Below are 274,603 nucleotides of genomic sequence, written 5' to 3'. Positions count from 1 at the left end.
CCCACTCAGCGCGTTCCGTTTGAATTCCGTTTAGAATTCCGCTTGAGCGAAAAAAGTTCGATTCGAATTCTAAACAGTGTTCGTTTTAGATTCTAAACCGCATTCCGTTTCAAACGCAACAACCGGTTCCGTTTGAGTTTTCGCCGCAAATCGGTTCAAGTGGAGTTGAAACGGAATCAAAACGGAATTGACGGGTTGGTTTTGACAGCTTCTTCTTCTTGTTTTTGCTTACTGGTTTTCTTTTTTGTTTTCAACTAGAGAATTCAACTAGAGTGGTTGTTCAATGGTTTTGTTTCATATTTTGCCCGAATTTGATTTATTTTTCTTTAAATTTCTCGTTAAATTAAACGCCCACCCGAAACCAACCCCCTAGTCCTCACATTTTTATTATTTTCCATTAAAAATAAACATAAAGCACAGATAGCTTTCATTCCTCGGGGCAATCCGTAACGGCGTCATTCTTGGTGGCTCCGGTCAACACTTGGGATTCTTGCCACTGCCATCGACGCGCAGCTTCATTAGGTTAACCAAATCGAAGCGGACCAAGTGTAGTGCTTGTTGGCAACTGGGCCGGGCTCAGCGGAACAAATTGGCTGTTCTGCGTCGGGAACTGGATGGATTCCGGATCCGACTGCTTCTCTACCAGCTACTTGACCCGCGCCGTTCGTCCTTTGACCCAACATCCGGCTTCCGAACCCATCCGATTTTGGCGGGCTCAGCCGCAGGTTTGCGTGCCTGCGGCCTGAACTCCGATCGCGGCCGGCGTAGCAGCTCTCCGTCCTGGACAGCCCCTCGGCATCGTTCTATCGAAGACAAAAACGGCGTCATTTCAAAACAGAAAAAAGTGGAACACTTTGTTTTCCTACCTGGTTTAATTTAAAAAAAAATCACAAATAACTTTCCCGGGAAAACGTAAGTTTCTTTTAACAAAGCCTACCGCGATTGCTGCAGAAGAAACACGCGGGCGCAAGAACGAAAAAGTGTTGGCCTCTTGACGTTTGGTGAAAAACGACAACAAAACCGCTTCGGCGAAACACGGCGAAATGTCATCGTGGTTCCGCCGTACACCAGCAGATGTCGCCCTGGTGTAAAAATGGCTCAAACGGAATCGAAGCGGAGTCCATCCGGAGATTCCGTTTAGAAAATTTCGAAACAATTTTCGAAGCGGAATTCGAAGCGGAATGAACCCGTCATGCGGAAAAAGGTTTGATTGGGTGATCGAGCTGTAGCTGTCACAGCCCTGCGAAGTATGTTGGCTGACATATCGGGCAGTCAGTCAAAAAAAACCAGCTAGAAGTCGCCTGACAATTTTTTTGCTAGAAAGAGATAGGAAACCTGATGCAAACAAACGTCCAGCTGTCGTGTAAACAAACTTTGAATGTATTGGTAAATTTCTGACTAGAAAGCCTAATGGTGCGCTAGTGTGTGTGAGATCGGGCTTAGATAGCTCTATAAAGGTGAGTGAGTATGAATTGTGATCAGAATATTTACTTTTAAAACAATTTATGCAATCACACAAATTCAAAACCAAGCAAATAGAGTTATCTCTCACGCAAGATAGCAGCCCCCTTCTCCCTTGGAGGACAATAGAGCTTTATGACGTTTCGCGTACACACACTAGAGCACCATCTTATTTTGCTGGCCGGACAAAATTGGGTACTAAAGTCCTATGTCAATTTTTATGTACAACGGTAAAAAACACGATTAAAAACCATTTCTGATCACTTTTTTTCATTTTAATGCAAAATTTTTTTTTGACAAGACAACATTTTTTCGATGGATCAACTATGGTCCCCTTGGAACGAGCTGTCAAGTAGGAGCTTTTCTGTCAAGAAGGACCGCGAGGTTAATTTTTTAAAATTGATTTAAAAATCCATTTAAAATTCTTTGTGCTCGTACAAAGTGTCATTGTACTCAGAAAAATAAGCTTTATCGCTGTAAACAATAATATCAGTAATCTAAGCTTCATTTTAGGACCCAATTTAACCTTTTTTCGTGTACGTACACGCAATACCTGTGCCTGTAGAAACCTCCATTGTCAAAAAAAAATAATTATGTAGCGTGGACAATTGTTAACCCCCCTCCTTTAAGTGTCTATGTGGTTTATAGATGATCCCTCTACAATTTTTTTAAAGGTCCAATCGAGGGTCTGATTGTTAAGGTTTTCGTGTGGGGTCGGTTGTGTAGTGGTAAGCGTTGTAACCTTATGGTACGTTCGTTTGAGGGCTAGTTCCACACTGAGTGCCGCACTCAGAGCTGTCAAAGTGTTTGTTTGAAGAAACTCGCGCTAGTTCCGAACGAGTTTCGCCACCATCTTGGAACTGAAACTCTAGTGCCTCACTCGATATTTTTTCAGTTTCATGCGAGTTCCATGCACACTGAAAAAGAATGTTCGTTTGAACCAAAACTGGCACCGACGAGTGTGGCACTCAGTGCCGCACTGGCTGTTCAAACGAACGTACCATTAGAGACCCTAAATAGGGAGACTGGTCTAAGTTTGCTAAATCAAACTCGTGTCTGTTTGGATACGTCAAATTCACTTCGACCAGTCTCCCTATTTAGGATCTCTAGGTTACCTCTCACGCCAGTTGTGGATGGTACATAAAAAGAGTGAAAGTGAACTCAGCAACCCAGTCAAATCAATCCGAATTCTGAAACGGAATCTAATTAGAATCGTATACAAATTCCGTTTCAAACGCAGCAACCGGTTCGAACACGGAACCTGTTGTTGCGTTTGAAACGGAATTTGTATACGATTCTAATTAGATTCCGTTTCAGAATTCGGATTGAGTTAACTGGGAAATTGCGTGTTTAGTTACACGCTCGACGAAAACCACTCAGTTTTCGTCAAAACCGAACCTACCCTGAAATTGGGTACTAAAGCCCTATGCCAATTATTATGTACAACGGTAAAAAACACGATTAAAAACCATTTCTGATCACTTTTTTTTTCATTTTAATGCAATTTTTTTTTTTTGACAAGACAACATTTTTTCGATGGATCAACTATGGTCCCCTTGGAACGACCTGTCAAGAAGGAGCTTTTCTGTCAAGAAGGACCGCGAGGTTTATTTTTCAAAATTGATTTAAAAATCCATTTTAAGCTCTTTATGGTCGTACAAAGGGTCATTGTACTCAGAAAAATAAGCTTTATCGCTGTGAACAATAATATCAGCAATCTAACCCACTCAGCACGTTCCGTTTGAATTCCGTTTAGAATTCCGCTTGAGCGAAAAAAGTTCGATTCGAATTCTAAACAGTGTTCGTTTTAGATTCTAAAACGCATCCCAATCAAATCGTTTTCCGCATGACGGGTTCATTCCGCTTCGAATTCCGCTTCGAAAATTGCTTCGAAATTTTCTAAGCGGAATCTCCGGTTGGACTCCGTTTCGATTCCGTTTAACCGTTTTTGCACTAGGGCGACACCTGGCGGTGTACAGCGGAGCCTCGATGACATTTCGCCGCGTTTCGTCGAATCGGTTTTGTTGTTGTCAGTTTAACCAAACGTCACGATTTTGCTTAATGAAAATGGATTGTGACATGTTAGATCCTGTTTAATTTTTTTCGTTCTTGCGTCCACGTGCAATCGCGGTAGGCCTTTTTGATTGAAATTTGCGTGGCAGTCGTAAATTTTGTGAATAGCTAGACAGGTAGGAGAAAAAAAAGTTCCACTTTTTTCGTTATTGAATAACATTTTTTTTTGTCTTCCGACAGAGACGGAAGCTGAGAGGCTGTTCAGGCCGGGAGCTGCTACGACGGTTGGAGGATAGAGCTCAGGCCGCCGAAAATCCGGTAGTTTTGAAAAACTGCGGCACCATCGGCCAAGAGCAAAACGACGAAGAATTTGAACCCCGTGGATGCTCTGGTCCCACTTGCAAGGGACCGAAGGTAAAGGAGCGCAAACCTTCCGCAGTCGGATCCGGAAGTGGGGACACGGGTCAAATGTCAACGTGCACGTGCGGCAGCAGCCGTGGAATGTCCTTGAGGAACCAGTACCGACGGAAGGAGGATCAAGCTATTCCACCGCCATCAAGCCCTCTCCGTTGTCGTCCAGATTGAGACAGATGGCGTTCACGTCGACGTCGATGGCCTGTATGACGGAGGGTGAAAGCGACGGGGATAACGATACGCCGAAGCATCATGCTGTAAAGTACGATCCTCAGGATCGTCCTCGCACCGCTGCAGTGGCCATAAGCAGTAATCGTCCGGCATCATTCGCGTCCGCAGCAGACATGAGCATGATGGAAAGTAGCGGCAGCAAGTCGGAAGCAACCGAAGTAGACGCCCAGCCTCACGCTCACGCCAAGAACACGCCAACCTGCGTTGCGGGAGGAAATTCGTCATCTTCGTCGTTGAAAGCAGCGGTCTACCTCTACCCAGCTACACGTTTTGGGAAATTCACCGGGAGTTTTGCTGCCCCCGCAGGACGCCACCCAGGGCGGTCGGCCGTGTTTGTGACGCAGGAGCCGTACCAGACGTACAACCGGGTGGTGCCACCGCCGGTCCACAATGTCTCCAGCAGGCAGATTCCAACATCCAGTTTGTTTCGCTAAATCCGGCCCAGGTTGCCAACAAGCCGCTTCGATCTGGTCAAGCTGATGGAGCTGCAGGGCGATGGCAGTGGTAAGAGATCCGAAGGATTGACCGGGGCCATCAAGAATCACGACGTTTTGGATTGCCACGGGGAATACAAACTGTCAGTGCTTTGTTTATTTTAAATGGCTAATAAAAAATTTGAGGACTGGGGGTCTGGGTTTGGGTGGGTCGTTTATTTAACAAGGAATTTAAATAAAATTTATGAAAAAATCATTGAATCGTGCAAAAAAAATTAATCAACCTCTCTGGTTGAATTCCAATTAACTTTGGATTCAACCGAAACAAAAAAAGAAAACCAACAAGTAAAAACAAGAAGAAGAAGAAGAAGCTGTCAAAACCAACCCGTCAATTCCGCTTCGATTCCGTTTCAACTCCACTTGAACCGATTTGCGGCGAAAACTCAAACGGAACCGGTTGTTGCGTTTGAAACGGAATGCGGTTTAGAATCTAAAACGAACACTGTTTAGAATTCGAATCGAACTTTTTTCGCTCAAGTGGAATTCTAAACGGAATTCAAACGGAACGCGCTGAGTGGGATTCCGTTTCAAACGCAACAACCGGTTCCGTTTGAGTTTTCGCCGCAAATCGGTTTAAGTGGAATTCAAACGGAATCGAAACGGAATGGACGGGTTAGTTTTGACAGCTACTTCTTCTTATTCTTGTTTTTACTTTTTGATTTTCTTTTTTGTTTTGGTTGAATCCAAAATTAATTTGAATTCAACCAGAGAGGTTGATTAAACTATTTTTTCTTATTTTGATCGAATTTTATTCATTATTATTAAAATTTCTCGCTAATTGAAACGCCTAACACGAACCCAACCCCCCAGTCCTCTTATTTTTTTATTATTCTTTTAAAATAAACATAAACCACTGACAGGACAGTCTGTATTCCTCGGTGCAATCCGTAACGACGTCATTGTTGGTGGCCCCGGTCAACTATCGGATCCCTTGCCACTGACGTCGTGCTACTCCATTAGGTTGACGATCTGGGTCGGGCTCGGTGGACCAAACTGGCTGTACTGCATCAGGAACTTGATGAAGGGAGCTGCCTGCTGGAAGCATTGTGGACCGGCGGTTGCACCACCCGGTTGTACGTCTGGTACCTCCCACGACGCAGGTTAGCGTGTTCTTGTCGTGAGCGTGAGGAAGGGCGGCCACTTCGGTTGCTTCCGACGTGTTGTCGCCACTTTCTATCAAGCTCATGTCGGCAGCAGACGCGGTGGTGCGAGGACGATCCTGGTGATGCTCGAACTTTACACCCGTCACACAGGCCGTCGACGCCACCGCCGTGCTATTAATCTGCCCCAGCGATGAAATTCCGCGATGCCTTATTTGCCATGGAGGATGGTGTGGGCTTTGTTGAGTGTGGTCACGCACGCTGTGCTGGCTGAGGTGGGCCTGTGTCAGGCTGGAATTTTCACGAAGTAGCTGCTTGAGCAGACGCAGCAGGGACAGACGGGTAACCGGAACCGCAGTCTTGCGAGCGTTGATGGTGGTTTAGAAGCCGCCTTCCGCCCGTCCCCCAGCACAACCTGCCGGAAACACTTGATCGCCACCTCGATCCACAGCGAGGACTTCTGGGACGTGTCGAAAAGGGAAGCTCCCGCCATGTTTGCAACGCTTCCAACGCCTCGGAGATGAAACGATCCTTGCTGTTGCGACAAACCCCGATTGAGGTCCTTTGTGGCCGAACTTCTGTTCGTGTGCGGGAAAAACTTGAAAAAATCGAAATAAACTGTTACTGTTATTTCATATATTATTATAACGAGCTTAACTCACCAGTCCGATTGATTCCACGACAAATATGTTTTTCCGTTAAAACACGAGGCGCGAAAGAAAACAGGAACGAACAAGTTTTCCAACTTGTTTTTTCCTAACATTTTGACGTTTGATTTCCAAAAATCAACAATAAAACCGCTTCGGCGAAACTCGGCGAAACGTCATCGAGGTTCCACCATACACCAGAAGGTGTCGCCCTTGTGCAAAAATTGCTCAAACGGAATCGAAGCGGAACCCAATCAGACAATCTGTTTAGAAAATTTCGAAGCGGAATTCGAAGCGGAATGAACCCGTCTAGCGGAAAGCGGTTTGATTGGGAAGCTTCATTTTAGGACCCAATTAGTCTCGAGGGGGCATCTATCAAATTTGAGTGAATTTAACTCAGAACCGACTAAATATCACTTATTTTTTGTTAAATGATGAGTGAAATGTACTCGAATCTGAAAAACGCCCTTCGCTCATTTATCAGCAAGTGATTATGAACGTGCATGTACTGCTAAAAGTTTAATTTTAAAAATGTGTGCCTTTACGTAACGTCTTGAGGAGCGTTCTTTTATTACGTAACGCAAAAAAAAATGGACCCGCCACCCCCTTCGTAACAAAGTTTCCATAAAATTTTAAAAATTTTGTATGGAGCGAACCTAGGATCTAGTACTACAGAATAATTCTAAGCATCTTTAAATGAGTTCTTGGCATTGTTATAGAATTGGGTCCTAAAATGAAGCTTAGATTGCTGATATTTACTTTACGGCGATAAAGCTTATTTTTCTGAGTACAATGACCCTTTGTACGAGCACAAAGAGTTTAAAATGAATTTTTAAATCAATTTTGAAAAATTAACCTCGCGGTCCTTCTTGACAGAAAAGCTCCTACTTGACAGCTCGTTCCAAGGGGACCATAGTTGATCCATCGAAAAAATGTTCTCTTGTCAAAAAAAAATTTGCATTAAAATGAAAAAAAGTGATCAGAAATGGTTTTTAGTCGTGTTTTTTACCGTTGTACACAGCCCCCTCCCGCATAATCAAATACCAAAGGTGAAACTGTCGAAATCATAAGAAAATTATTTCTGGTATGGTTACCATTTGTGATATTGTTGATATAATGTCACGACCATATAACAAAATTAAAATGGTACTATTTCCCGAATTGTTACACTTATCTTGACATATTCGAATGGTTGATTTTTTTTCCTACAATTTAATGAACGGTATCTATTCGTCATACGATTAGGATGGTTCGAAACAGCTATTGTTAGAAAATAATAGTACTGTAGCCGGTATGATAAAAGTTATGATACTCGGTATGATTTAGCCAAAGAAACCTAAGCGGAAAATTTCCTAAATTTCCTAAGTCCTAATAATTGAAACAATTGCACAACAATTAATGGTACGATATAATTATTCCTCATATGTTTGGTATTATTTCAAACAGTTTTTGTATGATTGAGCCAAAAATGAATTTTAGCGAAAATTTTTTTAAGTCCCGATGATTCAAACAATTGTTCAACAATTCATGGAGAAATATAACTTTTCGCCATATGGTAAGGATTTTTCGGAACAGCTATTGTTAAAACATAAGGGTACCATAGCCGACGTAGTATTTCCAACTTGAAGCTCAGCGAAAAACTCTTAGGTCCCAATAATCCAAACAATTGTACAAAAATTCATGGAACGATATAACTGTTCGCCAAACGCTTAGGATTATTTGAAACAGGTATTGTATGATTGAGCCAATTGAACTACAGCAAAAAAAAATCCTAAGTCCGAATAATTCAAATAATACTTTAACAATTCATGGAACGATATACCTGAATTCAGCGAAAATTTTCCTAAGTCCCAACAATTCAAACCATTGTTCAACAATTCATGGAACGATATACCTGAATTCAGCGAAAATTTTCCTAAGTCCCAACAATTCAAACCATTGTTCAACAATTCATGGAACGATATACCTGTTTGCCATATAGTTTGTATGTAAAGCTAATTTATTTTCGTGATAATTTTTATAAGTCCAAATAATTTAATCAATTGATTGACCATTATCAGAACGATAACTGTTCGCCATGTGATTGGTCTATAATTTATTTGTATGGTTCTACCATACATGTTACGATATATTTATGAAAAATTTTGAGGCCACATTTCATAATAAAATGTATTTTAAACCGCCAAACGTAATGTAACTGAGATAGCTCAATTAGATAAGGCGGCAGCACCACGGAAGAATCAACAGGAGACATCATCATCAAGCGGTAACAAATCCCGGACATTACAAAAAAACGCTCACCATTAATAATCTTACAGCAGTTCCATATGAAAGTTAAAGAAAAAAAATAAAAGTGCTTCGATTTGGCTCAAAATTTTTCTGGGTGTTCCTTGGCCAAAATAATTAGACCCGTATTTTTTTGTTTGGCCATTAGGGTGGCCTACGTCGTGTTAGGGTGGTCCGAAAAATGGCCATTTTCGTCGATTTCCACAAAAACCACTTTTTTCAAAAAATCATAACTTCGCTCCATTCCAACCGATTTTAGCTGTCTAGGGTGCAAATGAAAGATGATAAGTTGGACTTCCAAGAAAAAATAATGTGGAGTTTCAAAAATCTAGCCTAACATTTGAAAAAGTCTAATGAAAACATCAAATGCCGTTTTGACGGTGTCTGGACCAAAGAGCCTATATCTGAAAATATTTTTAACGGATTCCCCGGACAATTTTACATAACATATCAAAAATTGGGCGAGGTTCATTAACAGGATTCAGAGATATGATTTTTTGAAAATAAAATCCGGGTTTTTCGACGCGCCGCGCGCGAAAACGGGAGATTGACGAAATCGGCAAAAAATCAACTTTTTTCACTAAAACTGCGATAACTCGAAAATTTCAGCGATGACCTATAAATGTTAGGGTACCAAAAGTTGCGTATTTCAATTGCGAAAATTTTGGTACCCTAACATCTATAGGTCATCGCTGAAATTTTCTAGTTATCGCAGTTTTAGTGAAAAAAGTTGATTTTTGCCGATTTCGCCAATTTCTTCGCGCGCGGCGCGTCGAAAACCCGGATTTTATTTTCAAAAATCATATCTCTGAATCCTGTTAATGAACCTCGCCCAATTTTGATATGTTATGTAAAATTGTCCGAGGAATCCGTTAAAAATATTTTCAGATATAGGCTCTTTGGTCCAGACACCGTCAAAACGGCATTTGATGTTTTCATAAGACTTTTTCAAATGTTAGGCTAGATTTTTGAAACTCCACATTATTTTTCTTGAAAGTCCAACTTATCATCTTTCATTTGCGCCCTAGACAGCTAAAATCGGTTGAAATGGAGCGAAGTTATGATTTTTTGAAAAAAGTGGTTTTTGTGAAAATCGACGAAAATGGCCATTTTTCGGACCACCCTAACACGACGTAGGCCACCCTAATGACCAAACAAAAAAATACGGGTCTAATTATTTTGGCCAAGGAACCCCCAGAAAAAATTTGAGCCAAATCGAAGCACTTTTATTTTTTTTCTTTAACTTTCATATGGAACTGCTGCATATACTTACCATTCCCGTTGAATCCATAGTTCCCAGAACATTTGTAAAGTTTATTTTTTGGCTCCTCCCTTTTCAAATGGTGTCGGTAAGTGTCGGTAAAGCAGTTCACCATTTAAAATCATATTTTATTAATTTGTGGTACGGTTCACATAAAATAAGAATTGAACAGTTTGGGGTAGGGTATGACTATGATCCACGAAAAAATCCCTTGTAAAAATGTATTGTAACATTACCTAACGACCTATTTAATAAATTGTAGGATTGTTTGGGGAATGGAAAATGTACGGTTGCACCCTATTTGGTGTATTATTAAGATCATTTAGGAAAAATCATTCGACAAATGGTGACTGTATGGTTGTTGACTATGCGGGCTGGCACCACTGTAAATGTCTAGAACGTTTGACAGTCACCAAAACCTCGAAGAGCCCACGCATTAGTATGTGTGAAGAGCCCACCATAAACAAAGCATCGGATAGAGAATGTGCATAAGTATGTGTGAAGAGCCCACCATCAACAAAGCTTTGGTTGAATTAGTATTGGTGTTTTCAGATTGTTTACATCAAAATAGGGAAATGGCGAACGCGAAAGAGGTTAACCAAAAATAATATTTGGTGTAAATTTATTATAAAATTCACGCGAGTGGCCTTTTTATCTTGGGCAAATTTCCGGGCATATAATGTGTGTGTATGAGGCCGGAGTCGAAGGAGCTCTTGAATCGGATGGCGGGATGAGCAACCGGAGAAGCAGGAGTAGTTTTAACCAATTTAGAGGAAAATCTGAATCAACCGGGAAAATCTGGGACTTGGGATCGAAAATTTCTTGGAATCGACTCGGTTGGAACATTCTTTAAAGAGTCCTGGACATGCAGCAAGTGTTACATGAGAAAAAGTACATTTTTTAAGAAACGTCTGTGCACTTTGTTTATTTTTCAAAATCTGACAGTAGACACCTTCGTTTTCTTCTTTGTTTTCTTGATGTTCGTCATCGAATATTTTGGTTTCATAAACATGGCGGCAGTGACAGAGGGCTGGTTGTACACAAAAATTGACATAGGACTTTAGTACCCAATTACCAGCTTACACAGATCTTTACTATCTGATACAGAGTTTTCCCTGTAGCTTACAGATTTCTATCCTCTGCTGGCCACCCTGCCCACCTTCAAGCTTCAACTTCAACATCAACCCGTGTGCCATCGGGCAACACTGACTGGCGGTTTCATTCTTGTTGCCTCTCTTTTTTTCCTTCTTCTAATTTCGTTTTCGAAGCCCACCGTCGTCGGCCCGCAGGACAAATTTTGTGACGAGTTTTTCGCGATTTTCGGCACGCAATTCCAACGCGAATCGGTTCCCGCGTGCGGTGGCCACTGCCGGCAGCAGGGTGCAAGTGGTTCCGGAATCGGGTTTTGCGGCGACGGCCGGAACAAAATTTTCGCCTAGAAGGAAAGTTTTTTTTTCTTCCTTTTTTTTTGGCTGCTCACTTTTGTGTGGTTGGTGGTGGTGTGCGGACTGACAGAACGCGCTTGCTTGTGTTTGTGTGAGTGTGTATGTGCGTCGTTCTTGGACTGGAAGCAGAATATTTTCGACTCCGGAACGGGAACGCAAAAGAAGCAGCAGCAGCTGTGGAGGAGAGGGAGGACACCGAATTGTGTGGTGCAAGAAAACATTGTGCAAGCATCTTGTCACAACAACCGGGAGTACCTTCCCCCAAAGCTATGTGCAGCTAGTTGAAGTATGAACGGTAAGTGGCAACATATCCAACGGGGAGCTTTTGACAGGTTCTTTTTCCCCCCTCGAATCCCTTCTTTGTCCTTTCCCGTGAACGGCAAAATTTGCGTGAATCTTCTGGAAGTTGAAGGCCAAACAGTGATTTGTTGTGCAAAAATCGGAAGAACATCATTTGCGGATCCAAATCCGATTGTGGAAGATCCACTTCCGGAAGGGGACAAACATTCTGGCTTCCGAAGGAACGCAAATCATTAGCATTTAATTGCATCTGCCTCAGACACAGGCACGCATTGTGTGTGTTCCTGTCCTGGCTGCAGCACGGACAGGGATGCCAGATTTCACTCAGACCTAGACGGTCGAAACAACATTTATAAATTTATATGATGCAATTTAGCAGTAAGTAAAAATTTAAGAAATTATTGTTCGTAGTGCTTGAGCCTAAAAAAACATTGGGCAAATTTTATTTTTTTTTCGATAAAATTTCATGAAAAAGGATGTTGTAATTGTAATTGTAATTTATTTGGTAACGATATCCTGTTAGTTTACACTTTGTATCAGGGCAAGGAAGGGATGTTCTGATAAATAACTCAAGTAGTTTTGAATTAGATTATTCGTAATTTAACATAATAACTATGCTCGCCTAAAAACTATATGTATAATTATTTAATGTATCATATTCAAAAACAGCAAACTTAGTGCATCTCCAGCGCGGGTAGCAAACATCGAAGCAAATCAAATTTGCACCCGACGTCAACCCCACCGCGGTACTTGTCGCGGTAGCAAATTTGCTCTAAGTTCTTTGGGATTTCTCTTTACTACCCGCTATGCTGCTGGTTTGCTACTGTGGCAAATGGAATGATGCACGGAAAAAACATTTTTTTATTTGATTTTTTTTAATGTTAAAAAAATAAAAAAAATAGATAATTAAAAAAAATCAAAAAAATTAAAACAATTAAAAAAATTAAAACAATTAAAAAAAAATAAAAATTAAAAAAAATAAAAAAAAATCAAAAAATTTAAAAAAAAATTTAAAAAATCTAAAAAAATTAAAAAAAAAATTTCAAAAAATTTAAAAAAAAATTATAAAGAATTTATAAAAAATTTAAAAAATTAAATAAATTTTAAAAAATTTAAACAAATTTAAAAATAAAAAAAAATTAATTTTAAAATTTTAAAATTTTAAAATTTTTAAGTTTTTAAATTTTTAAATTTTTAAGTTTTTAAATTTTTAAATTTTCTCAAATTTTGAATTTTTTGATTTTTTTAAATTTTTGAATGTTTGAATTTTGAATTTTTAAATTTTCTAAAATTTTAAATTTTTGAATTTTTAAATTTTTGTATTTCTGAATTCCTGAATTTTTGAATTTTTGAATTTTTTGAATTTTTGTAGTTCTGTTAGATCATCCGAATTATCTTGATCAGAACAGTACAGCTCTGATTCCTTGCGAGTGTCCTATTTTCTTACCTCCACGTTGGCTTGGTTTTCATGATGACCTAGCTGGTGGCCTGTGGAAACGGATCGTAAACCTTTGACCACCGCGGGTCAGAGTCGAGACGGCTAAAAAAAAGGGGCGGGACAATGTGGGAAAGGGAAATAATTTGTGATTGTAGACGGTATTGTTTTGATTCGCAATATGTTGTTGAGTCAACTGCTGTGGATGTACCTGAAACATCGCACAACGGGGTTTCTCTTCTCTTCATTCTCAGCTACCTATCTTCTGTTTATTTTGTTTCACTGATTTTCTAACGCGGCTTCTGTTTACAATCCTCCATTTGATTTCGATTTTACTCATTTGATTCTCTTATTTCTCAACGCTTTCCACTCTATTTTACCAATTGATGCTGCTGTAACAAACTATCTGCTTTCCATTAATTTGGTAGCAATGTAAATTTAGTTTATCATGTGCCTTTTCATTATTTATCTATTTGAATAATTTCTCATTTTCCCTGTAAATTGTCCTCAATACAATCTCACACATTTATTTTATATTTATATACTTGTGTTGATAGAAATCACAACTATTGTACTATGTAAAATTGCAAGATATTGATTTTTTTTATTTGCATCTCAATATTCTTGTTTGTAAAATCTGCTTTGAACAGGTTTTAATCTTTTTGATACGTCGTTAGCTTAGGTAGAAATTCATAAAGCACAGCAACGCTTACACAAAACAGTAAGAGAGGCCTCTTCTAGGCATTGTGATTTTTTCGTTTTTTTCAAAGTGGGTGTTAGGTTAGGATTTGGTATTTTGATAAATTAGTTTTGTTGCAAGGCACTCAGAATAGTTAGTATTTTTTTGTAACTTTAGGTTGTTTAATAGTTCCAGACTCCATCTGTGTGTAAGTGAGTTAAGTAATGCTTCCAGAATCTCTGATTTCAATTTATGTGGTATGCTAACCATTCGGAATAGTCAAAAAAATCCATAGAGTCTCGATCAATCAGTAATGAAATGATATCGGACAAAATTCGTTAATCTGTTGAACTAACGGTTTTCGGATTATGGTTGTATCGACCATTGTTGCGAATCGAGGATCTACTGGAGTTTTGACGATCAAATGGAGCCTAACATTTCAAAGGGACACATGGTTTTTGTGAACAGGGATGCATCTCTCTCACTCAAATGACAGTTTACATAATGTATGATAGGGATACACTCTTGTTTGCAGAGCTTCTGTGCCCTAATGAAATGGAAGGCACGAAATCCGTAATAACAGTTCAATGGAGCGCGTCTGCATTTGTGGACAGACAGTCTATCCCTTTCGCTCAAGTGACAGTTCACGTCAAGTAAGAGGGGATAGACTGCTTGTTTACAAATGCAGATTCGCCCTATTGAACTGTTACTACGGAAATAGTCGTCTTAACAACGAGTGTTCAACTTGTAAAGTATGAACTGTTCAGTTATGTTTATTGGGTTAAAAACATGGTAAAGGAATGTTTGACATTTGGGAGTTTGAGATTCAAGTTTCTTTCAGAAAGTTTAGTTTAGGTTGTTGATAAATGTTTGTTTTCCGTAAATAATAGATTGGACTTTAATCAATGGTCAAACTGGTCGAAGTGTACTATTTCATTTGCACATCTGCTTCTAGTTGTAATGTACGATAAGACTACTGACAGACGCGACAGGACGGGGCCCAGAAAAAATGCATCAAGATTTATATTCCATAGACAAGTTAGTTTTCATCTTTCGGTTTCCAGTTTTTTTAAATTTCCTTTAAATTTGAAATACATCATAGGTGTCCTTTGTATAAATCTCCGATTATTTACATTTTCTTATTTAATTAACTAATAATTCAATTTCTTCCGGGCCTTTTTACTTTTTACTTTGAATCATAATTTCAGATTTCCTTTATTCAGTGTTAAACTTAGATTAACGTAACTGCTTAAGTCATCCAAGTTCTTAATACTCACACCTACACTAATTTTCTTTCACCTTCCCCCTCCTGATCCTCTATATCTTCCGGTGGTGTTCATTTGGTATGCAATACTAGTTCGGCCACTACCCTATTTTCCACAAGAAACCGGACTTGGACTGACTTGAGGCCGCGTCCCCCACCTTGCTCCGTAAAACGAAAACGAAACGAAATTGTCCTCAATACAATCTAAGCTTGTTTGTTACCTCTATTTATTAACTATTGTTAATTTCTTTATCTACTTCATAAATTACTATCTTTCTTTTACTATTGATTCTTTACATAGTATATTTCCTTCACTGTCCATTGTTTTGAAACTTCACCTTTTTCTTAAGCAAGTGAGGTTCGAGCCCTTACTCAATTTATGGAATGATTAAAGGATTAACACAAATATTACTACTGTACTTTTGAAAAACTTTTCTAAAATGCTTAGGACCAAAATATTGTAACACAACACCGCGACAAAAGAAATAGCAACAGATAAACACAACTCAACAATAGGGGAGATTTCAGGAGAAAACAATACACACTAAATAACAATTAGTTTTTGAATTCAAACTAAAAATAAAACAGTTTTTGCTTTAATGAAAATTGATAGGCACACTATAAATGGTTAGGCGCTAATACTTGCATCAAACCCTACTTAATGTACCACCCCCGGCCGAGTTAAAATGCGTAACCGGAAAAGAAGGTGTGCATGCCTGGCACGAACACTCAAAGCGTGTTCTAGCGTGCTGCTCGTACTGACTCAGAGCAAGGGTGAGATGTAGGTGTAAGGGCAGTGCGTGTTCGTCGGGAACCTGGTGCATAAGATCGGTCAAGGCCCGTTCTTACACTGAAAATTGTGAATTGCGAATCGACGAAGTTTTTTTTCTGTACAAATCCTTGGTGAAACGTAAATCAAACTTTGTTTTGAAGTGAATTAGTGTTAAGATTGTATGAAAAGTTCACTTTATAACATAGAAAGTTCCTCAAGTACGAGAACCTAACGAAAAATAAAAGGGCACATTTGAACTTTTTTTTGGTTTGCAGTGAACATGGTTATGTGCCCTTTTGTGTTTTTGATTTTTTCAATAGGAAATTGTTTGTTATCAATCTGATTCTTGGAGGGCATGTAGGGAGTGTACTAATGAATGGAATAGTGGAATAATCCCGAATGTTTACGTTTTGGTTTTGTGCCCTAATGAAATGTTTGGCTCGAAATACTCATTTTTGAGTCAGGTCATCAGGCCTGGAAAGGTTAAACGGGGACAAACAATGCCAAGTGATCGCGGAATTCGGCAGCCCGGTTCTCTGCCATTCTGAAGTGAGCAATAATTATTGAAAGTCTTTGGAGATGAGCTGTGTCAGTCTAATAACAAACTATACTTTCCCATAGTTTCGCTGCCAGCCGGCGTATGGTTTGGAAAACACACACACATGTGAACGGTAGTACGCAATTGTTATTTCTACCTCAAATCGTTGTCTTGCCCCACATCTCCTTACCCATTTTTTATTGTAAATTACTTCAAAATAAGCAGGTGCCGCTTGAAGTGTCGCGTACCTCGAATATCCCTGACCCTTCTACACCTCTCTCGTGTTATTCCTTCTACGCATACACGCTTTTTGTTGTTGTTATAAAAGCATCACCGATATCAAACAGTCTTCTGTTGCCGCCGAACATTATTCGTTCCTCTTTTCCTTTTCCCTATAGCATTGAAAGAAAATGTTTGATATCTTGTTGTGATGCGACGACGACCCCCCTATTCACTATACCCTCTTTTCTTTTCCTCTCCCGAATTCGGATGTGTCTGCCTTTGGTTGGGTGCATCATTTTCGGTGCCTTCCACCAGGTCGACGATGTTTTGATGCAAGATGGTTATTTGCAGCGAAAATTACGATAAACGTTAGCGACCCCGTAATTGAGATAGGTTCTGTTGATACGTCATTCAAAGGAGGGGAAAATTTTAGGGTTTTGCAAGAATGAAGAAATTACTGGGAAGGTAATTTCGCAACTGTTACGTGACAACCAATTATGAATAGATTAGTTAAACGCACAGGTTTATACACGAAGAAACTTGTTAGTTCAAGAAACCTAAATATCTTTTTTCTTTCATTTTTTTTTTCAGTTTTCAACCAAGTGATACCTAGTATGAATCCGCAAGAACTTAGTACTATGGTTTGGATGGGACAGTTCGCCTCACCACTGGATGAAAACCTGACCAATATGTACGGACAGCCGGTGTCAGCCGTGATGGACGACATTGCCCAGCCGACCCCGTCAATGGTAAGAATACTCCTACCATCCGTTCAGGAATTCAAGTGTGTGCGTGTGTGTGCGTTGTAATCTTCGTGTAATGCATTTTAGTTTGCGCTTTTTCGTAACTTATTTCGTTGAGTAGCACTTTTGTTCGGGGTTTTGTCTAATTTTCCTTTTGTTTTATTCTCTTTTTTCTTTTTTGATTTATGTTTCGTCAAATTTTGGGTCGGACACGACACACTGAAAAAAAAAACCCAACAAAAAACACTCGTCAACACATACAAAAAAAAAAACACAGGACATGAACCCGGCGATCGGATCACTGATCGGTGACTACAGTGGCCACGTGACGGCCATTCCCACGCCCGGCGGAGGCCTCGCGGCCCTCCCGAATCCCGAGCTGGCCATCACCAATCCGGAGCTGTTCAATCTCCAGCAGCAGCAACTTCAGCTGCAGCAACAGCTCAGCATGGGCAACTACAGCTTTCTGGAGCAAAGTGGGCTGGCGGGTCAGCTGGCCGCTGCGGCCGCCGCAGGAGCTGCTGCAGCTGGAGCCGCTGCCGCCGCCGCCGGAAGAACCGCCAACGAAACGGCCCCCCCAACCATGGTCGACGACGACGACGATGAGCCGGGGCTGACCGACGAGGAGCGCGCCATGCAAACGTACGAGCAGTACCAACGGATGGTCGACGCCAACGAGTTCCTGTCCGTAACGGGCCAGGAGAACCTGCTCAGCTACAAGCTGATGAACGAAGCCCAGCTGCTCCAACCGCAGGGCAACTTTCTCGACTTTGACGTGCACGACGACGACGGTTCCTCTAGTCCGACCCACGAGATGAAGCTGGCCGGCATGGCGGAACACATGGCGGCGTCTGCCAGTGGCATGATGTCCTCCGGAGGTTCCCAGCACGGACACGGAGAATCGGGCGGCGGTGGCGGCAGCGGGTCGGCGGCCATCCGATTCCCAAACAAGAAAATTAAACCCGTCAAGCGGCCCGGGCTGGTCCTGAAGACACCGATCGCGTACAAGGGCGACATCGATCCGTCGGTGATTCCGATCCAGCGCGATGGAATGGGTAGGTTGGATTTTGGGAATTTACGATTTTATTTTGTTGCGGTTTGAGTTTATTTTGCTCCTTTGTTCTGTTTTGGTTTGATATACGTTTGAAAAGCATTATTAAATGTTGTTCACTTATCACGTTTTGCTCAAACAATCCTTTGACCGTAAATGACTACAATGCTGGATGGGCCTCACAGTGGTTTGGTATTTTTATGTATCCTGAAACATCCGATTACAGTGTTGCCAGATCTTCGCACAGCTTTATAAAATGCGTTTTTGGAAAGCAAAGCAAAGCAATCCACTTTAACGACCCCCGGGTCTTTTGTGGTCTCTGTTGCAAGTTTCTGCTCATTTCTAGGCGTCCGAAGGTTATGTGTGGTGAGTCACCCAAAACCTCTTTTACGCAAATGGACCGACGTTTTACTTCCCCATACGATAGAAGGCCAGGAGGATAAGGCGGGAATCGAACCCGCGCCCCATAGCAACTTAGGGATCGGCAGCCGAAGCCGCTAACCACCGCGCCACGAGAATGTATTACAAAATTAATTTAAATTGTGGTCAGTGTTGCCAAAAATTGCACTTTTGACTTAAAGGTATGGTGTTCAAAAAAAAGGGGCGTGTAATTTGAACATTATGATATTTTGATGCTTTTTAGAAAGCTTTACTATGAACCAAAGAAAGCATCTTCTATCATCGGTTCGTACAGGTAAACAAGTTTCCATACGATTTTGGCGTCTTTGCATACAAAAACGCTATGTACCTAAATGTTCGAAAATCTGTGCCTCGAGGTGGGATTTTCAGAGCGATTTGGTGTCTTTAGCAAAGTTGTAATTTTTCAAAAATATGGATTCCAAACAGTGTGAATGTGAAAACAATGAGTGATAGAAAAATTTTCAATTGATTATCTCTGCACCAACAACTTCCGAGAGTATAGCGGCCGTCACTCTAGCTTGTGAGATCTCTTTTTGTGTCTCGTGATTCCCAGCGATGTCATTCGCTCTCACCGCTGACGCTGAGTCTTTCAATCTCCCCGAAAACTGCAATGAGAGAACGCGAGATGGCGACAAGGAGCCGACCAAGCATGACGTCCCATTAAACTGCGTATGCGAAATTGGTTTTGTGGCAGCTTTTGTGGTTAAACGCTGTTGCGGTAGGATGATCGTGGAAGCGGGAATGAGAGAGAGAGAAAGGAAAATGTCAATCGCGAGTGTGTAAACACAAAAATGTGTTCGACTATGTTCGGCGCTGAGAGTTTCAATATGAAGAGAAAAGCAGTTGTGCTTGAGGTATGAATACTCAGGCAGGATAATTGTAGTTGCTGAGAGCTGATATTTTGATATTTTAACAACCCTGATTCCAAACATTTAATATTACGTCCATTTGAAATGGTAGTCTAGGTTTGAAAAAAAAAATGAAATTATTGTTTTCAAAAAGATCGGATTTAACGAATGTTTCATATTTTAACATTGAAAACGGACCATTAGTTGCTGAGGTATCGACGCTAGATAATGGTGGTTTGTTTGGGTCTTTGCATGGCAATATCTCGGTAACTAAGGGTCGTATCAACAAAGTTCAAAAAAGCAAAATACAGAAATTTTCTCAGCTTTTCAAAATATATATTTTTTTTCAAAAGTGGTCTAACATGAGCACTAATTTAAAAATGAATAACTGTGACTATTTTCAACTAGAAAATTTTGCACTTTATGAAAATTTCTCTAAAGTACTTTTTGATTGCAAATTCAATGTTACATCGAAAAATGAAGTTGAAATTTTTTTTTCGATCAATATTTCGATTTGTTGAGAAAAAAATTCAGTATTAATTCAAAAATTCATAACTCGGTCAAAGATGTTTTGCACATTCTGGAAATTTCGGAAAAGTTGGTATCAAGTTTTAGTAACATAAAGTAAAATTAAAAATCCATATTCATACCTACAACTTTGCCTACAACCTACAACCATCGATCAAAAAATTCCTTCAAAAGATGGAGATTTTTTAATTTTCACATCTCATTTTTGTATGGACTCCTGACAAATTTGTATGGAAAATAATATGAACGAACTAATGATGCATAATGGCTTCAGCCGGATTAAAAAATACCGGATGATCCGCTTGAGCTCGGTCCAGTCCGTTTGAGTCGGTGCAGCTGTCTTCCTGCTCAGTATCGAAATCGCTGCGGAAATGTCCGGTCTCGTGTTCACCGACAGGTACAGCAGCTGTCCGACCACCTTCTGGTACTCGACGTTGTCCGGCAATGGCTCTCCTTCCGCTTCTTGCTTCAGATACCCAGGGTCATAACCACTTGGTTATTGAAGAGAGTGAAAGAAACACGTCTGTAGGGTTTGGAGTTTATTCAGGTAATGAACTAATTTAACTATTGACTTGCAGTCCTTCTTCTTCGTTAGCACCGGCCTACTCGGTTATCTCCAACAAAACCTTCCGGTCTTTTCAATGACATTTATTTCAAAATTTTAAAATTAAGCCTTTTTTTAAACTTTTGAAAAGGTCTAACACGTGGGTGACCAAAGTATGGCCCGCAGGCCAAACGTGGCCCAAATATTTTACTGTAGCGACCCTAAGTCGCTCACCATAACACTAAACATAGACTACAATTGATGTTTTGGGCACAAGCAAAGCTTTTGTCGACCAACCCTATTCTTTGAATGATCGGGGCAGAAACCAGTTTTTCAAAATATTTTAAAATATCAATGATTTTTAAGTGGAATCAGCTGAATTCAATTGAAATGCATTCCTCTGCGTTTAGAATCATTTTGAGCATTTTCGTATTCATTCAAAAATAAATTGAATTTTAGTAAATTTTCGATGAACAGTACTCGAGTTTTTTTTGAAAAGGTCCAATAAACCAAATTCCCAGTTTTTGCTTTTTGGGTGTTTTTCAAACCGCTTTGAGTCAGGGGTATCAAAAAACACCCAAAAAGCAAAAACTGAAAATTTGATTTATTGGACCTTTTCAACAAAAACTCCAGAGTAAGTCAATAAGTTTTTTTTCTCGATAAAATGTTTTTTTTTTCGTCGAATCTTTCAATTTTTGAAAATAACGATTCCAAATCAACTTGAAGGATGTTTAAAACATATTCTGACATTTTTTCTCAATGAAATGTTGAAATTCTGAGTCTCAACGATTTTTCTTCAGTTACACCTAATTCAAAGATAAAATTACGTCGTTACATAAATTGTTCGGATTACATGTCACCATTTTCAAAACATTAAAATTTTAATGAATACACAAGTACATTCATAATTACAGGGTGGCCACTCAAGTCGGGAAATCGGGAAAGTCGGGAAAAAGTCGGGAATTCGCCAAAATCCGCAAAAAATCGGGAAAAAGTCGGGAATTTATGATTTTTATCAAATAGTCGGGAATTCTAGGCAAACTTGTTTGAAAATTATTTTTCAACTCTTGAATATTTTTTTTACAATTTTTCAATTGAATACACTCAATTCTGCTTTAGTAACTTACTTTAAATTTAAGGTTCGTTCCACTATTTCAATATATTTGAGTATGGAAAAACTGTTTAAGACATTCAAAAACTTAATGAATTTTCATAATATTTTTTATGAATCCAATGATCTCTATTAATAAATGTTTTATCAAACAAGAGGTAAAGTTAATGAAAAAATAATATAAAAATAGAGCCTAATGGCCAGCTTACAGTTATGACAACTTGAATTTGGCAATGTTTTTTTTTTTGCAAATATGTTATGTAAATATGTAAATATTGTTGAACTAAATTCATTAAGTAATTTATAATAGTTTTTTTTTTCAAATATTGCCCTTGAACGAGAGTGTCGAAAAATTACCTACTATAAATAAAGCTTGATTTTCAGTTCATTGCAAAATTGTTTTAAAAAATTGTCTCTTCAAACTTTTTGCTTAACATAATTGAAAAAACACAAATCATATCAAACAGAATATTCATTGAAAAAAAAAAAGAGTTAAATACTAGCCACTAGATAAATTAACATTGATAAAAAATCAATATCAAAAAATTACAAAATAAAAAAGGGAACTTGGAAAATTTTTGTTTTATGAATTCCTTGGCATTTTTCTTAATCCTTTGTAAGCATAATAATGGCAATTATGTTTAAATCGTTCTTTGATTTAAAATGATGATGAAGTTTAAAAAAAATAAGAATGAAATTTTAAGTTCAGTTATCTTTAACTTTTTGTCATTTGCTGTTGAAACAAAGTATCAAAAAGTATACGTTTGCCAATTTAAAAAATAACATGGAAGTTATAAGTATTGTTAAATTTTCGATTATTTTTCAAAGACTAATTGTTTGTGTTTCAATAAATTTCCATTTTTGAAGTATTTTTTATTTGTTGTTCAGTTTCTGTGTTTACAAAAATTGCCTATAGTTGGATTTTTTTTAAATTCATTTAGATTTTTTTTGTCGGTGACTAGTATTGACTTTTCTTATAGAAAGTGTTATGTTTGAAATCATTCTTCATATAAGAAATGCCTATTATTTGAGAATTCTGGAAAAGTCGGGAATTTGAAAATGGGCTTTGAGTGGTCACCCTTTAATTTGACAAGTACATTCAACCACATTTTTATTTTCAATTTCTAAAACAATGAAATCAACAAAAGTGACCGAAAACTGCCATTTTGTGTTTTCAAATAATTCAATCAACAAAAATGTGATAAAATAAAAGATGTTTAAAAAACTGCAGCTGATTATTTTTTTTTAGTTTTTTAAATTAAAATAAGGCCGTTGCACATATTTTTCAAAGTTTATGTCGATCATTTGAGGTTATGTAAATTCAGGCCATTTTTAAACTGTTTGTAATTTTAGATAGGTAAGTCAGATCTTGAAAATTCTCAATCCACAAGAAAGGTCTTCTCATATGCTTTCTATGAATATATAACATGTGAGGGTTTCATGAAAAAGCCACCCTTTTTACCATAATTTTAAATTAATATATAACAGTTTTTTTAACATTACTTTTTAAATACATGATAAAACTGCATGAATTTAAATACCAACTTAGGGGACGTTAAGACGGATCGATTAAAACCATTCCGGCCAAAATCGGTTGAGCCTGTGACAAGATATTCCAGTGACATTGATTTGGTACACATGTCTACATACAGCCAAACACACAGACATTTGCTCAGCTGGTGATTCTGAATCGATATGTACAAATGAAGGTAGGTCTAGGAGGTCTAATCAAAAAGTTCATTTTCCGAGTGATTTTATAGCCTTTCCTCAGTAAGGTGAGGAAGGCAAAAACCTATTTGATCAATTTTGCCCGTAAACTCATTTGAGCTTCAAATTTGTCCCGGCTTCCAAAAACAAAATTTTGTGCTTCAAAAGACCTTCGAATACAACGAAAACCATTTTAAGATTTTTCATGTTGTTAGGACCTCAAACTTCTTACTCGTTTTACCCCACTTCTTTTTCTCGTAGAGGGCTCATGTTAGCATGAGTTCATCTCATGTCTCGCTGAAAGTTTCATCCGTACACCCCGATACGGCCTCTAGAATAAACCGAGCAAAATCTACAAATACTGCCCCTTAAGATCTCCAATATTTATATTCATTGAAAAGTTTTTTCAAATATCGATTTAAAAATGTGCTATAATATTATCATAGAGTCAAACAGCAGCGCAACTTTCGGTTATCCATGGAACTTGCATTTAGGCAGCAGTCACGAGAATGAATCCGTTTTATGAAAAAACTAAAATGCTAAGCGATCACTTTCTTTTCCTTTCGCCGCTCTCCAGCAATTTGCGAAAAGTGCGGCGCAATAGGCGTAAAGCACTCGTTCTACACCAAACAGCGCCGGTTCTGTAGCATGACCTGTGCCCGCTCGTTCGACGCGTTACGTCTGTACGGTGGCAACAACAGCAGCAGTAACAGCAGCGGTCCTTCGGCACCCTCCTCCGTCGGTAAACTCCTAGCGGGTTCCACGACCACAACCCTGGACGACGGCATTCCCTCGCTGGCCAATCCGTCGGCCCTTCCGCCCGAACAGCTGATAGACGACTCGGCCGCCGAGGACGACGAGCTTTCGAACGGGGGTTCCACGTCGGCAGCGGCCGCGGCCATCCCCGAGGAACTCATCGACAGCAAACATCTACTTCAGCAACAGCAACTCCAACTGCAGCAACAGCTGGCCCTGCAGCAACAACTACAACAACAACAACAGCATCATCAACATCAACAGCAGCAAGTACAAAATATCAACTATCGGTTCAAAATGTCTCAGATTGGGTAAGTTTCGCGGGTAGAGGTGTCCTGCGATGGCAAGTTGATTAACCTTCATTTTCTCTCTCTCCTCCTCCAGAAGCGACAATAGCAATCACGGTGTAAATAGCGACAAAACTATCACTCACGAGATCGTTCCCCAGGACGAGATTCCGCAGCTTCCGCGGGGAACGCGTCTCCCATCGCCTTGTCCGCAGGACGAACGGATCATCAGCATCCGGCGGAAGCCGTCGGAGTTTATCAACTCGTTCGACTGGACGCCGGCCCTGTCGGATCCGACGTTCTTTGCGGCACCGGTAACGTGCTTCCGGCACGCACCCGGCTACGACATGTGGCCCAATGTGGTCATCGGCATGAAGGTCGAGGTGGAGAACACCGACTGCGACCCGCAGCAGTCGGCCCTGATCGGCGGAGCGCCGCACTCGTTCTGGGTGGCGACGGTGCTGCGGATCTGCGGCTTCAAGGCACTGCTCCGCTACGAAGGGTTCGACACGGACTCCTCGAAGGACTTCTGGGTGAACCTGTGCTCGTCCGAGGTCCACCCGGTCGGATGGTGCGCCACCCGGGGCAAACCGCTGATCCCGCCACGAAGCATAGCGAAGCCCTACAAAGATTGGAAGGAGTTCCTCGTGAAGCGCCTGTCCAACGCTCGCACCCTGCCCTCGACGTTCTACAACAAGATTAGCGAAAGCTTCAAGTCACGCTTCCGGGTTGGGCTGAACCTGGAGGTGGTCGACAAGAACCGCATCAGCCAGGTGAAGGTCGCCTCGATCAACAAGATCGTCGGCAAGCGGCTGTACGTGCGGTACTACGACAGTCCACCGGACGACAACGGGTTCTGGTGCCACGAGGACTCGCCGCTGATCCACCCGGTCGGATGGGCGACCACCGTTGGCCACAACCTGGCCGCGCCCGAGGAGTACATGGAGCGGATGAATGGTGAGTGATTTTTTTAGTTGATTCTTTGTTCTTTTTTACTAGCTTCTTGAGTTGAAGTACAAAAAGTGTCCAAAACATGACGTCAACACAATCATCAACGATCTCAACGCTCATGTCAGCAGACGAACGAGAATGCTGGAAGCGAAACTGCCAACGGAGAAGGAACTTGGCGCAGCCTCGCTCGAGGGTGGTTGCCACCGCGGGTAGTGCGATCCGAGTCAGTCGAAATTATTGGTACGACGACCAGTGCCAACGGATTACCCCCTGGGCTTTGTTATAATGAGTGTCATAGGTTTGATGCTTGTTTGGCAAAGAGTATGATTTGATTCGATGTGGAATTAAAATCGAAGTGTTCAGTATATTGCTGAAGCTTCCATTTTTACACATGGACACCACTTCATGCTGCGAGAACCCACTTTGGCGCAGTCTCAGGGCTTAATCGATGGCCGGTAAGCTGTCATCGAGACAAGGAGGTTCTCCGATAGTGGAAATATCACATTTGTACAATGAACCGCTACATATGTGATTTTTCCCTATCTTAATGTGGGTGTCAGGTTAAGATGCGGGTTTTTTATTTTATTATTTTTTTTTATTTAGTTTTTAAATTTAGTTTTTGTAGAATTTAGGATTTTTACTATAAATATCAACTTGTTATACTTTGCCTTTAGTTATTTAGGGACAAAATTAGTAACAGTGAATTTAGTAATTCTATCAGAATCGGTGATTTTCATTGAAGTAGCATAAAAACCATTATGATTTGTCAAAATTTTCGTAGAGTCTCGATCAATCAATAGTGAAATGATATCGGACTAAGTTCGTTGATCTGTTGAACTAACGGTTGTCGGATTATGATTGTATCGACCATTGTTGCGAATCGAGGATCTACTGGAATTATGACGATCAAATGGTCGTCTCTTTTCAATTCACGACTTGTAAATGTGAACTGTTATTAATTTTTATTTGTTTTTAAAAGAAGCCAGACAGGTTTTACAAAAAAACGTTTTTTTGCTATTAATTAAAATGTCGGGAATTTGAGATAAGCGTAGCTTTCGGATATGTTACTTTAAATCTTGTATTCAATTCAAGTTAGGTAGTTATCCGCAAATGAAAATTTGGACTTATATGAATAATTGAACATTTTGGACTTATGAATAACACACAACTGTGCATTTATTCTAGAGTCAGATCCATACAGCGTCATTGTTTATTTGGTCGAAGTGTACTAATTCATTGGCAGATCTGATTCTAGTTGTAATGTACGACAAGACTACTGACGGACGTGACAGGACGAGGGCCCAGTTTAGAGGTTTCGACATCAACGATGTGCGGCTGGATCACTCTCCCAAAAAAAAAAAAAAAAAGACGACCAGTGCCAACGGATTACCGCCGAGAAGAAGGCAGCTTACGACAAGAAGCTGCAACAGGCTCGGAATCGGCTGGTCGTGGTCTTTAAGCTCAAAAAGCGCCAGCAAAAAGACCGAGACTGCGTGGAAATGGAGCAGCTGTCCGAGCAAATGTAACGCGGAAATTTTATGGGAAGGTGATCCGATCTCGAAAAGGCTTAATGGCGCGGGCCGAAGTGTGCAGGGATAACGCGGGAAACCTGATCGTAAATAGTAGCAAGGTGTTGGTTAGGCAGAAGCAGTACTTCAACGAGCACCTCAACGGCGATGAAGCGGACGAGGACGGCGTTGGAGTCGACTTTTGAACGCCCGCAGCCGATGAACACCTGATCTGGAAACGAAGAGGGAGATCAGGAAGCTAAAGAACAACAGAACTGCCGGCATGGATCGGTTACCCGGTGAGCTCTTCAAATATGGAGGAGAGAAACTGGCGAGGTCGCTTCACTGTGTGATTTCAAAGATCTGGGAGGAGGAGAAGCTACCGGAGGAATGGATGGATGGTCCCATCTACAAAAAGGGCGATAAGCTGGACTGAGGCAACTACCGTGGCATCAGCTGTCACCCCATGCAAGGAGGTTCGATAGATTCTCGAGAAATGTCGTGAGTACAACGTGCCCACACATCACATCTTTATCGATTTCAAGGGGCCTATGATACAGTCGACCTCGAGCAGCTATGGTAGATTATGCACGAGGACATAATTTGAAGGGCGGGCATCGAAACGAGTGGCACGATTTTGAACAAGTCCTACCAGTTGCTTGCTTTTGCCGATGACATCAACATTGTGGCAAGAAACCAGGAGACGGTGAAGGAAATCTACACCCGACTGGAGGTAGAAGCGAGACGTGTACGACTTGGCATGAATACGACGATGACAAAGTACATGAGAGGAAGGGGTTCGAAGGACGTCGGTCGTCAACGTTCCAACAAAGAGGTCCGGACTCGTATATTTCGTATGGAAATCGTGCGTACTACGTGAAGACCAAGTATCTGCTGCTGTTAGGACTCGCGTAAAATCAATCGTGTCGAGTTTGAGGACGTCCTGAAATTGGTGTACAATAGGTATATTCCCCCACATGCAGAATTCTGCAACAAGTTGTAGAAAACTTGTTTTCGTTCTTTTCTACCGGTAGTCTCGTACGGGAATATACCAACAATATCAACGTATTAAGCAATCTACTGAATTCTGTGGAGCAAGCTGCTAAGAATGTCTTCAAAAATTACGCTGTACAGGACCTTGTTAGTCTCTGTGGTTCTTTACGGTCACGAATCGTGGACGCTTAAGGAGGCTGACCAGAGAGCACTTGATATTTTCAAGCGGAGAATCCTGCGTGCTATCTTTGACGGCAAGCTAGTAGGAGACCGGTGGCACAAGCGCATAAACTTCAAGTTGTACCAAGACTCTAAACACGTCAATATCGTTAAAGTCACCAAACACGACAGGCTGACGAGCAAGAACGATATTCAGCAGCGAACCCGGATGGGGAAGCCGACTTCGTAGAAGGTCGCGTACGCGTTGGTTATGTGCAGTCGACGAAGACGCAGGAGTGGACAAGACTGGAGACGAGCAGCTCAAGATCGAGTATCCTGGAAATCTTCAATAAGTTCAGCTTTGAGTCGTTAGAGTAAATTTACTAAGCAACCCATGCTTTTTTATCAACCACCGGACAATCAAATCCCTGTCACTTGGTTGACAGAAGAACGGAGGTGTTCCGTACTCGCAACATCGCGGAAATCCTTGAACCGCACAAACATGGAAACATTTACCGAGACTGCCCGTGCCCTGTTCCTGGTCAAGCCCGAACCCCCACGTTGCACGTGTCCTACCACCGTCAATCCAAGTCCTGCTTCAATTCCAACGCCACGAGCAAGATCAACCGGAAGGATAACGCGCAACCCGTTCTTCAACTATTTGGGTCACTTCCGAGCCAACCACCGCGAGCTATCGCCGGTGGGTGTAACCGTGGAGGGTGCCCGCGTTTGGCGCAGGATGACTTACCAGGAAAAGGAGCCGTTCGTGCGGGTAGCTCGGTTGGCGCGGCGACGCCGTAGGGGACGACGGTCCAGTCGTTAATTATTGTGTTGACGTGGAAATAAATTATTTGTGGAAAAATACCAAAAGTTGTTTTTGTTTCTATTGTCTTACAGCGGCCCGCGACCAGATCCTGGAGCCGAACGAGGACGACGCCACGATGGACCTGTTCAAGACGAACTTCCACTTTGAGGAGTACTACCTGGAGGGCAAGCAGACCGGCTTCGAGGAGGGCATGAAGCTCGAGGCGGTCGACCCGCTGAACCTGTCGTCGATCTGCGTGGCGACGGTGATGTCGGTACTCAAGTTCGGCTACATCATGATCCGCATCGACTCGTACGACCCGGACGTGAGTGGGGCCGACTGGTTCTGCTACCACGAGAAGTCGCCGTGCATCTTCCCGGTGGGCTTCTGCACCGTGAACCAGATCACGCTGACGCCGCCCAAGGGGTACGACCTGACCACGTTCACCTGGGACCAGTATCTGGTGGACACAGACAGCAAGCCGGCCACGGAGGACCTGTTTCACCGGGATCCGATTCGACAGAAGTTTAAGGTAGGGTTTGGACAATTTGGTTGGGAGTTGGCTTTGTAACGAAGTTTCGTTTTGTTTCCCAAGGTTGGCATGAAGCTGGAGTCGGCCGATCTGATGGACCCAAGACTGATTTGCGTGGCGACCATCTCGCGCGTCGTCGGCCGTCTGCTCAAGGTCCACTTTGACGGCTGGGACGACGAGTACGACCAGTGGCTGGACAGCGAGAGTCCGGACATTTATCCGATCGGCTGGTGCGTGCTCGTTGGCCACAAGCTCGAGGGACCCCGCGTGCTGCCGAAGGTTCCACCGGCACAGAAAATCTCCCCCAAAATTCTCAAAAAGGGCAAACGGAAGAAAAAGACCATGAAGTTCGAGCTGAACGTGTCGGAGCGTAAGTTGAAACGACGGATCTGCGCGACCTAAATTTCAAGCTAAAATTCTTTTTAACTTCCTTCCAGTACATCCAGTAGCGACGACCCGCACGGCCTCGATCAAGAAAGAACAGGAACAGTTTGAACAGCAGAAACTGCTCAGCCAGAGCAGCAACGCGCCCTACTCGCTGGCGGAAATGGACGACGACGAGGAAGACGACAGCGGCGCATCCCTAACCCTTCACCACCACCAAATACAGTACACGCAGCAGCACCAGAGTACGCCCGTAGCGGCGCCCACGCTGGACACGCACCACGTAACCGGCGCCACGTCCGCGTCCCTGCTCTCGATCAAACACGAACCGCCGCACGAACCGCTGCTCGGACCCATCTTCGACCAGTCCAACGAGAGCCTCGGCGTCGACGACGACGACATGGCGGACCTCAAGACGGAGGACGAGGACGGCGAATCGAACAGCGCCACCGGCAACCCCTCGTCGGCCCCGTCCGAAATCACCGACATCGAGATGGAGAAAATCATTCCAAGGCTAATCAATGACAACGGAGGCAGCAGCTCGCCCGAACCGATGTCGGCGGCGGCGTCCGCAGCCGGCGGCCAAATCAACCCGGACGCCTGGGACGTCAAGGACGTGGCCATGTTCCTGACGGCGAACGACTGCTCCGTGCACTGCGAGCCCTTCCTCGCGAACGGCGTCGACGGCAAGCGGCTGCTGCAGCTCAGCAAGGACGACATCATCACGCTGCTCAACATGAAGGTGGGCCCGTCGTTGAAAATCTACGATCTCATCCAGCAACTCAAGTGCAAAATCGACCCGAGCAAGTCGCGCCTGCTGCTCAAGTCCAGCCTGGGCAAGAAGTTTCTGTAGCGGGCCGGCGTGCAGTCGTCGGGGCGCCGCCGCCGCCACAATCCAAGAGTATTAATTTATGTCTCCGCGTGCTTGATTCGAGCGGCGCCGCAGCCAGAAATCTGGCGTTTATTTAGGGATGCTTTTCTTTTTTTTTTGTTTTTATTGGTAGATTTTTTTCCGTGTAGCAAAGTTTATAGGTCTCTTTTTTTAAACCAAGTACTCTTTCTGTTGTGATGAAAGCGAAGTCTCTTTTTTTTAATCATTATCAAATAGTGTCGGTAAATTCCAAAGCTTTGTGTCGTAGTGCAGTTGGGAGAGTTAGATTTTCTTTTTCGCGAAATGAACATTTCCAGTGTGAGTGCAGACAGGCAGGTAAGTGTGGGAAAAGAAAGAAAGCAATTACCAAAAACCTAACACATGGAAGGAAACACCACTTAGATGAAGGGGGAAGGGAAACATAATCAGGAGGGGAGGGAGCGCGAAACGGTCACGGGTGGAAAGTCGCCTCAAGTTTGGTGTGTAGAGAGAGAAGTTGCTCGAATTGCTATCAAGATAGGTTTACTTACACAGTGTCTAAACATCAAGCAAACAAGCGACGTATAAAAAGTATACACGAAATTGTATAAAGGTAAAAAAGTCTAAAACGCTAAGGTAGTATAATGTTTCAGAATTTATTGGAGTATCTTTTTACGAGGAGAAAGAGAAAAGTAAAAGTATATTTAGAGTGTAGAAGCCAACATGGAAGAAATACAAAGCAAAAGGAAGTAATATTTCTTGAAAATTGTGCGCTTGTGTGTTGTGATGTTATCCGAAAGTCCTTGTCTTCGTACTTTTGTATTGCAGATTACGAGTTTATCCGAATCTGAACAATACTCCAATTTGCCCTGGGATCCAACGGTAAAAAATTATCAGATCGAGAAAAAAAACGTGCTTAAATATGGCCGTACAAAGAACCTGCAAAACAAGTATACCTGGAGATCGCCGCAAGGAATGACGTATTCGACGGTAGAAACCTCTCCGTCCTCACGCCAGGACTACTATCTGGTTATGTCCTGAGTAATTTTCCACGAAAACCGGAAATGTATTTCATGTGTATTTGTTAAATAGGCGTAAGAGCGAATGTTTGGCCTTTTTGAAATGTTAGTCTTGATTCCAAAATTTCCAAAATATTTTTTTAAGAGATCATTAAATTTCACAATTTTTTTTTTATCATTGGAAATTGGACCAAAACTTGCTAAAATATTGGCATTATTAAATGTTTCTTGTTTTCTTGTTTACCTATAGTATAGCAAGAGGATTACACATAAGAGTGATAAACTGCTAACTGGGGTAATTAGAGCCTTATGGGATGAATAGGGACTCACGGGACAATTATGCGTAGAAACACAAAAAACGGTCGAAAAATTTCAATCGCGTTTTTTTCAGTTGCACTTTTTTGAACATGGGACATTTATGCGTAAAACGACAGTAAACTACTGAGCAGTTCTCTACGGAATCGGTCTTTTTTCTTTAATTTTTGTATTTTTTTATCCAGCTGAAACTTTTTTGGTGCCATCGGTATGCCCAAAGAAGCCATTTTGCATCATTTGTTTGTCCATATAATTTTCCATACAAATTTGGTAGCTGTCCATACAAAAATGATATGTGAAAATTCAAAAATCTGTATCTTTTGAAGGAATTTTTTGATCGATTTGGTGTCTTCAGCTAAGTTGTAGGTATGGATATGGACTACACTGAAAAAAAAATGATACACGGTAAAAAAAATTTGGTGATTTTTTTATTTAACTTTTTGTCACTAAAACTTGATTTGCAAAAAAACACTATGTTTATTTTTTTTATTTTTTGATATGTTTTAGCGGACATAAAATGCCAACTTATCAGAAATTTCCAGAATGGGCAAAAAATCTTTGACCGAGTTATGATTTTTTGAATCAATACAGATTTTTAAAAAAAATCGAAATATTGGTCGCAAAAATTTTTCAACTTCATTTTTCGATGTAAAATCGAATTTGCATTCAAAAAGTACTTTAGTGAATTTTTGATAAAGTGCACCGTTTTTAAGTTATAACCATTTTCAGGTTACTTTTTTGAAAATAGTCGCAGTTTTTCATTTTTTTAAAATAGTGCCCATGTTTGCCCACCTTTGAAAACAATATTTTTGAAAAGCTGAGAAAATTCTTCATATTTTGCATTTTCGGACTTTGTTGATACGACTCTTAGTTGCTGAGATAAATATTGCCATGCAAAGGTTAAAAAACAGGAAAATTGATGTTTTCTAAGTCTCACGCAAACAACTCACCATTTTCTAATGTCGATATTTCAGCAACTAATGGTCCGATTTACAATGTTAATACATGAAACATTCGTGAAATTTTTCGATCTTTTCAAAAAAAATATTTTCAAAAATTTAAAATCAAGACTAACATTTCAAACGGGCCAAACATTCAATATTACGCCCATTCTAAATGTTAGTCTTGATTTAAAATTTTTGAAAATATTTTTTTCGAAGGGATCGGAAAATTTCACGAATGTTTCATCTTTTAACATTGGTTTTATCCCTTATCCCCGAATCCCACTTTCCCGAATCCCATATCCCCGAAAATCATTTCCCCGAAAATTCCACATCCCCGAAAATCATTTCCCCGAAAGTGCCACTTCCCCGAAAATCATTTTCCCGAAAATTCCACATCCCCGAAAATCATTTTCCCGAAAATTCCATATCCCCGAATGTCATTTACCTGAATGGTTACTTCACCAAAAAATCATTTTTTCCGAATGATGACCTAGATTTAAACTAAATTGTTATTTAGGGATTTTTTTTTATAAAAGTATGACGTTAATATTAAATTCTCCTACGTGTTTTGTAAGATTAAAAAAAAAACAAATAACCGTAGAAGGCCGTTAATAAACCACGCGGACACTTCAAGAGTGCTGGGTATTGAGATCATCCACGTTCCATAATAAAAGATTTTTTTTTGCAGCGGCCATTTTCAGCAAAGGACAATTTTCCAAAACGGTATCTACGTGGTAAGGATAGAACAGCAACGATAGCTTCATGCGACGACTCGATGCGCAGGATTCAGTTTGTTCTAGATTTTGTTTAACTGAACTAATTTGTCTTTATCAATTTTGGCTGGATGAAGGCTTTGAACAATTATTTTTTATTATTTTACGTCCAATTCGAGTTCTGCGACCAACACTTTTAATCAAATCTAAAAAGTCAAAGTAGTTATGTCACAGACATAACCGGAATGGCGTAGACTACGTAAAGTTTTGAGATGTGGACATAGAGTTTTCCATATCTTAATTTTGGAGAATTAGCTAGATACTTGAAATACATTAACGGAATAAGATCGTAAATGGGAGATGGACCCCCCGACAAAACAGAACATAACACTCCAGTCAACTCAACTGTCATGTAACCATACTTTGAATGTGTTGGTAAAATGGAAACATCGAATGGAGGAGAGAAAAACGAAAAACGATTTTTTCGCGAACCGAATGAAAGTTTGGTAGCATAATGTGGTGGAGAGAGGGGTTCAGAAAGCTGTGCAATCCGTCACCCCCGAAGACCAACACTAGTTCCTGAAAGGTATTTCACCGACTCATCACGGGTGGGACGAGAGACGGGGAGCTAGGCAACTCTTTCAACAGTTTGGAATTGGACACGACGCAATTCTTTCAGAAGCGCTCGCCGCGAATGCGACGAGCTAGTTGTTGTTTCACAACCACGGCTTGACCCACGAGAGGCTCTTCAGCGGAAGGCAGCAGGCGCGCGCCTCATCCCGGGTGGGACGAGGGACGGGGAGTGAGGCAACTCCGAACCACGGCAACCACGAAAGATCCAAACGGTCCGGCCATCGAGAGGCAACTGGCTGACGGTGACGACGAGAAGGCGATGCGCGCTTCTGTTCTGGTCCCTCTCTCCTGCTGCTGCTGCTCTGGGCTGAGCTTTCCTGCTGCTGCTGCTGCTGCTGCTGCTGCTGCTGCTGCTGTCGGTCCAACGTCTGAGACGTGAATGATAGAATGGGCTCTGGCGCGCGTTCTTATATAGCCTTTCGGCCCGCTACTTCCCCTCCTTTTTCGCGACCGACACTCGGTCGCGTTGCTCGGATAATTTTCCCCTCAAAATAGGTACTTGACATTCCCGTCCGTGAGTGGGAAGCGCTCATTTTGCTTGCAAAATCTGTGCATTTTGAAAACATTTTAAAACATTCAATTGTTTCAATAGTTAAACTATTTTGCCAACAATGAAAGTTTTATAGCAAATTGCTGAATAATTTTCGAATCGAATGGAACATAAATCGTGTCGATTCAATTAGAGGGAAGGAAGATACAAGCGTTTGACGGATGACGCAGGTTTTTTTGGGATGGCACCCCAGTACCTTCGACAAAGACGTAAGTCTACGTCAATAGTTGATTATTGAATTATAAAAAGCATTTTTTGAATATTTCATCACCGCCATTTTAGATTTAAAATTACTTAATCACTTTAAAGTAGTTTAGAGGCTATTCTTAAGCTCGACAGCTGATTTTGGTTGCCAAGGTCCCGAGTAACAATTATAAATTTTTGCGGTAGTCGGGCCTGAACGTGTGTCAAACACGTTCTGACCTGAAATCCCTTTGGCCAGTTGTCGCACTTACTTTGCCGAGCTCCCGTGGTCTAGTGGTACGGGTTTCGCTTTGTAAGCGGAAGGTCGATGGCTTGAAACCCATCTGGCGAGGCAAAAAGGGTAGGTGGCGGTCGAGAGGGGATTTCGGCTGCTGCGGGAATTGATTTGTCAAGTCCCAAGCCTCCCCAAAACCCATCACATCCAATCTCTCGGACGATCTGTTGGCGACTGAGTCTGAGCGTTGAAGAACTCTGCAGCAATACACAGAGAAGAGCTTCAAATGCTACTTTCGACTCGGTCACATGCTCTCAGGCAAAATTCGAGCTGAAGATTGGGCTATATGATCGGTAACGATCTCTAGATGGGTCAAAAATAAACGAGATTTCCCCTCAATCTCGCTCATCTCCACGTCTTCGGATCGGTCTCTCGTGCTCGTGTGGCATGGCATTGAGTGATTGGTTTGGGGAATGAGAGGGGGGCAACTGCTCGAATAATTCGTCAAAAACAGTCTCGCTCAAACAATAGTGCTACGGAAGACGATCGTTCGGCAGGCTGTGTATAGCAGCAAAACAGAAAACCTGAGAACAGATCATACTACAATAGATACGCAAGTGTCGCAGTGGTCCGTGTCTGTTCACAGTAAAAAAAAAAAAAAAAATACATCAGTTTGAATATTCAAAATTCAAGTGAAGCTCGGAATTTTTTGAACGTTCAATAGAGTAATCTACGTTCTTTCGTATTGCGTGTACGTACACAAAAATTAAGTGAGGTTAAATTTTGTCAGCCAGCAAAATCAAATGGTGCGCTAGTGTGTGTACGCGAAACGTCATAAAGCTCTATTGTGGACATGATACTTTATTGATCGCTACTTCCCCGAACCCGGTCAGGCGGGTATGGCCGTTGTCCAGAACCGCGCGCGGTTCTGGGCAACGGCCATACCCGCCTGACCGGGTTCGGGGAAGTGGCGTTCGGGGAAATGGCCGTTCGGGATTATGGTCATTCGGGAAAATGATTTTCAGGGATGTGGAAAATTAGGGGAAGTGGCCATTCGGGAAAATGGTTTTTAGGGGAAGTCGCCATTTGGGGATGTAGCCGTTCGGGGAAATGGATCGTTCGGGGAAATGATTTTCGGGTAAATGACATTTCGGGTATGTGTCTTTTCGGAGATGTGGCATTCGGGGAAATGTCTCTTCGGGAATGTGGGTTTCGGGGAAATGTCATAGATTCTTTAACATTGTAAATCGGACCTATAGTTGCTGAAATATCGACATTAGAAAATGGTGAGTTGTTTGGGTGAGACTTAGAAAACATCAATTTTCCTGTTTTTTAACCTTTGCATGGCAATATCTCAGCAACTAAGAGTCGTATCAACAAAGTCCGAAGAAGCAAAATATAGAGAATTTTCTCAGCTTTTCAAAAATATTTTTTTCAAAGGTTGGCAAACATGGGCACTATTTTTAAAAAAATGAAAAACTGCGACTGTTTTCAAAAAAGTTACCTAAAAATGATTATAACATGAAAACGGTGCACTTTATCAAAAATTCACTAAAGTACTTTTTGATTGCATATTCGATTTTACATCGAAAAATGAAGTTGAAAAATTTTTGCGACGAATATTTCGATTTTTTTTAAAAATCTGTATTGATTCAAAAAATCATAACTCGGTCAAAGATTTTTTGCCCATTCTGGAAATTTCTGAAAAGTTGGCATTTTATGTCCTCTAAAACATATCAAAAAATAAAAAAAAATAAAAATAGTGTTTTTTTGCAAATCAAGTTTTCGTGACAAAAAGTTAAATAAAAAAATCACCAAATTTTTTTTACAGTGTATCATTTTTTTTCAGTGTAGTCCATATCCATACCTACAACTTTGCTGAAGACACCAAATCGATCAAAAAATTCCTTCAAAAGATACAGATTTTTGAATTTTCACATATCATTTTTGTATGGACAGCTACCAAATTTGTATGGAAAATTATATGGACAAACAAATGATGCAAAATGGCTTCTTTGGGCATACCGAAGGCACAAAAAAAGTTTCAGCTGGATTAAAAAATACAAAAAAAATTCGAATGACCGAAATCTCAGAGAATTGCTCTACTCTAAAGTGAGTTAGCATTTGAAAATCCAAGATGGCCGTCAAAATGGCAGTGATGAACTATTGAAAAAAAAAATGCAGTTTGTAATTTAATACGTAATCAACCATTCAAATTTGACTGAAACAGAGTCGCATAATTCTAATTGAATATTCAAAGTAAGAAAATAAAAAAAAAACACAAAAATAAATTTCTAATAAAATTATTTTTATTAGGTTTGAACGACCGCAAAGGATTGATTCAAAATGGATTTTTAATTCAATTGGGTCCTAAAATGAAGCTTAGATTTCTAATATTATTGTTTACAGTGATAAAGCTTATTTTTCTGAGTACAATGACCGTTTGTACGACCACAAAGAGTTAAATGGATTTTTAAATCAATTTTGAAAAATTAACCTCGTGGTCCTTCTTGACAGAAAAGCTCCTACTTGACAGCTCGTTTCAAGGGGACCATAGTTGATCCATCGAAAAAATGTTGTCTTGTCATTATTATTTTTTTGCATTAAAATGAAAAAAAGTGATCAGAAATGGTTTTTGATCGTGTTTTTTACCGTTGTACATAAAAATTTACATAGGGCTTTAGTACCCAATTTTAAAAAATTTACTTCACGGTCGTTCTTGACAGAAAAGTTCCTACTTGACAGCTCGTTCCAAGGAGACCATAGTTGATCCATCGAAAAAATGTTGTCTTGTCATTATTTTTTGGCATTAAAATGAAAAAAAAAGTTATCAGAAATGGGTTTTAATCGTGTTTTTTACCGTTGTACATAAAAATTGACTAAGGGCTTAACTGCCGCTCGAAGCTAATCCGTTCCATATGTAATTTCGTCTAGTTTTAGGTAACGATGCAGTTCGGCTCAAAATCATGTAAACTATCAGAAAAACCAATAAAATTTGATACATTGTTCTAGAAAACCGGTGAAAATCCACATTTTCTCGGCTTGCTGATTTTACATAAATATGGGACGGACCCGATTAGAGCGACAGTTTAGTTACATTGATCTTAAAGCTAAGAGTAATTACAGAGGATCTTGTGTGTAAATGTTAGTGGGAAGGGAGCTTATTACTCGCGACCTACTCGGGGTTAGTAGGAAAGGGATTGATGTTAAAGACAAGGCTTGGGAAGGGAAGGTGGATTGTGTAGGGGTCTTGGTTGGCACTGCTGGCCTTTGTTTTTGTCCTCAGCCGCAACTCGGTGTCCAGCTGCTGGGGCGATCTTGCTCTGCTTCCGGTGCAAACCAGAAACGACGGCTTTGTGTGAAGGCGAGTTATACTAACTGAAGGAAAACTAACTGAAGAAAAACTAAATGGATATTTTGGAATCTATGGGAATTGGAATTTTTCTTATTGCTTTTTTTGTGATTCGATTATTAGATTGCATCAATAGATTTCTGGATTTTTTTTTGAAAAGGTCCAATAAACCAAATTTCCAGTTTTTGCTTTTTGGGTGTTTTTGAAACCGCCTTGAGTCAGGGGTAATGAAAAACACCCAAAAAGCAAAAACTGAAAATTTGGTTTATTGGACATTAAAAAAAAAAAAATCCAGCTTTACACAAACCTTCGGATAATCGATTCTTCGGATAATCAAGTCTGAACTGTATAGAAATATTTTATTATGGGACCATCCATAAACCACGTGGAAACTTAGGGGGTATGGCGATTGTCCACGATCCATACAAAAAGTATTTTTTTGTATGGACAATTGTCCACGAGGGGGGGGGGGGGGGTTACAGATTCCCAAAAAAGTGTCCACGTGGTTTATGGATGATCCCTCTCAAACTTTTTAAATCAAGTCTAATTTTTGAAATTGTGTCAAAATGTTTTTTTCTTTGCTATAATTCTAAAATATTTTCAAATACGACATACTGTATCTTTTCAAGGTTCAAAAAAAATCCAATCTGGATTTTGTCAAAAAAGCTCCTCCAATACCCAAAGCTGTCGAAAACTCCCCGCGAAAACCACGTGGTTTGCTTCTCGCTAGCCAGACTTGCATCCCGCTTGTACCACTAAACGCACCCTGCGCCGCGTCGCAAACACGAACACTCGCGTTTCGCGCTCTCTCTCTTTCTTTCCCTCTGCTTCGGGCCGCGACTTATGTACTCCGCCGATGATGCCAGGGGAAGCCCCCCTCACCACCACCACTACCAGCACTGAGCAGTCAGTGATGATCCGATGATCGCTCGCAACACAACATTGACGGTGGTTCACACACACACACACTCGCCCGCGCGTTTAAAAGAAAAGACGTAATTTATTTGCTGCTCGCTCTCTCTCTCTCTCTCTCTCGGTGCGCCTACTGCGCACACCAACACAGACGCAACGCCGTTCTTCGCCCCTCTCGTCGTTTCCCGTTGTTTCGCCCACGAGCGGACGCGTCTCTGCGGCCGTAGCGCATTTTTTACTACGCGAGACGAAACTAGATCCGGCGGATTTTGGGCCTAGCTGGGCCGTTTCCGGGCGGGGTTTGTGTGAAAAAGTGCGCCGGAAGTGGGTTTTCCGGGGTTTGCGGGCGTTTCCGGTCGGTTTTGGGGTGTTTTGCGTGGTGTACGGGGGCTTTTTCTCGTTACCGCCCATGGGCGTAGCAATACAGCAACATAGCGTCACCTACGGACTCAGCTGTTTCCCGCCACCAGAAATCGGCCGAAAGTCGACGCAGAGTGTTGTGCGGATTTTTCGCTCGCCAAAGTGCTCGTGTCTTGGCGGTGTACAACGCGCGGATTTGTTCCTGCTGAGTGTGTTTTTGAAGGGGGGAAGCAAGCAAGTGTGGCTCGCGAAAAAAAAAACGAAGAAGAAAAAACAGCAGCGCGAGAGGTTAAGAATTTGGCGCGCGCGACCAAGTTCTGGATGTCGTCGTAGCAGGCGATGGTCACCGTGCAGTGAGTGTGGAACCTGTGAGGATACGCAGCTAGCGTTCAGCGGCGTAATATCAAGAAGAAACCAAAGGAAGTTGGTCAAGTGCGGTGGTCACGAGGTCCCGGGGTGGCCCAATCGGCACAGGAAACGCAAGATTCGCTCCCGGAGCGTCGTATATCCACGGAGGCAACCTGTGGAGAAAAAGTTAGATCCGAAGTGTGGAGTGTGAGTGTCTTATCTACACACAACGCCGTGGAGTGGGTACCTCTTATCGCAAGGTACAGTACAGGCCCGTTGTGCAAATAGCAAGTGAGTGCGCTGAGGGGAGAGTGAGCTGGGAGCAGCGAGTGAGAGTGGTGCAAGGCGGCGCCATTGCTCTCGTTTAGTAGCACCAACAACACCAACAGTTACTGATAATAACGAGTTACACAGCTGGATGTGTGTGTGTGTGTGTGTGTGTGTGTGTGTGCACGCAAGGGAATGATACACACCGGCTAAGGAAGAAAACAATAACAAACAGCACACAACGCAACGCGGCAGTCTAACATAGAAGGCAACAACAAAACAAAAGCAAAGCGAGAATCAAAAGTAATGCAAGTGGAAGAGTGTAAAGTGGAAAAGTGAGAATAACAGCAAAGTGTCGTCAAGTGAAAAGATCAGCTGAGAAATCAACGACGAAAGTTTCATCTAGCAAAATAAGCAAGAAGAAGAAAAGAAGCCAAATTGAAGGCAATCAAAAAGTGATTCTGAAGAATTTAGAAAAGAGGGAAGTTAATCACAAGTGAATTGGGTGAAATTGAGTGTTTTTTTTTTCGTAGCCATCATTCTAAGGTGTGGTGATTTGAAGTCTTCAAAGAAGTTGGTAGTTTACGCGCAAAAAAAAGAATATCGCAGGTGGTGATATTAGGCGCAGCTCGTGCAAAAACGGAGTGAGAATTTACAACTTTACAACAACGCAACAACAACTATGTCGGTCGACGTGTGGTGTAAGGGCGACGAACAGATGCAGGACGTCATCGTCGAGGAGGATGCAGTCAGGTGGGTGAAATTCGATTGTTAATTTTGTTTTGTTCGGTTGGACCACAAACCGGGTCTTGAACAATTTTATTCCTCGATTCTTGTTTTTGAGATTTTTTTTATGAAAAAAATTTATTATTATATTTTTCTTAATTTCCACAAAATATATTTGGTCAATCCTACTTTTAACTTACTTCATTTGATTGAAATTGTTTAAAACGTATTTTTTGTAGGGTACCGTTGGCCTTGATTTTACCATAATCGTCAATCGTCCATATTTTTTTTAGTTAAAATGTCTGCAGTAGTTTTAGCTATATTTTCCGTAAAACTACGTTTTAAAACTTAGCTCAAATTCAACCCAGAACAGTTTCAGTGATTGATATCCTCCTTTCAAAATTAATTGCAAAGGAGATCTTTTGTTAAATGAATACAACCATAATTTTTAAAGAAGTGCTAAACAAGGAATTTTGGAAAAAAAATTAGATTTGATTCCAACGAAATTGTAAATTATTGAAGTATGACCTTTAATCCGGAAAGCGAACTTCTTATATAAAGCTTGTTGACCCACCTTCATGTAAAAGGCTTTCTAATCCCAAAAAATGACTAACACATTCACACCGTTGAGTGCCTTAGTAGTTGCTTTGTTTGCACCAGATCTGCTTTCTCTTTTTAGCAAAAGTTTTGTTTTGTCATGCGACTTAAGGAGATATTAGACTACGGCAAACAAACAAACAAGCTCGCACATTTTGACGGTTGGCCAGTTTGTTTGTTCGCCAATATTTGTTTGAAGAAACGTCAACTTGCATACATTTTGTCTTGTTTGCGAGTTTTCCGCAAACAAGTTTGCGATTTTTCCAAACTATCAAGCGCAAAAAAGTGCGACTTTGTTTGCCATGGTCTAGTACCTCCTTTATATCTGGTTTTTGAAGGTCCAGATTTTTTTTTTCACTAGGCCTTGAAAGCCTCATATCTATCGACTCAGAATCCACAACTAAACAGATTTCTTTGTGCTTATGTATGTGTGTGTGCGTATGTATGTGACCAAAAGTTGAAGATTTGTTTAAGCCAATCCTGTTGCATTCAGTCCGGCTAAGGGTCCCATAAAAGCTATAACTTTTTTGAACACTCGGCAACACTATCAAAAAGCTGGAGCAACATTTTGAATTATTTTACTAATTTTCAAACTTCTGGAAACTGTTTTAAAAACTCCAAGTGTAAAGCAAAAACTGGCCTCTCCAGCCACCTCTCAACACTGCGGAGTTTCTTAAATAGTAACTTGTTGTCTCGGAATTGGCAAAATAGATGCAGCTGTCAAAATGCTTATGCGCCCTTTTCAAATGTTGCTCCAGAAAGTATAGTTACTTTTGTTACATATACTCAATATACTGTTTCAAATTCTAATAACTGAAGATTAAAATCAAAACATTGTCCGGTCTCTTAAATCAAATAAACTAGTTAATTTATGTAAACATGTTATTCATAGCAAATCTTAAGGTGGATATTTAAAGTTTATTCAAAGAGTTTGACTTTCGAGATTTTCTTAGCATTTATTTTTAATAAATCAACTTGGTAGCCTTTTTCGCAACGTTCTATGAATCTTGAATGGGTCAGTAGAGCGTCCAATTTCCCGTCCCGGGAAAAAAATTCCCGGGAATCCAAAAAAAAAAAATCCCGTTTCCCGGGAAATTTGTAAATTTCCCGGGAATTCCCGAAATTCAAGCGGAAGTAAACATTTTCTTAAATTTTTGGAACTATTTTTTGAAATTGCTCTGAAAAAATAATAAATGAACAAACTCAACATAATTTTGTTTAATTAAATGTATTGTTTGGTTTATATATAATTAATCAGATTATTAGAAATTATGATATCAGAATTATTTCAGATAATATTAATTTTTGAAGCAACTGAGGATAGATCTTGCTTAATGAGTATTAAATTATTACAATTAGGTAAGCTTTTAACAGATTGTTGTTATCTCATCAAAACAATATTAACTCTTTACCTCCAAATTAAAATTGAGATTTTTTACGTTTTTGTTTACCATGACCAAATGAGATGAAAATCGAATTTTTGCTAAAAGAATTAATTCGAGTGGTTGAATACCTAGTACTAAAGAAATTACAATTTGAAGTAAAAGAATTATGGAGCACTGGTGCAACTACAGGTGTTAGAGGGTTAAATGTGAAAAAATCGAAGACTTTTTGTGGAATGGTGATAATTTATCGTATAATTTAAATCATGTTGCATAATAACAAAAAAAATCATTAAAAAATTACTTTCTATTGTTTGTTCTCAAAAAAATGCAAAAATATATTCAAAGCTTGCTTCAAATATTTGAAAACATTGGGTTGTTTAGAGTAAAACCAACACTAAACAGCTTTACCATTTGTTCAAGAGCTGAAACCAGTATTTTTCATAAAAAACATAATTTCTGCATGTTTTTTTTCTCATTTCAATAAACTGGTCACAGGGGCAAGTTGAAAATTTCTCATCAAAAAATACCAAAATACATTTTCTTGTAGTTGAATGATTTGATCTTCACACTTATTTAAACCATTGATGTTGATGTCTTATACAATTTTGTTGCATAATATTAATTAAAACCAAGAACATAACAACTTTCAAAAAAAATTATAATTTCCCGGGAAATTGGCTGAAAATTTCCCGTTTCCCCGGAAATTTGTAACCCCGGGAAATTGGACGGATTAGTTATCAGGCCATTACAATGTAAATGAAAACTTATCAACAGTTCAAACTAATTCTTCGGAGACTCCACAGTGTAAACACCACGCAGAGCAGCGTATTGATGTTCGTTCGTAGCCCATGAATGTTTGCAAACTTTCATCCAAACAACAAAGGGTTCAAAAAGGGACGGATTATTCCTAAATAATAATAATTATTATAGTTGTTGCGCACAACTTCCAGCTTCTTTTAGTGGTCTCCAGATGAAGCTTCCAGAAGTTATCTTGGTCCTGCGGCCGCACACACGTAACCGTCCCCTCCCCCCCCCCTTTCAAAATAGTCTAATTAGATTTCGCAGCCCGAGCATGTGCCGTTTTCATGTATAAACACACCTCTATGCTCTGACGACGACGAGCGCTCTGCGGTAGAACGACGAAGCTCACAGCACATAGCAGGCCGAAACGTGACCAAAATTATTCAACTCCTAATGCTTGCGTTGCGCTCACATGGCCAACTACGACGACCGACCAGGACTCGTCGCCCGAAAGAACCGCGTGTTCTTTTCGCACATTTTCCTCTTGCTATCGCGTCTGGTCTGGTCGTCGTCGTTCGTTCAGCTGAATGAAGGAAAATCGATATTTGCTGTTGTTCCCCGAGAGCTGCGATTCCAGGATGCTGGTTCTACCAAGCGCGCGTATAGTCTCCTCATCAGCTAGAACCTCAACCTGCGGTCAAAGCTTGCTGTTTCCACTGCTGCTGTTGCGCCGCTGCACAGGTCCTACAACTCTACATCCTCAGCTAGTCGTCGTCGTCGTCGTCGTCGTGTCACATTTTACGCAAAGTTCAGCACTTGAAATTTTCCAGCTGTACCTCTTTCTGCTCTCTCGTCTCGCTGTGTGTGTGTGTGTGTGTGTGTGTGTGTATCCACTCCACACTCTCTCGTCCCTTCTGTTCTTCCTTTCGCTTTATCCTTTTGGGCTGTGTGAACCCGCCGCAGTCTCCCTTCGTGTGTTGATGGCGTCCTTCGGCTGCTCGTGGCTGATTGTAGGTTATGTATCACCACTACACATGAATGAACCGTCACCAGGGTTCGTCCTGCTATGATGGTGTGGTCGAGAGCCTTTTAAACCCCCCCACCGATGATGTGTTGGTGCCGATGATGATGATGACTCGGTGTAGTCTCCCCTGCTTCCTTGATTGTGTGGTGAGGGGATGTGTGCGGGAACAAGTTTTGCCTTCTCGGTCTTTCTGGATGCTCGTTTTCATCGAGGGATTGCATGTTGCAACATGGAAGGAGAGTGGGTCTCGGGTGTGTGTGTTGTGAAATACCTTGCACCGAGGGGATGATACGCGGTATAAACAGTGGATGGAAGATTTGCATCAGGGTTTTGGGAACCACATGGTTTTTGTTTTGACGTGGAACAGCTGGGTTTTGCGTGAATGTTCAGGTTGCTACCTGGCTAAAGGTTAATTTTGAACGAATTTGTCGATCTTTGAAAAAAATTAACCAGAAATGCCCTTGTTTTAAGGGTTCGATAATAACTGTAACAAAAACAAATTTAATCCACCCATGTGGTTGGGGCTTTCCTCACTTCTTTCAAATAAGTAAAAAATGTAAAGTATTGGTTCAGTCCAGACTCGATTATCCGAAGGCCTCGGAAAATTTCACTTCGGATAATCGAATCACGAATTTTTTTTTAGATTTTATATTTTCGAGCAAAAAAAAAAAAAACAAAATCAAAAAAATTCTAAAATCAAATATTCCAAAAAATAATTTTTAATTTAATTGGCAATCAACCATTCAAATTTGACTTAAATGCGGTCGCAAAACTAAAATTCGATGGTAAAAATAAAATAAAAACGAAAAAAATTGTGCTTCCATGATTCGATTACACAGCGTAACAAAAAATTTTTTTTTGTGATTAGCAGGACGATTCAAAAAACTCCCCGAGGGATCGGCTTCCTGAACACAATGCAACCTGGCCCATGTCTTAATTGTTACCCTAGCTCGAGATATTCAATGCAGAAGTTTTGCATATGAATCACCCCCCGTCGAAAAAATATTTTTTATTTTGTTTTCACTGTAACTTAAGTTCTATCAGGTCTTTTTAGATGCTTCTGGTGTCATTAGACGGTAAATTGTTAGAAAAACCCAAAATATGGTCCCATTGGTCGGTTCCCGTAACCGGTTCCGGTGGAAATCCGGATTATTGGCCAAAATTGTGCGAAATCTTCAAAATTTTGAAATTTGTTGCTCTTTATGCGAAAAAACATACTATTTCTTCAAACAATCAATACAAACTCAAAAAATGGTTTGTCCAAGCATATCCGAAGGTGTTTTATCGAAAATGTGGCCATTGAGAACCGGTTCTGGCCAATCCGGATCCGGAAACTAGAAAACATTTAAGCAGTTTTTTTTTTTTTCAAAATTCCTATGTGCCAGACAATTTAGAAAAACAAATGTGGTGTTGAAGCATTTTTTGCTACTCTATACTTTCAGAATCCCAAAATTTGGCCAAGGGGCCAATGGGAACCTGTTCTGACTGTCCCGGATCCGGGAAACAGTGGTCACATGACATTTTTATTGAATTTATTAAAAAGTTGTTTTAGTTACCAGAATTTCAAAATTCCTTGAAAAAAAATCTGAATTTATTTATAGCCAGAATCAGAAATGTGGCCATCGGGAATCTGTTCTAAATGTTCCGGATCATGAAACCAGTGGACACTTGACAATTTTATTTAAAATTAAAAAAAAATAAGTTTATTTTTTTATAAATTAATCTAAATTTTATCAAAATTAGATTCAGACATGTAGCCAAATAGCCAACCGGACCCTGTTTATATCTTCCGGATCAGGGAACCAGTGGACAAAATTCAAGATTCCTGGAAAACAAATCAGATCAGAAATTTGGCCGAGTGGCCTACCAGAACCTGTTTTAAATAAAATAATGTCAAATATTTTAATTAGGAAATTTTCAGAATTCCTTAAAATGAATCTGAATTTATTTAAAATCAGATTAATAAATGTGGCCAATGGGAACCTGTTCTAAATAATCCGGATTAGGAAACCAGTTGACACTTGACATTTTAATTAAGTTTATTCAAAAAAAGAGATATCGAATTTATAAGATTCCTGTTTAAAAAATCAGAGTTTATTTAAATTTATTTTTACATTTTCATTTAATTTATTTTAAAGACATAGTTACTGGATTTATAAGATTCCTGTAAAAATCTAAATTTTTTTGAAATCATTTTAAAATTTTAATTAAATTTATTATAAAAATAATTACACGACTTAAAAAAGATTCCTGTAAAAAATATGAATTTATTTAATATCAGATTACGAAATGTTGCCATATGGCTAATGGGAACCTGTTCTTAATAATCCGGATCAGGAAACCAGTGGACACTTGACATTTTAATTAAATTTATTTAAAAAAAACATAGTCACCGGATTTACAAAATTCCTGGCAAAATTCTGAATTAATTAAAAATTATTTTGACAATTTAATTTCATTTATTTTAAAAACATAGTAACTGGATTTATCAGATTCTTCGAAAAATCAGAATTTATTTAAAATCATTTTGAAATTTTAATTAAATTTATTTCTAAACATAGATACTGGACTAAAAACTCAGAATTTATTTAAAATCAGAATCTGACGTGTGGCCAAATGGCCAAATGAACCTGTTCTAAATAATCTGGATCAGGAAACCACTGGACACTTGACATTTTAATTAAATTTATTTAAAAAAGTTACTGGAATAATAAGATTCCTGTAAAAAAAAAAGATTTTGTTTTAAATTATTTTGAAATTTTAATTAAATTTATTTAAAAAAAATAGTAGCTGGACTTTACAGATTCCTGGAAAAAAAACTGAATTTATTTAAAATCAGAACCAGAAATGTGGCCAAATGGCCAATTGGAACCTGTTCTAAATAATCCGGATCATAAAACCAGTTGACACTTGGCATTTTAAATAAATTTATTTTAAAAACATTACTGGATTTATAAGATTCCTGTTAAAAAATAAGAATTTATTTAAAATTATTTTGACATTTTAGTTAAATTTAATTAAAAACAAAGTCACTTGATTTATAAGAGTCCCTGAAAATTCTGACTTTACTTAAAATTATTTTGACAAATTAATCAAATTTATTTAAAAAACATAGTTATTGGATTTATAAGATTCTTCGAAAAATCTGAAATTATTTAAAATCATTTTGAAATTTTAATAAAATTCATTTTTAAAAATAGTTACGGGACCATCCATAAACCACGTGGACACTTTAGGGGGTAAGCGATTGTTCACGCTCCATACAAAAAGATTTTTGTATGGGCAATTGTCCACGAAGGGGGTTGAGATTCGCAAAAAAGTGTCCACGTGGTTTATGGATGGTCCCGTAACTATTTTTAAAAATGAATTTTATTAAAATTTCAAAATGATTTTAAATAAATTCAGATTTTTCGATTTTTCAGATTCCTGAAAAAAATCTAAATTTATTCAAAATCAGAATCAGAATTTAATTAAATTTATTTAAAATCAGAATCAGAAATGGGTCAAATGGCCAAAGGAACCTGTTCTAAATAATCTGGATCATGAAATCAGTTGACACTTGACATTTTTATGAAATTTATTGAAAAAAAATACTGGATTTATAAGATTCCTGTTAAAAATACAGAATTTATTTAAAATTATTTTGACATTTTTGTTAAATTTATCTAAAAACATAGTAACTGGATTTATAAGAGTCCCTGAAAAATTCTGACTTTACTTAAAATTATTTTAACAAATTAATCAAATTTATTACAAAAACATGGTTACTGGATTTATAAGATTTTTTCCAAAATTTTTTTTTTATTTTAAATTATTTTGAAATTAAATGTATTTCTAACTAATAGTTACTGGACTTAACAGATTCCTAGAAAAAATCAGAATTTATTTCATTTCAGAATCTGATGTGTGGCCAGATGGCCAATTGGAACCTGTTCTAAATAATCCGGATCATGAAACCAGTTGACACTTGACACTTTAATTAAATTTATTTACAAAAAATACTGGATTTATAAGATTCCTGTTCAAAAACAGAATTTATTTAGTATTATTTTGACATTTTAGTTAAATTTATTTAAAAACATAGTTACTTGATTTATAAGAGTCTCTGAAAAATTCTGACTTTACTTAACATTATTTTGACAAATTAATCAAATTCATTTAAAAAACATAGGTACTGGATTTATAAGATTCTTAGAAAAATCTGAATTTATTTTAAATCATTTTGAAATTTTATTTAAATTTATTTTTAAAGGTAGTTGCTGGACTTAACAGATTCCTAAAAAAAATCTGTTTATATTTAAAATCAAAATCAGAAATGGGTCAAATGGCTAATGGGAACCTGTTCTAAATAATCCGGATCATGAAACCAGTTGACACATGACATTTTAATTAAATTTATTAAAAAAATACTGGATTTATAACATTCCTGTTGAAAAATAAGAATTTATTTAAAATTATTTAGACATTTTAGTTAAATTTATTTAAAAACATAGTTAATTGCATGATAAGAGTCCCTGAAAAATTCTGACTTGACTTAAAATTATTTTGACAAATTAATCGAATTTATTTAAAAATAACTTACTTACTGTATTTATAAGATTCTTCGAAAAATCTGAATTTATTTAAAATATTTTTGAAATTTTGATTAAATTTATTTAAATAAAAAATAACTGGACTTAACAGATTCCTGAAAAAAACTGAATTTATTTAAAATCAGAATCTGATGTGTGGCCAGATGGCCAATTGGAACCTGTTCTAAATAATCCGGATCATGAAACCAGTTGTCACTTGACATTTTAAATAGATTTATTTACAAAAAAATACTGGATTTATAAGATTCTTGTTAAAAAAAAAAAACAGAATTTATTTATAATTGTTTTGACATTTTAGTTAAATTTATTTAAAAACATAGCTACTTGATTTATTAGAGTCCCTGAAAAATTCTGACTTTACCTAAAATTATTTTGACAAATCAATCAAATTTATTTAAAAAAAAAACATAGTTACTGGATTTATAAGATTCTTCGAAAAATCTGAATTTATTTAAAATCATTTTGAAATTTTAATTACATTTATTTTTAAAAATAGTTACTGGACTTAACAGATTACTGAAAAACTCGCAATTTATTCAAAATCAGAATCTTAAGTGTGGCCAAATGGCCAATGGTAACTTTGTCTTAATTATCCGGATCAGGAAACTAGTTGACACTTGTCATTTTAATTAAATTTATTAAAAAAAAGTTACTGGATTTATGAGATTCCTGTTAAAAAATCAGAATTTATTTAAAATTATTTTGACTTTATAATTAAATTTATTCAAAAAAAAATATTTGACTTCATAAATTTCTGCAAAAAATCAGAATTTACTTTAAATCAGAATCAGAAATGTGGCCAAGTGGCCAACCGGAACGTGTTTTAAATGTTGTCGAATATATTAATTAGGATAATTTCAAAACTCAATAAAATGAATCTGAATTTATTTAAAATCAGATACTTTCTGATTCTTATTTTATATAAATCAAAATTTTCTGCAGAATTTTTTTAAGTCGTGTAGTTATTTTTAACATAAATTTAATTAAAATTTCAAAATGATTTCAAATAAATTTAGATTTTTACAGGAATCTTATAAATTCGATATTTCTTTTTTTTTAATAAACTTAATTAAAATGTCAAGTGTCAACTGGTTTCCTAATCCGGATTATTTAGAACAGGTTCCCATCGGCCACATTTACAAATCTGATTTTAAACAAATTCAGATTCATTTTAAGGAATCCTGGAAATTTCTTAATTAAAATATTTGACAATATTTTAACAACATTTAAAACAGGTTCCGGTAGGCCACACGGCCAAATTTCTGATCTGATTTGTTTTCCAAGAATCTTGAATTTTGTCCACTGGTTCCCTGATCCGGAATATATAAACAGGGTCCGGTTGGCCATTTGGCTACATGTCTGAATCTTATTTTGATGAAATTTAGATTAATTGAAAAAAATAAACTTATTTTTTTTTATTTTAAATAAAATTGTCAAGTGTCCACTGGTTCCATGATCCGGAACATTAAGAATAGATTCCCGATGGCCACATTTCTAATTCTGGCTTTAAATAAATTCAGATTTTTTTTCAAGGAATTTTGAAATTCTGGTAACTAAAACAACTTCATAATACATTCAAAAAAAAAAAATGTCGTGTGACCACTGTTTCCCGGATCCAAGAAACTTAGAACAGGTTCCCATTGGCCCCTTGACTACACATCAGATTCTGTTTTTAAATAAATTCTGATTTTTTCCAGGATTCTGTTAAGTCCAGTAACTATTTTTAGAAATAAATTTAATTAAAATTTCAAGATGATTTTAATTAAATTCTGATTTTTCGAAGAATCTTATAAATCGAGTAACTATGTTTTTTTTAAATAAATTTGATTAATTTGTCAAAATAATTTTAAGTAAAGTCAGAATTTTTCAGGGACTCTTATAAATCCAGTTACTATGTTTTTAGATAAATTTATCAAAAATGTCAAAATAATTTTAAATAAATTCTGTATTTTTAACAGGAATCTTATAAATCCAGTATTTTTTTTAAATAAATTTCATAAAAATGTCAAGTGTCAACTGGTTTCATGATCCAGATTATTTAGAACAGGTTCCAATTGGCCATTTGACCCATTTCTGATTCTGATTTTAAATAAATTTAATTAAATTCTGATTCTGATTTTAATAAATTCAGATTTTTTTCAGGAATTGGTTAAGTCCTGTAACTATTTTTAAAAATGAATTTTATTAAAATTTTAAAATGATTTTAAATAAATTCAGATTTTTCGAAGAATCTTATAAATCCAATAACTATGTTTTTAAAATAAATTTGAAAAATTTGTCAAAATAATTTTAAGTAAAGTCAGAATTTTCAGGGACTCTTATAAATCAAGTAACTATGTTTTTAAATAAATTTAACTAAAATGTCTAAATAATTTTAAATAAATTCTTATTTTTTAACAGGAATCTTATAAATCCAGTAATTTTTTTAAAATAAATTTATTTAAAATGTGTCAACTGGTTTTATGATCCGGATTATTTAGAACAGGTTCCAATTGACCATTTGGCCACATTTCTGGTTCTGATTTTAAATAAATTCCAGGAATCTGTAAAGTCCAGCTACTATTTTTTTTAAATAAATTTAATTAAAATTTTAAAATAATTTTAAACAAAATCTGTTTTTTTAACAGGAATCTTATTATTCCAGTAACTTTTTTAAATAAATTTAATTAAAATGTCAAGTGTCCAATGGTTTCCTGATCCGGATTATTTAGAACAGGTTTATTTGGCCATTTGGCCACACGTCAGATTCTGATTTTAAATAAATTCTGATTTTTTCCAGGAATCTGTTAAGTCCAGTAACTATTTTAAAAAATAAATTTAATTAAAATTTCAAAATGATTTCAAATAAATCCTGATTTTTCGAAGAATCTGATAAATCCAGTTACTATGTTTTTAAAATAAATGAAATAATTTTTAATTAATTCAGAATTTTGCCAGGAATTCTATAAATCCGGTGACTATGTTTTTTTTTAAATAAATTTAATTAAAATGTCAAGTGTCCACTGATTTCCTGATCCGGATTATTAAGAACAGGTTCCCATTAGCCATTTGGCAACATTTCGTAATCTGATATTAAATAAATTCATATTTTTTACAGGAATTTTTTTTTAAGTCGTGTAATTATTTTTATAATAAATTTAATTAAAATTTCAAAATGATTTCAAATAAATTTAGATTTTTACAGGAATCTTATAAATCCAGTAACTATGTCTTTAAAATAAATTAAATGAAAATGTAAAAATAAATTTAAATAAACTCTGATTTTTTAAACAGGAATCTTAAAAATCTCTTTTTTTGAATAAACTTAATTAAAATGTCAAGTGTCAACTGGTTTCCTAATCCGGATTATTTAGAACAGGTTCCCATTGGCCACATTCATAAATCTGATTTTAAATAAATTCAGATTCATTTTAAAGAATCCTGAAAATTTCTTAATTAAAATATTTGACATTATTTTATTTAAAACAGGTTCCGGTAGGCCATTCGTCCAAATTTCTGATCTGATTTGTTTTCCAGGAATCTTGAATTTTGTTCACAGGTTCCCTGATTTTTCGAAGAATCTGATAAATCCAGTTACTATGTTTTTAAAATAAATGAAATTAAATTGTCAAAACAATGTTTAATTAATTCAGAATTTTGCCAGAAATTTTATAAATCCGGTGACTATGTTTTTTTTAAAAATAAATTTAATTAAAATGTCAAGTGTCCACTGGTTTCCTGATCCGGATTATTAAGAACAGGTTCCCATTAGCCATTTGGCAACATTTCGGAATATGATATTAAATAAATTCTTATTTTTTCAGGAATCTTATAAATCCATTAACTATGTTTTAAAACAAATTTAATTATAATGTCAAAGAAATTTTAAATAAATTTAAAATAGAACAGGAATCTTATACATCCAGTATTTTTAATTATGTTTTTTTTTTTGTATTTTTGACTATGTTTTTTTTTAAATAAATTTAATTAAAATGTCATGTGTCATCTGGTTTCCTTATCCGGATAATTTAGAACAGGTTCTAATTTGCCACATATATAAATCTGATTTTAAATAAATTCAGATTCATTTTAAGGAATCCTGAAAATCTCTAAACTAAATATTTGACAATATTTTAACAACATTTAAAACAGGTTCCGGTTGGCCACTCGGCCAAATTTTCTGATCTGATTTGTTTTCCAGGAATCTTGAATTTTGTCCACTGGTTCCCTGATCCGGAAGATATAAACAGGGTCCGGTTGGCTATTTGGCTACATGTCTGAATCTAATTTTGATAAAATTTAGATTAATTTATAAAAAAATAAACTTATTTTTTTTTAATTTTAAATAAAATTGTCAAGTGTCCACTGGTTTCATGATCCGGAACATTTAGAACAGATTCCCGATGGCCACATTTCTGATTCTGGCTATAAATAAATTCAGATTTTTTTTCAAGGAATTTTGAAATTCTGGTAACTAAAACAACTTTTTAATAAATTCAATAAAAATGTCATGTGACCACTGTTTCCCGGATCCGGGACAGTCAGAACAGGTTCCCATTGGCCCCTTGGCCAAATTTTGGGATTCTGAAAGTATAGAGTAGCAAAAAATGCTTCAACACCACATTTGTTTTTCTAAATTGTCTGGCACATAGGAATTTTGAAAAAAAAAACTGCTTAAATGTTTGCTAGTTTCCGGATCCGGATTGGCCAGAACCGGTTCTCAATGGCCACATTTTCGATAAAACACCTTCGGATATGCTTGGACAAACCATTTTTTGAGTTTGTATTGATTGTTTGAAGAAATAGTATGTTTTTTTCGCATAAAGAGCAACAAATTTCAAAATTTTGAAGATTTCGCACAATTTTGGCCAATAATCCGGATTTCCACCGGAACCGGTTACGGGAACCGACCAATGGGACCATATTTTGGGTTTTTCTAACAATTTACCGTCTAATGACACCAGAAGCATCTAAAAAGACCTGATAGAACTTAAGTTACAGTGAAAACAAAATAAAAAATATTTTTTCGACGGGGGGGTGATTCATATGCAAAACTTCTGCATTGAATATCTCGAGCTAGGGTAACAATTAAGACATGGGCCAGGTTGCATTGTGTTCAGGAAGCCGATCCCTCGGGGAGTTTTTTGAATCGTCCTGCTAATCACAAAAAAAAATTTTTTGTTACGCTGTGTTATCCGAAGACTTATAAAAACCTTCGGATAATCGAAACTTCGGATAATCGAGGCATCGGATCAACATCGGATAATCGAGTCTGGACTGTATGATTAGCTACATGAGTCAAAAATTAATTTTTTTTCATAAATTTGAGTGCTGTCCAGACTTAATTATCCGAAGTTCGATTATCCGAAGGTTATCTAATCATGGCAACAAAAAAGTTTTTTTTTTGTATTTTTTTATTTTCAAATACAATTTCTGCGACCTCATTTTAGTCAAATTTTAACGGTTGATTGCCAATCAAACAAAAATGCATTTTTCAATATTTCATCTTCGCCATCTTGGATTTCAAAAAAAAAAAAACAAATTGTTCGCTTTACAGAATTGCCTTGGCGTTCTCGATTGCGAGATTCCTACTCAAAACTATGTGTCCGAAGGCTTGATTGTTAAGGCAATTGCAAAACTCTTTTTACACCTAAGCTTCCATCCACCCCGGGATTCGAACTGACGACCTTTGGATTGTGAGTCCAACTGCCCACCAGCGACTCCACCGAGACAGGACCCAGGGAGACGACTCCTACACCCAAAGGAAAAATATATCTCAAAATCTGCAACATTGGATTTGCTGCAGAAAATGTCATATTTTATAACATTTTTTGCAGCAAGCCCGTAGATCATTTTTGCCCTCGTGTAAAAATTTCAGTGATCTGCAGTTCTCACCAACACATATAAAGCTGGCCCGTCCCCGAGCAACACTCCAAAGAGAAGCATATGTTGGTGCTCTTTCACTCACTTTTCATCAAGCATCCATGGCGCGGTGGTAGCGTGTCGGATCTATAACCAAGAAGTTGGTGGTTCAATCCTCGTTCTGCTAAGTGTTTTTTTTTTGTGAAATACAACCAAAAAGCCGTCGGTAATGTTGATAATTGTCGGTAACGGGCAAAAATGTCATACTTCTACATCGCAAAAAATGCATGAGGACAGATTTCATGCAGATTCTGATATACTTTCATGCCGCCATGCATCACAATCATGCGACTGCCAGTTGGGTGTACACCTGGACTGAGCTAACGACCTAACCTTTTTTTAGGTTAGTCCGGGGCCAACATTTACTTCCCGTCCGACGGAAGGCGTGATCAGACAAATCTCGTCTCGAAAAATGCCACCGGGACCGTCTGGGATCGAACCCAGGCCGACTGGGTGAGGGGCAATCACGCTTACCCCTACACCACGGTCCCATCTTGGATTTAAACATTCTAAATTACTTTAGACTAGATTAGGGGTAGTGTAAATTATCACAAATCAAACAACGAAAAAAAAAAACGTTGTGATTTGATTATCCGAAGTGAAAATCGGCCAAGGCATTCGGACTGTAGGAGGGTTTCCGGGTCAAAACTGAAAGCAAAATATGGCCAAGTACCGAAAAAAATCTGGGAAAATCTGGCTGGCGATAATTCAACAATTATGAATGGGGAAGGGGAGGAAACTTATGAAACAATTCAAAACTTGTTAAACTCTGATGGTTAGGATAATTTTCGGATAAATTTACATTTTTATATTTTTTATACTATTTTTTGAATTTCAATAATTCTTATTGATTTGACTCGAAATGATGTTCAAATTAGCAGAAAATGTAATCTGGCAAAGATAATGATAAATCTATATTCTGGCAAACACTTAAAAAATCTGACTAGCTGATTATATGTAGGCAAGAATTGATCCTTGATTTAAATCTAATACATTCCAGGCTCGATTTTCTGAAAAGCTGAACTTTTTTTGTTGGTCCAATTTGGTGTACAAAAATGTCAAAAATGTTGATTTTGCTGTGAACGTATTCAAATCCGATTTTTTTGAATTTCATATGTTTTTTTTCGATGTTTTATTTTTGTAATTAAATTGAGTCTTTGAAGAAAAAGAAATTCTAGATAATTACGTTGAAAATTTGTCACAAAGATCTAGCGAAAGGTGTCTTGTAAATATACGAAAAAAAAAAATCAAAAAATGTATTCTGAGTTACTATAAACAGATATATATTTTTTTTCAATAAAACTATTTGATTTTCCAAAAGATCGAACTGGAATTGGACGTTACTTACGGTATTTTTTTATTTTATCAAGAGATATTATTTTGAAGCAAATCATCTTGATTCATAACCACAGACAAACAGACGTAAATCTTTTTTTAAAAATTTCTATCATTCAGTAAATTTATTTCCAATTTGAATGATTGGAAACTCACCTCGGCAATTTTGAAGTCACCACCGCTGATTTACACGCGTTTGATAAATCCTTAAAACTAAGGCAATAAAAAAATATCTTTAAACAATTTGCTAATGATAGATAATTTTCATCAATTTTGAGCGCCGCAAAAAGTTACCTTGAATTTATTTTCATATACACTCAAAAAAAAATTCCAAATGTTACATCATTTATAATGTAACACTTTTGCAATTTGATGTAACTTTACACCAAATTATACGTAAAAACATGATTTTACGTGTGATTCAATCGTTTAAGTCGAATCTCAAGATTACATCAACTGAGTTTACATGTCTGGAGTTTTTTTTTTGAAAAAGTCCAATAAATCAAATTTCCAGTTTTTGCTTTTTGGGTGTTTTTTAATACCGCTGACTCAAGGCGGTTTCAAAAAGCCAAAAATAAAAATTTGGTTTATTGGACCTTTTCAAAAAAAAAAAAAAAAAACTCCAGATGTGTTTCATTTTTTCCGTGTCGAGTACATTCAGATATTTTTTTCTGTGTAACTGCGTTCTTCCCACAACTATAAAACCCAAAATTTAGCTTATAGTTTTACAACAAAGTTGGAAATATCATTGAAAAAAAAACAAAAAACAAAAAAAAAAGATGTAGGGTGTAATGTTACAGACATGACCTGTATGACAAAGCCGGTTTTCTGATTTTTTGGGCAATTTTGTTTGGAGGGGGTGGAATTTGGGTCTGGAGAAAAACATCAAATAAAATTTGCATTGCCCTAAATAATGGTTGAAATTTGCAGAAGGTTCAAAGATTTTTCCAAACTTGTGAACACTGTAACCAGAATTCAAAGATATCATTTTTGAAAACCTCTTTGAGATCCCAACATTCCTTACAAAAACCTCTCCAGCAGCAACAAGGCAACACCTCGCCCCAAAAACAGTGTGTCCTTCGGTCTCCCGAACGATTCCCGAACCAGTTGGGTTCGTCTTCGTATGATTTTTTTTCATGTTTTTTTTTTCTGGCCCTCTTCCCAACTCTTGATTCCCATCTGACTTGGTTCTTGTTTGGCTTTTGGCTGTGTGCTGGATGCTGTCCCCCTAGCCTCTACTCATTCAGCAGCTGTGTCGGTACCTGTCGGTGCAGAGTGGTAGTAGTAGCCTGTACATAGCGACAACACGAGAAAGTTTGTTCCTTGTCTCGTTCCAGCTGCTTTATCTGCTCCTTTCGGTGGTGGTGTTTGTGAATGTTTGCCTGTAGAGGTGTGACGACGAGGATTGCGTGTGTAAATTTGGAGGGTAGAACGAGAAGCGGAGTCGTCGTCGTGTCCATCGCCCAAAAGTGTACACAGTATTGTAATCAGATGTTTACAACCATATGTTTATGTAATTGTTGTTTTTTCTCCTTCTCTCGCTTACTTGTTTTCATTGTCGATCTATTATGTACACACGGGCGGCGCGTGTGTACGAACGCGGTATCCTACCCTGTAAAACACATACACACACACCCATACACATTTACACCAAACCTACGATGTAACCTGCGCGCTAGTAAAATGTGCTCCTCTCAAATGTATTCATCATCGTGCTTTTTTTTTATTACTTTGTTGTTTTCTATCTACCTCCCTTTTTCTTACTCGAGAGATTCTTCCCTGGTTTTCCCATTCCAGCTGTGTTTTGTTTTCTCCCTTTTCTCTTTCTCTTTCTACCTATTTCCTACTCACTCTTTCTTTTTCTCAAACAACAAATTCAAACATGTAAATGTAATTTCCTATTCGTGTGGAAAGTTTTCCGTTTGGAGACAGAAAAACAAACCTTCGCTTTATTAGAATCCCACTAATCAGCTGAGACCGCGTGAGACGAATTCGGTGAGACGTGAGAGGTGTCAAACACTGTGAGAAGTGACGATCTGTTGTTGTTTGTGTTTTTTTGGGGGAAGATGGCGCGCAAATTAGATTTTGGAGGACACCTTTGTTTTTGCTGGATCAAACTGCGCAGTTGGCGGTGAACGGTTTTTTTTCGAGGGTTTGGGTTCTACTAAAAGTAAACAAAGGTGCACGGTAAAATGTGGTTGAATGACTACCATAAAATTAGAAAATTATGCTTGATCAAACATATTTTGTTTCAGCGATTAACATGCTTGAATTTGACAAATTTAGACTCAAAAATTAAATTTAAACTTTTTTTTTTAAACAAATTCCATGTGCGTTTTAGACTCTTACTAAACTCATCCGGTAATGATGACGATTCTGTATGTCTCAAAAATGCTCAAGCTGTTGGTGGTTTGCTAGTTGGTCGTACTACTTTTGACAGCCTCGAGCGAGCGTTTTAAGCTACACGAGACACCGTCGTTGTTTTGTTGTTGTGCGCGATGTTACCTTCGAGGTTAGACGCGGTTTTATGTGCGATTTTTATTGTTTTGTTTATCGTGAAACAAAAGGTGGGGGGCGAACTTCTTTGGACACTCGTTGATTTATTGAGAAAGAATATTAAAACGGGGTTTGAGCAGTTTGTACTGCTTCCAGTTATAATGTTAATAGTTTTGACTTGGTACTTGGTTCGGAATGGTGCACTTAAAATATACATTTCAATATAAAAAAAGCAAACAAAACAGCTCATTCAACATATTAAAATTGAAAATTATACATTTACTGTCAACTAAAAATAGTAGACATTCTTTATGATACCTTTAAATCTCTTATATCTTCAAATCCCAAAATGCCTTATACTCTTGAACAGTTGTATTCGAACTTATTTTTCAAAAAATCAGAAAGCTTTGACCAAAAAAAAATTTTTTGAAAAAAAACCTTGTGGAATTCTACTTTTAAATTCACAATAAATCAAAAAAAAAAAATGTTTAAACATGCATTTTTGATAGATTTTAGTCACGTCTATTTTCATTTAAATTTTAAAGTTTTTTGAATAATGTTATTTTTGGCCGCTGATTTTTGAGAAAATGAACAATGTTTGCAAACACTGTAAAAAAATCATGGCACTAACAGAGAATATCATAAAATTTCGTTCATTCCTTGATGTTCTTTTGAGCGATTGGTAGAGATTTTCGTACTAAAAGCTGTCAGTTGGTGTCATATCTTAACATTTGTGTAGGGAGTCTTTTATTTGGAGCGCAATGTTTTAAAACTTCCCGAGCAGACGGAAATAACTGGGGAAAGTCAGTTTTTGATATTGTGAGAAGATCGAAATATGTTATTGGGATGATCGGATTAGTTGTTAAAATAACAAAAATCCATAACAAAGATTTGTTCGAAGAATAACTTAAACTGTTATTATGTTGTTATTGCAATAATAAACCAATAACACAGAAGGAATCATGAAGGAATAACAAGATTTGTTATGTTGTGCGGAGAGGTGGAGCAGTATAATAACAACAATTGTTATTGAACTTGTATGTTTCCATAACAAAAAAAGTTATTGTTTTGGTTTATTTGTAATTTGCAAATAAACCTGCAGTTGCCATAACTCCTCTGTACTAGTCAGGGTTGCAGAGTCGGATACCTCCAAGCGACTTTGAATCCATACTTTGAAGACAACTCCGACTTTGGATGCAGGATATGACGTCAACGACGATTTCAGCTCTCCAAAAATACCCGACTTCACAGATTCCGACTCCAAGTAAAAGTTGCTGAAAATTAGCTGAATCCGATGCAGTCTCTGAGGTCTCACTCCAGCTCGAACTTCAACGTCAGCTCCGACTTCCTGGCTCTGTGAAAATAATAACAGTTTTTGTTATTCACACTTCAAAAATTCTCAATAAATAAATCAATTCCCTTAGGGAATATAACAAAAAAAAAAAAAAAAATGAACTCTCAAAAGTTAATTTTATCGGATTAATTTTAGCTTGAAATTCCATTTCATGGTGAAATAAGTGACCCCGATGAAATTGATCAAAATTATTTCATACACAGAAAAAAAAAATCATGGTAATATTACATCTGGGAAGGGGTACATCTTTTATGTCAGAAAAAATGTGTAATTTTACCTCTGGAAATGTGTAATTTTACCACATTTCTGGTGTAATGTCACTTTTTCAGTCTAAATTGAGGTAAAATTACATCATAAAAGAGGTAATATTCAACCTTCAAAAATTACAGTTTCCAAATTTACATTATTTTTTTCTGTGTAGTTCTAGCCAATTTTAGCAAAGTCCCTTAGGGGGTATATCGAATAATTTAAAAAATCAACTTCCAAAATTTCAACTTTTAAAAATAATTTTAGCTTAAGGACCCCATTTCATTCCCAAAATAATGACCCCGACGAAATTAGACAAAATTATCCCAAAGATCTAAACATATTTAACAAAAGAAAAAATAATAACAGATTGTGTTATGGACACTTAGAAACTTTTCCTTTTGTGCGATTTATGGTATTTTTTTTTCTAAGTCAGTATACCGAACGAATGACAAATTTTGTTATTAGGAGAGTTTTTGAAATGTATAACATTTCCTCTTATTAGCGTGTTATTAAACATTTTCAATATAATATCACTTCAATACCAAATTTTGTTATTTTGTCAGAAATTGTTATTATTTTTTCTTCTTGATGTTGAACTTCAGGATAAAATAATAACACTTTTTGTTATTTTAACAGGATTTGTTATTGAAATATTATTAATTTTGTTATTACCGTCTGCCCGGGTTAGTATAAAAATCAAATACGTATAACATTGTCAAGCCGTGAAATTTCCATGGGTAATTCTCCGCCAACTCACACAGCAGTTGCCCCGACCCCTCTTCGATTTGCGTGAAACTTTGTCCTAAGGGGTAACTTTTGTCCCTGATCACGAATCCGAGGTCCGTTTTTTGATATCTCGTGACGGAGGGCGGTACGACCCTTCCATTTTTGCACATGCGAAAAGAGGTGTTTTTCAATAATTTGCAGCCTGAAACGGTGATGAGATAGAAATTTGGTGTCAAAGGGACTTTTATGTAAAATTAGACGCCCGATTTGATGGCGTAATCAGAATTCGAAAAACGTATTTTCATCGAAAAACACTAAAAAGTTTTAAAATTCTCCCATTTTCCGTTACTCGACTGTAAAAATTTTGGAACATGTCATTTTATGGGAAATTTAATGTACTTTTCGAATCTACATTGTCCCAGAAGGGTCATTTTTCATTTAGAACAAAATTTTTCATTTTAAAATTTCGTGTTTTTCTAACTTTGCAGGGTTATTTTTTAGAGTGTAACAATGTTCTACAAAGTTGTAGAGCAGACAATTACAAAAATTTTGATATACATACATAAGGGGTTTGCTTATAAACATCACAAGTTATCACGATTTTACGAAAAAAAGTTTTGAAAAAGTTGGTCGTCATCGATCATGGCCGTTCATGGTCACCCGCGACAGACACGAACGACGAAACAAAGAGAAACGCAAAAAGTAACTTTTTCAAAACTTTTTTTCGTAAAATCGCGATAACTTGTGATGTTTATAAGCAAACCCCTTATGTCTATATATCAAAATTTTTGTAATTGTCTGCTCTACAACTTTGCAGAACATTGTTACACTCTAAAAATAACCCTGCAAAGTTAGAAAAACACGAAATTTTAAAATGAAAAATTTTGTTCTAAATGAAAAATGACCCTTCTGGGACAATGTAGATTCGAAAAGTACATTAAATTTCCCATAAAATGACAGGTTCCAAAATTTTTACAGTCGAGTAACGGAAAATGGGAGAATTTTAAAACTTTTTATTGTTTTTTCGATGAAAATACGTTTTTTCGGAATTCTGAGTACGTCATCAAATCGGGCGTCTAATTTTACATAAAAGTCCCTTTGATGCCAAATTTCTATCTCATCACCGTTTCAGGCTGCAAATTATTGAAAAACACCTCTTTTTCGCATGTTCAAAATGGAAGGGTCGTACCGCCCTCCGTCACGAGATATCAAAAAACGGACCTCGGATTCGTGATCAGGGACAAAAGTTACCCCTTAGGACAAAGTTTCACGCAAATCGAAGAGGGGTCGGGGCAACTTTTTCCGATTTCGTGTGAGTTGGTAGAGAATTACCCCCATGTAATTTAATACTTTTATTATATCCTTACAGCACAAATGGATAAATCATTCTCGTCACATACCTAACAAATGCTTTAGTGAAACCTAATAATTGCAAACCACCACCCTTCTTCTCCTCCTTCTGGAAGCGATAAATTTCACGAACATTAAATTTCCCATTTCGCCGAGCAAATTTCACTTTCCCTCCTCAAACATACGTTCAAACAGCAGGGGGGTGACCCTTTAAAAGACGCATTTCCTTATGTACAGCACAAAAAAGAGAAGCTATTTGTCATAACTTCTGGGTGCATCACACACAAAAAACAACGAAGAAGAAGAGGAACCCAATAATATGGTACACCTAATGCAATTATGCTACCCAAAGAGTGCAACCCCTCCCAATTCGTTGGCCTCTTTTTTAAAAAAGCGAGGGGGTTCCGCTCTTCCTTTCCCGATGTATCAGGCCAACATATGCTGGATGTGTCGGAGTGTCGATTCAGTGGCGGCGTGAAATGATATGGAGGTAATAAAAAGAGAAGACGGGTCGAAAAATGGGTAAAAATTGAGACAGAGGAAAAAAAAAGAGCTGAAAATCGTAAGGCACTTACTTTCCTTCGGCCCTGGTAGCGAGCGATGTTACTTTGAAAAGGGGAAAAATACAACACATCAGACCCGACGGCACGGCGGAGAGGTTTAGACAGAGATTTGGTTATTTTTGCTGCGGTTGGGATCAACCTGTCTTGCTGTTCGATTCTTTCGAAAAGGAAAATTTTCTAGAACAATCAATGAGTGAAAGATTAGTAAAACCCTCAACATCGTTTTTTAAATGTTTTTTGGGGTTTTGTACTTAACAATTCGAGCCAAACATTTCATTAGGGCACAAAACCAAAAACCGCGATTCGAGAAAATCGCTTGCAAAAAGTGGACAGCTTGTTTCAATTCCTATTTAAAAAAGAAGCTTGACTGATGGTATTTTTACTGATGATACGATAAAACACATCATTATCCTCAACTCTGCTTAAATGCTTCTTAATTTTTGTTGATTTTCGCAATTAAACTCATAATTAAAAAAATTATTGGGCCCTTTTAACTTTCCAACTGTTGTTCATAATGGGCCCTTTCTAAATGCAATTTCGAAGAGAGCTGAAAGGGCACTAAAGCGCTGTCACCTGATTGTTGTTTTGAATGATATTTACGGGCCCTTTTGCTTAGTTAAAAAAAAAATGAATAAGTCAGTAGAAATTTTGAATAGTGTAGATATGATATGTGAAACATAAAAATTCTTCAAAAGTGTACTGAACAGCAGCCGTGGGACCGTTTTAAATATTGTTTTTTGACGAAGTTTTTCTCTGCAGAAATCCTTAGGGAAAAGTAAACCAAACTTTTTTTGAAGTGAATTAGTGTTAAGAATGTATAAAAAGTTCACTTTATAACACAAAAAGTTCCTCAAGTACGAGAACCTAACGAAAAATAAAAGGGCACACTTGAACTTTTTTTTTTGGTTTGCAGTGAACATGGTTATGTGCCCTTTTGTGTTTTTGATTTTTTCAATGGGAAATTGTTTGTTATCAATCTGATTCTTGGAGGGCATGTAGGGAGTGTACTAATGAATGGAATAGTGGAATAATCCCGAATGTTTACGTTTTGGTTTTGTGCCCTAATGAAATGTTTGGCTCTAATTTTCAATACTCAGTTTTTTTAAATATTTTATTTGTATTTTTTTGCGAATTTTCCCAATGAATATTTCTCGAGAAATTATCGGATTTTGAAGCTTGATCTTAAGTTCTTTCTTTAGTAAGAAAGGAAAAAAGAAGTGCAGGCAGAAACGGATTTCATTGAATTTAATTTCTATAAGCTTATCAAATCTTCAAACCCTTAAGCGGTTAGGTACTTTAAGCAATTTAAAAACATTTTCAAAGCTCAATTTACTTGGTTGTTACAAATGTTATGAAATATTATTACCTACTTGAAAATTTTCTAATAAAATCGAAGGGCAACCCGAAACCCGAAGTCCTCACTAAAATTTCACTTGAGATAATCGAATCACGACATTTTTATATAATCAAGTGAGTGTAATCCAAGATGGTGGCATAGGGATACTGCATCATAATATTTTCGAAAATATCAGATAAATAACAGGCCGATTTTTTTTTATTTCATGGTTCGTTTTTCCGAAGGCTTTTTAGGAACTTTCGGACAATTTCTTTGCGGATAATCAAATCTTCGAATAAATGGGGATTAGAATAGTCAAGTACGAGCTTGATTTCCAAACATGATTTTCGAAAATCGTTAAAACCGACGTTTTTTGCCCTGTCGACGTTTTTTTTTGCAAATGTCAAGTCCAATTTGCTATCAAAAATTACGGTAAATCGGGGTGACATTGATAGAATTTCGATTTATTTTTGGAATATCTTCCAACTGGTAAGGTTTTTCTTAGGATTATTAGTTTTAAAACATGTACTGGGGTAGGCCACACAAGGTGCATGCACTTTTTTTGATAAAATGTTTTGCCTTCCTTACGTTACTGAGGAAAGGCTATAAAATCACTCGAAAAATGAACTTCTCAATTAGACCTCCTAGACCCACCTTCATGTATACCTATCGACTCAGAATCAAATTCTGAGCAAATGTCTGTGTGTGTGGTGGGATGTTGATCAAAAAAATTTCACTCGATTATCTCGACATTGGTTGAACCGATTTTGTCCGTTTTGGCGTCATTCGATCTGTCTTGAGGTCCCATATGTCGCTGTTAAAAATTATGCAGTTTAGTTAAGTACTTCAAAAGTTATGCTAAAAAAAACGTTTTTGGCAAAAGTCCGGAAGACTGTAAAAAGGGTGGTTTTTGTAAGAAAACCCGTCATGCTATACATTTTTAGAAAGGTATTTAAAAGACCTTTCCAACGCGTCCAAGACATTGAAGATCTAACCATCCTTTCAAAAGTTATAAGCACTTAGATGTTATTTATAAGCTTTTTGGAGGCCGGATCTCAGATATGTTGATGAAAACGTTGTCCGGATCTCTCATGCGACCTATCGTTGGATAGGTATTCAAAAGACCTTTCCAGCGCGTCCAAAACATTGAAGATCTGACAACCCTATCAAAAGTTATAAGCACTTAAGTGTTATTTACGCACTTTTTGCATTTTGGATAGCACCCTTTAAATGTGAGGAAGGCGCCAACCACCTAATGGCCTATCTACAATCACTTAGCTTAGAAAATTTCACTTAGCTTAGGAATTTGAATCAATGGAAATGAAGCCGAGCTTCTACAATGGAAAAGTAATCAAATTAGAAACTGACGTATGGTTTGAAAAATTTCAAAATCTACGGTAAGTTGACGTTTCAATATCAAAGGTAAACAAACAACTGCATAGCAACGTATATCAGCCCAGCAAAATTTCTAAGTTGATTGTGGATGGCGGCCGTAAGTTGCGTACTTTCCTAAGTAACTACTTTACTTAGATGTTCTAAGCCAAGTGATTGTAGATAGGCCATAAGGGTGGAATAAGTAACATTTTTTCATTAGTTTTAAAAAATAGTTGCATTGAAAATTCTTATTTTGTGTTCCGAGGTGACTTTGATAGTCATAGTTATTCTTTTAAAATCAGATTTAATGTGTTCAATTTTTTATTTTTAAGTCAAATGTACCATCACAAAGGTTGCTGATACAGTTTTTAAAGAAAAATTAGTAAACTGAGTTTCTAAGCTTTTTATCAAAATACATATAAATTTCAGGTAAAATTGTTAAGAAGTCAAAATTTTGCCTACAATTCATAAAAAAAATGTTTTGTTTATAAAATTATCGAAATTTCGTAATTTTTGTTCTCGTGGATAAAACTTACTTTTTGTCCAGGTATTTAAAAACGTAGTTTTTAAAGAAAACCTAGATGTATGGGTATCAAAAGATCGGAAATTTTATGCCCTTTCCGATTCCACAAAGGTTGATTTGTGAATCGTGGACCGGTTTGGATGCCGGTGGATTTTCCTACGACGTAATTCCGGGTTGGTACGAAATTCCAACGAAAAAATCTATTCTATCGATACAAAAACCCCCAAAACGGTGTTATACCCACTCCAAAATGTTTATTTAGCAATTCTATGGTAATATATTGACATTTAGTTGAATTAAAAGTTTGCAAAATTAAGTTTAGATAATGTTTTATATAGAATTTCCAGAGTTATATAAACTTTTATACTAAGTAGTTAGTGAACTTTAAATTCAATCCAAATTATTTTTTTAATCAGTCAAGGATGCCTATTTGGAGTTGGGAGACTGAATTTATGGTGATTTGTCAACAAATAACATTATTTATGTTAATTTTTCGAAAGGTGTACAAACTTTTTTGCACCTTTTTTATTTTCGTAATAGTATTTGTTATATAACTTTTTATAGAAATCATCTTTTCAGGAGCTTTTTGTAGCAAAATGTTTGGCATGAGTTTCTGAACAAAACGCAGTACTAGGTTCCTGTCAAACTTAAATTTTTTTACATGTTTCATCACAAAATGTGCATAGTGCCCAAGGGGTGTAAATACTTTTTTTACATACTGTATTTTCCACCAAATGTGTGCATTGAATTACCATAAGAATTTTACTTTTTACGATGTTTTGGCTTGGAACAAGCTTCTACTAAAAAATAATAAAAAATATTTTCAATACATTTTTTTCTTAAAAATTTCATAACTTTATCCTTGATTATTTAAATTTAATGTTTTGTATATGAGAAGTTCTCTACGAAATCGATCTTTTTTTTTAATTTTAATTTTTGTATTTTTTTATCCGGCTAAAACATTTATGGTTATAGCAATTTTTAGGTAACTTTTTTAAAAATAGTTTGTAATGTTTGTTTTGAAAAAATATGTTTGAAAAGCTGAGAAAATTCTATATATTTTGCTTTTTTAAACTTTGTTGATACGAACTTTAGTTGCTGAGATATTGCTATGCAATGGTTTAAAAACAGGAAAATTGATGTTTTCTAAGTCCAAACAACCCACCATTTTCTAACGTCGATATCTCAGCAACGAATTGTCCGATTTACAAAGTTAAAATATGAAACATTTGTGAAATTTTAAAAATATTGAATGTGTAGCCCTTTTGAAATGTTAGTTTCCATACTCACAACTTTGCGGAAGACAGCAAATCGATCAAAAAATTCTTTGAAAAGATACACATTTTTGAATTTATATACATCATTTTTGTATGGACAGCTGCCAAATTTGTATGGAAAATTATATGGACAAACTAATGATGCAAAATGGCTCTTTTGGGTATACCGAAGGCACCAAAAAAGTTTCAGCCTGATTAAAAAATACAAAAAAAAATCGAAAGGCCGAAATCTGAGATAATTGCTCATATGTTCTAACGTTAAGCTGTAAAAATTGTATGGAGTTTTATATGGAAACACCAATAAGTGCGACCAGGAAATGTTGAATAAATAAAAAAGGTTGCTGGCTGAAATTCCGAAAATGTCACAAAGGCATTTTCAATCGAGTATTTGACATAACCTTTGGTTCCTCAACCTTCCAAGCCGTTACTTTACCTCCATATTAATCACACATCCGTTTAGTTCAATATTTGCCTCCAGCTCTCCTCAATTTGCTCCAAGTAGCTGTCTCGTTGGCAACTCGCCCGCGAACCTTCTCTCAGAACGTAGAAGGTTCTTCCCGTTCTACTCCGCCGTACGTTTCCTCAATTACGACTCCATCGATTTCCCCTGCTCCATGTGTCACGACGACGACGATTGTGACACACACACACACACACAGTCCGCTTGACTCTTCCGCTGTTTCCCGTCTATCCAGCTCGCAATTATCCGCGCGCTGCCAACAGCTGTGATGAGTTGTTACTGGCTGTTGTTGCTGTGTTCCAGAATCAGCCGCTTCGAAATCAGATTGTTGTGTCGGTCGGCAGGTTTATTTTTAGAACACGAACGATAATTATTATTTACACCGCGTAGAGCGGGGAGTACGTAGTACGGCGGCGGCGACGGCAACCGTAACTCAGCGGCCTTCCCGCGACCTGGCGGAGAACGTAGCGGCGAGATATATCATGCAGTGCTCCAGCATCAGCCGGCGATGCGATGACTGTGCTGACGATGATGGTGACGTTGATAAATTGATGATAATGAAACTCGTGCCCCTCCGGCAGCTCCCAGCTCAGCTGACTCGGGAAAATGTGACGAATGCAGCAGCCACATGACGAACGCCCGTCCGGAACTGGCGCATGAGTAACTACTACCTACGCGGCGCGTAGATCCGGGACGGGTACATCCCTAAATCGGGCGCTCCAATCTACCAGGAGAAGAGAAACGCGCCTTGCGTGTACAAGTCAGCTTCACCGGGAGGTTCTGCGTTGTACGACGCAACTGTACCTGCCTGCTTCCCCTCTCAAGAGTTCTTTTCAACGCCGGATTACAACAACCTCATCCCCACAGCAGAGACGGTGGTAATCGCTCTTCCGTATCGCTGCACCTTGCACATGAGCTCCCGGCACTTGTTCGGAACTTCTTCGCTTCTTCACAGCTGTGGAGAGGGGTTCTTCGCGGCGAGTTCTCGTGCTGACGGACGTCAGTCAGTCAGTCGGCGGAGACCTTGGAAGGGAAGACCTGGTGCGATAATAAGGCGCAGATTGCGATGATGATGAGGAAGGAAAGGGCCTGTTACTACAGCGAAGGCGTGGGGGAAGGGGAAGGGGGAAGGAAAGGCAGGAACCGGGAAAATGGAGAGGGAAGTCAAAGGCAAAGCAGCGATCATTGGAATGGAAAATTCTGCGGAAGACGGTTCAAGTGGTGATGGTACCAGCAAAGTGCTTTCTTGTAGAAAATCTTGAAAAAGTACCGTAAAACGGGGTGAGATTTTTCCGTAAACTGAAGAGTACAAATTAAATCCGTACGGATTGGTATGAAATCATTCTGACAGAAGTGTTCTAGAAGAAGTTTTCATAAAATTTTGAAAAGTTTAAAAGGTTAGTTAACTAAGTTTTAGAAAATGTAGATAAATAGCATTATTTTAATATCCTTAAAGTGTCATGATTTTCTCAATGAACCTGATTTCGAATCAAAAAAATGGAATGCATTTTTGGATTCTTTGAACAATTTTTCCACTAGGGGAAGGTAAAATAAGTAAGTCTATATCATGTGTTTTTGAAATATAATTCAAAAAATATCCCAATTTATAGGCATTTTCAACAGAACTAATTTCATATAAAATGTGAAAACTTTTTTATTCGTGTTTCGAATTCAGTTTAAAATACAATATAAATCGATAATTTTACAAACAAAACTAGTTTTAACGAGTTTCTGGCAAAATTTTGATTTTGAATAATTTTACCTATAATTTATATGTATTTTGTTAAAGAGCTTATAAACATAGTTTATTATTTTAAACATTGATTTTTTTCTAAAAAAAACTGTACCAGCAACATTAGTGATTATACATTTGACTTAAAAATAAAATTTGAACACATTAAATCTGATTTTACAAGAATAACTATGACTATCAAAGTCACCCTGGAATTCCAAATAAGAATTTTCAATGCAAATTTTTTTTAACAATATTGAAAAAACTTTTTATCAAAGATAGTGCATGCCTACCTACATGTTTAAAAAATAACAATCTCATGACAAACCTTACCAGTTGGATGATATTCCAAAAATAAATCGTAATTTTATCAATTTCACCCCGGTTTACAGCAACAATTTTTAAGAGAAAAACACGAAAAAAAATGATCAGTCGTTTTTTTAAATTTTATATCTTGCATTTCAGTTGCAGAGAAACTACACAGCAAAAAATCCAATGGTAAAATCGCATGCAAAAGCATGCACATCACTGCATGTACAATTTTTGTAAACACAAAAAAAAGTTGCAACCGATGAGATTCAAACCCAGTACCAACAGAACGGACTGGCGCCTTAGCCCGCTCGGCCATCAGACCACTGAGCAGTTCTCTAGGATTTCGGTCATTCGATTTTTTTTGTATTTTTTAATCCGACTGAAACTTTTTTGGTGCCTTCGGTATGCCCAAAGAAGCCATTTTGCATCATTAGTTTGTCCATATAATTTTCCATACAAATTCGGCAGCTGTCCATACAAAAATGATGTATGAAAATTCAAAAATCTGTATCTTTTGAAGGAATTTTTGATCGATTTGGTGTCTTCGGCAAAGTTGTAGGTATGGATACGGACTACACTGGAAAAAATAATACACGGTAAAAAAATTTGGTGATTTTTTATTTAACTTTATCATCTAAAACTTGATTTACAAAAAACACTATTTTTAATTTTTTTATTTTTGATATGTTTTAGAAGGCATAAAATGCCAACTTTTCAGAAATTTCAGGTTGTGCAAAAATCACTGACCGAGTTATGAATTTTTAATCAATACTGATTTTTCAAAAATCGAAATTTTGGTCGTAAAATTTTTCAACTTCATTTTTGATGTAAAATCAAATTTGCAATCAAAAGTACTTTACTGAAATTTTGATAAAGTGCACCGTTTTCAAGTTATAGCCATATTTAAGTGACTTTTTGAAAATAGTCGCAGTTTTTCATTTTTAAATTAGTGCACATGTTTGCCCAGTTTTGAAAAAATATTTTGAAAAGCTGAGAAAATTCTCTATATTTTGCTTATTCGGACTATGTTGATACGACCTTTAGTTGCTGAGATATTGCAATGCAAAGGTTTAAAAACAGGAAAATTGATGTTTTCTAAGTTTCACCCAAACAACCCACCATTTTCTATCGTCAATATCTCAGCAACTAATGGTCCGATTTTCAATGTTAATATATGAAACATTTGTGAAATTTTCCGATCTCTTCGAAAAAATATTTTTGAATTTTCAAATCAAGACTAACATTTCACAAAGGCCAAACATTCAATATTACGCCCTTTTAAAATGTTTGTCTTGATTTGAAAATTCCAAAAATATTTTTTCGAAAAGATCGGAAAATTTCACAATTGTTTCATATATTAACATTGAAAATCGGACCATTAGTTGCTGAGATATTGACGATAGAAAATGGTGGGTTGTTTGGGTGAAACTTAGAAAACATCAATTTTCCTGTTTTTAAACCTTTGCATTGCAATATCTCAGCAACTAAAGGTCGTATCAACATAGTCCGAATAAGCAAAATATAGAGAATTTTCTCAGCTTTTCAAAAATATTTTTTCAAAACTGGGCAAACATGTGCACTAATTTAAAAATGAAAACTGCGACTATTTTCAAAAAGTCACTTAAATATGGCTATAACTTGAAAACGGTGCACTTTATCAAAATTTTAGTAAAGTACTTTTTGATTGCAAATTTGATTTTACATCGAAAAATGAAGTTGAAAATTTTACGACCAAAATTTCGATTTTTGAAAAATCAGTATTGATTAAAAATTCATAACTCGGTCAGTGATTTTTGCACAACCTGAAATTTCTGAAAAGTTGGCATTTTATGTCTTCTAAAACATATCAAAAATAAAAAAATTAAAAATAGTGTTTTTTTGTAAATCAAGTTTTAGTGATAAAAGTTAAATAAAAAATCACCAAATTTTTTTACCGTGTATTATTTTTCCAATGTAGTCCGTATCCATACCTACAACTTTGCCGAAGACACCAAATCGATCAAAAATTCCTTCAAAAGATACAGATTTTGAATTTTCATACATCATTTTTGTATGGACAGCTGCCGAATTTGTATGGAAAATTATATGGACAAACTAATGATGCAAAATGGCTTCTTTGGGCATACCGAAGGCACCAAAAAAGTTTCAGCCGGATTAAAAAATACAAAAATTAAAATTGAAGAAAAAAGACCGATTTCGTAGAGAATTGCTCCACTGAAGAATGTAAAGAATAAACGCATAGATGAGCTTGTCATTTCGGTTAAGTAGGTTTCCCATCTTGATAGGCTACATGTTTCGGGGTGTACATTTACATAGAATTTCATAAAATAATGCAAAACTTATTTTACATACAGGCCTTTTACACGTAGCTGGATTACTACTTTTTTTTGCTGTGTACGTGTTTGAACTCTCATAAATTAAAAAAAAACAAAGAAAGATTTTAAATAAAATAACACAAAAATACAAAATACACAGCGTTTGTTTCCTTAAAATAACGTTTCTCTTCGGTTCTAACATATGAATATTCATCAATTCCTGATGTAATATTACACATTTTTTCGGCACAAAATCTGTCACAAATTCCTGATGAATATAACCTTCATTTCTTTCTGTGCAGTTACACCTGAACAGCCACGCGGTGGCGACCTTTATGGTTACACGGATCATCGCATGCCTCCTCACACTCTTCTGAATGACTCAATTTTACCCCAAACGTACGCGTGCTTTCGGAACTCTTGGTATTCCCCGCCAATGATCCACATCCACACAACCGTTGAGACGAGACTTGTGCGCAGTTTGAGGAACCTCGAGTCGCTTAAGGAGATGCATTAGAATTTGTAGAATTACAACTCTGCGGTTTGAGAGAACTGAACTGTCAAAACTACTGAAGAAGCAAGATCTTGGAAGAAAAGTTGATCCTCGGGATTCGAACTAATAACCTTTGGATTGCTTGGTTCGCATTACGTCTCTCAGAAGTCGCAAAGGTTCCCCACAGCGCTCGAGTCTTTTACATTTCCCTCGGAATGACGCTGCGCATTCAGGTTGAATAAATTATATCACATGGAGTCACGTCGGTCGGCCGAGAATTGGCCACCGTCGCCGCCGGTGGGGTGAGTCTATCGACCACCTGACCCTGACCCCGCCCAGCCTGCACTCTTCGGCAGCCGACTTGGCGGAGACCACGGCGTGTGGTTGACCTTTTTTTCGCGCTAGTCTTGGGCACACGTTACACACAGAGCGCTTTATAGTGTGTACGCCGAAGGAAAGTCTATCGACGAAACGCGCGTTTTATGAATTATTCAGGCAGTGCCGGAGTTCAGCCAGAGTTACAAACTTGGCAGCCGAATAAAAGTGAGGTTAGAAATGAAGCACTAAAAGATCCATTACAGCGCGCGTACCTTCGGGCAGTATCGATTTCGAGTTCAAAAAAATAGGGGAAACCCCGTATTATTAGAACAGAGTCGTACGCCAGGTTTGAACCCCTTTTGACGATCAGCCTGCCTGCGGCAACGGCACATGTTCGGAACACGTGTTTCCGACTTTTCTTCTTCGTTGCGTCTACAGAAGTGTGCTTTCGGCGCGCGATGCTGTCCGTACGCGCACGAGGTTCACTCTGGAGGTTGCTCTCTGGAACGCCGTGGTTGAGGTTCAGATAGAGAAGTTCCACCTTTTTTTTTATTGATGATAATCACATTTTTACGAGATATTTCATATAATTCAACCATCTTGGAGAGTTAAAAGGTAGTTATCAGACTGAGAGAACTCTCAATCTCAATAAGCAAAAAAAAAAAAAAAAAACGAACAGCGGGATTCGATCGCGAATCCTTTGTTATCTCAAATCCGTGCCTTTACAGTATTGGCTACCAAGATTCACTAACGTGAATTAGGTTAACACAAATAAAATGAATTAAAATAATTACGTGCGTAGATCGGTAATTCGAAGTCGTTATCCTTTTGCTCCAACCATCAAGCTCTCAATCCAAATCGAGAATATTTTACTCTCGACGTCTGTATCGTGCTGTAGGTGTGTGCTAACTACACCCACCCACCCTTGCACCAACCTTATCTTGATCCATTTTTTCTAATGACGTGAGAGTTGGGGATTAGAGCCAACATAAAAATAGTGCAATGTTATGACCGACTCCCCCCCCCCCCCCCCCTCCCCCCCCCTCTCAGCAGGTGCTACAAACTGCCTCGCCAATGTGTGGGTGTGGATACTCAATTCATTAGCATAGCGTGATACATTTTTCCAAACCACCCAGCCCTCCGCACCTGACTCAAACAACAATTCCACCCTTCGAGTGACTCCTGGTGGTGGTAGTGTATCGATCTCCGGTGTGTTTGTGTATTTGGGGCTAGCTGCGCGGCCGCCACCATCACACAAACCAATCGATGATGTTTTGTTTACATTTTGTTCACCTTGCTCCACTATCACGGCGTGGGTCGTGTTTTGCACCCCCACCGGACCGCCCCTCTTCCACGTGGCTTATCACGACAGAGGGAAATGTGTTTTGTTGTTGTTGTTGTTGTTATCGGCGGTAGGCTTCAATGGGATAGCGATTCTCGTGATTGTGAATGATGTTCGGTGAGATTTGTTGTTTTTGGTTTGAGCTATGACCTGGAAACTTGAATTTGGGGCGGATTTTGTGATTTGTTCAAGATAAATTGTTAATACTGAATAAAGAAATCACCTTAATAGCAAAACAACAATTTGAAACAAATCAATTATGTATACTCTTTTAAAATTGCAATTTTTCCTTAAAAAACTTGCATCTTCGCATGGGATACGCCCTAAGCAACTATTGTGATCAATTATAATATTCACAGAGCATCTTACAGGATACGCCCTAAGCAAGGGGTGCGACCATTTGAAATAAATAATCTAAATGAGCCGGGAACCGTGGTGTAGGGGTAAGCGTGATTGCCTCTCACCCAGTCGGCCTGGGTTCGATCCCAGACGGTCCCGGTGGCATTTTTCGAGACGAGATTTGTCTGATCACGCCTTCCGTCGGACGGGAAGTAAATGTTGGCCCCGGACTAACCTAAAGGTTAGGTCGTTAGCTCAGTCCAGGTGTAGGAGTCGTCTCCCTGGGTCCTGCCTCGGTGGAGTCGCTGGTAGGCAGTTGGACTAACAATCCAAAGGTCGTCAGTTCGAATCCCGGGGTGGATGGAAGCTAAGGTGTAAAAAGAGGTTTGCAATTGCCTCAACAATCAAGCCTGCGAACACCTAGTTTCGAGTAGGAATCTCGCAATCGAGAACGCCAAGGCAATGCTGTAGAGCGAATAATTTGATTTTTGAATCTAAATGAAATTTGAAATCGACATATTCAAAATCCATAAACTGTACGTCCAATGGCTCCTCAACATCCCAACCCCGAACTAATTACAGCTTTTCTCTGCCCTTGACGTTGTGGTCCATTTGAGGCGCGCTGCTTCTTATGCTCACCCAACGGAACATCGTATGACATAAATGTCAGTCAGCGCGCCGTCGCGCACCCAAGTCACAGTCATCATCATAATCATACCACAGCACAGACCATATTTTGCACACTGCAAAAGAAGAAATAACAACCGCCTTCCCCACTCCGCTTGCTTGCCACGTCTAATTGTGGTCTTTCACTGCAGCGGAGCGTGTAAACGCAACTTGAGGCGCAAGTAGCTGCACGGTGAAAATGAGTTGGTAAAGTTTCCAGAAAATGAGACATTATTAACTCGAGTTTAGTAAGTTGTCCACAAAACTTGTCTAAATTATTCTGGGTTATCTAAAATAAAAAACTTTAAAATTAAAATTGAGAAAATATTTTTAAAATTGAGAAGCATCTTCATATTTTGACAGGGTTGCCAGATTGCTTTTTTTAAAGAATAAAATCCCACCATTCAACCCAATTATGCCAATGGTCGTAAAGCTCGCTTAGGGCGCATCCTAAACTTTTTACAATAATTAAAAATAAGCAAGTCTAATCAAATAATTAAAAAAAACAAAGAAAGTTTCCCTTATCCCCTTAAAGAAGGGTAGCGTAAGTACTTCTAGATCTAGTTCACAATCATCATGTTTTGTACCCTTGGTTTGTTTTCAATTCCTAGGCAACTTGGACTAGAAAATCATCACAATTACATGACGAAATCCAGTCTGAAGTCTGCTAAAATTACCGTCTCCAAGTGAAGCAACGCATTTGGCAGAGTTCCCAGAACATCAATTTATTGAATGGTATTTTTTACAATATTTTTAAATTGTAAAAAACGTAGATTTGACATTTCGAACCACTTTCCAAAAACTTAAAAAAAAAGCTTAAAAGTTTGTTGATTTTTCTTATTTTTTATGCTGAAAAAAATCTCAGTTTGGAGCCGTTCATTTTCAGTCATTTGATTAGTTTATCTTGTTTTTTCGCAAATCTTGTAAAAATGATACAAAAACATAAAAAATCTAAAATACTAAAATACTAAAATACTAAAATGCTAAAATACTAAAATACTAAAATACTAAAATACTAAAATGCTAAAATACTAAAATACTAAAATACTTAAATACTAAAATACTAAAATATTAAAATACTAAAATACTAAAATACTAAAATACTAAAATACTAAAATACTAAAATACTAAAATACTAAAATACTAAAATACTAAAATACTAAAATAAATAAAAAACTAAAATACTAAAATACTAAAATACTAAAATACTAAAATACTAAAATACTAAAATACTAAAATACTAAAATACTAAAATACTAAAATACTAAAATACTAAAATACTAAAATACTAAAATACTAAAATACTAAAATACTAAAATACTAAAATACTAAAATACTAAAATACTAAAATACTAAAATACTAAAATACTAAAATACTAAAATACTAAAATACTAAAATACTAAAATACTAAAATACTAAAATACTAAAATACTAAAATACTAAAATACTAAAATACTAAAATACTAAAATACTAAAATACTAAAATACTAAAATACTAAAATACTAAAATACTAAAATACTAAAATACTAAAATACTAAAATACTAAAATACTAAAATACTAAAATACTAAAATACTAAAATACTAAAATACTAAAATACTAAAATACTAAAATATTAAAATACTAAAATACTAAAATACTAAAATACTAAAATACTAAAATACTAAAATACTAAAATACTAAAATACTAAAATACTAAAATACTAAAATACTAAAATACTTATATAAAAAAAATAAAAAAAAAATTCTTGGCTGTCAGTTTTGGTTAGCAAATTAGCAGTCCCAAATCGGTAAATTCAACTAAATTTTATCTGATTTAACTGAAAAAATAGCAGTTTCATAAATTTGGAGTCAATCAATTTGAATTGCTAAATTTAAGATGTTTTTTTCCGTGTACAATAATGCCTCAAGTACTGATAACTTTAGACAGTGTTGCCAGATCTTTCGAACTCTAAAAAACTAATTTAATTGTCACATTCGTTTCAACTGTGCGCGTGTGCGTCTCGCAGTGCAGTACTCTGCGACATAATAAATTGCATCGAAAGACGCCGTCGCAGGAGGCACAAAAAAAAGAAACAATAATGAAAACTTGTGTGCGACACATCGAGGAGGAGTTGAAAAAGATGAATCGAAAATAATAACAACTCTGCCTATTAAAAGGAGGCACCCTGAAGTGAGGGGGAAACTGAAATGAATAAAAATAAAAAAGTACGATAAATTTATTTTTAAATTTTTCGAGTCGAAGAAGGAAGTTGACGGAAGGGAACGAGTGGGCGAAACACAACAATAACAATAATAAAATAAACAGCGTGTGTGAGGAGGACGCGAGCGAGAGAGCAACACAACAATAACAAGGGAAACAAGGTCTAAAAAAGTGCAGCTTTCAGCTGTGGGATGAGTGCAACCGTCGGTCGGTCGTTGATGACGTTGATTGTTGACGACGATGACGCGTTAAAACCGCGGTGCAGTTGCATAGTCGTTGCAGGGTGTAGTATATTGACCTAGAGCAATATGGCCGCAGAAGAAGCGATCGACGGATGGAGGGAACGACGACGTCTCGTGATTAAAGGCCTCGAGCCGCGCTTCTGTAAGCGACGTGGGTTGACTCCTGGTAATGGTTTGGATTTTGGAACCCGGGGAGGAAGTGATTATTTTTAGCTTCTGGCACCAGGATTGTGGCAGCGATATCTACCGCGTTCGACGTAGATTTCGGGCTTACACTCGGTGGTTCTGGGCTATTTTGATCTGGTGGTGAGAGGTGGTTAGGTGGCCTGATTCAATTTTAGTGCACTTACTGGCGGTGACAATGGTTGATAGCAGGTTATTTTCAACTTTGTTGGAAGCCAATTACAGCCATTATATAGGTGTACACGGTCTGGGATATTGATCCTTAATGCAGTACAAATTGAGTTGCACTGTCTAAAATAGGTTAAAGTTACAACACCCAACCGAGAGGAAAGAGCTCTCAAATTGGTAATGAAACGGTTAAATCCTAGAGGAAATAGTAAAAAGGAGTAAAAAGCACAGTTGATGAACTGAGTATAAATCACGATATGATCGAGAGAATTTTACTCTCTAGTTCATTCTGATAAATAAGTTTACTCGCAAAAAAATAATACTAATAAAAGACATCGAGAGTTGATCCCAATATCTTTGCCTCATCAATTCAGTGCCTTTACATTATCGTCCACCACGACTCGATGAGTTTGAGGTAATCATAAGCAGATATTCGTCACTTAGTAAAGACGAACTGTTTCAACGATCAAATGAACTCGCGAGAGCATAATCCTCTCATCATGCTCTCAAACAAATTCGGTGTGCAGACCCAGAGGATATCGGCGTCACCACGACTGAGAGTAAAATGCTCTCGACCACTTCTTCGTGCTTTTTACTCCCAGTTTGAGAGCGATTTCCTCTCGGTTGGCGCAACTTTGGTTGCAATGAATTTACCTTTCTTTCAAGCCGTTTCCAACACCAGACTGTAAGCCAACCCAAGGTGGGTGGCTGCAATGTTTGGGTGCAACGTTCAACGTTAGAACAGGGGCAGGAAAGTTGGAGGGGGTTTGTTTTCGTTCTCATGCAATTTAATACGAATTATTGCCCCTGATGTTGTTGTTGCTGCTGCTTCTCACAATGACTCCACTGACGACGACGATGATGATGATGGGAAAAGGGGGAATCGTTGCATTTGGCGTGTTGGCCACTGAATCAAGTGGGGGTGGGGTGGTTGGGGGTCTCCCAGTCAAAGCAATGTAAGGCTTTGATAATTCCATCTGTTTGTAATTTGAGGCGGCAGGGTTGGCAAAAGCAGACTGAAACGTATAGTACAGGGGCGACGCTAAACGATACATGCTCTCGGTACACATCCAAGGGGTGGGGGGCATTGCTCAGTGAGTGTGTTGTTGATGTTTTTGTTGCGCGAAAGTTGATACCGGAGCGTTGTTATGCGAGCCTTGAAGCAGAGCAGCTGGTGCGGGAAGGTTCTTGGCGGGTTCACGTTTCTGGACCAAGTTTGAGAAATGTTGTCAATGTTTTATAAAAAAAGCTGCTTTTAAAATTTCGGACGTTTTGAATTTCTACGATTTTACAATACTTCTGAAAATTCACAAATCTTTCACTCGGAAATCGAAGTTCTTTTTAGACCTCCTGGACCCACCGGGTTGGTGTCGTTCGATCCAGATTGGGGTCCCAGAGGTTCCTATTTAAAATTATTATGTTCAGTTAAGTACTTCAAAAGTTATGCTAAAAAACGATTTTTCCTGACGTCCGGAAGATTATATTCCGGAAGACATCCATTATATTATCTCGGCAATGGCTCAACCGACTGACTGGGTTGGTGTCATTCGATATGTTCCTGTTGAAAAGTATTATGTTTTGTTAAGTAATTCAACAGTTATGCTTAAAATTGATTTTGCCTAAAGTTCGGAAGATTATAATCATGTATTTTTTACACAGGTTTTTGAAAGTCCTGTTTGATGAGCCAACAAGATTGAAGATCTGATAACCCTTACAAAAGTTATGAGTACTTAAGTTCTTTATGATATACTTTTAAAGCGGGATCACAGCTATTCTGTCAAAAATATTGTCCTGAACTATCAAGCGACTCAAAGTTGGATGGGCAATCGAATGGAATCTTCAATAAATCGTACATTTTGAAGACCTGGCAACCCTATCAAGAATTATGAGTACTTAGACCTAATTTATAGAACTTAAGATAGCCTGATGTTTGCTTTTTTGAGGAAGGCACCGACCACCTAAACGTTGGTTAAGTAACTTTTATTAAATTTATTCTGCTAAATTTGAAATGACGAAAAACATTTATTAAGGCAGTCCAGCCCGCCAAACCCACCAAAACAAACTCTCGTGGTGGTAATCCGAGATTCTGAGTATCCATTCCTGGCTCGTCGTTACCTGGCTCGTCAAATCTTCCACATATGTGTGTGTATGTGCTCACCAACGCGAAACTGGCGCCATAAATTTTCGCCTTTCGTTGCACTTTTTACACTCAAAACTGAGGCTTTTTCCGAGAGATCTTTTTTCTCTCTAAAAAGTTCACCAAGCAAAAAAAAATGTGTCGATGTCGAGAATCGATCCCGAGATCTTTGACATGTTAATTCTGTGCCTTAACAGTATCAGCTACCACAGGTAATTTGTCACCAGGATTGCCACATTTGATTCTGTATTTTCGAGGGTATAAAATCTGTATATCTGTATCCAGCTTTTTATATTTTAACTTATTTAACAAATTTTATGCAAATGTAAAAAAATAATTAAATTTTCGGAAAATTTGTATTTCTGCATGTTCTTCTTAAAAACCTAACCTAACCTTACCTAAAAAATCTGCAAGATACAGATAAATCTGTAAATGTGGCAACCCTGCTTGTCACCATAAGTCACTCAAAGGAATGACCTGTTTAAATGAACGAATGAACACTTGGGAGCAGCGATGGAATAATCATCATCAAAAGAAAATCTTTGGACGTTCATCAAGAGAAAAAATTCGAAGGGAGCGTGGCTCTCCTCTCTCGCGCACGAATGATCGGTTATAGAGGAGAAAATCGTGACGTCAGGAATGAACTCAAATCACTCAAAGTTCATTTTACTGAGTGACTTTAACATTTTGGCCTAGTTTGACAGCTACCTCGTTCCCAGGTTTTCTGTGGGAGAGAAAAGGAGGCGAATACTTTATGAAAATCATACCTGGGTAATTCTCTACCAACTCACACGAAATCGGGAAAAGTTGCCCCGACCCCTCTTCGATTTGCGTGAAACTTTGTCCTAAGGGGTAACTTTTGTCCCTGATCACGAAACCGAGGTCCGTTTTTTGATATCTCGTGACGGAGGGGCGGTACGACCCCTTCCATTTTTGAACATGCGAAAAAAGAGGTGTTTTTCAACTATTTGCAGCCTGAAACGGTGATGAGATAGAAATTTGGTGTCAAAGGGACTTTTATGTAAAATTAGACGCCCGATTTGATGGCGTACTCAGAATTCCGAAAAAACGTATTTTTCATCGAAAAAAACACTAAAAAAGTTTTAAAAATTCTCCCATTTTCCGTTACTCGACTGTAAAAAATTTTGGAACATGGCATTTTATGGGAAATTTAATGTACTTTTCGAATCTACATTGTCCCAGAAGGGTCATTTTTTCATTTAGAACAAAAATTTTCATTTTAAAATTTCGTGTTTTTTCTAACTTTGCAGGGTTATTTTTTAGAGTCTAACAATATTCTACAAAGTTGTAGAGCAGACAATTACAAAAATTTTAATATATAGACATAAGGGGTTTGCTTATAAACATCACGAGTTATCGCGATTTTACGAAAAAAAGTTTTGAAAAAGTTGGTCGTCATCGATCATGGCCATTCATGGTCACCCGCGACAGACACGGACGACGAAACAAAGAAGAAACGCGAAAAGTAACTTTTTCAAAACTTTTTTTCGTAAAATCGCGATAACTCGTGATGTTTATAAGCAAACCCCTTATGTCTATATATTAAAATTTTTGTAATTGTCTGCTCTGTGGAACATTGTTACACTCTAAAAAATAACCCGGCAAAGTTAGAAAAAACACGAAATTTTAAAATGAAAAACTTTGTTCTAAACAAAATAATGACCCTTCTGGGACAATGAAGATTCGAAAAGTACATTAAATTTCCCATAAAATGACATGTTCCAAAAATTTTTACAGTCGAGTAACGGAAAATGGGAGAATTTTTAAAACTTTTTTAGTGTTTTTTTCGATGAAAAAAACTTTTTTTCGGAATTTTGCGTACGCTATCGAATTGGGCGTCTAATTTTACACAAAAGTCCCTTTGACACCAAATTTCTATCTCATCACCGTTTCAGGCTGCAAATTATTGAAAAACACCTCTTTTTTCACATGTTCAAAAATGGAAGGGGTCGTACCGCCCCTCCGTCACGAGATATCAAAAAACGGACCTCGGATTCGTGATCAGGGACAAAAGTTACCCCTTAGGACAAAGTTTCACGCAAATCGAAGAGGGGTCGGGGCAACTGCTGTGTGAGTTGGCGGAGAATTACCCACCTGTCAAAATTCCTAGCCTCAAAATTTTGTCGCGAGTTGCTTTTCTCCTCTATTGTCCTCAGTTTTTCGGTGGGAGAGAAAAGGAGGCGAATACTTTATGAAAATCATATCTGTCAAAATTCCTAGCCTCAAAATTTTGTTGCGAGTTGCTTTTCTCCTCTATTGGGTGGGACATCTTTTTCACTACTGAACTTGCATGTGTAACGTCACAAGTCGAAAAATGAACTATCACTTTTTGTAGATGCACAAAAAAAAATAATGTAAATTTGGAAGCTTTAATTTTGGAAGGTTGAATATTACCTCTTTTATGATGTAATTTTACCTCAATTTAGACTGAAAAAGTGACATTACACCAGAAAAGTGGTAAAATTACACATTTCCAGGGGTAAAATTACACCTTTTTTCTGACATAAAAGATGTACCCCTTCCCAGATGTAATATTACTATGATTTTTTTTCTGTGTGGGCAATAAGGGTAAAAAAGCGAAATAAATAATTTTAAGTGGTGCTAACATGGAAATTGACAAAAAATCATCAACAGATTGATTTTTTGGAGACGTTCGGGAGCGATTTTCTTTTGCGTGATTTGCCTCCTCTCTCTTTTGCGGGTGAAGAAAGTTCACGTGATTTTTTGCGATTATTCTATCCCTGCTTGGGAGGATTATTCTCTCGGGATGAGCGTTTTTCTCCCAGTAAAATTCGATACCATTGTTCTCTCGACCGTCTCTCCTTTGGGTGCTGGCCACCAGTCTGGCGCGGCTGAGAACACCCCGCCTGTAGGCTTGTTCGTCGCGGTTGCATGTGTTTTGAGTTGCATTTTTTGCCCGGGTAGGTCAGGGGGTAGGAGGTGGCGGGCTCCTTTCTAAGGTTTCCGCGGGCTAGTTGCCCGAATGCACACTACCTGCAATGCAAAGCTGGTCGGCACGTGTTTTTGCTGCGCACAAGAACCTGGTGGGGTCTCCTGACCCTGCAGCAGCGATATTAATGACGCCCCGGGGGAGGTAGAACTTGGGTACGAGGGCGCCACCTAAGCGCCATACGTTGCTAGGTCGTCGCCGTCAGCTGGGTGAGTGTGTTTACTATTGTGAATAATTCACCACACGAGCACCGCACCGGTTGTACTACGGCACTCTATGCGGCCTAGTACTATCTAGGCGCTTACGTAGTACACGTAGAACTTGCGCGCGCTTTTTGCGTTGTTGTTTTGTACCTTTGAACTCCGCGAACCGGAACGTTCCGCGCGGAGACCTGGAGGTAGTGCAGCAGTAGTGGTAGTTGTGAGAGAGTACCTGGTGCACCTCGGCGTCGTCGCGCGATTGTTTTGTTATTGTTGATTGCGTCGAATCATATCGCAGCAGTGTTATAGTAGGGGCTCTCTAATGACGATGATGATTGCAACTCTCTTGGAGACGCGCACTCTGTTTTCGTTTACCGACGCCGCCGGGGTCTATTATAGTTATTAGAGGGGGGAGAGGGGCGGGCATTGTTGAACTCCGCCGTGCGTTCGAGGAATCACGGTCAGGCTAATTAAGGGTAGGCTCGTTGGCGCCAGCGACGTGTTCTCACGAACAAATTGGATTAGAAACAAAACGGTATACACGTCAGACGGTGGCGGCGGCGACGACGGCTTATCAGCTGCTGCTGGGTGATGTTCGTAGTAGATGCCAACGGTGTGTAACCTTGAAGCGCCGAAAAGCTGGCTTATCGGACGGATTTGCGAGAATGTAAACTACGCACCCCAGTGCGAGATTTGGTGTTCTGTAATATAGCTACGCGAAAATGATAACTAAGGTCAATGTGGTTCATTTCGTTTCATTTTGCGTGTAGCTTGACCGGAATCTTTTACAATTTGTCTTAAAAGTTCCTGATTCAACTCTCGTTCTTTTCAGACTGAATGTCCTGACTTGGAGGAAGTTCATCTGAACTAGAATCGAGGAAACCAGAGATGATTTGAGTTTTTTTGGGTAATTTTTCCGACAGAAAAAAGGAAAATTAAAGTAAAAACCCAAACTTCGTTGAGTTTTGTAGGCTAAAGGGCCCTAGTATTGAACATTATGATACAGAGTTATCCAAGTATTGAGCTTAACGGTAAACCAACCTTGTGTTGGGCATAAGAGTAGACTGTCTTGCTGTTGGAAAAAAAGTTCCGCGGAAAACTTTTTCCCCTTGTTTGATATTTTCCTTGTTTAATTATTTTTAGTATTCGTATCTGCATTCATCATTTTTAAGTTTATGTTTGTTCCTAATAATATTTGGCTTATTCTACCATTCTACCATCACCTATCATTATATTTCGGCTTTTAATTAATTAATTTATTTTTTTCATTTTTTACAGTCACCTTTTAAATTTTTTGTGTGTTTTCACATTTTTTGCTATAGTTACCATTTGCATTTATATTGTCATAGTCTGGGACAATACAAAAATTACTGCATACTTTTTTTAAAGGAAATATTGGTAAAAAAACACAGTCAAAGTTGACCCCAGATTTTTTTTAATCGTTACCAATAAGGCGTCCAAATTTCCCGGGAAACGGGAAATATATTTTTGAAATCCCGGGAATTCCAGGGAAATTTTCGAAACAGTCATAAAATCCAAGGTTTCTTTAGATTTGTTATGTTTTTCAAGCTTAAAATCATCGAATTAGCTCAATCATATTAATTGGTGATAATGTACACTTCAATCTGCCGGGAACCGTGGGTAAGCGTGGTTGCCTCTCACCCAGTCGGCCTGGGTGTGATCCCAGAAGGTCCCGGTGGCATTTTTCGAGACGAGATTTGTCTGATCACGTCTTCCATCGGACGGGAAATAAATGTTGGCCCCGGACTAACCTAAAAAGGTTAGTTAGGTCGTTAGCTCAGTCCAGGTGCAGGAGTCGTCTCCTTGGGTCCTGTCTCGGTGGAGTCGCTGGTAGGCAGTTGGACTAACAATCCAAAGGTCGTCAGTTCGAATCCCGGGTTGGATGGAAGCTTAGGTGTAAAAAGAGGTTTGCAATTGCCTCAACAATCAAGCCTTCGGACACTTAGTTTCGAGTAAGAATCTCGCAATCGAGAACGCCAAGGCAATGCTGTAGAGCGAATAATTTGATTTGTACACTCCAATCTAAACATGGATGGCAGTTTTAAAATAGCTTAAATGGAATTAAAATCAGTTTTTTTTTGTTGTGCTTTGGATATTAAATGAACTACAATGTGCGTCAAGTTAAAAGATCTTATATAAATATATTTCTTTTTATATGACATGATCAGAAAAGCTTGAAAAATTTCTTTGAAAATATCTAAAAAAACAAAAGGCAACAACAAATAAAATGACAGCAGTCAATGCAAAATTTTAGATAAGTTTTTAATTTAATGTTTTATATTATAAAAGTTTATGCAACAAGTTTCTAAAAGAATACTTTTAGTACGAGTTGTACATTTATCGGATGATTCTCGATTACTTTTTTATTGGTTGTTTTGAAAAAATAATCTAGAAATACAAAAAGTGCTGGAAAATCAAGTTTTACAACGAGTTGCTTAATTTTTTTTTGCAATCCCGAATAGACGCATTTTGAATTAAATTTTTGCAAACATCCATGTGTTAAATATAAAATTAAAAAATATACTTTTCTATACTACCCTAGTAACATTTTAGGTTTTAAATCGGCCATAAATGCCTGTTTAGGTTTTTTGAGAGTTTTGAGAATCATGAGAAAACCTGTAAGTATGAAAATGTTATTAGAGTAGTGCTGAAAAGTTCAACACTCACAAAAAAAAACTTTTGGAAGAGAACATATTTTAAAATAATCTTTATGTTACTACCGCCAACTAGGAAGAAACAGGAATACAGTCTTAATATGTAAGGAGATTTTAGAACAATAAATTTAAAAATCGGTGTTCTGTGAAATTGTTTTGATCTGTTCCTGTTTAACCAAACTTTATGCAAAAAATGATCAAATATCTGTCTTAACTCGTTTCATTTGTCCTGATTTGCCCCACATGTATGTGTTCGATGAAAACATTTTGAAGATATGTAACCTAATTTTTTAACAGTTTTCCCTGATACACTAAATACGCTTTTGATATATGCCGAATACAAATAATAATGCTTTAAAATTTTTATCGATCATGAGATATTCAACTTTTTTTTTTCAATTTGGGGAATTCCCGGGACAAATTATAAAAAAATCCCAGGATTCGAGAATTCTCGGGTTTGGAAAAATCCCGGGAATTCCCGAGATGGACGCACTAGTTACCATTTGTTTTTAAATTTACTAGAATTTTGATTCTTCTTCTCTCCAATACTTTTTAAAGATCACAAATGGGTTGAAAGCGGAATTTTGCTGATTTTTTAGATCGAAGCACGCTTGGGTTGTGGAGGGTCAAGGTTAAACATCCAAATTTCGTTGAGGTTTGTACGGTAAAGGATCCTAGTGTTGGACAATAGGGTGCACAGTACAATTATTGAACATTAAGGTAATGGAACCTAGTGTTGGACATTCTTAGAGTAAAGTGCCCTAATGTTGGACATTAGGGTTAAGAGTCTATTAATGAGTTTAATTGTTTGAAGTTAGGGTAAAAAGCCCTACCATAAGGGTGGTACTATTTTTCGAAATCAAAAATGGGTAATTTAAGGGCTAAGGCTTAAGGAACAAAACTGTTATATTTGAATAATTTTCTTTGTTGCTAAATTTACTAATAAATTATTTTTGTTTCTCTTACAGGTAAGACGCTCTACCTTTAATTATCGCTGAGTTACACTCACAGCAGACAGCGCCATCTTAGAGGAAAAAGATCAGGATTTGGTAGTTGAAAGGTACTGTGAACGGATTGGAAAGATTACTCCTGAGTTGGCCTAGAAAGCTATTCTCTATGGTCTTAGGTCTTAGATCACCATGGATAAAAATTATAATTTCAAGAATCGAACCTAAAACCTTTGACATGTCGAACCTGTGCCTTAACTGTTTCGACCGGTTTCCATGAGCGAATGAACACGAGATTCTCTCACAATTTGTTTTGGTAAAGTCAAATTTCAATTTGGTAAAGTCATCCTCGTAGCCATCTTTTGTGGGTGTAGATTTTGATAAAACAGGTTTCCAATAAATTGGCTCTAAAATAAGAATTCCTTAATCATTTTTTTGTTTTTGGATTTTTACGTTTTTCGTTTAGTTCTTATCAAATTATTTCACTTTTAAAATTTCCGCAACTTCCATCTGCCTTGTCTATCAAAACACGTGTTTCTCAACCAAACAGTTCACGAAACAATTTCCTGGAATCCGTGCAGGGAGCAGATGTTTACGCAACTCTTCTGTCTCATCATCCTTCGAGCTGATGCCACTCCGGTAGAGATCTTGCAAAATCACAATCTTACGCGGGGAAATCTCTTCATCATCTGTGTACTGCACAACCCCCGGTAGGCGAACAAGACATGCTTGTTTCGGTTGTGATTTCTGGAGTTTGTACAAACTCTCACACAAAAAAAAGCAAAAGAAATGCGAATCAAAAATAACATTTGTGCAATCTCTCGCACGCACGATTGCTTGTACGACATGACTGCAGGCAGCCAAATTTGGCGGTTCTTCGAACCCGGGCCACATGTTTCGAGAAATGGACGCCGTCATCTTCAAGCAAAACATCAAATATTTATCTCGATTCGCGCTGCTCTGCTTTTTGATGTTTTTGTTACTTCTGGGAAGTCCGGCCTCGTGCGACGAAGATTCGCGCGGAAGAAAAAGCCTGCACGTGCTCGCGCGAAACCGTCAAAAACAAGCCGACTGAGGAAGAAGTCAGATTTGGCAACAGAAACAAAAAAATCTTGAAAGACGGGGATTGATACCTGGATGCGAAGCTTTCTGAGGGGTACCCAAAAAGGCCAGCTTTTTCGAGAAGGGTCGGGGTTCTTCTTCCGATGGACACAGATAAATTCTTCGGAAAAAATTTCTTCGCGATAATTTGAACCTTTAAAGTAGGTCACGGCTTGGATCAAAGTCGACGATGATGGTTCTGTGATTTTCGCAGAACAGAACAAGAGCGTGAAAATGCGAAACGATTGAGTAATTTGCACACTCAAACCAGGAAAATTTAAAATAATCTCAACATATCAGCAATTAAAAGTGCTGTATGTCATTAGCATGACCAGAATTACAAAGAATACTGTCAGAAGTTCAATTAGCTCTAGGACAATCCAATCAATCAATATAAGGATTTGATAGTCAAAACTTTTTACCAGATGTATTTCGTTTAGGTGTTCGTTTTCAAACTTCAAACCGTGTCATTTACTGAAAATTTAACAAAAATTGCAACAGCCCGAAAGCAGTAGATTTCTATCAACACTCCTCTAGGCTAGACAGCCCCCCAAAACGATACATTTGACGTGCCCCAGATCGACGAGATTTCGTCAAACTGACTTGTCCTCTAAATATACCTCTATCTCGTCAGTAATCGATCCACTTGTGCGGTGTCGCACGCACGCAGCTTGAATCAAGAAATGCTTTCACATATTTGCCGTCGCGAGCAGCATCTCAACAGCCAGATAACGTGTGCAGCGCGCAGATCTAAAATTAGTCCCACCCAACTCAGAACATCAAAACAAGCGAAACTTTATCTCATCACACTTTCGGTTTTCATCTTTGCGCGACGCGTTGACGTCGCGGACGTCGCAATTTCTGGGTGTGCAATTTAGGCCAAACGAGACAGACACAACTGGTGTTCAAGGTTCTTCGCGTTCGTTCTACGCACCCAAACAGCAGCTCGGCAACGGAAGGACCTCTTGACACTGTCGAGGTCGTGCCAACCGCCATCACCATCATCAGCTTCCCCGGCGAGCGATTGCCGCGATGGGCGTTGAGATGAACGTCGCGTTGCTCGGCGGCTCTCGGATATCGCTTGGAATCTTGGACGAGGGAGGCGGACCAGCTGATGGTTCGGTACGGAGGACGTGAGTAGCGCGAAGAAATGATGGTGACTAGTAGTGGCTGGCTGGTACTAAATCGTAGTCGAGTAACAGTTGCTGCGAGCCAAGTACTGCTGTGATGAACACCGTTTTGATGGGACACCCCCACGTTGTAAAAGGTGTTATTCGCCGGATCCGTAATGGGTACGTGTGCGCATCCTGTGATTTTCTCCCTTCTTGGTGAAAGTTGTCATCTTGAAGCTTCCCTTTATTGTTGCATTCAGCTGAGATTTAAGGCGAACTTCACCCAACTCCAAAAGTTTTGAGACAAAAACTCTGCCAAGATTGGCCTCTAATAACGCCCAAATTAGTAAGTGAGAGTAAAAAGGTCTCACTTGAAACTGAGAGCATAATGCTCTCGAATTACCGATGTACGCATTTTGCCATTTAATGGCATTTGTTGGCATTGAACCCCTCCAAACTCATCCCAAGCAACATTTTAGGTTTTAAGTAGGCCATAAAAGCCTATTTAGGCCGTATCAGGGTTTTGAGAACCATGATAAAACCTGTAAGTTTAAAAATGTTACTAGGGATGGTGGCCGATACTGTAAAGGCACGAACTTGTCACGTCAAAAGTTTCGGGATCGAATCCCGTTATCGAATCTATTTTTTTTATAATGAACATGAGAGTAAACTGCCCACGACTGTTTCGAGACATTCATTTTACAATCAGACTGAGAGCATTTATCTCTCAGTTTGATTTTAATAGGTTTTCAGCATGATTGATCATAAATCTGAGGAAAAAAAGTCAAGTAACAATCCGAGGTTAATGCCATTTTACAGTGCTGCCATCTACCCTAGTTATTTCGTCTCGAAATGCAACTGGTTCAAGATTGAAAACCATTGCCAGACACCGAGGCACTTAATATTGACAGTTCTGATAAAGTAGTGTAATTTGTATCCACTTCTCTCGCCAATGGCGCGTTCAAACCCGTTACCAAACGTGACTCAAATCGCTTCTTGGAAACTAAACGATCACCCAAATGAGTGTAGTGATTTAATTTAATTAAGACCACACTCCGACCAGCCGCGGGCGAGACAAATGATCCCGCCGACTGTTGAGTCCGCCACTCCGAAATGGCCAAGGACAATACCCGGAGAGTGCTCTAAATTTAGACAATCACGAGCGCGTTCTGACTTTTTTGGACCTGTGGCCGACAATTAAATAATCGCCGGCCGGAGAACGAAACCACCCCCGCCGATTGCGGGGTTGTCACATAAATAGTCTGGAAGGGGAAGTAATTTAGGCATGGAAAGGCTGATGCAATCGTCAAATTAGGAAAAACTTAGTTTAAATTGGTAAAAATAAAAAAAATCTGCAAATTAAACTAAAATTTAGCTTTTTTAGTTAGCAAAATTGTTGGATGTGAGCAGAAAACTGTTCACTCTTTTTCGATATTTCCTCTCAGTGAACAATGCAAGAAAAATCTAGAGAGAACGCCTCTCTCATCTCTCTTTCGCGAGATATCGAATTAATGATAGTTTATCGTGAGTAATATTGATCTCACAAATACACTCACAGGTGAAACGTCAAACCTTCTAACCGATTAGGTTTAATAATTGACTCCGAGTTCAAAACCGGAACTGAAACACTTCTCTTCTCGTTGACCCTGACACTCAGGGACTCCATTTTCGGAAAATTTAATACCATCCGATTATATGACACATGCGCGGGTGGGTGTGCGTCGCCGGCGGCCAAAACGGAACGGATTTATACGACGACGACGACGCGTGTGCGTGTGACAAATTTTTTTGGCCGCGCGCGGTCCCAAAAAAAGTGAGAGTGATTTACGAGCTGACAATGGGTCTCTCCCTCCTTAGAATTGGATGACTAAGTTTTTGATTTCCGAGCAGAGTAGGTTTTTCTTTTGGACCTACACAATTGGACGCGTTGGAGGACGGCTTTATTGCCACAGTGGAACCCCGCTGGATCGACAGTGTTTGATTTCTTTGTAGTTCTACACTTGTCGCTTATGCAAAATGAACTAAGAGAAAATTGTCATTTTTCGATGGTTCGATAAAAATATCATGTTTTATTAATTCTGACAGCACTGCTCTTGAAAATCCTCCTTCAAAACCACCTATATTTTTTTTAAAGTAAAAGCCACTTTCATTAATTCATACCAATAAGGTTGGTTCTCATTATGAGCCGGCTTGCAGTGTATGAGTTTAGCTGGAAATCAGCAAATTTTCAAATATTGATAGGGACCAAAATATTTACCCACACACACACACACGCACGCTTCTGAATCGTTGTTTGAGGGGGGTAGCCAAATAAAACCACAATCTGCGAAATGTGTTTATTTTTGGCGAGGAGGCCCAGCTGATAACTGCGTTATCAAAAATAAATGAAAGGTTGTGGCTTCATTTTGAGCAAAACGCACACACACACAAACAAACGGAGCCACTTTGTGCTTGTTTAGGATGGAAGGTGCTATATTTAGTCTCGGTGTAAGTTGATTGAACATCATACCTCGGGTTAATATTTCGGCAAATTACTTGCTTAATTTAACCCTCAACAGTCCATTTATTTTTGATCTTTTCCGTGTTAAGGAAGGCATTTCGAGCAAATTAGATAAATAATTTATTTTTAGTTTTTTAATTGCATTAAAACATTGAAAACCATATTTACGCAATGGTTTTTAAATGTTTTTGAATGCATTTTACACCTGTTCAGTTGTTTGTCAATAATTAGTTTTCAAAATACCTAGAAGAAATTCTCAATTTAGCTGCGGAATTTCACAAAAATTAATGATATTTTTCGATGGGCACTAATATGCTAAATATGATTATGGAGGCAGGAAAATAAATTTCAAATAGTTTTCAGTTGTTTAAACTTCAATTTCCATTAAAATTCAAAAGCTTTTTTTTGAAATAAAAAAGAAAATGTTTTTTGGCCTTCAGATTTGATTTTCGGACCTATTTTGAAAAGGGAAACATAAACTTAGAAAAATATTTTCAAATGCCCAAGTTGTTAAAATATCTAAAAAAATGTAAATCGGTAAACCATCAGGCAACATTTATAAAAAAAAAAAAATTAAAAATAAGTTGCGGGTGCAAAAAAATTTTTGAATTTCATCCATAACTAATAATTTTTGTAAATATTTTTTCCCTTAATTTTTAACATCTAGTTATGATCTGTGATTCCAAAATTAAAAATGTTGGTTAAAAAATATGCAATCTGCAAAAATTTGCCTTCGAAATTGATTAGGTATGTAGATTCAGTTAAAATTAAAAAGTTTTAAACTATCGATTGTGGAAATACATGATTGTTGCTGTTAATTTTTTTCATGTAAAATTTTGATAATTAGGTAATTAAAATGCATGTTTCTCATTTCTACATCTAATTCGAGTTCTTCAATCCTTTTTAATCCTGCTGTTTATTCGACCGTATAAGTAATTTGGAGAATTAAAACACTTGTATTTTCTCTTCAAGTGTTTTGATTCCCCAAACAGACCGAAAGCCAAACCTAACCTAAAAAAATCCTATTTTAGTCAAATTTGAATGTTTGATTGCCTTCCCGAGCAGACGGTAATAACAAAATGCATGCCATTTCAATAACAAATTCTGTTAAAATAACAGAAAGTGTTGTGGAATCTTCCTGCAAAGTCCATTTTTGCATAAGGGTTTAATAACAACTTTGGAATAACATTTTTTGTTATGGAAGAATAACTCCAACTTTTATTGGGATGATCGGATTAGTTGTTAAAATAACAAAAAATAATAACAGACATTTGTTCGAAGAATAACAAAACAAGTTATTTGTCTGTTATTACAATAACAATCTAATAACAAAAAAATCATAACGACGAATAACAAATCTTGTTATAAATAACATAAAATGTTATTGGCCTAGTATTTTCAAATATCAAAAAATGTTATTCCCAAGTTATTTCCGTCTGCTCGGGTTATTACTACCAAATGCATTTTCGTAATATTTCTTCCCCGCCATTTTGGATTTCAATATTTCAAATCTTTTCCGATCACTTTAAGGTCAAATTTGACCATAACAATCCAAAACATTAGCATGAGCATGAGCATGAGCATGGTTGACTGCCAATGAGCTGCTACTCCGTTATTGACGGATCAGCTGAAGTTACACAATGAACCAAAGATGAGTAGTGGGAGCAATTGACCATAACAATCCAAAACAATGTAAAAATATGAAAAAAACGTGCTTGGAATACATTTTAATTAAAAAAAAACTTTTCTGTTGATTTCTGATGTCAGATCCTTTGAATAGAGCTTTATTACGTTTCGCGTACGCACACTAGCGCACCATCTGATGTTGCTGGCCGGACAAAATTTAACCTCAATCTTTTTTGTGTACGTACACGCAATACATGCGCACGCAGAAACCTCTATAAACTTCATTCTATTTACTCATTTCAAGGTTAAAATAACTTATTTTGGACAAGCAATCTCAAACCAGGTACATCAACCTTCATAACCACGTTTTGATTGCAAATTTCGATACAAATCTTGCTGCAATTAAAAATACACTCGTCAAGATAAGATAAGAGAAATTACATAATTTTGCAGTTGACTTTTCTCGAATTCGTTTGCAAAACCGAACCCCAGGTGATTTCACCACACCACGAGATTTCCCATTCGCTCGCGTTTTAGGTCAAGGAAAAAGCTTAATTAGTCTGGTCGCAAAAGCGCACACGCACGCCACGGGTCCTAACCTCATTCTAGCGCTACAAACGACGTTTTTTCTCGAACAAACAAAAGAGCGACATCAACAACAGAAGAAAAAAAATCGAAACACACCGAGACCTGTCAATCTCCGAACCGACAAATGTGTCGACACATGACGGAACCGAAATTAGATCACTCAACGCGCGTGTGTTTGTGTGTGCGTACGACTGTGTCCTAAACACGCGCGCTCACACAGAATAAAACGCAATAGACCAAATGTTTTTCAAGGTTCTTTGCCGAAATTTATTTCGCGGATCTGCGGTGCGACGTCCAACACACACACTCACACAACGACAGAGAGCAGAAAAAAAACAACAGCAAGAAGCGAAAGAATTTTTCGCACAGCCGTGCGTCTCCACCACCACCAACGCCACCGCGCCGCACCCACCTTCAACACGACGCAAAACGACCATGCGTCGTCGTCATCGAAGCATGCCGCGGCGTTTGTTCGGTCGTGGTGGTGGTGGACAACATGTGCGAAGGATTGCGATTTGGACCGCGTTGTGTGAGTGCGTGTGGCGGCGTGCGGGGGCTATTTTTGGCAGCACGGATAGACAGACCAACACACGGAGAGCGGAGAGTTGGAGTTGGAGCTAACGCATGGTTGAAGTGGAGGGGGGAGAAGAGCGGATTTGATGGGTTCTCTGCTGCTTCGGCGTCCGTTTGATTGAGGGTTCGTTTGTGGTCGTCGTCGTCGGTTTTTTTGGGAGACACAGTGGAGCTGATGTTATTTAAATAGGTAGTTTGAACTGATTGTTTTTAAATTCCTTTCAGAGGAATTTTCAAGCCCAAAATAAAAAAAATGTTTCGATTTATCCAGAAAAAGAGATTTTTTTAAAGAAAATATTAATTTTGCCTAAGACCCATAAAAAAAGTTTCACGAATCAGTCTGATAAAAATTCCTACGAAAACAGTGCAGATTTGGCGATTTTGCACTGATTTCGCTTATATAATTTCTAAATAAAAAGAACTATCGAAGCCAAACATTTAGAAATCCTACACAGAACAGGAAATGTACGTGATAAATCATGTACCACAAGTTAAAGGCATGGAACAGCATGTAGATTTACATCAAATTATATTGAAAATTCAAAATTGGAAAATCTATGAAAACAAATCATATATTTTTGCGATAACTCGTCATGGTTGCACAATCCCGTTGCAAAACCAATCACTAAACTGCCACCAAACCAATATAAAAACTGATTAAAGTCTCTCGATGAGAATGGCTCTATTTTCAGTCCATTTGACACTTTCACAAATTGTGACAGTGTGTGTGCGCTTTTCACAAGTTACAGTCTTTCTTGCATGGAACAGCATGTAAATTTACATCAAATCATATTGAAAATTCAAAATTGGAAAATCTATGAAAACAAATCATATATTTTTGCGACTCGTCTCAAAAATAATACAGTTGTGTAACGGAGAATGTCAGAATTCTTGAAACTATTTTTGTATTTTTTTTAATGAAAAGTACGTTTTTTCTGAATTCTGAGTACGGGCGTCCAATTTTACATAAAATTCCCTTTGACCGCCTCACCGTCACGAGTTATCGAAAAATGGAGCTCGGATTCATGATCATGAGCATGAGCATGGTTGACTGCCAATGAGCTGCTACTCCGTTATTGACAGATCAGCTGAAGTTAAAAAATGAATCAAAAATGATCAACCATCCGTTCACTGTTTAACCTCTGAAGATCTCTACTTTATTAGTCAATACCGGCGCCCTCCCAAGAAGCCTGCAGTTCAACGAAAGGGAGGAATGTTAGTCCGATAATAGGAGTTGCAGACTCATCAAGCACATAGTTTTTCGCTATATACTTGTTGATACCGCTTGAAACCGTTGAATCCACAGCCAGGGATGGTATTTTCTCGTTTCCTCGCCGATGGCGAGGTCTTTTAGATATCGTCCCTCGCTCAAATCATCAAATTTTCGGCGTTCTCCCAAAACTGCTTCAAGAGAGCGAAGCGAAAACGACGCCGATGAAATAGCGAGCAACGAACAAACCGATGCGTAAGACGGATAAAAATCTCTCACACAGCCAGTCCCCTCGCTCAAAAAGCAAGAGAAAGAGCAATCGTGAAATTCTCTCGCCCGTAAGCCCTGTAGAAATGAGTTCATTTGTGTGCGTGAGCTCCAGTGTATGTATACAGCAATTTCGTGTGCGTGGCTCTCCGGTTGGAACGATAGTTCCATCGGAGCCAGCGAGAGGGTATTTCTCGTCGATGTGATGGGCTTTCGATATTCGCGATAGCAAGCCGACCATCACTCGGCTGCGAAAGAGAAGAGAAATTTTAAGAGACGAGGAACGCACCGAAATATGCATCAATGATAGTGCGATGGTGATGGTTTACCTACCCTGTCCACAGCATCTCCTTCAAGCATCACGTGATTAATTTTTTTTGGGTTAGTAGGATAAGGTATTGGCTTTTCGATGCCTCCCGAGCTACGACGATATGGGGAGGACTTTCGCCGTGCCTTCTGATCAACGATGATATAGGAAGGGCTTTGAAAATCACAAAAGAAATCACTTTTCACTCCGAACTTTGCCAATTATGCACTGATGACGCTGCATTTTCAGAGGGTAATCTTCTCCTCGCAGCACACGATTCACGATAAAAATGCGAAATAAAAGGCACACACAAAAAACAAAATCACTTTTCCCTCCGAATATTTTGTACGACCACGCGCTCCCTTTGCTTATTATGCACTCTGGAGCTCGAATTCATGATAAGGGACAAAAATAACCCTTTGGACAAAATAATTTACCCCCGGTCCAAAATGTAGAATCCATAAAAAATCGCCTCTGGCCACAAAAGAGAAAAAAAAATCATCCTTTTTCGCTAAAACGGCGATAGCTTTAAAATTTCAGCGATGAACTATACATGTTTGGATATCAAAATGTTCGTAATTGAAAGACGCACTCAAACATGTATACACTGAAAAAAAAATAAAAGTACCAAATTCCTAAATTCTAGGAATTTTCCGAGGAATCCGATAATTTTTTTTTTAGGCGAAGGCTCTTTGGTCCAGACACGGTCAAAACGCCATTTTAAGTTTTCATACGACTTTTTCAAATGTTAAGCTAGATTTTAGAAACTTCTTACTATTTTTCTCAAATAGCAAATAACAAACAACTCACTTTTCTTTTGCGTCTAAAACAGCTGAAATCGGATGAAAAGACGCGGTGATAACATTTTTCGAAAAAAGTGGTTTTTGCGAAAAATTACGTAAATTGCACGATGCAGGTCACCCTGATAGCCAAACAAAAAAATTCGGGTCTAATTATTTTGGCCAAGGAACTCTCACAAAATTTTTGAGCCTTATCGGAGAACTTTTTGTTTTGGTTAGGCTCTTTTCAAATGGAATTGCTGATATAATGTTTACCAAATAGTAAACAATCGATTTATTTATTTTTTCTGAGTAAAAAAACAGTTTTAAGCTTTTTATTTGTTTAGTTTTGCCCTCAGATTTTCTGGAAAAAAATGATGGTGACAATAAAATTTACAATAAACTTTGAAATAAAGCAGTTTTATTATGTTGATTTCTAATTTTATCAAAATGTTGACCCACCGTGCACTACCCAAAACTGCCAACGACGAACGCACATTTGCGTTGCGTCCGCACAGTCGTGTGGTGGACCATGTGGTCGTCGTCGAAAAAAATCCCTCTCCAACACACTAACGCACCCGAGCAGCTGCTGGCTGGCTGGGAGTACGGGGGTGGGTGTTGAGGTTTGCAAAAATCAGCCGATTCAGACCGGTTGGGCATTCAAGTGTGTGTGTGTGAGGCCAGCCGCGTCAGATGATTCAAACGCACCAAATTTTAAATAGATTTTATAATCGTGATTCGAGGGAATGGCGCTTTTTTCTGCGTCGAAATTTATAGCTTTAAACGCGTGGAACTGGTTGGGCCGCGAATCTATCGGTTCCGGTTTTGACAGATGTTCGTAGAACTGCGTGCCGGATAGCCAACAAACGCACGTGGGCCGAAATCGAACGTTTCGGAAATGTTTGAATATGTATCCGCAGAGGAAAAGCACGTGTTTTCGGGGTTGTAGCAGGTGGTGACGGTCTAAGGAGAGAAATAAAAAACGGTTGAAAAGAAGACTTTGCGCTAAATATTAGAGCAAACTGGCAGCACTGCTGCTCTGGATTGTAGCATCTGATTAGCACTTTTGCGAGATAACGAGAGTGCAGCAGCGGTTGCTCAGGTGTGAATTGGTAAAACTATCTTCTTGAGCAAATTGAACTTGCTACCGTAGAAAGGAGTTGGGTTTGTACTATTCCAAAGTTATGATATAGAAACCATTCCCACAGGTCTTTAACGTCTTTATTGCAAGATTTCTACTCGAACCTAGGCATCCGAAGACTGTACCAACTCCAAAGAGACGACTTCTACACTTGAAATGACCAAACGACCTGACCTAATCATTCAGGCAGGGAACGATATTTACTTCCTCAACAGATGGAAGGCGTGATCAAGCATTTCTCGTCTCAAGAAATGCTAACCGGGATTGAACAATGAATGTTATTCAATCCAAAGTCTCACCAATCCTCGGTAATCGCAACTACTTTCGTCACGACCAAACACACCGTGCTAATTGGTGCCGCATGATCTGGATCACCCGTCATCACTGTGACGAGCGCCGGTACTGGTCCAACGGTGCTAACCACCAAACTAGTTCAATTAGAGAAGATCTTATACATTGTTCCGAGATGATCCCTGAGCCGTTACGCCCAAATAGCTTCACCGGCTGACCGGCCGGCCATCCATCTCGGAGGACTACAAACTCTACCCCCGAAAAACACATAATAACTGTCTCGCATTCCCAGACGGAACATCACTTTTGTGCGCGCAAACAAAACAAAGTCGTCCCCGCAGACTGTGCCGTGCCGTGTTGAATATCTTAAGACGACAACTGCGTCGAGCTTCTGTTTACATTTCGGCCACATGACAAACATTGTAGCGCTGCGCTGCACCCCGAAATGTGTTACTTAACGCGGAATCCGCCGGCCGGTCCTAAATTTAAACCGCACGGACGGCGGCGGTACTTCAAAATTGAGCACGGTCAGCTGATGGCCGCCCCCTCTCTTTTGGGGCTATTTCTGACCAAGTGGTGGTTCCGCCCAGAAACACACCAAAAAGACCAGTGGCGCCTGGCAAACTGCCAACCGCGCTCTCCCCCATGATGACCGGAACAGAGCGGATTTGGCACTCTTGGAGTCGGCGACGCCGCCGGACGTGGCCACTCACATGACGATTACCAGCGGCAGCTAATTAACTGTCACGCCCGATGACCACTTCTCCGGCGGCCAAGTAGCTAGCCGTTCGTCACACACTGGATCAGGTTCGGATGATTCACCGTTGCGCACCCAAACTATGAACGTCAAAAAAATTCAATAACCGAAAATCGAACCCACGCTCATTGATTTGCATTCTTTCTCCCTACCGCAATGCTACGCTGGCTTGTACGCAACAAAGCGCCAGAACGCAGCCACCGACGCTGGCTCGTCGAAAAACGAAGCTCCCCGAGCACTCTCCCGTTTGGGTGTATTGACAGACGGTGGCGTGTGATTGGCGGCGGCTACTTGGTTCTAAAATTAAATTTTCGCAATTTTTGACGACTAGAGTGTGCGGTGAAACTCTCGCTTTCGCCAAAATTTTTGCACACGCAAAGTCTCGTCAGTGTTTTCTCCCTTCGCACACACACAAACAAACACAAGCACACTCTTTCAAGGATTTAGAAGCAAAGTGCGAGGGAGTTTTCTTTAGCGCTGTGGACGGCTTTTTTTTGTTGTTTCGTGTTTATTTTTTATTCACTTGTTTGTTTATCGTACTGCGATTTTTTTCGTCTTTTTTCTTTTGCACTTCTGGTTACGGGAAACGGGAACGAGGTCAACCCGAGAGCGCGCGTGGAGTAAATTTGAGAAAACTCGCGCGTCGAGTGTCAACGGGGATATCTCGGGGTTTGCGCCCAAACATGGTTTGGTGTGCAATTGAGGTTAGAAAAACACTTGGTGGAGGGCATTCAATTTGGTGGTTTGCACAAATTTTTGGTTTGATGAAATATGCCAGAATTTGTTTATCTTAATAATCTCCCCCTCTTAATGTTATCAGTTAGTTTGCAATAAAAGTTATATAAACTTGATATTCTATTGAACAACCTTTTACAATCAATTGTTGGCGGATAAAACAGAATTTTTAATTATACATTTGAGATCATGTTGGGTAATTTTTCAAACTTCTGCTTTTCTATCTTGATATTTTAGGAATTTGAGATAAAATGTTTAGTGCCCTTCGTTCAGAGCCAGAACAAATAAAAAATGTTTAATTTTTTCAATACGATTTAGGACCAAAACAGGCATCTTTTGCGTTTGAGTTAAGGATGGTGCAAAATCTGGTACCGAAGTAACGATTTTTTTTTGAGAAAGAAAATTTACATTTTTGAAATTTTAAAATTGTTTTTTTTAAGATACGATCATATCAAATCTGCAGTTGAATTTTTTATTATTAATTTGAGAAGAGCTTAAATACACTTATTTTGGACATTTTAAAATGTTAATTTTGTTTCTAATATTTCGTATAATTTTAATCTAGAGAGTTGAAAATTTCCCTACAATTGCCAACAAATTTTCCAAAAGTTCCTTCAAATGATTTTTTTTGTAACTAATTTTTACCAATAAAACCGAATTGAAGAGCGGGCTAATTTGGCTGGTACAAATATTTTTAAAGGGCTTTGTAAAAATCGACCCGAAAAATCAGAAGGCATTTTTTTTTTTGCAAAATAAACTTCAAAATTTTCATAAAAATTCAAGTGCAACCAGCTGAAATCAATTTAAAATGCATTCCTCTTTTCAACATGTTTCGGTTAATTCAAAAATTGTAGAATTTTTGAAATTTTCGGTGTACAGTACCGCAATTTTTCATTATAATTTTAATTTTCGTCAAATCTTACATGTTTTTTTTTTAAACAAAAGATTGCAAAACAACTGAACTAGTGTAAAAAAACACACACATTTAAAACACTGTTTTTATTCAAATGTTTAGGTTATGGCTTGTTATTGCGTTTTTTGTATTTTTTAAATTTCGATTAAAAGTTTGATTTGTTGTGTTTTTTATTCCGTTTACTTTTTATTTTTTCAAAAACATAGATTTTTTTTAATTTTGGAATCAAGACTAACCTTTCAAATTGGTCAAATATTCAATATCTTACGCCTAATAATATTATTGCGAAAAATCAAAAAAATATGTATTTAAGGAAATTGATTGTTTTGTGAAAATAGTTATATTTTTTTTAATAAATAGTCCTCAACAATATCTTTAATTTTGCTGAAGACACTAAACCGATCAGCAAATCAGCTGCCAAAATTCAATGAAATAAAAAAACATTTTCCTAACTTGACTTTTAATCTTGCATGACTATCATGACTAATCACCCCAGTTTGAATTATTTTTTATTGTTTCAGTTGTTTATGTGCTTATCGTGTAATTATAATAAAAAAGTGATTTTTTTAAATATCGCAAATATCTATTAAAAATATATAAGTTTGTGAAAAAAATAATCTAATTTCATGTCCGTTGGCCGGCTACGAAATTATGGGAAAGTGGGTCAATTTTGATCAAGCTTTTTTCAGTTTCAAACTTTTTGTGGTGTTAGTCATACCTAATTCAGAAGTACAGAACTCCTTGCGTTGTTATTCCTAGATAATTTGGAATCGAAAAGTATTTTTTTTCTTTAAAATTTTTGTAAAGTGCTGCGTTTTCGAGTTAATGCTTTCTCTATGCTTAAATTCTCCTAAAATTTTCTTAATTTGAACTAAAATAAAAAGTGCACATGCGTATCGATGGTCTTTTCCTGATTTTTTTTCAATAGTTTATAAAACAACTACTTTTTTAATCTTTGGCTTTGCAAAGAATGAAAATGATAAGCAATAATTCAAGTTTAAGTTTTTATTTAATATTCGGTTGTTTTGATAACTATCAATTTGATTTTCAATGTCAAATTAAAACTTTTTTTGAAATTTTCTCTTCTGAAATAAACATTTCCATAATTTTAAGATTCCGACTAACAATTAACATTTTCTTCCATATGTTAGTCACCCATTGCAATCACGTGTCCCCACGTTTTCACGTGGCCACAGATCGAAATGTCTTTCTAACCTAGGGGACCATCCATAAACCACGTGGACACTTTTTTGGGAATCTATTACCCCCCCCCCCCCCCTTCGTGGACAATTGTCCATACAAAAAAAATTTTTTTTGTATGGATCGTGGACAATCGCCATACCCCCTAAAGTGTCCACGTGGTTTATGGATGGTCCCTAGCCCCCACAGCTGTTGGCAATCCACTGAACTGCATTTTCACAGGCCTTGAGACCCTTGCTTCAGTTCAAGAAAGAAAGAAATCCTCACACACGTGGGCGCCACCATCAGCTGCCACCTCCTCCTGGCTCGCGGTGTTGTTAATCATTTCCATGGCATCATCCCACGCCGGACGGGGAAAACTTTTATGCTCGCGAAACGTGATCGCAATCTCAAGTGGTGGGTCCACTGCGGAATAAGGGTGGGCTGATGGAAATGGCCACGTGGGTTTCGGCTGCGTTGGCGCGCGTTTTTCTGTGCGGGGGTGAGGCGAAAATTTGCGGTGGGTGGGATTTGTGGATTGCTGGAAGGTCTACTGTAGCTTGACTTTCATATTTTTATTTAAAAACCATAGTTTAGTCCAAAATCATGTCAATATATCTTTTTAGCAATGACCTACATGGAAATTGCCACTGCGCCACGTAATGCAATCAACGGGACAGAGTGGTGCAATTTTTCTTCGAAATCCTGTGCACCAAATCCACGGTCAACGACCGGTTGTCCATGGCGTTAACCGGCGGTTCCTTTTAATCAGTTTGTGTTGTTTCGATTTCTTTCAACGCTGCACTTTGCCGGGTCAGTCGTCAATTGTGCAACTTGTATGCAACTAAAATCTTGCATGCAACATGCTACACACTTAACGCTGCCATCTAGTGGCAAAACCTGCTAGCGGTTGAAAAAATTAGTTTTTCGAACCAAAAATGAGCAAATGTCAAACCGCAGCGATATCCTTCCATGAACAACTCTTGAATGAGGTTCCGGGGGGAAAGGTTTCGCGGCAGTAAATTGAGAACGATCCATCATTACTGCAGTGCAGTGGATTGCTCGCCCACTGAGCTGTGTCCTTTAATGGTTTCGCGCAAACCATGCAGGAGGAAGGGTTTTGCGACGTGCAGGGTCTTCAAGGTGAGCCAATTTGCGTTGGCCACGACTTTATTGCCATTGAGGGTCATCGCTGGACCTGTTCTTTGTAGAAAAGGGACTCTGCAGCAAACTGCAATCTAGCTTCAACCATAGACGTTCATTACATAACCTAAAAAATACAAGTAAAACTCATAAAATCATTTCTCCCTCGTCTTCTTTCAGGTAATTCAAAATTCCCGCCAACATCGAAATTAATTCAGCGTGCTTGCAACATTGTGTTCACCGCATGCATTGATTAGTGGCGATGCCCAAATAGGTGTCCGCGGCGGCGTCCCTTTTCGAAAGTCACTTGCCATATACCGGTGAGGACATCCAGCATGTCCATTATGCGCAGGACGTCGTGGCAGCGCCGCGCAGCGGACAAAAGCGCGGCAAGGCGACCAAGAAAGCAGCATCGAGAGAAGTAGAAACACTGGCATAGCGTGTGCAGCCCGGCAGTACCGATGGTGCAGTGGCGGAAAGCGCGCGCGAATGTCTCGTAGTGCATCGGGGCAGGGACACGGAAAAAAAATAAGATTCTGGGAATTACATATTTAAAATATTGAATATTTTTCGAGTCCAGTCAACGAAACCATATTTTGAGAATCAATCCAAATAATTTAAATTTTTATATGTATTTTTTATACCAACAAAATACTAAATCTTGGTTTAAATTAATCATATGAATCCACAGAATCAAAAAATATGACGAAAAGTCGATATTTTGGCATTGTCGACATTTTGACACAATTTTGAAAATTCAGTGGGCATAATTACATTGGATAATTTAAAAATTTTGTTAGGGTGATACCATCTACTTTCACTTGACATGCGGTTTTGTAATGAGTTTGCTCTTTGAGCTGAAAAATCTCCGATTGTTATTGAGTAAAATAAACAAAAGTGGGTATGCTCTGACGTTTGTGAATTAACCAGAAGAGGCGTAGATTGCTAGCTAAAATTCAGATGTCATCGACAAAGTTGCTTGAATTACCAAAAGCCCATCAACTTTTTAGAAGAGAATAAAATCCCACAAATATTTCTAAGAATTATGATTTTTTGAAACACCCTAATCATGGTCATAATCTGTAAGTTGACTTCAAAAATTGCGTAAATTTATCACTTATTCCGTTTATTGCAAAAGTTTATTATGCTTTATTTAGGTTTAAGGTATCGAGTGTATCATCAAATTTTACACTTTCCAAATTTACTAAGTTTTTTAACTGTGTGAACCACTGTGTGCTGGTTCACAAATATGGAAATTTGAAAGTCGTGTTATAAAAAAAATTAATATCTTGAAAGCAGAAATATTTATTCTTCTTTTTTTATAAAATTTATATTAAAATAAGATACATTTAATGTTTCGCGGGGGTAGCCGTGGCTGAATGGCTACGCTGTTCGCCTTGTAAGCGGAAGGGTCTGGGTTCGATTCCCATCTGCTCCTTTCGAGAAATTATGGAAAGAAGGAATTCTGAACACTTGAATATGAACGAAAAATTCATTAGCTCGCGGCGGGGTTCGATCCCACGTCCTTTGGGTCAGCAGTCAAAAATGCTAACCACCAGACCATCGAGGCTTAGTTGATTAGAAGGATTAAGAATGCTATAAGAATGCTATAAGAATCCAAGAAACTATCGGACTAAAATTCCTATCCACTTCCCCGTGTCTTACCACTGGTCGTGGCCGGCGCTGTGATTGGCTAGCATGATAGGGACATTTGAAAGTTGTAACTGTCGGGTTACCACCGGCTCATGAGCGCTACCGAGACTCCCTCATGTAGCCTCAGGGTCGGCATGCTTGCGGTCCTGAATCGCGGTAAGCTGGGAAATGCGTCGGAATCCAGTGAAAACTCCACAACTTCGATCGAACTCTTCTCTATTTCCTCCCACTTTCTTAAAGTTATCTGACCTTCTCTCTGCTCCTCCTTCTTCTCGGGGCCCCGTACTCCGACACTGCTTCCGGTGACGTCGCTTCCTCTCCTCCTGTTGCTTCTGCTACTCGCCGCCACGCGGCGCAACCGCTTGTTGTTGTTTTGGCACTCGCCGTATCACGGCGCAGCCTCCTGGGTGTGGTCTTGGCGGCGTACTCGACCGGTTGCGGTCGTACAATGGTCCCACTCGTTCCGGTTCTTGTCGTCCTGCCCTCTGTCGTGGTTGGTTGCGTCCTACGACCTTCGGAGCACCATCGAGGGTGTCCGGAATACCCGGATGAGGCGCAGGTACGACCCGGGTCTACGTCCGGCTGCGGACTGGATTCTGGGGGTGACTCGATGGTTGCGGCGAGTCCCCGGTTGGTGTCCTCGACACGGTTGTTGCGAGGCGGTGCCGAACTGGCACTTAACGTGAGGTACGAGGGGTCCTGAAGGTGATGGTTGAGGTTAGGTGAGCCATGACGATTGGTTTTGTTGGTTAGGCGGATGGGGTCGTTAGGGTTGGCAAACTGGCGGGTTTGGTGGACATACCTGATGTCCTTCAGCGGTCTCAAACACTCCTGGTTCCCGCTGGCACTATCACTCACGGCCGTGGCCGTGCACTACTTGGCGAAACAGTGGAGTTGTAGCGTTCCAACTGTTCGCTATGACTCTTTCCGGGCAATTGGACGAGTCTTGAGGAGTCCTTGGCGGTTGACGGTCTTCGTCTTTCCCCTCCTCTTTCCGCGCCTTTTCCCTGACCTTCCAACCTACCGTCATGTCACCTCTCTACCACCCACTGCCGACGAGGTCCTCTGGTGGTCGGTTTCGGAAGCTTCTGCTGGCTGCGTTCTTGGTGGACGTCACTTGCTGGGTCGTTTACCGGAGACAAAACACTTGACACGCGAACACTTCCCAACTTTCACATTAAACGAATAACAAATCGCGTAAATCGCGGTAACCTTCACGAGTGAGGTTCCGAACGGTTACAAAGTTGCGAAGTGGGAATGATTGGTTCCTACTCTTCATCTGTGGTCCACGGAGCAATTCTTAGAGGTCCTGGTCAATAACAGAGTAGCAACTACGGGTAGACACCAATGCTATGCTATGGTAAATAAAAAACATTTAATGTTTCTTATTTTAATAAACCGAGGCAATATATCTTCCAAAACTGAAACGGCGTTATCAAAATGGATTGGATTTATCAAATTAAAGACATTATAGAAAATATATAATGTATTTTGACAAGGAGAGATTAGCTTTTTTGCAGCAACCTTAATTAAGTTTTAAGCGAAAGATTTTATTCAAAAATGTTTGATGCAACTTAATTTGTAGTTTACGTCACAGTCATGAGTGATTGCTATTTTTAGACTTTTTGTCTCTTTCTGCTATCTTTTACAGTAAGAGAAATTTATGAAATATCAAAAGTTACCGCACAGTACATTCGATTGCAAATTCGGTTTTGCTTTAAAAATGATTTATAATGATTTGTTTGTCCAGATTGACGATTTAAAAACTGTTAAAAAATATATATCTCTTAAACTTGATTTTGAACCATCACGCTCTTAAAAATTTAGAATAAAAATAAGAGAATTCAACTTTTAGTCAGTAAAGGTGGTTGAGATTTGCAAAAAAGTGTTCACGTGGTTTGTGGATGGTCCCCTAATAAATCTGAGCGTTTGGTACGGTATGTCCACGCATCTCTTTTCCCCTTTAAATTCTGATAAATGTGCGTTCACAGAGTTCTCTCTGCGGCAAACACAACGCACTGATGCTGGCAACTTTATTCTTTTGTTATACATTTTTAAATTATTCTCGGATGTACTGCAATCATTTATGTTGACAAGAACAGTTCTTGCAAAGGGATCTGGCATTCAATACTGCTCGATATTTGATAGAACTTTCCGTCAGCGATCATTTCCTAAAACGAAATTTGATCGCTGACGCACAGCTTGGCGACGGTCGGTGAACGTTAACACAAAGACGAAACGAACAAATAATGAGCGAACGAGACGACGTGCTCTTTCTTTTCCTCTCGTATTTGTCTCTTTCTCTTCCTTGTGTTTGCTGCATGGTGACAGAAGTCATTGAATGCGATCATGGGGAAGATGATCGGAGTCTCGGTAGAATGTCAAACTGAGCGAATGTATTTCTAGAGGGAAGTCAATGGGTGTGTGAGTGACTTTGCGTGACATTCATTCGTATGTGTGTGAAATCGTGGTCGTGGTGAAGACGATGGGATTGTCACCTATCACAAAGTGGAAGTTTTATAAGCAATAAACCATTAAAAAAACTAAACTAAAAAGCACACAAAACAAAAAATATTCGCCGAGCAAAATTGCTCATAAAAGACTTTCTGAAAATAGAGGGTTTAAGATTTCTTTCCGTGCACTCGCACAGCTAGAGAAAAAGAGAGAGAGCGAGTGCGAGTATTGACAGACCCCCGGTGCAGCAGCTCGGAATCCTCTCCCGGCGGCGGCGGGCCAGACGACCGAAACGAAACTCGAAACTGGGTCATCGCGGCCACACGGGACCACAAATCGCATGTCTGCGCCATTGCATTGTGAGCCGAGCTGGTGCTGCATTCTGCACTCTCGGTGCAAGTGCGCGCTAGATGTGGTGCGGCGGGAGGTGGATGGCCGTCGGCAGTCGGTGTCTGCCGGTGTGGTTGCCGCGGCAATCAGCCGGGGCTCTCGCGGAGGACGACCTGGGATCGCATGGGCGTAGCTGGAAGTTGAACTCTGCGGCGGCGGTTGTGACGGAGTAGTGACTTGCAGTGCATGTGTGCAATATCCTACCCGAGTGGATGGCACGTTACGTTCATGTGCGAAGCTCCAGACTAAACAGAGCGAGAGTGAGCAAGTACTATACAGTAGTTGCCCCTGAAGTCGCCCCACTCAGGAGAGAGAGAGCGGCTCGTATCGGATTTCTTCCAGACACCAATGTTATGCACCGCATATTACATCGCGCGAATGTACTCGTCAGGGACATCCAACCTCCGCGAAGCTGGTGCGCGCGAGTGCAGCATAATAAAAATAAATGGAAATCGCATAAATTTATATGCGGAGTTGTCGCGGCTACGGCTCAAAAGACCCCCCTTTGGGTGGACAGCTGTGGGGAAAGGTGGTTCAGGCTCCTGGGTGACTAAGGGACACGATGGTGGCGAAAGATATGGCCGTCACCGGCAGCATGAATAAACTCTGTACTTCTTACCGTGGTGGACTGCATATCGACTCTTATCGGTCAGGACGGTGGAGAGGTCCTTGTAGAGCCACGGTATGACTGGGTTGTTCAGCAAGCGACATGATTTCTCAATGTCAGCCTCTTTTCGATAGCTAAAGTCGTAATATCATGCGAATCCAGTGTGTAAATGGAGTGCACGTGGATTTAAACTGGAAATGCATTTGACTTATTTATTCAAATGTTCTGGGAGGATCAACCCGACTGCATACTAAGTTAGCAATTCAGAGGTAGCCGGTTTGAATCCAGCCAAATACAAATTTGCTCTACACGTCCGTTTATTTCAAGACAAAAAAAAACTTTATTTGCACACCGAGATTCGAACCGAAGCACTTTGAATGAGAGTTTGAATCTCTACCACTATGTCACAATAGCACGCTGGTATACCTCTATAGAACAGAGGCAGCACGCAAACATGTTCGTCGCGGATGAACTCTCTGATCTCATCTTTCATTTCTGGAGTTTTTTTTTGAAAAGGTCCAATAAACCAAATTTCCAGTTTTTGCTTTTTGGGTGTTTTTGAAACCGCCTTGAGTCAGGGGTATGAAAAAACACCCAAAAAGCAAAAACTGAAAATTTGGTTTATTGGTCCTTTTTTTTAAAAAGAACTCCAGATTTGCAGTAGTACTGCAACTATATGTCAACACATTGAGATTGTCTCGCTTTGCAGTAAAAATTGGTTTGGGTGTGGCCAGATAAGGGTCATGATTCATGACCATGAGCCGCAGGGTTTGTAGAGGGTCCCAAAGGGCTATAACGTCACATCGCATTTGTGCTACGTGACTTCTTTCGCGTCACCACCATAACCGGCTACTTTTCCCTTCCACGTGTGCGTTTTCAAAGGCTACGCACGCGTCCACATTAGCATGCACGCACCGCTCACACACACAATAACTCACATCAAAACAGCTGGGCTGCCACGGCAGACGGCGCGGTATTTCCAACTTCTAGTGCCGGCTATTTTTGTGGGGTACACATTTTGACGTCCTCGAACCGGAGGGCATTCCAAGGTTGGACCCTTTTTCTAACGCAGTTATTATCTAAGGAAGTCGGAGCACGTTTGAGCTAGTTAATGCCGTTAAAATGTAACATAAAACTTGCATTTTCAGCGAGGATATCTATCTACAATGTAGCAACTTCTAAACCCTTGAAACCGAATTGTCGATGTTAACTCCGCCAGGTCCCGCCAAACAGCCAAAAGCTCATGAAAGATGATTTACGCGACATCAACCAGCCATGCAACGGCGACTTTAGCCACCACAGTAATACAAACTAGCGCGCGAGCATTAATGGCACATTAAAAGCGATAAAACAAGTTCACGTTCCTGTCCCGTCCGCCGCCGTTTCTCTGTTACATGGGAAGTTACAACTCTACTATGTCGGATCGGATCATAAATCATCTTTTCCGCGGGGCAGGTATGGAGGTAGCCCGGGAATGTCGATCGATTTGCGGCCAGTTTTGTGTCGTTAAAAAGTTGCGACTTGCGACATTGTTGCGAGGGATGATTATTAATTTTGAAATTATTCTGTTCAGGACTCCGCCACTGGAACGAAGTTTGTTTATTTTTATAGATGAAGCTCGAGCTCACACCTGCCTCTAGAAAGAGTTACATTCTGGGAGGAAATTTTATCGTGAGCAAATTTAGTTATAAATGTTAGTAGGACTTTTGAAGGTATGGTACATCTTTTAAACACTACCAGTTAGCTCTGCTTGGTACGGTATGTCCACGCATCCTTCCTCCCCTGTAGATTCTGTGAAATGTGATCCGTTCAAAGAATACTCTCTTCGGTTAATGCTACGCAGTAGACCTGGCCGCTTCAATGAGTGTAATAGAGGAGAAAATCGTGACGTCAGAATAAACGCAAATCACTCAAAGTTCATTTTGTGAGTGACTTTAACAGTTTGTCCTAGTTTGACAGCTACATTGTCTCATTTTTCTATGGAAGAGAAAAGAAAGTGAATACTTTATGAAAATTATACCTGCCAAAATTCCTAACCACAAAATTTTGTCGAGAGTTGCTTTTCTCCTCTATGCCGGGGATGCTAGAATGTACTACAACACAAATTTTTACAAGGGATTCGTAATAAATATTACAGCGATAAATTTTATGACATTTATTGTTAATTTACACCTTTTTAGAATCAATTCACACGTTCCCCATAAATTTGGGTAAAATTACATAAAAATTACATCTTTTTTTTTTGATTTCTTCAACTTAAAGTACATTTGCAATCGACCTCATATTTCAACTCGCTCTGAAATTATTTTTGCGATTTTCAATATGGGTCATTCCAGGTCAACTGAGTACACTTTTGGTCTCGACCTTCACCGATTTGGACCAAACTTGGAGAAAACGTTCATCTATCGATTGTTAACAGAAAGCCCAAGTTTGGTGCTGATTGGACCATCCCTCTATTTTTGGCACCGCCCTCTTTTTGACAATTGTCCAAAGAATTCGATAAAAATTAAAATTTTAACCCTTGAATGCCCACTTATATTTCAACGATTTAAATTATTAAATTCAGTTTTGACCGATTCCTTATATTTTTATTTGTTATATTTTATCACCATCGTGTTCCCCGGACAATTTTACATAAAAATCAATGTAGACCTCAAACTAAAATGAACTATTGGCAAGATACAGCGGTTTTACTGAAAAAGTTTGATTATACGCAGAACTCGGAAGTACATGGTGTACTTTTCAACAAAAAGGAATGAATCCCGCATAGTCCGGTTTTTATATGTGAGAAACTTATTTCGGATTTGAATTCAAAAGACAGAGTGCAGCGCGAAATAAAACTTTTTTTCAGTGAAATCGCTGTTACAATATTAGTGCGGATTTAAGGGTTGAAATTTTATCGAATTCCTTGGACAATTTGCTGTATCTCGTCAGTAGAACCTGTAGAATGTCTTTTGCTTAAGTACTTGCAAAGTTATGATTAAAAGAAAAAAAAGTTTTTTTAGAAAATCGTCAAAAAAGAGGGCGGTGTCCGAAATAGAGGGATGGTCCAATCAGCACCAAACATGAGATTTCTGTTAACAATCAACAGATGAACGTTTCCTCCAAGTTTGGTCCAAATCGGTGAAGGTCGAGTCCAAAAGTGTACTCAGTTTACATGGAATGGCCCATATTTAAAAAAATGGGAAATTTTGTGCTCTTTAAAAAAATAAAACCAAATATTTAAAATCTGAACCAACCATTGGAATGGGCAAAAATACTCATTTTCGACATTTTCAACCGTTGTGCCAGATTTTAAAAGTGTGATTTTTTTTATTGAGAGCACAAAATTATTAATAATGAAATCGAACCAATAGTTACCATGTCCATGAACTCTACAACTCAACCTAAAAGCCTCCAATTTTCGAATATTTTTTAATAAATCAATTTATGTTCGATGTATTTTTTTTGTACTTCAAAAATCTTTTAACGTATTTTGTTCTAGTTTTAGTATGTATGAATTAAATTGATGAGAGAAAAAATGTAAAACCCGTAAAAAGGGAAAAAACGAAAAATATGTTAAACACTAACAAAAACAATTTTTGAAAAAAATGAGTGCTCATAATTTTTACAAGTAACAACTCTCCCCTTTTCCATGTGTATGGCGCAAACAAATCAATCGCCAAGGACGCACACATTTTTTTATGAATGAAGCTCTTGTTCACTTGCGCAGCAGCAGCGTGACAAATGGAACCTGTAATAGGGAGATAATTGTCCCCGCGGTGCACACTGCGACTGGCTCTGAACTGGTTTTAATTGGAAGGCACGAAATAGACACTGCACTGTGAAAAATGAGAGGTTCAGATTTTAAACAACAATCAATGTAAAGTTACATCAAAATTATGGTAAATTACTTTTTCGCTGTGTACCTTGCGGTTTCACTTCCCTTCCAATTAGCCAGGTGATAATTGGGTTTCATTTGTGCGACGCCTCCACTGCCCTGGTTGTAAACATTACTGAACTACACGTGTCACGTTGGAATTTGTGCAAATAATTACATGTTGTTGAACTTGGGGTGGCATAAATGTAAACACGAAATCAATATTCAGTAGAATTCATTTACAAGTATCCACTCAATCTTAATTTGTTCTTATTTGGAAGTTTTCCATGTAACTAGTTGAAACAGCTAATCCACCTAGTTTTGCCTCAGGTGTATGCGTACAGGCAAATCACAACAAAAGTGGAAAATTCCCCAACCAAACACAAACGAAAGGAAAAAAAATCACTGCAACGGAATTTTACCATGATTCAGCGGCGCACACCGAAAGAGACCGGGTCCCCCCTTCCGCGGTGGAATCCCCAAAACACCATCAACATAACCTCACAAACCGATTAAATAACGCATAGTCAGACGGTCAGACGCACACCGCCAACAAAAAAGCGACGCACGTGGGCGATTTAAAGAGCTCGCCGCCACCACAAACACACCAATGCCCGTACGCACTTTTACGCACACCAGCTTCAAAAATGGCCCCCAAACAACAGCTGAGTCGTGTCCGAGTTAGAGTTAGAGAGAGAGCGCGCGGGAGAGAATCGGAGAAAGAGGTTAAGACTTTTAAAAACTTGTGTTGTGCGTAAATAACTAACATTCCGCGGTCTCCGAGAGGGTTTGATGGGTTTGATTGATGTGCACCTTTCCCACGTGTGGTCAGCGGATTTTCGGTGGCTTATGTTGGGGAATTTTATGCATACACAATATGTTCATGTTGTTTCCAGATTTTGTCTCTGGGTAGCCTAAAAGTTAGAGAAAAACACATTTTTAATACAGAACCAAAGAGTAAGTCTTAGGAATTGTGCAATTTTTCGCGATATACTTTTTACTGTCCAATAGTTCAAACTTTTATGCTTTGCTTTCTGGGTGTTTTTGAAACTGCCTTGAAGCAGCGGTATTGAAAAACAGCCAGAATTCTAAAAATCAAAATTTGGTTGTTTAACCATTAAAAAAGCTAAAATAATTGTTACTCGAATGAAATTCACTTTATTTCTGAATTCATTCAAAGAAAGAACAATTCTAGAGTTTTTTTTAAAAGGTTTAATAAACTATTTAGCAATTCTCTCAGATTTCGGTCATTCGATCTTTTTTTTGTATTTTTTAATCAGGCTGAAACTTTTCTGGTGCCTTCGGTATGCTCAAAGAAGCCATTTTGTATCATTAGGTTGTTCATATAATCTCCATACAAACTTGGCAGCTGTCCATACAAAAATGATGCATTAAAATTCAAACATCTGTATCTTTTGAAGGTATTTTTCGATCGATTCGGTGTCTTCGGCAACGTTGTAGGTATGGATAAGGACTACACTAAAAAAATGGTATACGGTAAAAAAAATGAGATTTTTAATTTACCTTTTTGTCACTAAAGCTTGATTTGCAAAAAAAAATATTTTTTTAATTTTTTTATGTATTTTAGGGGACATCAAATGCCAAATTTACATAAATTTCCAGGTTGCGCAAAAAATCTTTTAACGGGTTGATTTTTTTAAATCGAAATATTTTTCGCCAAAAAATTTGGAACTTCATTTTTCGATGTAAAATCAAAGTTATGACCGGCTCCGTGGCTTAATGGTTACGCCTTTGCCTCATAAGCAGAAGGTTCAGGGATCAAATCCAGACCGGTACCTTTGAAATTTGGAATCAGGAATTGAACTTTGAATATGAACAAAAACGAAAATGATACAGGTGGGATTCGAACTCACACCTCTGGATTGGTGGTCTGGGACGCTAAGCAGTCGGCCATCAGAAGGTTTACACTCTAGCAGTGAATTGATCTGTAGTGTTGAAACATGTTATCTTCGCGCGCGTATTTACGCTGATCCCTGATTTGCCTGACGGGATTGGAAGTCTAAATATAGATCGAGTTTCCTTCAGATGCTTGCTTCTATGTTTAGGCGGGGCCGAACAATGCCCAGCGACCTCGGAATTGGACCGCAAGGAGCTCTGTCATTCTGAAACGGGTCGCTGGAAGCAGCGCGAGGGCTATCACCACCTAATACCCGGGACTGCGATAAGTTGTATCAGCATTCGGCATATACAAAGTCTGATACAAATTATACTTTCCCATAATTTCGCTACCGGTTAGCGGGTATTGGATTGGACCACACACACACACACACACACATTTTGGAACTTCATTTTTCGATGTAAAATCAAATTTTCATTCAATAATTACTTTAGTGAAATTTTGATAAGGGCACCGTTTTCAAGTTATAGCTATTTTTAGGTAACTTTTATGAAAATAGTCCCAGTTTTTCAATTTAAAAAATAAGTGCACATGTTTGCCCACTTTTGAAAAAAAAAATTGAATAGCTGAGAAAATTCTCTATATTTTGCTTTTTTGAACTTGGTTGATACGACCTTTAGTTGCTGAAATGTTGCCATGCAAAATTTCTTTCTTTGACATAGAATTTCATCCAAATAAAAAAATACAATTTTAAAACCGTGTGTAAAATAAATTTGGCATTATTTTAGGAAAATTCATGTAATATTACTTTAAGAAATATGTAGGGGAACTATACCCTTTCTCAGCCTATTTCTATTATCAGCCTATCAGCACTTTGATCATTAATTACAGCTTAAATAAAGTGTTTTTGACTGTTTCAAAGTAATAAATAGCTCAAACAAAAGTGAGCAAGCAACTCTTCATTGTTGATACATCTGAAAATGTTGATTTAATAGCGGAAAACGGCAAACGTGATGAGAATTGGTCGAACGGCTTAGTGTGATTAAAATGGGTATATTTCCCCTAGCTCATCAATTTGAACAACCTACTTGACCAAATTATCAAGCTAATATAGGTATTTATCCATTTCACTCTTCTTCGGTCTGATAGCCGAGCGGGCTAAGGCGGCAGTCATTTCTTCGAGTGCTGGGTTAGAAACTTTTTTATTGTGTATTGAAAATGTACTTGCAGTGATAGACGTTTCTCACAAAGGCGAGTGTATGCTTTTGCATGCGATTTTACCATCGAATAGTTGTGCTGTCATTTTTTCAGATTTTTTTTTTTAAATCATGTTTGTTTAATTTGTGAGATACAAAACAAAATTAACTGTGTTGTAAAAAGGTTATTTTATTTTTTAGAGTGTATGCGGGGTGTCCACGTGGTTAATGTATGGTCTCTTGGCCTATGGGTTACCACCCTCCATGGATTTGGCTCAAATTGTGTACATGGAACTGTTTTTGCATGCAAAATCGAACGTTCATAATGATCTGTAATTTTTTGTTTTGTAATAATGTCCTAGTGTATAGCTTAATGTTATTTTACAATAAAATGAGCAACCTTTTCTTTGCTTTACCTTTTAACTGAAACGGAATGGATGGATAAGAATTTAAAAGAACCCTGTTCAATCAGAAAATTAGCAAAGAAAAAAAAAACGCTCTTGCATGTTATCCCTTTCCGTCCATTTAACCCTTGAAATCACTCTCACTTGTTGTGCCCGCGGATGATAAAAAGCGGCCCATTCACTACAATCAGCTCCAAGATAGCCTTCACTGCCTAATTAGCATCCGGCGTCCGGCTACTCCAGAGTCTAGCAAAGCTAATTAACTTGTACCCACAAAAGGCGCGCAAAGAGGCTCGTCAGGAGCAAAGATGTACACCACGGTGTAATGATGGAGTACTTGCCCGGCGAGAGCAAGAAAAACTTCTCCCAGACGTTACGCTCTGAAAAACTTGAGGCTGGCTGGTCTTGCTAACTGGGGCCCATTGGAATCGATATGGTTTTGCCAACGAGGGTTGGGCGTGTAAACCACACTCGTTACACGGCCCCTGGCCAAGTGCATCTTTCCCCTTCAAAATCTGCATCAGAGCAGAGCTGATGAATGCACGCACTTGTTCAGATTCCCTCTCGAAGGGCCCCAGCCAGCCAGCGAGTGTGTTGAAAGTGGCCAATAGCCGCCACAAGTGAGGGTCTGTCTGCAGCATAGTTATGCGCCCCCACTTATGCTCTCTTTCTCTTGGGCGGTATTCATTCATTAAAAGTCTTTTCGATGGCGAGATTTTCAAGTGCACTTTGAATCGATCGATGAGTGATTATGTTTGGGAAATAGAGTCGGTTTTTAGAATTTGATGCGAATCACGTGCCATTAGATGATTTTTAGCTTGATTTAAACACCCTTACATACTAGCTAAGTAGTATACTATACTCATTGAAACTGTGCGGATATGATTTGGATTCAAGTAATTCGACCTCTTGCTTGTTTCGGTGAAAAACTTACAGATCTTCACGAAAACTAGTTTTGGTCAACTTCACCTATATATAAGCAACAAAATTAACTAAAGAATACGAGAAAAGCATTATAACTAAACACATTTTTGAATTGCCTCGTTTGAGATGAAATCTTGCATGTAGAAATAGAATCACAGGCGCTACCAATTTCCAAGACTTGAACACACCCTTTTGCCACACCCGTGCCTTCCAATCCCGGTGCTATTTTGGGAACATTCTTCGGAACCATCAGCAATGCTATAGCAGACACCATCGACTACCCCACTTCCTGTTCCGCTGACACAGATTCCTTCGTCAAGCTATTTTCGGCTTCTTGCTAGCACCACCTCTCAAAACATCCCGGCCCCGAACCGGCATTTGTTGTGACTTAAATTTAGCCCCAACCCGACAAGTGAGCGATCCTAACCTAGATTCCCGCGTTTCTTCTTCTTTTCTTCCGCAGATTCTGCCGCGTCACGACCGAGGAGGGGGGCGGGGGAGGACCCGGCTCCGGGGGTCCCATCTCGATGGACAAGGACGAGAAGCGGATGCGCCGGGAGATCGCCAACAGCAACGAGCGGCGACGCATGCAGAGCATAAACGCCGGCTTCCAGAGCTTGCGACAGATGCTGCCACACCACGAGGGCGAAAAGTTAAGCAAGGTAGGTGGAAGGTTGTTCTTGAAAGTTGTCTCGTTTCTGGTACTCTGAAACTTTGAAACATCTTGACAAAATTGCAAACTTTTCCGCTTGAGAGTGACGTACTTCACCTGCAGGTTGTTTTCCGGTTTTTTGGCTGATTTATGGTTCAAGATCCTTGAAAGAAGCGGTTCTATAACGATTGCAAACCTCTGTAAAAACACTTTTGAAAACAACAAAACACAACAAAATTGAGCAGGAGTGTCACGTTTACAAATGAGGCCAACCTTAAAACACCTTGAATTTCGCTCCAATCGTCCCGCCGCTCCAACGACATCTCAGTTTTAAGGTTAAAGTGATTTTCCCCTCGCGAACTTCATGTCAGGAATGAAAATTGCTTCAACACGTTAATAAATGCCATAGCTAATCAAGGTCCGCCCGCGTCAATATTGATTGAGCCCCCTTGCCAGCACATGTTTGCATACTTTTCGCACCCCTCGACACAGTCGAGTTCAAGTGTGTGAACTACAAGTAGGACCGAGGTTCTTGGGGCAGGTTCAGGTTTTCAACTAATTGTACGCGACACAGCTGGAAGTTCGTCGAATAAACATCTATAAATAACATCTCAATCTATTATCTGAAATTCCTTAAAACCACCTTTTCAAATCGATTCCGTTGTAGCGAAACAATTCTTTTATTTTTCCCCTTAATCTTCCCAACAAGATCGCGGGAAAGCTCACTGTGCCGCCGACGGGCAGTGCAACAATGTTGCCAGCGCTTACAATGTTGCCGCGATAATCCAGTTGATAATTGTAATCGAGCACCCACCACCGACGACTACGTTGACCTAATCTTTTCTCGCGTACCAACGCACTGGTACTTATGCACTCCCTTCCCCCCCAGCTGAATGGCGCCGCACTGTTGGGAAAAAATGCGTGTTTAGGGTGGTCAAAATATGGGTTTTAAAATAAATTAGACGAACTTCTTTTATAAAATCGTTTTTATGCCGTATTAAAACCAAAATATCCTTTAAAAAAACAAGTTATTTATTCAAGACTAATGAGTCACCGTCGCCGTGCCTTCCGAGCTACGCTACTATTCGAAGGTGTTTTCAGTCGTGTTGCAACATGCATGTCGACGACATGCTCAATTTTTAAATCGAATGCCCGTTGGCGAGTCATGAGATTGAAATTTAACTAAATTTGCCCGCCGGCCTGCCTTCTGATCGTAAATGCTAAGTCTTTTTTCGAATCTGTTCATGCTGCTAATGTTAGTTTTTTTTCTTTCTAAAAACTGTTCATCTTGGTATAGTTAGTTAACGTGAAGACTTCCATCGTTGTCATGTTTTTTCGTTCAAAGATATAAATTTTGCGTCGCTTTCAATATTTTGTCAAAATTCCTTCAACAAGTAGTTAAGAATAGTGCCCTACACATGCTGATTCCTTTTGGTAACGATTATCCCATTCCTTATAAAGTTATCGAAATCATCATTAATCAATGATTGCCAAACGACTGTGATACAAAATTATACAAATTTTGAAGCACAATTGATTTAGATCAAAAATTCTTTTAGTGGCTTGAAGAAGGCAACAACCGGCACATGCTGATTCCTTTTGGTGCTGAAATTCGTTGAATTGAATTTAATACAGAATATTTTATAGTGATGATCAATTTTCTTCGAAAATGATCAAAGGCTTCACTTTAACATAAAGAATGAGCAGGCTTGACTGTTTGACTACGATTCGTCTTTGGTACATTTAAAATATTTTTCTAAATATGTATGACGAAAACCCAAATTATTTGATTTTTATAGTAATGGCATTCGATTTGATGATGTTAAAAATATATTTGCTATGTAATATTTTACATGATTTTCAGCAAAAATATGAATAAAATCATAATTTTCGTGGCACTTAAGAACAAATTCGATTTTTGAAATGGCAAATAAAATCTTCTACAAAGGTCTTTTCGTCACACATTGATGTGAAAATTTATCCTTTAGAAGCTATTTTTTTTTACTTTTTGGACAAAGCAAATATTTAAACGTTTACATAACCACCATCATAATCAAGTGACAATATTTTGGATTCAATTTAATTTAAAAATGCTTTTTGCGGTTGAAAGATTTCAAAAATGTAAAGAATATTTCTAAAATTTATCAACTGAAAAGCGGTTGAGATTTTGAAAATTTCAATAATCAAATATTGATTATTCTGATGCACATTTTATTTCAAGTTTTAGTCTCTCCTTCTACTTAAAAAATCTGCCCAGAATTGGAAATAAAAAAAAACTTGCACAATTGATTGTCAACGAACAAATTATGAATTATGTGATATTTTCATGAAATCATCGAAATTTATAAAATGTTCGACTGTTGACTGTAACTGTGGCAGCGTGAAAAAAGTGATTTTTTTTATTTCAATATTTTAAAATTAAGCTTGTTATTGATCATGGTCGAGAGGAACAAATTTTTAATGAATTTTGTTAAAAAATAAATTTAAGAAAAAGAAAACACTTTCACCAAATTGATTTAATTAGTAAATTTTCCAGATATTTTTTTTCAATTCCGGTAAAATCATCGTTAATTCGACATAACAAAATTATCCTTCTCGCTTTATTTTAAAAATTTTACTAATTTTTTGGGATAAAATAAATAAAGACAATTCCAATGTTTTTTAAAGGTTCTCTAAACTATAAGGTTCCATTTTGTGTATAGGATTTTTTTCATAAAAAATTTAGTGCTGTTTCAAATTTATTTTTCAGAGCTTATTATTTAATTTTCAATCATTTGGGACCATTTATAAAATTTTGGACCATTTTAATTTTACGCAATTTTGTTCCATGTTTGAAGGTCACAGATGTGCTACTTGCATAAAACAATATTATCATATTTTCGCAGATATTTTGAACATTAAGTTATTAGTATAACAAAAAGTAAGTCTTGACATTTTTTTATTTTTTTAGTTAATTTTTTCTAAAACAAGCCTATAAATCAATGAAGTAGCAAAGCTCAAAATCATGATCAATTTAAAAAAATGCGACTTCATGCAGAAATGCAACCAAAATGTTTTAGAACTTGAGACGGGATTTTTTAAATGGTTTGTTCTTTTGAAAAAAAATGAAGATATTTTGAATTATTTTTTTTCGGTTTTTAGGATAAGAAATGGAAAAATACCCTTTTTATTTAATACAACATGGCTTTTTAATCTTAATTTTATAGTTTTGCCATCTTTGTTAAATCGTGGATTTCCAAGCATCTCGAAATTTAGCTAATTTTTTTTAAATTTTATTTAAAAATATAAAATGAAATTATCATGTATGATTTTCTTTTATGTATTTTTGTTTATTTATTGCACTGCTTTTGAGTTTTTGTTCCAGTAAAAGTTGATTTTCGTTCAAACGCTTGTTTGTGAACCTGTTGAAGTCATAACTATTATGGATTTTACAATTATTGAGGAATGACTCACATTTTTTTTCTTATTCCAATTTTGACCACTTTTGCACCCACTGTGCCGTATGCAAGAATGTGCACCCGGCAAACAATTAAACAAACGCGCATTCTCCCGGCTGCCAGTTGATTTTGTTGTTTAGCCAGATTCCTTCCAACGTACTCAGTGCCGCGAGCAACGGGTTCTGGATGGAGTCATCTAAGCGAGGAGTGGAATTAGTTTCTATGATTTTCAGAAACCGTTTTAAAAGTTCCAGTTTCCAAGAAGCTGGCACTAACGTTTTACCGCTCGCAAGTTGTGGGGGCACCCTTACGGAATTCACGTTCGTATAAGGAATTCATCCGACATTCCACCGGTGAACATAACTGCAGAATGCAAAACTCTCTCTCTAGCGTTCAGCGTAGCTGCAGATCTACCTTTCCGGCAGAGGTTAGTTGCATTCCGTAACCGTTGTGTGCAGTACCTTCTTCTTTCTACAAAGTATTCCAAACGCTTTCTTCGCAACTCCATTAACAGCATTACAGCTGGATGTTCGCTATGCCCGGCCGGTCGGTTCTGTGCGCGAGGAATTTAAATTTCAATTATTTACATCCAATTAATACCGGCGCGGGGCGTGCTCTCGAGATCTCTTCACGTTCGCCCAAGTCAGACTCGCCCGCGCCTCTCTGTTGCCCTAGGTCAGGGTGGCAACATTTATTTCAATTTTTAATTACAAATCCTTTCCCTTTGGCCGACCCCTGCGGGGCCTCCTCGGCGTCTCCTTCCGAGCCGCGTCTATTTATAGTCGATATTTATTGGCAGCTTGGCCAATTTAAATTCTACCGCCGTCGTCGTCGCGGGTCGGTCCAGTGAACTCCGGCGATGGTTGCAACGCGCGGTCTATCCTGGAGCTAAACATGGCCGTAGAAGGCAAAAGAACGACCGTCGTTCCCACACCTCTAGCGAGTGGTGCCACCTACACGCGACTCCGGCCCGGCCGGTGTTGGCGTGGTCAGTTTGGTCGCGGTTGTTACGTCGTCGTCACCAGAGACGGCGCTCTGAGAGATGTCTTTGGCTGCAATAAATCATTGAGGAGTTTGTCGATTGAAGGAACTTGGACTCAAAGTCGAGCAAAGTGCAACGAATCATCTCTGCTGTTATCTTGACGTAGTAGGTCTGGCAAGTTTAGGATTTTTACTTCGTTTTAGCCTCCCTTTAAAGAGCTGATGTGTAAAGGCTTTGGAAAACTAGCGAAAAAAGCATGCTGTTGCAAGCGGGATTCAGAACACTGCTCTTTGATATATAGACCAACTCTCTACCACTGCGCCACGATGACTTGATGTTTGTGTAGAAGCAGCTTTTTCAATCTTTCTGCATTATTTGATTGAGGCAGTAGCTGTATTGGTGACGTGACAATGTTTTCATTTGTTAGTCGCTTTGAATGTCAGCAATTTGGGTTTGCCCATAAATTCCGCATTTCGAAACGCCGTGTCTCGCGCTGAACAAATACGGGCGCCAATAAATCTATAAAGTAATTAAACACAGAGTGGTTTTCCCCCCTCGCTGAAATCACCTGGTTTTACACTATGCACGAGTACGATCAGGTCAGCCCTGTTGAGGGGGAGGAGTACCCTAGCGCACTTCAGCGCATTCGCGCTCGTTTCGCGCCCAGGAAATCATAACTATACGACGCGCGCGCGATATCGCCGGTTGTAAATCTTTATCTCCGCCGGCGGCGCGCTCGAGCGATTGGCCGCTTGTTTTTTGCGCAGCTTTGTTTTTATTTACAAGTTCCAGCGAGAGCGGGAATTGAATTCCAAGCTCCTCCGGGGAGAGGTGGAAATCAGCGTCAGCTGGTCCGGGGGCTCCAGATATGGCAGGGTTGCCAGACAACTTGTCTTTTTTTTGCTTTGAAAGCAGTTTGAATCTGGCAACACTGACATTCTACATGATTTGCTAGGTAATTCTTGGGATCAACGGAACATCGACGTTAGCCGCCAAAACTGGCAACACTGGCAGCCCGGCTAATCACCATCGAGATCAGAACGCCAGGCCACGAGAATGCAAATCCCGCCTGAGGGGGCAGATCGGTTCGATCTAGGGGGGCGGTTTTACGACTGTCAATTACTTTTAATTAGCATACTTTGAGATTAACAACATTTATGAGTGCGAGTCTCGGCTGGTTGGGAGCGCTGTGTGTGGCGGCGACGGCCCTGAAGGACCTTGGAGTCCGTAGAGTTGTTCGTGACCTCCGCGAGGCTATGGGGAGCTAAAAGTCTCACGAATCAATGTAGCGTTGAGATGTGAACTAATGAATTATAGAACGTACGCCCAAATCAGAGCCCTACGATTCGCTCCGAAAGACTTCGTTTCATAAGAGTTGCAAATGTGGAGATTTTCCCTTATCCTCTTAAAAAAGTGGAGCATCAACACTTGTCTGGGCGTGGTGCAGATAAGATTATGTTTGAGAGTTAGCGAAAGTTTTCAGTTTTTCAACTTTTGGTATTAAATTTTGAAATCATATTCTCACTGTAGTAATGACAACTTTTTTGGGTGTAATCCTCACAAACATTGTTTGTTATCTCTACCGACGCCGTTTAATTTGTAATTCCCTGTGAAAAATCGCCTCAATTTCGCTCGAACACGATAACATCTCGTCATCTTCAAGACTCACCTCACAGCCATGAACCTCGTCGCAGCCTGTCAAGTCCGCGCCGTACCTGTCATCCGGTCCGAAGGGTGCGCGCGCACTTAATAAATTGTCGGATCAAATCGTTCTGACACCCCCATTACCGTCATGGGACACAACGCCGTCGTCGTCTGACGTTACCTGATATCCGTTGCATCTGTAAGGCTGTCGGCGGCGGCGGCGCTTTTTGCCTGCAACTTTGTTGCAAAATTAAATTACACCACGATTGCAGCAGAGGGGTGTAGACACGGTGGGAAAGTGGCGCTAAATTTGAGTTGGAACGCTTGTGTATGGTCTAGTTGGTAAGGTCGCGTGCGCCAATCAAAGAGAGTCGGATCGAAGCTCGGGATATTTTTTGAAACTTTTTTTTACTGTGCTCAAGTCGTAATTACGGTACGCCTCGATTGGAAAGCAATCATTTAATATGAAAATTTATGATTATTCAGAACCCGCGCGCTAGCGGTTGAAGCTGGACAACCTTGGGTGCCGCCGCGATGTTGACCAGCGGTGAAGAAGGGCCGCCATCTGTATGCAAACGGGCAACACGCGTGAAAGCAATTTGCTATCGCGCGCGGTGATAGCTTCGAGAGCTCTTCCGCATGAGGTGTGAAACAAGTTGTCGAGGTGCTCTGCAGAGCAACAAGTTTCTGCTTTCCGGCGTACAATGTAATTAACACAACATCACGCCAAAAGGCAACAAAATGTGTAAACACACTTTCGACGGATTACAAAAGCACGACACTGGCTTCAATGTGTAGTACAAAGTGCCAAATTGCAGCTCAGGTTTGTTCTCTACTCTTCATCAATTTGAACCCAACAAGCGGTATTGTGGACTGGCAACACTGTTATCTTGATTCATGGTACACCCAAATGAACATCTTTTTTGATTTTTAATACCGAATATAAACCGTAACATTTCGACGGGATTGGTCACATCCCGGAAGCGTCCAGAGCATTCACGAGCCATACGAGTGGACATGATAATAATCCACAGTCCAGAATGGCCAGATGGCCTCGGGGATGTTCCGACACAAAGAACCTATTCAAATATCTTCAAGTTTGGTCAACATGGGCATCAAACTTCAAGGTTTTTGATAACGGAGTTTCTTTGCAATTCTGGTCATCACTACAACATAAACACCACCAGCAACCAATAGCTTCTCCCGTTGTCCGAGTCTTCCGTCCTTTGATGTCACTGTTTAGAGAGAGTATAAGTAAATCGCCGCGCCAAAGATATCCGGTCCACGCCGCATTCCTGCCGTCCGGGACGGAAATCCGGTACCTCGGCAGGTTCCCATTAGGAGCCGTCGTCACTTTGCTCTGTGCGTCATGAATTATGCATTTGCGCTGGGCGCGCGTGCGCGCAGCACGTGAACTAACTAGTACCGCGATTGCCGCGCAATACCTCTTCATAATGCAGTTTTCGCGGCGTAGAAATTAATTGGATGCCAACCCTGCACTCTCTTTTTCTTCTGCTCGTGGGTTGCCGGTGGTACAACATTCGCACAGCGAGAGCAAAAGTCATACATATAAATTGGAACCGCGCAAGAAACTGGATCATCTGGTGGGTGCCCTCCGGGCGCTACCACCAGTCGCGGACTCTGCGCGATGATGAATTGCTGATAATAACAGTCATAATGGCTCATCAGCTAACAGTTTAAATGACGTGTGTGTGTGTACGAGTGCGCCGAAGAAGCGGTCGTTTATTACTGTTATTAGCCGCGGAGGTGACGGAAAATTCCTGGAGTGAGAGCGCGCAACAAACTCCGGCGAACCCTTGGTGAGAAATTAGGTACAAATGACCCTCTGGTTTGATGATAGGCATCAGGGCCGGCTAATGCAGGTGCGAAAAGTAGTGCGAATCCGTCAAAACATTCCAGGTTGGCAGAGAGGACCGACGGATGGATGAGCCCTAATGGAACTTAGGTTGACTCCCAAACCGGTCAGCCGGAGGGGACCAATACCCATGAAAATTTCAGAAGTTATCCTCAAATCAAATCAAATTTCAACATAAAAGAAATCCAACGGAACAATCAACAACAAAACAATCGTATGTAGTTCACCACTAGCTCCCCAAGAGCCCTGAATTTGATACTCTCTATTTGGTATCATTCTAACGCATTCACGATAAGCTGTGGTTTCCAAATTTGAGTTATAGTTCCATTCGTGAGGTATCATCGGGTTAGCACATCGCAACTTTGGCTGAAAATACACAGAGGTACTTCACCACCAGCTCCCCGAGAGCCACAAAGACCATAGAAAGACACAGACTCAAAGTTCGAACGCGCCAGCGCTCATAATTCACCTGTTGTGAGCAGTTAAAGTTAAGCAGGCGGTACCCCCATGTCGAGTCCGCTCTGGTTAGACGGTTCAACTAATTACACCGGAGTTAAAGAGCGTTCCAAACATTGCGCGCACCTCCGATACGCCGCCAGGTTTGAGCAAGTCTAGAATAGCATTTATGCTCGGAAATGAAAGTGCGCGCGCACCAACAAAAACGCAGCAAAACATGATGGGCGTAATTATAAACTGTAGACGAGAATCAGTCCCCCCTCCACCCCCTCGGGAGGGTAGCTCAACCGAGTCAGCGTAGAGTTTCATGTAGGGTATCATGTCAACTGGTAGTAACAATTACTCTCTCTGCTTTTGCGATTATCATTATTAACCATTATTATTTACTATTATTTGCCCGGTATATGGTGCACGGAGAGAATGAACCGCTGGCACAGCTGGTAATTATGAGCTTGGTATGTACTTGACTGAGTACGGTGTTCAACGCTATACCATGCAGAGGTAACGATTAGCAAGCGAAACTGTGACTTGAAAAAGCTTAACATTTTGACAGTGAAAATATGGAGCAAGAATCCAACAATTCGTTGGACACTTGTCTGATGAGTTCTATCCGGGATCATACTATCTCCAGTATAGCACCACGCTTAAACTATGGCATTGCTGGTATGTTACGACATTATTTGGCTCTGGTTTTACCAAACAGATGAGTCGTATATTCAAGGTTATTCAAAAAGTACAACTATAGCATCATCCGAATGGTATTACTCGGATCCGGATTGTACTGTCTGGATAGTGTCATCCGGATTCTATTATCCGCTGTATTGAATCATGCGATTAAACATCATTCCAAAATACCAATACTATTACTCTACTGTTATCTTTTGGATAGTATCATCTGGATCGGGATACTGTTGTCCAGATAGTGTAATCCGATAAAATCTGTTCCAAATTTATCCTCCTAAAAGCACCAGGTTATTCAGATTGTAATGTCTGGATAATTTTTCGCGATGTAACATCTGGATACTATTATACGTCGGACTGCCATTATTCTGATGTAGTATCTTAAATATCCAAGTATGATCTGAGTATTATCCTGGTAATTCTGTTCAGATGGTTCCATCCAATGATTCTTATCGTGATTATGCTTTCTATATGGTATTATTTGGATCCGGATTATACTGTCTAGATATTTCTATGTAGATATTAACAACCACTAGATTGATTCGTCCAGTAGATCGTGGTAGACGTTTTCCGAGTGGTAGTTGAAATATTTCAATATCCAACTCATTCAACCGTTCAGTTACTTGTAACGTTACGCCCAACCTGATCCCAAACGCACTACTGGCACGTCCAACTGCACTTCCAGCAGTGCAGCTGCTGCTCTCGCTATCACAAACCGGCCGGCACTCAAAAGTAGGTCACCCTGTGCGATGTCCCTGTACGGAATCCGACCAGCAGTGTGCAATCATGCTGTCGCGCCGCGTATTTTCCCATAAATCAAAGAATTCCATTGAAAGAACTTGCCTACGGTTTCCTGACACCATCACTCTTCATCTTCGTCGTCGGGGGTTGTCATCGCTGAAGAGGAGGCTGACTTCTTTTTTTTTTATTTGCTTTGCTCTCGCTGAGCAAGCCCGGTCCAGAGATATTCAGTAGCACGGCCAAGCCTTAGATGGCAAGGGAAAGTGAAGGCCCCTCTTGACTTTTCAATTCATTCATAACTCTGGACAGACTTGTTGTGTGTACTACATACATCTCAAGGTGGGGGGGGGGGGCTCCCCCGAAGGGGGGAAAGGGACGGTATAAAACAATTTTAATCACCCCATATTTCGCTCGATAATGCCTGCCGGCTAGATGGTGCTCGGTCTGATGGACACAGACGAACGGCGAGTACTCGATGAAAGGGTACGAAACCCCGAGCCGGAGAGTGGACTTTTTGAGAGTTGTGAGGACTATCCGCGGCAGCCGTTGGGATTATGCGTTCGGGGAGGAGCAGCAGCAGTACTTTTGAAGAGAAAGGATGCAACAAAGTCAAGAAACTTTTTGAATTACTGTCAGGGGTAGGTTTCGTTGTAATACGAGTACTCCTCGTGGAAGTAATACAAAAGTAACGTTTGAAGTATGAAACTTTTGGTTAATGATTTGCTCCTTTCTAATACATCTCCTAGCGAAGCTGTGCAGCACCCAACTAAGAGGAAAGAGTTCTCAAAAAACTAAAGCTAACAATCTAAAAAAACTTAACCTGTGCAAAAAAAAATGTTGCGAATCGGGAATTGATCCCGCAATCTTCGAGTTGATAAAATCGTGCCTTTACAGTTTCGGCCAACATGACTCAATGAGTTTGGTGTTCGTAGATCTGTAACTCAAGGGTGAATCTGTATTGTGCTTTCAACGACCATAAACCTCTCAAACAAAATCGTGACCATTTTCCTCTCGATCCTCTGCTGTGGGTGTAACAGGTGCCGAGATTTGCATACCATTAAAAATACTTTGTAGCCCCAACGTAAAGTACGTATACGAGCAAGTGCATCCCACCAACGCAGTTGATCTCGTCAAGTCCCGCGCCGATACGGTCGCGACAGCCAATTTGAATTAATTTAGCTTTCGATTTCTTTCTTGGACGTTGATTAAAATACGACACGTCTCGCGCTAGGCAAAAATGTGACTAGCTGTAAAGGCCACCCTTCGCCGATACCTGGCCGCGAAGGTTGAAGCTCGCCTAGGCCGCGGCTCAAAACAACATCACAACAAACGCCTCGCTCTTTTTTCTGTTTAGCGTTTCATTCATTTTTATTCGAGCGTTCGAGTCCCACACCACCGCTCGGTAGCCGCGCGTTGATTTTCATTCATTCAAAAATGGTGTTTCATTCATAAAATAAGCACCGTTATCTTGGCGCGAACGAGCGCGCGCGCGCGAGCTTCTCGTGATTGTCGGCCGGCCGGTCGTCGCGGAGAAGAAACTTCTCGGCAGGCAATTTTTTTTAAATCACCCGCTCGCACGAACTTCAAAACTTCTAGTTCATGTGAGTGGGTTGATCGGGCGGCCCCCTCCTAGGTCGTCCATCATCCCCGGCCCGAACCTTGAGACGGCAGACTGCTGCCGCTGGCCGTGCGCGGGAACCTAGACCTAGCCTGATTGACACATCAGAGGTTGAACCTCCGCCGTCAGTCGTGCCGACGACGGTGCAGTTTGCACGAGATGCAGCGGAGATCTTGATGCGATTTATGAGTTGAGCGGAAAACGCCCCCACGCGGGAAGGCGTCCGATTGATCGACATCCAACTGAGAGGAATTTGCTCTCAAATTCATTCTGAAAAAAATATCCTAGACCTTTGATTTATTGTTACCATGCCCTTACAGTGTCGGTCACCACGCATTGATATGTAAGAGGAAATCGAGCCTCGATAAATCTCAGATCGCTTTTTCGAGAGCATTATGCTCTCGGTGTAACGTCGTAACGTAACCTCTCAAACTAAATCGATACCATTTTACTCTCGACCGTTTGCTCGACGACAGAACTCTCTGGTATGGGTGTATCAATCTAAAACAAGTCAACAAGGGGTTCACTGTGTGTATTAAACTCAGAAACGTTGTGACTACAAGCGATCTCATTACAGCTGTCAATTTTGCAAATTGCTTACTATTTAGACAGGTGTGATTGCTCTCCGTCAGCGAAACTGTACGAACACACTCCCTTACACGGGGGTACCGTCTTGAAACACTTGCACCCTTGCGTCATTAAAAGAGAGGATGCATCCCATAAAACGTCGCACACATTGTTGCCTGCCTGTTGGTCGTGATGTTGGAGGCTACAATGTATTTGGCCACGTTGTTGTTAAACACTTTCTAAGCATCGTCGTGGCAAGACACACCGCAACAATAACCAAGTTATAGCCGGAGCGCTAACGCGTCTCAGCTGTGCATACAATCTTAAAGCGCTGGCAAATCGAGTTGCCAGCGGTAATCCGTTTTTTATATGGAGTGCACTTGGGTAGTAGTTTCGTCCAGGGAGCGAGTAAACCTGACCAGACCTCATAAAAGTCTGGAATTTTACTATGAACCTTACTTACCTTTTAAACCCATAGAAAACAAGTCCAAAGTAATATTTCAAACCATCGTAAAAGTCTTATTTGCTGCAGTATTTTTTAGAAAACTTTTTTGCATGCAGGCTTGTAAAACGTGTACCGCATTGCCCTCACAGTTCATTGAAACCGAAAGCAAAAAAAAATGATAATATATAAAAACGGTGTCGATTACGGGGATTGATCCCTGGACCTTTGACTTAGCAATGTTTTGTCTTTTTTGTCATCACGACCTAATAAGTCGTAGAATGCCATAGCTTGAAATATGTAACTCAGTGCAGATGAGCTGTTCCAATGATCGGATGAACACACGGCTTTATTCCCTCGCGATTGCCATTATTCTCGCAGACAAATCCGAGGTCATTTTGCTCTCAGCATCCTGCTATAAATATTGAACCTTTCGTGCAACTTGGTTAAATTGCACCTTATGTTTCTCACCCACAGTTGGACAGTGCCATCCGAGAGAATAAAGAACACGATCTGGTAATATAAAGGTACACAGAAAAAAATGACGGTAATATTCATCAGGAAATGGTGACAGATTTTGTGTCAAAAAATGATTAATTTTACCCCAGAAAGTAATATTTGACCTACCAAATTTTCAACATTCGAAAATTCAACTTTTTTTCTGTGTACTGTGAATGCACAGAGGATAAATCCCGAGATTGGCGAGAGCGTTATTCTCATGGGTTCATTTTCAAAGCAGTTCATCAACAAAAAAAATGTGCCGGTTTCTAGACTCGATCCCAAGACCTTTGACATATCGAACCGTGCCTTTGCCGTATTGGCAACCAAAGTTCGATGACTCTAAGATGGTCATTTGGCAATATAAACCACTCAATGGGATTAACTGATTCAATGAACAAATGAACACAATTTCGTGGTGGTTCACCCGCAAGAGGTTTACACTTCCATTTAATTTTGGTAGAGTTATTCTCTCAGCTTTCTACTGTGGGTGCTTAAATGTTTATTTAAAATGTTAAAACCAACATGTTTTAATTAGAATTAATACTAATCTTTCTTTTTTTGTTTTTTTTTTCTTCTTGCAGGTAAGCTACATCTTCTTCTTGAAGCCAACAACTAGAACTCATATCTCGAACAGATTGTCTGGGTAAGCTGCATTCTAATTACAAATTCACTAGATGAACCAACATTGAGAGAAATTTTCGTTCTTATTCGCCACCCTGCTTACAAACTCACCAGCCAACTCTATGAACTTCATCACCTGACACGGCCAACACAGATGACCGGCCAGATCGCGGTCTCAAGGTCGTCGTCCCCTGCTGTCAGTTTTGCGCTAAGCTGAATTCAGCCAAATTTCAGCAAAACCTCCGTCATGTGCGCCAATTAGCGGACCCCCCGACTTTAACCTTGGCAGATATTATGAGCTGTGCGTGTCTGACTCGCACACACATGCATGTCTTCGATGTGCCGTCCTTTTGTCTGTTCTGGTCTGACTGATTTTTTTTTTTTTTTTTTTGCTGTTGATGATGTTTCGGCGAATATTCACGCATCGTGCTGCGATGGGGGGTTAAACGTCGAAGGTTGCCAGACCTCGTCGTTCATCCGCGAGATTGAACCCTTGTTGGTCGCCTAGAAACGAGGAAGTTCCACGGTGAGCTCGGGAAATTAACGTGTACTCAGGTGGGGATCAAGGTTATGTTGCGTAGACACGGAGGGAAATCCTGTTACCATAAATAAAATTATTTGTAAACAAATTTGAATGTTTTGTTTATAATTTTGGATTTGGTTTTCGGCTTTCAGTCATTTAGCAGTGAAAATAATGTATTGTTTCAATTTCCGACGTTGTTTATACTATTTTTTGTAAATCAGGTTTCAAAAAATCATCCACCAATGTTCGCGTTAACTCCGAGTGAACTTTTTCCAGTGTACACCACCTATTAAACGTCACATTACGGCTGGTTTGATGTGGTAGAACGGTCCGGCCCCAAAAACCTAACACAACAAAACCTGCAAAGTTTAATGAAATACGGTGGCGACGACGGTGGTGTGCAAAAATCGTCTGGGTCCGGTTGACCTTCGGTCTTTCGGTGGCTTTTGAGGGTTTTGTTGGCCGAATGCGTTCAGTATTCGCACAAAGGAACGAAGCACGCTTCGGATCAAGGTTTGCACGTGTACTGGCGAAAATGGGGCGAATCGAGTGTTTTTTTTTTCGAGGGCGGTAAACCGGTAATGTGCGTAAAGGTCGTCACAGGCAGCAAACCTCGGAGATTGCACTTTTATTAAATTGAGTTTTTATGCTTAAAAATGCTTTGGACTTTGGCAATTCTACAGTACATCACAACAGGCAATTCGATTTTTTTTATTTGGGTGAACTTAATTCATGCAATTCCTATGTCAAAAATTAGTTTGTTATAGAAGGTTCCTCACGTATAAAAAAAGAGGAAAGGAAAAAAAGTTCAATTTTTAATATGCACTATCGATTATCTGATAAAATTGCCTACATTTTTGCTTTGACTTTGTTGATCGGACTGCTGGTTGCTGAGATATAGCCTCTGAAAGATTTCATTTTGTAAAAAAATATTTTTTCTCCGTGTCATAAAATAAATTTGGTTTGATTTTCAATGTTTAAAAATTAATGGTTTGTGAAATGTTCCGTTCCTTTCAATAAAGATAAAATTGAAACACAAATATTTTGCCTACACTTGAAATTGTCCAAAATAACTGTGACATTTCAAAAGATTCCTCTCGATTATAAAATTCCACCATTATTTTTATTGAAGGAACCTGAGAAACATTTTCAAACCAACTAGCCATCACCTAGTTTTATTGTGGAGCGGCCGTGGCTGACTGGTTACGGTGTTCGCTTTGTAAGCGAATGGTCCTGGGTTCGATTCCCATCTGCTCCCAACGAGAAAGTATAGGAAATATAAATCTTGAAACTCTGAACATGTACGAAAAATCAAAGTCGCTCGAGTCGGGGTTCGATCCCCCGTCCTTTGGAGTGGTAAGCAAAAATGCTAACCACTAGGCCATCGCGCCTTGGTGAGCTATGACTGGAATTAGGAATACTGTTACCACCATCAACAACTATATACGCGCTGGATCCTTGTCCATTTGACAAGGGTTCGGAAGTTCTAAATAACGTTTGAATCCGATTGGTCCAAACGTTCTTCAGGGCGGGGCTTGTCGACAAAGCTGAAGTACCTCGCGCTCGGCTAGCCAGCGTAGAAATGGGTCACCGAAGCTCGGCAGAGCTAACACCTTCCAAATGCCTATGCGAGTTATTTGCATGTATAGAATGAGAGCTAAAAATACATGGAAACAACTCAATTTGTAAGAAGCGACTGCGTGGTCTCGTTTGGTTGGTTGCACACACGCACACACAACTAGCCACCACCTAGTTTTATTGAGGTTTTATGGTAGCATCTTGCTTAATAGTTTTATTTCGGCATTTACCGCAACCAAAAAGCAAAAGCTGATCTGTGCCACGAACATAAAACCAGGTGACAGTAAAAGTCAAAAGGTTTTATGAAAGTTTTAAGAGAGTCTTGAAACCCCGATGGAAATGACATGCCAAACAGTTGAATTGTATGCTTCTTCTAAACCAAGGGTGTTTTAGCTGTCAGTGTTTACTTAAAACCTTAAGCTCCTAAAAAAGCATTTATCGCGGCGCAATAGCAGTCCATAAATATGGCGAAAAAAATAGTAAAAGCAATTAATTTAATTAAAATTTGATGAAAATACGCGAAACGAAACGAAACTATTGGCACTACGCCCCCCGGGGCATGGCCTTCCTCTAACGTGGGATTTCTGCTCCAGCGCCTCTGACGAGACAGGAGAAACCGGGACCGACGTTTTACTTCACCATCCGATAGAAGCTCAGTGGATAAGGCGGGAATCGAACCCGCGTCTCATAGCATCATCGGGATCGGCAGCCGAAGCCGCTACCCCTGCGCCACGAGACCCACATACGCATTAAGGCTGAATTTCGGACATAATTTAACCATCCAAAAATAATTCGGTATTTTTTTCATGAAAAATTTAACTACAATAGAATTTTTTTGCAAACCATCTCCATTTTACCATTGGGCAAGACTAAAAAATATTTTTGCCAGCATAAAACCTGTTTAGCATAAGACGTTTGAAGACGTATGAAATGTCATTTTTCCACAACTCCTGACTAGGTTCAATCAAAGGTTTTATAAAGGCTTTGAGGAGTTTGTTAAGATTCAGTAGAAAAGCCTTGCACTCCTTTGAAGGTTCTATAAATACGCCGTGACAACCTTTTGCGGAAGTCCTATTTGGGTTTTAAGAGGGGTTTATCGCTAAAGCCTACAATGTTACTTGGTAAGCAAACAAAAATGACAACCATTTCATTTTGCAGAGGTGCCTTCATTGCAAAAAATGTTTACAAATTTGATTTTAGATCTTAAGAAAAGCTTTTTTTACGATGTTTCAGATTAATTTTAAAAATCATATTTTTCGACAAAAAAAAACTAACTCCGCTACAATACTAAACTCTTGCACAACAGATGCTATTTTTCATTCCCTAAAATATAAATGTAACAAAATCAAAAATTAAAAGTACGTTTTTTTGGGAATTCAACTTTTAGTGATAAACAGTCAAAAAAGGTAATCATACACAGAAAAAAAATTATGGTAATATTACATCTGGGAAGGGGTACATCTTTTATGTCAGAAAAATGTGTAATTTTACCTCTATAAATATGTAATTTTACCTCTATAAATATGTAATTTTATTTATGTAATGATTAATTTTACCACTTTTCTGTTGTAATGTCGCTTTTTTAGTCTAAATTGAGGTAAAATTACATCATAAAAGAGGTAATATTTTTTACTGTGTACATGGTAGCTCTTCGATACAAAAAGGTATCAAAATATTTCAAAATCATTTTTTCGAATTGATTTTGATTAGAAAAAATAAAAAAAGGATTGTTTTTCCTTATATCTAAAAACAAAGGCTCTTTGAAAAAGGGTTAAGGTGAAGCCGTTGATCATTTTCGAAGAAAATTGATCATCACTGTAAAATATTATGTATTAAATTCAATTTAACGAATTTCAGCACCAAAAGGAATCAGCATGTGCCGGTTGTTGCCTGCTTGAAGCAGCTGAAAGAATTTTTGTTCTAAATCAATTGTGCTTCAAAATTATAAAATTTTGTAGCACAGTCATCGTTACCAAAAGGAATCAGCAGGTGTAGGGCTCTATTCAAAACAACTTGTTGAAAGAATTTTATCAAAATATTGAAAGCGACGCAAAATTTATATCTTTGAACGAAAAATAATGACAATGATGGAAGTCTTCACGTTAAGAATATATCTGCTTTCCGAAAGAAATAAAATCTCATACACCCACATCAACACAAAACTCTGTTCATTTGTTCATTGAAAACGTTCATCCAACTTTATTGGCTAATGACCACTACTTAACCATTGATCCGTGGTGACCGAAACGGTAAAGGCGCTGGTTTTTTGAGCCAAAGGTCTCGGTATTGAATTTCGTTTTTAACACTTTCCGTTTTTTTTTTCTGGTAAACTTCATTGGAGTTCAATCCGAGAGTAAAAAGACCTCAAAAACTATACTCTCAGTTCGCTCATTGTAACTCTTTGCCCGTGTTATTTATGTGATGTGCTGACTTCCCTCGTTTGGGTGTGTACTGTCCCCCTCTAATGCATCCATAACCGGAGCTCGTATCCACTCAAGTGTCGGTGACTCATCACTGCCTCGCAGCTGTTTTTGACGGCCCCGGGCGGTAACATCCTCTTCGCGTCCGCGAATTTCCCATTCACGGTGCGCGCAGCACGCTCATAAATTGGCGGATAAAAATAGACAGTAAACAAACCACAATTCGCCGCGCGCGGTGTACGCGATGACGACTTGCCGCAGGCAACAAAAACACACGCCAGGAGCATTGCCTACCTGCGCGATAAGTGCGCGGTCTTGACACAGATTCGTTCGGTGTGCAAATTTGGGTGTTTGCACGGTTGAGTGCCTCCCGAAATGGGCGGGACTTCCCACGCACCGGAGTCATTGTCCCCGCTCCGGGAGTCTTGTCCTCGGGAGTTTCGGGACTTGCCTTTTTAATTACGGTCGCTGTCGTCCTGGTGCAGGACTTCAAGGTGGTAGGGTGGGGTGGCGCGGGGTTGAGGGGGTCTCACCTTGAGTTGTGCATATTTTCTCACCGTCTCGAAAAAGTTGATATCAAAATCCGGTTTTGCAGCCCCGGCCGGCCGGTCGATCCGGTGCACCGTCATAGTCGTTCAGACGACGACGGCCTAGAAGACTGAGTGCTCAACCAGCGTGTCTGGTTGGTTGATCCCATCTCTGAGAGCGAAAAGTGGAGGTAGCAGCAGTCTCAGAAGAAGAAAAAACGAACGAATATCTTCAATGAATTTGCATATCTCGAGCGGTAGGGGGGTTAGGGAGGACAGGGTACTTGTTGCGACGACCGTTTGTAGGAGGACGCTCTCCAACAGGTCTCTCCAACAGGTGCGCTTGACACGGTCCATCCGCCGCCAAGCAGGTGATGAAGATTTTATTATTAAATTGTAGGTAATTTTGATTGTCGGCAATTTGTTTCACCACTTGGGGCTCGCAATTTCATTGTTTTGTGAGTTTGATGGGCGGCAACGCGCGGGGGTGGACCTGTCAACTCTGAGCTGAGATTGATGGCGTAGGGTTGTACACCGCGGCTCAAGTGTGAACCAGGTAATTAGAAGTGGCGGTGGGATGGTGATTTTGGCGCCTCGGGCAACTTAACGAGTGAGGCGAAATCCGCTGAAAAAAAATCTTCAATCAGGAATAAAACGAAGACTTTAGATCGACAAATTACAACCTAAACAATCTATCCTCTTATTTTTTAACCCTCTACAACCTAACCCCGCCTCTAGACGGGCTTCAATCTAAAAAATCGCCAAAAATCCATTTTCCAACCGATTTTTGATCTTTAAAAAGCATTGGAAAGAAGAACTCTTAAAATTTTAGAAAATTTCAGGGTTGGGAGTTTAACTTGTTTTATGTGACTTAGCCAGTGTTTTTAAAAATGTCATTTTTTTAGGGGTCAACTTTGGCTGTGTTTTTTACTAACATTTGCTATACTTTCAGTAAAAAGAAGTATGCAGTAATTTTTGTAGTGTCCCAGACTATGCCTCTACGCATTTTTTCGCAATTTAAATGATGATGGTGCCATTCTATAGCAGAAAATGTGAAAAACATGCAAAAAATTGAAAAAATGACTGTAAAAACGTGAAAAAATTAGATAGGCAAAATGTAATTATATTAGATGGTAGAATAGGCCAAATACTACCAAAAACAAACATAAACTAAACAAGATAAATGCAAATTAAAATACTTAAAATTAAACAAGAAAAACATAAAACAAGAGAAGTAAAGTTTTTCGTAGAACAAAAGTTGCTCAAAATGACCTCCTGAACACGGGAAAAATAAATATTTTCGAAAAAAAAATTTGGGCAGTAGAGGGTTAAAGTTTTTGATGTATTCGTTCCCTATCTTTAAAAAAATCCGGGGTATTTTTTTAAACTATGAATTTTAATAAAAATAGAAGTGAAATTCGACCTTCTGTTTATTCGACCTTATGTCTTTCGACCATTTATTATACATTTCTAAAAAAAATAAATATACACAGCAAAAAAGGTTTGCTTACACCGAGATAAAAACCAGAGTGTTTAGACAAGAGTCTCTCAACCAATGTACGGTCAGACCTACTCTTGTAAAGTTTACCGCAGAGATGATTCTTTGAACTGCTTTCAATTTAAAGTGTTGAAATTACATAACAAATCTGATTTTACAGGAGAGGCAAACATCTGTAATCCAAACTGTGTGATCTAATGGTGGCATTCGCTATCAAAGATTTTCCGTTCAGATGTGCAGTGTAAACTTTGGTGTACAATCTTGAATGCTCTTCTTTCACAATTCCGAGCGTGAGTTCCAGTTCGCTTCGTGTGAAAATCACCATCCCACTTGTATCTCTGCCCTCTCTCATTTAAAATTTCAAAAATTTCCAGCCAGAGCACGACTCCCGGTTTTGCGCTAATGACTGCACGTAAATCACTGCTCCAGGAGGTCGAGCAAAAAACCCCAGCCCGTTCGCTCCAGTTAGCCCCAACGCGCGCGCGCGTGTACGTAATTTATGGTGAACTTTTGGACAGCTGAAGAATCGGCGTTGGCTCCATATGCACTTCTCGCCGTCGACTCCCGAGTCTGACCTTTCGGGTGTGGTCACCACCACCGCCGGCCACGCCGGTCTTGATGATTTAATTATCTCGCTGGGTAGACACCCAGAGTCCCGAGAGGGTATTTTTTGCCCCTACCCAGTGTGCGGAACCGTCTTCGGTGTATGGCTTCCCGCTTCCTTAAAGGTACACCGAGCCTGTCCCCCATCACCCCATCCAACACGCACACACCCCGTAGTGGAATTATTTACGAGGTTACATACTAATTTATTTATTTATTCGCTGTAGAGTTCCTTTTCTTTCGCCCGGGCAAGGTCCCCCCCCGGTACACACTTATTTGAATGCGCCGCCGTTCGAAGGAACTGCAACATTGTAACACATAGTAGCTGGGCACGGGCGGGTGGCTGCCGGCGACCCGAGCGGAACGTCCCTGAACGACGGCGAAGACGGTTGGCTATCTCCACCGCCGCTTCGCCGAGCTGCGCTTTTCTCTCTGCACAGTTGCACTTTTGCAATGCGTTTGAGAGTGTCCATCCCTTGGTACATCAAAGTGGGATTGCATTGCAGAATAAATGGGATTTTTATACAGATTTGTGCTTCTTGTTACAAGACAGAGCATCAATTAGACGTAGACGTTTACGTAGATTTCGATTAACTCACTACTATGCAATTCACGAGTATTAAGATAGAGATTTACATAGACGCCCTTGTTTGAATTGACATCTTCTTAAATACTGCTAACAGGATAAATGAATTCGCAGCGAATCTTCAGGACCAAAGGACAGCACTCGCACTTGGTTTATTTCTTACAAGATCTGCAAAAGGGAGTTAAAAATAAGACATCCCATTTAAAGTGGTGGTCTACTTCAAGCGGAGTCGAAGGATCGCAGGAGGGGTAAAGTTAAAACAAATGACGCAGAATGCTGGTGCAGCTCCTGCAGTGTTCGCGGCTGGTCGTAAAACGCGCTCCTTTACAACGTTCGTGTAAGCCGAAGGGGTCACTGGCAGCACTGCTGCCAAACGAAAGCTCGGGACAATGTGTCTGGGAAGAGATATTTCTTCATTTATTATCATTGACGACCACCGACTCCGAGAATTGAACACAAACGAGCCGTTTGTTCTCCCCCCAAAGACAGCGCGCGCGCAATTGAACTGTCAGCGATGTACAATTTCTTGAAAAACGGCTGCACGCCAACAACTGCCGTGGAGGATTACGGCTGTGCTCAAAAATTTGCATAACCTTTCCCTCGGTGGGAATGTTGGCCGCCGCGCCGCGACTTGTCGCGGCTCGATTCCTGCGTTGATTGCCGGTAGACGGCTTTGACGACCCAATTCTTGACCAGGGACAATCGGCGAACGTGATGTACGCGGAGCTTGGCGTCGTCTAGCGAAGCGACTAGGTCAACCATGGTCAAAACTATAAACATAGACACTGCTAGACAGACATACACATACGAGCAGCAGGTTCTAGTTCGAGTCATCGCGAGAGATCAGTTGCATCCAGCTGGGCAGCGCAATAACAATGCACCCTGACCATATTTAGAGATTACGAACGTTCAACTAGTGTCTGCTGGTGAGTGTGTGCGACTGCAATGCAAAACATTCCGTGACACGTCGCGTCGACACGGACAGAAATCTGTGACCAGAGGATGACGATTTTAAAAGCGAGGTCATTGTAACCGACAAAGAATCACATAGAAGCCCTTGTTCACATTGAAAACTTCTTGAGTACTGCAAACTGGAAACGTCAACTTTTTTAATAAGTTTGTCGTCGGTTCTGTGAGTAGCATGATTGTCTCCAAATTAACTCAAATTAAACAAACAAAGAATCATATAGACGCCCTTGTTTGCATTGTTAACTTCTTCAGTACTGCAAACTGGATGGTTTAACTTTTTTGACAAGTTTGTCATTGGCTTCACCCACATAAAAACCGACTAAAAATCACATAGATGCCCTTGTTCACATTGATCACTCCTTTAGTTCTGCAAACTGGAAACAACAACTTCTATGACAAGTTTTTCAGCAGGTCTGTGAACGAGTAGTGTTCACACTGCCAATTTCTCTCCGTGCTACACTCTAGCTTACACTAATCCGGCCCGAGCTGGAAAGTGATTAATCTTTAATGACCTCACCCCCGGCGCTCGGCAGCTGTTTTTTTGCGCGAGTGTATACAGAGATTCTGTGCAACCGTTGATTCTCGAGCTGGCGAAAATCTAGGTCTCCAGCTGTTGAATCACGTCATCCGGCTAGCCTGCAGTAGCAACGGCCGATGATAGAGTGGTCTTGGCATTTGAAATTTTGTGAAAGATCACGCGCAATTGTAAACAAATGCACACTGTTGTTGTTGCTGCGCTACAGGTTTCGGGTCTTGCGATGACATCAGCTGGGAGTGCAGCTCCCGGGACGCGACGACGTAGTGACTTTGTTGGGACCACAAAAAACGTAAGGTTCCACTATTGTATGCAAACGTGCGCCGCCTGATTGCATATTAATGACCGCCTGACGACTCTATCCGTCCGTCACTGGCCGATCAATTGTCAGTGCCAGGTCACCGTGTGTGGCATTTGAGGAGGGGGATTTGCATTGTCCCGCACTTTTGGACATGACCCCAGCTCGTGAGCACATGACTTGATCGCGTGCGCGAGCGAAAGTTGGGAGCAGATTGTGGCGGATTATTGTTACAATTAGATGCTCTTGTTTACGTAGATATTCTTTATTTGTTCGCAGATTCCATCGCGAGGGTAACGTTTTACCATGTAATTTGGGACAAATTACAGTCGACTCTCTGGTTGTCAATATCCAAGGGACCGTCGAGGAAGAGAATCATCAGTTTATAGAACGATGCAAAATGAAGACTCGATTGAAAATATTTTTTTCTTGATACCCAGCCATGGGAGACAATCATGGCAACGTCCATCAAACAAAAACAAACTAATGTCAAACACCCTTCAAAGCTTCGTTTTGCCAAGAAAAATGTCTATGCAAGCCATGAGAAAGTTAAATTATTGACAACCGGAAGAGATTTTTAATGCAAACAGAATCCAAGGGACCGTCGAGGAAGAGATCCTTCAAGCAAGGGAAAATATCGAGGAATGAAGATAATTGAAGTATGCAGATTGAAAGGACTGAAGAATTCATCGCTAGAAGGAGAATTATTGATATCGAGAAGATCGACAGCCAGAGAGTCGACTGTACTAAGAGTTGTTGGTTTTTGTTTCTGTTTTGCATATAACTTACAAGCCAAAGATGCATATAGACGCCCTTGCTCTGATTGATATCTTCTTCTGTACTGCGGGATAAGCCCATATTCTGACAAATTTGACCAATTGTACATACCTCTCAAGTAGGTCATTGTTGTCCGATTACAATCTCCGACTAAACCCAGATCTCCGTTTCCAACGGGGTGCGCAAAACGCCCGAGATCAAGATCAAGGTACAACGGCTTGCGCTACGACTCTGGAATGCTCAATCGCTGCTAGCGCGCGTTTCGTTCAATAGAGACATTAACATTCCCTGAATTGTGGCATATCTAATTCAATTAGTGATTCACGACGCTGCGCGCCATTTAGAACCAGTCCGCGAGAATTACGCGCCGTTCTCGGTCGCGCCGTGCTGAAATTTCAAAGTAATTAAGCGGAATTAATTTCTTTACACGAGGTTTCCTCCTCCCCGTCTACAGTAGTAGTGCAGCTGATTAAGGGGCGGTTAACCCTCGAATGCTGCAAATTTGTTTTTTTTTTTCTGGAATAAAAATGGTATTGAATTTCCTCTAATCAACGATTCAAACCATGTATTGCGGATTCCAACCAAAGTATTGCAAGTCTCCGCCAAACTGTTCGTCGCAACCCCGCAGAGGGTTAACGAATCACCAGCTCTGAAAAACTGCATTTTTGCGAGCCGACTCGCTCGCGTGCATCAGGTGTGAGCCAGACGAATCTGGCGTCGAACAAAAATGAATGAAAATCACGCGGTTTTTCATTCACTCGCGCGAGGGTGCGCGCACTCGGTAGTAAATACAACAGCGACACTGAGGACTGGTAGTAATATCGCGGTGGTGCAGACATCAATGAACGATGACGGGGTTGGTGCTTGGTGAGGAGGTCGTTGAATGCCGAGAGTGATGTGGCAGTTGAAGAATAGTAAAAGCATAGAAATTGACTAAGCTGTGTTGCATTCAGACAAGAGGGAAATGCTCTTAATCTACTTGAAATTTCGGGCTCATTCTAAAAAAAAAATACAAAAAACCTTGATAACGGGACTTGATACCGGAACTTCGACCATACTAATGTATGCCTTTACAGTATCGGCCATCGCGGCTCAAAGAAACTGTTGCGGTTCAACGCCAAAAAATATCACTCAGTGGTAATTGTATGAATACAGAGAATAAGCAATGTGGCTGTTGAGAGCAGTTTACTCTTAGGTGAAATCTTTGATGTTGACTCCTCTCAATCCAAATCGAGAGCATTTTACCCTCGACGTTCTAGGCAGTAGATCAGCCGAGCTCACGTGTGATCGAGTTTAATATTCGTTCTAACATAAAAAGTCGTTATTTTCGTCTGTCCCTTAATTGCACCGCCGTAACACTGTTCGCCCCAATCCCAGCGTGGACAATGGATCGCATTAATGCTGCTTTAATGCTTGCTAGCCGGTGCTGGTAACTTGCAGCGCTCGTTTAGGCAAATTATTCGATATTAATTTAGCGTTATTTTTCTTCAGCTCAGTGTCATGAACCGGGTGGATGAATGTGTTATGGAGCTGCGGCTAATTGCACTTTATGAAAGTCGGGAGGCCTTCGGTTTTATGAAGCTGTTAAAAATTCAACGTGGCTCGACCAGATGCTATCGAGAGCGCCGCGAAACTTGATAGCATGTAATCTGGCCTCAACATGCAACCAGCTTCAGAGTTGGCAACTGGAAAAGCATAAAATTTGTAGTACCGCCCGAGCCAGCTAAAGTATTCTTCCGTTCATTTGCATTTCATAATTTGATTCTCGAAAAGAGAGGAAGAACGAAAAAAACGAACACCTCTCTCGTTCGGAATATGCACTTGAATATCGGTTGCCACCGCCGCCGCCATTCATAATGAATTGGCTTTCCCGGGCTATATCGCATCCGATCTCCAGACACTCTATAGCTTGAGGGTACAGGGAGCGTTTGTTGACTTATCTATCGCAGCTACACTCACAGCAGACGGTCGGGAGTAAAATACTCTCGATTTGATTTGAGAGAGTCCTGTTAGCCGATACTGTAACGGCACGATGTTGCAAGTCAAAGATTGCGGGATCGAAGCCAGTTTTGCATGATTGAACAAAGAGTTACTCAAAGCTTTGGGTGCAGTATCAATCCCACTACCCTAGCCGCTCTTAAAAACCAAACTGCCCACGATTTGTCGGCAATGCATCATGCAATCCGCCCATCAACCCACTTTCCCACTGCACGTTCTATACCTAACCTCACCTCGTCTACCTTCCGCCAACCTACCAACAGATGACTGGGCCTTTATGATGTGCACTTCTCCGGAGTTGTGTTTCCTACCCAGTACTATACTATGCATAATACGATGTACGATTCCGTGCCACGATATGAAAAATCATGAATGAAATTTGCGTGTTTCGTTGCCCTGCTCCTCCCTCTATACGTTTGTGTTGGTAGCTCGAGCTCTTTCCACTCTCGAGTGCCATTGTCTTGACGACCTTATGCGTATGAGACGTGTCCGGCAGGCATCACCCACACGCAACTTTTCCTTCCCCGTACACTCTGGAAGATGCAGCGGAAAATTACGGGCCGCAAATTGGAAATAAATTGCATTTCCGACTTGGCCATCTCCAAAGTAGCACTGACTAGAAGGGTAAACAAAAGGTCTTGCATTTTTTTCAATTACTCGGTTCTGTTTGAGGATTTTATTAACTCAGACAGCGGTTGTAAGTTGACTGTTGAGTAAAAATAATCACTGTTTCTTGACAAGATGGTCCGTCCTAAGTTTAATTAAAAAAGGGTATAAAGCCGTAGTTCTTCCCATTTCCAACACCCACAGCTGATGGTTGCGAGTAAATTTGTCTCGATTTGGAAGGAGAGAATGATTTTAAAATCAAAGAATCATCAAGATTGACGATCTGGTAAAAATCGATTTTTCAAGAACATAGTCCAGGCCACGAACGAGTCATCACAATAGATTTGAAATTGATTGAAACTCAATAGAACCGGTTGCAGCGATGCAGAAACAGCAAGGCGTCTAAACAACTTCTTTGTGGACAGCGTAGAAGAGATTCATGCGAAGATTCCGCCTCCATCAGTAGTTCCAGTAGCAGTGCAGGAAGAGCCAGAAGAGTCGCTGTACGAATTCCAACAAGTCACCATGGCCAAACTCAAGGATACCGTTCGATCGCTAAAAGACTGTGCTGGCGTCGACAACGTGACAAAGCGTGTGATGTTGGATGCTCTGGATGTCGTAGGAGGAGAGTTGTTGGATATTGTGAACAGGTCTCTGAGCCAAGGTGAATTCCCACAACATTGGAAACAAACTTTGGTAATTCCAATTCCAAAGGTGCCGAAATCAACGCGTCCGGAAGATCACAGACCAATCAACATGTTGCCGCTGTACGAGAAGGTCATAGAAACGATTGTGAAAGAGCAGCTGACGGCGTTTGTGGATCGAGCGGGAGTACTAGTTGAGGAGCAATCTGGTTTTCGGAGACATCATTCTTGTGAGTCAGCTCTTAACCTCCTACTTGTGAAGTGGAAGCAGTACGTGGAAGAAGGAAAAATTATCTTGGCTGTATTCGTGGACTTGAAGCGCGCTTTTGAGACAATTGACCGATCCAAGTTGAAGGCAGTTTTGCATCGTTGCGGAATACGTGGTACAGCTTTGAGGTGGTTAAGCAGCTATCTAAGCAGCCGAGTACAAGTGACAAGGTACAACAGCGCAACATCGCCCGCTACGGATGTGAATCTTGGAGTACCACAGGGAAGTGTACTAGGACCGCTGCTGTTTATCCTGTACATGAACGACCTAAAACAAGCGTTACGGCAGGCACAAGTGAACTTGTTCGCCGACGACACAGTTCTGTTCGTAGTGGGAGATAGTTTGGACGAATGTTTTGACGTGATGAATGCTGAACTAGCAGGATTTGTCGATTGGCTGAGGTGGAAGAAACTTCAACTTAACGTCAGCAAAACGAAAAGCATGATTGTGACTACACGGCGGCTCAATGACATTAGCAGATCAGTTATGGTAGATGGCGAGGCAGTTGAACGGGTGGAAGCGATTAAATATCTTGGAGTAATGCTGGACGAAAAACTCAACTTTAACGAACACATTAACTACACGATACGGAAAGCAGCTCGCAAGTATGGAGTTATGTGCAGAATCAGCCGATACCTGACCTCAGAAGCAAAGATACACGTCTACAACTCTTTGATTGCTCCCCATTTTGACTATTGTGCCTCAATTTTGTTTCTTGCAACCCGGACGCAGCTAAAACGAATGCAAGTGCTTCAAAGCCGAGTTATGCGTCTGATACTGAAATGTGACCGTTTGACTTCAAGACAACTTATGCTAGAGTGCCTGCAGTGGATGTCCGTTAGCCAGCGCATCGAATACAACACCTTAGTTTTCGTGTTTAGGATTAGGAAAGGGATGACCCCAAAATACTTGACGGATACGGTGGTACACGGAAGTGACATTCATCAGTACAACACAAGACAAGCTGACGACCTCAGACTGCTGCAATGCAAGAAGACTTGCACCCAGAACTCCCTACTTTATAAAGGATACAACCTGTTTAATCAACTCCCCGACGAAGCTAAGCTCACCAGCAACATCAACGAGTTCAAGAGGCACTGCAAGACTTTCGTTTTACGAAGACCACTGGAGTAGGTACCCACGATTGTACTGTGAGGAAGAGCATGTTATGACGGCCGGCCATCTTCATTATCGGGACAAATCGCATGGGATTTACCTTGGGCCGCATATGAAAAAGTTTGATCAAAAGTAACGCGAATCTGGGCGCGGTTTTAACCCTATGTGCTCATATGTGTGTGAGATAGCAAATGATCTCAAATCCCTAAATAGGAGAAAAGGAAGCAGCAGCGAGTAACATAAAAGACTCAACAAAGGACTTGTATGAGCGCCTTGAGGTGATGTAATGAGAGAAACGGATGGGCATACACGGAAGTCGAGTAAGATTTAAGGATACTCTCAAGCACTGGAATAGAATTATCGAAAGATATCTGCTCGTAAACCTTCCATACTACAAATAATGTGTATGGGCAAGAGGTGGGCCATCCAAGAAAAAAAAAATGGGTATACTGAGCCTAAATCCCAAATGTAGGCTAGATCTGACGAAAACTTCAGTAATCCAAGCCATTCGATTTTGTACTTTTTCAGTTATGGCCTTACAAGGTTTAAGGATTCTGGAGCTCTGTACGGGACATTCTACCAACACAATAACAACCCACAAAAATAAAATTTCCCAAAGCAGACACTTTCATCTCGGTTTCAATTTCAGTTACAGCGCCAAAGTATCACACTCTCAAGCTGCAAAACTTCCCCGCGAAACATTTCCATTGCAATGTTGTGGTGGGTGCAAACCCACCCACACCCACGTGCTTCCGCAGCGCGCCCCCTTCAACCGTCCAATGAAGCTACCAGCCGGATCGCGTGGGATCCTGGTACTTTTCCGTTACATCCTTGCACACTTACAAGGACAGGGTGCGCCCGGCAGCAGCTGAGAACTCCACCACCAACACTACTGCTAGTTGTTGTAATGGAAGGGACTTTCCAGATGGTTCCGGACTGCCCTTTTTGGTCCAGAAGCAACACGTTACGGGGTTGAACTTTCCACCCATTCCATGAAATTTAAAGGTAATCATGAAATTCGATTAATTGGTTTGCCCATCTTCAATCGAAATGAGCCCAAAATATCGCTTTTAATCTCCGCATGTCAAGTCGAACCCCCCGCAAAATCGAAAAGTCTCAATCCAAACAAGTCCTGACAAATGTATGACAGATTGCATCGAAATTGCTGACACAATAACATGATTATTTCTCATGCGATAGCATCTCGTTCCACCATGCTGATTTTATGTAAACACAAGCTTTGGAGCCCAGCATCCAGGCTTATGTAACAGTTTTCCACCCAAAAAAGGACGCCCCCACAGAACCGTTTGCCAACATTGTATTTCCCTCCAAAAACTTTCCCAGCAACAGGATTTTCGTGGGCGCATGGGCTTCTGGTAGCGCCACTTGGCAGTGATGTAATGCTTCGGAAGGCTGTTGCTCATACTCGCTCTCTTTCTCTCTCTTTGTTGTAAGAGGTATCTATCGTGTAACGTTACATTTAGAGGTGGGTGGTGTGGGGACTTGTGGGACTTTTGGCAACATGTGTGAGGATGGGACTCTTTGTGTACGGTGAGAAGGAATAAGATTTGGAGGGAAAATGCAAACACGCAGATCTGGGTTTGTGATGGGATAACTCTGAGCAGTGCAACATTTTTCGGTAGAGGAATATTTGTTTGTGTAGTTTTTGCAATAATTGCATATTTTTCAGAATCTATTCGTCGTTGTCAATCTATCTTGAGCTTTACCAAACGACCTTGCTACCAAAAAAAAATTGTTTTAAATTGTTTTCCTAATTTATTAATCGTTGATGCATGATAAAGTTGCAAAGTTGTAACTACTGAGCAGTACTTTATAAATAACTTTTTTTTTAATATAGAAGAAAGAATTCTCTACGAAACCAGCCGATCAAATTCGTTTTTATTTTTTGGATTTTGGAGGAGGCATTCCGTATGGCTAGGGTGGCTTAAGGTGACAAAAAATATTGATTTTTTTTTTAATCTGAAGAGCTGTGCCAATTAGTCCGGCTGCAACTTTTATGGTGCTTTCGATATGCCCAAAGAAGCCATTTAGCATAATCAGTTTGTCCATATAATTTTCCATACAAATTTGACAGCTGTCCATACAAAAATGGTGTATGAAAATTCAAAAATCTGTATCTTTTGAAAAAAATGTTTTATGTTTGATGTCTTCGGCAAAGTTTTGGATAAGGACTGCACTGAAAAAAATATTTGACGGTAAAAAAAATTGTGATTTTTAACCTAACTTTTCCTCACTAAAACTTGATTTGCAAAAAACATTTTTTTTATTCTTTTTTATTTTTTTATATGTCCCCTGAAGGACATAAAATGCCAACTTTTCAGAAATTTCCATGTTGTGCAAAAAATCTTTTACCGAGTTATGAATTTTTGAATCAATACTGATTTTTTGAAAAAATCGAAATATTGGTGCTAAATATTTTTAACTTCATATTTCGATGTAAAATCAAATTTATATTTTTACCTGATTCCTCGGAAAATGTTACATAACATTTCAAAAAATGGTGAAGTTATGTTTTCAATTTTCTTAGATACGATTTTTTCAAAATAAAAACTGGGTTTTGACGCGCCACGCGCAAAAATGGGAATATGACGAAAACAGCAAAAAATCGAAAAACGTAGTTTTTATTTGGAAAAAATCTTATCTAAGGAAATTGAAAACATAACTTCACCATTTTTTATATGTTATGTAAAATTTTCCGAGGAATCAGGTAAAAATATTTTTAGACATAGGCTCTTCGGGCCGAGATCTTCAAAACAGCATTTAAATTTTCATAAGACCTTTTCAAATGCTAAGCAAGATTTTTGAAACTTCTTACTATTTTTCCCAAATAGCCAAACTAATCACCTTTCTTTTGCGCCTAAGACAGCTAAAATCGGATTGTATGTAGCAGGTAAATATGATTTTTTGAAAAAAGTGGTTTTGCGAAAAAATGACGAAAATTGCAATTTTTCGTACCACCCTAACACGGCGTAGGTCACCCTAAAAGCTAGGCTTAGTGATTTTTCACGCGAAAAATTGGCAAATTTCACGGAGACCTTCATTTAAAAAAAAAAAACAAAATTTCACGGATATTTCGCGGAACGTGAAAACTGCTTAAATAAATCAGAAAATCTAAGGTTAAATTTATAGAAACTACTTTTGATGCTTTATTTTATATTATTTTTCAATAAACTAAAAAAAAACTTCACTAAATTTGAACGTGACGCAAAAAAAACTATTCATTATTTCCAAAAAAGTTTCCACGTGGTTTGTGGATGGGCTTAGTAATAATATTATATAGTGGTTTTAACCTGACTATTCAAAAAACTAAATTAAAATCAATAGGCAAAAATAATTTAAGCTATAACGAAATATACAAAATATTATTCAATATAAGATCAAAAAACAAAAAAAAAGTGGTAATTTTTAACTTTCACTGGATTTATCCACCCAAATAATCAATTTCGTGAAAATTAAACAAGACTCAGAAAAAATCTGAAGTGTTCATAAAATGTGATTTTAACACCTAAACTACCAAACTCGAGAAAAAGGGGGAATTTATATGAAAATTCACTTTTTCTCGAGCTTGGGAGTTTAGGTGTTAAAGATCGAAAAACTACTTACTGTAAATAAAGCCTGATTTTTTGTATTTTTTTCAAAACACTCCTCTCAAATAGAAAAGGTATAAAATTGTTATGCGAATGAAAATCTTTCTAAATTTTGTTAATTCCTTAAAAAACTAATTAACTATCTTTGCGGTAACTTGATGGTTCCAAAAATATGTGTTTTAATTAACTGGTTTTTGATAACATCATTTAAGTATTCGCAGCATTCACTTCTCAATAATTATTGTAACAATTGATTGTAAATGTTTGTTTGCTAACAAGTCTTCAATTGGTTCATATCACGCTTTTCAATTGAAATCTAATAAAATTTTCATAAAAAGTCTTAGTGGATGAATATTTACTATGTTATCATTTCAAAGAATTTATTTGAGAAAATTGATAAATTTCACGGGATTTCACGGAAATCTCCAAATTTCACGAATTTCACGTTGTCCGCGAAATCGTGAAAATTCACTCACCCTACTAATAGCCAAACAAAAATTTACGGGTCTAATTGTTTTGGCCACGGAACCCCCAGAAAAATTTTGAGCACGATCGGAGAACTTTTTTTCGGAATTATGCTGTTTTCGTGGGGAATTGCTGTTACAACAATTTCAATACATTATAGATTGAACACTTGAATTTGAGTAAACGAAAATCCAGAAATATTTTCACTCAAAAAAATACAATCAGAAAAAAACAGCACGTTTTTCTTCGCGCTCGCGGGGGTGTGTACATAAACACAGCAGCGTGGTCCACCATATGGTTCTGTTTGCTGTTACTGATGGTTTATTGCATTTCTGTCTAGCCGCCCATACTAATTGTAATCAGGCTTTGAACACCGAGCCTCGGAACCAGGTCGTCATCGTTTGCGTTTGGCCCCCTTTGTTCGCGTTCGCGAATACATAGTCCGCTACACTCCCACACCGCCTCTCAACGCAGAGGGGCACCAATTAAGGTGTCTGGCAGGCTACACGCTGATTGTTACACATTTGTTGCACCTTTTTTTTCCCCCGGGTCACACATGTCCTCTCCCGGCTCAAATTATGTCAAGCGGCAGCTCTTCGTGACCAAGTCAGACTTGATGCAATTTGCGAAATGCACTCACAACATACTCAAGCACCCCCTGCTACTGGAATAGCTCAACCAACTAAACCAACCGAGTGTGTGTTTTATGTAAAATAGTACAAAACGGTTGCAATTATTCTATTAGTCGGAGTGTGACTCCACGCCGCCGCCGCCGAGAGTTTGCCCACTTTTCGCGCCCAGCCGCGTGCAGCTTGCCGAAGCCCACTGAGCATAAATCATAGTCGCGGGGTAGAGTTGTGGGGTTGGAAGGGCTTTTACACGTATGCGATTTTATGATTCATTAGAATTTGCACTCGGCGGCGGCCAGTAGCATGTGGTCACACGAGGTAATTTGACGCTGCTGTAAGTTGAGGGCACTGCGCTCAAACTCCGGTGACAAGTTACTTCTGCTATATGGTTCGGTCCCTTGACGTCGCGGTCACTGAACGATGCGAGCTCGATTTGCGTTCGATGGTTCTTGGTAAACATTGCCGCGCCGTGTATTTGGTTGTGACATAAAGTTCTTTGGAAACATTATCGTGTTTCGTTGACATTTAGCATGATTTCTACGGCCAAGGCATGTGAAAATGGCTTCAGAAAGTGTACCAACTTGTTTTTCGTCTGCCATAACCGAATCAAATCAACCCGCCAAATTTTCCCAATCTCTGCAGGATACCTGTCTTCCTCATCTGCTCGTGAAGGAGCAGCACGGCCTTTCAGCCTGTGTGTTGTTCCCGTGTTTTTTGGAGCACGCGCGTTGCGAAGGAAAAATTTTGCGCGCCCACGACGACGACGACGGCTGGCTTTCATAGTGGGTGGTCTCCCCCTCGGTCCCCCACGCCATGGTAACCCCCGGGGTTGTTGTGAGAACAAACTCCTGATGCTGCAGCAGGAGCTTTCTCTGTGTACCGTTGCCCTGGCAACGGGTGGAGAAATTATCGATCCATGGGGGCTTGGGGGACGGGGAGGTCAACCCCGAACAGATGTGAGGAAGCGCATCCCAGCTGGGCGGGGTAGGTCATAGAAGGGAAATTTGGAGAAGTTGTGGGGGGTTGCAGCGACGGGAACATATGCGAAAATTTTACGGTCGGTTGTACCGTCGGATGATGAGGAAACTAAAGGACTGAGAGAGGATGGGGTGCGAGAGGTGGATCGTAAAGATGATTTTTTCATGGGATTATCCTTTTTCACCCGGACTGGCCAGCCAGCATAACATGCGGAGCGAGTTCAGCCGCTCGCTCGAGTGGAAGGACCTTCGATGAACGATGTTATGTAATCCTTGCTCGCGCGCGCTGATTCATTGCGGTGGAAATCCGAGCTGCGGCGATGATGATGTTTGTGGAGTGCAGCTTCGATTTGAAAACAAATTGGGATTTCCATAGAATTGATTGACTGAGCATGATTCATGGTTGCATTTCAATATCGAAGGCGGAAGGTGAATTTTGGGAATATGAGATTTCAAAAATATCTTTTTAAAGCTCAGCAAAAATTTCGGCTTAGGTTTGTTAAATTTTCTGCTCACATTTTCATTTTTTTTTTCTTAAAGCCAAACTGAACATTTTAATAGGCAAGAAAAACATATTTCTAACATTTTTTACTGTTTCGCTCGATTTCGAAATAAGTTTAATTAAAAGAACAGAATATTCACAAATTTCATATTTTTACATTGAAAATCGAATCAATAATTTCCAGGCTAATTAGATGACAGTGAAAAATAGCAGTTTATGCAACAAGTTGCCAAAAGATGATTTTTTCAGGACAAGTCGTACATTTATCTAACGAGGTTTACCGAGTTGGATAAATACGACGAGTGCTGGAAAGATCATCTTTTTGCAACATGTTCCATACATTTATTTTTTGCTATTCGAAAAAATACCCTTTGAATGGAATTTTAAGTCAATTGTCTATGTGTTTAGTCAATTTACTGATAATATCAAAATAATATTGACAAGTATAACTTTTCAACACATGTGCTGATAAGTTCACCCATTTCAGTGCTAACAAGTATCACTTTTCGAAACTTTTATTTTTGGTAGAGAAAAGTAGGCATTTTCGTCATAAGAAAATGACGGGAAAAGTAATTAGTTTCACAACGGAATCGCAAAAAAAAACTTATTTTTCACGCTATATCTCAGCAACCAGCAGTCCATCAATAAAGCTTTTCGAAAAACGAAAAACAGGGCTTTTTCTTTATGAAGTACTTTGCCAAAAACAAACTGAACATTTTTCTGAAAAAAAATCAACCTTAAGATGCCTTTGACTTGAAAACAATGCACTTTATCAAAAAATGCATCTGACATTTGAATAGTAGTTTATGCAACAAGTTGCAAAAAGAGGATTTTTTCAGCACGAGTCGTACATTTATCCAACGAGGTTCACCGAGTTGGATAAATACGAAGAGTGCTGAAAAAATCAAGCTTTGCAACGAGTTCCATACAACATTTTTTGCAATTCCAAAAAACACACACTGAGTGAAATTTTATGTCAAATTTTCATGTATTTTGTCAATAAATCGTTTAAATAAAAAAATTGTTGAAAAGTGTTACTTTTCGAAACAAGTGCTGAAAAGTTCAACTTTTCAGCACCCATTTGAGTGCTGAAAAGTAGAACTTTTCAGCATTGATTTTGAAAAGTGTTACTATTCGATTCTGTTATTTTTGGTACAGAAAAGTTGGCTATTTCGTCGTTCAAGAATGACAGGAAAGGTAAGTAGTTTCACGACGGAATTGCAAAAAAATATTTTTGATTTTTTTGCGGTATTTTAGATCGTTTTCAAAAATCACTTCCTTCAAAATATTATATCTACGGTACCAGGTTTTGTACTATCCAAAACTCTAGCACAAAAGATTCATTGTTTAGTCCCCTAATGTATAAAATCAGGGTGGCCACTCATGTCGGGAAATCGCGAAAGTTGGGAAAAAGTCGGAAATTTGCCAAGTCCTCAAAAAATTGGGGAAAAGTCGGGAATTTGCATTTTTTTTTGTCAAAATGTCGGGAAAAGTCGAATAGCCTAAGCATACTTGTATGGAAATTATAACTCTCTTGAATAATTTTGTAATATTTCATACAATTTTCAAATCAAATTCCTCAAATTCATTCTACTTTTAATTTTTTAGTGACTTTTCTACGTTAAAGTCACGTTGATAAAATAAACAACAACATTCTTCTTCAGTGACTTACTTTACCCTTTCAGGCCTGAATTTTCAAAAAATATTTACTAAGTACTAAGTGTCACTATTTCAATCTTTTTGAGAATGAAAAGTTTTTTTTTTAAATTCTTCTAAATATTGACACAAATTTTCATTACAATATATTATCAATTTTTTTTATTAATTTTAGTTAGTTAGTAACAATGTTTAAAAACTAAATAATTGAGCCTAATTTTAACAACTATGATCTGCGTCAAGTCATGATTCTGTTCATTTTGTCACATTGATTGATTATTAGAAAAGAGATTCCAACTTAAGGTTGGCAATGGTTTTCTTAAATGGTAAATTTTCAAATAATATAATATAATGTAGGGGAAATTCTCGTATGTTTGGCAGGTTAAGCACTCGCTCCTAACCCCATCCAATTTGCTGATTTTCACTATTTAAACTACTAATTTTGCAAAACTTTTAATAGAAACTTGTTTGCTCACTTCTTATTGAGCTATTTATCACTCGATTTCAGTTGAAAACGCATTTAATTAGATTTAATTGAATGTCAAAGTTCTGACCTGCCAACATTAGAGGCACGCTGGAATTAGATGCTGTTCCCCTAATTTCAAATATATTTTCCCATATTTTTGCCTTGAACTTTTTTGTTAGTATTAGTAAATTCATTGATTTAAAATAAAATTAAAAATCAAATTTAAAACTGAGTCATTTATAAATTTGAGCAATTACCAGTTGAAATAAAGTAGTAAAAACAATTCGTTTGCCAATTTTAGAAATATACATTGAAATAATAAGTACTGTTAAGCTTTCTGTTATTTTTCAATAACTAATTGCTTATGTTTCTTGTTTGAATAAAAAATTAAGTGTTTTTTTTGGAATTTAAGTTAAGTTTCTACTTTGTTCGAATACTTTCAAAAGCTTATTTTTTAAATTTATTTAGATTTTTCTTTTCGATTGTTGATATTTACTTTTAATTAAGAGTTTTTTGTTTGAAATCATTTTTTATATTAGAAATGGCTATTATTTGAGCTTTAAAAAAGTCGGGAAATGTCGAGAAATTGAAAATGGGTTTTGAGTGGTCACCCTGATAAAATACATATTTTTTGGTATTTCAAGTTTGAGTAATAGTTAGCCTGTAGCTAATATTTTCGTTTTAATGGTTTTGTCCCCCTGCAAAGTCCATACCGTCAATCAGAACCAGACAATCCGTCGTCATTTTAATCCAAGCTGTTTCGCTCCTCAACGCAAGAATGAAAAATGTATCATTTACTCTCCTCGAAACAAAAAGAAAAACAAACCCAAGAAAAGTCCTCCCATTTTCGACCACGTGGCCGCCCCCAACAATCCTCAACATTCATGAGCGCCCGGACTAGACAGGAAATTGGGCGGAATCGACTTGGTGTGCGATGGGTAATTGAGTTTTTTCCCCGATGTTGCATTCCGTCGCCGCCGCCGCCGGAAAGGACACTAATTGAGTTTTATTGCTGTTTGGCTGGCGGGGTGGGGTGTTTGAAGGTCATGATCGGTTTGGTTGGGTTGGCTATAATTGCTGGTGGGTCGTCGGCGGTGGAAATGATAGCCGTGGTCAGTTGGTTTTCGTGGGATTGGAGCGTCAAATGTTGAAAGGTTTGAAAAGCGAGCAGAAAGCTAAACAGTGTCTAAGGCACCTTTCCATAGCATCATAGCTCGGGTGGCACATCGTCAACTTGCAAGTATTTTTCTATTAAGTAAAAAAACTAGCAGCTTGCTTTGATGACACCGTCGTCGCTGAATCAACTTAAAGAATATCAAAATATCTTTGTTTTAGATTTTGGTTTTCATCTTTCGCCCAGATTTTTTTTTCTCAAAGCTTACCTCCTTTATAAAAGGGGTTCAGGGGATCGAGGTGGGGTGCGGTGTCCGCACTTTTCCGAGCTCATCAACCCGGGGAGTGTCTCGTCGTCAAAACGCAAACGGCGCAGCTGTAGCAGCTGATATTTACTACAAGGTCCGCTGTACGCTGTACAATCTCCGGGTTCACCGTAAAATCCCCGGTCTCATTCCAACAATTTCTCTGGACCTGAACAAGGAGTTGGGGCTGGGCGGGTTCTGGGGGGTCGTTGCATAACTTCAGGGGTGGTAGTGCAGCATCCTTCACAGGAAAAACTACGAGCCAGCGGTGTTGGTATTGGTGTTGCAGTTCTGGAACGTTGGCGATACATAGCTAAGGGGTGGGGGATTTTTCCTTCATTTGTCAGGAAAAGTACATAAAACTCTCGTAGAATTCGGGAACGGGAAAATTGCACACCGTTGTATTGGTGCGCTCTTGCCAATGCAGTAGTCTGGTGTGCAAGGAAAAGCATGCAGTTGCAGTGCAACAGCAAAAAAAAACTCGACACTATTGTACGAAAAGCTGCATCTCGTGTACGAGAGTCGGGTCGGGTTTTGTGAGATGAAAAATCGATAGTTGCGATAATTATTCGCGTCTGTCTGCTGCGGAGGGAGGGAACCGGGAGTGGCCCCATTTTTGCGACGACCAGGAATATAAGGGGCTCGATGCACTTTGAATGATTCCCCAGGTCATGAAAGTGTAAACGTGGAAAATGTTTCAAAAACAATTAAAAAGTAATTGGGGTCAATCGGGGGAGGGAAAGGCCGGATGGCTTGGCCACTTGACCAGACCAGCAGTATAGTAGCAGAGGTCAGTCAGTTGCAGTAATTACTGTTGTTTGCCGCCTTTGGTCGATCAATCGAGGCAATCGTTGCATTATTAATTGTGTGGTGGTTTATCGCTGCTGGATTAGCTTTCATATGCATGGGCGGATTATGATTTGATGGGTTTTATTCTTGCACACAGCAAACATGTGTAATATCCGTGCTGAAGTGGGAAATGCATTATTTTTGCATTTTTGATGTAATTTTAATCATAACGTTAAAGTTTTTGAAGAGTTTTTGAAAGTCAGCTTCAAAAAACTTTTAAATACGTTTTTAAATTCAAAACATAATTGTTTGTTTTTTCCCTTTAAACAAAAATTGAGCGATTTTTTCTAATTAAAGATTTATTTGAATACAAGCTTTTAGTCATTTTCATAAAAATAAACTGTAAAGTACAAACAAATATGAGACATGCCGCCCAAAATAACATTACTGAAAAGAACTTTTTGCAATTCTGTCGTGAAACTGCTTACTATTCCTGTTGTTTTCCTTTTCGTGTAAATGCATGAATCATGCTGAAAAATTCTTCTTTTTGCAGCTATTTAAGTATCGAATAGAGGCTAAAAAGTTGTGGAATTTGATACTTTTGCGAGGGTAAATAACATTCAAGCATGTAAAAAAAAACTTTCACTGAAAAATTCAATTGTTATTATTAGGTTTTTTTTTCCATAATTGCAATAAACCTGGTTTTCAATCAATTCAATTCAATTAGTGTTTATTAGAATTTAACCAATCTGCTCCAGGATGTTACATTTGCAATTCAGAGATTTGGAGAACCTTTCAACTGAGATCAATTCATTAGCCATTACATGGAGGGTACATATTTCTTAGTTTAGATTTTGCTAGCTGCGTGCTCTTTTAGGGAAAATTAATAAATCTGGTTTTCAAAACGTTGCAACTTGATTTTTTCTGCACTCGTCGTACACAGAAAAAAAATGATTCTAATATTCATCAGAAAATGGTGACAGATTTTATGCCGAAAATAAAATGTGTAATATTACATCAGGAACTGATGAATATTCATCAGGTTTACATTTTCACAAATTTGTTATGTAATATCACTTTTAAAAAAGGTAATATTCAACCTACCAAAATTTCAACTTTCCAAAATTCAACTTTTTTTGCTGTGTATTTATCCCAATAAATAAATCTCGTTCTACACAGAAAAAAATGGTGGTAATATTCATCAGGAAATGGTGACAGATTTTGTGTCAAAAAAAGTGTAATCTTACATCAGAAAATGATGAATTTTCATCAGTTTCTGCCATCATTCATCAGGTTCAAATATTTTAAAAAGTTTTTAGGTAATATTACTCAGTAAAGAGGTAATATTCAACATACCAAATTTCAACATTCCAAAATTCAACATTTTTTTTTGCTCTGTACTACTCGTTGCACGATAAATAAAAACATAATCCTAATGAATAAATTTTTATCTGTTTTCGAAAAAAAAGTTTTGAAAAAGTTGGTCGTTGTGGATCATGGCCGTCCACGGTCACCCGCGAGAGACACAAACGACAAAACAAAAAGATACAAAAAAGTAAATAACTTTTTTAAAACTTTTTTCCGTAAAATCGCGATAACTCGCAATGATTACTAGCAAACCCCTTATGTTTGAATATCAACATTTTTGTAATTGTCTGCTCTACAACGTTGTAGAACATTGTTACACTCAAAAAAATAACCCTACAATGTTAGAAATAACACGACATTTGAAAATGAAAAATATCTTGGTTATTACAGATTCGAAAAGTACATTAAATTTTCCATAAAATGACCAGTCCAAAAATAATACTGTAAAGCAAAAAGCAGAGTTTTTGAAAGTATTTTTGATTTTTTTTCTGAAGAAAAATAAGTTTTTTTCGGAATGCTGAGTACGCCATCAAATTGGGCGTCCAATTTTACATATTTTCCCTTTGACATCATATTTTCAAACCATCACCACTTCAGGCTGCAAATTATTGAAAAACACTTGACTGCATCAATAACTTGAAAGTGATGAAATTGGTACATTTATGTGATCAAAAATGTAGGTGGAATTGATTTTTTTCATAATTTTCGTGTCAGTAATCATCTCAAAAATAAACCATAATCTAATGTTTTTTCTTTCTCGTTTTCTTCCAGGTACGTTTTGTCAGCCTTTTTTTTCAAACTGTAAGTTAATCTATATTTTGCATTTTCGGCGAGCATCAATAACTCTTTTTTCGCCAATGCAACAGTTGCCCAAACGGGCGCTGAAAACTTTTGCCTGGCTGGATCTGCCCTCTCTCATCCCGTCCCGTTTTGGTCCCACTCAAGCAAATCCTTGAACGCGCCCGCAAAACAATCGCAACTTGTTGAGCGACGGCCAGGACCGCTAAAACTTCCTAAGGTTGGAGGAGGACTCAAAGAAGATTGCTTAAACCTCTTGCAAAAGTATAAATGATACCAACCTTTGCATCGCGAACCTTGTCCCCCCGCCGTCGTCGTTGGCCGATATGGAAGACTTCAAGGACTCGCGCACGGCTCGTCGTCGTCGTTCCCAGAACGTGGGATTGCCATTATCAACGGGCCGCCGCCCTGTCAACCACCGGCAAGCCTTCGCGTCGAGAGACACATTGTTCCATTCCTTGTGACATGCGAAACATGTTCGTTCCCTGTGCAAGTCAAGAACAGAAATTATGTACGACGACGACGACGACGTCCTGAACAGTGGGCCGAGCTATCACCGGGCCGCCTCCGGGGCCCTTCTTCCAATCTCGCGGAGTCGGGTTGCGCAACAGTCGACAGCCACGGCCAGCACACGTACTGAGGAGGGGAGGAGGCATATATTGGCCAACCTGTCAGGACCGCCGTCTCCCGCCCGTAATCTCGCGCGTCTGACTGGTGGGCGCCCTTGGCTTGTTAGCATAAAGTTACGTAACGCGCGAATGTCCTTGCCAAAGCATAACGAGTTCCAGTTCAGAGGGAACCGGACCCACAGTCGAACCAAAACCAGACGAAGAGTTGGACGAGCGAAAAAAAAGAGCGAACCTCAAACGAAGTCTCAACGACGACGGGCTCCTTCAGAGGAAATCGAGAAACGCTCACCCGAAAAGTTGGCCAGTTAAAGGGCAGCAGGGTTGACACCTCCCCAGTCCGGGAGGGAATCGACCCACACTCGAAGTCACTCCAGTCCTGCATGCAGGTGAAGAGAGAGTGTAATTATTCCTATTTTGGTTCAATGTCAAATGTCAAGGGTCAGGAGCACCAACCAGGTGGGTTGCCATTTTTGCTGGACCCAAAGAAGGCTGGATTGCTATGTGTACCACAATAGTTATGAAAGCGTAAGTGGGTGGAAGGAGTTTTTCACACACAAAAGCAAATCAGTTATCCAGGTTATGTGCTGACCGATAGGAAATTGTGTTGTATCAATGTTTAGAATGAAGGACAGAATTGATTACTGGTTGATTGAAGCATCTGGTTTTTGGATGAACACACAATTACGATATTTACGAAACTTAAAAAAATAATTTAAGTTGTTTAAAACGTGTTTTAAGCATCTTGCCGATCCTGAATGAATTTCATTTAAAATTCTCAATTATTTCATATTGTAATAAATATTTAGCTGCTGGCAAACAACTATACAAACCTCAATTATCAAATTGTTCTCAATTTTAGCCATGATAAATTGTTATCCATGTTTATCTTGATTTTTTAAGGAATTTTTATTATGTGTTCAGGTATTTTTCATCAAAATAATAACTAAGAGAAAATGTCGAGTTTTCCTATTGCGAGCGTTTTTTTTTTGTGAAATCAAAGCTCAAAATTCTATATTCTCTTGAGGGGTTACATACACAGCAAGTTATCCATTTGCGTGTAAAAGCATTGGTGTAAAATAAATTGTGCATTTCACCCTGAAATAAGGAAAACCCACTTGATTAAAATATAAAGCTCATTTATGCGTTTATTCATTCCATTCATCATCGGTCTGATGGTCGAGCAGGCTAAGGTACCAGTCCCTACTGTTTGTGGGTTTGAATCTCGTCGGTTGCAACTTTTTGTTGTGTTTACAAAAATTGTACACGCAGTGTGTAATATTAGGTATCTTTTTCACAAAGGTAAAGTACATGCGATTTTAGCGACGGATTTTTTGCTGTGTACAAGGTTCAAAAAATTTAATAAATCTCCTTAAAAGATGATTTCCATCACTTCTGAAAGTTTCATTAAGATATTTATGATTTAACCCTTTCCGGCCTGATGGGCATATATGACTCAAAAATCAAAATTTTCTAAAGTGGCCTTTAATTTTCGTATGGTCCCCAGGATCATTTTCCCATCATTACCTAAAAAATATTTTTTTGAAAATTCAGGCCTGAAAGGGTTAAGTGAGTAACAGACGATTCAAGCTTAATATTCGTCATGTGAACTGTGAAACCTGCTGAGTGGCTTAATGGTTACGGCTTCTGTCTTACAAGCAGAAGGTTCAGGGATCAAATCCCGGTCGGTACCTTTGAAATGGAACAGATCAGAAGTTTAAGTATATTTGCTCATAAAAACCCAGCCAATTGACACGTATTGACACGTAACCCCTTGAACGGCCAATTATTGTAAATATTGTGAAATAAATCACAGAAAAAGCCATGAATATCGGTAACTCTTTGCTTTTGAGAGCCAGTGCATGGTCGCTTAAGATATTTCCATAGCATTTCGCCGCTGTCGTACTATCTTGTCACATTTGCATTTTGGGCCAAATTGAGTTAAGAACGCCATTTTGCGTAGCTCGCATTGCTTCAACTTTTGAACTTCACAGATTCCCAAAATTCGATTTAAATGCTGAAAAAACTTCAGACATTGATGTAAGTGCGACAACTGGTCGAAGGGATTTCAGGTCAGAATGCTTTTGACATACACAGCAAAAAATTTCTGTGTAAAATCGCATGCAAAAGCATACACATCACCTTTGTGAGAAAAAGTATGTAATATTGTATGAGAAAACGTGTACACAAAAAGCATGTACCGAAGCAAAAAAAAATCAGGTTTGCTCACTCCAAAAATAACATCAATTCTACGAGAGTCATATTCAGATTACCAAGTCCGCGCCCCAACCCACTCGGCTATCTCGTCGCTTTAAAATTAGTCGGATCAATGCCAATGTAACAGTAGGTTTTCCGTACGTCGTATACTGTGTTAACTGCATACGATGTATGGGGAACCTACAGCTACATCGGTGAAGATAAATCTATTTACGTAGCGGCGAAATAGCCGAGTGGGTTGGGGCGCGGACTTGGTAATCTGAATATGACTCTCGCCGGATTGATGTTATTTTTGGGATGAGCAGACCTGATTTTTTTTTCTTCGGTACATGCTTTTTGTGTACACGTTTTCTCATACAATATTACATGCTTTTTCTCACAAAGGTGATGTGCATGCTTTTCCATGCGATTTTACCATCGAATTTTTTGCTGTGTACGTACAAGTCCGACTACCGTAAACATTTGTAATTATAACTTTAGACTTCGGCAACCAAATTCAACCAAAATTCGGTACAATGCTCTGAACGGTCAGTCAATCAAAACGTTTTTGTTATTGTTAACATTGCGTGCTCTTGTTTTTGTCTTTTCCTCGGAATGTCGAGTGCGACAAGATAGCACGACAGCTTCGATGTATAAACGAAATTTACAATTTTACTTATTAGCAGGGAATTCACTAAAATTCAACTCTGTCGATTGGAGCGTGTTCAGGGAGCCCACATTTATCATTACTTGGCGAAAGTGAAGCGTTTACTAACTTCAAAAATGTCGAGTTGTGTAATAAACATAATTCGTTTAGCCAACATTGCCATTTTTTCAACATAAAATGCCTTATTGTCACAACCTCACAACCATAATCGGTAAAGGAAAAAATCATATCCATTTCCGGTTTCGATTACTATACTTTCCCGTAACAAGTGGTGTCCCAGGGGGGGCACACTCCTTAAAGATCTCTCTCAGGCTCAACCACCAAAAACCGTTAAGGGAGACCTCTGGCAAGCACAGCCGCATCAACATTAAGTCAAGGATAATGGAAATGAAATGAGTTTCGTGCCTTATCAGGATCGCGCCAATTTCGCTCAAACCCGCACTCTCAACTGGGAAGGACGCAGTTTGCCTTTCAGCACCCTTGTTTTGAGGTTGAACACAGTGGACGAAACTTAAATATGAAATTTTGTTTTCTAGAGTTTTTTTTAAATTTCAATAAATAAATTTTACAAAACAAATCTACGAGTTCATGAGGTGATAACAAAAAGAAGAGTAGGTTCAGCAATTTTCAGCACTTGAAAAACCTTGAAAGTCAACAATCGCAGGTGATACACGGAAAGATTCTGATTCTGGAAAACTTTTTATTTCCCAACTTTCCGTGTGCGCGTTTACCACAAACAAGCTTCCTCGAAGAGCCTCCGGCGGTAAAGTGTCATTCCAAAAGAGAGGACCCTTGTCGCCCGAAAGGACATTTTTCATACAGAAAAATTACACAATTGGGACACTTGAAGCACCCACCACCTTCCAAGGGGGGAGGCGGCAAGTCAATTGATTTCTCGAACGCACACAAAGAGTAAACATAATAAAAATTTAAATTGACTCTTGGCCGCGAATCATCCTCGAGCGAAATTTACAAGCGGCACGAGAACATAAATATGTAACAATACGATTTCCATATTTTTGGCCCGATCGAACGGCGCACGCAGGGAAATTTCCAGTGCGTGTGCCTTGAAAACACAACACACACTTCAATTATGCATTTGGGTATCACTGACTGTGTGGGACCTCCACTGGCTGGTGGAGGGTGATGGTCTGGGGCCCATCCTTCAATGGAAGTTATGTTTACTTTGCAGGTTGAAAATCGAGTGCTTGTGTGCAGTTGAATAATTCAAACTGATTCTGCGACATTGACACCAAAATAGAAGTGGGTCATTGGCTGTGGAAATTGGAAGAACTGTTTTTATGCAAATACATTACAAATTATACTTTTCCATAATTTCATAGCCGGCCTTCGGAAATCGAATTTATTGCCTTTGTAGCCGATACGGTAAATCATGGATTCAACAAGTTGAAGGTCTAGGGATCGAAACTTGTCACCGACATTTTTTAATTCTAAGCCTGTGTTCTTTATCCTCTGCACTACTGTGGCTGAACAACTTTTACATTAGCATCTTCAAACTCAAAAAAAAACTTTCAAAAATCCTCCATCTGACCTGGTTACAGCTTCAGAACTCGCTCCAAATTTCCCGCTCGAACCACCCAACCAACAAGAGCTGCTCACCGAGATCACGTTACTCTGACCAGATGGTGAGTTCCGCGGCAAAGAACATGCTGCTCTCTTCACTTTAACTCTTCCAAACGGAGAAAAAAAGCGCGCGAAACATCTGTTCCCCGTTTCGCCATCAGTGATCGCAATCTTCACGAGGTTTCCAAATCCCAGTCTTCTGCATCGAAAGACGCACCCAGAAAAAAAAGATGAATGATACTGTGTGTGTGTGTGTGTAGGATGCGCGGGACCAATTTTCTCAAAACTTCGAAACGGTGGAAAATTATTATTTTGGAAGGCTTTTACGCCTTTGTTTTTATCTGCAAGCTCCGAGCGCGCCAAAAAGTAATGAACCAACCGGTTCTTGGGGTTTTTTTTTCTCTAAATTACGGCCGCCGCGCTTCAGGACGATCCCAAGGATCTGGTGCGTGTAGCAATACCGCTTCGGACCTCATTACAGGGCTTTCTTGGGGCGCGTAATTATGAGTGAGTAAAAACCAGTTTCGAAGAGCGCACCACACACGCTGGATTGTTTTGATTACATGCAGAGAAGGAGTACACCCAAAGTTAAAGAGCGAGGGGATAGTCCTCACGAAAAGAAACGTGAGGAAAGTGCTATTTTTCGAGAGTAAAGTCCTCTCGCGTGTTCATTCGTTCATTGGAACAGTTCATCCTATTGAGTGGCTTATATGGACAAATGACCGCCACTTAGTCACCGAACCATGGTGGCCCATACGGCAAAGGCACGGTTCAATATGCCGAAGGTCTTGGGTTCGAGTCTCGGTACCGGTATTTTTTTTTTTTTTTTGATAGATGAACTTTTTTTTAACATGAACCCATGAGTAAAGTACTCTCGGTAATTTCGGGATTTATCCTCTCCGTCCGCACACAGTACCATTTAACTACCGAATCGTACTCTTGATCCTCTCGCATGCCGATGTTCAGTTGTCCAGTTCTGGGTGTAGAGGTGGGGGGGGGGGGGGGTCCATAGTGTGTACGTAATTGGCGAATGACCTCCTGAAATACGGGTACAACTGCAGCATAAATTGGGACAGAACGTCGAGCATAAAAAACGAGTGTGGGAAGGTTTTCGAATTTTCGTTGACTGTTGCAAGCTATGGGGATCCTACTTTTTCAGTACTGTACTTTTGCTGCGTTGGAAAAAAAAGTCCGTTGGAGTTGTGACGACCCAGAAAACAAAAGTAGCAAACTGGATGAATAGTGCTCATTGCGGGAGGAAAAAATCTCTCATTCATTGGTTCATTGGCATTCTGTTCATTGGTTCATGAAATAGTTCTTCATTCAGAAAGGCATAGATTCGATATGTCAAATGTTTCGGGATCGAATTGCGCATCGACTGATAATTTTTTTGTATTGAAGGTTAATAGATATCAATAAAATTGAATCTGAACAGAAAATGAATCAATTTAGCTAGAAAATTAACACAATTTTGATTAAACGTACGTTGACCGGTAATTTGAGAGCTTAATGCTCTCGAAGTTATCCTAAACCACTCAAACAAAATTAAGACCGTTTACAGGCAACGCTTGTGACCAAACTCGTCTTTCGTTGCCGCTATGTCCGTCTGACTTTGATTCCCTGCTCTCGCTCACACACATCTGAACGAATGAGCGCAACGCAAAGTCACTCGCACAGTCTACCACCTCTCTCATTTGCGCAGCGTTCGTTCGTTTGAATTCTATTTTATTCTCTATTCCGATCACTTGGCCCACGACCGCATTCAATTGATTGCTGTTACCAACTCTGTCCACAGAAGCTAGAAAGCGATGAAAAAATGCGAGTCAAAGATATAACACGTGTCTAAAAATTTTGGACTGATAGGCAATTAGCAATTTGCCAAGATAAAAGCGAAGAGTGATACATTTATTGCTTTACAGTCATGACTCGGTTTTGCATGCCTCAGATTTGCACTGCCCCGGTTTTGCACCGTTCAGCTGCCTCGGTTAAGCACGGCCCAGTGCTTAACTGAAGCACAGAGTTTATGAGTTTTTGGCTATATGGGAGACATTAGCTTTAATTGTATGAAAAATCATGCAAACATAAAAAAATTATAGTGTTTTGGAATCGGGATGATATCAGTTATCCATTAAAATTATTATTTCATGAAAATATTCACAAAAATACGTGTTTTTCCTGTATTTTTAAAAAGCCTTTTTTTCTCTAAAGAATCCAAAAATATATTGTGATTGGAATATGGGTATCAAATGATCAGGTTTTTTATACATTTCAGATATAACATTTTTTTTAGAAAATACTAAAAAAATTCACAAAACTAGGTTTTTTTGAAAATAATACTCAAAATTTCAATTTTTACAATATGGGTATCAAACGATCGGGATTTTTTCATACATTTCGAATGTAATAAAAACATTTTTAGAAAATACTCAAAATTTTCACAAAACTACGTATTATCGAATAAAATACTCAAAATTTCAATTTTTACAATATGGGTATTAAACGATCGGGTTTTTTTCATACATTTCGAATGTAACAACAACATTTTTAGAAAATACTCTCATTTTTCACAAAACTACGTATAATCTAAAAAAAATACTCAAGATTTCCGTTTTAACGATGTGGGTGTCGAACGATCGGGACTTCTTCATACATTTCGAATGTAATAACAATATTTTTTTGAAAATACTCAAAATTTTCACAAAACTACATATTTTTGTAAAACTTTTTAAAATTTCAGTTTTTACAATATGGGTATCAAATAATTAAACCAATTTTTTTTTTCAAAAATACGTAGTTTTGTGAAATTTTTGAGTATTTTCATTTGTTTAATGACTGTCGAAATGTATGAAAAAATCCCGATCGTTTGAAACCCACATTGTAAAAACGGAAATTTTTAGTATTTTTTTCAAAAATACGTAGTTTTGTGAAAATTTAGAGTATTTTCAAAAAAATATTGTTATTTCATTCAAAATATATTAAGAAGTCCCGATCGTTCGACACCCACATCGTAAAAACGGAAATTTTGAGTATTTTTTTTAGAAAATACGTAGTTTTGTGAAAATCTCGAGTATTTTCAAAAAAAATGTTATTACATTCGAAATGTATGAAAAAATCCCGATCGATTGATACCAACATTGTAAAAACGGAAATTTTGAGTATTTTTTCGGAAATACGTAGTTTTGTGAAAATTTGGAGTATTTTCAAAAAATATTGTTATTACATTCGAAATGTATGAAAAAATTCCGATCGTTCGATACCCACATTGTAAAAACGGAAATTTTGAGTATTTTATTCGAAAATACGTAGTTTTGTGAAAATTTTGTTTATTTTTTAAAAATGTTGTTATTACATTCGAAATGTATGAAAAAATCCCGATCGTTTGGTACCCATATTGTAAAAATTGAAATTTGGAGTTTTTTTTTTCAAAAAGACGTAGTTTTGTGAAAATTTTGAGTATTTTCTAAAATGTTGTATTACATCCAAAATGTATGAAAAAAACCTGATCATTTGATACCCATATTGCAATAACAATATATTTTTGGTTTCTTTAGAGAAAAAAAATGCATTAGAAATTTCAAAAAAACATATAAGTTGATGTTTTTTGAAATTTCAGTTATTTTTTGAACATTTTCATTTTCTGAAAAAAGTGATATAAAATATGAAAATTTCATGTAGCGGCGACGTAGTTTTGAAGTAGTTTAAATTGATTTTTGGCTTTAGTTGATGCTTTTCTGTGAACAATTAAACACAATTCTTTTTCGTTACGTTTCGGCATCAAAAAACTTTGGGCACCCCTTTGGTTGTCAAGCAAATCTTCTTGTTTATAGTTTTTTAATAATATATTAAAGTTTAATAAAAAAAATCTCACCATTCTTTAAAAAAGCCTTTTCAACCAAATTTTGAAAAAAAAAAGCGAAAGAGCCGTTCAAAAGAGCGGCTCATTTCAGTGAGCGAGCGCAAATGAGCGGCTCCTCAAAAAGAGCGATTTCGCCCACCTATTTGAGGTTGTGGGAAAGTCGAGAAACATTCAAGAATTTGAAAATGGGATTCAAATTATCACCCTGTAATCCTTTGACTAAATTCAAGGTCCAAATTTTAGACATGCTCAACTAATAGTTCACATTCGGTATTTGCCAAAACATATCCACTACTCCGTAGCCATATCTGAAGGGTCCAAATTCCATCGTTTCGCGACTAGTCGACCTCGCCAAAAAAAAAGCACGAAATTCGCACAGCTTCACCCCTTCGGCGGCCATCGAAATCGTGAGAAACGCGAAACTTTTGTCCGTCCAAATTCCACGCGCAAAAATCCGCTTGAAAGTGCCTCTACCCATTTATGGAGTTGCCTGCCCAGTTGCGGATCTATTGGCAGCGCGATTTCTCTCTCCCGTGGAACGTCTCGCACATTCCTCAGGTGGTTGACCGGAAGTTGGCACAAATCGTTATCCGTACACCCACGCCCGCGCACTAATGGGAACTAATTACCTGCCTACCACCCTCACACACACACTTTTCCGATTAGTCCGCCAAGAATCAGAACAGCTGGTACCTCAACGAGGTTCCGCACCACCCGGCAATTATCACGTATAAATTACCTTTCCGCGTGTAGCGATTCAGAGCCGCGCGCTGCTCTTTCATTACGAGATTCGCTCCGGCTTGTTAAGGCTCTTGCCGCGAGCTCACAGAATCAATCTCCCGAAGGGGGCGCGCTTCCTCGCGTGGAGTCAACCATTAGCCGCGGCTAAACGAATCGCGATTAATTAGCTCTACTCAACAATTTTCCTCTTTAGGCCGCGGCGCAATCACAAAGATTGTGTGTGTGCACTTTCTTCGCCCAGCAGCGGCGGCTCCTTGCGAGAGTACCTCAACGTTGGAGACCCCGGGGCGGGTAGGTTCCCAGCTATCTAGGGGCGCTTGCGCGAATAAAGTGGTCTTGCGATAAACTTCTGGGTGGTAATGAAGAGAGCTGCTGCTACAATGTTGGATCGGTGGGATTCTGTCCTTAGGGCGTCCCGGGTGCATGCATCGCCGACTCCAGCTGATTGTTGGCGGAAGCAGGAGGTGGCCTAGAAAACCATGTTCAGGGTTTGCAGTACCGCAGCAAGATCTATACTTGAGCTTCATCCTTTATGGCGCAACGTCCAACTGAGCGGAAAAAGCTCTCATACTGGTAGTTAATTGTCTGCTGTTGATGTACGGGTCGATGTCGATGATCAGATATTCACCACGATTACACCGCAGCCAGTTTGATCGCATCGATTTTAAACTTATAGTGCACGACGTCATTTAATCAAAAATTCAATTATTCAACCTTCAAATAAGCAAAACAAGTTCTCTATTTTCTCAGCTGATGCAGTCACCCTCGCGTGTCTCAGTCTCAACCCAGTAACCCTGACCTCCGACAGCAACCTCTCCTCTAATCCCCCTCGAATCTTCCCTCGCCAGGACGATCGCAAAGCGTGCTGCGATACACCCCCAAAGGGCAAAGCTGCAGCTCCCACGACGGCGAACTTCACCCAGCCAACCGCGATCGCGTTGCATTGTTTATGCCTTTTCCACTTAACCTCGCGTCTCCCTTCGGGATTTTCCCCCTCCTCTAAGACCCGATAATGGCGTTTGCACGCAGTTGCAACAATGTTGCAGCGGCCGCGCGGAATTGCATCTGCTGATCCGCTTCGTTGGCCAAGCTTTACCGTAGACGCTGCGCCGCATCGTGGTGTTTTTATGGCCTGCACTTTTACCGCCCACTTTGATAGATCTATCTGGCCGTTGTTGCTACCCATTGCTGGGGGGGGGCGCTTTACTCCGAGTTTTGCTGGAACAGAGAGCAAGAGAGGTTCTCGCATGTTTCCAATTGATTGAACGCCGATTTGTGGTAATATTTGTAGAGCGATTTGCGGTGCATTAGCGGGATATCATTATTAGTGGCAAATAAATCAGCGTGTTGTCTGTAAGGGGAATCAATTTATTTACTTTTGCCAGCATTACGCTGATTGAGACTATTAGAGAAGGTCAAAATTTAATCGTTTTTGCAGACCGAGCAGCAACTGTAGACATGATCCTTAAAAGCTCGGATAAACTTTGAAGAATTGGTCATGTTTAATTTTAAGTGGCTCGTTGGTCTAGGGGTATGATTTTCGCTTCGGGTGCGAGAGGTCCCGGACGAGCCCTTCTTTTTTAATGTGACACAATTGATCAACTTGGGGAAATTCTCGTATGTTAAGCAGGTTTGTCCTTTCTTCATCCAATTTATCGATTTCCACTAAATACCTAAACAGCTTATTTTGCAAAACTTTTGAAATAAGCTTGCTTGCCTACCGAGCTATTTATACCTGATTTCAGTAGAAAACGTTTTTAGAAGCTGTGATAGAACGCCAAAGGCCTGATATACCAATATTGGGTACTCGATGGAAATACTTACGTATCCCCATTATAATTTTGGTTAAACTGTCATTTTCCACTAGATTTTTTTGGGCCTTATTCAGTCTTGTTAATTTGTTGTATATTTAAAGCTGTCTTTTTTAATTGTACATTTTTATGAAATGGCCCTAGATCACTGATTCCTTGAATCCGCCCTAATATATATTTATTTTCGAACCATCTCTGATTAGCTGAAATGTCGAAGCAATTGGTGAAATATTTTTGATCAAATAATGGATATTAAAGCAGAAGTGATATAAATATTCGACCCGATTTATTATTCCCTAATTTAAAATTCTAGAGGAAAATATGATTCATTTCTGGTCTAGAAGATGTCAATTTAATGACAATAGGGGAAATATAAACCCTTTCCAATCAAACACCTATCTTCGTCATATGGAGAGTTTGATGTTCAATTAATGCTCCAAAAATACTATTTAGGCTATAAAGTTATCAGCAACAGCACCGCCTCAAGTAATCACGCAAATTTATGCCATTTACTGGCCAAAACGATCAAATTTAATGCACTTTTGATGATAATTTCTATTTTGCGAGACCAAGATGAAAGCTAAACTGCTTAACGAAAGGCGCCATCAATATCTTTTCACTTGCGCTAACATTTTCAAAGCGCCTAAGATATGAAATTGCATCCAACTACCGGCAACATGTTCTTTTGCACATTAGTTAGTAACTCACTTGCAAAATAATCCCGAAACATGTAAATAATTAGCAAGCGCCATCGAAAAAACAAACGCGCCAAGTCTTTTGACGTTTGAATTTTGACGACTCATTCCAATCGAAGGCTGAAGAAAACCGAGCGAGAAGTGAGCCAGTGATGCCAGGAAACTTTCGCTATAAATGCTACTTTTCGTGAGTGTTCGCTTTAAATTTCATTAAATTTGGCAGCACAAGGCAGAGCACTGGAAGAAAAAAGATCTAAGCTGAAAATAGGAAAATGGGCGTGGCCCAACGCATTCTCGACTGATTAGAAATCATTTGGGAAATATTATTTTGAAATGATTGTAAAAGGAATAGAATAACTTTTAGTAAAATTGAAAATAAACAGAAATGTTCACAAAAAGTTGCTCTGCTCGTTGGTGTACTTAGTTTTAGTAAATTTCAAGGAACACAATAGATTATTCAGCATCATTCTAACATGACTGTTTATTAGACTAAAAAGGGGATATTTCCCCTACGTAGCATTCTTCAATTAAATAGCAGATTTCTGATTTTTTTAGATTGACTGCATCAAAACTTCGTTAAATCTAGTTCAGAAGATTAAAACAATCGAGCCGAGAAAAAACATGTATTGTTTTTTTACTTCTCACATCAAGTCCTGTGTCTACATTTTAGTCAAATATGATTGCCGAGTTGGATAAATACGACGAGTGCAGAAAAAAGCATTGTTGGAATTCGAGCGAGAAGAAGGAAAGCATTTCTCGCTCGCGAACGAGGGAGAGAACTTGTAGGTTCTTTTCTCTTCTCGCTCGCGCTCGCATTTTCGTTCGCGTTCTCGCTCTCGCCGCGAGCGCTCGCGAGCGCCTCGTGCTAGCCGTTCGTCCCAAGCTAGCAATTTGTTTATCAGGCTTATGAATACGAACCAGGCGATGGTATAGAGGTGTAACTTCAATCACTGTGTTGTTTTTTGTTCGTTTCTAACACGTTCAACTTCTCGCGAACGGGCAATTCTGGCTCGCGAGAAAGCCCGTTCGCGAGCGGAGGAGAGCACGGGCAATCGGTGAGTTTCTCTCGGCAGCTCGAGACTCGCGGCGAGAACTCGAGAGAGAGAAAATTTTCTCGCGAGAGCGCGATAATACCAACACTGGAAAAAAGCAAGTTTTGCAACAAGTTCCATACAACATTTTTTTGAAATTCCGAAAAAGGCCTAAGGATGACATTGTAAGTCATAAGTTAGGGTATTTAGCCAATCCACCGTTTAAACCAAAACAATGATGAAAAGTTTTACCTATTACAACATGCGTTAAAAAGTTCAACTTTTCGGCATCCATTTCAGTGCTGAATAGTAGAATCTTTTTTATTTCTTTATTATACTTTAATATTAAATTCAAGTTCTGCAGCCCTATTTTAGTCAAATTTGAGTGGTTAATTGCCAAATTCATTTTCACAATAATACTCAACAATTTAATATTTGTGCTCAACGACCATTTTTTTTAAGTGAATCGGATATCCGAAGTGAATTTGTTTATCGAAAAATCGAATCTTGACTATAGAGGGACTTTTTCCCTACATGCTCTTTTCCGAACCATTGAAACACCTTTTTAATATTAATAATTCCGAAGCTAATTATTGCGTTTCCAAACAAAAAAAATGGGCTCGTCCGGGAATTGAACCCGGGACCTCTCGCACCCGAAGCGAAAATCATACCCCTAGACCAACGAGCCACTTGGATTAGAGTTGGAAAACAGATATTTTCTTGTAGAACTGGACTCCTAGAAATATCGTATTGAACAACAAGATTGTTTTTTGTTTTGTTTTATATGTTTATGGTTTATGGTTTTATGTTTTTTTATGGCCATACATGACTAAAATAACTTTAACGTTGCTTTTTATGCACGTTCCCCAAATGAGCAATTTCTATTCTAAATATCTGAAGTTTTTTTTTCTTTTTTTTTACAAGGTCCTATATACATAAGAAAATACAATAGCTTATAGGACCTTTTAAAAACTCTGGATATGGTTTTTTTCTGGAGATACTACTATGTTCATAAGACACGAAAAATATCAGAAGTTACACCATCAAGTTAAAGTTTAATTTATCGAATATTCCAAAGCATCCATTGTGTCTGGTAAAAAAAAACTCAAAACTTACACCCCATTGCAGTAATCCAAAAGTGGCAACCACCTGTTTCGCCACCGTCATCGGTGGAAATTGGAGAAAAGGTGCCGACAAAAAGCTAAAAATAGCCAACTCAAAAAAAAACCACTTCACCACAAGCAACAACAACAAAACAACACAAAGTTGCAGTAAAGTGTTGTTATTTTTGTTGTTACGTCAACTCGCGCGTATTTTCGGCAGCTCAACTTTTCAAAACTCACACTTTGTGGTCGTGACACACGTTTTCTTGAAAGTGGTTTTTCCGCTATCGCGCGAAGGCTACCTCCCCACGTGTGGTGGGGCAAATCGGTTTGGGGCTTTCCCGCCAAAATGAGCTCCGGGGAAAGTGTGCTGATTTGATGTTTTTTTGCAGGTGTTTTTGGCGCGTGTTTTTCAATACCTTTCAACGCGGTGGGTTGATGGGAAATGTTTACTTGAAATGTTTTCAAAATTAAGTTTATTTTTTTTTTTCGAACAAACAAAATGCATTTAAATATTTTTCTGTCGAATAAAAAAATACAATTTTCTCCCAAGAATCCCCCGTGCCACCCCTCCAGCGGTGAAAAGCGCGCGCAGACTCTCTCTCTTGGGCCGACAAGAAGACACAAAAGAGCGGGAGTTACGGTTTCTACCGGGCGTTCAGCATCGGCGAGAAGTTTTCCTCAACATTTTGGGAGTTGGATTTTCATGCCAGCCTGAAGCTGGCCGGGGCCGGCAAATGGCCCCCTCCGTATTATCGGCGGATAACCCTCTTCTTTGCTTGAAGTTTTTGACGTTGAATACGATTCACAGCAAATTTACCGGAAAAAAAATAAAAATAAAAGGAAACATAAAGTTATTTTTGAAATATTTGGAAAAATTTAACTGAAAAATCATAAATTTAAAACAAAAAACTAGAAAAGTCTAGTTTTTTTTCCAGTTGAGGGTTACTTTCCCCTCAGATCGAGAGTGAAAAGCACAGCAGACGATAATTTCACCGGTGTAATGTTCCAAATTAAAAACGTGCGAGCCGTTATACCTCCTCAACCCGCTGCTGCTGCTGGTTGGCGTGATCTACCCCTCATTTGAGAGAATTCTGGTGTGAATTCCGCGCTTTAATTTTGATTTGAATTCGAGGTGGGTCACGTAGCGCGTGGGTGGCGGGTGGCGAAACGCCAGAAATCGTGCCCGCGACTTAGTGCGATGTTTTTATTAAGCCTTCATCTGCTTAACGGCTCAATTTAATGGCCTTTCTTGCGGGGAGGATCTTAAATGTAATTTCAGCGCCATCATCAGCTGCTGGCTGGAGGACGACGTTTCATTTGCTCTCTTTACAGGTGGTGCTCTCCTCTCAATGGTGGGTTACTTCATTCATTCGTTCAATTCATGAATGGTGTGCGGTGTGTGAGGCGTTGTGACTCACGACCTGTGGTTGGGACGAGCTGCTGCAGTTGTTAATATCTTGTGTCGCAAAGTTGAATTGAAATAATTGAGCTAAATCATCTTTTTGCAATTCCGTCGTGAAACTACTTACTTTTCCTGTCATTCTTGAACGACGAAATAGCCTACTTTTCTGTATCAAAAATAACAGAATCGAATAGCGACACTTTTCAAAATAAATGCTGAAAAGTTCTACTTTTCGGTACTGAAATGGGTGCTGAAAAGTTGAACTTTTCAGCACTTGTTTCGAAAAGTAAAACTTTTCAACATTTTTTTGATTTGAACGATTTATTGACAAAGCGCATGAAAATTTGACTTAAAATTTCACTTAATGGGTGTTTTTCGGAATTGCAAAATATATTGTATGGAACTCGTTGCAAAATGTGATTTTTTCAGCACTCTTTGTATTTATCCAACTCGGTGAACCTTGTTGGATAAATACGACTCGTACTGAAAAAATCCTCTTTTTGCAACTTGTTGCATAAACTACTATTTCGTACTCTACTAATTTACCTTTAATTAAATGAGCAAAAGATCATCATTTGATCGACTCATCTTGGAGTGCTCAGCAATAAATTATTCGTGGGCAAACCTGGACAATCTTGTATGGTTCCACAAACTCTAAAATGATTCAGGCTGCAACGTCCGCCTAAAGTTTGGGTGTTGAAAACTAAGACCACTTTGAGGATTGAGATGTGTCAACTGGTTGAGATCTCGATAAAAAATTGTATTAAAAGATTTGTCAATTGTCGGCCGCTCCAAAGTTCACCGATACCGATAAGGGGTGCGGAAAGGGTTTTTACACTTTTTAAGGGGATAAGGGAAATTCTCCACGTCTATTTTCTGGTACCCCATTTGGCATAATGGACATTTGGTAGAACTCGTTCAAAAACCATCAGAGACATTTGGCATAAGTATATTTTTACTTTTTTTTGATAATTTTACTTTTAGAAATGATGATTATATTTAAAAAAAAAACATTATCTCTGTGTTTTTTCCCATTAGATTTAATTTTTCCCTTTTTTTAAATATTTCTCAATATAGTTTATTAGTGCAATTTTTCATACAATAGAGTAATTCCAGCTCAAATCAGGTTTTTTTCTGGTGCTTTTGTACCCGACTCTCTCCAATTTCAATGAAACTTTGTAGACATGTTATCCTAGGCCTATATAAGCCATTTTTGTGTATATGGAGCCGATAGTACTCGAAAATAACATCTGAGAAGGGCGTAAGGTATTTAAATATTTTTTTTATTTTGTAAATTAAAAATTACTGTATCTCGAAACCGTTGCGTCGTATCAAAAAGTGGTCAAAGACAAACTTGTAGGAAATTGGACGGGCTTTCTGAAAAAAATACACTGAAACAAAAAAACACGCCACATCTATGAGATTTTTTGATTCATAAGTCTAAAAATTAAATTTAAAGGTGATGTCACGATTTTTTTTCGATCAAAATTTTTGATTAAAGAGCCTAAAATGTTAACAAAAGACTGACGAAAAATGCAGGATGGTATGTCTCTCCTAAAAAAAATACAAACATCATTAACTAAAACAGTTTTTTTGAAAAGTGGTCTAAACGTCAACATTTTTAAAAATCGGTGATGGCAATCGATTCTCCAGACAATTTTACATAAAAGTCTCCATATTGACCATGGTCCTATGTCCAATCCTTGGGAAGATACAGCGGTTTTAAAAATAAAAATATTTAAAAAGCGTTTTTTTTGTGGTTTTTGGCAATTTCTATATGACAGACTTGGTTTTTCAGTCTCGTAAATATTTTCACCGGAAAGCTCGTCCAATTTCCCATAAATTTGTCCTTGACAGTATTTCAATTGGATATAAGGACTTATAGATATAAGCTTATCTGCGTAGCTAATAACTGAAAATAGATTTTTTTTCAGTGTGGTACACCCAAAGTTAAAGAACGAGGGGATAGTCCTCACTAAAAGAAACGTGAGGAAAGTGCTATATTGCGAGAGTATAGTCCTCTCGCGTGTTCATTCGTTCATTGGAACAGTTCATCCTATGAGTGGCTTATATGAACAAACGACCGCCACTTTGTCACCGAACCATGGTGGCCCATACGGCAAAGGCACGGTTCAATATGCCGAAGGTCTTGGGTTCGAGTCTCGGTACCGGTACTTGATTTTTTTGATAGATGAACTTTTTTGGAAAATGAACCATGGGTAAAGTACTCTCGGTAATTTCGGGATTTATCCTCTCCGTCCGCTCACAGTACCATTTTACTACCGAATCGTGCTCTTTATCCTCTCTTATGCCGATGCCCAGTTCTGGGTGTAGAAACCTGGAAAATAAATTTGCTTACGTAATTATAAAAATGAGTCAAATCAAAAAGCTGTTACAGGCAAACTGATGGGAAATCGGACGAGCTTTCCGGTAAAAATATTTACGAGACTGAAAAACCAAGACTGTCTTATAGAAATTGCCAAAAACCACCAAAAACCTATTTTTTCAACATTTTTATTTTTAAAACCGCTGTATCTTCCCAAGGATTGGACATAGGATCATGGTCAATATGGAGAATTTTATGTAAAATTGTCTGGAGAATCGATTGCCACCACGGCGGTTTTTTTTAAAATACGTTTAGTCCACTTTTCAAAAAAACTGTTTTAGTAAATGATTTTTGTATTTTTTTAGGAGAGACAGACCATCCTGCATTTTTCGTCATTGTTTTGTTAACATTTTAGGCTATTTTCTCAAAAATTTTGAACGAAAAAAAATCGTGACATCACCTTTAAATTTAAGTTTTAGACTTAAAAATCAAAAGATCTCATATATGTGGCGTGTATTTTTGTTTCAGTGTATTTTTTTCAGAAAGCCCGTCCAATTTCCTACATGTTTGTCTTTGACCACTGTTTGATACGACGCAACAGCTTCGAGATACCCATTTTCCGTTACTCGACTGTAAAAAATTTTGGAACATGTCATTTTATGGGAAATTTAATGTACTTTTCGTATCTACATTGACCCAGAAGGGTATTTTTTTCATTTAAAACAAAAAATTTCATTTTAAATTTTCATGTTTTTTTTCTAATTTTGCAGGGTTATTTTTTAGAGTGTAACAATGTTCTACAAAGTTGTAGAGCAGAAAATTACAAAAAATTTCATATATAGACATAAGGGGTTTGCTTATTAACATCACGAGTTATCGCGATTTTACGAAAAAAAAGTTTTGAAAAAGTTGGTCGTCATCGATCATGGCCGTTCATGGTCACCCGCGACAGACACGGACGACGAAACAAAGAAAAACGCAAAATATAACTTTTTCGAAACTTTTTTTTGTAAAATCGCGATAACTCGTGATGTTAATAAGCAAACCCCTAATGTCTATATATTATTTGTTTTGTAATTTTCTGCTCTACAACTTTGTAGAACATTGTTACACTCTAAAAAATAACCCTGCAAAATTAGAAAAAAAACACGAAAATTTAAAATGAAAATTTTTGTTCTAAATGAAAAAATGACCCTTCTGGGTCAATGTAGATTCGAAAAGTACATTAAATTTCCCATAAAATGACATGTTCCAAAAATTTTTACAGTCGAGTAACGGAAAATGGGAGAATTTTTAAAACTTTTTTAGTGTTTTTTTCGAGGAAAAATACGTTTTTTCGGAATTCTGAGTACGCCATCAAATCGGGCGTCTAATTTTACATAAATGTCCCTTTGACACCAAATTTCTATCTCATCACCGTTTCAGGCTGCAAATTATTGAAAAACACCTCTTTTTTCGCATGTTCAAAAATGGAAGGGGTCGTACCGCCCCTCCGTCACGAGATATCAAAAAACGGAATTCGGATTCGTGATCAGGGACAAAAGGTACCCCTTAGGACAAAGTTTCACGCAAATCGAAGAGGGGTCGGGGCAACTTTACCCGATTTCGTGTGAGTTGGTAGAGAATTACCCAAATGCTATTTTCGAGTACTATTGGCTCCATATACACAAAACTGACTTATACAGGCTTAGGATAACATGTATACAAAGTTTCATTGAAATTGGAGAGGGTCGGGTACAAAAGCACCAGATAAAATCCTGATTTGAGCTGGAATTGCTCTATAGTTTTTGGAATCGCAGCTTTTTAGAATATTTACAATGATATTGACTCGAAGAAAGGATTTCACTTCCGATACGCTAACCTAACCCAAACAAGAATCAATTACCAGTCAATCCCGCTCGCTCCGCTCCACCCCACTCAATTAACCCCGTTCAAGGGTTAATTTCTCCGAGGGGCCTCGTCGCGTCGCCCCAGTTATGCTTATCAACCCCGCGCGATCACCATAATTTATCGCCCACCCGATGCAGTTTATCTTGTTCTCACGTTATTACCATTACTGGGTGCGAGTAGGAGGCAGTGTATAATGTCAACCCACGATCGACACAACATCACGGGCAAACCTTTCTCCATCCGTCGTCTTCCTCCACTCGAAGAAGTTTGCAACGCGATCGGAGCACGTTCGATGCACCACGTGGTTCAAGCCCCCTTTCTCGTATTTCAACCAGAGGCAACCTTCACCAACACACCGCTTGGGGCTACAGCTGGGACACCGCGCAGACGACATCGCGTCAATAGACTGCATCAACAAACCGGGACCGTCGAGACACCACCGCCAGATCAATCGCGGTTGATTTCGGAGAATGGAATGCGGTTTTGCGAGGTCTTGCGGGACGGGCGGGATCCGGTGTTAGTCAAGGGTGCCCCCGTGCCGTAGAGGTGCTCTGGTATTTCTAGACTAACTGGTTGCACATTTTGCGCTAGGTAGACTGCGCGAGAGTTCGTTGTCTTCGGTGGAGGTCGTATGGTGGGCGCGCGCAGCTGGTTAGGCCGTATTACGCGGTTTTGGAGACTTTGGGTCACTAGATGTTCATGAAACGTATTCTAATAAGGTGAGCCCCTCGAACTATCCTGCACATCTATTCTTGGTGATCTAGAGGATCAACCGAGACTCATCGGAACAGCTGTGCTCCAAGAAACGTCCCGAAATTTAAAGTCATCAAGCTGGGATCAACGGCTTATCAATGAACGACCACACCAAAAACATAGCAGTTCTTCGTCTGAGACCCCCAAAATCCCGCGCGCAGCTTGTAATGTCGGCAGACCACGCCGGTGTTTACAACGGTTTTTGATTCCGCGCTCCACGAATTTGCTTTCGTTCGGGGTTTCTCCTTTTATGACCACAGAAAGCGCCTCCCGGCCCCTTGGAGGCCCCCCAAAGCGAACGAGGCCGTTGAGTTGCAAGATTGATTTCGTTTCTCTTCTATTTTTAGCGGCACGCCGTTGTGTGCGTGTGTATTTGGAGGGAAAGAATTTCGTGTGCCGGCCGTGACCGCTAGAGGCCGCGCCACCAACTTCAACGCTCCAAGTGACGAACCTCCTCAAGCTGTTGTGTACTGTTTTTTACCCTCTCTCTCTCTTGAGCGGAGTCGCCAGCGTGGTCCAATGACCCATCGAGATGTTGTTTTTGCCCCTCGTGCTGAAGAGGAGGGTGGGGGGGGGACCCCCACGTGAAATGGTCAGGAATTTCGGTGTGAATGATCGCGCGCGCGGTACGACGCAATAACGCCGACTTCTAAGCCGGTTTTTGCTGTACTGCGCTACCTTCTTGAACTCCTGAGCTGATGATAGGGCGGCCACGTCCACCGAGACCGGTCAGCGGCAGTGGTTTGCCTTCGGTCCGCTCGGATATGTGTGATTTCGATAATTTCGCCGCGGACAATTGAATTAAGACTCTTTGTGGTCACGTCAGGCCAGCTGTCGTTGACGCGATGATTACGAATCTGGTCGAGGGTGTTTTTTTTTGTTCATCTTCGTACGCGCGGTCCTCGTGATTACACGGTCGTCACCTGGTAATTGTGCTGGCGTCAGAGACGGTCAATGGGCTTCTATAGCTCTAGGTTGGCTGGAGCAAAAGGGTGGGAAAATCTACAAAATCTACGAATGACGCGTGAAAAAAAACTGGGCTCGTCCGGGAATTGAACCCGGGACCTCTCGCACCCGAAGCGAAAATCATACCCCTAGACCAACGAGCCACTTGCAGAGTTGCAATAAGATGATCGCTTCTGTCCTTCAATTTCCCAGACGAGTCCGGACGAGGAAGGGTGTGTTTGCGGTGATGATGAAAATTCACAGGGGCACATGATTTCCCAAGTTGCAAAGCCCCACGCGATCTTTATCGTGACGCCCACGAAATGACCCCTCCGACTGCGTGTGTAATTAGTTCATTAAGCTATTAGCATTGGGTAAATGAAATGAAAACAGCACTGGGAGCAATTAGCTTAAATATTCCATTAATTTTGAACAATGCTGAGCGTGTAATTCGCTGAATTTGTTTGACAATGCGCTGCATGCATTGGCGCTTTTCTCTCTGTCATAAAAATAGATTGACAGGTGTTCTGGAACTCACTGCGACCACAACGCTTTTTATTCAAGTTAAATGATCTCGATTTGGATTGAGAGCATAACTCTCTGAATTCTGAATTTAAATGTTAAAGAAAAAAAAAATCTGTCCCTTGAAGTTTTTTTTTTTTTAATTTCTTTTATTTTATTAACATTTTCGCTTTTCTTAAACAATAGAAAACGGAAAATGATAGTTTTAAATAAGTTTTGTTGATTTTATTGTTTTCAGTACCATAAAACGGGGTGACTTTGATAGGTTTGAGATTTTTTCGCAAAATGAAGAGTACAATTAAAATACGTACGGAATGATATGGAACCATTCTGACCGTGATAGAGAAGTGTTCAAAAAACTCTTGGAAGAAATTTATAAAAAAAAAAAATCATAAAATGTTTAAAGGTTTAAAAAGTGAGTTAACTATAACTAAGAACATGTTGATAAATAGCATTATTTCAATATTCTGAAAGTGTCATGATTTTCTTAATGAACATGATCTCGAATCGGAAAATGGAATGCATTTTCGGATTCTTTGTACAATTTTTCACTAGGAGAATGTAAAATATGTTTGTAAATAATTGATATTATGTGTTTTTAAAACATAATTTAAAAAATCTTCCAACTTACAGGCATTTTCAGTAGAACAAATGTCATATAAAATGTAAAAACTTTTGATTCTTGCTTTGATTTTAGTTTATAGTGTAATATGATTCGATGATTTTATAAACAAAACTAGTTTTAACGAATTTTAGGCAAAATTTTGACTTTTTAACAATTTGACCTTAAATTTATATGTATTTTGTTAAAAAGCTTGTAAACTTAGTTAACTATTTATAAACATTGATTTTTGCCTTCCTCACTGAGGTAAGGCTATAATCCTGCTCTAAAAATGAACTTTTTATTAAAAGCTCGAAGACCCACCTTCATATATACATATCGACTCAGAATCGAAAACTGAACAAATGTCTGTGTGTGTGTATGTGTGTGTGTGTGTGTATGTATGTATGTGTTCAAAAATCTTGCCAAGTTTTCTCAGCACTGGCTGAACCGATTTTGATCGAACCAGTTGCATTCGACTTGGTTTAGGGTCCCATACATCGCTATTGAATTGTTTGAAGTTTCGATAAGTAGTTCAAAAGTTATGTATAAAAATGTGTTTTAACATATATCCGGATCTCAATTATATGCATGTAAACGATGTCCAGATCCATCATACAACCCATCGTTGGTTAGGTAATCAAAAGACCTTTCCAACAAGTCCACAACATCGAAGATCTGGCAAACCTGTCTCGAGTTATGACCACTTAAGTGATATTTAAGTACTTTTTTAAGCCGGATCTCACTTAAATGCATGTAAACGATGTCCGGATCCATCATCCGACCCATCGTTGGTTAGATAATTGAGAGATCTTACCAACGAGTCCACATAATTGAAGATCTGGCAACCCTGTCTCGAGTTATGACCACTTAAGTGATATTTAAGTACTTTTTTGAAGCCGGATCTCACTTAAATGCATGTAAAGGATGTCCGGATCCATCATCCAACCCATCGTTGGTTAGGTAATCAAAAACCTTTCCAACAAGTCCACAACATCGAAGATCTGGCAACCCTGTCTCGAGTTATGACCACTTAAGTGATATGTATGTACTTTTTTGAAGCCGGATCTCACTTAAATGCATGTAAACGATGTCCGGATCCATCATCCGACCCATCGTTGGTTAGGTAATCAAGAGACTTTTCCAACGAGTCCGCAACATCGAAGATCTGGCAACCCTGTCTCGAGTTATGACCACTTAAGTGATATGTATGTACTTTTTTGAAGCCGGATCTCACTTAAATGTATGTAAACGATGTCCGGAACCATCATCCGACTCATCGTTGGTTAGGTAATCAAGAGACCTTTTCAACGAGTCCACAACATCGAAGATCTGGCAACCCTGTCTCGAGTTATGACCACTTAAGTGATATTTAAGTACTTTTTTGAAGCCGGATCTCAATTAAATGCATGTAAACGATGTCCGGATCCATCATCCGACCCATCGTTGTTCAGGTAATCGAGAGACCTTTCCAATGAGTCCACAACATCGAAGATCTGGCAACCCTGTCTCGAGTTATGACCAATTAAGTGATATGTATGTACTTTTTTGAAGCCGGATCTCACTTAAATGTATGTAAACGATGTCCGGAACCATCATCCGACTCATCGTTGGTTAGGTAATCAAAAGACCTTTCCAACAAGTCCACAACATCGAAGATCTGGGAACCCTGTCTCGAGTTATGACCACTTAAATGATATTTATGTACTTTTTTGAAGCCGGATCTCACTTAAATGCATGTAAACGATGTCCGGATCAATCATCCGACCCATCATTGGTTAGGTAATCGAGAGACCTTTCCAACGAGTCCACATAATTGAAGATCTGGCAACCCTGTCTCGAGTTATGACCACTTAAGTGATATTTAAGTACTTTTTTGAAGCCGGATCTCAATTAAATGCATGTAAACGATGTCCGGATCCATCATCCGACCCATCGTTGTTCAGGTAATCGAGAGACCTTTCCAATGAGTCCACAACATCGAAGATCTGGGAACCCTGTCTCGAGTTATGACCAATTAAGTGATATGTATGTACTTTTTTGAAGCCGGATCTCACTTAAATGTATGTAAACGATGTCTGGAACCACAACATCGAAGATCTGGCGACCCTGTCTCGAGTTATGACCACTTAAATGATATTTATGTACTTTTTTGAAGCCGGATCTCACTTAAATGCATGTAAACGATGACCGGATCAATCATCCGACCCATCATTGGTTAGGTAATCGAGAGACCTTTCCAACGAGTCCACATAATTGAAGATCTGGCAACCCTGTCTCGAGTTATGACCACTTAAGTGATATTTATGTACTTTTTTGAAGCCGGATCTCACTTAAATGCATGTAAACGATGTCCGGATCCATCATCCGACCCATCGTTGGTTAGGTAATCAAGAGACTTTTCCAACGAGTCCGCAACATCGAAGATCTGGCAACCCTGTCTCGAGTTATGACCACTTAAGTGATATGTATGTACTTTTTTGAAGCCGGATCTCACTTAAATGTATGTAAACGATGTCCGGAACCATCATCCGACTCATCGTTGAATAGGTAATCAAGAGACCTTTCCAACGAGAACACAATATCGAAGATCTGGCAACCCTGTCTCGAGTTATGACCACTTAAGTGATATTTAAGTCCTTTTTTGAAGCCGGATCTCAATTAAATGCATGTAAACGATGTCCGGATCAATCATCCGACCCATCATTGGTTAGGTAATCGAAAGAACTTTCCAACGAGTCCACATAATTGAAGATCTGGCAACCCTGTCTCGAGTTATGACAACTTAAGTTTTATCTGTGTACTTATTTGTCTGGACCTGAAAAAAATAGCTGAAATATGTGTCCAAACCACTCATATTACCCATTGTTGGTAACAAGTGAGGAAGGCATCAACCACATAGGTGGATTAAGTTAGTTTTTTTCTTAGAAGCTGTATCAGACACCTAAGTGATGGTACATTTGACGCAAACATAACATTTGAACATATTAAATCTTATTTTTACAAGAATAACCATGACTATCAAAGTCACCCCGGAATTAAAAATAAGAATTTTCAATGCAACTATTTTTGTAAACACTATTGATAAAACTTGTTATCAAAAATAGTGCAGGCATCTTGTGTTGCCTACCCTAGTACATGTTTTAAAAATAGTAATTTTAAGACAAACCTTACCAGTTGGAAAATATTTCAAAAATAAATTGAAATTCTATCAATGTCACCCCGGTTTACGGTATTTGAAAAAAAAAATGTATTTAGTTCAGTGTGTTTTCATTGAAATTTCATAGTTTTTTATTCTATAATTTGAAAATGGTGACAAAAAACTTGTACAATTTATGAAATTTTAGTTAAAGTGTTACTAATGAGAAATCGTAGCAAAATTATTATTAAATGATTAGACAGATGCAAATATTCAAAAAAGTTTTTGACTTTCGACTCTGGCCATGGTCGAGACAAAAAAAGAAATATAAAAATTAAAATTACAAGCAAGAATATTCACAGAAAAAAATGTGAGAAAGTGAGTTATACACCCAGTTGATTAACAATCAAAATGATTCTAAATGCAGAGGAATTAATTTTGAATGTATTTCAGCACCCAGAACTGGACATCGGCATACGAGAGAATAAAGAGCACGATTCGGTAGTAAAATGGTACTGTGTGCGGACTGAGAGGATAAATCCCGAAATTACCGAGAGTACTTTACTCAAGGGTTCATCTTCAAAAAAGTTCATCCTTAAAAAAAAGTACCGGTACCGAGACTCGAACCCAAGACCTTCGGTATATTGAACCGTGCCTTTGCCGTATGGGCCACCATGGTTCGGTGACTAAGTGGCGGTCATGTGTCCATATAAGCCACTCAATAGGATGAACTGTTCCAATGAACGAATGAACACGCGAGAGGACTATACTCTCACAAAATAGCACTTTCCTCACGTTTCTATTTACTGAGTATATTTCTCTCGACCATGCGTTTCAGCAATTGAGTTAAAACTTTGGGTGAAATTGGTCACATCGAGTCATATTCACTGTGTCAATCAGTGTTATGATTTTGAAGTCGCATCGAATATCAAAGGTCTTTTGTTTGGGTGTAAGAGAAAACCAGTAAACCGAAACCTGTTTGCATTCGCGGTTTAAATTCCACCGCACAAACGACCGAATCAGCTGATTCTAAATATAAACCCTGGCGCTCTATTCTACACCAACCCAAACAAATCGCCATTCACCGATATCCCGTGGGTAAGATCTGATCAACATTCCATAAAATACGCTATTGCCGGCAAAAAAACGGTAATTTCCTCGTTCGCTGCTCGATCAAATCCATCAGCCTGTCGAGAGTTCCCGTTGCCCGATCTTGGTGCGAATTTTGGCAAGATCTGCGCGATCGGAACGCTTGAGAGATTCGCGCCAAGTGCGCATCGGCGTCAGCTGATTCTCTCTCCCCTTGTGACTGACTCTAATTAGATTATCGCGCTAATCGCGCCCACACACAAACACGGATTTGTTGTGGCGTAACTTTGTTGCACAACCCCATCAACAGCTGGGGGAGGACGGAGGAGGAGTAGCGCAACCCGGGGTTGACACGTTTTCGTGTATTCTGGGTAGGGATTTGCGCTGATAACACGCTGATAAGGGTGTTGAAGCTGTTGGCGGAACGGCGTGTTCCAAGAATCGTGCGATGACATGTCGCGGTCGTAAACGATGTTGAAAGAGTGGCAGTGCAACGTTGAGATTTGAGTGCTTGGGATGTCTTGGATTGAAGTTGGTCCTCGAACTTTTCATCTCCCTCACACAAGCTCCTCACAGAGCATCCCTAACGACACGCAGCAGAGTGTCGACACTGTCAACAGTTTAGTCACGATCGGTTTCGATTATGAAGCGCTCCTTCACTGCTGGCAACACGCTTCCCCCCTCACTCCTTGTGGATCTGCAGCATCCATCCAGGATCGTCCACCCCGCCGAAGAAGATCTCCGCTCCGCCAGCTAATGAGATTCGATTAATGGCGTTTTTCTCACCGAGTTCGGATTTCTGCCGGTCGTGTTACCACCTCCCCGGGGGACTCCCAACTGACTAACGCCTCCCCGTACGGGGTGCGGTGGGAACGTACTGCCCCGATGGGAAGATGTCTTCATCAACTCCCTACCAGCGAGCTGGCTGCGGTCAACACGGATTGTGGTCGGTGTGGTCGTGACAATTGCTCCTCCCTAGACGGTCCCAGAGAGAGTCAGAGAGATCGTCGTGCGGCCAGACGCCGTCCGAAGGTTAGAGCTCTATTACGGCCTTCTTGGTTATAAAGTTATTTACGACCGGAAAAGATTCACTAATGATTTACTTTTGCGTGATTTTTATCTGTTTTTAGTTTTGCATTGAAGCAGGTAGACGGAGCACTAATTACCTTCTTTTTTTATTTATTTCACTTCACAGGTGAGTGCGTTTTTCGGCGAGTGATGGATGGGAGCCACATCTAGATCAACTGCTTGCGGTATGGTAAAAACACTTAAACAAGAGGGAAGCCAAATCTGCTGACAAGGTTGGCAGTACCTCTGACATTGAAAGACAGGCATCTGAGGGAAATTATGGAAAAGAGCGACATTTCCTTTTCTTCTATTACATATCAGTGAAAAAATCGATACAAAAAAATCACTCATTTTTTTATAAGAAATTTTTTACAGAAAACAATTATGGTCATATTCATCAGGAAATGATGACAGATTTTGTGTTAAAAATATGTGTAATATTGCATAACAAACTGGTGAATTTTCATCAGATTCACATTTTTACACATTTTTCATGTAATATTACTCAAAAAAGCGCTTTTATTCAACCTACCAAATTTACAACCTTCCAAAATTCAACTTTTTTTTCTTTAAGATGTTTGGTAAACGTCACACTCAAACAAGCGTCTCATAACTTTGACAGAATGTCTGTAATTCGAAGTCAGACAATTTTAATTTGTGCTTGCCATTTCATTAGGGCACATAACTTGTTTACACAAGAGTGTGTCCCTCTCACTCCTTATGTAAACTGTCATTTGGGTGAAAGGGATACACTATTGTTTACAAAAGTGATGTGCCCTTTTGAAATGTTAGGCTGCAATTGTCACATTGTGTACAACAAAAAAGTGACATGCAGAAGATTATTTGTTAATGTATTAGTGAGATCGAAATCTCTTCCAAGATCTTTTCATTTGATTTTGATAGTTTGCTCCATTGGTATCAAAATCAGACGAAGCGTTATTTCAAATGGATTTTCACAGATTTTCAGTATATTTCATTGCATTACAATTAATGAATGCATTATGCATTATGAAATTTTAGCAAAAATAGTATTTTGTGTATTTGAAGTACCGTAAACCGGGGTGACTTTGATAGGATTTCAATTTGTTTTTAGAATATTTTCCAACAGGTAAGGTTTTTCTCAAGATAATTATTTTTAAAACATGTACTGGGGTAGGCTACACAAAGTCCATGCACTATTTTGGAAAAAAAAGTTTTTTCAATAGTGTTTAGAAAAATAGTTACGTTAAAAATTCTTGGTTTTAATTCCGGGGTGACTTTGATAGTCATAGTTTTTCTTGTTAAAATCATATTTAAGATGTTCAAACTTTATTTGTACGTTAAATGTACCATCACGAAAGTAGCTGATATAGTTTGCAAGAAAAAAATCAATGTTTATATTAAGTTAACTAAGTTTATAAGCTTTTTAACAAAATACATATAAATTTTAGGTAAATTTTTTAAAAAGTCGGAATTTTGCCTGAAATTTGTTAAAAATAGTTTTGTTTATAAAATTATCGATTTATATTGCATTTTAAACTGAATTTGAAGCACGAATCACAAGTTTTCACATTTTACGTGAAATTTGTTCAACTGAATTTGCCTATAAATTTGGAGATTTTTTTTAATTGTGTTTCAAAAATACATATTATTTATTATTTACAAACTTATTTAACCTTCTCCTAGTGGAAAATTGTCCAAAGAATCCGAAAATGCAATCCGTTTTCTGATTAAAAATCATGTTCATTGAGAAAATCATGACACTTTGAGAAGTTTAAAATAATGACTTTTATCCACATTTTCTTAACTATAGTTCACTAACTTTATAAACTTTTCAAAAATTTATGAATAGTTCTTCATGAGGTACTTTGAACACTTCTCTACCACGCTCAGTATGTTTCTGAACCATTCCTTACATATTTTAATTGTACTCTTCATTTTGCGGAAAAATCGCAAACCTATCAAAGTCACCCCGGCTATCAAAGTCACCCCGTTTTACGGTATTTAACAATAGAAATGGTAAAACAGTAAACATGAATCAAGATCCAATTGTACTCATAAGGTAAATAATGAAAATTTTAGTGTTTAAAAATACTATTTTTGAGAATTTTAGTGCATGGCACTACAAATTGTAATTTGTACAGATAAAAAAAATACAAATTTTGCTTCGTTTAACACCTAAATTGCAAATAAGAGGCTAATACAAATTTCATTTAACATTTTTGCCCCTTCGATCTAGTCATGGTTAAGGGGGAGCAAACAAAAATAGAAAAAAAATTATCAAGCCTATTTTTCAAAAATTGTTTAAGTAAAAACTGTCTCAAAACGCTTGCAAAATATTAAAGATTTTTTTTACAATTCCGTCGTGAAACTACTTACTTTTCCTGTCCTTCTTGAACGACAAAATAGCCTACTTTTCTGTACCAAAAATAACATAATCGAATATCAACACTTTTCAAAATAAATGCTGAAAACTTCTATTTTTCAGCACTCAAATGGGTGCTGATAAGTTGAACTTTTCAGAACTTGTTTCTAAAAGTAACACTTTTCAACATTTTTTTGATTGAAACGATTTATTGACAAAATACATGAAAATTTGACATAAAATTTCACTCAGTGTGTGTTTTTTTGGAATTGCAAAAAATGTTGTATGGAACTCGTTGCAAAACTTGATTTTTCAGAACTCTTCGTATTTATCCAACTCGGTGAACCTCGTTGGATAAATGTACGACTCGTGCTGAAAAAATCCTCTTTTTGCAACTTGTTGCATAAACTTCTATTGTAATTACTTATTTTTTTCGTGAAGTTTTCTGTTTTTTTCCGACCTGTTGCCAAAAAATTTTAATTTCGCCCTCTAATTTTCGGCCCGATTTACGTATTTACAATACGATTTTTTTTTTCAATCATTTCAATCAATTTTCAAAAGGTGGTGACGGGGGAGGATGTGTGGTTTAGAACAAAAATGTGAAATAATATTTGGAATTGCCTGATAATTTTTTTGAGTATTTTCCAAAAAACGTATTTTTCGAATGTTTTTAGTTTACATCTATGCTTTATAAAATTTATGTATTTCATTTTAAAAAAGCTCTTTAGAATGAATTAGCGTGAATTATCGTCGATGAAATAATTCTATTTCCATAAAGATAAATATAAAAGTATCGTTATCGATTAACGATTAGATTACCGGCAGCAACCTTGAATAAAATCATGCCCTACGCGTTTTCATTCATTTCAATCAATTTATCTTTTATTTCAAAAGATTATCATCAAAGATAGAAGATGAGTTCGTTTGCTCTTGAATTTGAATGATTCAGTCAAGAATGATACTATGCCGAAAAAAAGTTCATTTTCACAATTACTCAGGAATGCCACTTGATTTTTTTTAATGTCTGTAAAAAAAGTCTGTGTATGTCTATGCAATTGTCTAAAACTCAAATATATAAATTTACAGTCATGGAAATCCATCAGAAATTGCGACTAGCGAAATAAGTTCCGGTTGATATTTTTACTAAATATTAATTTAACGATGTTTTTTTAAACTCTCTGCACCTCAAAAATTTTTTGACACAAGCTCAAATGAAACATAACAAAATCTGGCATCATTGATCACAATAACATTTTAACAAAATCTCTACAACCACGTACTAACAACATCACAAAATTCCTCTCTCAAGCAGTAAGCTTTTCGTTGGACAGCACAGCGTGTAAACAAAGTATGACACAGCAGTGTTGCCGAAAATTGCTACAAATTTGGTATGCTCCAAAGGTGGCGACGGCAGCAACTAATAAAACGTATAAAAATGTCAATCAACCCGACTTCGTGTGCTCGCGGTGTGTGTCGTGCTCGTCATTTTGGCTAACAAGACTTTCACGTTTCCTTCGGTTGAAGAACCTGTCGATGGCTTACACACTTCTTTCGCAAGATCGTTAGGGTGGTTTGACGTTTGTTGGGTGTTTTTTTTTTTTTGTTTTGTTCTTCTGTTTGGATATTTTTATGCTGTTTCCCTTATTTTCATGTTTATTATTTTCTCTTCTTTTTTTGAATTATGTTGAATTTACTTTTTATGTTATTTTGTCAAGTTTTTTTTTTTCCTTTTTGTTGTTTTGTATATCAGTTCTTGCATCCAGGATTGGTTCCATCATCTACCTTTCTTGTTTTATGTACCACGAAAACGTGTAAGCTCTGATGAATATAATACACACACATCATCATCAGTCAAATGTTTGCCGATTCTGTGGGTTTCCAAAGGGGGTAAATTTGTTTTTCGGCTGTTTTGCTTTGGTTGAGCTGCTGCTGCGGCCACTTGTTTTTGTTTGTGATTGATTTTTGGCGGCAAAATCACCACGTACACCTAATAAATACATATTTGTATCGCGAGAGTGGTTGTCCTTTGGCAGCTGCTGCTGACTGGGTCCGGGTGGAGGTTTGTTGTTTCAGTTGTCGGATAGCCCATGGGCTGATTTTACGACCCTCACCCGGGGAAGGGGGGGGGGGACTAAGACTGGGGCACAGGTAATATAGAGAGAGAGGGGATAGCGAGTTTTTGTGCGGAATGCTAATGCGTTGTTTGTGGAATAAATTTGCATTTGATGGATAGACGGTTACGTCGAGGGACAACGTGTGCGGCTAGTAGCAGTAGTATCAGTATAGGTGAAAAGTGAGGGTCTGATTGAAAGAATGTTAGAAATTTGAGTTGGTTATGGGGAGATAGGATCGATCGGGCTGAAGCAGTGGAATATATTTACCAATAATCAAATTTGATGCCGATAAATCAATCTCTGTGTTTCTGTATGGGAAAGTTTTAGAGGCGGTTCAACTTTTGGAATCAAGAATTGATGATAGGAATTCATAATTGGACATAATGGATTATTAAGTTACTGATTACCGTTTTGACCACCCACGTATTAGCTGTTATTTGAAAGAGAATACATTTTTTATTGACTTGATCCACCTTTAGTGTTTTTTGACTTCCCTAAATTTTAGCAGTGCACGAGCCATAACAAACTTCCAAAGGGTCAATCAAATGCGAAATTGGCTGAACTTTAAAAATTGTTCGTATAGCACACAATTGAGCTTTCTTAAAAAAAAATCAGGTTGAATTCTCACTAACACTCTTAAAAGTAACCCTGTAATGTTGTAAAACACAAAATTAAAATGAAAAAAAAATATGTTTTAAATGCAAAAATATCCCTCTGGGTTATATGACAGATTTGTAAAGTACAATAAATTTATCATAACAGTTGACAGTTGTATAACGGAAATGGTAATGATTTTGAAAGCTATTTTACCTTTTTTTCCTTTTAACACCAAATTTATATCTCTAAAAACGTGTGCCGGTAAAAAATATAAATACAAAGTGTTCGAAAAATTAACCTCGGATTTGTAATCAAGGGCCAAAAAAAAAAATGCTTTAGAACAAAGTTTCGCTGAAATCGTAGAGAGATCGTGCCAACTTATTTTCAAATTTCTTGTGGAGGAAAAATACATATTTTATTTCCAAATTTGAAGTTTTGATTTTTGGTTTGTTTTCTCTGATTAAATATTGTTGAGGGATACAAAAACTTTCAGAAATTTCAAGCCTAAAAATATTTTTTTTTAAATCATGTTTCGATCTATGGCTCAGAAATTGTTTTTATTATCATCGCCAAAATCAACATTTTTTCATTGAATATTCAAACGTTGCCATCGGAAATGCTCTAAATTTGTGCAAAACGTGAAATAGATATCATAACTTCAAACAATGTTCAAGGCTCAGAACGAAGCTCCTCTCGAAAAGTTGTTGGGAAAATAGTCATTTTTTTAGAACACATTTTTGTATGAAAATTTTCAGAGCGGCCACTTATGTCGGTAATTCGGAAAACAAAATGTCAGAATCTGAATATTGCTTCATCTATTGATGATTTCTGCAGTCCCTTCAAACTGCATGCTTCGAAGCTCTTCATTCCAAGATGATCTCTCTTGTTCGATGAATCCCTTATCTCGATGGTTGCTTGGATTTCATGTGCTTCCAGTCCAAAATACACATTTCAACAATATCTTCACGTTCTTGAAAATTGTCAAAGGATTTCGTACAGGTTTCAAATCAATTTACTCAATTCCTGTGATTGAAATAATATTTGCAAAGGCCTTAAAATTTCGTGTTTATCCCTCGCACCGTATTACAATGTGCATCGGAGCGGAGATTTAAAAAAAAAACTATTTCTGGGTTTTATGGCCAGAATTGACAGTTATTCTTCGAAAAGTGAAGAACACCAACTTAAACCTTTCTAATGAACTAAACTGAATAAAAAAACAACTTTTTCATGAAAAACAAAATTTGCTCACTACATATGAACGGAAAATTAACTTACTAGTTTCAAAATTTGGGACAAAATAAGATGTAAATTTTCTTCTTCATGGTCCTTAAAATCAGTCAAACGAAATCAAAATATCTCGTTAATGAAGCTATCAGAACTGACTTTGCCAGCACATGTTTTGTTCGCAACTCCAGCTGTTTCCCGCGGGGCATACAGTACTGTCACTACAGCTGATTTGCGAGAGCCTCACCCCATTATTATTGCGCTGCTCCAACGAACCCCGATGAGTCAGGTCGAAACAAGTGTTTTACCAGCCGCCGAGGCCTTATCACTCAAATTCTAACCTCGCTAATAACAATCATCGTGCCCAGCGTGCTCGATCGTTCTCAGCTGAGCACTGGCATTGCAGGTGACTCGTCGCCGTACCGAAATCCCACTCCGCAAGGCATTTCAACGTGCAACGTCCGTGTGTGTGTGTGTGTGAGGGGGCCCCCAAGCCCCAACGGACAAACCGCGCGCAAAAGCCTCTCCAAGAAGGAACGCCACGCCACCTCGTGGCGGACGGCGCAAAACAAAACACACAACACAAAAAGTACAGTCATGACAAAAACGGCTGAGAAGAAAACACACTTCTTCCAGCGAAGTGAAGAGAGTCAGATGACGGCCGGTATACCGGGTTGGTGGTGGTGTTGTGAAGGCACCTTAAACGTGCAGCACGGTGTGTGAGTGCGGTGGACCTTAAGGCTCTCCTCCAGCTTACAGGTTTTTAATGGCCATCATCATCAGCCGGTCTCTTAATGGCGTCTTGGTGGTAGTTAACACCGCAATCACCGACTCCACGCTTGGTAGTGGTGTCGGATCGCACTCACACTCCAACAAACACACAAGTAAACGGAAGAGATACGAAAAATAAATCAAATAACACAGCTCGCACCGAGCAGCCACTTGGAGAGGCTTCTTCTGGTAGGAAGTTGTGCTCTGCGATGGCATGGACTCCCGGCAGGCTAGCGCGGAACTTTGGGGGGCTAACCAAGCCCCGTCGGCGGTTGAACCGCGTGGTCAAGCGAAGCACCCCGACTTGATGTTCTTGTTCTTGTTTGATTACTTCCTTCCGCTATTTCGACGCTGTCGCCGTCATCGTCGATTGATGTATTTATGCCTTGGGGTACTTTCTGGAATGGTGGTTTTTGAGCAGGGAACCTCCGGGAAGTTATGCTTCTGTGTAATAAAGAAAATAAAAACACTTGGAAAGACCTGGCAGTGCTACCGGAATACCAATTGGAACTGGTATGCTTCTCAGTGCTTCTGTTGAATCGTGTACACGCTATTCAAGGTACAACAATAATCTTTGAAACTCGTATACAAACATGATAGAAATCGGTAAAAAAAAGTTGTTAGAACACGGTACTCTATTCATAGTAACTCTGATACAATTTTGAAGTTTTGGGAGGTGGTTATGGTTAAGGAAAGATACAGTGTATTCTTGGATATAAATAAGTAGCCTAACAAAACTTGTCCATCGATTTTAAAGTTGGGAGTTTTTTGGTGACTCTGACTTCAACGCCAATTTCATGCTAAGTTGGTCAAAATTAGTCAACGGCTTAAGCACTCCCAAAAAATCTAATATTAATAGTGAGCTCTGTGTAAAGAGGGTGTCAAACTAAAAAGTGATTCTGTTCGTTAGACAACAATTGGTGTCAAACCATCGGGGTTTCAGTGTACATGAAAGAATTGTTAATACCAGTCAACAGAATTATGAGATATGATTAAAAAAAGGATCGTTTTTTTTTGTATCTCAATCAAACTAAAAGTACCATGCTTCTCCATCCAAATTTCTTTCCAGTACATGAACTTTTTCAAAAAAAATTTAATTTTGTATTTTTTAATCCGGCTGAAACTTTTTTGGTGCCTTCGGTATGCCCAAAGAAGCCATTTTGCATCATTAGTTTGTCCATATAATTTTCTATACAAATTTTGCAGCTGTCCATACAAAAATGATGCATGAAAATTCAAAAATCTATATCTTTTGAAGACATTTTTGATCGATTTCGTGTCTTCGGCAAAGTTGTAGGTATGAATAAGGACTACACTAACAAAAAAATAATACACGGTAAAAAAATTGGTGATTTTTAATTTATCTTTTTGTCATTAAAACTAACTTAATCCACCTATGTGGTTGGTGGAGCCTTCCTCACTTATTGCCAACAATGACTGATATGATGGAATTGTACAAAAATTTAATCTATTGTTTAGATCCGGAATAAAAAAGTACATAAATATCACTTAAGTGACCATACCTCGAGACAGGGTTGCCAGATCTTCAATGTTTTGGACTCATTGGAAAGGTCTTTTGATAACCTAACCAACGGTGGGTCGGATGGTGGATCCGGACATAGTTTACATACATTTAAGTGAGATCCGGCTTCCAAAAAGTACATCAATATCACTTAAGTGAGCATATCTCGAGACAGGTTTGCCAGATCTTCAATGTTTTGGACTTGTTGGAAAGTTCTTTTGATGACCTAACCAACGATGGGTCGGATGATGGACCCGAACATAGTTTACATACATTTAAGTGAGATCCGGATATATGTGAAAACACATTTTTATACATAACTTTTGAACTACTTATCGAAACTTCAATCTATATAAAACTCGATCTATGGGACCCTAAACCAAGTCGAATGCAACAGGTTCGGGTCAAATCGGTTCAGCCAGTGCCGAGAAACATGAGCTAGTTTGTTGGTCACATACATACATACACACACACATACACACACACATACACACAGACATTTGTTCAGTTTTCGATTCTGAGTCGATATGTATACATGAAGGTGGGTCTACGACGTTTTTATACAAAGTTCATTTTTAGAGCAGGATTATAGCCTTACCTCAGTGAGGAAGGCAAAACTTGATTTGCAAATAAAAAACTATGTTTTTATTTTTTTGATATGTTTTAGGGGACATTCAATGCCAACTTTTCAGAAATTTCCAGGTTGTTCAAAAAATCTTTAACCGAGTTATGAATTTTTGAATCAATATAGATTTATTAATCATTTCGAGAAAAATTAGAATCCTGCGCTCCAATTAATCGCCGCAGAAAGATATCGTCGCAATGGAAAATCTATAGAGAAGACAAGAGAGTAGGCTTCGACAAAAAATTTAAAAACATGTTGATTGTCAATCCGAAAAAAAATCGTTGGGACTTTTGGTGATGGCTGTCGGTTTTAACTGCGATTTCTGCGGTTCTGTGACCTTTGCGGTCGGTTTGTTGGCATCCGTACAAGTGCCGGAATCTGCGACCTTCGCAACAAGCTGTATCGTTCCGTCGAACGGAGGCTCAGCCCAGCGGGCGTTGTTGGTTTCGTCGGGCAGGTTTCCCCCTCGTTGGTGAACCAGCTGCCCAGGCATACGCTAATCGTGGCATGCCCTGAGGAGAACCTCCATAAAGGTTACCCGGGCATGGCCTTCGTTTCATGCATACACTTATGGTTCTGGGATCTATATGACCCAGAAATGTTTTTGGCTTCCAAAATTCGGAATCTCATCCGATTTTGGATGTCTTGGCCGCAAATGAATGGTTAGGATGTCTTCTTTGCGATTCTGGCTGCCAGAACCGGTTTTGGTCACTGTGGCCACCGGGAACCTACTACAACCGAAAAAAAGAAATTTTTGAGGACCAGAATTTGAGGACCTGTATCTCCGATAACACCTAGCGGATTGCTTCCGGTTGCATTTGACGGGTTATTACCTCAACTTTAAGCTACTAAAACATGTTTTTTACAGCTTTTGTTACAAAATCAACAGTGGGCCCATTTTTTCAACCGGATTTTTTTTTGTAAATCATCACATAGGTACACTACATACAGCCCCTGATAGTTTGAAATCGGTTCCAGCCAACTGTGGCCAATCCTGAAACGGTTCCAGGGTACCGCAAAAACGGTTCCAATCTAGGTTCTAATAATGTTCTAGCTAGAAACTCGTCATGTTGGATATTAAGCTCCGGAACCGGTTACCCGTGGCCACTGGAGGACACTTCCGGAATGTGCGACAAATCTGATGTTTGATGTTTGAATTGCAAAATATAATCATCTGTAGTAATGCCGATATCCTCTAACCCAGGCTGGTCCCTCCGGAACCGGAAACAGGTGGCCACTGGTGAACACGCTCGCGTTCTGCCCCCATCCGACCTGGTACGGAAACCGACATTTATCTTAACATTTGTAAAAAATGTGACAGCAATGGAAAGTTGAAATCTACACGGTTGCTGCGATGAATTTGAAATACGCTTGCGCTCCTATCTTTGAGACCCCTACAAGAAAATCACCAAAACTGATTTTTTCTCAATACGCGCAATAAAAAAAATCGAAATATTGGTCGCAACAATTTTTCATCTTCATTTTTCGGTGTAAAATCAAATTTGCAATCAAAAAGTACAGTCATCCCACATATTCGGAACGGTTTCCAGATCGGCCAATGGTCAAAAAATCATAGCAAATCGATATTTGAACTTAATGATTCGCTTTTACCTTCATTTGAAAGCATTTCTTGCGATCTTTCGAATGCTGTATCGAACATCTGCAAATTTTAACTTTTATATGAAGTTTTTGAAGAATTACTTTGACCCTTGAAATCCACAAATCCGGAACACTTTTTTCTTACGAATGTAAACAAACTTTGGATCTCTCCAGGAGTACATATTTATTACCAAATAATGACTTCACACACTAAAACCAATAAAACTCAAGCTTAGTGATGTTTTATACATGGTTTGATAACTTTTTTGTGAAAATATCAGTTAAATTTAGGTGTTCCACAATTATGGGAGGCACAATAACATCCCACAATTATGAAACAGGCCATTTGGAGGCAGTGTTTTGCTGCTCTGGACAAAATGTTCTTGGAATAAAGTTTTAGTTCAAAAAGTACTACTTTTACTAGTGAAATAGCAAGATAATGTCCAAATGAAGGTTCTAAAAATAGTAAGGTCGACAGAAAAGCTACTTTTGGCATGCTACTGACAAATTATCATAAAGGTGTTCAGAATTTGTGGGTGTTCCGAATATGTGGGATGACTGTATTTTAGTGAAATTTTAATAAAGTGCAACGTTTTCAAATTATAGCCATTTTTAGGTAACTTTTTTGAAAATTGTCGCAGTTTTTCCTTTTTTTAAATAGGTGCACATGTTAGCCCACTTTAGGAAAAAAAATATTTTTGAAAAGCTGAGAAAATTCCCTAATTTTTGCTTTTTTTGAACTTTGATACAACCTTTAGTTGCTGAGATATTGCCATGCAATTGATTAAAAACAGGAAAATTGATGTTTTCTAAGTCTCACCTAAGCAACCCAATATTTTCTAACGTCGATATCTCAGCAACTAATGGTCCGATTCACAAATTTAAAATATGTAACATTCGTGAAATTTTCCGATTTTTTCAAAAACTAAATTTCAAATCAAGACTAACATTTCAAAAGGGCGTAATATTGAATGTTTGGCCCTTTTGAAATGTTAGTCTTGATTTGAAAATTTCGAAATATTGAACTGACCCCGGGAAATTTTTGAAACAGTAGTTATATCTATGTTTGCATTATATTTGTCATGTTTTTCAAGCTGAAAATCATAGAATTAGCTCATTGCATGGAGAACAAAGAGTTCCCAAAATCGTGGATGGCATTTGAACACTTTGTTCGTGGTTCCCAATTTCATGAACGGGTGTTCACGATTTTGGGAACTCTTTTTTCTCCGTGCGGTGATAATCTACACTTTACAAGTTCTTTCCCCCAAAGTATCATATCTCAGAATCCTGTTTAAAGATGTTATTAAGGGAAAAAAACTATATTCATAAATTCTCTTTGTTTTTTGTTTTGCAAATTTGTGAAATTTAGAATAATTTTTCTTTACCTCAGCCAAAGCAGAGGGACAAAACTTGGGATAATATTTGTATTTATTTACTGACCTAATTTAAATAACTTCGTTGAATTAACCGATCTGGATTGAAGGAAATGTTAAATTTCCCGTTTTTTCCAGGAAGTAACAAATTTCATGAATTGCACGTGTTCCGCGAAATCGTGAAAATTTACTTACCTTACTCATAACTAAATCAGAATAAGTTGTCTTCACCTGAATAAATCTTTGAGAGATCTAAATTTTGAAAACAACATACATGTTGCTGAAGTCGGAAAGGCACCTCAACCCTCGCATGTCTACTGTTGTGGTCTCTCGTTGCGTTACTGAGCACAAATTTAATTCACCAGCGAAAATAAATTATGCTAATGAACCGACGACCTTCTGCAACATTGTATGAACTGCGTTAGTGTTGTTCTACCGTAGAGAGCGGTGATCTGGATCAGCTTCGTCGAGCGTCGGGAATCTAGTGAAGCAAGTTTTCGAAGCATCTCCAGCTTACGGTCTCTAACTCTTGGACAACTTTTACGCCCAGAAGGGGGTTATACCAAGAGGAAAAGCACGGAGGACGGATTTCCGCTGATCGCGACTACTCGAGTTTGATCGCCAGCTGTTTGGTCGTTAATCTGATCGGGCTGTGTATTAGAGTGTAACAAAAATGACTTTTTGGCGGGCATTCAGGGGTTTGTTCAGGTGGGCATACTGAGCCTAAATCCCAAATATGAGCTTGATTGGACGTAACAGGAGCTGGCGCTCCGCCCTTCAATTTTAAATGGGATTTAACCCGTAAAAAAAGATTTTTCAAAATGTCACTTTTTGAGGCATTTTGCCAATGCGTTTACCAAAAACATCACTGGCGTGTAGGCCAGATCTTGCGCATCTTTTGGTATATATAACATTGAAGTTTGGAGCATCCTGGAGCTGGTACAGACCTTCAAAGTTTGGCATATTTTCGAAAAATCGGCCCCGGCAAAAAAGATATGCGTCGGACCTCGCGACGCCCGAGACGCCATTTGATTTTGCTGGGACCGATTTTTCGAAAATATGCCAAACTTTGAAGGTCTGTACCGAGCTCTAGGATGCTTCAAACTTCAATGTTATATATACCAAAAGATGCGCAAGGATCTGGCCTACACGCCAGTGATGTTTTTGGTAAACGCATTGGTGGCCAAAATGCCTCAAAAAGTGACATTTTTGAAAAAATCTTTTTTTACGGGTTAAATCCCATTTAAAGTTTAAGGGCGGAGCGCCAGCTCCTGTTACGTCCAATCAAGCTCATTTTTTGGGATTTAGGCTCAGTATGCCCACCGGAACAAACCCCTGAATGCCCGCCAAAAAGTCATTTTTGTTACATCGTACTGTGTATGCAGGGCAAGATTTGGTTAATCGACTAAACATCATGAAGCGTAAGTCGCAGGGAATTTGAACCTTTACGCAAAACTCGAAGTGAGCATTAACCGACCAGTTTCGGTACAAAAGGAACAAAAGCAAGCTTGTTTACGTGCAGCTCGCGGCTATCCCGCGCGGTTCCCCTTTAAACCTTCAACGGTGGAGCATGGCCTTCACGACTTCTGAATGCCGTCGTCGCCGTCGGCCCTCGAAGGCAAGATCTTCGGGACGTGCATACACACATGTAAGTGTGCAGACAGAAATGCACTTGCACACAGGTGCTCAAGAGACCGTAAACATTTTCGCTTGGAAGCGTCGAGCAGCATGGTCTGCGAAAGACCACATGTTTCATGGTTTCAACCAGCGCGCTGCCAAAAAGCTGCGTTTAAATGGCCCAGCAGAGGTGCAGCAGCAGCATTTATCAACACGTGAAACCACTGGGCCATAACCTCAAATCAATTATCTTCAAGCAACGTGGAAAGACGCCATCTTTGTTTGCTTCCCCCTGCTATGTTGTGTTGAAGAAAAGAGCGCGTCAAGTAGTTTTAAAAGGCTCTTCTCGACTACCATGAAGCGGATGCGTTTTTGCAGCAGCGCATAAAACACGACGACGGTCAAGGACGTTAGACGAAAACAGGCGCTGGAAAGCAGCAACCCATGAAGACGTTTTTGCGGGCAGCAAAACCGGTCTTGCGACGAGCTGCAAAACCGGACGGGACATTTCTGGAAACGTCGCGGAATGTGCGCTGTGCGAATGAGTTTTATGATTCTGTAATCCCGCGCTCAGATACGAAAGAAGTGTCCGGATTATTCCAATTAGTCAACTAGTGGCGCCAACTTTGCATTAGCGTCGGAGAGTTGTTGTAAGTGGTACATAAATCAACGTGCAGATGCTTATCGTCCAAATGTCAAATTGAATCGTGCATGATCGAGAGTGAATCACGAGAATTCAATCCCAACTGATAAAATTCAGACTCATACACTATGAGAAACCAACGGAAAGGGTTTCTATCGCCAAATCAGCAAAGAGATTTTTTTAGTTTGATTTTGCTGATATTTGCCAAGACATTCTCTGAATCAGCGATTTTTTTGCTAAATTACAGCAAGCTTAGTACAAGAGAGCACAGAGGCATCGAAATACTGCCAAAATTATTTGAAAGCTGAAAACTAGCGAAATTTTTCGCTGTTTCCAGCGTAGTCCTCTACTACTCTGGCAGAAATTCATCTGATTAAGCCTAAAATAGTTATTTTTCACGCTCGAAAATTTAAAATTTAACGGGGTCCTTAATTTAAAAAAAAAAACACCAAATTTTACGCAAATTTCGCGGAACGTGATTTTTTTTAAATAGCTCTGAAAATCATATCATATCTGTTTTATCATTTCGATCTTCTCGATATCAATATTGCTCCATCTATCGATGAATTCTTCAGTCCCTTCAAACTGCATACTTCGATTGGCTTTATTCCTCGATATTTTCTCTTGCTTGAAGGATCTCTTCCTCGACGGTCCCTTGGATTCTGTTTGCTTTAAAAATCTCTTCCGATTGTCAATAATTTCACTTTCTCATGGCTTGCATAGACATTTTTCTTGGCGAAACGAAGCTTTGAAGGGTGTTTGACATTAGTTTGTTTTTGTTTGATGGACGTTGCCATGATTCTCTCCCATAGCTGGGTATCAAGAAAAAAATATTTTCAATCGAGTCTTCATTTTGCATCGTTCTGTAAACTGATGATTCTCTTCCTCGACGGTCCCTTGGATATTGACAACCAGAGAGTCGACTGTATACCTTTCAAATAAATTAACAGTAAAATTGGTATTACATCAAATGAAAATATTACTAAACTAAGTTAGTTTCTTTAAACTAAAATCGAAACAAAATGGGTCATATAAATCTTTTCAATTGAGCAGTTCTCTACGGAATCGGTCTTTTTTCTTTAATTTTAATTTTTGTATTTTTTAATCCGGCTGAAACTTTTTTGGTGCCTTCGGTATGCCCAAAGAAGCCATTTTGCATCATTAGTTTGTCCATATAATTTTCCATACAAATTTGGCAGCTGTCCATACAAAAATGATATGTGAAAATTCAAAATCTGTATCTTTTGAAGGAATTTTTGATCGATTTGGTGTCTTCGGCAAAGTTGTAGGTATGGATATGGACTACACTGAAAAAATTGATACACGGTAAAAAATTTGGTGATTTTTAATTTAACTTTTTGTCACTAAAACTTGATTTGCAAAAACACTATTTTTAATTTTTTCATTTTTGATATGTTTTAGAGGACATAAAATGCCAACTTTTCAGAAATTTCAGAATGGGCAAAAATCTTTGACCGAGTTATGATTTTTGAATCAATACAGATTTTAAAAAAATCGAAATATTGGTCGCAAAATTTTCAACTTCATTTTTCGATGTAAAATCGAATTTGCAATCAAAAGTACTTTAGTGAAATTTTGATAAAGTGTACCGTTTTTAAGTTATAGCCATTTTAAGTAACTTTTTGAAAATAGTCGCAGTTTTCATTTTTAAAAATAGTGCCCATGTTTGCCCACTTTTGGAAAAAATATTTTGGAAAGTTGAGAAAATTCTCTATATTTTGCTTTTCGACTTTGTTGATACGACCCTTAGTTGCTGAGATATTGCCATGCAAATGTTAAAAACAGGAAAATTGATGTTTTCTGTCTCACCCAAACAACCCACCATTTTCTAATGTCGATATCTCAGCAACTATAGGTCCGATTTTCAATGTTAATATATGAAACATTCGTGAAATTTTCCGATCTTTTCGAAAAATACTTTCAAAATTTTAAATCAAGTCTAACATTTCAAATGGGCGTAATATTGAATGTTTGGCCTGTTTGAAATGTTAGTCTTGATTTTGAATTTTTGAAAGTATTTTTTCGAAAAGATCGGAAAATTTCACAAATGTTTCATATATTAACATTGTGAATCGGACCTATAGTTGCTGAGATATCGACATTAGAAAATAGTGGGTTGTTTGGGTGAGACTTAGAAAACATCAATTTTCATGTTTTTTAACCTTTGCATGGCAATATCTCAGCAACTAAGGGTCGTATCAACAAAGTCCGAAGAAGCAAAATATAGAGAATTTTCTCAGCTTTTCAAAAATATTTTTTTCAATAGTGGGCAAACATGGGCACTATTTTTAAAAAATGAAAAACTGCGACTATTTTCAAAAAAGTTACCTAAAAAAGGTTATAACTTGAAAATGGTGCACTTTTTCAAAATTCACTAAAGTACTTTTGATTGCAAATTCGATTTTACATCGGAAAATAAAGTTGAAAAATTTTTGCGACCAATATTTCGATTTTTTGAAAAAATCTGTATTGATTCAAAAAATCATAACTCGGTCAAAGATTTTTTGCCCATTCTGGAAATTTCTGAAAAGTTGGCATTTTATGTCCTCTAAAACATATCAAAAAATGAAAAAAATTAAAAATAGTGTTTTTTTGCAAATCAAGTTTTAGTGACAAAAAGTTAAATTAAAAATCACCAAATTTTTTTTTATCGTGTATCAATTTTTTTCAGTGTAGTCCATATTCATACCTACAACTTTGCCGAAGACACCAAATCGATCAAAAAATTCCTTCAAAAGATACAGATTTTTGAATTTTCACATATCATTTTTGTATGGACAGCTGCCAAATTTGTATGGAAAATTATATGGACAAACTAATGATGCAAAATGGCTTCTTTGGGCATACCGAAGGCACCAAAAAAGTTTCAGCCGGATTAAAAAATACAAAAAAAATCGAATGACCGAAATCTCAGAGAATTGCTCAATTGAAAACTAATAAAATTTATTTAAATGGTTTTTATGGATGAAATATTTATTATGGTTTTATTTAAAAAAATGATTCGAGAAATTTTATTCATTTCAAAAATTTTGTGCCATCCACGAAATCGTTAAAAATCAATAACTCGATATTAGTAATTATACAGCCATTCCACGTCAAACAGGAAGTCTCCAAATCAAAAGTGCTCTGATTTGGCTCAAATTTTGAGTGGGGGTTCTTTGACCCAAATAATCAGACCTGTATTTTTTGTTTGGCGATTAGGGTGCTCCTATCCGAAATAGGGAGGTTTAAAAAATTGCATTTTTCGTCGATTTTCGCAAAAAGCACATTTTTCAATCGTATCTTCGAATCGTGTTTATTGGTACTCGCAATTTTTGGATATGTTATGTAAAATATTACAAGGAATCAGGAAAAAATATTTTCAGATGTGAGCTCTTTGGTTCCGAGACCTTCAAATTAGCAAATGCAATTTTCATAGGACCTTTCCAAATATTCAGCTAGGTTTTTCGAGCATCCACATATTTTTCCTCAAAAGTCTTTCTTTTGAAACATGGCGCTTTATGATTGGTTCAGCCGTTCCAAATATTTGAAAAATGTGCTTTTTACGAAAATCGGCGAAAATGCCATTTTTCAGACCACCCTATTTCGGATAGGAGCACCCTAATCGCCAAACAAAAAAATACGGGTCAAAGAACTCCCGCTCATAACTTGAGCCAAATCGGAGCACTTTTGATTTGGAGACTTCCTGTTTGACGTGGAATGGCTGTATATAAGGGTATTCACTCGCTTAATTCTACGGTAGTTCATAAAATTATTTGTATTCCTATTTGAGTTTGATATATTACTTTGAGAAAAATCGGTAGAATTTCACAGAAACATAAAATTTCACGGGATCTCGCGGAAAAAGACTAGTTTCACTCTTAGGAAAGGTCTTTTGATAATGATAGATCCGATCAAATCTCAAAATCTCAAAATATCTGAGATCCGGATCCAAAAAGTGCATAAATAACACTTAAATGCTTATAACTTTTGGTTAGAATTGCCAGATCTTCAAACTTTTGAACTTACGATTGCTTGCGTTCCATTCAAAAAAAAATTGTATAGAAATTGTCCACAAGGGGGAGGTCTGACATTTCAAAAATGTGTCTACGTGGTTTATGGAATGTCCCAACGGCATCTCCGCCTGAACACATGGAGGATTACAAACTTAAAATGAGTCCTTCTCATAGCGTCATACCTCGGAAGGCACTGGAAACAATAATGACATTTTCATTTACCCGGCCATACTCTCTTACTAACGTGAGGGCCTTGTTCACAGTTGTAGGGAAAAGGGAGACGAGACGAGAGTAGCATCAAAAAGTTGATGTTGAACTCCTCTGGTCAGCTTCCACCAGTCGGTACACGCTTGCTATGTTGCTACTTTTCGCGGTCGTTTCGCGCCACGAATCAAATTATTGCGAACTTTTTTTTTTTTAGCTTGCCTACCCCAACCCTCAACCCACGGATCCCCCCTCAGTAAACCTCCCCACCTGTTATGCTGCTGATTCTTTTTTGGCAAACAAAATTGCAAACTTAGACGAGTGTGTGTGTGTGTGATTGTGCGAATACTAACGCAGACAACGCACACCTACCGAAGCTCACTTTTGGGGCTGATTGTTGTGGTTCCTCTCGGCTGTTTTTGTCGGTTAGGGGAAGGAGGACCAGAGGGGGGCACATCTTTATTTTGCTTTGCTTTTCGCGTTACCGACCTACATGCCAGTGTGCGTATTTACAAGAGCGCGTGAATGTGTGTATGTGTGTATGTGCAAAGTTTCGGTGTTTCGGCGTTTGTGTTTTGTGCGAATTCACAACACTGAGGAAGAAGAGAGAGACCACAAACACCACAGCGAAGAAGAAGAAGAGGAAGAAGTATGCTTTTAGCGCGCGCACTCTACCGAGCAAACATGAGACCAGACGAGAGAGGCACATACACAAACACACAGACAACCAGAAGAAAATTACTGCGCAATTTCTTGCGGATCAATCAATTTGTGTGTGCGCGGCGCGGGGATTGGTGCTGGGAACACGTGGAACAGGGTGGGCGGGAAGAGGAAACCAGGTGGCAAAAGGAGGAATTTGGCGCGGAAAGGGGTTGCGAAAAGAAACTAGCGAAAATATAAATGAACAAAATAGCAGACCAGAAGGAAAATTAAATAATTGTATTTCCGAAACTGGACATCAAAAAGAAGATGCAAAGTAGAGGAGATGAATGAAGGAAGAACGCAGAGAGCTGACGCGGATTGGAGCTCGTGGAGCGAAACGGAGCGAACGGTTCAAGCGTGGTAAGAAGCGCTGCTGGCGTTGATTTTTATCCCAAATCTAAGGAGGAGAACCCATGCTTGTTGATTAAGAAGGGTAGTTTAAGCCGAAAATTGGTTAATCCGGATGTCCATGGGTTAAACCCTGTGGGCACCACCAGATTGTTTGTTTGTTACATACATTACGAGAACATGCAATTTGAACACTTTGTTCATGGTTTCAAATTTCAAAAACGCTTGTTTATGATATTGAGAACTGATTTTTCTCCCTGTGTACAAACCTTCAGATAATCGAAACTTCGGATAATCTAGGCTTCTAGTCTGGACTGTGCTTGACAGCAAACTTTCATATGGGTCATTTCACCCTGGGTGATGAATAGAGAGAATACGTAACGTGATTTTCGAATGATCCCACTTTGTTTACATGTACAAAGTAGAAGGATGTTCAAGCACAAGCATGACTTTTTTCTTGCTGGTAAATGAGCTGTTTTATAATCAGTAGTATGTGTTTTATTTTGTTTAGTTTTTTACATTTCTTGCTGGAAAATTGTCGCGTTTCGATCGGTTAGAAGAGATTATTCTTTTCTAAGGGTGACGATGAACTGCAGCGAGAGTGTAATTCTGCGATGTCGTAAGTCTATTCACGCCAGGCCATTTTGGATTTTTCTGGCGCCAATATTTAGAGAATAATAAGAGCTATCCAGTGCTCCAAGGGCAGGTTTAGTGCTCTTCAAATATCCATACAAACTTCCATACAAAATATTGACACTCACGCCAGGTTACATATGCCGCCATTTTGAATTTTTCCGGCGCCAATATTTAGAGTATAATTAGTGCTATTTTATGCTCCAATGGCAGATTTAGTGCTCTTCAAATTTCCATACAAACTCCCATACAAAATATTGACACTCACGCCAGGTTACACATGCCGCCATTTTGGATTTTTCCGGCGCCAATATTTAGAGAATATTTAGTGCTATTTAGTGCTCCAAGGGCAGGTTTAGTGCTCTTCAAATATCCATACAAACTCCCATACAAAATATTGACACTCACGCCAGGTTACACATGCCGCCATTTTGAATTTTTTCCGGCGCCAATATTTAGAGTATAATTAGTGCTATTTTGTGCTCCAATTGCAGATTTAGTGCTCTTCAAATTTCCATACAAACTCCCATACAAAATATTGACACTCACGCCAGGTTACACATGCCGAAGAAGAGCAGCTACTAGATGGATACAACCGCATCGGCTCTATAAACAACTTTCATTCATGATTATAAAAAAATACGATCTCGCCTTCAACTTTCTTAAGGTTTCTTGACTCCCCAGGTTCTCAAAAGACACACATTTTTCATTCTTGCAAAAAAATAATCAATTTTTAATGATCGATCACAATACTCTCTACTTTTGGCGAACAGTAAATTGGTTCCACTTTGACAGTTAAAAATTAAGGCCGTTTTGCGAACTACTATTCAGCCCCCAGATTTCCCCATAATCGTGCACAGCAAAAGTCTAAATTTAAAATTTAAACATTTTATGATCAAGCTCTTTTTGGTGGGCTGTTTAATACCATAAAAATAATTAAGACTGGTACAAATTTCATTTAAAGTTTTTGTCGAGGCTTCGGATAATCAAGTCTGGACTGTATACAAAAATCTATAGAATTTCAGAAAATTGTCGATGTACAGTACCGCAAAAAGTTTTTTTTTCTATTTTTTTTTAAACTAATGATTGCACAATGCATTTCAAAACACATTTTTTCATTCAAAAGCTAAAACTTTGGCTTGTTATTTCAATTTTAATATTTTTTTTATTAATTTGAACACTTTTTTTCCAGAGCCGAGGGACAAAATCTGAAAAAAATTGCAACAGTCTTATTTGTCTTCTTTTTAAAAGCATCCTAGATTTAGAATAATCGAAATTGAATTTATCAAAAGTCATTTTAATACACAGCAAAAAATCAGATGGTAAAATCGCATGCAAAAGCATGAACACAAAAAAATAAAGTGCAACCGACGGGATTCAAACCCAGCACCAACAGTAAGAACTGGCGCCTGAGCCCGCTCGGCCATCAAACCAATAAAGAATGGAACGGATAAACGCATACATCAGCCTGACATTTCGACCAAGTAGGTTTCCTTTACTAATGGGCTGCATAATTCAGAGTGTAATATTACATAAAATTTAATAAAATAATGCAAAATGTATTTTACACACAGGCCTATTACACGCAGCTGGATTACTACTTTTTTTTGTTGTGTATAAATGAACCTCTTCCTAGGTAATAGAATTATGAAATTTATGAAACAGTCAGTTTTTCAACCCACTTCTTCTCTGTTCTAGATCAACCTGAAAAATTTGAATATTTTTTCCCATGTTTTTTTGTTTTCCTAGGAAAAGAACTAAGATTTACTTGTAAATCACGTGAACACTTTCGGGTACCAACATATGACCCTTTACATTTTTACTAAGCAAATTATATTTGGAGTAACAGAATTTCGAACACCAGAATAAATTTTTAATTGCTAAAATAGTCAAAAACTGCTTTTTAAGGACCAATTATACATATGTATTTAAGATCAAAATGGGTAATTTAAAGTGGATCAAATCGACTAATTTTTAATATGTTTGTTTCGCGAGGGTCTTGTAGTCTGCAAAGTTCTGAAAAGAACTCCCTGTTAAGTTTTCTACGAACCGCTGACACTGCAGCATTCCCTCATCAAAGGTTCGCGGTCCACAAACGACGAAATTGGCCCATCGACGATTCCTAGAACCCACTAAGCCAGCAAGCCAAGAGTTTTAAAAACGGGACCAAACCCGCTCCACCCAAACAGCTGATTCACCGATTTTGACGTGGTGCTTCGAATTCCGATTCCGAAAGAGACAACCCGACATTTGTTGAATAAATATGCACTTTTGTTCCCATGAATCAGCGAGTGATCGCCATTTGGCGCGAAAAATTGCGGTTATGTTGCGCGCGCCAAAGACACACACGTTCAGAAACGGGCGAGCACGCCCGGTCATCAACATTTATTTTATTACCAATCCGAGGAATTCTTGGGGTTGACCGGTTTGCGGTCCTGGCGCTGCACCCAAACCAAAGATCGCTGACGTGCAGTGCGTCTGACGAAGAGAGTGTTTGCGCCTTCTACCATCAAACCGCCTTGGTGGTAAAGAGTGATGTTCTAATAATTGAATAGCTCTGTTGACAGTTCAAGTTTGGGTGTTGTTTACATTGAGCCGGTTCGGCTGAACGCGCTCATTGCAGATATTTTTATTAGGGTCTCCTGACCACGCGCTTTGACTTCTTGGAAATATTTTGTTTTGTGTAAAAGTGGCATCGTCCATGCATCGATTCCGGCCGCACATCATCCACACCAGCACCCGGTCTCTCCAGTTATCCGTGTTCTGTTTTGGTTCTGGAAGAGTTCAGCAAAGCGGACTGAGCAGTCCGGCACAACTGTACCTCGCGCCACGTCAGGTGCGCTCAATCGAGTTGTTCACCTGACCTGGCGGAGGCCGAAATACGAGCTTCGGCTCATCTTGTGCTGACGTCAATCGCGCGGTGAGGCTTCCAGGTTCAGAAGCTTATGGCGTCCGAAATCGAGGTAACAGGTACGCAGACCGTTGATCCGCGGAAAAGCCGAAGACACGACAATAGCCGACGAGCAGCTCGCCGCGTTTTGGGCTCGTCTGAAGCTTTCAGCGGCCCGATCGACGGTATGATATGTACCTGTACACGACTAGGAAGAACAAAACGCGGAATGGTGTGTGCAGGTGGAGAGGAGTATCTCATTAAATGTAATTATCACCTGAACGGTGTATTTACATGCCGATTTCGCGCATCGGAGAGCTTGGCCTGCCTCGGGCAAAGTCGAGTCAAAGCGCACGTGAAGTGCCCGGATTGTAGAGGTAATCGATTGGGCACGCACATTCGTAAAAGGGCATCGGCAAGCATAGTATGGGTTTGTGGTCGACACTTGTTGATTTGACAGATTCGGGTATCCTGTTAAATCTTCAAAATTTAAGGTACAGCCCAGACTCGATTATCCGATGGCCTCGAAAAAAATCACTTCGGATAATTGAAACTTCGGATAATCGAATCACGAAAAAAAATGTATTTTTAAATCTAAGATGGCGGCTAAAATGGCGGCGATGCAATATTGAAAAAATGCATTTTACTTTTTAACAGGCAATGAACAACTCTAATTTTACTGCAATGGGGTCGTAGGACTCAAATTTTATGTTAAAAACTAAAAACCGAAAAAATAAGAAAAAATATATTTTTTGTTCATGATTCGATTTTCCGAAGTCCCATTCAAATCTTCGGATAATCGAACTTCGGGTAATCGAGGCCTCGGATAATCGAGTCTGGACTGTAATATATGAATTTTTAATTCGCAAATTTAAGCCTTTTTAACCTATCCTGTTTCTAAACACGTTTAAATCATAATATCTTAGTTAATTACTAGCTACATTTCCTTATAAAAATAGTGTTTTTTTCATTTGATTTCTGACTTCAGTGAAAATGTTGAAATTGATAAAAAAAAAGATAATTGCTGGTTGATATTATAGTTAAAAAAGGAAGAAAGCCAAGAGGAAGATTCAAATTTGAACAAAATCCATTAACCTACACAATAAAAAATATGTTTAAAAGCAGCAATTTGATCATTTGAAGGGATCAATTTACTTCTTGTTTGATTTAGTTTTTCACTTAACAGTCGGTCGTAAATCCCGCAAAATGTACACCAAATTTAAACGTTTAAAAAATGATTAAGTTTTACCACAATTAATATTCAGGAAAGTGGAATTAAGTAGAAAAGGATAAAAAATTTAACAGTTTCTGAAATTTCTTATATTTTATATGATAGAATTTGGTTAAGAAAATAATGTGTAAATTTTATCCGAAACAGTTCAAAATAACTTCGTCAAGGTAAAATACTTATCTTTGTTAAACTTTTTTACAAATTACCTTAAAATACAAAAATTATTACCACCTTTTTATGTGTTTTCCCACCTTTTCTAAAGTGGTTTTTTCGAGGACTTCGAATTGAACCTAAGCTTAATTTAAAAAAATATATATTCTAAAGATTCCATTGATATATTTCATACGTGAAAATACTTTTTTAGAAAAACAGAAATCAAATTTATTCCTAAAACCAAATCGATGTGGGTTAAGGGGTTACATACATGTAGAAAATCACAAAATTTTATATTTCAGAATATTTTTCAAATTCACTAAAAAGATGATTTTCGATCACTCCTGAAAGTTTAATGAAGATATTTCATGACTGAACTGAGTAAGAGACTATTTAGTTTCACAATTTTGCCATGAGCAAAGCAAACTGTCAAAATTTGTGAACGTTTTTCTCTAAACACCGAGTTGATTTACGGGTGCCACGATATCTTTGATCTTTGAAATTTTGATTGTATAAAAATACAAAAATCAAAAACTGACGATTTTTTATATGTAAAACATGAAAATATTTCTATCTTTTTTAAAAATTATGTTTTTGAAAATCGGCCTTCGTCATGCACACAGGACTGGTTTAACGAGTCTTCACCAAAATTTTGAGCCAATTTGGTCGAAGCAGTGTTGAAATATCGTGGCACCCGTTTGTTGAAACTGCTAACTTAAAATAGCTATATCTCGGCAATGATACGTCCAAATTTCTTCATATTTATTTTGTTGATAAATGAAAATGTATATGTTAATGCCCTGCAAAAAGATTTACAAAAAGTTTAAATGTGTGCTCATACCAACCTCTGACATTTTTGACGATTTACATGTATGTAACCCCTTAAATAATTCACACCGATTCTTATTTATAATGGTTTAACCAAGTATTTTTAATATAATCTCTCGAAGTGTTATGAAAATGATCTGAAAAAACCTTCAAACTGATTAAAACATATTTTACAACACTTACAACAACAGTGACTTTTTTTTGCAAAAATATCCGATAAAACAAAGACAAAAAATCGAAATAATAATTGTAAATTCTATTTTTTGTAGTGACGTAAACTAACATTTTTTGTTACTTTTAGTTGTTTTTCTGAAAATTAGGTTTGTAATTAGATATTTTTTGCTTCATGGAAAACTGTTGCAAATGACCTTTATTAAGATCCGTGACACAAATGTGGTAATGCAAAAGCATTCGCAATTTCATAAGCAATCATAGTTTTCCTTTTGGAAAATACAACCTAAACAAATTGTAGCAATCAACTTGCAGTCCCAACCCGCAAACTTCCCAAACTTGGCATGAACTCGAATTCCCACCGAAACTCAATTGGCGCGCAAAATCTGCCCAAAAACCTGTTGAACTTGACCTCGCCCGGTTTCGGCTGCTGCACAGCCTTTTCGCAATGATTTGCCTCATTCCCATCCCATGGGCTTCTTCTTTCACTGAGTATCGCTTTTGAGCCCCCTTTGACGGTTGAAAGCTCTCATTTCGCGCTTCCTTCCTTAATCTCAGGCACCCTTCCAGATCCCCCTCCACCCCAACCAACCCCATCAACAACTCTCTAAGCTAGGCGAACTTTGTAGAGTTTAGCAAATTTAACCCCCCTCCCTCCCCTCGTTCGAATGAATGGACTTTGTTGCGAAATCATCCCAAAGTTCTTCTTGTTGGCATTGCTCTTCACCACTCTGGCACTGCCCAGGTGTACTCGGAAGAAACTCGTTCGCGAATGGGTAAAGGGGGGGCTTTTAAAATTTAAATCTCCGCAAAACCATTTGAAATGAGCATCGGCCAAAAAATGGAGGAGGCCGGGGGAAAATAATCAACCGCACCTCCTCGGCCGAAGTTCAGGTTAATGGTTAGCTTGAACCCTTGAGGCTGAAGCAGGAGAGTCAGGTGGAGTGGACGGAAGACTCCAAACTTCTTTCTTTCCTTGTTTTGTGTGTGGTTTGTGTGCTACAAACGTGAAGTGCAGAGAGGTAAACAACTTTAAATTCAGTTGAAGGAAAAATCGTCTGATTTAAAGTTAACTCAAATTTTACAATGATTTTTTTTGTGTATGTATGTAATACACAAAAAAATCATTGTAAAATTTAATCTAGAACGGGGTTCATGTTTTATGTCAGAAAGAATGTGTTATTTTACCTCTGAAAATGTGTAATTTTACCACTATTCTGGTGTAATGTCGCTTTTTAAGTATAAATTGAGGTAAAATTACATCATAAAAAAGGTAATATTCAATCTTCCAAATTTACACATTTTTTGGCTGTGTACATGATTCAACATAATTTCGAAAAAAATAATTTTTCTATTGGAAGTGTGCGTTTAGCCATTTTCTAACATTTTTTAAACAAAAACTTTTTAGTTTTTTGAAAATGGTAATGAAAATGCATTTTAAAAAAATGCCTTGCGTTTATCTTAATTGATCTATTTTATTATTGCAATATGCAACATTTTTCCGATACATTTTGTAAATTTGAAGATGAATTTAGTGTTTTTTTTTTATTTCTATATTTTTTCTATGAAAATATTTCATATCTAGTCTTCGTTTTGCATCGTTCTTGAAACACAAAACTCATAATACTAAATGGGCATTTGAATACTCGAAAATCTACTAGAGTTTGGGGTGGTGTGGTATTACACAGAAAAAAAAATAATGGTTATATTACATCTGGGAAGGGGTACATCTTTTATGTCAGAAAAAATGTGTAATCTTACCTCTGAAAATGTGTAATTTTACCTCTATTCTGTTGTAATGTCGCTTTTCAGTCTAAATTGAGGTAAAATTACATCATAAAAGAGGTAATATTCAACCTTCCAAAATTACAGCTTCCAAATTTACACATGTTTTACTGTGTAGAGTTTGTTATCATTTTTAGACGCAAAATTAAATTTGCATTCAAAATACTTTACTCATTTTTTAAAATAATAAAGCACCTTTCAAAAATTCTTCAATTCTTGTATTTTTTTTTTGTGAGGAAAAAGCACTCTTGTCAACACATTTTGGAATAGCTGAGAAAATTTCCAACAATTTTCCTTTTTGACATTGTTGAAGACTGAGATACAACCTCTTAAATATAAAATTTTGTGACAAATAAGTTTTTCTCAGTACCACCTACTTTGCCCTCCATTTTCAACTTGCGTCATCTCGGATACTATTTGTTTGATTTTTAATGTGAATACATTAGGATTTTATGTTATATAACAAATACTATTACAAAAATAAAAACAAATACTATTACAAAAATAAAAAAGGTGCAAAAAAAGTTTGTACACCTTTAGAAAAATTAACATAAATAATGTTATTTGTTGACAAATCACCATAAATCCAGTCTCCCAATTCCAAATAGGCATCCTTGACTGATTAAAAAAATAATTTGGATTGAATATAAAGTTTACTAATTACTTAGTATAAGAGTTAATATAACTCGGGAAATTCTATATAAAACTTATCTAAACTTAATTTTGCAAACTTTCAATTTAAATAAATGTCAATATATTACCATAGAATTGCTAAATAAACATTCTGGAGAGGGTATAAAATCGTTTTGGGGGTCTTTGTATCGATAGAATAGATTTTTCATTGGAATTTCGTACCAACCCGGAATTACGTCGTCGGAAAATCCGCCGGCATCCGAACCGGTCCACAATTCACAAGTCAACCTATGTAGCATCGGAAAGGGCATAAAATTTCAGATCTTTTGATACCGATACATCCATTCTATAAAACCCACGTTTTTAAACACCTAGGCAAATGCCCATGGTACGATTTTGAAAAAAGTACCATGAAATTTGAACACTTTGTTCGTGGTTCCCATTTTCATGAACGCTTGTTCACGATTTTAGGAACTCTTTTTTCTCCGTGAAGCTATTATCGTTCATATTTTTATAGGACCTTTTCAAAAACAACTCTAGTTATGCAAAAATACACGTTTTATATGTTTTGTCGATGAAAAATTCCATTTTTTTTGTAATTTTGTGATTCATGAACAAAATTGGAAGGTGCACGGAGAAAAAAGAGTTCCCAAAATCGTGAACACCCGTTCATGAAATTGGGAACCACGAACAAAGTGTTCAGATTCCATGGTACGTTTTTGAAAATCGTACCATGGCATTTGAACACTTTGTTCGTGGTTCCTAATTTCATGAACGGGTGTTCACGATTTTGGGAACTCTTTTTTCTCCGTGTGGGGAGACAAACTATTGTGACAACATTTGAATTGTGTTGATAATTTATTTTTAAAAACTGATCTTCAAAAAATAGCGAAAATTAAATAAATTTTATTTAAAAGAAATCTTTTTTCAGGGAAACAATATGTGAAATTCAAAAGTTAAACAAAAATGCACAATTATTTCCAAGCAAAAGCTTTTAAAAGGATAACTTTCCAAGCTACCTGAGTGTACAGATCTTCCAGGGAGCAACAGCGTTGCGTCCAGCAGGATTGAGCCAATTGTGACGACGACGTCAACGGTCCGGTCCGGCTGGCCAAGTGGTGGCTGTTCAATAAATTTTGAACGTAATTTTCGGTGCTCGAAAGCACTAGCCTCGAGCATGGGAACCTCGCCGATTCCCGTGGGGTTTCGCGCCCAAGATTGCGCTCGTAACTCTCGTCTTGGCGTCTTCTTGGTGCGGGCACTCCTGTTGCGGTTTTATGACGCTTGAGTGATTGGCGCCAGTGAGCTGGGGTCCATTCAGTGGGAAATAATTATTAGTGCTATGGTTTTTTTTTTTGTTTATTGGACAGTTACTAACTTTAATTTCCCTTTTCTTTTCAGGTTTGTACTTTCTTATGTGTAATAATTTTGAAACAATTGGTATGTATGAACACAAACAAGATTAATGAGTTTGTATTGACTCAATACTATTGAGACAACTAGGCTGTTTGGCAACACAATTGCTCGTGATGTTTACCAAATTGTTCAAACTTCACTTTATCACTTGACTTATTTACCCTCATCAAACATTTTTCAAAACCACTTTAACAACCGCGCTCATTGTGCGTTCCCGAAATTTACGAGCAAAACTTTTTCAATTATTTTCCTGCGCCAAAATTTAAGTGCAACTGTGGAGTTGGAAGTTGTTCCCAAAACAAATCCCATAAAATTACAATACGATTCCAAGTAAATCATTGCCCATTGATTGAAAACTCAGGACAAATGGAAAGGTAAAAAAATCGCGCGCCTTTTTCCCGTCTAAATTTACACACGCAACGCACATTTCGGTGAAGCTTTTCCAGCCCAACCCAAACACCGATCAATATTTCCCACCCACCCTTCTCCGGCGCAACATTTTCCGCACGTTTCGCTCTCTCACTCTCCCCCCCACACACATGCATCCGTCGTCCAAGTGAGTGCTTTTTGGCGCGTCGTCGTCGTCGAGGTTTTCCGTTCAGCTGGTTTTCCACTTTGGGTTTCAGCTGGTTCCTGTGACTGTGGGTGGGGGCGGTTGGGTGACTGAAATATCGATCGTGGCTTGCCATGGGATGGGAGTGCTGCTGAGGCCACCCGTCCCTTGCCTGGTGCGTGTGTGTTGGTGTTGGCGACATCGGTTGCCTTGGGCTTGGGCTCGTCCTGGAGAGGATTTTTTTTCCTTTCGAGGGATTCTCTTGAAAATGAGACTTTTACTGTTGAGTTTGATTTTAAAAACAAAATTGCAAAAATAACTTTTTTAACTGATTTGAATATTTTGCATCAATTCAACACCCTCATTGCCATGGTAGTTCAGATTTTTTAAGGTAAAAAAAACGTATCTCGAGCTGTTGTCAACCAATTTCGATAAAAATTTCAGGGTAGGTCCAGTTCTGTTCTAGTTTCGAATGACATTTGCATTGGGCCTGAATTGCGTATTGTTCGGGATTTATTGCAGATTATCTGAAATCCGTTTTTCCATTTGGGTCTCTTTAAAGTTACGCTGTATTTTCCTCGAAAAAAATGAAGCATTATTTATCAAAAATCAGTCCTCTCATGCGATTATGAAGTATTTTTACTAGGGCTAGTGACTTTTCGCAATTTCGCGGACGCAGCGTGAAATTTGCCCTCGGACATAAATACCGTAAAATGCCGTGAAGATTTAAATATTTTTGTCAAAATTCTCCTCAGTGTATTTGAATTTTCTAAACACTTCACAGGATTTCGACCTGACATTTTGGAAGCACAATTTAATTACAATCTATTGTAAATTTTCAGTGCAAAAAGGTTGTAACAGAGATAAGGGATTCAATTCTTTTTGGTTGTATATTGCTATAGATAATACAATGTGTAGTTAAACGCATTTTAAAACACACGAAAAACTTTTTTTTAACACGCAAAATTTTAAAAAGGGTGTGAAAAACGTTATATTTGAATAATGAAAGAAAATGCAAAGCAGTTTTTCTATTTTTCTAAAATCAATGTAAAATTTACGAAAATAATATGAGCAAATTGAACAAAACGTGAGTTAAATTCAAACACATAGTGAAAAAAAATCTTTGAAATATTAATCTGGGAATGGGTATATTTATTATGTATCATGCAATGTCACTTTTTCAGTCTAAATTCAAGTAAAATTACATCATAAAAGAGGTAATAATCAACCTGCCAAAATTATACCTTCCAAATTTTACACAATTTTGTAGTGTGCAATTTTTAAGGATGAACTTCGTTTTGAAAGTATTTGAGCAAACTAAATATCTAAAATCTCAGTTAAATAAGAATAGCTAAATAGCTCAGCTGATGGCCCCCGATTGTGTGTGTATTTCGATCCGGGCGGTTTCGGGATGTTTGACAGTTGCGTTGGAGAATTTGAACGGTGTGCGTCGCGGTCCTCGCGCAGGATTTTCGTTGCCGTTTCCGTCTTTGTTGTCCCCCTGATTGTGTGTGTATTTCAATCCGGGCGGTTTCGCGTTTTCGCATTTTAGTTGGTTTTATCTTTCCACAGCCGGCTGTCTAAGATTAAATCATTTATGCTAAACTCAACACCAAATAACCGGGAATAGTCCCATCCGCATACTCCGACTGATTGCCTTGAGAATGCATAATACATCACACCATTAAACAAAATTTATTGATTATTGGGTCGCATCATCATCTTCTATGTTGAATCCTGGCCATTACCCTTACCCACTAACAAAATCCCAAGTAGAAGTAGTTTTCCGGCACACGCGGGGTGTGGATATCGTATAGAACCCACCCTTGGTAGCAGCCTGTGCTAACTAACATTCCCGTCCCATTCCCTCGAGATCTACAAACTGACATGGCGGGCGCCGTTGGTGGCCAACGACTGTTTCCTATTCGCACCGGCTCTAGTTTTGATGATCGTGATGTTTTATCTTTTCAGCGCATTCATGCATGCTGTTGATAAGGGAAACATCATTTGATCGTTGAAGCGTGTGACCGGTTGTGCTGATGGGATATTATGGCCCTGTTCAGCAACGGAGAAGGACAACCATGGGTGGTCTCTCATGCTCATTAGGGTGGTCCAAATCCGGACTTTTTTGGGGCTACCCCCTGAAATCAAAGATTGACCAATCACTAGGCTAAATTCCAAATTTGAGCTCATTCTGACCACGGGAACCCCTCCCTCCAATCGCTTAAAGTTTGTATGGGAAAAATCGTCAAAATGTATGGAGAAAAGCAACTGTTTTACCTTTTTACCTGTGGAAGGCGCCATAATTATCCGATTCTTACCATTTCTCAAATGTAGAACCTTCATTATATTTAGAACAACTTTCCAGAAGACACCATATTTTTACGATTTTTTCCCGCGAAGTTATTAGCGCCCAAAACTGACCCTTTTTGCGCGGCCAGCTGTAAGGGGCTACCTAACAACGATGTTTAATTACAATTCGTACACGCACGTGCTCTCTCTCAGGTTCAAACTCTCTCACGAGCTTGCTCGCCTGCCTGCCTGCCTGTCAGGGATGGTATTTTCTCGTTTCCTCGCCGATGGCGAGGGCTTTTGGATATCGTCCCTCGCTCAAATCATCAAATTTTCGGCGTTCTCCCAAAACTGCATCAAGAGAGCGAAGCGAAAACGACGCCGATGAAATAGCGAGCAACGAACAAACCGATGCGTAAGACGGAAAAAATCTCTCACACAGCCAGTCCCCTCGCTCAAAAAGCAAGAGAGAGAGCAATCGTGAAATTATCTCGCCCGTAAGCCCTGTAGAAATGAGTTCATTTGTGTGCGTGAGCTCCAGTGTATGTATACAGCAATTTCGTGTGCGTGCCTCTCCGGTTGGAACGATAGTTCCATCGGAGCCAGCGAGAGTGTATTTCTCGTCGATGTGATGGGCTTTCGATATTCGCGATAGCAAGCCGACCATCACTCGGCTGCGAAAGAGAAGAGAAATTTTAAGAGACGAGGAACGCACCGAAATATGCATCAACGATAGTGCGATGGTGATGGTTTACCTACCCTGCTGCCTGTTTTATACCTACAAGCGCGCGCTGTTTCTCTGCTTGGACTTTTGTCGTCGTCGTCGTTTTCGTTTTCTATTCGCTGCGATGTGTTCTTGACATGTTTATTATGATTTTGAACTAAAATACCAGGTTTGTTTTGAGATATAAAATTCAATGTAATATGTGATCAACAAAACGAAAAAAACACAACAATAGATATCATGTTATAAGAGCGTGTGAGAGAGAATACAAATTTGATGAATTAGTTCATCCATGAATCGTCATCTGTTCTGATCCAAACCTATTTGCAAACGTTTTGGATTTTAATTTATCTGCTTTTGTTACAAGAAATACCATGCAGTTTTTTTAGATAAAAAAGGAGGAATTTTCTTTAGATTTTTTTAAAATGATCTGAATGTAGTAAACGATTGTGCAGAAAGAGATGTTTCCTGAATCGAAAAATGTACAGGTAAACTGACAAAAAATGATAAACAGTTGCAATATTTGTTGCAGGTGGTTTAGGAACACAGAAAGAATAAAAAAATAACTCCAAAATTAAAATTTAAATAATAATTTAACAATGATTGCTTCAAATTTTCATTCATACTCTCTAAAGAGTATGAATGAGAATTTGCAGCAATAATTGTGAAATTGCCTTGATTTGTACTAAAGTATATTTTTGTTAAAGCAAACTACCTAAAGGAACAACATGTGTATTACCTGATTTTTTTAAAACAATTGAATCATTATCATGTTTCTTTAGCATATACGAAAAACTGCGTGTAATGCTTGGAAAAACAAACAAACCTTGTTCTCTTACATTTGCTGTATTTTGTTAACTGAGCCTAAGCTGTCTTTTCTTTAAACATTTTTTTCAGCGCAGTTTTTTTATTTTTGACATAATTTAAGAATTTATATGCTAAATATATCTCAAAACAATCCTGCTATTTTAGTTGAAAATCATAATAAACATGCCAGAAACGCAGCGCAGCGGATAGCAAACGAAAACGACGACGACGACAAAAGTCCAAGCAGAGAAACAGCGCGCGCTTGTAGGTAAACAGGCAGGCAGGCAGGCGAGCAAGCTCGTGAGAGAGTTTGAACCTGAGAGAGAGCACGTGCGTGTACGAATTGGAAATAAACATCGTTGTTAGGTAGCCCCTTACAGCTTGCCGCGCAAAAAGGGTCAGTTTTGGGCGCTAATAACTTCGCGGGAAAAATCCTAAAAATATGGTGTCTTCGGGAAAGTTGTTCTAAATTTAATGAAGGTTCTACATTTGAGAAATGGTAAGAATCGGATAATTATAGCGCCTTCCACAGGTAAAAAAGTAAAACAGTTGCTTTTCTCCATACATTTTGACGAATTTTCCCATACAAACTTTAAGCGATTGGAGCGAGGGGTTCCCGTGGTCAGGATGAGCTCAAATTTGGAATTTAGCCTAGTGATGGGTCAATCTTTGATTTCAGGGGGTAGCCCCAAAAAAGTCCGGATTTGGACCACCCTAATGCTCATGCTCAATAGCTAAATAGCTCAGCTGATGAAAGTTCTACAACCGTTTTTTTTTCAGCGTTGAATATATTTTTAAGAGTTTTATTTTGCATTTTGAGTTTTTTTGTTAATTCTAATTATTGGATTTAAAGCCTAACTTGTTTTGGAGATTTTGATTTTTGGATCATATATGACCTGAAACCACACAACCATCAGGTCTGAAACCACCTTTTTTCTTTAGCCTTTTTCAAGGTTTCTTTTTTTTTTTTTGAAAAAAGCCATGATTTTTTATACAATTGGCAATATTGCCATACGAGGTAGGAGGATTACAGGAGCAAACCTGCGCATCCTCTTACAAAAAAAAAAATGAAAAAAGAAGAAAAATCCGACGAGTTGGTCGGGCGTCGGGGCCAGTGTGTGAGCGAGCTTCGTCGGAGGATGGAAGAACCATTTTTGCAATTCTGTCGTGAAACTACTTTTTTTCCTGTCATTCTCGAACGACGAAACAGCCTACATTTCCAATTTTGTGAAAATATTGTAAACAAAGCAGAATTTATACCGTTTAACGAAAAATCATGGCTTTGTTGGAAGTCGTCACCTTAACAAGTTGGATAAATACGGCGGAGTACTAAAAATATCGAATTTTGCAACGAGTTGCATACAACATTTTTGGTCAATTCATCGCTCAAAACAACAGTACTGAAAAGTATCACTTATCGATACAAATGCTTAAATGTAGAACTTTTCAGAACTTGTATTGAAAAATATTACTTTTCGATTCTGTTATTTTTGGTAGAAAAAAGTAGGCTGTTTTCGTCGTTCGAGAATGACAAAAAAAGTAAGTAGTTTCACGACGGGATCGGTAAAAGAATCATTTTTTGATTATCCTGAGGGATTTTTATTTTTAAGGATTCAGATAATGGAGGCTGAACTGTATTATAAAGCAACCACAAATAATCTAAAACATGTTCTATGAACAAATTCGTGTTTTGTTTAGAATCACACACCACATCTTCCGTAGTATTCGTACACGATGCAAATCGCTGGTTCTTCCTAACCAACTCATACACGTGCACACGTGCGCTCTTCCCTGCTCCGGCTCATTCGGTCGAAATACCGGGAAAAGTCCCGCATCATCTCCGCCACTACCACCACCGTATTGCTATCCTTCCTATATGTCTACCAAGAAAAGCTCGTGCGCGCTACTACCGACCGAACAGATGATTCCTGTAGTAGTACACCGGGAGTACTCTCCTCACTCCACTCGGCGTTCCAGCAGGGGTTCCTTTCTTCAACCCACAGCCAGGACACACCGCTTCTTGTTCTTCTTGTTCTTCTTCCCACAAAGACGACGCTGCGGGGCTGGGGACCAGCTTGGCAGCGTTCTGTTGACGGTCCTCGCGACATGCGCGTTGAGGCTCCATTTATGAATGATGACGTACAGCCAGCCAGCCTGGTCGAAGGGGGGACGCGTCCAGAGGACACACTGCTGGCACAGATGCCAATGGCATAGTAAGGACGAACACATGCTAGGGGGAAAGGTGGGGGGGGGGGAGGGGGGTCACCCTCACAAACACAGCTGTAACAGTCATCGACGACCGTCATCGCCGGGTAGGTATATAGCCCAGGACGATGAATATCGGTTCCGAACGGCGGGCCCCGGAGTCTGGTGGAAACAGCTGGAACCTCTGCGACACAGACATGGCGCCACGCTATTTTCGCCAGCAGAGGCGACCCCACTGCAGACAATCAGTGTGGATTGGGGATTGGTTGGCCCAGCCGCGGTGACGCGCCGGAGGAACATGGAACCGATGTTGGCTGAGGAGGAGAGAGGACGACCGGGTTGGAGACACTGCTCTAGACCGAGAGCGCCGAGTTGCTGCAGAGCTTTCGGTGGAACGCGGGGAGCATGAAGTTGGTTGGAGTTGGTGGTGGTGGAGAGGTATACGAAGATCCGGAGCATCGTATCCTGGTGATGGGAGAAAATGAAAATGCGTCAGCTATTAGGGTTGGTTTGGTTGAGTTGAGAGAATTGCAATGCTGTGGGATTAAAAGCAACTGTAGGTCAGGGGAGGTTTGATTTTTTTTTTGTGTAAAATTCGGAGAATAAGAACAAATGAGTTTTCAGAATTCCTGCCACTCAGGTTTTGTGTAGAGGCACACTTTTGAAACATCGTCCAGACTCGATTATCCGAAGCCTCGATTGTCCGAATTTGTATGGGACTTTGAAGAATCGAATCACGAACAAAAAAAAAAACTTTACGCTTTTCATTTTTTTTTACATCAAACTTCAAATTCGAGTTCTGCGACCCCATTTTAGTTAAATTTGAATGGTTGGTTAGGTATTGAATTGACAGATTTTTAATATTTCATCACCGCCATTTTGTCCGCCATCTTGGATTTAAAATAGTAGTTTATGCAACAAGTTGCGAAAAGAGAATTTTTTCAGCACGAGTTGTACATTTATCCAACAAGGTTCATCGAGTTGGATAAATACGACGAGTGATGAAAAAATCAAGTTTTGCAACGAGTTCCATAAACGTTTTTTGCAATTCCGAAAACACCCTTTGAACAGAATTATAAGATAAATGTCCATGCATGGAGTCAATGAATCGTTTAATTCAAAAAATGTTGAAAAGTATAACTTTTCGAAACAAGTGCTGAAAAGTTCAACTTTTCAGCATCCATTTCAGTGCTGAAAAGTAGAACTTTTCAGCATTTGTTTTGAAAAGGGTTAGATTCTGTTATTTTTAGTACAGAAAAGTAGGCTGTTTCGTCGTTCAAGAATGACAGGAAAAGTAATTAGTTTCACGACGGAATTGCAAAAATTATTAATTAACCCTGAGAATATTTTAAAGGTTTTTCACCAATGTGTAACAGGTCGTATCGAGGTGCTCCGATTTGGATGAAACTTTCAGCGATTGTTTGTCTATGCATGAGATGAACTCATGTCAAATATGAGCCCTCAACGACTAAGGGAAGTGGGGTAAAACGGGCTTTGAAGTTTGAGGTCAAAAAACATAAAAAATCTTAAAATTGCTCGCATTTCCGTAAAACTTCATCAATTCCAACTCTCTTAGATGCATTCGAAAGGTCTTTTGAAGCACTTCAAAATGTGCCATAGACATCCAGGATTGGTTTGACTTTTTCTTTTAGCTTTTGAAAATTACTGTCAAAAATAGATTTTTTAAAACCTTAATATCTTTTTCCAACAGCCTCCAACACCCATACTCCCATATGTCAAAAGATATATAATTTCATGCACTATAAGCCTACGGTATTAACTTTTTGGCCAATCGCAGTTTTTCTCATAGTTTTTCGATTTTTCTACTACAAACATTTTACAACGTTAGTTTTTGCCCTGTAGGCCTCCATAGCGGCACTTTTTGGTCTCAATTTTGTCATATTCGGAATCCTCGGACAATTTCACGTAAATTAGAAGTATTGGAGTTGTAAATTTGATTGGACAATTTGCCATTTAGAATGAATTAAAATATTTTTTAACAATTTGTTGGATTAGGGGTAAAACAGGTTTTCGCCTACTTGATATAGCATTTGACGTATTGATCATAGGGTAGATAAAAATTATTTTTTAAATTAAAATTACAATTCCAATACTTCTAACTTACGTGAAATTGTCCGAGGATTCCGAATATGACAAAATTAAAACCAAAAAGTGCCGCTTTGGAGGCCAGCAGGGTAAAAACTAACGTTGTAAATTGTTTTTTGTAGAAAAATGGAAAAACTATGAGAAAAACTACGATTGGCCAAAAAGTTAATACCGTAGGCTTATAGTCCATGGAATTGCCTATCTTTTGACCTATAGGAATATGGGTGTTGGAGGCTGTTGGAAAAAGATATTAAGGTTTTAAAAAAATCCATTTTAAACAGTAATTTGCAAAAGTTAAGAGAAAAAGTCAAACCAATCCTGGATGTCTATAGCACATTTTGAAGTGCTTCAAAAGACCTTTCGAATGCATCTAAGAGAGTTGGAATTGATGAAGTTTTACGGAAATGCGAGCAATTTTAAGATTTTTTATGTTTTTTTGACCTCAAACTTCAAAGCCCGTTTTACCCCACTTCCCTTAGTCGTAGTTGGCGCATATTTGGCATGAGTTCATCTCATGTATAGACAAACAAACGCTGAAAGTTTCATCCAAATCGGAGCACCTCGATACGACCTCTAGAACAAACCGAGCAATATTTACAAATACTGCCTCTTAAAGCTAAACATCGTCACAGTTTTAAAAGCGTTCATCTAAAATCAAGTAGGGCCATTGCTAACTTTATTTCTAGTTTATGTCCCCCCTCAAAACTTTAATGTAATATTCGTCCAAACTTGCGCAAGGATCATTTTTGAAAAAAAAATGACTTTTCACGGGTTAAATCCCATTTAAAATTCTAATGCACAGCGCCAGCTCCTGCTAAGCTCATATTTGGGATTTGGGCTCAATACGACCACCGGAACTAGCCCTTGAATGCCCGCCAAAAAGTAATTTTTGTTACTAAAAAAAATCTAAATGCTTAACGTGAAGACATCCATCATTGTCATGATTTTTCGTTCAAAGATATAAATTTTGCGTCGCTTTCAATATTTTTACAAAATTCCTTCAACAAGTTGTTTAGAATAGTGCCCTACACATACTGATTCCTTTTGGTAACGATTATCCCATTCCTTGTAAAGTTATGGAAATCGTCATTAATCAATGATTGTCAACTAGGACGTCAATGACTGTGCCACAAAATTATATAAATTTTGAAGCACAACTGATTTAGATCAAAAATTCCTTCAGTGGCTTCAAGAAGGCAACAACCGGCACATGCTGATTCCTTTTGGTGCTGAAATTCGTTAAATTGAATTTAATTCAGAATATTTTATAGTGATGATCAATTTTCTTCGAAAATGATCAACGGCTTTACGTTAAGCAATTGGGGCTTTTCAGTATTTTTTTGCAAATTTTGAATTTTCTTATCGGAAAAAGACATCATGAAATAGTAGTTTATGCAACAAGTTTCAAAAAGCAGATTTTTTCAGCACGAGTCTTACATTTATCCAACGAGGTTTACCGAGTTGGATAAATACGACGAGTGCTGGAATAATCATGCAACACGTTGCTTACAATATTTTTTCCAATTCCGAAAAATGCTTTTTGAATGAAATTTTATGTCAATCATCCATGTGTTCAGTAAATATACCGTTCAAAACAAAAAAAAATATTGAAAAATGTTACTTTTCGATACAAGTGTTCAACTTTTCAGCACCCATTTCAGTGCTGAAAAGTAGTAGGTATAAATTTTCCATTGTGTAATTTTTGGTAGGGAAAAGTAGGCCGTTTCGTTTCTCCAGAAGGACAGGAAATGTTGACAGTTTCACAGCGGAATTGCAAAAAAAATGTTTTCAGGGTTTTATTGATATTTTGCAATTTATCCATAAACCACGTGGACACTTTTTTAAAAACCACATGCCCAACGAAGGGACGATTACTCTGGCTTACTTTTCTATATACAGCAATTCCATTTGAAAAGAGCTTAAACCGAAAAAAAGTTCTCCGATCGGGCTCAATTTTATTTTCTGGGGGTTCCTTGGCTTCCAAAATAATTAGACCCGTATTTTTTTGTTTGGCCATTAAGGTGACCTACATCGTCTAGAGTGGTTCGAAAAATGGCAATTTTCGTAGTTTTTTCGCAAAACCCACTTTTTTCAAAAAATCATATCTCCGCGTCATTTCATCCGATTTTAGCTGTCTTAAACGCAAAAGAAAGGGTATTAGTTTGGCTATTTGAGAAAAATAGCAAGAAGTGTCAACAATCTAGCTTAACATTTCAAAAAGTCGTATGAAAACTTAAAATGGCGTTTTGACCGTGTCTGGACCAAAGAGCCTACGTCTGAAAATATTTTTATCGGATTCCTCGGAAAATTTCACATAAAATCTAAAAAATTGGCAATGTCGAACCGTACGTTTCCGAGATATGATTTTTTTCAAAATAAAAATAAATTTTCATCAGTTTCTGATGAATTTTGATCAAGCTTATGTTTTTACAATTTTTGGCTTCCTCACCTTACTGAGGGAAGGCTATAAAATCACTCGAAAAATGAACTTTTTAGTTAGACCTCCTAGACCTACCTCCATTTGTTCATATCGACTCAGAATCAACAGCTGAGCAAATGTCTGTGTGTTTGGCTGTATGTAGACATGTGTACCGAATCAATGTCACTGGAATATCTCGTAACTGAGCCGATTTTTACCGTATTGGCCTCATTCGATTCGTCTTGGGGTCCCATAAGTCCCTATTGAAATTTATAAGATTTAGTTAAGCACATATAAATTTCACAATTTGCAAAAAAATGTGGTTTTTGCATGAAAACCTACCATATTATATATTTTTCTAAAAGGTTCTGAAATGACCTTTCTTATGGATTACGAATTTTCAAGGTCTGACTTACCTTTCTAAAATTACAAGCAGTTTAAAAAATGGTCTGAATTTACATAACCTCAAATGGTCGGGTCTGATCGCCACGAAAAAGCCGTGTAGAGTAGAGAGCCTATATGGAGAGGCGAAATGTCACTCTCAGGGTTCCAATCGAACTGTCAAATCGGGGTTCCAATCGATTAACAAGATCATGCAAGAACAAGGTTGGAATCAATTTAAAATAATTTTGGTTGAAAAATGAGACTTATAACAATCACAAGTATTGTAAATTTTTTGTTGATATTAATCTGGTAGTTTTTGTTATGTTTGTGCTTGTTCGGTACAAGAAAAGAGCTAGTACCAAAGAAAAACTACTGTCTGTATAATCTTGACAAAAAGTCTGTAGGTAGTCTGTTTTTTTACTCATCACTTATTTTTATTAGGACCTCTTAGGTGCTGCGATCACATTAGGAGGGTTGGAATCACTCTATAAATGAGAGGAAGGCACCAACCAACTAAAGGTGGATTAAGTAAGGTTTTTTTAATGTAATATTACTCAAAAAGAGGTATTTCTGTAATCTAATCTAATCTAATCTAACCCTAGCGCAGCCAGTCTTTCGAGGGCATCCTGGAAAATGCCTTAGGTTGATTAACGCCTAGCATCCTCTTGTCATTATTAACAATTGCAGTGCCCAATGCAATAAATTGCTTAGAAACATCACAAACGTCGAAGCGGCCAGGCCAACTGCGTAAAGTTAACCGCAAAGATGATTCGTTGAATTGAATTGAGTTTGAGCACGAGTGTTCAAACAGCAATGCATTTCTGAATCTACAGGGGAGGAAGAAACGTGGGGATCCCCCGCTCACGTTCCTGTTAGTTATAGCAATTATTCGTTGGGAGCACCATGCTAAGAAGTTTTGGTGCTCCGGGACCCTCTGGGATGGGACATTGTATTTCCACAAATGCCCTGGACACTTTTTGCCGCGGTTATAGCGCCACAACTCGCTCTCTGTGGATAAAAAGAGGTATTTGTGTAAAGGTTCAAAAATACTTATTTTCGAAAAATTGGCAACACTGCCAAAATAGTTTTGACCAACTTGTCCCAATAATTTGCAGCTTGGTTGGTGGTGATTTGCTAGCGACTCAAAAATTTGAAAATATCCGAAAATAATTTCAAATCCTCTGCCGTTTTTCTTTACTCAACTAACAACAAAAAGTGGGCGAATCAGTAAAAAAACCAGAAGGGTAAAAGTTCCCTTTTCGGATAAAAAAATAAGCTTGCAATGTAACAAAAAATCACGAAATTATTTTTTTTTTTTTGTTCTAGATGTCACGCGGAGGCGGGGAATGTTTTTTTAAATTTCCTTGCGTTACGTAATATTAGAATGGTCCTCAACCAGAGCACAGTATTGTCTACCAACGCATATAGACAAATCCAGCGAAAGCTCAACGCTGCTTTTTGATGGTGAGAGATTTGACAGCTCCCATACTAAATGTCTCGATTTTCATACTTTTTGTTAATTATCTTTTAAAATAAAATACTTAACATATGAAAACTATATATTTTTGGTGCCCAAAATTCCTGCTGAATCGAATGGTGTACTTATCTCGATTGCAAATTTTTTGAGCAGTTTTCATTTTAATAATATTCTAGACACATTTTGTGCACCTAATCAATCAATACTTTTATCATAAATAATCATTTTATTGCTTAAAATTGAGTTTTCCTGAGCTCCCATATTCAAATACATGGAAGCTGTCATTTCTAACACCATTGGCCACCTAGCGGCCATTTCAAACTGGATTCATCTATACCTCAGACGGGTAGCGTGTACTGTCGCACACTGTTCAACTTCTGTTCGCCGTATCCGTGGCTCGTTACGCCAGCAAAAGGCAGCAAAAAAACCCTCAGACAACGCCCTGTTTTTCCTCTAAGGAAAAAAAGGTACAACATTTTCCTTTCCACGTTGTCAAGCTTTTCTTTTTCGGACGAAACACTTTCGCCGGAAAACTGGCGCTAAAAGAAGGAGGAAAAAAAGGCGCAACTAATTATCCGGTAGGATTGTTTAGGGGGGGAAGGGGGGACGATGTTGATGTTTGCCGGCACAAAAATGTGCTTGCTGAATATCCTGCCGGAAGTCAACAACAGACGCTAACGCGAAGAAGGGCCCCTTTGTGTCGGGGTCTATTTGCGGGTTGACCTTCGTCAGCCGGCGGCGGCGACCCCGTCATCCGAGACATCCTTGATTGATTTTTGATGGGGGGGGGGATGGGATCTTGCTGCGTATGCTGTGCGGATTACACAGGGTGAATACTTCCCCTATTTTGCGACAACCGGCAGACATTGCGACGTTAGGAATGTGCGTCTAGCCGAAATGTTTCGGTATGTTCGTCTACGGGGATTGGAATCTGCAAGGGAAGGTAGAAGATGCTGAACCATATGTTACACGATTAGACGAGTATTACGACGATACTCAATCTTGCGGTTGCGATATTGATTTCCACGAAACATACACTCATACACCCAAACTTGAGTTCAACGAAATTTGCAGTAATTTTATGCTTTAATTTTATAACATGTGTTTTCTATAATTTTAAAAGTTTGCTTCCAAGTTAAAAAAAGCAATCTAAACAAAGATTCAATTTTAAGATTCGCTCAAACCTTCTACCCAAACACCAACCATCAGCGGGGCAGACTTTTGCAAAGCCAAACAAGTTTCTCCGTTTGTTGATTCTTAAGCATGCGTAATCCATTTGCAATCGCTGCAGTTGCAAGTCCCGTCCATTAGGCAACCCTCAGACCACGAGGAGCGAGAGTCCGGCCATCTAACGCGTGTGCATCCATTATCGTTTAATTTACAATTCAATATTTGTTTTTAATTACGGTGTGCGCGTGAACTTGCCAATTCGCCAGCGGTCGGTGTGACAAACGGCCACTTTGAGTTGACCAGTATGGTCGTCGCGGCACATGCCGCCGATTACCTGTCCGGAGGTGTTGACGACTGTCTCAGGGGGAGGGGGCCTTCTTGGCCACCCAGTAACGTCATTATGAAGTCGCTTTAAATCTTTGCAAAAAAAAACAACATCATCCACACTGGGATTTGAACGGGCGCCACGTACGTGTCTCCATCGAACTGTCACTTTACCGTTGGAGCTGCACTCGACTTGTCAACACGGAGAAAAATCAGTTTCCAAACAAGCGTGAACAAGGTTCATGAAATTCGGAACCACGATCAATGCAATTTTAACAATTTGTTCCTGGTTCCGAATTTCATGAACGCTTTCTCACGACTTTTAGAACTGATTTTTCTCCGTGATCCTAAAATTCTAAAGTGAAAAAACTAAATCAAATTTACAGATTTCTTTTTGAACTCATCGTGTGTGTGACTTGCTAATCTTCGTTAGCTGTTTATGAGTGCATAAATGTTATACGCAAATTTAAATTAGTGTTTTTCATTATAATATTAACTGCCTGGAACAAGATAAAACAAAAACCATCCCGAGCGCACACTAATTAATGATACGGGAGGCATTTAACAACCTGGGAAAGTGCTTCTTTTTTTCGGCCAAAATGTGGGTTTTCTCCCCTTTTGCTTTTAATTCCAACTGACTGACGTGACAAGAACGCAGCGGCATTTTACATTCTGCTCTGTTTTGTTTCAGTTTCCCTCCACAAACCCGAATTGATGAATCTCATCAACACCTGATTATCGATATTTTATACAGCAGCGAGTATTTTTTGCTGTTGTTGATTTAATTATTAATTCCCACTGCTGATTGCTTGTGTTCACGATTCTGCTTTCTGGTTTTGGGACACTGCTAGGTGAACAGATCACACACTTTGATGTGAGTTCCTTCAACTTGAAAACTGTAATTTGGGCTATTTTGGGCAAGTAATTCAAAGAAAGAGGTTTGATATTATTTTTGTTACTGAATAATAGCGCTATAAACGGGTTTTATAAGCTCTGAGATTTCGATTTTTTGTATTTTTTCATCCGGCTGAAACTTTTTTGGTGCCTTCGGTATGCCCAAAGAAACCATTTTGCATCATTAATTTGTCCATATAATTTTCTATACAGATTTGGCAGCTGTCCATACAAAAATGATGTATAAAAATTCAAAAATCTGTATCTTTTGAAGGAATTGTTTGATCGATTTGGTGTCTTCGACTAAGTTGTAGGTATGGATGAGGATCAATGCTTGAAAGGGAATCTATCACTGAACGGGACTGCTCGAGATTCGATAGAACTTTCTGTCAGCGATCATTTCCCAAAACGATATTTGATCGCTGACACACAACGCCTATCATGACTGTCATTGCTTGGCGACGGTCGATGAACGTAAACACGAAGACGAAACGAACGAAAAGTGAGCACCACCCAAGCAACCGCCTGAACGAGACAACGTGCTTTTTCTCTCTCTCCCTAGTGTATGCTGCGTGGTGACAGAAATCATATGATTGCTATCATTGGAGTGATGATCGGCATCTCGGTAGAATGTCAAACGACCGCTCTCAAAGCGATATTTCTCCTGGAGGGAAGTCAATGATTGTGTGAGTGACTTTGCGTAGCACTCATTCCTTTGTGTGTGAAACGAACGAAAGTAGAATGTAAAAATCAGGTTGTCGTGGTGAAGACGATTGGAGTGTTCTGTCAGCTATCACAAACAAAGTCGAAACTTCGCAAGCCCTGATGAGGACTACACTGAAAAAAATAATACATGATATAAAAAAATGGTGATTTTTAATTTCCCTTTTTGTCACTAAAACTTTGATTCGCAAAAACACTATTTTATTTTTTATTTTTTAGTAGATTTTATTTTTTATGTTTTAGTAGACATCAAATGATAACTTTTCAGAAGTGCAGAGTGTGCAAAAAAAAAAATTGACCGAGTTATGAATTTTTGAATCTAAAAATCGAAATATTGGTCGCAAAAATTTTTCAACTTCATTTTTCGATGAAAATCGAATTAGCAATCAAAAAGTACTTCAGTGAATTTTTTATAAAGTGCACCGTTTTCAGGTTATACTCATTTTATGGAATTTTTTTTTAACATAGTTGCAAGTATTTTTTTTTAAATTAGTGCCCATGTTTTCCCATTTTTGAAAAGAATATTTTTGAAAAGCTGAAAAAATTCTCTACATTTTGCTTTTTTAAACTTTGTTGATACCACTCTTAGTTGCTGAAATATTGCCATGCAGAGTTTTAAAAACAGGAAAAGTTATGTATTCTAAGTCTCACCCAAACAACCCATCATTTTCTAATGTCGATATCTCAGCAACTAATGGTTCGATTTTCAATGTTAAAACATGAAACATTCGTTTTCTTTCCGAAAACTTTTTTTAAACATGGCTAACATTTTAAAAGTACCAAACATTCAAAATTACGAACATGGGCACTTATTTAAAAAAATGAATAACTGCGACTATTTTTGAAAAAGTTACCTGAAAATGGGCATAACTTGAGAACGGTGCACTTTATCAAAATTTCACTTAAGTACTTTTCGATTGCAAATTCGATTTTACATCAAAAAATGAAGTTGAAAATTTTTGCGACCAATTTTTAGATATTTTGAAAACATCAGTATTGATTAAAAAATTCATAACTCGGTCACAAATTTTTTGCACAACCTGGAAATTTTTTAAAAGTTGGCATTTGATGTCCCCTAAAACACATAAAAAATAGTGTTTTTTGCAAATCAAGTTTTAGTGACAAAAAGTTAAATTAAAAATCACCTAATTTATTTTTACCGTGTATCCTTTTTTCAATGCAGTTCTTATCCATACCTGCAACTTTGCCCAAGGCACTAAATCGATCAAAAATTTCCTTCAAAAGTTACAGACTTTTGAATTTTCATGCATCATTTTTGTATGAACAGCTGCCAAATTTGTATGGAAAATTATATGAACAAACTAATCATGCAAAATGGCTTCCTTAGGCATACCAAAGGCTCCAAAAAAGTTTCAGCCGGATTAAAAAATACAAAAAAAAATCGAATGACCGAAATCTCAGAGAATTGCTCAGTGCTTTACGATTTCCCATTTTTTCGCAATATTAATTTTTTGATTTGGATGAAACTTTGCCTTTGGTATGTAAATGTATGTATGCATCTTGAGAAGAAATTTTCTGATCGATTTAGTTTTTCGGCAAAGTTGTAGGTCATGATTAAGAGTTTCCAGAAAAAGTAGGTACTGGGAAAAATTCCCTTTTTTATGACGAAAAGTTAACCTTATTTTTTAAAGTGACAAAAAAAAGAAATCTTTCAAGCCTTAGTGCGTGATGGTGCAAAATCACGATATGAATTTTTGAAAAATAGTGTTGTTTTGAAAAAAATATTGCAAATCTACATAAAAAAAGCTCTCAGTTTTCCAAAAATACGTTTAAAAAATAAATTGCAAATTTATACCTAAACGTAGCAGTAGCAAATACTGCGTACTATTACTTTTGTCATTGTTTATATTTCCTTTAAGGGGTTACATACATGTAAATCGGCAAAAAATGTCAGAGGTTGGTATGCGCATAGATCAAAACTTTTTTTAAATCTGTTTTCAGGGCATTAAAATATACATGTTTAACATGCAAAACAAGTTTGAACACATTTGGTTGTTTCTTCGCCGAGATATAGCTTTTTGAAGTTTGCAGTTTAAAAAACGGGTGCCACGATATCTCAACACTGCTTTGACCAAATCGGCTCAAAATTTTGGTGAAGACTTGTTAAACCAGTCCTGTGTGCATGACGAAGGCTGATTTTCAAATATTTCATTTGAAAAAAAAGATTAAAAATAATGTTTTTCATATAAAAAATCGACAGTTTTTGATTTTTGTATTTTTTAACAACCGTAAATCAACTCGGTGTTTAGAGAAAAACGTTCACAAAGTTTGACGCTTTGCGCATGGCAAAATTTTGAACTTAAATCGTCTCTAACTCAGTTCAGCTACAGAAGTGATTGAAAATCATCTTTTTATTGGATTAATTGAATTTTCTGTATTACCAAATTTTGTGATTATCTACATGTATGTAACTCCTTAAATTGTTGAACTTTACACAGTGTTTTTTTTTTTTTCTATTTTCGTCACTTTCCCTCACCCACTTTTCTTCAGATCCAAGTACTCTGTCCAAAATCAAGTATTCTAGGCTCCCCATTCTTCTCGAGATGATTATTACTGTGCGTGAGCTATCCCACCACCTTAAATAAAAAACACCCAATTCCATTACTGCCCTCCTGGTAGCTCCATTTCGAACTGAGAGAGAAAGTCCTCTCCAGAGGGTGGTCCCCCTCCTCCCACCGGGAACAGAACGCACCACTAGGATCCCACCCAAAATTAACTCCGATCAAAATCTGAGTGAACCCCAACTGCCGGCTCCAAAACCGGCGGCACGGCCTTCAAATGCGAAGGGGGAGCCGGTTCCCAAATTTGTCCAACCAGGCACGCAGCAACTCCCGGAGCGCTCACAGTGCGTGCCCACTCGTACGCACTTCAAAACGCACACCTTTTATTCGGTCTATTTAAATTTTTAAAACCTCGACCGAGTGCATCAAAAAGTCGGCGAAGAAGACACGGTCAAAATCACGGCCACGAGTGTACGCACTCTTTCTTTCTCTCACTCCCTCGGAATTTTCGTCAAAACGCGATACCTCCTCCCGTCCTCGATTCCGTTGCGTAAGGCCGATCTCAAGACATCACACACGCACAATAGAAAGAAGAAGAAGTTTGAATGTTTTGACCGTCCGCGGGTCTTTTCCTTTTGCTCGAATCTTTCTAAACACCAACCCGTTGCTGCGTTGTGCGTTTCCGCCCCTCCGAGCTCCGGAATCCCGCGGAGTCGTAAATCAACGCACATTTCTCTACGAGCGTTCAGAAAGTGCGTAAACAAGCCGGGCGCTGGTTCGTGGTGATGGTCAGTTTTTCGGACTTCTTCTTTTTTTTTGGGTATGATCAAATGCGCGAGTGTGGCTTAAGTCTGTGTTTCGTAGGGGTGATTCTGGTTCGTATCTTGATTGCTCAATCAGAACATAAACACGGGTTGGACTGGGAATCAGACAGGACAAGACGATTGTTATCTTCTGTAGACACTTATTCGTTTGTTTGTCTTTTGAACTGTTCTGCAATAGCCGAATTCGTTAATTTCTAGACTTTTTTGCCTTTCTTAAAAAAGAATGGTTTAAGGTTTACTTTTGGAAAAAACGCTTTACTCAGACATCTTTAAAAAATCGAGAACGGCCAGGAATCGTCCCAGAATTAAATCCTATTACTAATTTGAAGATTTTGATGCGCTCTTTCGATTGTATTTGGCTCGAAACCCGAAACTCAAAGCCTGATTTTGAGAGCTTCTTTTCTGAAATACTTGTGCGATGTCTGTATCCGCTCTTAAAAAAATGTGCCTTCAATCACTGGATAACCGCTCCATAAACCAACAATTTTTATATTTTAGATTTGTAGCCGTGGGGTCGGAGACGAGAATTTTATTTTTCGATACAAAATTTTGGATCGGTAACTGTGGCCAAACCATGTTTGGAGGTATTTTACAGATAACACTTTAAGATTCAAAGAATTCAACTTCAAACAAAACGTAATTCGAAAACATGCGCCATATACTGCTTGTGCCCAAAATTTGAAGCTTTTCCAAAATTTATTTCCAGAGATATTGTCATGTTAGTGGTTTATGTCTTATTTTACCCTATTTTTTGCTATTAAATTGTTGGTTTTATACAGAATCAAATACTGAACATCGAATTCGAAGTCCCGGCTTGTTCTCGTTCTCGCTCGAAAAGTCGTCAAGTCGAAGCCTAAACTCCAGCACATTTACGCTTGCGCGTTTTCTTTCTGGCTTAATATAAAACGTCGACAAAGTGCAATATCGATAAATATTTTTTAAGTTAATCATAGACTAACATTGAAGACTGAGTACCCTTTATATTTTTTCTAATGATATGAATCCAATATGTTTTTTGTTTTCTTAATTCCATATAATCGACTCTTAATTTACTACTGTAATTAACAAAAAAGTTTTTGCGGTGCTGTAATTTGGAATTTCAAAAAATTCAAAAAAAAAATCCTACTAAAATATGCTAAATATGAAAAATGCAGAAAAATGCGTTTAAAATTGCTTTAAATTGATTTGACTACTCTTTTCATTAAAATTGTGAAGTTTAAAAAAAATGAAAATTTGCCCCCTGATTTTTTGGACCAACTTTGAATAGAGAGGGGGGGGCGACATAAACTTTGAAAAATATTTGCAACTGACTTAGGACTTAGGGCTCTTTACGGAACTGCAACATCTCGGGTAGCATTGCACCACTGCACCTTTTTTATTTCTAATTTTTTCATCATCAGATTTGAGTTCTGCGCCCGATTCTAGTCAAATTTGAGTGGATGATTGCCTGTAACAGTACCAAAAGCATTTTTAAGTATAAAATCGATTTCAAATGTTCAATTAACTCTAGAGCAGAGCAACATAGACTTTGGAAAATATTAGCAACGATCTGATCAATTTTTGCAAAATGATGATTTTTCAAAAATCTATGTTATTTTTTTTAAAAGGACGTAATCTTGCTTTAAAAGCCCAATATATTGTAAAATTATCTTTGAAATATTGAAAATTAATGTAATTTTTCAAAATTTATGTTAAGGCCATTTAAGGGTTCATTACTGGTAAACTATACTAACTAATATCTTAGATTTCCATATATGTCCATATCTACACATATTTTCGTCAAAAACCTGCGAAAATTCAATTCAATCTCCTTTTTTGGACTTTGAATGTACTTTATAATGTTACTGAGAAAAAGAATCGAAAATCAGAAGGAAAAAAAATACAGTAGTTGTTCGGGAACTGGGCGTTGTTTAACTGGGCTGCTTTTTAACTAAGCGCTCGATAACTGGGCTGTAGCGCAGGTAAAAAGCAAACAAACGTCAAAAAACCAAAACAAACTAAACCGAGGGGTTAGTGGATGCAAAATTTTCAATAAATAAAAAACTTTTAGGAAATTTTTATTTGATTTCAAGTCACAATTTAACAAATATGAAAAGTAAGCATATTAAATAAATTTGAGTTACTTTTTTTTATTTTTCATAAGGAAAATATTATGCATCGTTGTTCTCCTCGTAATTTTTCGTTCAGCCCAGTTAGCGTGCAGCATTCGGTGACTGGGTTGCGTTCTCAGCCCAGTTACCAAACAGGTACTGTATTGCAATTAACTTCAAATTTTCATCTGACGATATTAGGTGACTAACAATCCAATTTTCATTGTTAAAAAATGAAAACATTGTGGAATTTATCGAGCCCATACAAAAAAAAACTTTTTTATTAATTTTACATCATTTTTTTTATTTATGCTTTTTGGCAGTTTCTGAATAATCCTTAAAAAAGACTAATTCAATAAGAAAAAAATCGGTTTATTACCTTTTTCGAAAAATCTTGCAGTACAATTGGGTACTAAAGCCATATGTCAATTTTTAAGTACAACGGTAAAAAACACGATCAAAAACCATTTCTGATCAATTTTTTTTCATTAAAATGCAAAAAAAAATAATGACAAGACAACATTTTTTCGATGCATCAACTATGGTCCCCTTGGAACGAGCTGTCAAGTAGGAACTTTTCTGTCAAGAAGGACCGCGAGGTTAATTTTTCAAAATTGATTTAAAAAACTATTTTAAACTCTTTGTGGTCGTACAAAGGGTCAATGTACTCCGAAAAATAAGCTTTATCGCTGTAAAAATTAATATCAGCAATCTAAGCTTCATTTTAGGACCCAATTTTATTTTAGGCTCTCCTCATGGAAACATAACCTAAATCTCCTCCCAAAACTAAACTTCTCATTGTTTTTACAATTCAGTCCAGACTAGATTATCCGAAGGCCTCGAAAAAATTTCACTTCGGATAATCGAATCACGATTTTTTTTTTTTTTTTGTTGTCTTATTTTTGATTGTCGAGCTTAGTTATGATCTCCAAATTAGGCTAAAGTGATTAAGAATTTTTAAATCCAAGATGGCGGCCAATATGGCGGTGACGAAATATTGAATAAATGCATTTGACTAAAATGGGGTCGCAGAGCTCGAATTTGATGTTGAAAAAAAGAAAAGGAAAAAAAGCGAAAAAAGTTCTCGAAGTCTTCCCATACAAACCTTCGGATAATCCAAACTTCGGACGAGTCTGGACTGTACCATCAAAACCCCAAATCGAAGATTCGCTGCAGAGCGCGCCCGCCCGAGTTCAAGGTTAATTAGTTTGGCATGAGTTCCCAGCACGGCCACCACCAGCTGCGGTGTGTGCGGCGCGGAACCACCCTACTGCGAGAGCCAACCGCGCGCGAAAGTGCTAATTTCGGGTGCTAATTTATTTCCATACTCTTGCCTGCTTGCTGCTCGGCTGCCCGAAAAGTTCAATGAATCCAGAAGAAGAAGAGAAAAAAGAAACCTCTTCCATCATCTCGAAGAGGGGGAAATCCAACTTTGTTTTGGTGGGGGGGTCGGGGCAGGAGAACAGTTGAAATCTATTCCGCAATGGAACCAATTCGTTGGGAGGTACAAATTGCTTCAACTTCCTCTTTTGTTGATGTTTCTTCTGTATTTTGAAATGAGTTCCGGTTGGTGGTTTCCTTTTAGATTTTAGATTTTTTTTTTAATTTCAAAATGTCATAAAGAATTATTAAAGTTTTCGTGTAAACAAAACAAACGAAATCTGGTGATAACTTAATTGTTGCATACAACTTGAACAATTAGATCAGAAACTTGCACGCAAATAAATGAATTAGATCAACGACATCTAGTAGCAAAAATGTCAATTAGACGGGGAATCAATCTAGCAGGTGTTTCTGTTCAGGTGTTCGTCAAAGATCATTCCTTAGCGAATCCAGGTCACACTTAAATGACATGAAATAATCGAAATGTCATCGCGATGAGGCCTAAACGTCGTATTTCGTTCCAACAGCTCTAAGCTGCTATCATAAACTTTAGAAAGGAACCACTCGATTACGATCTGAAGCAGGGATGCCAGATTTGCAGATTTCTCTGCAAATTTGAAGATTTCCGAAATTTGTTGCAGACAAATTTTTTGTTGCAGATTTTTGCAGATATTCTACCGGTGAGGTTTGCAAAAAAAAAAAAAAACTTTAATCCTTCTGTGACATTTATTTTGGATAAGATGAGTAACCCAACTGTACATAGCATTTTACAAATTCAGAAATAATCTTCTTAGACCTACATCAAGTTTGCTTACTGTCAAAATATGCAAGTATTTTACCAACTATTATTCTGGCTATTGTCAAAAAACGCTGTCCCTTATTCCAAATATGAGCTCATTCTGACCACCGGAACCCCTCCATCTAATCGTATGAAGTTTGTATGGGAGAAATCGTCAACATGTATAGAGAATGGCAACTGTTTCACTTTTTTATCCGTGGAGGGCGCAATAGTTATCCGATTCTAACCATTTCTCAGATGTAGAACTTTCATTAATTTTACTTCCCTCAAGACACCATATTTTTAGGAACCCGTGGTCAGAATGAGCTCAAATTTGGAATATATCCATGTGTCCATCTTTGATTTCAGGTGGTAGTTCCAAAGAAGCTCGAATTTGAATTACCCTAGGAAACATAAATAAATTTTATTTGAGTTCTGGCATTTTTCATATTAATTTCTTCATGTTTTGAAATAATTAAGTATTAATTAAGTATTAAGTCTACCTCTGTTTATTTTTTAAAACCAAAAAAATATATGGAAGTACGAAGTTATATAAGATTTTCAATGTGGTTTTCAGTAGGTTGGTTGGTAGCCTGGTATATTGTTATTATAAGATAAAAGAATAAATTTCAATGGAAATTCCTAAATAAGACATTTAATTTTACTTAAGATTCTATGATTTAAATATAATTTTCATTAGTTTTTTATTTAAGTCGCTAAAAATATTGACTAAAACACTTAACGAGTTTTTTTTTTCTTAAGTCACCCAAAAACTCAAATTTTAACCAATTCTTTAAATGCGAAAAAGTCAGACAGGCTAAACTATAGCGATTATGTATACACAGATAAAAAGGTCACTTTCTTCATGGCTGTTTGTATTACAATACATATCTAGAATTTTTTTTCGAAGAGGTCCTATAAACATATGAAAAACAATAGTTTATAGGACCTTTTTAAAGAAAAACTCTAGATGTAAAAAAAAATGATTTTGTCTAATGTATAGATAACTTACGGCGTTCACATAAAGAATGATAAGTTTAGTTTTTTAAGTGATTTAAATAAAATTATTTCAACACATATTGTTTGCCTTGTTTTTAATTTTGGGTTTGTGTTTCGAATCATTTCAAAATATTTCAAATTTTTTTTTGTAAATTTTACAAAAAAACGTTAGTTGCATACTTCTTTTCCACGCCTAATTTTCATTTAATTGGATTCATTAAAATAATTATAATTCTAAATTTCTGAACGACTATTACAATTTTTCTTAAAAATTTGGCAGCACAAAAATGATTCAAAAAAATAATTAGAATTAGATTTTAATGCAATAGATATTTAAAAAAAAATTTTGCTCACAGAATAACCCAATGAAGATAAACTTAAAAACAGAAAAAAATCAATGCGTTTCTAGTTGTCTGAAAGGGCACATGACATTAGTTTTGATTTTTTTTTGATATTTAACATGAAATAGCAGAATCGCTATACAAGTAAAATAATTCAATTTATATATAACATAAAATCTTCATTTTATACATATTTCAATACCATATCACCATCAAATCTTTTTAATTAATGGTCTATTAATGGTACACAAAAATATCAAATCTGGAGGAATTTCTTGTAATAAAGTTCAACTGTTAACAAAAAAAAAAAAAATAAAGAAAATGCTGGAAAAAAATACATAGAAAATAAATTGTAGGTATTGAAGGATGAAACTCACAAAAAATGGAAAAAATAAAACCATGAAACTTTTAAATAAAAAAACACATTGGCAATATTAATATAAAGTTTAATATCTAACATATTTTTATTTATTTTAATATGCAACAATCGTCTCTCCATGCATTTAAATTTATGGGACCGTTTAGGAAAAGATTGAGTTAAAATATCAAACAAAAGATTAATCGATTTAGCAAGAAGCTTAGAGTATGGATTCAGCACTGTTTGTATCAAAACGACAGCATTTTTTTTTTGTTTATCGAGTTTATCGAAGAGAAAAACGACAACTTTTACATGTTAACAATAAAATCATTTTTTTATGATAATCCATACAGCCGAAACTCGACTGATCCAAGTTTTAATTTTATGAAGTTCTACAGATTTACTTGTGATAAACAAATAAACTGCCACTCGAAGCAAGTCCGTCCCATATGTAATTGTGAAGTAATGATGTAGTTCGATTCGAAATCTTGTGACCTATCAGAAAAACCAATAAAATTTTGTACTTTGTTCCAGAAAATCGTAGAAAATTCACTTTTTCGAAAAATTCTAACACGTAAGCTTATGGGCGGGACAAATTTGAAGTGCGTTTTTCTCGGCTTGCTTTTTTTACATATGGGACAGACTAGATTCGAATGGCAGTAAACAAACCCAATATTTTCAAAAAAATCATTTTATCATTTTTTTAAGATGTTCCACAATTTTCAGCATGAGTTACTTTACAAAATTTAGAGTTAGGTTTAAAGTTTTTTTTTTATTTTTCTGAACATAATGTTTGAAATGCCTAAAGGGTACATATTTATAAACATTCTTACACACGTTACATTTTTCCAGATCAGTTCGAATGATTTTGGGAGATAAATGAGCTCAACGACTTAAATTATTTTTAACGTGATTTGATTTTCCATAATAAGCAAATTGCGAAGGCTAAGAAGATTTTGGTGTGGACCGTATTTTATAGTTTTAATTTTTTTGCATTACAGATTTGTTAACCATTTAAATATCACTTGGGTTTTTAGTATTCAATAATTTCCATATCTTGGCTCAAACTAAACCAATTTTAGTTCTTTTGGGTTCGTTCGCTCAGTAATTTAACACCGACTTCGGTTTCCTGGCCGGAGATATTCTGGATTCTCCAGGGCCAGATTTGAGAGAAAAATCACCAGGCTATTTTTCTGATCACAACATCATTCAAAAAATTTGTTATTGATGAACTGTTGAAATATTTTACCATCGACAATATTATCTTTTTGTTAACTGTTTCATCATATTATTTTTTATAAGTTTATGTCTCTCGACTCTGACCAAAGTCGAGGGGGGGGGGGGGAGCAAAAAATAAAAAATAAAAAAATAATAAAAATTGAATTTACGAGCCATGGTTTAAACATTTGAATAAAACAAGTTTTTAAAATGCATTATACACCTGTCCAGTTGTTTTGTAATCATTAGTTTCCAAAATATCTGAGCATTGACGAAAATTTAATTTTTCGCGAAAAAAAAAGTTTTTTTGCAGTGCTGTGCATTGGAATTTCATATAAATTCAAAATATTTTTAATCCAGCCCTAACATGCTAAATATGATTATCAATGCAGAAAAATGCATTTTAGATTGTTTTCAGTTGATTTAATTTCTATTTTCATTGAAATTTTGAAGTTTTTTAAAACTATTTTTTTTTTGTCCCATGATTTTTTCGACAAATTTTGAAGGGGGGCGATATAAACTTTGAAAAATATTTGCAACGGCTTTACAAGAAAATTGAAAATGTAAAACATTGATTTATTTCGTAAACCCTCTAACGCCCAGAGCTGTTTGCTTATCGTAAAAAAAAGTAAATGGTAAAATTTTGGTACAATAATGCAGGAAATACTTTACTTTTACCCATAAACATCGAATTGGTGCACCCAGAGCACCATCAGGAAGATGAGCAACTTTTTTCTAAATCACAAAAACTGATTTTCTTCAAATCTATTGGTTCAGTTGTTTGAAAATGCATCGAAAATTGTTTAAAACTACTTATTCTTTTCTGTAAGACCATATTTCTGAAGTATGAAATACAAATTCTAAAATCCCTGCACTTTCAAATTTCTTTGATTGGCTCATTCAAAACTCACAAACACCCATTTTAATCAAAATTAAGGAAGATATTAAAACCATCGGTCTAATAACAATGTTTAGTCTTGTTTTTGAAAAGTCATACCGTTTAGAAACTTTTGTATTGATTGAAATGTTTTTTTTTTTGTTATTTAGAAAAAGTGTTCCTGAATATTCAGTTGCTCATATGCCCAGGTGGTGCTCTGGTGCACCTAACGGAAAAGGTTAAAAAACACTCAAAATCGGTCCAAACTCACAATGTTACTCACATGGGTTCTTGTCCAAGGTTCAAATGATAGCAAAAAAATTTTTGTTTCATAAAATGTTGCGTTTAGTCATTTTTACGGGCTTTCGGAAACAGGTATTATTTATTCCCCTGAAATTGGACAATTTTTGTTTACATTTCGCACTGTAACTTTGCCTGTGCTTAACCAAATTTGATTAAATTTGGAGAGATGTTAGCATACATTCTACATGAACAACTGCAAATAGAAGCACCATGAAAAGTTGAGTCAGTATACTTGTGTGTGAGTGTGTGGTCCAATCCAATACCCGCTGGCCGGCAGCGAAATTATGGGAAAGCATAGTTTGTATCAGACTTGGTTATGCTGATACAGCTTATCTCAGTCCCGGGTATTAGGTGGTGTTAGCCCTCGCGCTGCTTCCAGTGACCCATTTCAGAATGACAGAGCTCCTTGCGGTCCAATTCCGAGGTCACTGGGCATTGTCTGGCCCCGCCTAAAGATAAAGCAAGAACCAGACGGGTCCTCGATCTATCTTTAAACTTCCAATCCCATCAGGCAAAACAGGGATCAGCATGAAAAGTTGAGTCAGTATACTTGAGTTCAAAATTTTGGTGCACTGAAGTAACCATGGGCAAGAGAGATTTAACTTAGTTATTGAAATTAGTTTAAAAATTATAAACAATTTTTTTTTAGTTTTTGTGATATTTTTGAACTGGATCTTTATACATCACAAAAAAAATTCAATTGAATTGTTTTAGTTAACATTTCCATTCCCATTTATTTTCTTTTTTATCGTGAATAGCGAACAGAAAATTGTTGTATGAATGAATTATAATTCAGAGACTTATAAATATTTGAAATAAATAATAATTTTGTATCAATTTAGAAAATTATCGCATATATGTATTTTAACTGCAAGATGCAACAAAAACTCCTTTCCAATTATAATAAATAAAATAATTTTGAAGTTTATGTTAATAACTGACATGACCATACAAAAAGTAAACATTTCATGTAAAGTGGTGCAAGAAGAATAAGCCATTAAAATAGCTATTAAAAAAATTGGACTTGTCTGAAAATATGCTACATGGACTTTAGAGATTCAAAAAAATATTTATAAATACGTGAAATCTGCTTAAACCGTTGAAACAATAATTTCCTTAGATACAATACTACACGAAATAAGACTATCGCTAATTTTATTTTAACTTTTTCTTAAGTTATTCAAAAGTATCACAAAACTAAGAACCGTGCCCTTATTATTTATTTATACATGGTGTCGATCCAAATCCCAAAATAAAATTCCCTGACTTTTCCCTGACCTCTCTAGACCACCATTTTGTTTCTTTATTTTCTATTTTTTACTAACATATTGTTTGGAGCGTTTTTATGGTTTGAGCAATTCTCTACGAAATCGGTCTTTTTTCTTCAATTTTAATTTTTGTATTTTTTAATCCGGCTGAAACTTTTTTGGTGCCTTCGGTATGCCCAAAGAAGCCATTTTGCATCATTAGTTTGTCCATATAATTTTCCATACAAATTCGGCAGCTGTCCATACAAAAATGATGTATGAAAATTCAAAAATCTGTATCTTTTGAAGGAATTTTTGATCGATTTGGTGTCTTCGGCAAAGTTGTAGGTATGGATACGGACTACACTGGAAAAATAATACACGGTAAAAAAATTTGGTGATTTTTTATTTAACTTTTATCACTAAAACTTGATTTACAAAAACACTATTTTTAATTTTTTTATTTTTGATATGTTTTAGAAGACATAAAATGCCAACTTTTCAGAAATTTCAGGTTGTGCAAAAATCACTGACCGAGTTATGAATTTTTAATCAATACTGATTTTTCAAAAATCGAAATTTTGGTCGTAAAATTTTCAACTTCATTTTCGATGTAAAATCAAATTTGCAATCAAAAGTACTTTACTAAAATTTTGATAAAGTGCACCGTTTTCAAGTTATAGCCATATTTAAGTGACTTTTTTGAAAATAGTCGCAGTTTTCATTTTTAAATTAGTGCACATGTTTGCCCAGTTTTGAAAAAATATTTTGAAAAGCTGAGAAAATTCTCTATATTTTGCTTATTCGGACTATGTTGATACGACCTTTAGTTGCTGAGATATTGCAATGCAAAGGTTTAAAAACAGGAAAATTGATGTTTTCTAAGTTTCACCCAAACAACCCACCATTTTCTATCGTCAATATCTCAGCAACTAATGGTCCGATTTTCAATGTTAATATATGAAACAATTGTGAAATTTTCCGATCTTTTCGAAAAAAAGATTTTTGGAATTTTCAAATCAAGACAAACATTTTAAAAGGGCGTAATATTGAATGTTTGGCCTTTGTGAAATGTTAGTCTTGATTTGAAAATTCCAAAAATATTTTTTTCGAAGAGATCGGAAAATTTCACAAATGTTTCATATATTAACATTGAAAATCGGACCATTAGTTGCTGAGATATTGACGATAGAAAATGGTGGGTTGTTTGGGTGAAACTTAGAAAACATCAATTTTCCTGTTTTTAAACCTTTGCATTGCAATATCTCAGCAACTAAAGGTCGTATCAACAAAGTCCAAATAAGCAAAATATAGAGAATTTTCTCAGCTTTTCAAAAATATTTTTTCAAAACTGGGCAAACATGTGCACTAATTTAAAAATGAAAACTGCGACTATTTTCAAAAAGTCACTTAAATATGGCTATAACTTGAAAACGGTGCACTTTATCAAAATTTCAGTAAAGTACTTTTGATTGCAAATTTGATTTTACATCGAAAAATGAAGTTGAAAATTTTACGACCAAAATTTCGATTTTTGAAAAATCAGTATTGATTAAAAATTCATAACTCGGTCAGTGATTTTTGCACAACCTGAAATTTCTGAAAAGTTGGCATTTTATGCCTTCTAAAACATATCAAAAATAAAAAAATTAAAAATAGTGTTTTTGTAAATCAAGTTTTAGTGATAAAAGTTAAATAAAAAATCACCAATTTTTTTACCGTGTATTATTTTTTCCAGTGTAGTCCGTATCCATACCTACAACTTTGCCGAAGACACCAAATCGATCAAAAATTCCTTCAAAAGATACAGATTTTTGAATTTTCATACATCATTTTTGTATGGACAGCTGCCGAATTTGTATGGAAAATTATATGGACAAACTAATGATGCAAAATGGCTTCTTTGGGCATACCGAAGGCACCAAAAAAGTTTCAGTCGGATTAAAAAATACAAAAAAAAATCGAATGACCGAAATCCTAGAGAACTGCTCGTTTCATACATTTTTCTTTTTGAATATTGCAAATTTAAGATATTGAAAAAAATCAACGACTTTTTTATTTTGATTTTTTAACCATGAATTCTGCAGAAACTTAAAAACTTTTTTTTTATTTTGTCAATCATTTTTTTCTAATCGAACATCCAAACTGAGCAACCATAAAATTGACCTGAAAACATATGAAACACAATAGCTTAGGGGCCTTAAAAAATTGAAATAATTAATAATTAAAATTGTTGCAAATTTGAAATTGCGATTAGTTAGTTTCACTTCATTTCCTAAAGAAAATTTAAAGTTAAAAGTTTTCAAAAAAAAAACAATTGAAAATTTGAATTAAAGTAAAAAGTCATGTTTAATTTTAAAATTGTTGCCTTTTGCGGAATTTTCAAACGAATTAGGCCGATGCAATTTTTGATTGTGTTTTTATAAAAAAAAACTAAAGGTTTTGGAGACAAAAACTTAAAAAAATGTAATTTTGTAGAACCTTAAGAAAGATTTAAACAACACTGTAAAACTAAGAAAATGTGCAATTAAATGAAATTTTTTCAAGTAAATGTTTACGGTTTTAAAAAAGATCTAGGTCTTTTTCAACAAGGATTGTATTTAAAGTAAACGGTTTTCTGGAAAACATCTTCTTGAAAAATTAAAAAAAAATGCAGTAAAATTTAAAAAAAATGGTTTCTACCTTGAGCAGAACCTATACACGATCATTCACACGATCAATACATTTTATAAAAATAAAAACAAAATACAACCTGCTCGAGCTTTTCAAAAAGTCATTATTTATCAAACTCTGATTTTTGGGTGTTTTGGAATAGATTCCAAATTTAAGCTCGATTTGACCACGGAAATTCCTCCTTGTAACCCCTTGAATGTTGTTTGGAGAAAATATGTAAAATGTAGTTGTACAATCCCTATGAAATCTCGGATGCTGGAAACAACTCTTCCGAAGAGACCATATTTTATAAATTCTTGAACTCTCAAATTCCTTTATTCAGAATTGTTAAGGAGAAATAAAAAAAATCCGCGCCATCCCAAAACCCAATCCGCGCAAAATCCGCGTCATTTTGTCATTTTAAGAAAAATAATTTTGCGACAAACAGACAAAATAGTTTCATGTCATTATCAATTTTGTAATCTCAGAACGCAGAATCTTGAAACGCTGAAAATGTATTTTTGCTAGGATTAGGTAAACTAGAGGAAAAAGCCAAAACAAACATTTTGGCAAAAAAATCAAAAATTACAACATTTTAAAATTTAGATCTAAAAACTCAATGATATCTTAATAAAAATATAATAAAATTTTAAAATTGTAATAAATTCTCGATCTTGAGATTTTAAATTTAAGATACAGTTCATACTCGATGATCTTACCAAAGCGTAGATTAGAAAAATCGAAGCAAATTTTCCTACATCTTCTTCTTAAAATTTTAGAAGAATTTAAGAATTTAAGAATTGAAGAATTGAAGAATTTAAGAATTTAAGAATTGAAGAATTTAAGAATTGAAGAATTGAAGAATTGAAGAATTTAAGAATTTAAGAATTTAAGAATTTAAGAATTTAAGAATTTAAGAATTTAAGAATTTAAGAATTTAAGAATTTAAGAATTTAAGAATTTAAGAATTTAAGAATTTAAGAATTTAAGAATTTAAAAATTTAGGAATGTAAGAATTTAAGAATTTAAGAAATAAAGAATTTAAGAATTTAAGAATTTATGAATTTAAGAATTTAAGAATTTGAGAATTTAAGAATTTAAGAATTTAAGAATTTAAGAATTTAAGAATTTAAGAATTTAAGAATTTAAGAATTTAAGAATTTAAGAATTTAAGAATTTAAGAATTTAAGAATTTAAGAATTTAAGAATTTAAGAATTTAAGAATTTAAGAATTTAAGAATTTAAGAATTTAAGAAGTGCATAATTGGCAAAGGGAGCGCGTGGTCGTAAAAAAATATTCGGAGTGAAAAGTGATTTTTTTTTTGTTTGTTCCTTTTGTTTCGCATTTTTGTCGTGAATTGTGATATAGTTTTCGATAAAAACGTTCCGAGTTCGTTAGGTTTATCGCGTAACAAAATTATTTTGATTCATCAAGAACGTCGTGTGGTGCGCTAGTCTTTTTTGTGTTGAAAAGACCTTCCCATAGCTCCGTAGCTCGGAGGGCTCGACGTCGGTTGTTTGTGTGTTAAGCCCTCTCCATAGCATCGTAGCTCGAGAGGCATTGAAAATCAATACCTAATCTAGCTAATAGAAAGAAGATAGGAAGGCACTTGATGATTGAGTTCGTCGCGTCTATTCCGTAACAAATTCATGAACTAAATGATTATATAATTAAAAATCAGACTACGCTATCATTGCAGCATTGCGTTTAACACCTCATACTATAAACAAATATTATTTGGTTTTATCTTTCCACAGCCGGCTGTCTAAGATTAAACCATTTCATTAAAAATTTAACAACAGTTAAACGGGAAATGTCTCATCCGCAGCATCCGATTGCTTGCCTTGAGAATAAAACAATACCTTTCAACAAACACTATGATTTTGGGTCGCATCATCATCTTCTATGATGAATCCTGACCAAACACCCTATCCTACTAACCAATTTTCAGGTTCCTGGCGCTTGTGGGGTGTAAGCACAGAGTAAATCAGCTGCCCTAGTAGCAACCTGCGCTAACTAACATTCCCGTCCCTTAAAATCGAGATCTACAAACTGACATGGCGGGCGCCGTTGGTGGCCAATGACTGTTACCTATTCGCAACTGATCTAGCTTTAGCAATCATGGTGTTTTATCTTTTCAGCGCATTCATACATGCTGTTGATAAGGGAAACACCACTAGATCGTCGAAGCCTATGATCAGTAGTGCTGAAAGGATATTACGGTTCTGTTCAGCAACGGAGGGGCAACCATGGGTGATCTCTCATGCTCATGCTCATGCTCATTTAAGAATTTAAGAATTTAAGAATTTAAGAATTTAAGAATTTAAGAATTTAAGAATTTAAGAATTTAAGAATTTAAGAATTTAAGAATTTAAGAATTTAAGAATTTAAGAATTTAAGAATTTAAGAATTTAAGAATTTAAGAATTTAAGAATTTAAGAATTTAAGAATTTAAGAATTTAAGAATTTAAGAATTTAAGAATTTAAGAATTTAAGAATTTAAGAATTTAAGAATTTAAGAATTTAAGAATTTATGAATTTAAGAATTTAAGAATTTAAGAATTTAAGAATTTTAAAATAATATTTTTTTGTTCTCTTGATTGTTCTTATTTTATTTTTATTTTTATATTGATATCTTTGATTTTTGTTTTCAGATTTTTTTCCTTTTTAATTTTAAAATTTCGGATCTTTTTATTTTTTAATATGAATTTATTTATTTTGGGTTTTTTTACATCCAAATGTCTGTATCTTCAGGAAAAGTTTGAAATATGATTAAGATTCACAAGATTAAAATTGAATGTATCCAGTATAAAATAACAATAAATAAGGATAAAAACATTACTCAAAACTTTAAAGAAATTAAATATTCAGATGTTTAAAAATAAGTTGAGTGTAGTCAGTAAATACCCTGTTTTTTCCATAAATTTTTGTTTTATTTCTTTAATTCTTGAATTTAATTCTTTAATTTTTAATTACATCCCGGGCAGACGGTAATAACAAAATTCATGTCATTTCAATAACAAATACTGTTAAAATAACAGAAAGTGTTATGGAATCTTCTTGAAAAATCCATTTTTGCATAAGAGTTTAATAACAGTTAATGTTATCATAACAGAATTTGTTATTGGTCTGACATTGGAGGAAAGCCAAAACAACTTTGGAATAACATTTTTTGTTATGGAAGAATACCTCGAACTGTTATTGGGATGATCGGATTAGTTGTTAAAATAACAAAAAATAATAACAAAGATTTGTTAGAAGAATAACTAAAAATGTTATTAGTCTGTTATTACAATAACGATCCAATAACAAAAAAATCATAACGGGGAATAACAAATCATGTTATAAATAACATAAAATGTTATTGACCTAGTATTTTCTAATATCAAAAAATGTTATTCCCAAGTTATTACCGTCTGCTCGGGATTTCACCATCACTATTTTGCTTACATTTTACTGCCGTTTTACGGCGATATGATGTATACGCCATTGAGGTGGTTTTGCTGTAGACACGATTTTCTGTTTTTGTTCATTTTTTCAATTTAAAATGAATAATTTAAGGTCTGCTCTGTAGAAACTGTTAAAAAGTACAATGAAAATGTGACCCCTACAAAATTTCTTGTTTTGTCCTATTCTCTACGATTTTAAACCACAAACATCATTTGGCCGAAAAAATAGCAATAAAAAATCACTACTTTTCCTTCCCAATGATGTATGTATACATTGCTCGATCAATGCAAGCTATATGTTTTGTGTCAGCTATTTTGACAGCTGAGCGGATTAAGGGAATGCATTGTCCACGTGGATACTTTAAGGAGGGGGGAGGGTATAAGGGAGCGTTCTTTTATTACGTAACGCAGTTGGTGGAGGGGGGGGGGGTCGGTGGCCGTGTTACGCTCCATACATTTTTTTTAAATTTGTATGGACATTTTGTTACGAGGGGGAGGGAGGGGGTCTAAAAATCTAAAAAAAAAATGTTTGCGTTACATAATAAAAGAACGTTCCCTTAGCGATTGTCTACGCTCCATAAAAACATTATTGCATGAACAATTGTCCGTAAGGGAGGTGGGTAGGTCCAGAATTTTCAAAAAAGTGTCTTCGTGGATGTGGATAAGGGGTCATCCATTAAGTACGTCACATTAAAATCAGCCAAAATTTACTCCACCCTCCTTTGTCACGATTTCCCTATGCTTTTAACACGCAATGTCACGCTTGCTCAAAACCCCCCTCTTCCCTCAGAGCGTGGCGCACTTTATGGATGACGCCTAATGGACGTCCCCTTAAGAACTAAATCGAAATAATGTAATAAAATATTGCCCAGTCTTGATTTGGTCCCAAAACCTCAAATCAACATTCAAACAGTATTGAATTTGACTTCTATCAATTCTCAATGTATACATACATCATGATGAGTAAAATTGGCGTATACATCATTGTTTGTTTGCTTAATAAAATGGGCCCCAGAGCAGCTTTTTGAAAAATTCTTTCGTCAGGAGGTAGCTTTTAAGATTCTTTATCAGACTGTACAATAAAATTAAAAATGACCAAAATGGCGTATACATCATATCGCCGTAAAACGGCAGTTTAGATTACACAAATTTAGACTACTTTGGATCATTTTTAAATCATAGTCCAGTTTAATTTTGAGAAAAAAAAAGAATTTAGATTACGAATACTTAAGTGAAATTTTGGAAAATTTTCTAGCCTTACAATTTTTGTTAGAATTTTAGAATAAGAATTTAAAAAATTAAGAAATCAACAATTCCAAAATATCAGAACTTCAAAATTTTAAAAATTTAGAGTCTTTATGCTTTAGAATTTTAGATTTTTTTTAATTTTCAAATGTTCGAATTTTTTAACTTTGGATTTTTCAAATCATTCAATTTTTCTGACAAAATGTATGATTTTCTCTATGGTCCCTAAGCATGCTAAGCAAACAACCAATTTTAGAACAAATCTCTGAGGATGGTGGGGCAACTGCCTCATATTGTCCTACCCTGTGTGCGCTAGTAATTTGTATTTTTCAGGTGAACGGAAATCCAAATCAAATCCAAATTATTTGATTTTTAAACCAAAACATTGCAAACAAGCTACGCGCTTTTCATCGTGACCCTTTTCTTAAGCATTTTTTATATGGAGTTCTGCGTTCCTTCCGAACTGACCAATTTAAAAATTAAATATTATCAATGTTGCAAAGTTTGGCCTGGAAGACATTCAAATACATCATCAAGGGCGAATTTTTAAAAAGAAATGAAATTTTGTAGTAATATTTTTAAGATCATCGAAATTCCCTGACCCAGCATAAAATTCCCTGACTTTCCCTGACTTTTCCAGGTCAAATAAAATTCCCTGACAATTCCAGGTTTTCCCTGACTTTTCCAGAAATCGACACCATGTTATAATTATTTTGAATGGCAGTTAATTTTTTTGTAAAATTTGGAAAAAAAACCCCTGAAAAGTATTTTTATATTAGCCTATCCTTGAAATAGAAAAACACATTGAGAAGTAAAATACAAGAGATATCTTGATAAAAATGTTTTAATTTTAAAAATATTGTTTGTATAGTTCCTGTCGTTTTATCGAAAAGGGAATCTACATTTTATTACGTTTTTTTTTTTTCAAATTAATTGAATTCATTGCAAATAATTGTAGCTAAATAATTTGTGTTCCCACAGATTTAAGGACATAAAACATACATTAAACGTTGTTTAAGTTAAACATCATAATTTAGTGAAACAGAATTGTAGGATACGACCATAAACCTAGTTTTACGTGTATTTAAGTTTGCAGATTTTTGCAGATATTTGAAAAACAAATTTGCAGATAACTCAAAATTTCATCTGGCATCCCTGATCTGAAGCCGCACCAGCTGGCCATTGCCATCGTCTTGGTGTACAAAATAAACAAAAACATAAAAAAAACATCAACAAATTCATGCGCATTTTTCAGACTACAAACATTCTAGAACGCGTTTGTAACACATTATATCGTATACACGAATCGATTCCATTCATATCTGACACGCACACAAATACATTGATACGCCACCACCACTAGAAGCGGGTCGGCAGGTGAAGAAACTCTTGTCCTTCAACCGGCCAGTGAGCATAGTTAATCACAGCTGCTGCCCCTGCTGACCAGCGTGGTCTTATGGAATTGGCTGGTTCGCCGGAGCACATGTTGAGAAGTTCAATCTCTGGGGCCAAACACGGGAGAGGGAGCGCGGGGTTTTCGTTTGGAGCTTCTGGGGGGGGTTAGATTGGTGTGTTTTACCAATTTTCTGAATTTTCCTCGGTTGAGGAGATCTGATTTTAAGGATTATTTATGCTCTGATAAATTATTTGTGCCAAATGACTATTTATGAAAAATCTAATTTTAGGATAAGTTGCTTATTACAAAAATGACAACTTTTGAGTTGCCGTCAGCAGGGGTGATCGACTCCAGAACCAATGTCACCCCTGATGACGGTTTGGCACAAGTTGGTCATAATAATTCATTTGGCAGTGTTGCGAATTTTACGACTATGCATAATTTTTGAGAAAATAAGGAAAAAAAATTGAATGTAAAGTCAATTTTGTAATCAACAAAATTATTTTTGTACATACCAAAAATGGTTATTATGCGCAAAAACGGCAATTTTTGCTAGAGGTGTAGCTACTTTTTTCTAAATGGTTCTCGTTTTGATGAGAACTTCAGATATTTAAATAGCCTTTTTGTATGGACAGTAGGGTGCCCAGAAAAAATGACCCCCTGCTCCACAAGCGGAAAACGGTTTTTGGGTTATTTTAAGCTTCTGTGCAAATTTTGAGCGAAATTGGTTGAGATTAACCCATTGATACCCGAACCTAAAGTTGGTGAAAAAAATGTTTTTCATACAAAAATGACTTTTTTAAATCGCTAATAACTTTTCAGGATTAAGTTTTACAGCTTTGGTATGTTCTACAAAGTTGTAGAGCATTAAATTTCCAATGAGAATCTCACTTTTGGGAATATTTGGATGTAAGTAGCGCACCGTGTAGACCAAATTGTAAGAAAATTGGGAGCGAGGTTTTGAGAAAAAGTCCCGTATTCTGGGCACCCTAATGGACAGCCAACATTATATGGAGACTTGCATAGGTGATTTTTTTAAAAATGTTTCGAATATTTTAAAATGGTTTTGAATCAAAAAGTATATACTGCCCATGTTCGCATATATGTCCCAAATGAGCAAATTTCTAAGAATTCGGCCGATTTCGACCATTTGTATTTTTTGTATTTTTTGATTTCGCTAAAACTTTGTGGGGGCCAAACATGCTATTTTGTGTCATTGGTTCACCCATACAAATCTCCATACAATTTTGGCTGCCGTCCATACAAAAATGGTGCGTAAATATTCAAACAGCTGTAACTTTTGAGTGAATTTTATTGTCAATTTGGTGTCTTCGGCAAAGTTGTAGGTATTGTTGAGGACTATTGAGAAAAAATAGGCACACGGAAAAAAATTTGCAGATTTTTTAATCAACTTTTTTCACAAAAACTCAATTTCCCAAAATACGTATTTTTTTTATTTTCGAGATTTTTTGATGTGTTTAGGGGACAAAAACTTGAAAAAATAGTGATTTTTGGAAAAAATCGAAATCTTCTATATATATAAAAAATTTCGACGGTTTTGTTCGAACGCGAATCAGTTCAATACGGAGCGTCGGATCGAGGTGCTCTTTGTTGCGTTGGGTTCGTATAGGTACAAGGAAGGTTCTTACGTCAAAAAGTTACAACTTTGGCCACTCTGGAACCGATTCCGGAAAATCTGCAGATTGTATGGGAAAAGCTGAGGGCTTTTGTTAATTTGATTTGGTTAACCGCGGTGGATTTTCTTGAAATAATTCGAACTGTCAAAAATCCACCAAAGCATCTACCACATTGATCGCACAAAAATCTGTGGTAGAAAAGTATCCACCGGTAGATGCTTTGGTGGATTTTTGACAGTTCGAATTATTTCAAGAAAATCCACCGCGGTTAACCAAATCAAATTAATAAAAGCCCTCTGGGTAAAATCAAATTTTGATCACAGGAGGCTAAATCAGCAAACAAGCAAGAAACGTCAGGAAACCAAAAAAGGGCAGGACGAAGTTTGCCGGGAAGAAGTTGTTTTATACAAAAAAAAATGACCTTAATTTTTTTTGATTAGGGTCAGCACCTAATGGTCCGATTTTCAATGCTAATGCATGAAACATTCGTGAAATTTTCCGATCTTTTCGAAAAAAAATATTTTGATTTTTTATAACCAAGACTAGCATTTTAAATGGACGTAATATTCAATGTTTGGTCCTTTTAAAATGTTAGTTTTGATTTAAAAAAATTCAAAATAAATTTCACGAATTTTTCATGTTTTAACATTGAAAATCGGACCATTAGTTAATGAGATATCGACATTAAAAAATGGAGGGCTGTTTAGATGAGACTTCGAAAACTTCAATTTTTCTGTTTCTATTTCTTTAAGCCGCTGTATCTCAGCAACCAGGTCCAATTTTCAATGTCTCTTAGACAATTTTATAGCAAATTTTCTGAATTTTTCAAAAAAATATTTTTAGAAATGGTCACTCATGGTCACTATTTTTTAAAATCAAAAAACTGCAAATATTTCGCTGAAATCAAACTTTCGGTGGCTATATTTTGAAAACAGAGCCTTTTATCAAAAAATCTGTAAAGTACTTTTCGATTGGAAATTCAATTTTACCTCAGCAATACCTACAACTTTGCCGAAGACACCAAATTGATTAGAAAATTCCGAAAATTCACTCAAAAGCTACAGCTGTTTGAATATTTACGTACCATTTTTGTATGGACAGCTGCCAAAATTGTATGGAGACTTGTAAGGGTGAACTAATGACACAAAATAGCTTCTTTGGACATAAGGAAGGCCCCCACAAAGTTTGAGCCAAATCAAAAAATACAAATAAAATCCATTTCCGGTTTTGGTGGAGAATTGCTCATATGCAAAAATTGCAAACTGAGAAAAACGCATTTAAAGTTTGTTTTACACATAAGGCTACGTGTTAAGTTTTCGCGAAAAAAAACTGGGTTTCCTCCTGATTTCTAGAACAAAATACTGGATGTTGTAGGCTCTTTTGAAAGAGCTCACGATTTTGAACAAAATTTAATCAGTAACTCAAAAACAATGAAAATGCATATGGGACATTTATACGACCAGGGGCAGTATACTTTTTCTATGGAAACTTAAATTCTCACCAAACGGTAAACGTTGTCAATTGTCAATAAGTTCAAAAAATCTAAATTTATCCTTATTCAGTCTTTGTTTACATCTCGACATTTTACTACCAACACACTAACCCCGGGGCTCCATTGCTTGGCTTGGCTGATGCCCAGACCCAGACAGACAGATAAAAGAGAGTTGACGGTGGATGGGTAAAACCCAAACAGTAAAATTGCACATTTGTGGTTGCTTGCACGAAATGCATTCAAATTGGCACGCATGAAGAGTGCGTATTTATTGCACGCTAACCCTGCATTGGCAAAGTGCACATTTTGATTTTATTGTGCTGTTTTAATCAGTGAAAAAATACTTTTAAATCTTTTTTTAAGAGTACATAACAAAACTAACCTGCTAAATAGTTAAATTAATAATATTTAGAAACAATCATCAGGTTAAATCGCCGCCCAGAGTTAGCAGCACTCGTCGTACCCAACCGGCTATATATTTATAGAATTTATATAAATTTAGCAAGTACGCGACGCCGGCGGGCCGCGATCATGACCACAGTCAATGCAATGACGCCCTGCATCGTGTGGAGCCGGTTCTAACCGGCTTTGCATTGCACTTTGCACATGAAACTAACTTTGCGCGTTTTTTTTTTTTTCTCTCTCTCTCCCTCTTACTACACAGGCGGCAATCCTGCAGCAAACGGCCGAGTACATTTACGCGCTGGAGCAGGAGAAGACGCGACTGCTGTCACAGAATTGCGCCCTCAAACGCGACCGGGAGCGTGACCAGCAGGACCAGGCGGTGGCAGCGACCGAGCAGGCCGCGGTTACGCCGGCGTCGACGACGACGATCGTTCCGGTCACGACCGTAGCCAAGAAGCGCAAGATCGACGCCATCATGACGGTGTCGGACTCGTCGGACGAGGGTCTGGGCTCGATGTCACCGGAGCCGGTTAGTCTCATGCAGGTCGTGAACAACGCCACCGGCCAGACGATCATCACGGCGGCCGGAAATGGACGGGTTGGAGCGGTGGCCGGACCTACGATCAGCGTCAGCGCCAAGGACTATTTGGAATTGAAGCACCAGCTGGAGGTCGAGCGACGGCAGAAGGCGATCTTCGAGGAGCGGTTGAAGGCGCTGGAGCGACAGATCTACCCGGCGCGAGTGCTCTACCCGGACATTGTCGAGGCGAATGAGGCGATCGAGGAACTTGCCGCGATTCCGACGACGACGACAACGACGACGAAGCCGACGACAAAGATGGAGAACGTGCAACTGATCACGCTGGACAGTGGCATCATCGCCAAGAAGCAGCTGGTTGCGGTTTGCAACCAGGAGGTGATCGAGGAAACGATCCTGCCCATCGCCAAGACTCTCAACATTGTTCCGCTGAAGGAGGAGAAGGTATTCATCAAGCGATCACGGTCGCGATCGCCAACGATCGAGCCTCTACCAATCCCGCAGCCGCCACAGCAGACGACGGTGGTGACGTTGCCGCCGAAGAAGAACCGCTTCCCGACGATCCTGGAAGCGGCCATCAAGGCCGAACCCAAGGTCGAAGTCGAACGCATCAACTCCCCCTCGTCGATCATCGTCAACGACGATCACCTATCGCACCTGTCGGCAAACAGCAGAAAACTGGTTCCGAACCAGCAGCAACAGCAAACCAACTCCCGCATCAACACCTGCCGACACAACCTGGAGACGATAGTGGAGGCCATCCGGCACCTCGAGGGTGATGCGTTCGACTCGGTGATCCCCGCTCCGCAGCAGCAGCAGCAGCAGTTGACGATATCGCGACCGGCCGCCGTACAGGAAGTCCCGCTTGCGTTGACTACGTCCAACAAGCAGAAAGAGCGCGATCACCGCCAGAGCCAGCTGGAGCCGTACCTGAAGTTCCGGACGGCACCTGCCGCCGTCGGCTCCGCCTCCAACACCACCTCCACCATTGCCGCGTCCAGCGCTACCTCCGCCTCGTCCAGCAACCCCAGCGGCCATCCGGCGATCGTGTCCGTCTCGATCACGCCCACGTTGAGTCCCGCCGCCGTCGTCGTGCCCAGCGCCCAGCAGACGGCCTCGCAGATCCTCCAGCAGCACCAGCAGTGCCGGCCGGGCGTGATCGTCGTCAAGCAGAACTCATGATCAGCTGGTAGTAGTTCCGCGATCACCGCCGCTGCCACTGCCAGCAAGAACGTGATCATCAAGTACCACCACCAGGCGGACATTGGCGGCCGATAAGAACCTCTTGGACGGAGCATTTTTCTTTTTTGTTAATTATTTTTATAGCAGTAGCAGATATATTTTTTTTCTCTCGTCCCGATCCAGCCGTTATACACGAAACAACCTTCCACACACATCGTCATTCAATGCATCCCGCGGTATATTTTTTTCGTTTTATACAAAGTTGTGATTTTTATGGCAATCTTTATTTTTTCATATATACTTTTTGTTTTTAATTTCTCGCGCTCGCGCGGTAGGTTTTAGAGCAGACATTCAACCACACAAAACTTTTGTATAACCCCCAAACGCCCTTTTTTTATTAGACGCATAGTTTCTTTGTTTTAATTTTTAAAACACACAGAATGTCACGAGTGAAACAAAAAACCGGGAAACGTAGAGAAGAAAAACAAGCTAAACTAGAATTGATAACGTGAATATCAAAATAATAAGCAACACACACACATGCGCGTGTTAGGACATAGATTATAGAACGCGAGGAAAACACCTGAGCAGCAAATATGTTGACTAGCGAAGAACAAAAAAAAACAAACGTGAAACATATACACATTGTACAGAGAGAGAGACTCCGAGATGGACGCAAATAAAACATAAAGGTAAACCTTTACAACAACCATCTGCATTATACCGTAAGGCTAAGAAAAAATCATGTTAAAACCTTGAACTGACAAAACAATAGATTGGCGATTTAAGATAACTCCTGTTTTTTTAAAACCATCGAATTGTTGCGATCGTTTCGGAGTTTGTTGTACCTATTTATAACTACGCTCGAAATAGCTCGACTACGCGGGGAAAACAACTTCTACGTACGTAACTTCTAATCGCTCCGCGAGAACAATGCCAGAGGTGGCTCTTTTTACCGATGGCAGCGCCACGTGCGTTCGTTTTATGAAGCTCGAAAGGACTTTAAACTCGCTCAGATTTTGTCTAAAACAAATTTATTCAGAAATTAGTTTTGAGTTAAACTACACACCTGTGTTTTGGGCAAATTGTCGACTCACGATCGAGATTTCCCAATTGAAATATAACGATCGTAATTTGTCAATGGTAAGTCGTAATTTGTCGCTCATTCAACATACAAGGCGAAATCCAGTCTGCAATCCGTTAAAATCACCGTCTCCCAGCGAAGCGAAGCGAAGTAAATTGAGATCATTCAACAGTAATTTCTCGATCTACCATCGACAAATTATGCAACTGAAAATCGAGAAGATTTCGAGATGTGTTCGAAGGGAGTTTTCGAAAATGACAAAAAAAATCAAAACAAAATAAAATAGAAATCTAAACAGTTTCTAAAATTTTAATATGTTGCAAAATCTTATTTTTTAATATTATTTTTTTATATATTTCAGTTTTAATAACTGTCTTTATTTATTTAGGCTCATCTACCAAAGTTTTACGGAGCCGGATATCACTTTTACAAAATTACTTAAAGGAATTATTCTATTTTGTTTAATTTTTTTTTTAATTTCAAAAAATATAAAATTTAGTAGTTTTGAATTTTTTCAAACGTATAAATTTTTGAAATTTTTCAATGTTGTTACTACTAATTTCGGTCATATTTACTCGATCCACAATCAAAATTTCTCGAGAAATTCCAATCAAAATATTGCGATCGATTGCAATAACCACCACGGTTACTTCCGGCCATTTTCGAAGGATTTCTACTCTATTTCTAAGCGAAATTTACTTAAATTTGAGTATACAGTCCAGACTCGATCATCCAAAGCCTCGATTATTCAATGTTTCGCTTGTCTAAAGTTCGATTATAAAAATCTAGAGTAGTTGTTTAAAGGTCCTATAAGTTCTGAGATTCCCTATGTTTATAGGACCTTTTCAAATAAAACTCTTGGAATGGTTTCCAAAAAACATCTGATAATCGAGTCAAAAAACATCTCGGGTTAGTCTTCAAAGGTCGAGTTGGTTTGCCGTAGTGTAATACCTCCTTAACCAGATATTTATTGAGATCAAATTCAAGGTGGTTGAACGAGGGCTGTTATTTATGCTACCAATTTTCAATATATCAACACCGCCATATTGGCCGCCATCTTTGAATATATAATCCATAATCCAAGTTCAAAGCTTTTCTTGAGTCAAATTTTAGCTCAGCAACCCAACATACGGTAACGAAAAAAAAAATCAACCATCCTTTTTGAAATTTTTGCACGCACCACGGATAATCGAGTCTGGACCCATTCCTTAAAAGATTCAATTTTAACAAAATTTAAGAGAATATAACTACAAAATTGAGAAACATGCTTCGAACAAACGTTGCGGAAAGGGTCAAATTTGGAAATTGAGTAATTTGTAACCCAAAATTGAGTCCAATCCACTCAAAAGACTCATTTCTGGTCTTTCTGGTAGAGCCAATTTCAACCAAATTTGGGTAATCATAACTTTGCTTTGAGATTTGAGACTTTGAGATGAGTCTTTAGAAGGGTATTTTGAAACAAATATGTAGTTTATGAAATTCACTCAAAGTTTATCGAACAGTTTGCACAAATGTTGAGTAGAATGCACCCAAAAATGGCGTTTGCTTCAAAACTAGTATTTGAGGAAAATATGATTTTGACATTTCAATTTTGATCAATAAAAATTCCATTGAAGGTTTTTTTTTGGCCTACGTTTACATGAAGTTGTTTATCGGTTATGTTATGAGTGAGTTAGGGTAAAATAATAATGAAAAAAGTGTTTAAATCCGGGAAGTGATTTATAGTTAAGTAAGAACCGAATGTCTAATCAATGCAACAAAACCTATTGACAACATATTCCGAAACGATCTATCAACACGTTTTTTTTTTGTAAAAAACTTTTTTTTCTGTTCTCTAAATCAATCAAATTTTTACCCAACAATCATGCTTCAGCTTCGAACCGCGCGCGGTATCGTTTATTCGTTTTGAAAACAATTTTGAAGCGGAACAAAATGATCGTCGGTTCGAACCCCCCAAAACCAACCAAATTGGTATAAACTCGTGTGAAAAAAAAAACTATAGCTAATCCTGTGCTGCAAGCAAACGCACCACACTTCCCGCGCGCAATGCTTTCGAATCAAATTCGGCTGTAAACTTTTGAGATTGCGGGCGGCGACAGTGGGAACGTAAATCAATGAAAAATTTAAGGCAAAATTTAACTTTAAAAGAGAGTGTAGAAAATATATGTTTGTTTTTATTTTTTTGTGATCGCTTAGTGAAAATTATTTTCGGTTGGCTTTAAAATCCTAGATTCCTAGCAGCATTGATCGGCGATCATTAGAGGGAAGGCATTTCATCATTCGGACAACTTGAACAGCGTAGAATAATTTACTTTACGATAAGTGTGTAAGGCTAACGCGAACGTGCATGATTTTGGGATTGCAGCTTCGATATATATATACAATAAATATATAGCTGATAAGGTTACGTCTGCGTGTATAAATCTATTGTTTGATTTGGCTACACACTGAAGCGGGAGTACGCGTAGAGTTTAGGGGAAGAAGGTAAAAAACAGAAAATCAACATAAAATATTGCTATAATATTACGGTATATATATCTCTAAGTATTTAAATCGCATTAATATATGAAACAAAATATGGAAAAGGCAGAATCAGAATATAGCTCGAATCTCTTTATCAATAAAAACATAATAATTAATACTATTATTATTACTACTATTACAAACACATACATTTACGAGTTCAGATTAAAAGTAAATTGATACAAAACAAAACATGCAAAGATAGCAACTGAATGTATTGAATTGATTTTTTGTATTCATCAAACTACTTATATATTCATTGACTAAGGCGATTAAGGCAAAAGAAGAAGCAAAAATCTATTGTTAAACACACATACATTATCAAACACACACACACATACATAAACACAACACGCAAACGAAAGCATCTGCATTATATTGAATACATTGCAAATGATGGTGGAAAATTCGCGCGAAAAAAAAGTCCCCTTCCAAAAGTGAATATTTCTAATCGAAGCAACATAATTGCTTTCAATTAAAAGCATATTGAAAACACACACACACACATACACACAGACACAGACAAGTTCACAAATTTACGAGAGCTGTTAGTTCAGAGTCAGTCTGCGGAGAAACAAAGTCGTAATATTACTAATAATAATGTTATCAAATATTATGATTTTATATAAGGAGAAGCAAAAGAAGAAGAAAAAGGGAAGCGAACTCTAGAAGACCATCGCATAAATATTAAAGGGATATTTTACACCACAAAAAATACACACAAGCACACACAAACAAACAAACTCCAACACAACACGTGGTGACAAGAACGTAATTGAAACGAAACGTAAATTTAAAGTGATTTGTAACGTAAAAAAAAACACTAAAAGTACAGTCGGCGCGAAAAGAGTTCGCGCGCTGCTAGTTTTTTTTTCAGAATATTTTAAAAAAGCATCTTTTTTGACCGTGTGTATTACAACTTTTTTGCGATTGAGTCGTTGTCGCGCCTTTGAATAAATAAATCGGTAAAAAGAAGAAAAAAAACCTAAGGAACATAGCGGACGATAGGAGAAATATTCAAGAATAACATTTATTACGGGCTAACTAACAAACAGTTCGAAGTCGTGGCGAGAGGAACGCGTGAGCGGAAAACAACATGAATACTGCCCAAAAATGCCTGATATATCTTATTGTCCTGAACCAGTTTTACCAACATAAAATATAACAAAAACAAAACAAATCCAAAAAATCAGACAAAACTGCGATTTTTCCGTACGGTAACAAACAAAAACACGCGAGTAAGAGAAGCGCATCCATATTTAAAAAAGTGCATAAAAATAAATAAGGATATGTCAAACTAAAATTAAAAACTCAAAATTGTCAGCATAAAATCTCTAAAACAAAACAACTAAACTCGCGAGACGCGTCTCGACCCCGACAGAAAGACAGAAATAAAAACACTCACACACACTTACAAACAGAGAGAGAAAAACATCCCAACTTGCGAACCCCCTTTTCGTGCGAGAGAGTTGACGGCAGCGCACTCGGAGATTTCCTCTCTTCTGCAAAATTGCGCTCCCGTACTCGCTCGCTCATGTCACATCGACAGAGAGCTTCCGCTCTCGTTGATGTTGCACGAGAGAGCATCTCTTGCAGGAGAGAGAGAGAGCTTTTCCTGGTGTGGCGGATCGTCACACACTCTGCGCGAGGAATAAGAAACTTTTGGCGACTAACGAAATCGGAAACCTAACAATACAAAATAATGAAATTTTAGTTCAAAATTTTCCAAATCGAAATGAAACAAATCAAATATCCCTAGGAATAAGTAATATTTAAAGCATTAATTATTTATTTCCTTCAAAGACAGAGACACAGGTTAAGCGGAGTGACGTGCGAAAGCGAAATACTACGGAAACAGAGAGGAGAATAAAGCAATTAAGCTTGAAATTAAAATTTAATTTCTGTGAAATTGTTTTAAATATTATTTTTTTATTTAAAAAAAAAGTCTGAAGACAAAATTTTTGAAACAAAGAGAACTAAAAAGCAAAACAGAACAACGCTGTTGCGACTTTCCAACATTTGGTAAAACGAGAAATCAAATACAAACCAGCAATTCCTAAACATATACACTTATATTTGCTAATCTTACACAATCAATACACCCACAAACACAAACAAACCCCTCTACTCCCCTTTTTCACCCAAGCAACAAAAAAACAAAACGTTTGGCTCTAGAAAATTAATTTTTGGTTTGACATACCGCATTAAACGTCATAAGAAGCTTGAAAACACTTACACATGAAAATCATTTAAAAAAAAAATCTACAACTATTAAACTAAGAAAAACAAACCAACATTTACCTAAACATATTGATAAAAACCAAGCAAATCAAGCAAGTAGAGAAACGGAAAGAGAGAGAGAGAACGAGTGAGCTACAGAGAAAATGCATTACCCAGAGAGCAGGTCAAACAATGGGAGATTGTGTTGCGCCCGCTCCCCTGCGAAAAACACACAACAAAACGTATTGTATTTATTTAACTGTGTTGGTAACAATCGTACGTCAGGATTGCAACACAAATACACACACCATCTCCGCAAAAAAAAAAGAAAAACAAAGCAAAGGCAACAGAACAATAGCAGCGAGCAAACGTTGCAGGACGCAGTGTTTAGTTTTAACCCTAACCTAGGTTTACATTCACTTGACCCCGCCCCTCCCTTCCCCGTCCTCCTAAAAAAATCCCAATAGATTCGCAGCAGTAGTGTGCACCTCCTACTTTTCAAGATTTCTTTGCACCAACACACACACAACCACACGCGCCGCAGCTACTGTTTCTCCCTTCCATTGTGTGTAAAAGAACACTTCAAGATAACAAAAAAAAAGAACGCATTTCATCGAATAATTTTCCAACGGAACTTTTTCATCAGGGTTTTTATTACGAAAAAAAAAGAAATAAAGAAAACAAAAACAGCTTCTCAGATTCTCTGATACCTAACATATATAATATTATTTTTTTTACGTTTAAGGTGATGATTTACATTATTTGTATATTGTGTATAAATGTAAGCAAAAACAATTGTTCCTTTGAAGAGAAGTTGGAGAAGACGATGCAAAATAAAACAACAACAAAAAAAAATCAAACACCCGAGAGAAAGTGAAAATTATTTGTAAATCAGCGGATGAAAAAAATCGTTTGTTCACAGGCGGTTCAAACAAAATATACAAGAGCAAAAAGAAAACGCAAGTAAGATTACACACGAGCTAGAACAGTGAAGCAAACAGAACGATAGAGCGAAAAACAGCAGCAAAGTGTTTTTTGATCATTTTGCTTTATTTTATTTTTATGTTTCTAGGCGCTAAGTTCTCTTTTTATTTTTATTTTTTTTATTGTAACAACATTATTTTGGAATGTTTAGAAAAGAGAAATATAGATGCTTAAGACTATGTTTAAAAAAAGAGCTGCATTTTACTCAGTGTGAAAGAAATTCCTCCCCTGACTTGCCTTGGGTTGTACGCCTTGAAAGAAAAAGGGGTCAAGAAGAAGCTTTATGAACGGCAGAACCGAAGAGAGGGAGCGTTTTTTCTTGGGGCTGTCCGTCTTTTGGGTCAACAATGTATAGCGACCATCCATAAACCACGTGGACACTATTTGGAAATCTAAAAATTTAGTTAAAAGAGTAGCCACACCCCTCAGGGGGTAAAAAAACAAAATTTTAATGAATTTTAATGTTTAATCAACTGAAAACCAGTTAAATTGCTTTTCCTGCGCTTATAATCATATTCAGCATGTATGAACTCCTTTCAAATCATTTAGAATTTTTATTTAATACCAGTTTTTTTCGCGAAATAGAAAATCCGTCAATACTAGAGGTGGGCAAAAATAGAGCGAGCCGCTCAAAGAGCCGGTTCACTGAAAAGAGCGAAAGAACTGTGGCTCACAAAAAAAGAACCGCGGTTCTTTTTTAAACTTCTGTCTTTTGAAAAAACCGGCTCAAGATGGCATGATTTTTGTCATAAATTTAATTTATCGAATTTCAAAAAAAAATGTAGTATTAAATTTGGTCTTTAGAATTGAAAATGTAATTTCAAATATTTCAATGCTTATAAAAATTAATCTCAAAAGTAAATGATTTTTAAACAACATGAAAACTTTTTCTCGCTTTAAGGCTAGTATAGAGATCGGAAGGAAAGGGGTTAAGAAACAGCTTTCTTGGGGCTTTTCTTCACCCTCTCTGGCTTGCTTTCGCTACTGCTGCTGCCCATTTGAAATTTTTCTTGACTGATTTCTTCCGAAGTGCATACACCGCTTTACAATTGATTGTACATTAAAGTATTACCGGAATACAAATTTTAATAATTTCACATTCCATAATTTGTAAAATATTACCAAAAATCTACTAAATAGGTAAGAGATTTTGGAAAAAAAAAATCCTTTTGTCCGATTAAACTTTAGCGTTTGTAGACTTTATCGATTAAATCAGAATGTTAAAAAGAGTTCACAAAATGTTTTCTCCAAATAAAATATTAGCATAAGTTCAATACTTGCAGAAATAAACGCAATTTTAAAATTAATAGCAATTTTTTCAACATCCTAAATTTAAGTTTGGATGACATTCAATTACTCGAATGTTTATGTTAGAGTAGAAATCTTGACATAGAGACCGCCATCTTCTCGTTTTCTGTTTTAATTTTTTCATCAAATAATTTGTAAAAGTCCAATGTGAAATAACTTACAAAATCACACGATTCTTTGAAAAAACCTTTTCATCCAAATTTTGAAAAAGAACGAAACGTTCAAAAGAGCGGCTCTTTTTAATGAGCGAACGAAAAAGAAAAAAACTAAATCAAATTATTCGCTCTACAGCATTGCCTTGGCGTTCTCGATTGCAAGATTCCTACTCGAAACTAGATGTCCGAAGGCTTGATTGTTGAGGCAATTGCAAACCGAACGAAAAAAAGCGGTTCCTAAAAAAGAGCGGTTTTGTCCTTATTTTGAGTAGAGAGCCTATATGGAGAGGCGAAATGTCACTCTCAGGGTTCCAATCGAACTGTCAAATCGGGGTTCCAATCGAGTAACAAGATCATGCAAGAACAAGGTTGGAATTAATTTAAAATAGTTTTGGCAAAAAAACGAAACTTATAACAATTATAAGTATTGTAAAACTGTTGTTGATAATAATCTGGTAGTTTTTGTTATGTTTGTGCTAGTTCGGTATCCAGGTTTTTAAGCGAAGATGGCGTTCGATTGGTGAACGTCCGAACTGTCAAAATCACGCAGTAGCACCAACATTAGAAAAAAAAAATGTGGCCGTCATGCCATGGCACACTTTTTTCGCAATGTTGGTACCACTACGTGATTTTGACATTTCGGGCGTTCACCATTCGAACGCCATTTTCGCTTAAAAATCTGGATAAGCAAAATGCCAGCTCAAAAGAAAAACTACAAGTTTTTCAACCTTAAATTTGAATGACTTTGGGTGTTTGAAATTTCTCCCAGAACATTTCATTTCCCTATGTAGGTCCCTAATTTTGAGAACTAATGATTGGCAAATAACTAAATGCGTGTAAAACGTGTAACATGCATTTTAAAACACTTTAAATGTTTAAGGACAAGGACATGTAACTTTTTTTTTTTATATTTTTTGTCCCCTCCCTTGACTTTGGTCAGAGTCGAGGGACATAAACTTCAAAAAATATTTGCAACTTATGCATTCTAGGCACATGGAGTTCACATCTTAGCGCTTTTTGAATGACCAATTTTATGCTTTCTAGGTATATGTACTTGACATACCGGGACCGTGGCGTAGGGGTAAGCGTGGTTGCCTCTCACCCAGTCAGCTAGGGTTCGATCCCAGACTATCCCGGTGGCATTTTTCGAGACGAGATTTGTCTGACCACGCCTTCCGTCGGATGGGGAAGTAAATGTTGGCCCCGGTCTAACCTAAAAGGTTAGGTCGATAGCTCAGTCCGGGTGTAGGAGTCGTCTCCCTGGGTCCTGCCTCGGTGGAGTCGCTGGTAGCAGGCCTGCAAAATGTTTCCAACCCAGCGTACACATGAAGCATACCAAAATGTCAGTTCACTGCTAGCATCTGACTGTAAGCCTACTGTGTCCGTTCAACCACTGCCGCCTGACTCGTGCCGGTCGGCTGCTGGAGAATGAGAGACGTGAAAAAATGAGCTACACTCACTCAATTCGTGTCGTATGACTGACTCGTAAAATCCTCTCTAAACACTATTTTGACTATTTTTAAACAATTGAATGGTTCTAGACTGTGCAAAACACTTAAAACAACCATAACTTATATTCAAAATTACATTTCCACGCATAAATACCAATTTTTTGTGTAAAAACTTGTTTCTTTATGTGTGTGCGTGCAACGTCGAATGAGCGTTGGTCGACTACTGCCTCGCATTGCAGCTGCTCAGTGAGCTAGGGCACTCACGACTGAGTCGGGTTTGTTTATGTCACGGTTTTGCGGTTCAGTGAATGGATCTGAAAAAATCGTGTATGCGTCGCCAATTTTCGCGTCAGGACCCCTGACATTTTCAGCTCTGGCTGGTAGGCAGTTGAACTCACAGTTCGAATCTCGGGGTGGATGGAAGCTCAGGTGTAATAAGAGGTTTGCAATTGCCTCTGTGGCACCCTAGTTGGGCCTGGCCACACCGGATTCCCGGAATATCCATTCCGGGACCTCCACTCTGCTGCTCAAACACCCGCTTACTCTCCAGATGACAGTTCTCCACTCTCCCGTCAACCGAACTACCCGTCACTGACTACACGGGTGACTACCCGACCAGAATGCTACGGAGATTACCCGATCAGAACACTGTGTGTTTGTTAGAGCACCACAGCCTCAACAATCAAGCCTTCGGGCACCTAGTTTCGAGTAGGAATCTCGCAATCGAAAACGCCAACGCAATGCTGTAAAGCGAATAATTTGATTTGATTTGTATGTACTTGACCTTTCCGATGGTGTTGGAAAAACGCTCATTTGTAATTGATGGCACGACCACTAAACAGAAGAGCTCACATTTGAATTAATGCATGCGGCTGGATAAAGCGCAAAATGTATAAACTTTAGTTTTCAAGCCTTTTTTCAAGCCTTGAGTGTACGTTTTCTGCAAGTCCTTGGCAAGTCTGTAGTGCGCTTCAGATTTTTCACAAATCAAAGCTTTTGTCAGATTGTGTAGCAGCCCTGCTGTGTTTATGTACTCAAACTGTCAAACCGCTGATGTTTCTGTTTACGGTATTTTTGTTGTTTTCACATTAAATTTAACACGATCTCGTAATTTTATTCAATTTACATCTTTTTTTGTCCCGAAAAAAGACAATTTTGTAATGTTATTTGCCCGAAAATCGTAAATATGAGCACTGCGAACAACGCGCTGGAACCACCGGTCAGCTGTACACTCTGCCAGGCTGATGACCGGCCCCTGACAAGCCTGATATCGACGGATGCGAGGGCCAGGCAACTGCGACGGTACATCCGGGATTGTCTAAAGATTGTGGTGAGTAGTTATTAGCATCGCTTCTGATAATATTTTTACAGAATGTCTTTTCCGATTTTGTAGACAAACTCTGAAGATGACAAAAACACCCGAATTTGCACCGACTGTGGCGAAAAACTTCAGTCTTTCAACTGGTTCTACCACCAAGGACAGGCAAACGATGTGTTCCTGAAGCAACTTCCCGAGGGAACCATTCCAGCCGATGAGCTGTACTGTCGGTTGTGTCTGGGCCTGAAGAGCAACATGTACAACGTGTTCCCCACAAACGGTCAACCGGAGAACCCGCTGAGCGAAATCATCGCCGAGTGCGTGGGCGTGAGCTTGAGCTTCTACCAGGACTTTGGGGCGTTGATTTGTCCGTCGTGCCACACCCAGCTGGAGGGTTTCACCACCTTCAAGCGAATTAGCAAGCAAATTTTGCTGGACATTGGCGATTCGGGGGCGAACGTGTCCGTCGAAGAAACCGGAGAGGAAGTTCGCCAACCCGGTCCAGACCCGGAGTCGCTGCTCGAGGTGATGAGCGTTGAGCCGGAACCGACGCAGGGCTCGAACAAGTCCAAGAAACGAAAAAAGCCACCCCGACAGGTCGTCGAGCCGAAGCAGATCAAGGTTGAACCCGAACCGCAGTTTACGAATTCGAGCGTGGCTTTTGCGAAAAACGGTCGCCAGCGCATGTTCCGGATGCTGAGGGTGGCCGATGACGAGCGTAACTTTGAAGTGATCAAAGAGGTCAAGGGGCGATCGAAAATTGTCGTCGACGGATACCGGTTTGTGTTTACGTCGGAGAAAAAGGACGGCACCAGCGTTTGGAACTGCGAGTGGAAGGTGCTGCACAACTGCAAGTGAGTGGTTTGGTTGAGGAATGATCGAATGATGTCGTACAATTTAGTAATGTTCGTTTTCTTTTTAGGCACACGATAACCCTGGACGCCAACACAAAATTTGCGACCTTTCCGAAAGGCATGGTTCATCCGCATGAGCCGGAAACGCGCCTGCTGAAGTGTCCTCTGGGAAGGGGAAATTTCCTACAAGACGACGGCACCGAAGATCCGTTTTGGCTGATTGGAGAATCGGGCCTGAACAAGCAAAACGGACGACACCTGATTTACCAGAACCAGCGATACGTACTGCGCAGCATCAACGCGATGAACGACACGAGCGAGTGGGTGTGCAATGTGGCCAAATGCAAATCCCGGGTGGAGATTATCGGAATCTTTAAATTTATCTCGTTGGCAAGTGCTGAACACGGTCATGCAGCACTGGCATATCGTGAAGTGAATCAAGCGCTCAAATCGAGCAAGATTAGCGTTGACGCGAGGGATTTGATAACGGAGTTCCGTGAACAAACGCTGCCCGAGGAGGAGTTCAAAAAGCTGAGACGAAGACGCACGGAACATTCAGCACCGGCAATATACGCCAAAATGGCGGTGGAAGATTCCGGTCGAAACTACAACATTGTTAAGATCAAGGAAAACCTGTTCAAAGTCTGTTTTGAACAGTACGGTTACAAGTACTATTTAAGGTTGGGCGAAGGCGCAACGCTCTGGAAGTGCATCTGGGACGGGCTGCACAATTGCAACGCGATGGTGCAAATTTCGGCAGACTCAAAGCGAGCCGAACTGTGGGGCAACATCCAGCACACCCATCCAGCCATCCCAGCCCCCATCTTCGACTGTGATCTTATCAAATACTCAGTTCGTAGCATCACAAGCGCGGCCATCGAGACGATTGAACTTCTCACACGCAAATGTCTTTACTTTGACAGTCGTTCACTAGTCTACCGGAAGCACATCTACAACCTGAACCAGGTCGTCAACCAGACCGAAACGCGCTGGTCCTGCGTCAAAGCCGGCCCCAACGGCCAAATGTGCCCATCTTCCCTCATCATCAACGGCATGATGGAGTCATTCCTTCACAAAGGACTTCACTGTGATCAACCTCTTACCGATTCCCAGCTGCGCAACATCATCCTCCCTGGAAACACGATCGATCTATCCGTACAGCAAGAAACCCTCCCCGACTCGGACGGTTCCGAACCGGACGAACCAAGCCAGGAACCCCCACCGGATGTCCTGATAATACTCAAGCAACAACTCTTCAATTTCACCCTCGGACGCGCCACAATCTACGACAAGCAGGAAGGCAAAGTAATGCCCTTTTACTTCCTCAAGGACACCACCAAGCAGGACGATGGCGCGTACCTTCTTTTCTACCAACAGCATCGCTACTCGTTCGCGTCGATCGATGAGTACGGCGTCAGTCAGTGGATTTGCTCGAAGTTGCTGCAATCGGACGCGCACGGAGTCACCTGTACCGCGCACATCACCGTTGAAGGGGTCTTCCAGCGGCTTGAGGCAAAGGGCGGCCACAACCACGAGGGGTCCGCCATGATGGAGTACGTGTACAAGCCGGAAGGGGAGCTGGTGCGGGCGGGAGTTTCGTGAGGTGGTTTTTTTGTTTGTAAATGTGTCTTATTTATTCTCATTTATAGCATTATTTGTTGTGGTCCAGTGAGGTTTATAACTTGAGATTTTACAACACAGTGTAAAATGTGTACGTTACGTAGAAGAGTATTCAATTTAAAATAAACTTGAGAAGGATTTAATCTCGCTACACACTTGTTCTATTTTAATGCGAAAAAGTTCTTTTTAATTGCATTCCAACTTTGTAGTGTTTATGCTAGGTAAGTAAAGACTGGTTTCGTTACTAGTCTAAGACGGTTCATTGAAAACGTCCGAGTTTGTGGACTGTCGCTCACTTTACTTCGAAAATTGCACTTAGTTTAGATATTTGAATCAATGGAAATCTGGATTTTTTTTAAAGGTCCAATAAACCAAATTTTTAGTTTTTGCTTTTTGGGTGTTTTTTAATACCCCTGACTCAAGGCGGTTTCAAAAACACCCAAAAAGCAAAAACTGAAAATTTGGTGCATCGATTTTCGACGCTCTATCGATTCACCTTGACAGAACTTGTCTATCTCCAACCCTCGATTTTTGAGAAAATAAATTCCGTGGAGTTCGAGTGATGTCCGCGTGTGGTAATTTTTTGCAAAATTTTGTGTCGCAAAGTTCTCGGCTCCCCTATTTTCGATTTTGATTGTTCCAAGTGCATTTGAAAGCTGGTGTGCTGAACAAAGGTCATTTTGAGACCGAGTTTCGAAATATCCATCTGTTTTCGGATGCGGCCAGACTTTTCAACAAAATACACAGTTTTCAAATGAAAATATGGTCGATTTTTTTCACTCTCATATCTTTTATTTATCTCAAAAATTGTATTTTTCGAGCTCTACAACCTCCCAAATTTTCATCCAGATCCATAATATGGTTCCCGAGTTAGAGCCGTTTGATTAACCTACCAAAAGAAAAAAATCCCTAAAAAAAGGTAAAAGCCCACCTGGGTGACCTTCGCCAACATTTTTCATTTCCGATTTTATCCGAAATTTCTTTCTACATTCATAGAACAGACCATGAGTGAGCATCTGAAACAAATTTGACATCTATCGGCAATCCCTATCAATTTTTAGAACGATTTACTTTTTGCCTTTCTTACTAAAGAAAGGTACACTCAACCCCCGGTGGTTGGTCACTTTTTCGTTTGACACTTTTTTAGTTTGTACCCCGTTGGTTGGTCAAAGTCAAACTAAAAAGTGACGAACTGTCACTTTTTACACGGCGCTCACGCACACTATCAAAACAAACATTTAGTAGTGTGTGTGAACTCCGTGTAAAAGGGGTGTCAAACTAAAAAGTGACCCCGTTCGTTTGACAACAGTTGGTGTCAAACCATCGGGGTTTGAGTGTATAGGTTTTACTTTAT

General features: G+C 38.3%; 4 protein-coding genes and 2 non-coding genes across 10 annotated transcripts; 4 read left to right on the top strand and 2 right to left on the bottom strand.

Moving 5' to 3' along the window:
* Window positions 1-3,542: 3,542 nt before the first annotated feature.
* LOC119767450 lies at window positions 3,543-4,740 on the top strand. The gene is made up of 2 exons (XM_038256073.1): window positions 3,543-3,650; window positions 3,715-4,740. Exon 2 carries the CDS (start codon window positions 3,858-3,860, stop codon window positions 4,551-4,553), a length of 696 nt encoding a protein of 231 aa, XP_038112001.1. The 5' UTR covers window positions 3,543-3,650; window positions 3,715-3,857; the 3' UTR covers window positions 4,554-4,740.
* Window positions 4,741-11,109: 6,369 nt separating this feature from the next.
* On the top strand, window positions 11,110-31,508 carry LOC6037107 (polycomb protein Sfmbt). The gene is made up of 8 exons (XM_038252627.1): window positions 11,110-11,647; window positions 17,154-17,311; window positions 17,583-18,360; window positions 24,092-24,581; window positions 24,655-25,514; window positions 29,066-29,505; window positions 29,569-29,875; window positions 29,943-31,508. The coding sequence occupies exons 1-8, from the start codon at window positions 11,641-11,643 to the stop codon at window positions 30,740-30,742; spliced, it is 3,840 nt and encodes a 1,279-aa protein (XP_038108555.1). The 5' UTR covers window positions 11,110-11,640; the 3' UTR covers window positions 30,743-31,508.
* An 8,537-nt stretch (window positions 31,509-40,045) lies between these two features.
* Window positions 40,046-260,442, top strand: LOC6037110 (helix-loop-helix protein 11). 5 transcript variants are annotated; one of them, XM_038256934.1, is made up of 4 exons: window positions 40,046-40,308; window positions 41,104-41,323; window positions 117,854-118,052; window positions 258,272-260,442. In XM_038256934.1, exons 2-4 carry the CDS (start codon window positions 41,253-41,255, stop codon window positions 259,730-259,732), a joined length of 1,731 nt encoding a protein of 576 aa, XP_038112862.1. In that variant the 5' UTR covers window positions 40,046-40,308; window positions 41,104-41,252; the 3' UTR covers window positions 259,733-260,442. The 5 variants fall into 5 exon arrangements, with proteins under 5 accessions (XP_038112862.1, XP_038112863.1, XP_038112861.1 ...); XM_038256935.1 differs by lacking the exon at window positions 40,046-40,308 and adding an exon at window positions 40,315-40,489; XM_038256933.1 differs by lacking the exon at window positions 40,046-40,308 and adding an exon at window positions 40,315-40,510.
* Trnap-cgg lies at window positions 173,054-173,125 on the bottom strand. The gene has a single exon. It is a non-coding gene; the product is annotated as a tRNA-Pro (tRNA).
* On the bottom strand, window positions 180,952-181,023 carry Trnap-cgg. The gene has a single exon. It is a non-coding gene; the product is annotated as a tRNA-Pro (tRNA).
* Window positions 260,443-270,520: 10,078 nt separating the features above from the next.
* Window positions 270,521-273,404, top strand: LOC6037117. Its single transcript, XM_001847008.2, has 3 exons — window positions 270,521-270,787; window positions 270,851-271,629; window positions 271,698-273,404. The coding sequence occupies exons 1-3, from the start codon at window positions 270,644-270,646 to the stop codon at window positions 273,229-273,231; spliced, it is 2,457 nt and encodes an 818-aa protein (XP_001847060.2). The 5' UTR covers window positions 270,521-270,643; the 3' UTR covers window positions 273,232-273,404.
* The last annotated feature ends 1,199 nt before the right edge of the window (window positions 273,405-274,603 follow it).

Source organism: Culex quinquefasciatus, chromosome 2, assembly GCF_015732765.1.
Source record: "Culex quinquefasciatus strain JHB chromosome 2, VPISU_Cqui_1.0_pri_paternal, whole genome shotgun sequence".
In the NCBI taxonomy this organism is placed as follows: domain Eukaryota; kingdom Metazoa; phylum Arthropoda; class Insecta; order Diptera; family Culicidae; genus Culex; species Culex quinquefasciatus.
This window is presented reverse-complemented; position numbering and strand designations above follow the sequence as displayed.

Bases quoted from the DNA above. Each gene is read 5' to 3' on its own strand.
- LOC119767450 (XM_038256073.1), top strand. From the start codon at position 3,858: ATGCTCTGGTCCCACTTGCAAGGGACCGAAGGTAAAGGAGCGCAAACC.
- LOC6037107 (XM_038252627.1), top strand. The intron at 29,506-29,568 runs GTAGGGTTTGGA...TTGTTTCCCAAG, and splicing joins CGATTCGACAGAAGTTTAAG to GTTGGCATGAAGCTGGAGTC. The intron at 29,876-29,942 runs GTAAGTTGAAAC...ACTTCCTTCCAG, and splicing joins CGAGCTGAACGTGTCGGAGC to TACATCCAGTAGCGACGACC.
- LOC6037110 (XM_038256934.1), top strand. From the start codon at position 41,253: ATGTCGGTCGACGTGTGGTGTAAGGGCGACGAACAGATGCAGGACGTC. The intron at 41,324-117,853 runs GTGGGTGAAATT...TTTCTTCCGCAG, and splicing joins GTCGAGGAGGATGCAGTCAG to ATTCTGCCGCGTCACGACCG. The intron at 118,053-258,271 runs GTAGGTGGAAGG...CTTACTACACAG, and splicing joins AGGGCGAAAAGTTAAGCAAG to GCGGCAATCCTGCAGCAAAC.
- LOC6037117 (XM_001847008.2), top strand. From the start codon at position 270,644: ATGAGCACTGCGAACAACGCGCTGGAACCACCGGTCAGCTGTACACTC. The intron at 270,788-270,850 runs GTGAGTAGTTAT...CCGATTTTGTAG, and splicing joins GGGATTGTCTAAAGATTGTG to ACAAACTCTGAAGATGACAA. The intron at 271,630-271,697 runs GTGAGTGGTTTG...TTTTCTTTTTAG, and splicing joins AAGGTGCTGCACAACTGCAA to GCACACGATAACCCTGGACG.